This window comes from Bubalus bubalis, chromosome 12 (assembly GCF_019923935.1).
Source record: "Bubalus bubalis isolate 160015118507 breed Murrah chromosome 12, NDDB_SH_1, whole genome shotgun sequence".
Taxonomy (NCBI): domain Eukaryota; kingdom Metazoa; phylum Chordata; class Mammalia; order Artiodactyla; family Bovidae; genus Bubalus; species Bubalus bubalis.
The window spans coordinates 100,337,172-100,614,438 of NC_059168.1; the positions used below are offsets into that span (position 1 = coordinate 100,337,172).

General features: G+C 49.9%; 5 protein-coding genes, 1 long non-coding RNA gene and 1 other non-coding gene across 11 annotated transcripts; 5 read left to right on the forward strand and 2 right to left on the reverse strand.

The window, feature by feature from the left end:
* Positions 1-10,649: 10,649 nt before the first annotated feature.
* Positions 10,650-25,849, forward strand: PRDM12 (PR/SET domain 12). Its single transcript, XM_025261856.2, has 5 exons — positions 10,650-11,150; positions 12,900-13,090; positions 14,602-14,757; positions 23,284-23,395; positions 25,446-25,849. The coding sequence occupies exons 1-5, from the start codon at positions 10,928-10,930 to the stop codon at positions 25,847-25,849; spliced, it is 1,086 nt and encodes a 361-aa protein (XP_025117641.1). The 5' UTR covers positions 10,650-10,927.
* Positions 25,850-35,041: 9,192 nt separating this feature from the next.
* EXOSC2 (exosome component 2) lies at positions 35,042-44,216 on the forward strand. 2 transcript variants are annotated; one of them, XM_006043301.4, is made up of 10 exons: positions 35,067-35,201; positions 36,196-36,252; positions 36,809-36,910; positions 38,570-38,615; positions 38,874-38,963; positions 40,023-40,088; positions 41,036-41,104; positions 42,254-42,430; positions 42,833-42,961; positions 43,469-44,216. In XM_006043301.4, the coding sequence occupies exons 3-10, from the start codon at positions 36,825-36,827 to the stop codon at positions 43,547-43,549; spliced, it is 744 nt and encodes a 247-aa protein (XP_006043363.1). In that variant the 5' UTR covers positions 35,067-35,201; positions 36,196-36,252; positions 36,809-36,824; the 3' UTR covers positions 43,550-44,216. The 2 variants fall into 2 exon arrangements, with proteins under 2 accessions (XP_006043360.1, XP_006043363.1); XM_006043298.4 differs by lacking the exon at positions 36,196-36,252 and having other exon boundaries at positions 35,042-35,201.
* Positions 44,217-48,104: 3,888 nt separating this feature from the next.
* On the forward strand, positions 48,105-193,875 carry ABL1 (ABL proto-oncogene 1, non-receptor tyrosine kinase). 4 transcript variants are annotated; one of them, XM_006043302.4, is made up of 11 exons: positions 48,105-49,180; positions 160,329-160,502; positions 161,052-161,347; positions 169,025-169,297; positions 178,465-178,549; positions 179,241-179,418; positions 181,220-181,404; positions 183,754-183,906; positions 185,447-185,536; positions 185,884-186,048; positions 190,186-193,875. In XM_006043302.4, the coding sequence occupies exons 1-11, from the start codon at positions 49,045-49,047 to the stop codon at positions 191,904-191,906; spliced, it is 3,456 nt and encodes a 1,151-aa protein (XP_006043364.3). In that variant the 5' UTR covers positions 48,105-49,044; the 3' UTR covers positions 191,907-193,875. The 4 variants fall into 4 exon arrangements, with proteins under 4 accessions (XP_006043364.3, XP_044782387.2, XP_025117643.2 ...); XM_025261858.3 differs by lacking the exon at positions 48,105-49,180 and adding an exon at positions 138,689-138,836; XM_006043303.4 differs by lacking the exon at positions 48,105-49,180 and adding an exon at positions 145,458-145,648.
* Positions 193,876-199,304: 5,429 nt separating this feature from the next.
* LOC102402394 (pyroglutamylated RFamide peptide) lies at positions 199,305-202,281 on the reverse strand. Its single transcript, XM_044926453.2, has 2 exons — positions 201,679-202,281; positions 199,305-199,709 (listed from the first exon to the last, which is right to left on the reverse strand). Exon 2 carries the CDS (start codon positions 199,707-199,709, stop codon positions 199,305-199,307), a length of 405 nt encoding a protein of 134 aa, XP_044782388.2. The 5' UTR covers positions 201,679-202,281.
* A 4,627-nt stretch (positions 202,282-206,908) lies between these two features.
* On the forward strand, positions 206,909-212,786 carry LOC123328668. Its single transcript, XR_006543662.1, has 2 exons — positions 206,909-209,713; positions 212,546-212,786. It is a non-coding gene; the product is annotated as an uncharacterized LOC123328668 (long non-coding RNA).
* Positions 210,756-241,691, reverse strand: FIBCD1 (fibrinogen C domain containing 1). Its single transcript, XM_006043305.3, has 7 exons — positions 241,367-241,691; positions 231,850-232,329; positions 226,830-226,989; positions 226,282-226,418; positions 215,058-215,154; positions 211,659-211,838; positions 210,756-211,137 (listed from the first exon to the last, which is right to left on the reverse strand). Exons 1-7 carry the CDS (start codon positions 241,436-241,438, stop codon positions 210,878-210,880), a joined length of 1,386 nt encoding a protein of 461 aa, XP_006043367.1. The 5' UTR covers positions 241,439-241,691; the 3' UTR covers positions 210,756-210,877.
* On the forward strand, positions 219,155-219,227 carry TRNAG-CCC. The gene has a single exon. It is a non-coding gene; the product is annotated as a tRNA-Gly (tRNA).
* Positions 241,692-277,267: the final 35,576 nt, after the last annotated feature.

Consider the following 277,267-nt stretch of genomic DNA (forward strand, 5'->3'; position numbering starts at 1 on the left):
CAGTTAGCATCTGTTCAATTCAGTTCAGTCACTCAGTTGTGGCCGACTCTTTGTGACCCCATGGACCGCAGCATGCCAGGCCTCCCTGTCCATCACCAACTCCCGGAGTTTACTCAAACTCATGTCCATTGAGTCAGTGATGCCATCCAACCGTCTCATCCTCTGTCGTCCCCTTCTCCTCCTGCCTTCAATCTTTCACAGCATCAGGGTCTTTTCCAATGAGTCGGTTCTTCTCCTCAGGTGGCCAAAGTATTGGAGTTTCATCAGGACTGATTTCCTTTAGGATGGACTGGTTGGATATCCTTGCAGTCCAAGGGACTCTTAAGAGTCTTTTCCAACACCACAGTTCAAAAGCATCAATTCTTTGGCACTCAGCTTTCTTTATAGTCCAACTCTCACATCCATACATGACTACTGGAAAAAACCATAGCTTTGACTAAATGAACCTTGGTTGGCAAAGTAATGTCTCTGCTTTTTAATATGCTGTCTAGGTTGGTCATAACTTTCCTTCCAAGGAGCAAGTGCCTTTTAATTTCATGGCTGCAGTCACCATCTGCAATTAGCATACTAGGGCCCTGCTGGGGCCCTGGAGAGGGGCGGGGGATGGGGAGTACCCTAGCATCTCCCAATTAAATATCAGACTTTTCTTTATTTTTATACTTTGGTTGCACTGGGTCTTCATTGTGGCCTGCAAGCTCTTCACTGCAGTGCACAGGCTTCTCAAGTTGCAGCTCGAGCTTTTCTTGTGGTGCCTGGGCTCTAGAGCACACGGGCTTGGCAGTTGCTACTAATCCTGGCATTGGAAGACAGACTCTGAACCCTGGACCACCAGGGAAGTCCCCTAAATGTCAGTCTTTTAGTGCACCTGTGTCTCAGGGTTATTTCTTCCAGTGGTAGAGCTGTACCCTCTGCCTCCCCACCTTCTCTGGCTGCAGCAATTCCAAGCAAGTTCCTATCCTGTTTGTTTCTCCCTGAGGTGATTTGGGAAGTCTGGAGGTGGCTGCAGGGAGAATTCCCATTCCCCACATGGGATTGGGCTTCCCTGGTAGTTCGGATGGTAAAGAATCTGCCTGCAATGCAGAAGACCTGGGTTCGATCTCTGGGTCTGGAAGATCCCCGAGAGAAAGAAATGGCAACCCACTCCAGTATTCTTGCCTGGAAAATCCCATGGACAGAGGAGCCTGGTGGGATACAGTCCATGGGGTCACAAAGAGTCGGCCATGACTGAGTAACTAACATACACACACACACACACACACACACACACACACACACATGGGATAAGCCTCTGGGTGAACTTCACCAGGATTTTTCTCCTGTCCTCCCACCAAGGACTCTAGAGGGTCTTCACAGATCTTCTCCTGGAGAACCTGGTGGGATTCCTGGAGATAAAACCCATGAAAGTATAAGCCTCCCCCCCGCGCCCACCCCCAAGACAGGAAACCCTGGGAGTTTCTCAGCTGGTCCATACGCAGCCTTCCAGCAATTTATCAAAATTACCACTCAGTGTTCCTACCAGCCTGTGGCCCCAGGTATTATTTCAACTGAACAGATCTCAGCTGTGATCCTCCACAGTCCCGTCTCTCCAGATGGCAGAGTGACAGTTCACCTTGCAACCTCGGTTCTCTGATGGGCCCAAGAAAAACTGCTGATTTTCCATTTGGGAAGGTGATGCAAACTCAGGGAGATAGTGAAGGACAGGGAGGCGGGGTGTGCTGCAGTTCATGGGATCACAGGGAACTGGACACGACTTGGCGAATGAAGAACAAAAAAAAGGTGAAGGTGATGATTTCCAAGTTTTCCACATGGCAGAGCTGCAACTGAAAGCCCTGTAACTGTGTTCTAATCAGATTCCTTCCCAAGACCTCACCCAAAGAAAGTATTTCACTGCTCACCCAGCATTCAAAACCCCCCATCTGGGGGTGTGAGTGTGTAGCTTCTGGGACTTCCCTGGGGGTCCAGTGGCTAAGACTCCATGTTTCCAATGCAGGGGGCCCGGGTTCGATCCCTGATGGGAGAACTAGATCCCACATGCCAGAACTAAGAGTCCATGTGCTGCAACTAAAGATCCCTCATGCCCCAATGAACACTGAATATCCCATGTGCCTCAAGTAAGACCAGGCACAGCCAAATACACACATACATAAATATTAAAAAAAAAAAAAAGAGAAAGTACAGCTTCTCACTTCATGGTGAGAAGAAATGGGCACGGTGGGCTGGTGGCTCCAAGCACTCCCTTCACGGGAGCTGTAGGGAGGAACAGGACATTTCGACCAGCGGGAGAACAAGGAGACGAAGCTTTTCTTCTTGAACCTGCATGGAGAAGGAGTCTCCACCTCTGGCTAACATCTCATGCTTGGCGTGGACACGTGGATGTGCCTGGCTTGCTCCGGAAGCATCAACATGTGAGGGTGGAAACCAGCTGGGTCCTCTTTAGCCTCTCAGTGCTTGGACAGGGCTGGTGCAGCGCAAGTGCTCCTTAGATGCTGGCTGAACTAAATGACCTTGAACCAAAGTCTCTGGAACCAGAAGCCACCAGGGCCAGGCTGACCCTGCAGGACGTGACAACCCTCACTCGATCTCCAGGTCCAGCCTGGCACCCAGCGGGCATGCATTAAACATTTGCATAATTAAAATAAATACATGAGGGACTGTCCTGGCTGTCCAGTGGTTAAGACTCTGCCTTCCAGTGCAGGGGGCAGGGGTTCAATCCCTGGTTGGGGAACTAAAATCCCACATGCCTCTGGGCCAAAAAACCAAAACAGAAAACAGAAGCAATACTGTAACAAATTCAATGAAGATTTTAAAAATGGTCCACAACCAAAAAAAAAAAATCTTAAAAATAAATAAATAAAATAAATACATGATGATCTGAGAGACTGGGGTGTCCAGAAACTCCAGAAAAAAAATCCAATTTGTGACTTACTGGATATCTGAAAGTGAAAGTCGCTCAGTCATGTCCAACTCTTTGAAACCCCATGGACTATACAGTCCCCAGAATTCTCCAAGCCAGAATACTAGAGTGAGTTGCTATGCCCTCTTCCAGGGGATCTTCCCAACCCAGGGATTGAACCCAGGTCACCTACATTTTGGGCAGATTCTTTACCAGCAGAGCCAGCAGGGAAGCCCTGGATACTTGGAGCGGCACATTTCCTTTCATTATAACTGTACTTTATTTGGAAAAGGAAATGGCACCCCACTCCAGTATTCTTGCTACAGAATTCCATGGACAGGGGAGCCTGGTGGACTATGGTCCATGGGATTGCAAAGAGTCGCACACGACTGAGTGCACAGCACACACCTTATTTAACTGGTCTGCAAGTGAGTTTGTTTTTCCTGATTGCCCGAAGTCTGCCATAAGACAAAGAGGAGGAGGGGTGGGAGGAGAGACATGAGTCTAACGTTAAGAAAAATCTCCATCCAATTTGAAATGGATAACCAACAAGGACCTACTGTATAGCACAGGTAACTCTGCTCCATATTACATGGCAGCTTGGATGGGAGGGGAGTTTAGGAGGAATGGACACATGCACATGTATGGGTGATTCCCTTCGCTGTTCACCTGAAACTATCACAGCATTGTTTTTGTGTGTGTGTGTGGGTGTTTGTTTTCTTTTTTCTTTATTCTTTTATTTTATGGGATTTTTTTGTTTTCTCTCTTTTTATTTTTTTTATCACAACATTGTCAACTGGCTATACCCCATACAAAATAAAAAGACTTAAAAAAAATCTCCATTCAGTCCAGTTGAACACCCATTTTCTGATACATCTAGAGGCCTGAGCATGGGGGCACATGGAGGGCTTTCTTCTCTGGCTTATATGCGGGCTTATACACAGATGATGATACCACCCTGAGAGCTTTCTTCGCTGGCTGCAGAGAGCAAGGAAGGCATAGAAGGGAAGGGTCCAGGCTTGGAGAGCATCCATTACTCTTGCACAGCCTCCATTTCCTCTGCTGTAGGATGGGGTGACTGTGGAAACCTACCTTGCAGAGTTGCTACATGAGCTCTTCACAGTCTCCTCTGCACCTGCCTGACCCAAGGCTGCAGAGGCGCAAAAGAAGCTCTCAGACAGCAGCAGCCCTCAGCACTTTATACTCCGTGCTGTGGACGGTTTTGGAGCTAGGACAGCAATGATGATGATCAAATGCTACGGGAGCAGCATCTCTCTGTGGATGAGATATAGGACTGGAGGCAGAAAGGTCCAGGGAGTCTGAGGCCCCAGCTAGGATGAGTGGGAGCGGGCCTGGCTTGCAGTCCTGGGTCCCTCTGGCTCAGCCTCTCAGGTCTGATGACACACATCCCACCGCCTCATGTCTACCCAGATGGGAGCATCCGAGGCTGAGCCTTGGCATCTCCTCTCTAACATCCTAACTGGGGCCCAGGGTTCTGAGGATCTGGGCCGCCCTAGCCTATTGGCTATGCTGGCTCGATAGCACCTGGAGGTCCCTAGATGCCACTTCGCTGGGACACAGAGGCTTCCTCATGCCGCCCAGAGAAGGTGAGCGAGTTCAGAGGCCTCGTGGTCCTTTGAATTAGTCCACACCAAGAAAGCTGAGCACCGAAGAACTGATGCTTTTGAACTGTGGTGTTGGAGAAGACTCTTGAGAGTCCCTTGGACTGCAGGGAGATCCAACCAGTCCATCCTAAAGGAAATCGGTCCTGAATATTCATTGGAAGGACTGATGCTGAAGCTGAAGCTCCAATACTTTGGCCACCTGATGTGAAGAACTGACTCATTGGAAAAGACCCTGATGCTGGGAAAGATTGAAGGCGGGAGGAGAAGGGGACAACAGAGGCTGAGATGGTTGGATAGCATCACCGACTCAATGGACATGAGTTTGAGTGAACTCTGGGAGTTGGTGATGGACAGGGAGGCCTGGCATGCTGCAGCCATGGAGGTCGCAAAAAGTCAGACATGACTGAGCGACTGAACTGAACCGAACACCATCTTGCCTCCATCCACCCCCATCATTCTTTCCCTGGTTGAGCATCCACTGTGTGTTAAGCCCCAGAGCTGGCCCCAGAGACCAAGGAAGATCCAGACAAGGTCTCTGCCTTCCAGGAACTCCCAGTCTGATCACCAGGCTGTGAATCTGGCAGAAGGGAAGGTGAGCAGGTGCAGGGGCCCAGAGATGGTGGAGGAAGGGCCTCTGGAGAAAGAAGGGGGTATGAGTGAGTCAGGGACCATTCCTTGGGGCTGGTCCTAGGCACACAGGAGGGGCTGAAAGCTGGTGAGGGGCCAGGCCAGAGGGCTTGGAGAAAGACAGGCAAAGAAGGGTACCACCCATGTCCCACCTACCCCTGCCCCAGCCTCCTCTCTTCATCCTTCTTGCCTGCTTTCTCCAGACCCTCTCCCTGTACCCCAGTCTCTGTGTCCCAGGCACCCCCATTCCTGCCTCTCCACCGTTTCTCTGACTCTCAGAAGTGTTCCCAAGCCCCAGGCTCTTTTGGAACCCCTGCCTCTACTTCCTTCATTTCTCTGCATCCTTGGATCTCCAAAGTCTCAGACTAAATTTAATCTGGATCCTTCTCGGCCTCTCTTTGCCTCCATCTCCCTCCATCTCGACCCGACTCTATCTCCCAAAGCCTGTGCCTTGCCGCGCCCCTCCTGGAGTTCCAGCTTGCCCACGTGCCTCACCCCTCAGCCCCGCCGCATCGATCTGCCAGGACTTCCGCGCTGCCAACCGGCGGGCCTGGAGGCCCCGGGCGTGGGCGATGCGGGGGGGAAAGTTCCAGGAGGAGCAGAGGAGGGGGCACGCGGGCCTCCGCGCCCAGAGAGACTCGCGTGCCAGTCACCTGCCTGCCGGCCTGGGCGCAGATGACGGCGGTCGACGTGGGAACCCCCGGGGCGCGCCTTTGTCTCCCCGCGGCCACGGAGGCTAATTAGATTGGAGATGGGGGAGCGGTCCTTTTTCACGGCGGTCCTGAGGCCGCCACTCCGCCCGACAGCCCCGCGCTAGCCAGCCTGAGTCACGTCTATTGAAACCGTTTCGGCGGACCGCGCCCCCCACCCCACCTCCGCAGTGGTAGCTTGTTTGCGCGCGCGAGCGGGGACGCACCCCGGAGCCCCGAATCGGCCTGCGGGAACCGAGGAGACACGGGCCCCAGGCGAGGAAGGAATTTCCTTAGGCCCCGCGGGCTTGGGGACCAGAGAGACTGAGATTTAGCAGGAGAGAGAAATTTGGGGAGGAAGCCCAAAGGGTGTGAGGAAGCTGGAGGGGCGGCCGGAGCGCAGGAGAAAAAGGAGAGAACGCCAGGGACGGAGCGGGAGAGAAGGCGCGACGTGGAAGGGGCGCGCGACGGCTGCGGAGAGCTGGCGGAGCAGGGACGTGGCGGGAGGAGACGGAAACCGGCGTGCGGACTAGGAGGGGCGGGGGCGGGAGCGCGGGGCAGGGGAGGGGGCGAGGAGCAGCCAGAGGCAGCCGGACCCGCCGACCGCTGGACGCGGGGACCGCGCAGGGGCCCCACTCCCGCCTCGGGGCTGCAGCGCAGGGGGCCAGGGGACCGGGGTAAGCGGCCGGGGCGCCGCGGGTCCGCATTCTTCGTCTTTTCTTCCTGCGGCTCATTTCGGCCGATCGATACCTGCGCGGGCCCTGCCCCCGCCGCTAATATCTTTTTAATGAGTTCGCGGGGCTTAGAGCGAGTGCGAGCTGCCCTCCAGGGTGGATTTTCCCCTGGCAGATGTTTCGGGAGGAGGAGGCGCGCGGGGCCCCCGGGAGGTGGGGACAAATCTCTCCCTCCGAGGGGCGAGGCAGAAGACTCTCTTCTAAAGTTCAAAAGAAAGACGGGCTTTCACTCGGCCCCCAAAAATGTATTTCCCGGCGGACAATGGGCTCCTTTCTGCGCCTCCTAGGGCCGGCGGGGAGGGAGGGGCGGGAACCCGTGCGCCGCGGCCCCGCCTGACAGACGAGCGCCCCCTCCACCCCGGACCGGGGCCGCCGAGTGAGGGTGCGGAAGCCGGGAGACAGACTTCCCCTCCGGTCACCCCGGGAAGAGAACAGACCAGACCTGAGCGCACCGGCGAGAACGAAAGTGCCTTGCGGGCGGAGGAAAGGGGCCTGGGGAGCCCTAGGCGGCTCCCCTCCCACCCTGTGCCCTGGGCCTCGCAGATGCGGCCACCGCACCCGAAGGGGCTCCTGCGGGTGCCTCGAGGGGAGGTAGGACAGGTCTCTGGGGTCGGGCTGTGGCCCGGGTTCTCTCCGCGATCCGCCCAGCGCGGGTCAACAAGTAGAAATTACCAGCCAGCCTCCAGCGGCCGCCGTGCGCCAAGTTCCGCTTCACCTGCCCGGATGTCCATCTGCCCCGCCCGCCCGCCCAGTGCCCCTCAGTCCGTGGGGTCGGCCTGCTCGCCCCCGCCTCCCTCTCTCCACTCCCGTGGGCGCGCGGAGAAGGGGGGACCCCGGGCTATGAGGATGACCTCCGAAGAGCCGCGGCCGATTGATTCGTTCCGCCCGGAGCCCGGGCCGCGTGAATAGGGGCCCGGGCTGCAGCGGCGGCGGCGGTGGCGACGACGGGGATAAAGATGTTGTCCCCGCCAGGGGGAGGGGGCGCGGGGCGGGAAGCGGGGCCATTCACTCCTGGCCCGGCCCCTGGGGAAGCCGCGCTGAAGAAAGGGGGCCGGGGCCTATTCAAGCCCTACGAGCCTCCCACAATGGACCGATATACTGGGGGCCTCTCTATTAACGCCCATGAATATTAAAGAGATCTCGGAGCGGCGGCCCGCGGGCGCGAGGGCGGAGGTGGCGGGGGGGGGGGGGGGGGGGGGGGGCGGCGCGCCTGCGAGTTCAGGCCAGGCCCGAGCTAGGGGAGGGGCTTGGAGCGGGCACACTCCGCGCCCGGGACCCCCGAAAAAGGACTCGGTTCATCCGCGGAGAAACCTCGGGAAATGCAGGTCTTTCCCTCTCAATCTCAGCGAGGGTAGATGCAAGCGCGGGGGCCTTGCTCCCCAATTCCAAGGGGCCCTAAGACTGGGGCGCGGTTGAATGGGTCGGCGCCTAGACACGAGGCACAAAATGTGAGCGCGCGTTGGAGATGCTCCCAGGCCGCTCCGCCTCCGCCCCTCCCACAGCACCGCTCTCTGCGTTCGCGGGTGCAGGCGAAGGGAATAGGGCTCTCTAGCTGCAGTCCGAACCCTCCATCACTTTATCTTTTGACCCCGAGCCAAGAAGGTCCAGGACCTAAATGCTGCACCCCAGAACAGAGGGACCGCACAGAATTGTCTCGGTGGGGTGTGGCCCCTGGAATCGGCAAAATTCGCAGGGTACTCATTGGAAAGTGACCTGACCCAGAGAGACACAAGGCGCGAAGAAGCCTCAGTTAACAAAGTCCAACCCAAACCATTGCACACACAGGGACACCGAGGCTCAGAGAGGAGAAGGGCCTTCCCAAGGACGCACAGCAGGCCTCGATCCGCTGCTGTCTCCCGGAGGCGCTCGCTGAGCTTGGCTGCGGTTCCTGGGGGCTCTCCCCGACGGCGTAGTCGCCTCCATCCTGGGCGCATCTTGCTCTCCACCGAGTCTTCCTAGAAACAGAGGCCCAGGAGCGGGGGAGGCTCCCACGCCCTGAGTCCCTCCGCTCCCCTCGGAGTCGAACTCTCGGCTCAAGCCAGAGCCAGTGTGGCTCTCTGGCGACGTCTGGAAGAAAGTCGAGGTTCCCGGGACCCTGACCCGCGCGCGGGCTGCAGCTCGCCCCTCCGCCGCGCTGCCCTCTGCTGGCGCCACGCCCGACTGTCGCCCCTGCTGCTCGTTGCGGCTTCCCCTGAGGCATCAGACTCGAGGTGACCTCAGGCCTTGGGTCTGAAGAATAGGGGCTCCCGCCTTCCTGACTCTATGCCCCGATGTGCACCCTGGGATGACAGGAGACCACTGGGCCAAACCGGGTGTGTCTCAGTGTGTGGCCAGGTGCGGGGCTGGCTTAGCAAAGACAGGACTTGGCTGTGAAGGGAGCTCTTTGCCAAGGGGCACAAAGACAGTACTCCTTGTAGGAAACCAGGCCCCCTTGACCCTCTGCCCAAGTCCCCTCTCTGAGGACAAGGCCTGTAGGGGGGGGTGGGTCCCATTCCTCCAGCTCACCAGTGAGCCCAAGGCACTGGCCTGAAGGTCCAGAAAACTAGTTATTAGAATCTGACATTGGTGGGGAGGGTGCGGAGTTCAGCAGATGGGGGTGCCCTCGGTGCTCCCCATCCCTCGTCTGTGGCTGGGGGGAGGGGCGGGGTGGGACTTGAAACTAACCCTGGGCAGTAGCAAAGCCCGCAGGTTAGCGGTGGCCTTCCCGCTTTGGTTCCCGGCTCCCGGTTTCCCGAGAGAGGCTGCGCTGGCCCTCCGGGAAGCCTTGGAATCTTCGTGAAGAAAGTCTGCTGGCCGGGTAAGGTTGAGGTGGGGTGGGGAAGCAAGTAGGGAGGGAGGGAGTGAAGTGGGAGGCCAGAAGAGAAAGAGGTAGGAGGCAGGAAGGGGTGCAGGACGCTGGCGGGCTTCCCTAGGTCGCAGCTGAACTGAAGGAATCAAGGGGCTCGAGCCTCAAGCCAAGGGCGCAGCGCGGCCCGGCCCCGGGGAACTCCCTGCAGATATGTGGAGGGCGTTCGCTCCAGGGCACCGCCGTTCCCATTGGCGATGCTCCAGGGACCTCTTTTGATCTCCCTACATCCGTCAGGAAAAAGCCTTTGCCACGCGACCCGCGAATTTCGGTCTGCTGGTGTGCCCTTCCCAACCCCGATCTAGCCCCCCTAGGACCGGGAGATGTCTCCCGCGAAGCCGTCTCGGGACAGCCCCAGCCCCGACGGCGGCCGCAGCTCCGCCCCGCAGCCCTCTCCGCCCAGAAAGGAGTTTCGCCACCGGCTACCGGCAGCCAGCCGGGCGGTTGCAGAGGCCCGTTTGAAGCGAAGCGCCGGTCTCCGCAGCGCCGTCTGCGCAGGAGTTCAGCACCGGCCTGCGCCGGGCCGGCTGGCTCCGGGGCGACTACCGCAGTCTGGGGCGTGGAGAGCGCGGCACCCGGCGGGCCAGGCGGGGCCAGGGAGCGCAGGGGAGGTGAGTGGCTGCCTGGCCCGGCCGGGATGCCGAGCGCAGATCCGGCCTGGGATCGTGGGTGAGCGCGGGGCCCGAGGGCAGGCGTCTCCTCTTGCCTAGTCTTGGTCCCTGGAGTCCGAGCGAGCCTCGCTGCGCCCACTGCCCTGCTCCGTCCCCCTCCTCTCTTCGCCGCGGGCCGAGCCTCCTTCTTGGCCCGGCGCTTCCCACGGGGAGAGGAGGAGAAAGAAACGGGGAGGATGGGGGGTGGGGGGGGGGTGGAAGGGCCAGGGAGGGCCGGGAGGAGCGCGGGGGTGGGGGGGTGGGGGTGGGGTACCGATCCGAGCGGCCGAGCGCCCCCGCCCCTTGAGCTCTGGCGGCAAAGGCTCCTCGCGCCTGGGCCGGGTACAACAAGTCTGTCCTCCGACGTCAGGGGGTCATTAATAACCAATTAGGAGGGTCACTGCGGCTCCTATAAAGGCGCTGAGATTTTTTGCCAAGGGGAAGACCGTCCGGGCCGGGTGTGTGAGAGGCGAGCGCGCGGCGGAGAGCCCCTCGCCGCCCGTTTCTCTGCAGCCACCCGCCTCCCACCCACCCCGCACCGCCCGCCCCCGCCTTCCCGCACCCGCCTTCCCGCACCCGCCTCCGCCTCCACCCCTGGCTCTCCAGCCCTTCGCGCCGCCTCTGCCATCGCTGCACATTTCTCGTCTCCCTCTGCCTTCTGCCTCGCTCTCCCTCGTTCACTTCCCTCCCAACCACCCCCTCGCCTCCCGCTCCCTCCTGCCCTTCTTCCTTCCCCATCACAACCCTCTTCTCCCGCTCCTGGGCTCCCCACCCCCCCGGCTCTTCCAACACATCCCCCGCCTCGGCCGGGCCGTCCGTCCGTCCGTCCCTCCGTCCTCCGCGCCGGCGAGCCCTGGGCCGCCCATGATGGGCTCCGTGCTCCCGGCGGAGGCCCTGGTGCTCAAGACCGGGCTGAAGGCTCCGGGACTGGCGCTGGCCGAGGTCATCACCTCCGACATCCTGCACAGCTTCCTGTACGGCCGCTGGCGCAACGTGCTGGGCGAGCAGCTCTTCGAAGACAAGAGCCACCACGCCAGCCCCAAGACCGCCTTCACCGCCGAGGTCCTGGCGCAGTCCTTCTCGGGCGGTGAGTCGCGCCGTCGGGGCCGATCGCATCCCTCCCTCCCCGCAGCCCCCTGGTTCCCGGGCCCACACGCGCGGGCCACGGCGGGGACCAGAGGACGGTGGCAGCCGCTCGCGCCCATCCGGGCGTTCCACACGCGGCCCGTGACTCAGTTTCCCGTAAGCCGAGCCGGGGCGCAAGCAGCCAAGCCCGGGCCGGGGGACGCCTCCACCGCGCTCGGCTCGAAGTCCGAGATCTGGGCACTGAGGCTGTCGGGCCCGCCGCCCCCGCGCTTCCCCAGCCGCCCCTCACCCCCTTTGAGCCGGCGGGTTCCCGGCATTTAAAGCCTTACTAGGCGTGTAATAGCAGTTGACTCAAAAAGAAGGGGTTTTAAATTCATTTAGTTAACTTGGGCTTGACCCGCGAGAGTTCCCACTTAAACCAAGAACTTTAAAAGGCAGCGGGGGCTGGGGAGGGGGCGAAGGAGGGCGGACAGGAGAGAAAGCGGCGGAGAGAGAGCGAGGGAGAGAATGAGAGAGGGAGAAAAGTTTCTTTTCTTTAAGATGTCTCAAGTTCTTACTCCTCATTCATCAACCCGCAAACAATATCTTCCCCCGACGCTGGCATCTCTGCGCGTCGCCCCCTTTTCCCCCTTTACGATTTCTGTTCCTCTCTTAATTTACCGTGCAGACTAATTCCACTTCCATTCACGCTATGTCAACCGTCTAATCCCCCCTTTTTGTAAGGGGAATTCCTCGGCCCCTTTTAAACAAGTCCCCTCCGCATTGAGCTACAATTTACTGCTACAGCATTCTTCCAGGGCTAATGAATTTAGAATTAGCAATTTCTTTCGAATGGAGCCGAATGAATGCGATCACTTTAACAGCGTGACAAATTGCCGGCCGCGCCGCAATGGACACCGTTTAACCCCCTCTTTCAGCCGGCCCGCTCGCCGGGTATTTTCCCAGGTAGCTTAGAGGGGAACCTTGTAAGACATGAAGGCCGCCCCTGTGCGCCTCGCCGCTCCCACCCCGGCTGCCCGGCCAAGGCAGGAGGACCCCCCCGGGGGATTGCGGGCCGCCCCAGCTCTTGTCCACCCTGAGAAGCGACTTCGCGGCTGGCCTAGGTCCGGGCACTGCCCTCCCTGGCACCCCCGGATCTCGCCGGGCAGCGAGAAACCCGGGCGCGCCCAGGGTCACCCAGAAAGCGTGAAACACGGCCCGCCGCAGTCGCCCGCCTTTCTTTTGAGCCGCCTCCGCCTCAGAGCCCGACTTGCTTTCCCAGCGCGGTCGGCGCGCCGCGGGCGCGAGGTTCCCCGCACCCCGAGCGGAGTCAGAGCCCCTGGCCGAGCCCCGGGTCCTCCGACAGTGCCCTGCGCTCGGTGCCGGAAAGCGCAGCGCGCGCGGAGCCATGGGAGAACCGCCCAGAACCCGAGCCGGGCGAAAGAATCTTGGCTGGACCGTCACCTCCTCGTGGGAGAGGGCCTCAGTTTACTCATTGGTTAAGACCTAAACTGCCATCGGCCCAGCAGTTCTTAAACTTGGCCGAAGTGGAGGGGAAGAGCGGTTGTGGATGTTCTGAGAATTCGTGGAGAGACCCAAAACGAAAACAAACACAAGAAAACCCTCCTAGAAATGAATCCCAAAGGCACCTCTTGCTTTCGGAGGCTCCGCGGGTTGCTGAGCCTCCACCCCCGGGGGGCGGGGGAGGAGGGGAAGAACCGGGCCTCCCTGCCTCCCACTCTGACCCAGTCCCCCTGCCTGGCGGCCACAGAGGTTCAGAAGCTGTCCAGCCTGGTGCTGCCGGCCGAGGTGATCATCGCGCAGAGCTCCATCCCCGGCGAGGGCCTTGGCATTTTCTCCAAGACGTGGATCAAGGCCGGCACCGAGATGGGCCCCTTCACTGGCCGTGTCATCGCTCCGGAGCACGTGGACATCTGCAAGAACAACAACCTCATGTGGGAGGTAGGCAGGGTCTCCGGGTCCTGGGAGCAGCGTGGACTGTGGGGTGTGGGATGTGGGTGGGGCCCTGGCGGCCTGCCTGACCCACCGCTGGTTCTTGCCTTGCTGGAAGCTGTAGGCGCTTTGGGCTGGGCCATGACTGGTCCCTGAGGTCGATTCCTACACCTGCCGGATGTCTGGAGGTTCCTCCCCAAATCACAAGGCGAAGCCTCTCTCCTCCTGCGAACCTTGGGGAGCACTTCCGGGGGTGGGGTGGGTCGGCGCCAGGACCCAGAGAAGTCATGTGCCTTGCCTCGAGTCCCACTGGAGACCTGGGAAGCCATTCCTAGGAGCCACCTCCATTCCTGGGAGCCATCTCCCGGCCACCTGCATTTTTCCCCTCACTCCAGCAACAGCGAAAGAGAGCCCCTCAGAGCCAGCCTTGGCCTTGGGGTGATCATGGCTGGAAGGAAAGATGAAGGGAGAGGGTGCTCCCTGGGAGTCAGCTGCTCAAACCAGGTGGAACAATGACAGCGCACACGAATGCCATTGAACTGGCACAGAGTCTGCTTTCCGAGCATGGAGTCAGATTTCTGAGTGCCGGGCCTGCATTCCACCAGATTGTCTCAGCAGCCCAATGGATTATTATTCCCATTTTAGAGAAGGAAAGTGACCTTCCATCCAAGGTCTTCTGTCTCTCCTCCCTACAACAGTGCCAGATGCCAGCAAAGCGCTCCCCCGACCCCGCCTCAGGATACAGCCACTCCCAGAGCACTTCCGCCCCCTGGGGCTCTCACTTGGAGGAGGTCAGCTGATGCACCCACTCCCTAGTGTCATTTCCCCTCCCTTCCCCAAGGCTCCACCATAACCCCCTCCTAGCAGATGCTCAAGGAGCCGAGTGGGACAAATCTTACACATGGTCACAGGAGCGGGGGAAAGAGGCCACGGGATGCCCCGAGGCCTCTCCTAACCTCACCTCCTCCCACACCTCTGGAGGCCTGGGCCAGCAGTTCCTTTCTCCACTGGTTGCTGGGTTAGGAAGTTGGGCTCCAGTAGATCTAGAAGTACTTTTGGTGACTCCCACATAGAGAGGCCAGGCCAAGGTCCCCAAGTGGGCCAGGCTTCCCTTTATAGGCTCCTCTGTGTCCCCCTCTGAGGTGCTGGCCAGCGCTCTCCACTGCTTCCCTAGAGAGCTGGCTGGAGGGGGTGCTGTTTTGGTCAGTGATCTCCTGGAGACCCCTTTTCGTCCAGGGATGGGGAGGCCGTGGCAGCAGGAGCCTGTGGGGCCCTGGAGACTGACTCCCTGTTGGCCACTTCTAGCCAGCCGGCCTTAGGCAAGTCGCCACACTGCTCTGAGCCCTCCTTTCCTCCGCTGGAAAACCAGGATGATAATAGCTGTGTCCACTTCCTGGGAGTGTTGGGAGGCTGGAAAGAGACAATGTGTGGATGGGCCTGGTGTGGGCCCTAGCCCTGGCCCCAGGCGGTACACACCACATAGCCCTGCCTCACCCGGGCCCCAATTTACCTGCGCCCAGGTGTTCAATGAGGATGGCACGGTGCGCTACTTCATCGACGCCAGCCAGGAGGACCACCGAAGCTGGATGACCTACATCAAATGCGCCCGTAACGAGCAGGAGCAGAACCTGGAGGTGGTCCAGATCGGCACCAGCATCTTCTACAAAGCCATTGAGGTGAGTGCGTGTATCGTTGTGTAGAGGGCAGAGGGGGAGCAGCCAGGCTGGGGTGCAGGGCAGTTGTGTCCAAGGACTGAGGTGGAAGCAAGAGGGGAGTGCTGGGGAAGACGCTGGCCTAGCTGGCCCTGCCCAGGCTGGAGGACTGAAGCCTGAGCATCATGGTCTCTGGGAGCATGACCTCCAGGGCAAGCTTCCTGCTGCAGATCAGAAAGAACAGAACCTTTGACTGTATGCCATTGTGAACGTCATGGGTGCCTCAACAGCGAGGTCCCAGGATACCTGCTGAGGGCGTCCTGGGATTGAGAAGCCACAGAGATGCAGAATCATCAGAAAGCAGTCCAGGGAAAGCATCTGGTGGGGAGAGAGGGTACCGCGTCAGCAGTGTTTCGGCTGTGCATTGCCCATCGTCCCGCACGCATGGGCCACCAGTGACGTGTGGATGGTGTGGATCGCGACTCTAGCCTCAGCTATCACATCCTCATCACTTGAGGCTTCAGGCTTTTCCTAGATGTGGTACGAGCGTGATCGCATTTAATCCTCATGCATTTAATCTGCGAGAAAGGCTTCTGTGATCATCTACAGTTTACTGGGTCTCACTTGGTAGACTGGCAGACTCGGGAGCTTTTACGGACATTGGAGTGGGGTGGGGGTAGGGGGATGTTAGCATTGATATCTGAGCGAGTGAAGCTTCTCAGACAAGACGGAAAGAGAGATAGCAGGCAGATATATATCGCTTCCCATGATGGGGGTGGGGGCGGGGTGAGGAGCTGGCCAGGCCCAGGGCAGGAGGTTCAAGGGGCATGGAAAGGAGGTGTGAAATGCTTGGGCAGAGGCAGAGGCAGACAGGCTCATGCTATTTGGGGAGAGGATAATGGCACGAGTGGTGGTAGCTGAGGCAGCCTGGCTGTTGGGACCCTTAAGACCTTGTCCCTTGGCAGGAAATTTGCTCAGTGTCTGGCCCAGGACGGGGGCTAGCAGCCTCGCCTCCCCATGGCAGGTTGGCAGCAAGTGGTGTGCGGGGAGGTGGGTGGGCGGGGGGGTATTGTGCCCCCACAATCCTCTGGATCCCATGCTTGTGGAAAGAGGCACTGTGCCTCTTGGGGTGGGGCTGGGCTTGGCTGAGTTTGGGGGTGTTCTGAATGACTCGCCCTTCCTTTAGTCCATTTTCTTCCTGCAACTCAGAGCCTCACGTCTTTCTAAGGCTCCGAGGGGGCACTGGATAATTGTCGCTTAATAACCAAACCCCAGGGAATTTCCCAGGGGTGGCAACAGAATGGCCTTTGCTTGGGCCCTGGTGTGGCCAGAAAGTGTGTTCCGAGGGCTGGACCTGAGGAGGACCAGGAAGGGTAAAGAGAGGTTGGGAATGCCCTGGAGGTCCAGGGGTTAGGGATCGGCGCTTTCAAAGCCAGGCCCAGGTTTGATCCCTGTCTCAGTACTGAGATCCTACACGCCCTGCTGTGCAAAAAAAAGGAAGGTAAGCAGTTCTTAGACTGAAGTTTGCATGAGATGGGGTAGAGTGAAGACAGGACTGATCCGAACCCAGGCTGAGGGTGGAGGTGCTTCTTACAGGAGAAAGGCCAACCCTAGGATTGGCCTCATGTGTGGCTGAACCCCACTTCTGGCAGAGAGCACCCCCTTTCACCTGCTCGGCCTCACATGCATCCTTAACATTTGTGCACTGCCTCTTGGCTACCCTGAAACAGATGAGATGGGGGACACACACTCATTCCATCCCTCCCATGGAGAGACGCACACACTCATATACACACAAACTCACACCCACGGGAAACAGGGTAAGGATGCCAACGTGATTTTAGCAAAGGACTTCGGACAGCATCAGTTATGGAGACAGGCGTCTCCTCTCACTGTTCAGGTAACTGGCTGAGCGCTGAGCAGAGACAGGAAATATTAACAGACATTTGTACGGAAATTCAGAGTCAGAGGGCAACGTGGCTAAGGTGTGTCTCCACAGAGGAATCTAAGATTATCAGATTTTTAAAAGTCATCTACATTTGACGGGGAATTAAAATTGAAGAAAAGAAGGGAATTTCTTAGTGGTCCAGTAGTTAGGCCTTAGCCCTGTCACTGCCGAGGGCCTGGGTTCAGTCCCTGGTCGGGGAACTAAGATCCCAAAAGCCACCACTCGGAGCGACCAAAAGACAAAACAGAATAAAATACATTTTAAACGTTGAAGAAAGAAGATTAGGAAAATATATCCTCCTGGATATGATCTAGATTAGTGGATATCAGCAATTTGGCTATCCATGCTTCTACAGAATTAGCAAGCCGAGTGCTGGAGTGAGGGATAAGAAAACACAAAATATCACCCATTTTACTTTAAACAAGTGATGTTGGACACATTTTTTTTTTTTTTTTTTTTTTTGGTGGTGGCAGTTTTCTTAAAGTGATGCGCCAAAATGTCAGATGCCACTTACCGGACCAGCTGTGCGTCTGGGTGTGTGTGACTGACTGCCATGCAGCAGGGCTCGGCCGGAAGAAATTCCTGCTGCCCCAGGCCACTCCCCTGCACGCCTCTGCAGTGTGGGGGCTGTCTGTCCTGTGTTTGTGTGAGGGGGCCAAGAAGACTCTGTGCCATGACCTGTTTTCTTAATCTTCCTGTCACCCAGAACTGCTATGTTTATTTCATAACAGTAACCCGTTTCTTGCGAAAAAAAGAGAAACAATGGAAAGAAGCATCTTCATAAAATAACAGAATATACTAATGTGGCTCTGAAATTTTCTATAAATTCAAAAGGAAGGCCGTCCAAATGGAGACGAGGGTGATGGGTTTCTGGGACCAGCCTGTCCAGGTGGATTTGGTGTCTGGCTGGATTTGCCGCATGTTATACTAGGACCCTCCTCCCTTTGCTGTCCTCTAGCACGGAAGAATTTACTGTAACCTCAGGTGCCTAAAATGACACTTCTAGAAATTGCCCAGCACATGGCACATGGGCACTGCATGTTAACACTTAAGTCTTTCTCTGGGTGATGGGAGCTGGCTCGAAAGTGGACACACAGACCTGTTTCTCCCAGGAAAACAAAACTGGTAAATAAGACTGGCTGTCCTGCGAAGCAAGAAATTTGACCCCCAAATTCAATACAAATAAAGTATTTAGGAATAATTCATGCAAATTTTGGATTTGGGAACTGGGAAGAAACTTCTCAGGCTTTCCTCGCCCTATGTTTTGGCATAGGACAAATGCCAAATAGCCCTGAAATGTGGGCTTTTTCCTTGTTTGTGACTTTTATTCTCTTTCCAAGCTATTGAACTTCTTCTCCCCCTAGAGCCCAACAGCTCCGTCTCTCCATCTTTCTTTTTCTATGAGGACAGGCTCTATTTTCCTTTCACACTTGCTCACTGGTGGGTGCAGTTAAGGGACTTTGATTATTAATAATAAGCATCATTAATGATGCTACCATCCATGGAGCAGTTACCATGTGCCAACACCACGCTAAAGCTTTTCGCAACTTTCATTCCCTCAGCCTGGGGCTTTCCTTATCCCCATTTTAATGACGATGAAACTGAGGTTCAGGGGGATCTTGGGAGACTGTTGAACTGTGGTTTGAATTTGTCTGATCCCCGAGCGGAGCCCTTGGTCACTGCGCCATGGGACCTCCCTGGCCAATATCTATTTGCTGGAACTCTATTAATTGCTATGTCAGGACATCTGTGGTACAATGGAAATTGATATTCGTCCGGATGACACCAAGGTCCTTCTGGACGAGGGTTTCTGTACTGCCGGGGGCGGGGGAGGGGGCATCAGAGCCTTCTGGGAGCATGTTCCATGTTGTGACATGAATTTATATTAGGAAAACAAACCCAAACCCCCACACATTTTCAACTGATAATAAAAATTCAGAAATGGGTCAGGACAAAACTTCTGGGCTGATAGGGAAGGTGAAGAAGCACGTGTTGGGAGATCATGTAATTTGTCAACTAAAGAGTCAGGCTCTGAAATTCACCCAGAGTCTTGATGATGCGAACTTTATGGTGCGGCATTCGTCTCTTTGGGAATTGCTTTGTTTATTGTGTGTCCCGAGTTAGTCTCCGCTCTCCAGAAAAGTGAACAAGCAGCTGATTCTCATTCTCTGAGCCCTAGTGGAGAGCCCCAGCGGGCCAGGCCAGAGTGTTGACTGGAAAGAAATGGGGCTAGGGTCTTCCCAGGCTGTCCAAGGGTTAAGACATCACACTTCCACTGTGGGGGGCAGGGTGTGGGTTCGATTCCTGGTTGGGAGACTAAGATCCTATATGCTGTGCAGTGGGCATCTCTTCAAAAAAAGGAGAAATAGGGCTTCTGAGGGCACTGGGGGGCTCTGCAGAGGACCGTGGCTATTCTTTGCTCTCAGGCGATCAGCATCCAGGAGCCTCCGGCCAGTGGTACTAGGCTTTCAGGGAACAGGCTGCCGGTTCTTGGGCTCTCCTGGTCTCCATCCCTGGGGCCACTGGGAGCAGGCAGAGGCCAGAGGTCCAGGCCAGGAGCTGCCGCTAGTTTCCCGGAGCTCTGATGGGTAGAGAGAACCTTCAGTGCCTCCAAGAGGTGAGGCTGCCTTCCCCAGCGCTGCTTTGAGAACTGGATGCTTCTTTTTTTTTTTTTTCTTGACCGGGATAACCTCAAATACGCTCATGTCATCAGTTCCGATTACTTTATTTTTTAAACATGTTTAATTTTGTACCAGGGTACAGCCAATTAACAGTGTTGTGATAGTTTCAGGCGAACAGCAAATGGACTCAGCCATACATACACATGTATCCATTCTCCCCCACACTGGAAACTTCTTGCTGTCTGGGGATGTGTGTCATTGTCAATTCTAGCAGGTTCTTTTTAATAGATTTTCTTTAAAAACTGTTCTTTTTTGGGACTTCCCTGGTGGTCCAATGGCTAAGACTCCACGCTCCCAACGCAGGGTGCCCAGGTTCGATCCCTGGTTAGGGAACTAGATCCCCCATGCTGCAACTGGAAAAAATAAAAATAAAAAAGTCCCTCCTGTTGCAAATAAGACCCGGCACAGCTAAATTAATTAATTAAAAAATATATATTATTTTTGTATAAAAGTAATGTGTGCTCATTAATTCTTAAAACATCAGATGCAGCATGTAGAAGATGTAAGTCAATTTTTATCAACATTAAAAAAAAAAGTCTCAAAATGACAAACCCGTCTGAGGAAAGATTCGCAGAAAACCAGAAAACGTGTCTGGGCACCTTGGTTGGAAGAATTACTTTTCCCATTATGCTCCTTTGTGTCTGTGTCACTGTTCTAATTTTTAAAATCCAGGAGTAAAATTAATTTTAGTCCATTTGAAAAACGTGTCCATAAATAAATGACTCAAAACAGTCAATATTAAAGCTCTTATTTTAAAAATATTGTCCCCAACCACCATTTTGAATAATAATCTTCAGAATTCATGCATTTCCAGATGCTCTTGGCTCCTCATTCATCACATGATTGCTGTCACTGTTATATTTGTTTTATGTTTTGTAATGGTTGTCACTGTCAGTTCAAATGAAAAGGCCGGTGTTGACTTAAGTATTCGACTCCTGGACTGCAAGTCTGGAGATGGCGATGCAGTTTTCAGAGACATCGTGGGGGCTTGCTGACCCCTCTCACCCCACCTCTGGGCTTTCCCCTCCCGCTCAGGGCAGATGGGGCCAGGACACGGTGGCACCAGCGTGGTATTGGTGTCCTGGGGGCACGCAGGCCAGCCTGTGCGTTTTTTTGTTGTTCTGCCTCGTGGCATGCGGGATCTTAATTCTCCAGCCAAAGATTGAACCTGGCCCTCGGCAGTAAAAGCTCCAAGTCCAAACCACTGGACCGCTGAGGAATTCCCCAGCCTGTGCGTCTGATGGTCACTGAAGGCAGAGCCACGGGCATCCTGGGCCCCCCCTCGCCACACTGCAGGCTCTGTGGGGACAACCAGGGGACCCAATACCACAGAGGTGGATGTCCAGCAGAGGTGTGGTCACTGTTTTACAGTTGAGGAAAGTGAGGACTGGGTATAAAAGGCCACTTGCCCAAGGGGGCACGCTCAGCAGGCGGGGAGCCCAAGTGGACCCTGACCTGTGTGGCCCCAGCACCTGAGCCGGAACCCTTGGCAATACCACCTCCTCAAAGAAGGGGCATGTACAGACAGCTGGACAGCTGGACCAGACAGCTGGTCACTTTAGAAGAACCATGATGTACAAAGATGTGGTGTCGTCTGAATATTGAAGCCAGTGGCTGGGACAGTGTCAGAGGTGACTGACAGAGTCTTAGAACTGGGGGGAACCTCAGAGATCATGCTCCCCACCACCCTCATTTGAGGAAACCAGCTTAGGAAGGCCGAATGCTCGCCTAAGGTCACCAGGGACCCAGGGACTGAAGGCCCACCGGCACCATCTCTCAGCAGCTTCCTTCACAGTGAATTTATCCTGAATACTTTAGCTCCATCACCCTCTTTTCTAAGGGGTTCACCGAACCTCTCAGCTTTTCCAGCAGGGCCCCCAGCTCTGACCTGCTGGCCTCCTTGACAGTGGCCGTGCCTGTGAATGATCAGAGGCCACGAGGACTCTTGCGGCAGTGCCAGATTCTCATCTCTCTGCTTTTAGGCATGGCCTAATTTCCCTTGGCTTCTGAGACTGCATTTGATCTTTCCATATTTAAACCCCATCAATCTGAGCAGGCGTGGTACCCTCTGCCAGGCTCCTTGTCACTCACTGACCATGTGGCTTGCCATGACACCTCAAGGGCTGTGGGGTCTGTTAGAAAGGGGCATGGGGGACCTCAGGCCGAGTCATTGGAGGATGGACATCGCCTAGGCCCCCTGGAACTTTGCTTCTTCCACCCTCTCCTCTCCCTGCTTCCCTCCCCTGCAGGGTAGGGCAGAGCTGGCTCTGATGGTCTGAGGTTCTTCCTGGCTCAGACCAGAGGAACGCAGGTGTGGCAAGCAGAATGGTTCTGTGATTGGCAGGGGTCTGCAGGCCAGAACCAAAGGGAAGGGGTGGGGGCTTTCTCTGTGACCCTGGAAGCCAAGGAGAAGGGTCCATTCTAGGGTGATTTCAGACAGCCTACATGGAGTCTTGTGTGATTTTTTTGTATTCACTTCAACTAAAAGAGGACTCACCTGGGGACTTCCCTGGCGGCCCAGTGGTTAAGACTTTGAGCTCGCACCGCAGGGGGCACGGGTTCAATTCCTGATCCAGAAACCAAGATCCCACATGCCACGTGATACAGCCAAAAAACCAAAAAGGGCCCACTAGGAAAACAACTAGCTGTTGCCTGGAGGTATCCACCTTGCTCTGGGCCGATCAGAGAGTGACCCCCAGTGGGATCCACCCAGTGGGTGCCAAAGTCACTCCTCTGGGGTCCAGGCCTCAGGAGGTGATGGGCCTTGCCCTCTCACCTTTGCTCTAGCTGGCTAGGACCAGAGGGTTCTTCACCTTGAGTAACTGGCTGCCACCAGAGGGGTGGCGGGCCCCTGGGATGTCCCAGAGGAAGGGGTCAGCGCCACCTCAGGCAGAAGCCTTCCGCAGCCTCCCTGAATTGTCACTGCAGAGCCCTCCCCACGGCAGGCCCCTGTGGCAGGTCCTCCCCTGGGAGCAGCAGAGCCCCGTCACTGTGGAGTTCTCTGCCATAGACCTATCATTGCTTAGTTCCCAAGTCATATCCGACACTTCTGCAAACCATAGGCTATAGACCACTAGGCCCCTCTGTCCATGGAATTCTCCAGGCAAGAATACTGGAGTGGGTTGCCATTTCCTTCTTCAGGGGATCTTCCCGACCCAGGGATTGAACCCTCATCTCCTGTATTGCAGGCAGATTCTTTACCTCTGAGCCACCTGGGAAGCTGTGCCACAGGCCTATGACATGGCGAGACAGATCCCATTTAAGGCTGGGTGCCCCAGTATGTCTGGAGGTGGAAGCATTCATTGATCTGAATGCTTCTCTTTTAGCCATTTGCAGGGAGTCATACAGAGGCCTGTGACGGGGAGAGAAGTGTATGCGACGTGGTGCTGCCTCCTGGGTGCGCTGGTTGAGAGATGTTTCCAGAACACCGTCAGGCAGGGTATAACTGAGAACCACAGGGTGCCCCGCAGCCCATGCTCCTTGGGGATGTCTGGCTTAGCCCTGCAGACCTGAGGGCTGGTTGGTTCTGGTTCCCCTCGGAGAGAAATGACAAGTTTTCTAGCTTTCCTTCTTCAGTTACTTCTGCTTGAAGCATGGTTTCCATCCCATTGTTGTCAGTTTGGGAGAGCGGCCAGGAGACAGCTCTGGTCCCAGCAGCAGAGCCAGGATGAGACGGTGAGAAGCCTGGGCAGAGTGAAGCAGAGGGGCAGAGCATCCCAGGGCCTCCCGTGTCTGTGAAGCTTGTTGGAGATAGCCTGGTAGAAAGGGACCCCAGTGTGGCTCTCTTGGGGCTGCAGCTGTATCCACATGTCCATGGTGGGAGCTAGGACAGCTCCTCCTGGCTGTGAGGGGACATTCTCCCCTGCTGGGGGGACAGGGGACTGCTGCCTCCCTGACTTAGTCTTGCCTCCTTCCCTATAGATGATCCCTCCAGACCAGGAGCTGCTGGTGTGGTATGGAAATTCACACAACACCTTCCTGGGGATCCCTGGTGTGCCCGGACTGGAGGAGGAGCAGAAAAAGAACAAGCATGGTAGGTAGTCCCATGAGTCCACAATGACAACGGACCCACAGAACTCAGAGAGTGAGAGAGTAAGGGTGTGTGTGTGTGTGTGTGTGTGTGTGTGTATTTGGCAGGGAAACTCCTGGCCTCTGGGGACCTTGGTTCTGTCTTCAGCAGTGTCAAGCACATGACACTTCCTGGTTTAAGGAGGCTGATGCCCCTGGAGCCGCTGCCATGGTCCAGGCATGGATGGAAGACAGTTCTGATTCTGGACAAAATAGACTGTCTGGGGGCAGATTGGGTGGAGGGAGAAGCAGGGTGTGGCAGAGGAGCAAGGGGCCAGGCAGTAAGGACACTGGATTGGATTCCAGTTCTGCTGTGCAATCTTGGGAGATGGCTCTGTGCTCGGTTTCCCTACCTCTAAAAGAAGGATGCTTGTTGGGCAAGATGATGTCTAAGGGTCCTCCCAGCTCTGTCCATGGTGCTGGACCTGGCACAGAGTAGGTGCTCAGTGTGCATCTGTTGAATGAAGTCTGAGCAGAGTGTGTGTGCGTGTGTGTGTGCGTGTGCGTGTGTATGTGTGTGTGTGTGTGTGTGTGTTGGGCGGTGGAGGCTGGGGGGCGGCGGCACTGATCACCATGGTAGAGACCATTTGCTCAAAACCCATTTCCTGCCAAGTATTGGGCTAAACCTTTTACAGGTATCATCCCACTCGGGTCCTCATAAAACCTTTGTGATATTTGGTCATTTTTATTTTTAAAGGACGAATCTGAGGCTCAGGAACTACTATCTATCCAGCCCTTGCTCTAATGTTTCACAAACCATTTTTTCTGATCCTCATAGCAACTTTTTGCTATGATAAGCAATGATAACAATGTCATCATTACTTTCATTTTGGGGATGAGAAAAGTGAGGTACAGTTCACTGGTACATAGTTGAAAAAGTGCAAGTTTCCCAGTCAAACCCAACTCTTTGCAACCCCATGGACTGTGGCCCACCAGGCTCCTTTGTCCATGGAATTTTCCAGGCAAGAATACTGGAGTGGGTTGCCATTCCCTTCTCCAAGGGATCTTCCCAACCCAAGGATCAAACCCAGGTCTTCTGCATTGCAGGCAGATTCTTTACCATCAAGGCCACCAGGTACATAGATGGCACTCAGTAAATAAATGTGGGATAAATAAATGAGAGGCTTTGGGGGAGGAGGAGTAGTTATAACAGTTACTACCATTTATGGACGGCTGCTGTAAACCTGGTACTTCCTAAGTCCAGGCTTAGGCAGGTAAAGTGCTGTATACAGAGTAGCCTTTGAAGATGTCAGCTTTTTTTGTGATCATCTCAGGAAGATCCCCTGGAGGAGGAAATGACAACTCACTCTAGTATTCTTGCCTGGAAAACACCGTAGACAGAGGAGCCTGGTGGATTACAGTCCATGGGGTTACAAAGAATCTGACACGACTGAGAACTGAACACACGCACTCAGGTGTAGCTGTGCATAATCCCCGTGAGGTCGTAGTAGGTTCCCATTTAAAAAAATTATTTTTCAAAATGTACTTATTTATTTTAACCGGAGGATAATTACTTAACAATACTGTGATGGTTTTTGCCTTACATCAACATGAATGGGCCACGGGGCATCCATGTGTCCCGAACCCACCTCCCTCCCCACCTCATCCCTCCAGCTTGTCACAAAGCACCTGGCTTTGGGTGCCCTGCCTTCACGTAGGTTCTCATTGTACTGGATGAGAAACTTGAGGCTTCCCCGAGAGGCTAAGTCACTAAGTCCCCGAGATCTCGCAGCATGGGTCTGGAGTACGACTCCTAACGGATGCCAGGTCAGGGCGCTCGCTGCCCCTTCCTACCCCTGTGCGGTGGCCCCAATCAGTCTGCGGAGAGGTCACCCCGACGGATCGATGATCCGAGGCGGCTGAGCCCCGGGAGGGGGACCCTCGGGGAGGCGTACGGGGGCGGGGGGAGGGCGTGGTGTCGAGCCGCCGGCCTCGGGGATGCCAACGAGGCTGCTCTCTCTCTCTCCTCCTTCCCGCCTCCCCGCCCCCTACCCGGACCCCGCCCGCGCGGCCAGAGGATTTCCACCCCGCGGACTCGGCGACGGGCACGGCGGGCCGCATGCGCTGCGTCATCTGCCACCGCGGATTCAACTCGCGCAGCAACTTGCGCTCGCACATGCGCATCCACACGCTGGACAAGCCCTTCGTTTGCCGCTTCTGCAACCGCCGCTTCAGCCAGTCGTCCACGCTGCGCAACCACGTGCGCCTGCACACGGGCGAGCGCCCTTACAAGTGCCAGGTGTGCCAGAGCGCCTACTCCCAGCTGGCAGGCCTGCGCGCCCACCAGAAGAGCGCGCGCCACCGGCCGCCCAGCGCCGCGCTGCAGGCCCACTCGCCCGCGCTGCCAGCGCCGCACGCGCACGCGCCCGCGCTCGCCGCTGCCGCCGCCGCGCACCACCTGCCGGCCATGGTGCTGTGAGCACCTGCGCCTGCGTGCGCGGCCCCGCTCCCCGCGCGCGCGCCCCCGCTCACCCCCGCGCGCCCCCGCCGCCCAGACCCCAGGCCGCCGCGCGACCCCTGCCGGCCATGGTGCTGAGAGCGCCTGCGCCTGCGTGCGCGCCCCCGCTCCGCGCGCCCGCGCGCCCGCGCCCCCATACCCCGGGCCGCCGCGCAACACGCGGCTGTCATCTCTCCTGACGCGACCTCTCGGCTGCACGCGGCCGCCGGACCGGCTCTGTAGGCGCGCCCCAGAAATGACGCCCAGGCTTACCCTCTTCGCCCCAGTTTCGCACACGAGGACCCTGAGGGGCGAAGTCCCTCTCCCGGGCCTTCCCTCCCCCCTCCCCGACGTCGGCCACCTCTTTTTCAGACGGTCCCCGAGTCGCACGCCTCTTGAGTCGGCTGATCGGGATGATATAGCCCCCTTGTGGGTGGCCGGAGAGGGGACTGAAAGCCTCCGAGGGTCCTCAGCGAGGGGGAGGGGAAAGGGAGACCCCCACCATCCTCACAGAGAGCCGCGTGTTGGGAATGGAGAGCGAACTCCCTGTCCCAGGGTGGGCATAGCGGGGCTGGCACGCGCCATCTCTCTCCTCCTCCCTCCTCAGGGACTGCTATCCTGCAGTGTCGCCCCCTTCTTGAGAGCTGGGGGCTGGCGGGCTCCGGGGCAGCCAGAGGAGGCCGGAGAGACCTGCCCTTCCCTGCCAGGACGGGGTTGGGGGGCTTCTCTCCTTCGGGCCACCTGCCCCCCCAAAATGGGCTCCCTGAGGACACACAAGGCACAAATGTGCCAAACAGGCTGAGAAGGAAGGCGAAACCGCGGTGGCTCAGCGGTAAAGAATCTGCCTGCCATGCAGGAGACCAGGTTCATCCCTGGGTGGGGAAGATCCCCTGGAGGAGGGCATAGCAACCCACTCCAGTATTCTTGCCTGGCGAATCCCATGGACAGAGGAGCCTGGCGGGCTACAGCCCACAGGGTTGCAAGGAGTCGGACACGACTGAAGCGACTTAAGCACGCACCAAGGCAAAATAGAAATCCACTCCTTGGGATGAGGCCTGCCTCTCTTTGGGCCTACGCTTCCCCTATCCCAATCTGTAAAATGAGAGAATTGGACCAACGCCGCCTCGCCTTCAGCTCTAACGTCAAGCTTGGAAAGGGTATGCCGGGCTCTCCTCGCCACCCTTCGGCACCAGGAGGCCAAGACTGGGTTTTCTGCCCGGAAAGCATCTCCGAGCTGTGCGGGATGCCAGGGATTCCGCCCTGGGCTCCGTCCGGTTTCCCCACGCTCCGGGCCGTGTGCGCCCTCTAGTGTCGCCTTTCCCCACCTTGCAGTCATTTACTAGAATCCCGCCTAGGGCGTTTTGTAAAATTAATTATAAAATTGATGAAAAGTATAAAATGTATAGAGTTTTCAAGAACCTGTGCTCTACTTCCAGAAAATGGTCACTTTAACTTTGTAAATATTTATCTTAAATGATATTTACGAACCTGTGATATATATTATTTGATTGTACATGTACAACTGTAAATACATTTGTACCTCTCTTGTATTCTAAAATAAAAATTACTTGGGACATTTACCACTTAGCATCTGAATGGGTCGACGCTTTTGTCTGCATGAAAGGGAAATGTGGAAAATACCTAGGAGTTGGAGAGCGGGCAGGAAGAGTTGTTTCACCTACTGGTTTTTAAAATAACCATCCTTGTCGCAGCTGGGGCATCAGCTCCCCGAAGAGAAGGCCACAGTATAAAGCAGTCAAAGCTCACAAGGCGCTGGGCAGATTCCTCCTGGTTTCCAGATGACTCTCAAATGTCAGTGTCTTGCTTTGTTACTGCCCCCAAATCTTTGCTGCTTTTTTATTAATTTTCATGGACAGCTTGAAGGAATCCATGCAGCCTGTGCAGGTGGACCAAGATGGACCTTAATTTAAAAATGCTCTGGTGCCCATTTCCAGACCCTCCTTCAGGAAGAACAAAGAGCAGGGAGGCCATCAGTGTGGAGCCAGGCCCTGGCTCTCCTCTCCAGGACCTCCTGGCCAGGAGGAGGTGCACAAACTGGGAAATGTGAGTTCACGCCTGTGCTCTGGCATGTAACAGCCATGAGGCTATCACCCTTCCAACCTGTTGGCATCCATCAGACCCGCCTCTCTGTGCATTCTAGCTGTGTACACACACACCCACCCACACACACACCCACACACATACACCCCTGAAGATGCTGGAATTCACACTTGTACATACAGGCCATTCCCATTTGGAGCTTCAGGTATTCCCAAAGACCCAGTACTTCGGGGGGCTGATCTTGCCTGAAGGTCCTGCAAGTTGTTCACTTGCAGGTCTTTGGGGCCAGTGGGGGACATCACTCTTCGTAGTCCTCCTCTTCATCCCGTTACAAATTTGCTTTGCCTTTGATTCCTCGTGAGACGTTTTCCGATGCCTCTGGTGGCCCCTGGCCTTCCCCTCCTCTCACTGAAATGGCAGTGTCAGACTTCATAAAAGTCAGAGGGCCGGCCCTTAATCAAAAATCTAAATTGCTTTCTGTAGGTAATTTTATGAAGTTCCAACCGGCAGATCTGAAGGGCAACAGCCCCTGCTCCAGAACCCACCTGGTGGCAGCAGGCTGTAATTGCAGACTAAAGTGCTTGTGTTCCATAGCGTTGCCGGAGATAATACTGGAGATAATAGGATGAGCAGGGAGGCATTGGCTGCCGGAAGGACTGCACACAGGTGGGGGCTTCTCTGGTGGCTCAGCTGGTAAAGAATCCACCTGCAATGTGGGAAACTTGGGTTCGATCCCTGTGTTGGGAAGATCCCCTGGAGAAGGGAAAGGCTACCCACTCCAGTATTCTGGCCTGGAGAATTCCATGGGCTATACAGTCCCAAAGAGTCATGTCCCAACCCAAAGAGTCCTGTCCCAAAGAGTTGGACACGACTGAGTGACTTTCACTCCTTGCTGGGAGGCTTGATACTCAAAGCTTAATCTCTTACTTTGTTCACTTTTCCAGCAGGGGCCTTGGGCTCCTTTCCCAAGAGTGCACGTCCCCCTCCTCCCAACAAAGGCACATAAATACACCACCTCCCAGTCAGTCTGCAGGTTCAATCCGAAGGGCTTGCTGCATATCCTATAGGCATGCGGTATAGACCAGCTGGTCAAAGGGTAAAAATAAATAAGTCTTTTAGGGTATTCAAGAATAAAATAAGAAATAAAACCAGATCAGATTAAATTACTTCCTTGCTTAAAACACTTTTGGCAGCTTCCCTGTTCCCAAGAATAAAATCCAGATTCATCTTTGCCTGACTGTGCCCATCTGCAACCGAACCTGCTCCCTCTCCCAGTACACACACTGCAGCCAGAGGTGCTGGCACCATGGATGTATGTGCTTTTGGCGCTGTCTTGACCTTGTAGCCTTAATCTTGGAAAACTCACTTATTCATTCTTGTAGCTTTGGGAGGTTAGATTCCTTAGGACCTCTATGTACACGATTATGTTGTGTGTGAATAAGGCAGTTTTATTTCTTTTCCAATCAATATGACTTTCATGTCTTTTTTTATTGCATGGTTCAGGACCTTTGGGTATAGAGAGTTCTAGATAGAAGTCACTGCTCTGTGTTTGAAACTCTACTTGACCATTCACTAGCTGGGTGACCTTGGACAAGTGAATTAATGTCTGTGTGTCTCAACTTCCTCAAATGAAAAATGTGGTGATACTTCGCTCCTATGGAGATTGTGAGGACTAAGTGGGACAATGGATGTAAGTGCAATACATGACTTGGGATCTGGCATGTGGTAAGTGCTCAGTAAATGGAAACCATTGTTAGCACAAGGATGCCTTTGGTGGAGTGAAGGGTTGTGGCTGCTTCTACCACCCACCTCTCTGGGCACCCCCCAGGGGAATCTAAGGAAGCCGTCCATCACCCCATCTCCCGCCCTTTCCATTAGCCATTATCCTCAGAGCTCTTGCAATGGAGGAACAGATATTCTAAGCTCTCAGCTTCCTTCCCACTTTGGGGCTGGTCTGCTAGGCTGCATGGCCATGACGGGGTGGGACAGATTAAGGACAATGGCTTGTTAGCACCCATCCTGACTGCTTCCCATGGCATGGCTGCCTTGGGGAAGTCAAATTTCGTGCGTGTTGGCTCAGGGCTTCAAGGGTGGGTGTTGTGGGAGAACCAGGCTTCCTTGTCTGTTCTGATTGGTCTTTGGAGTCCTGTAGAGGCACTTTTGACATGTGCTATCAAGGTGATGGACAGCTGCCTTAGTCACAAGTCTGCCCAGATGTAAGACAAGGAGGCACAGACTGCCATTCGTAAAATTCGTGGACATGCTTAAGAGCTGTCATAGGCATCAAAACTGTTTCTAATATTTTGGGGAGAGGCAGTCCTCAAAATATGAGGTCCTTGGGTGGAAATCTTTGTGCACATCTCTGATTGCAAAACTTCTGGGGATGGGGGGTGGGGGGAGGAATTCCCTGGTGGTCCAGTGGTTAGGACTCCATGCTTCCAAAGAGCTCAGGGCTAGAGGGTTCCTGCTGCCTCTGTTTTCACACTTATCCTAATTTCCTTTTTGGTTACTTTCACTCAGAGTTCTCTTTGGCCCTCAACCCAACTCCCGAGTGTCAACAGTTCCTTGCCTTCAAGGCTCATTCGAACACCATTGCTGTCAGGAGGTCTTTTCTGTCCTCCTCTCGACCCTCTGATCCCTGAGCTCCTGACCAAACACCCTGATGCCTGGGGTAGAAACCCTCCAGAAATGCTTGCGGAATAAATTCATTCATTCCACAGATATTTGCTGAGTGCTGTTCTGAGAGTACCTGGGTTTGTTTTCCTATTTTTTCATCTTGTGACTGCTCTGCATGGCATGTGGGATCTAGTTCCCTAACCAGGGGAAAATTCAGTGACAAGAAATAAAACAGGATCCAATGATAGAAACAGGATTAGTCTAGATAAGGTGGTCAGGAAGGCTTCTCTGAGGAGGTGATATATGAGCTGAAATCTAAGTGAGGAGGAGATACACGAAGACCTGGGAGGAAGAGCATTCCACGCAGACAGTGCCAAAACACACACGTCCTTGGTGTCAACACCTCTGGCTGCAGCGTATATACTGGGAGAGGGAGCAGGTTCAGTCACAGATGGGCAGAGTCAGGCAAAGATGAATCTGGGTTTTATTCTTGGGAACAGGGAAGCTGCCAGAAGTGTTCTAAGCAAGGAAGTGATTTAGTCTGATCTGTTTTTATTTCTTATTTTATTTTTGAATATCCTAAAAGACTTAATTATTTATTTTTACCCTTTTCCATTATGGTTTATTCAAAAAAGTGAAGGTTAGTCACTCAGTTGTGTTGGACTCTTTGTGACCCCATGGACTGTAGCCCACCAGGCTCCTCTGTCCATGGGATTCTCCAGGCAAGAATACTGGAGTGGGTTGCCATTTCCTTCTCCAGGGGATCTTCCCAACCCAGGGATTGAACCCAGGTCTCCTGCACTGTGGGAAGATTCTTTTACCATTTGAGCTACCAGTGAGGCCCTGGTAAGGTTTATTACATTATATTATATATATTCCCTGTGCTATACAGAAGAAGTGTTTTTTTTTTTTTTTTGCTTTATGTGTCTTGCTCATTTTGTTTATTTCATTTTTAGTTACATGTTTTATTGAAGTATAGTTGGTTTATTATGTTGTGTTAATTTCTGCTGTACAGCAAAGTGATTCAGTTTTATGTGCTCAGTTGCAGAGTCGTGTCCAACTCTTTGCAACCCCATGGACTGTATCCCACCAGGCTCCTCTGTCCGTGGAATTTTTCAGGCAAGAAAAATTGGAGTGGATTATCATTTCCTATTCCAGGGAATCTTCCTGACCCACGGATTGAAACTGTGTCTCCTGTGTCTCCTGCGTTGGCAGGCAGGTTGTTTACGACTGTGCCACCTGGTAAGCCCCATTCAGTTCATATATATATGAACATATACCATTTTATACATATATGTATATATATGCATTCTTTTAAAATTTAATTAACTAATTATTTAGTCACATTGCCATAAAATAATTTTCTCTTTCTTCTTTACTTTTGTATACATTCTTTTAAAAAAATATTCTTTTCCATTATGGTTCATTGGGCTTCCCTGGTGGCTCAGCTGGTAAAGAATGTGCCTTCAATGTGGGAGACCTGGGTTCAATCCCTGGGCTGGGAATATTCCATGGAGAAGGGAATGGCTACCCACTCCAGTATTCTGGCCTGGAGAATTCCATGGACTGTATAGTCCATGGGCTCGCAAAGAGTCGGACACGACTGGGTTACTTTCACTCTATGGTTTATCACAGGATACTGAATATAGCTCCCTGTGCTATATAGTAGGACCTTGTCATTTATCCATATATAATAGTTTGCGTATGTTAATCCCCAACTCTCAATCCATCCCTCCCCTGCTCGCCTGGCAACCACAAGTCTGCTCTCCCGGTCTGCGGGTCTGTTTCTGCTTTGTGGATAAGTCCAGCTACCTCTGGCTGCTGTACAGAAATTGGGTGTAGGCATGGTAAAGGTAGAATTAGGGAACTGAGTGAGGTGGTGATGCCATTGGCTTGGGGTGATGGCCCTGGTGCTGCACAGATGGGGCGGTAGATGGATATGGGAGGAAATGGTGAATGTTAGACCTATTCAGCAATTAATATCACTTTGGGAGTTCAGACACCTACTCACAGACTTCTGGACCCCTCTTACAAAACCCCAGTGCTTAAATCTGGGCTCAAGAATCAGTATTTCTAACAAGCCTCTTGGGGATGTGATGCAAAGTCATCCACCAAGGATCATAATGCCTACCTCCAAGATGAGCTGACTTGGAGGAATGTAAAACACGATATTTTATTGTTTTTGTTTTGGCTGCGCCAACCGGCTTGTGGACTCTTAGGTCCCCGACGAGGGATCAAACCTGGGACTCTGGCAGTGGAAGCACAGGGTCCTAACTACTTGACCGCCAGGGAATTCCCATAACATAACGTTTGCTCAATGCAAAGCACCAGACGCTCAGGATGTGCAAGCTCTAGGGTGAAGCAGGTGCAGTCAGGAGGAACATGGTCCTGCCACCAACTGCTGTGTAAATTCCAGTCCTTTTCGGGGCCTCAGTTTCCTCCTCTTTAAAAAGGGACCTGCAGTGGACTGAATGTATATGTCCACCCCAAATTCATATCTTGAAATCTTAACCCCAAGGTGATGGTAGTAGGAGGTGGGGCCTTTGGGAAGTGATTAGGTCATGAAGGTGGAGCCTTCCTGAATGGGATTGTGTGCCTTATAAAAGAGACCCCAGAGAGCTCCCTGGCCCCTTCCACCATGCAGGGGTCACAGGTACCCCCTATCTGAACCAGACACTGGATCTGCCACTATACTAAGACAGATCCACAATCCCAATATTGTGAAAGGCTCCATAAGCATAGTGCCGTGAGAACGGGAGGGGTTATGGTTATGTCCATCCTTCCTTGAAACTGGATAGCGTCAAGACTATAATCCAGCATACATCTATAACCTAAGACTAGAACTTGGTCTAGGAGCATTCCCAGGCCTGGCAGCCTGACTGAGCTATACTGCTTCAAAGGACACCACCGCCCTCTTCTGGTCGAGAGCAGACTCAACAGATGCACCCTTTCTCATACTTTTCTTGACTCTAGCCCCTTCTCCTCTGTCCTCTGTCTTATGAGATGGTTGGATGGCATCACCAACTCAATGGACATGAGGTTGAGTAAACTCCGGGAGTTAGTGATGGACAGGGAGGCTTGGCGTGCTGAAGTCCATGGGGTCGCAAAGAGTCGGACATGACTGAGTGACTGATCTGAATTGAAGTGAGCCCCTTCTCCAGGCAAAGAGTCTGGCTGTCTGCTTACCGATTACCTGTGAGCAATTAGAATCTATATCACTGACTACCTTATAGGGTTGGCTTTCTAGACAAATGTAGCTTAGGTGAAAGAAATGCTATCCTTTTGAAGATTTACCAGGCTATTGGTCTGATGGATCTTCAGGAGAAAACAGACTTAATTTACTGGTCTCAGTGAGTGGTGCTGATGCAAGTTATTTCATTTCATCCTGTTTAGAATCCCTGTGCTGGGCTGTGCTGTGCTAAGTCACTTTAGTCTTGCCCAGCTCTTTGCAACTCCACAGACTGCAGCCCACCAGACTCCTCTGTCCATGGGATTCTCCAGGCAAGAATACTGGAGTGGGTTGCCATGCCCTCCTCCAGGGCAGCTTTCCGACCCAGGGACTGAACTCGTGTCTCTTTGGTCTCCTGCATTGGCAGGCGGGTTCTTTACCACTAGCGCTACCTGGGAAGCCTGTATGAAGAATTATCACCTCCCTGAGGTTAAAACTAAGTCTGTTGTGAATGCTATAAAGCATGCAGGGCAAGGGTGAGGGAGAGGGTAGGACCTGGAGAGAGGGATAGGCGGAATACTCCTGACGCCTAGATAAAACCACGTATCCTTCCATCTGTTCATCACTGAACGCTTAGGACAGCTCCTGGCTCATTTCTCTGTGTGAGTAAATATACGCGAAAATCTTTGTATTGTGTCCATTTGTCCTCCCTGTCAAAACACACCCGCTTGGCAGGATTCAAATGTGTTCTTAGACGGTTTCCTGCTTTTTCCAAAAGAAATACCAGGGAAATCAGCTCACTTAAGAAAGAATGGAAGCAGTACCTGCAAGCACTGTTTGGGGGTGTAGGTGATGGTTGGTGCTGAACTAGCACTCACGAGGTGACAGTAATGTAGAATACAGGGGCTACTAGTAACAGTATGAAAAGAGGCTCTTTCCTCTGTCCAAATAGTGTTCTCTCCTCTTGATTCTCCTGGTCAATCGCATACCAAAAAAAAGAGAGAGAGAGATTTCAGCAGCTTTGAATTGGAAGGAAACTAAGAGGTCCATTTCACAATTATTTCTAACCCTGGAAAACAGTAAGTGGGATGAGCACAAGAGTTTTGCTGAAAAGTCAAACGCTATGCAACCTGAGGTTTTATTGTTTGACAAGGGCAGCCTTGCCAATAGTAAAAATGGCAACTTGACTCCTTCCTTCCCTTCGTGTTAACCTAATGGTTGCCAATAGCTAACATGGAGGCCAGACTGTGAGTTCCCATTGGCGGCTGTTCTGAGGCCCCGCCCCTACGAGCGACGGCTGGGAATTGCGGAGACGGAAAGCGTGACTCCGAGTGGGGCTGCGCCTGCGCGAGTTATTGGCGCCAAGATGGCGTTGGAGATGAGGCTTCCCGTCGCTCGGAAGCCCCTTAGCGAGAGCCTGGGCCGCGAGAGTAAAAAGCACCTAGTGGTGCCAGGGGACACGATCACCACGGACACAGGCTTCATGCGGTATGTGGGGCTGTGGGGGACTCTGGGCAGCAAGGGGCGGCTGCATTGCTCTTCTCTCCACGTGAAACCTGGGCCTGTATTCTGCATCTAAGTGCCCGCGGTACCCGCCGCGCATCTGCGGAGCATCTCAGTTGCCTCGTTTTCGAGGCTTCGGACTTCCTACTCCCTGCATCTTGTATGTCCCCGTCTGCAGCTGCCTCAGCTCCCCCGAAACCTTCCTGTGTCCCAGGCCCCGATTCTGAGCCTTCCTCGTTGAACCTGGAGCTGGGGCCTCTTCACAGGTTTCGGCGGAAGGGATGGTGGGCGTTTTTGACTTCGTCCCGTCCACTTAGCTCTCAGCATTCCATCTCCTAGTCAGGGACACGGTTTTGGAACGAGTCTTTGGGCTTAAAGAAAGAAAGTGAAGTCGCTCAGTCGTGTCCGACTCTTTGCGGCCCCTTGGACTGTAGCCTACCAGGTTCCTCCGTCGATGGGATTTTCCAGGCAAGAATACTGGAGTGGGTTGCCATTTTGGGCTTAGGGGGCATGCAAATATATTACGTTACATGCACCAGAATAGATAACTTTGAGTCTGAGGGCAGGCTCCAACTTAAGGGCAGCTGGGGTTCCAGCCCTGCTCTATCACAATATTAGCTGTATCACCTCTCCGAGGTCACTTTCCTCGTCTGTAAAATAATGATAATAACTATTCCAGAGAGTGGTGAGGATTCCATGAAAGTGAAAGTGTGGAAGAGTTAGTCCCTCAGTCATGTCCGACCCTTTGCCACCCGGTGGACTGTAGCCCACTAGGTTCCTCTGTTTACAGAATTCTCCAGGCAAGAATACTGCAGTGGGTTGCATTCCCTTCTCCAGGGAATCTTCACCACCCAGGGATCCAACCCAGGTCTGTTGCATTGCAGGCAGGTTCTTTACTGTCTGAGCCACCAGGGAAGGATTACATGAGGGGTAATGATGATGAAAAAAAGTAAGACTCACCGTTCTATCACCATCACAGGGGTCCACACTGCTGATAAGCCAGCCTCCGCCCTCCCCCCACAGGCATGTGAGAGAGGTACAGCATTTATTCCATTGCCCTTTAACCTCTTAGTTTGGCATTATTGGTTCCCAGGAAATCTTAGGATTCAGTCCTTTATTCATGCAGTCAATAAATATTATTTGTGGTTGGGGTATAAATTGAACAAAGAGGAAATCTCTGTCCTGGTGGACTTTATGTTCTGAGAGAGACAGAAGAGAAATAAGCACAACAAACAAGTTGTTCAGAATATTTGCTGGTAAATGCAGTAGAAAAAAATTAAGAAGTCAAGCAGGGTAAGTGGAGCATAAGTTGGAAATATGGTGGGGGTGGCAGCCGCAGGTCGGGTGACTATTACAAATGGGAGAGTCGAGGAAAGCCTGGTGGAAAAAGTGCCGTTTGAGTCGACTTGAGTACAGTGAAGGAGATGGCCACATAGGACTCTAAAGAAGGAGTGTTTAGGCAGAGGTGGCAGCCAGCACAAAAGCCTGTCTTTGAGGCAGGAGGAATCAGGTTTGAGGAATACATTGTTCTGGCTGCGAGAGGTCACCTCAAGCATTACCCTGGTATCCTTTGTATCTTCCTGTTGCAACAGGGGCCATGGAACCTATATGGGGGAAGAGAAGCTCATTGCATCTGTGGCTGGCTCCGTGGAAAGAGTAAACAAGTTGATCTGTGTAAAAGCTTTGAAAACCAGGTGAGAGCAAAAGGTGTGTATTTTGTGGCATCTGAGTTGCACAGCCAGGTCTTTTCGGCCATGACACACCCTCTACCCATAGCCCTCCCTGCCCTGTCATGCTGTAGGTCTGGGATTTCGGGAACATGACTGGAGGAAGGGTAGAGATGACTAGGTAAGGGCAGGCTTCAAAGGTTTCCCTACGATATCTGACCTCTTCAAACTTGGGTTCCCTCTTCTGCAAAATGAGATCTTGCCTGACCTCCTGGGTAGGATCTTCCTTGGAATTCACTGAAATAGTGTGTATAAAGTACACAGAGAGCCGCCTGCCTTGAGGGCTCAACAAAGGGTAGCCCCAGAACATAAGCCAATGGGGTTGGAACAGAGTGAGCAGGCGAGTAGTAGGAGCAGATGCAGAGAGGTGAGGTAGGCAGTCTGCATGCCTTGAAGCCACGATGAATGTTTCTGACTTCCACTTTGTGCAGTCTAGGAAGGCCCTGGAGCAGGTGGAGCAGAAGAAGGACATGATCTGATTTCTGTTTTAATGAAATCACTCTGGCTGCTGTTGGGGGGCGGGGATAGATTCCTGCTCTGTTTTCATCATCTCAGTTGATGGTGGCTTGGACTAAGGTGATAGCCATAGAAGTGGGGAATAGTGTTCAATTCTGCGCGTATTTTGTGTTCTGAGTGTATTTATCGTGAAAAGCTGTAGGATTTTGTATGTGGGCTTTTCTACATGTAGGACTATGTCTGTGAGAAGAGATAGTTTTACTTCTTCCTTTGGGATGCTTTTTATTTTCTGCCTACATTGGTAAGATAGAGGTACTAGAATCTGCTGCTGGACTTGTCCTGGAGCAGGAGAGGGAGGGGAGGCGGGAGATACACAGGGTTCCTCCAGAGACTCCAAGGACTGTGGCTTGAGCAACTGGAGGGGTGGAGTTGCTATTTCCTGGGCTGATGACAATTGGGAGATGATCCATTTGCTATAGTGGAATTGAAGGGGCTGTTAGAAAGCTTTGTTTGAGGTTTGTAACTTACGTAGATTCCTCTTAGTCACGTAAGTGAAGGTGCTGGGTAGCCAGTGGTTGACTAGAGCTAGAGCCTGAATTCAGGGGAGTGGTGGACTCATCCTTGGTATTTGAAGCCATCGAGCTGGGTAAGCTCACCAAGTGAGTGAGTGTGGGCTGGAAAGAGAAGAGGCCCAAGGACGTAGCCTTCAGTGTGGAGGCTCTAATTCATCATTAGAGTTGGGAGGAGGAATTAGGAAACGGGTCCGAGACATGCCGCCAGTGGATGGGGGAGACATGAGTAGACCGGTTTGGGTGGTACCTGTCTCACTTTCCTTTCTCCTCCTCTGGCTGATGCGGAATTGGTCTGTGTTCCAGAGCCCACCAGAAAATATCCCACGCGTATCCATTTTTCATGCAATTAACAAAATAAGGGGTTTCAGATTTAATGCACTCCTTGCAATAAATGGTGTGAGAATAGTTGATGGAGACTTTATATGCATAGGAATGTTGGAAGTTGTCAGTTCCTGAAACTAAGTTCGAACAGCATGTGAATTTACCAAATGTGGTGCCTGATCCAGGCCTGCGTGCTCTTTAACTGAAATCTCAAATGATGCTCGGTCTTGTCATGGAGTCTTTTCACTGATGGAGGACCTTCTGCTTTTTTTTTCAGATATAATGGTGAAGTGGGAGACATAGTAGTGGGGAGAATCACAGAGGTAAAGTCTTATCAGATTGGGTTTCACAAAGTAAAAGTGAGCTGGTGATCTAATGAATGAGATAGTCGTCCTATTACACGCAGTTACACGAAAGAAGGATTCATTGTGTTTGGCTCTTATGTGACCTTTGATGAAAACAGTTTGTTTGTAAACAGTTTGATGTAAGTGGTTTGTCCCATTGGGGGTTATTGTTCATTTACAGTGTGAGCTCTGGCCTCTGGAGTCTGTGTCCAGGTGTGGGGTTCCTTTGTTTTGTAGGTTCAACAGAAGAGGTGGAAGGTGGAGACTAACTCCAGGCTGGATTCAGTCTTGCTTCTCTCATCCATGAACCTTCCCGGAGGAGAGCTGGTAAGGATCTCCAGCTAGGACTGTATAGCTTGCTGGTGAGAGTGCTGGGATCCCTTGCTCCACCAGAGAACTTTGCTTTATACTGAGGTTGTCACTTGTACTCCTGTTTGTCTGCTGTGAATTTTGCTGTCTGGGTGTACACATAGGCTTTTCACTTGGCCCAGGCCTCCCAACTCAGGCAGCAGTTGGTATGTGGTAGAATCTGGGATGTCTGTGGGGAGAGCCCAAAGGAGAGTTGAGAGAAGCTCTCTCAGATGCTTGGTGCTAATAATTTTCCTTTTCTGGGTGTGTCAGTTATGCTCCGTGAAGGTCTTGCTTGAAAAACTGTGTTTACAAATCAGCTTTACATGAATCGAATGACATTGGATTATTCCAGACAACCACAGTACCTAAGCTGCTTCCTTTTGTAAAATGCTATGATTCAGCCTTATCTTCAGGCCAGCATCTATTTACTGAGAGGCTCATGGTGCTTAGCTGTCTGGAGAATGCCAAGATCCAGGAGGCATGATTCAGTTCCTGAAAGAGCTTAGCCGAGCAGGGACTATGAGATAACTGGTCTAAATACCCGGCAGTCCAAGAGTAAACAAGTGTGTGATTGTACAAAAGGCGTGATTAAATTCCCCTCGAGAAGCTTATAGGAAAAATGAATGTTGAAGTTGATTCTATCCTTGAAGGATGGCTAGAATTTTAACAATGAATTCAGGAATCTGAGATAAACGGAAACGTGTGGGCAAAGATATAGTTAAGCTGGAAGTAGCCGGTCATACTGGAGCGTGGTGGGCCGCCACGGCAAGTAGGTAGGCTCGATTGGGGTTTGGCAGATCACATAAGGAGTCTGAATATTATTCAAAGAAGAGGAGCCACGGGAAGGTCTCTGAGACAGAAAGTAGTGGTCATGGCTTTGTCTTCTTTGAGTGGCATGGGTTACCTACCCTGGGGTGTGCACACCGTGGCTGCCTTCGGAGGTCTTGGGAGAAAGTGAAAGAAAAAGAAGAGATGGAGCAAGATCTTGGTTTAGGGTCGGACTCCCTAACGTGGCCTTCTCTTTGTGTGTTTCAGAGGCGAAGATCTGCAGAAGATGAGTTGGCGATGAGAGGTTTCTTACAGGAAGGGGACCTTATCAGTGTATCCTTCACCTTGCATTCCAGCATCTTTGTTTGCTGTGGAGCTGAGGAATGGGGCTTGGATTGTCGGTCTCTCACAGGAGAAACTTGTAATCTTGGCCTCGACCAAGCGCCAAGGCTTCTGCTGCAGCCTGTCTCTTTTTTTCTTTTTACATTAAAAAAAAATTGAAGTATAGTTAGTTTGGGGGGCTGCCCATATGGTGCTAGTGGTAAATAACTTACCTGCTAATGTAGGAGACATAAGAGACGAGGATTCAATTCAGTCCTTGGGTTGGGAAAGTCCCCTGGAGAAGGCAATGAATATCCACTCCGGTATTCTTGCCTGGAGAATCTTATGGACAGAAGAGCCTGGCGGGCTACAGTCCAGGGGGTTGCGAAGAGTCAGACATAACTGAAGCGACTGAGCATGCATGCTCACAATTAGTTTTATGTGTATAGCAGAGTGAATCAGTTATATACACATATGTATATGTATATTCTTTTTCACATTATTTTCCTATATATATTATTATAAAATACTGAGTAGAGTTACTGTGCTAGACAGTAGGTTCTTGTTTATCTGTTTATGCATAGCAGTGTGTATATGTTACTCCGAGATTCCTCATTTATCCCTCCCCACCCCATCTCCTCAGCCCAGGCTACCCTCCAGCTCTTGTTCAGACCTGCTGCTGCTCAGTTGGGTTTTTGGGTCTTGTAACTTACGGTGGCTCATGCTTGAAGCCAGCTCAAAGTTTCCTGGTGATGTTAACTTTCATCCCAGGAAGGAGAAAAGGTGGTGTTCATGTCGAGGTATTCATGACAGCCAAGGGGGAGAGATTAGGTCACAGCAGTGTGACCTCTGAGTCCACCTACAACTGCAGGCAGGACTGGTGGACACAGACACGAGGGTGGAGGGGGAACCAGGGACACAGGTGATGAGAAAGTGTTTGTTCCTTCATCACCGACCAGGCTGAGGTCCAGGCAGTGTTCTCTGATGGAGCCGTCTCTCTGCACACGAGGAGTCTCAAATACGGAAAAGTAAGTTGGTCTTTGGGTGTTCTCTTTGGATGAGGGAGACTTCAAATCCATTTCCCGGTCTCCAGCTGTCTCTGGCATTCTGGCCTAAAGCACCTGGAAGTTAAGTGCTGACAGGCTGGCATTGCGCGTGCTAACTTACACGGCTGTGGGCTGGTAGCATCGTAAAGCATGACAACACTCACCCTTTTCCTGCGGAGGAGATTGTTCTGGCAGAAGAGCCCCTGTGACCCTGGGCCCTGGCCCCGCGGCTGTCTCTGCTCTCTCCCAAGGGGTGCGGTGGCTTTGCATGGCCTCAGCGCTGAGTTGCAGCCAAGGGAGCTCATGGACTGATGAAACACGATGGCCCCTGGCCCTTGGACAAACGTCCGGTCAAGAAAATGGACATTATTGTTAGGAAAGATGGGTTTGTCACTTGAGCCTTTAAAGGAAATTTTGTTGCTTTTCTTGCTATAAGGTGACAGACGTTACTGAGGCTATTTATTTTTTTAATGACAGCATGTTTTCCCAAACAAATGATGACTCAGTCTTGGCTTTGTCTGGGTGAACTTTCTCCTTTCTGAGTGGAAAAGAAACCTCGCTGGTCAGTGGAGAGGCTGCAGCCGCCACGCCCGCACCCTTGAATCAGGAGGGGAGACAGGCGCACTGCCTGTGCTGACCTTTGTGGGCCCGGGGCCTGTAGCAGACGCGCCTTCTGCAGGATGTGGGCCTTGAGCTCACCTGCCAGGACCGGGGATGTATTTGTGCCCAGCCCTCAGCCAGTCCCCTTCTCCAGTGGCATATATCGTGGGCAGGACAGATGGTTGGGGTCAAGGTGGAACAGAGCAGTGCTCCTTGGCCCTCAAGAGGCTCAAGCCCACATCCTCATTGGCTCCACCCTCTCTCAGCCGTCACACCAGCCCTGGATCAGAACATGATGACGCTCGCAAAGGGGAATAAATGGTGGAGAAGAGCGTGAAAGCCGCCTTCTGTTGGGTGTGTAATGACGCGTGCCTCTGGAAAGCGTCTGTATCTGCATGTGCGTGTCATGGCAGTTGTCACCAGCAGGGAGCCCGATTCCAGCCCCCCTGGGACACAGCCTGTACTCTGCCTTATAGTCGCCTCACTGGTGATCCTGCAGTGACTTAATGTACGCTATATTTTTTTTTTTAGCTAGGTCAGGGCGTTTTGGTTCAGGTCTCCCCCTCCCTGGTGAAACGGCAGAAGACCCATTTCCATGACCTGCCGTGCGGCGCCTCAGTGATCCTGGGCAACAACGGCTTCATCTGGGTCTACCCAACCCCTGAGCACAAAGAAGACGATGCAGGGGGCTTCATCGCAAACCTGGAGGTGAGCACACGCTGCCCGTCGTTGCCCTTTTGGGATGGAGAGGCACTGAGTGGGTACTCTGCTTCGGCGGCAGGGGTGGGCGCTCTCTGTTTCTCCCTGCTGCATGGCGGTAGTTGGAGCTGGTATGCATTTCCAGTGAAGTCTGCTCAAAACATCGTGCTGCCCTCTCTTGTTCTGGAGAGGTGAAATCAGCGACTTTGATCTCTGTTGGCCCAGATGGCAGTTGCAGGGTAACAGCCAAAAAGCCACTGGAGGTGCCATCCTTTTTCATCTTCCCTGGAGTCAGCGGTTTTCTTGGTTTGGAGTCCCAGAGTAGATCCCACCTCAGCTGTAAGTGGGTCCTGTGATCTGCTGTAACTGTTCACTCGTTCTGGTCTTGATTCTGTTTGCCTCCCCTGGTAGCCGGTCTCCCTTGCCGATCGAGAGGTGATCTCCCGGCTCCGGAACTGCATCGTCTCGCTGGCAACTCAGAGGATGATGCTCTATGACACCAGCATCCTGTACTGCTATGAAGCATCCCTTCCACATCAGGTATGCCACCCAGGGCTCCCCTTCTTGCTGATCTGTGAGCAGGCGTGGCGTGTCATCTGCTCCACGTCCCCGCCACGTACCTTCACCATGCCCATCAATATGAACTCACCTGGTGGACACCCTTGTTGACTGATAGAGCTTTCCCCGTGATGCTAATAATATTCTCACTGTCTGATGTCCATGTGAGGGTTTGTGGGCAGTTGGCGGTGCCAGGTGGGCCTGGTTTATGACAGCGACCCCCTGGACTTCATCTTGGCCATCCCAGTTTTAGCTCCCTTTCTAGTGAATGCTGGAGTAATAGCTTTTTTGTTCTTGTTAGCTATATCCCAGAGAACCTTGCTTATTTATTAAGCTAGTTCTAGCAGATCCTTTCTTGCAATACATAGCCTCTGATAAACGAAAGAAAAACAGAAGGCTCGTGTTAGCCAGGCTTGGTTTCTACATTTGGGTTGGCTTGATGGTGTGCTTACTGGTTGAACAAATTACCTTTTGTCCTTTCTTTTTCAGATCAAAGACATCTTAAAGCCAGAAATAATGGAGGAAATTGTGATGGAAACACGCCAGAGGCTTTTGGAACAGGAAGGGTAAGAAGAAGCATCTGAAGGCCAGGATTGTGGACCTGAGCAGAGCAGTCCTTGAAAGTGGAGAATCTGATTGGCAGTCCCTGCATGCAGCTCAGTGAAGAACCAGGAAATTCATCACTGGACCTACATCGGGCTGCCTGTACCTTGAAGACCTGCTTTCTCCTGTTTTAATGCAAAGCGAGGAGGCAGGTGATTACTGCTGCCGACCCCCTTGAGTTGCCCATAGACTTCGGGTGCTACAGGTAGTTTCAGGCCCTTAAAAGCATTCCGAGTTCCATCCGAATAGACTCCTATCCTGGAATCATACGGGGAATCTTTCGTCTTGTAGTTACCGTCAACTCACCAGGCACAGTGCGCCATGAAATTGTCCCTATGTAAAACATAGCCTCCCTGATACCCCCAGTTTGATCCCCCCAGTTGTCTGTTTTGGCCTCCATTCCCACCTCCTCTGCAGCGCGAGAATGACACTGAAGAGTGTAGCTTGGTAAAATGAACCCAAGAGTCAGTGGAAGAACACAGCGACCAAGCAGCCTTTTGCTTGGTTGGAATCTCATTTCCTGTTACATGTTCCTCCTAGTGACAGATGTAAGTACATCCCCGCCAGGCTGCCTTAATCTGTTCTGCCTTTGAGGATGATCTATAAGAAGCTGAATAAATGAGGAGAGAGAGAATGTTTTGGGTGCTCTGATAAACGTGAAAACAAAGTAAAAAAGTAGAGATGGAAAAAGAAAAGGTTTTCCTCCTATAACTGAAGCAGCAATGCATTTACTTTTGACTACTTCAGGGTTGAAAGATGAAAACAAGATATTGAAGTTCTGTCTCACTGAGAATGGCTAGAATTCCTATGCATTCTTTTTCAAATGACTTTCTAAACATGGTGCCCTGATTTGGGTTTGGGGTAAACAGTTCTTTTAAAGTCAGTATATGAGAGTGCTATTTGGTGAGCTTTTTTTTTTTTTTTTTTTTATATATGTGGCATCACTGTTTCTGTTCTTGTATTCTGTGTAATACTTGGGAGTTAAGTACAGGTGAAGGATGACTTAGGAGATAGAAATTCTTCTGACAGAGGACCTTAAATTTAAACCTAGAACACCTAGTAAAATTTAAACCTAGGACAGTTTCAGTAGTAATGTGGAGCATATGGCAGTTTTGAAACATAGCTCAGCTCTTTTTTGTTAAATTGTACATCTTCATAATATTATTCAGTCTGTCACCTGTTTTGAAGAGTTTGCAATCAGCTGAGTGTTGCACAGGGTACGTTGCAGCTGTAGGTTTGCTCCCTGTTTTTGAGATCATGTTCTAGGTTGTATGTCCCTGAGGAGAAGGGAATGGGGAAGGATGGGAGCCTGCATGCCTGCTTTGGGTTGGTTTTGATCAGGGCCATAAGTGGGTTCGTTGAATGTTTGCCCTTCTCACTTGGTCTCCCAAGCTGCCAGCCCATACTGTTCACTCAGTATTTCCTGAATAGTGATTACCTAAGTCTCAAAACACCTTTTTGGTGAGTATCTACTTTTTTTTGTGGCCCACTAGAGGGTGCCCTTGTTAAGCATAATTTCAGTAGGTATTTTTTTTAAAAATAAAGCTGAAGTTTTTACACTGGTTCTGAATTCCTCTAGCAATGTGTAGGTTGCTTTGCTTTATAAGTGTGAGCACAAAATTAGGCTGAACTGCATCACTCTTAGTGATGAGCTTAAAGGGATTTATTCAAATTTGGCAACATTTATTTACTTCTGACTGTCAGGCATTTTCTGGGCTCTGGATTCTAGTTTTAAGTCCTTAAGAGTATCATTCTACAGCGTTACACAGTGCATCTCTGGAAAAAAATATAGTCTGGCTTGGGGGTTCACCTAAAACTAGAAAATGGCAGTTAGTAAATGGCGAGTAGGATAAACCTTTAAATCAAGTGCTGCTGGCCTCTAAAGCATAGTTAGTGTCAATATTTATGGGAAATAAAGTCCCATTTGATTCTCATGGTAACCTGTAAAGTTTGATATGACCCTCGTTTATAAATGAAAGCCATTCAGATAATTAAAGTGACTTCATTAAAGCTCATTAGCAACTATGGATCGGTAGGCTTAAGCTCTCGGGATGGATCATGAAGCAACCCTCTAGAGAAGGGGTTGGACTGACACTGAAAGGATATGGGGTCCAGCATTGAGACCTACACTTTGGATTGTTACTCATTTTGTACACTGCCTCTCCCTCCCATGTCTGCTGTGGGAGACAAGGATGAGTCCCCCCGCCCCCCCACGCCTCATTTGTGCCCCAGCACCTAGGACAATGCTTGGCACACAGGGGCTGAATAATGCTTGTGAATGATTTATTAGTTCAAGAAGTGTGGGTTAGAGTTCTGATTTGACTGGTCAATTTTAAGCTAGAGAGTGAAGAATGAAGATGTGTAGGAAATGATGAAAGCATGAAGAGGAATAAAAAGTGAAATCTTCAAAGAGAAAGGGTGATGGTAAGGATAAGGTGATGGGTAAATTAAGGGAACAGGGTGTTGACACTTGAAGACTGATCTATAAGCCAGGATGATGTTCATCAGCCAGACTACTCAGTGATAGAGCAAAGCTAACCTGGCTAACATCTAAATATAAATTCTGCTTCTGAATTTGCTTCACATTCAGTACCTCCAAGGAACTCTATTTTTACAAGCCAGTATCTATAAAATCACCATTTCCCAATCCAGCAGAAATATTTCTAAAATACACAACTGAACATACAGCACCTATGATGCAACTGGTTTTCCCCTACTATCAGTAGCAACTTCTAAAATATCAACTAACGTTAGATCAACAGTTACCTGATATTGAATTATACAAGAGAAAATTCAAGGCTTTGGAGTAGTATCAATCTGGGCTCAAATTGTCACATGACTAGGCCAGTGACCTTCAGTAACTCATATCTTATTTGGTTTTCTCATCTGTATACAGGGGACAACATTACTTGTGTTACTGGGCTACAATACAGTAAGGACTAAATGAGAATATGGTTTATGAAGAGCGGAAGACCACAGTGTAGATTAGCTGTGATGAGTAGATTCCCTTAGAGATGGGTATATCCTGGCAGGTGCATTGCTCTGGGGAGACGTGGAGAGTGAAGAAGGGGACCAGGACGGTACATTTTAGTTGCATAAAAATGGGTTATGGCATGTGTGGATCTGGTTGCATGGGTCATTAGCTAGTTCTGTAAACTCAACAGTTTTGGCTAACATGTTTTCATGTGACTATGTGTACACCCCTGAAATTAGATCGTGCAATCTTTTTCTACTGTTTACCCCGCCCCCTCCCCAGTTTTATTGAGAAAAAGTTGACAGACATCACTGGACAAGTTTAACTTTAATCTTAAAAATTCCTTCTCTGCTTCGCCTCCGAAAGGTTCTTAAAATGGTGTTAATGAGTGGGCTCCCCGATACTCCAAAGAAACAATTCGTTAGCAATATGTCGACGCTCTCCAGTTGTTTATTTTTCGCTCGTTCTAATATTTATGCTTCTTGGAGTCAAAGTGGAAGTTGGTGAGGGGCGGCAGTGGAGGCACCAAATAACGTCGGTTTCGAGGAGCGAGCTAAATTCTAAAGAAGCTCAAGGAAGCGATCCAACTCCGGTTCTGGGGAAATCCAATCCGCAGTTTTCCCCTTGCTTTGGTTCCTCGCAGGCCTTACCAACCCGCTCAGGGGAGACATTGGCCAGCCCTGCGCGAGGCCGGCTAGAGTCCACCGACTCCCAGGAGGGCGGGACCGACGCTCAGGAGCCTGGAGCCGAGGGCAAGGCTCGGGCGATTGCGGACAGGGGCGGGGGCGCAGCAGGACCACAAATTCCGGCCTGCCCCGCGGGCTACGCCGAAAGTGGTTGGCTGGGCGCTCTAGCCCCGTCGGCCAATGGGATGCAGGAGAGGGAGCTGACACGGATTCTCGGGGACCAATGGCAGTGCAGGGGAGGCGGGAGCTTCCTTACCACTCATCTTGCCCCTCTGGAGAACCACATATAACAGGTCGTACGGGGCCGGGCCTTGGAGGGCAGGGGGACCAGAGCCGAAAGACGCCGCAGTGTCTCCGAAAGCGGTGTCTGGAGGGTCCCGGTCCCCACGCGAGGCGCGCACCGGACGTCATCGGGGGGCGGGGCCGGGGCGGGGCCTGGCCTCGTTGTGGAGCGGCTAGTAATCCATCATGGCGGCCGCGGGGGTCGGTGACCGTCCCTGAGCAGCGCCGGAGCCGGAACCGGTTCCTGGGTCCTGCAGCTGAGGAGCCCGCCTTGCGTTGTCCACGGCCCCTACTTGGGCGGGGAGGCCGGGTCTTGCGACGGAGCCCGGGGGATGTGACTGCCTGGCAGCGGCGGCCGTAGCCACGTTCGGGCCCGGGGGAGGGGGGTGTCTCGGACAGAGACCCCCCCTAGGCTCGGGGCAGCTGAGGCGGCCGGGCCTCCTCCCCGTTCTGTCCTCTACCCGCCTTCGGGGCCGCGAGAGCCCGACGTCCCTTATCAGCTCCATCCCGGCTCTGGGACCCTGGGGTTGTGGTCTCTTTCCCCAGACCTGGGGACACCCCGTTTCCTGAGGCTTGGAGGAGCGTCGCCCCCCGGAGTAAGCCGCCCATGCCCCCCCCCGCCCCGGCAGCCTCCCTCTTTACCCCCGAGCCGCCCCTTAACTCCGAATCCCGGCCTCAAGTTTGGCCTCGGAGCGCCCCCCTCATTCAAATCCCCTCCCTGCTGTCAAGTAGCCTCCCCTTCCCCCCGCTCCCCTCCCCTCCCCCCCGCCCCCCTACGTTGCTCCCGTGAGCCTGTAATGCCCTGACTTCTTCCAATGTCACCTACGGCCCCCTCAGCCTCAGCCCAGCCAGAAACTTTAATGCAGAGGAAAAGCCTGGACTGGTTTCACAGGCCTTTTAAAAAGCGGACTTAAAAAGTTGCTGGCCATGCATTCCTTCTCGTCAGAGGGCCAGCTCTCGCTGAAGTCGGGGTGACCCGTGTCCTTTTCCGGAGAGCAGGGTAGAGAAAAAGCAGGAGCGGCAGCTAGTGTGGCAGGAAATTTGTTGGAAGATGGAGACACCAAGATAGGGGGTGGGTGACTTCCCCAGGAAAAGTTCTGGAGGAGCATTCAAAGACCGATCCACGTTTCCTCCATGTGTGGAAATCGACACGACTTTAGCCTCACTGACCGTTGTACAGCATCCCCTGTGAATATTTCTCTTTAGGTTTTTCTCTTTGAAAGGGAGGAAACGTAGCCAGTAAAAGACACTTGAAATCCAGGAACTTTGAGGTCGCACTACAGTTACATTACTTCGAATTGATAAACTGCGAATATAATCGGAACTCCTGTTTGCACACGTCAACCTAAAATCTTCGCTTCCCTTTATTGTGGAAGATGTCTTGTGATTGACCTCAGTTACTGACTGGTGGAGATGCGGTGAATGTGAAATCCCACGTAAAGACCGTTTCCTTCTCAGCTCACTGATCATTCTGAACGATCTTGAACCCTCTTCTGGAAAGGGGTGCCTATCCTTGCTTTATGGGGCAGCAGCCTGGAAAAGTTCTTGGGGACCAAAGGAGGCCAAGTCTGCCTGCCCTGCACTTTATCAAAGGAGCAGGCAAGAAGGAATCATCGAGGCACGGGGGTCCACACTGCAATGTTTTTGTGGAACACGGTGAGTGCTCTTCAAGATTTCTGGTCCTATTTTCTGCTTTGCCATGGGTAAGGAACTTTCGAACCACAGAGCTTGTGTTGGTTCCTTCCAGCTGTATTTAAAACTTCAGTTCCTGTAGTTATCTTTTAGTCTCACGTGGAACTTTCTTTGTATAAGAAAAAGTTACTTGGTGACACTGGATGGCTTTATTCAAAGTCTTACTGATTATTTCTTGCTTGATTGCCTTTCTAACTCACCGTTGACCTTGGACAAGCCATTTTACTATTTCAGCTTCCTGAGGAGGTTGGACATAAGCAGTTTCTCAGGATCCATAGTCCATGATTCTGCTCTGACCTATGGCCTGGGCTCTTCCTTCCTCTGAGGTACATGGATCCTTCACTGCTTTATCTGTGGGAAGCTTTCAATCTTATCCTCAAAGGGGTTTGTGCACCCCCCAGAGCTGAAAACCACAGGCCCTAGTTGACACTAATAACCTTGATCTTTTCAGTCATAAGTAAAACTTGAAAATCCTCACTTTGGAGCTATGTGGAAACAGTTGGGGGAGGCCACATTCCTTGTGAACTGAGGAGCCCCAGCTTTCAGTGGTTCCACCTGAGACGGAGTAGTCCTTTCCTCAGAATGGAGCTTTTTCCTCCTCCTCTCTTTGTTTCACATGACACTTGGGGCAAAAAAGGTTGTCTTTGACATTTTTATGAACACCACTGGCATTTGAGTGCTGACAGTACATATTATACTGGTCACGTCCAGTAATTCTGCGTGAAGTTTTAACGCTGAGGATCAGCTTGGACTGATGTCTGTGCCAGGGGCCAGCCACGCACCAATTAATTAGCATCCTGTTTGTACTGTCGCAGCCTGACATTTTTCAGACCTAGGACTTATTAAAATATCAGTCGAGCCCACCCACCCTCTGTAAGCAAATGGACAACGTGTGCAAGCAGCATATACTTTGAAATTCAGTCACAAATACCCTTAACAATCTGTGACTACAATAAACAAAGTTCTCTATTCAGTGAACTTGTATTTGACAATTGATGTTTGATTTTTCTGAGTAATCTGGTACTTGGATTTTACTTTTGCCTTGAAACACGAGTTGTATTTTAGCATTGGTTTTAGACAGGTAAATAAAGTAATGTATTATGGCACTTCCCACGATCAAGATTTGTAAGTGAATTATTTGCATTTCAACTAGTGATGATCATGCAACCTTAGGTAGTGAAAATTGTTCAGTCTCTGAGTCACATCAACTTTCTGCGACCCCATAGACTGCAGCTTGCAAGCCTTCCCTGTGCTTCACTGCCTCCCGGAGTTTGTTCATATTCATGTCCATTGAGCCAGTAATGCCATCCACCCATCTCCTCCTCTGCCACCCCCAGTGAAAATTGGTACAGACATTTTGGAGAGCTTTGGCCAAACATATCTGAATTTAAAATGTACATAGCAGCGACCCAGTAATCTCACTTCTAGGAAGCGGCCCTAGCATGGAACAGTGTAGTGCCCTTGGTGTGCCTTTCACCCCTTCAGAGGGTCCAGAGGTGAAAACTTTTCATATTAACACAATACTAAGATGTTGGGCTTCCCCAGTGGCTCAGCAATAAAGAGTCCACCTGCAATGCAGGAGTCGAGGGTTCCATCCCTGGGTCAGGAAGGTCCCCTGGAGAGGGAAATGGCAACCCGTTCAAGTATTCTTGCCTGGAGAATCCCATGGACAGAGGAGCCTGGTGGGCTACAGTCCATGGGGTCACAGAGAGTTGGATATGACTGAGCTGACCTTAGCATGCACTCACACAAGACGTTATTTTCAATCTTTGCAGTAATGGTGCAAAAGTAATGCAGGCTTCTAAGCATGAATCAAGGTTGTGGCAACTAACCATAGTAGCCATTGTGTTCTTCATGCCATGCACTCACAGTAAACTAGTTCAGTTCAGTTCAGTCGCTCAGTCGTGTCTGACTCTTTGCGACCCCATCAATTGCAGCACGCCAGGCCTCCCTGTCCATCACCAGCTCCTGGAGTTCACTCAGACTCACGTCCATCAAGTCAGTGTTGCCATCCAGCCATCTCATCCTCTGCCGTCCCCTTCTCCTCCTGCCCCCAATCCCTCCCAGCATCAGAGTCTTTTCCAATGAGTCAACTCTTCGCATGAGGTGGCCAAAGTACTGGAGTTTCAGCTTTAGCATCATTCCTTCCAAAGAACACCCAGGACTGATCTCCTTTAGAATGGACTGGTTGGATCTCCTTGCAGTCCAGGGGACTCTCAAGAGTCTTCTCCAATACCACAGTTCAATAGCATCAATTCTTCGGTGCTCAACTTTCTTCACAGTCCAACTCTCACATCCATACATGACCACTGGAAAAACCATAGCCTTGACTAGACTAGTAAAAATAATAAATACATATATTTTTTGGTTTTCACTTAAGGATGTTCCTGATGAAACAGCAAAAATTATTAATTTTGTCAATTCTCAACTGTTACGTATATATCTTTGTAATCTTCAGTGAAGGAACTGGAAAGTACTTCTGTGTGCTGTTTGTCTCTAGGAAGAGCTTTGGGCAGTGGTTAGTTCGAGCTGAACTTGCTGCTTTTTTCATAGACTACCGTTTTTACTGACAAACTGGTTATTCTGATTAAAAAAATGTTTTAAAAAGTGTTTCAAGGAAAACAGCTGGTAGTGTCTGTTGTCAATGAAAACATCTTTGCTTTCCAGCAAAAATTAGGGTTTTGGAAAACTTGTATCTGCTCCTGTGAAGTAGAGATTGGTGGTTATATTTATAAACACACTATTTTGATGTCTTATAATGGAATACATTATTTGGAAGACCTGCATGATCCAGTGAACTGATATTTTGTAAATGACAATACATGATGTTATAAAGTCAAGCACAGGTAAAAAAGATTCATTCAAGGGGCAAGAAGGACCATTGAATTTTCATGTAACAGAATACAAATATTAATTGATACGAGTTTTAGATTCTATATCAAAACTAGCCTTTAGGAAACTTCCACTTACCGAGTTTGGTGTAGCTTCAAAGAACAGTATCTACAGTTATCTACAAATGGGGGAAAACAAGCCATTTCCCAGTGAAAACAGACATGTTTATTTTTAGGTGAACAAATGAATTATTTAAAATTTTCAGTTTAAGTTTATACTACAGTAAATATTGATGAGATAATCTATATAAATAAAAGCACTCTGGGGTTCTATATAGTTTTCAAGAGTGTAAAGAGGTGAGATAAAAGTTTTTAAACTATTGTTATAGAAAGTCTATCAAGAAGTCATATAAGGGCGTGAGCAAACAAACAGAAATAGGAAATCATATAAGGATGTTTATTGCCAACATACTGTAAGTGCCAACACGGAAAGCTGTCTGTGTAATGGTAAGTGGAAAAAAGCAGTTTGGGGATCAGTCTACATGGTGTGGCCCCATTTTTGTAAAATAAAAATTAACTATTTATTTGTACATGTACAGAAAAAAGATAGAAGCATTTAGACTGACATAATTGTTAATCTCTAGGGAATTTGGGATTTAGGTGTAATAGCAGAAAACTTACACTTTTTACTTTGCATTTGTGATGTTTCAGACTTTTTACAAAAATTTTGTTCTATTTTGTAATACCCAAATTAGGGTTTAAAAAACAAATTGATGGCATCTCAACCAAATAGTCAATTCTTTGTAATACATATTGTTTAATGAAAGAAATTGCCTAGATCATGTTTTAACTGAGGACAAGTGAATTTCTTTGGACTTTGGGTATACTTTTCCTAGGGGAGCAAATGGTTCTTGATCTCTCACAGGCTGATCTTTCTAGAGTTGGTTAATATCCATATAGTTTGGATCGAAAAACTTGCAGCCGTAACATACAGTGTTGGACCAGACATGAATCTGGAAGCCAAGAATAATGTTGTGTGGTATGGTGGTGGTGATGAACCTGAATAGAATGGGCAGATGGCAACTTTTTGCTAGGATTATTCAGGGTCAAAGGGCTAGTCATATGTACAGGAAACGGGGGAAGGAAACCATGGTATTGTTTCATGACCTTCTGTTCCTTCCAAATTTCAGTGTCTTGACTAAGAAAATTCACTTTTGTGAAAGTTGGTAAAACAGGATTGAAAGCATTCCCTAGTAAACTCATTTACCTTAATGTGTCCTTTTCTCAGCAAATATCTATTGAGCTCACACTACGTTCCAGGAAGTGTTTTAGTCCTTGGTGATACATTAGTGGGTAAAAGCACCTCCCTGCCCTCCTCAAACTTACTTTCTAGTTGGTGGAGTTGTTGTTCGTTGTTCAGTCGCTAAATGGTGTTTGACTCTTTGTGACCCCATGGACTACAGCATAGCAGGCTTCCTTGCCTTTTACCATCTCCCGGAGCTTGCCCAAACTCATGTCCATTGAGTCAGTGATGCCATCCAACCATCTCATCCTCTGTCACCTCCTTTTCCTCCTGCCCTCAATCTTTGCCAGCATCAGGGTTTTTTTCCAGTGAGTCAGCTCTTTACATCAGGTGGCCAAAGTATTGGAGCTTCAGCTTTAGCATCAGTCCTTCCAATGAATATTTAGGGTTGATTACCTTTAGGATTGACTAGTTTGATCTCCTTGCTGTCCAAGGGACTCTCAAGAGTCTTCTCTAGCACCACAATTCAAAAACTTCAATTCTTTGGCATTCAGCCTTCTTTCTGGTCCAACTCTCACATCCATATATGACTACTGGAAAAACCATAGTTTTGACCATACGGACCCTTGTCAACCAAGTGATGTCTCTGCTTTTTAATATGCTGTCTAGGTTTGTCATAGCTTTTCTTCCAAGGAGCAAGCATCTTTTCATTTCATGGCTGCAATCATTGTCTGCAGTGATTTTGGAGCCCAAGAAAATAAAACCTACCACTGTTTCCACTTTTTCCCCTTCTATTTTTCATGAAGTAATGAGACCAGATGCCATGATCTTTGATTCTTTAATGTTGAGTTTGAAACCAGCTTTTTCACTCTCCTTTTTCACCTTCATCATGAGGCTCTTTAGTTCCTCATCACTTTTTATCATTAGAGTGGTTTCATTTGCATATCTGAGGTTGTTGATACTTCTCTTGGCAATCTTGATTCCAGCTTGTGATTCATCTAGGCCAGCATTTCACATGATGTACTCTGCATATAACTTAAATAAGCAGGGTGACAATATACAGCAAAATCCTTTCCCAATTTTGAACCAGTCGTTTGTTCCATGTCCGGTTCTAACTGTTGCTTATTGACCTGCATACAGGTTTCTCAGACAGCAGCTCACGTGGTCTGGTGTTCCCATCTCTAAGAATTTTTTTGTTGTTGTTCTTTTCATCTCTAAGAATTTTCCATAGTTTGTTGTGATCCATACAATCAAAGGCTTTAGCATAGTCAATGAAGTAGAAGTAGATGTTTTTCTGGAATTCCCTTACTTTCTCTATGATCCCGTGGATGTTGGCAATTTGATCTCTGGTTCCTCTGCCTTTTCTAAATTCAGCTTGTACATCTGTAAGTTCTTGGTTCACATACTGCTGGAGCCTAGCTTGAAGGATTTTGAGCATTACCTTGCTAGCATGTGAGATGAGCACAATTGTATGATAGTTGAAACATTCTTTGGCATTGCCTTTCTTTGGGATTGGAATGAAAACTGACCTTTTCCCAGTTCTATGGCCATTGCTGAGTTTTCCAAATTTGTTGGCATATTGAGTGCAGCACTTTAACAGCATCTAATTTTAGGATCTGAAATAGCTCAGCTGGAATTCCATCACCTCCACTAGCTTTGTTTGCAGTAATGCTTCCTAAGGTCCACTTAAATTCACACTGGCTCTAGGTGAGTGATCATACCATTGTGGTTATCTGGATCTGGTTAAAAGGATCATTAAGACCTTTTTTGTATAGTTCTGTGTATTAATGCCACTTCTTAATCTCTTCTGCTTCTGTTAGTTCCTTGTCATTTCTGTCCTTTATTGTGTCCATCTTTGTGTGAAAAGTTCCCTTGTATCTTTAGTTTTCTTGAAGAGATCTCTGCTGCTGCTAAGTTGCTTCAGTCATGTCCAACTCTGTGCTACCCCCTAGATGGCAGCCCACCCGGCTCCCCCATACATGGGATTTTCCAGGCAAGAGTACTGGAGTGGGTTGCCATTGCCTTCTCTGTGAAGAGATCTCTAGTCTTTCCTATTCTATTGTTTTCCTCTATTTCTTTGCATTGTTCACTTAAGAAGGCTTTCTTGTCTTTCCTTGCTATCTCTGTGGAGTATATTTTTCCCTTTCTCTTTTCTTCTTTTCTCAGGTCTCCTCAGACAGCCATTTTGCCTTCTTGCATTTCTTTTTCTTTGGGATGGTTTTCGTCACCGCCTCCTATATAATGTTATGAACCTCTGTCCGTATTTCTTCAGGCACTCTGTCTACCAGATCTAATCCCTTGAATCTATTTGTCATCTCCACTGTATACTCATAAAGGATTTGACATAGGTCATACCTGAATGGTCTAGTGGTTTTCCCTACTTTCTTTAAGCCTGAAGTTTGCAATAAGGAGCTCAACACCAGCAACAAGTAAAACATAGAGTCGCTGAGGAGCTGAATAACACTGAAAAGGGGACAGGGAATGTTAGGGGGTGACTTTAGTTAGGGTGGCCAGAGAGGCTCTTTGAGAAGGTGGGAGGAGCAAGCCATGGAAATAATGGCTTTCAGGCAGGAGGGGAATCGAGGTGTATGGGGGCCCTAAGTAGAACTTGCTTAGCAGGTTTGAGAAGCCTAGAGTACCTGGAGCAGAGAGAGCGAAGGAGGGTTGCAGGAGATGAAATGAGGGAGCCGGGAGGTTGGCTGGAGAAGAAAGTGGCCTTGTTGTCCACTTCAAGGATCTTGGCTTTTCCTCGTGTGGTCTTGGGAGAATTTCGAGGGAGGAGGACCACAACCTGCTTCATGCTGTAATGAAATCTCTCTGGCTGCTTTGTCCTGAAGGGGAGCCAAGGAGGCAGGAGGGAGTCCCCTGGCCGTTGATGGCACTAGTCTGGGTGAGAATGGTGCTGGCTTGGTCCAGGGCGGTGGCTGCGGTGAAGGGGTCAGATTCTGTGAATATCTGAAGGCACTCCTGACTAGATTTGTTCTTCGATGTGGGATGTGAGAGAAGTCACGGGTCCGGGGACTGAGTGACTGGAAACGTGGAGCTGCCTGTTCCTGAAGTGTGAACCAGAGGGTGGGAGTGTGAGGAAGCGGCGGCACCTGGGGCTGCTGCTTGCACTGGCTGAGTGTGAGGCGCCTGTACGTGGCTCTGTCAGATATGCGTACATGCACACCCAAGCTTGAATTCAGGGAGACAGTCCAGGCTGGAGAGGGAACCCGAGGGTCACCAGGTTCTTGATGGCATTTAAAGCTACGAGAGTGGATGACATCCCCAAGGGAGGACCTCCGTGTGTGTTTCACATAAGCAAGGTGCCGTTCGCTAGTTTATGAAGTTAAGACTTGACGCCTTTTTGTAGGATTAGTTTGAATTTTTTTTTTTCTTTTGTGGGGGTCAGGGTGGTGATATTCAAAATTTTACAAGAGAATGATTTTAACTCGTGTTTAAGTTTTAAATCCCATTTCTCTAGGTTTTTCCACCCTAAATCAGAAAGTTGCAGAGTTAAAAAAAAAATTTGCACACGAGTTTTCCTGTTTTTCTTTGTAGTGAATGTTGTTAATATAAAATCATTTCAATTTGTAAAGCTTTGTAATGCTTTTCTAGTTAGTACTTTTAAAAATTAAAGGTTTTTTCCCCTCTGAATTATTTCTAGATTTTCTAATTTTAAGTTATTACATTCTATGTCTTTCAGGGTATTACTTATTTAATTTGTACATATCAGATGTTTTACTATGAGCTTAACTGAAAAATGATTGTAAGAAATTATTTACTCTCAGTTTAAAACTATTTCACTGTTTTCAAATAAAACTTTATTCGAAGTAATCAAATAGGAACTTGATAGAGCAACAATATAGTTCTTACTATTGTTAAATTATACTGTGCAACCATACAGATTAGGAGGTGGGAAGAAGTACAGCTGTTGAGTTTTATACGTATTGAAGTTCAATTAGGTCTTTAAATAAAGAGGTTGTTTGGAAAGATTATATCATGTACTTTATGTTAGTGATTGGGGTTGTGATACATGAACTAAGAAAATGCAAAATTGTATGTTGTGGATTTTTTAAGGCATCCTGTTATTTTTCATAGTCTAATACATTTTGTATGGCTTTCTTGTTTTTCATAAAATCTTATTCCCCATTTTTTTTAAAAAAAAACTTATTTTTGGCATTACAAGTAAGTTTTTTAAAAATTTTATTGACCTATTATTTATTTTGGCCGAATTATTTTTGGCTGCACTGGGTCTTCGTTGCTGCATGCTGGCTTTCTCATTAAAGCCTCACCTGGCTTTAACTGCAGCAGGTGAGGGCTACTTGCTAGTTGCAGCCCACGGACTTCCATTGCGGTGGTTTGTGGAGCTCTAGACACTCGGGTTTGAGCAGCTGTGGCTCCAGGGCTCCAGAGCACAGGCTCAGTAGTTGTGGCACATGGGTTTAGTTGCTCTGTGGCATGTGGGATCTTCCCAGAACAGGGGTCAAACCCATGTGCCCTGCACTGGCAGGTGGATTCTTTACCACTGAGCCACCAGGGAAGTCCCTTGTTCCCCTTTTTAAGAAATATGCTAATAATGTAGAAGAAAACAGAAAATTCAGAAAACAGAAAAATGGGATTAGTAACGGAGGATAATCAAAGATGATTTAACTGAAAGAGTTTTTACCTTATTTAAATGACCTAGTGAAGAAAATAATAGAAATTGGAGGAAAGAAGAAATCACTTTGTATTGGTTAGGGACTTTGCCTGTGCCACAGATCTCCATGTGATAACCACTGGTGTGTTGTGAAGTGTGTTGCAAAGAGATGCATTTAATGAGTGGGAGGGAGAAGGATGAGTTAACATGATTGAGTTGGGAATTACACCCATAGGAGTATGTCAGGCATATTATCTGAGTCTATGGGCTAAAAAGATGAAGACTGCTACTCAGAAGATGAGCTGCAGTAAGGGGAAGCACTCCCTTAGGGCCTTGAGTGTATGTCTTCCGCGTGGTGGTTGTGCCCCGGACGTCACTGTTCTGTGTGTTCAAAACCCATCTGCCCTTCAGAACTCTGCTTGACTCCCCCCTCTTTCGTAAAGGCAGATTTTAATGTGTTGTTTTTAAAGTGTTTAATTCCCAGATATTTGGGAGAGTCTAGATATCTTACTGATTTCAAACTTAATTCTGTGTCATCAGAGAACATCCTCTGTAAAATTTCAGTCCTTTGACATTTACTGAGATTAATTTTATGGCCCAGCCTTTGACCTGTCTTACTGAATGTTCCATTTGTACTTGAAAAGAATATGTGTTCTGCAGTCGTTGATTGTAATTTTCTGTAAATGTGAATTAGGTCAAGTTGGTTGACAGTGTTTAAAATCTTCTACAGCCTTACTTATTTTTTGTATACTTATTTTATCTGTACTTTTGCTCACTTTCTTTTTTGGTGTGTTTTGTTGCCGAGCCTCAGATGTTAAAAATCACAGCTATGATGATAGATTTGGGGGTTTTTTGCTTTTAATTCTATCTTTAAATTTTTTTTTTTTTTTTAGCTTTAAAAGTTTATTAGAAAACAAAGATGGTAGGGGAGAAGGGGTGACTAAGCTTTTAATTAAAGAAGCTAGGAAAGCAGAGTAATCCCACAGTACACAAAAGAAGAGTGGCAAGAATAAAAATACAAATTGAGAGATGGAAATGATCAAAAATACCACAAGCTGGGACTCCCCTGGTGGTCCAGTGGTTGAGCATCTTCCTGACAATGTAGGGGACTCAGGTTTGATCCCTGGTCCCGGAAGATGCCATGGAGCAACTAAGCCCATGCATCACAACTCCTGAGCCACCTCGCCTAGGGTCTGCACACCCCAGTGAAGAGTAGTCCCTGCTCTCCACAACTAGTGCAAGCCTACGTGCAACAGCAAGGACCCAGCACAGCCAAATAAGTAAATAAATAGATAAAAAATTTTTAAATATACCAAAAGCTGACTTTGAAAGAAATTTGTCAAATAGGCAAACATCTAGTGAGATTGATGAAGAAAAAGAAAAGGCATACAAGAACAATATTTAGAATGAAAATATAACTAAAGATATTCTGTTAGTTTTCATGTCATATAGTTTGAAACTCTGTTAAGTCACCAGACTTTTTTTTTTTTTTTTCCTATTTTTCAGTTGAGATACTTTCTGTTGATCTACAAGTTCACTAACTCTCTGCAGTTTCTAATCTTCAGTTTCTTTAAAATTTTCATGTCAGATATAATCAGTTTAAACTCTGAAATTTCCATCTGGTTCTTTTTTATAGTTTGCATTTTTCTATTGAGATTCACCATCTTTTCACTCATTAAGTCCATCTTTTCCTCCAAATCCTTGAAGGTAGAGACCTGTCTGTTAATTCAAATATCTGAGTCAAGTGAAAGTGAAACATGAAAGTCACTCAGTCATGTTCGACTCTTTGCAACCCCAGGGACTATACAGTCCATGGAACTCTTCAGGCCAGAATACTGGAGTGGGGTAGCCTTTCCCTTCTCCAGGGGATCTTCCCCACCCAGGGATCGAACCCAGGTTTCCTACACTGCAGGCCGATTCTTTACCAGCTGAGCCACTGGGGAATCCCAATCTGGGTCATCTTGGGGTCTATTTTGATTGATTGCTTTTTCCCTGCCTTAGGAGTTGCCTTTTCCTGCTTCTTTGCATGTTTAATTATTTTTGATTATATGTCAGACATGTGGATGTTACACTGTAGGGGTTTTCAGTCTTGTCTTACTTTTAGAGTTTTTCATTTTGCTCTGACAGGTGGTTAAGTTACTGACATGCTCTTTTGACCCCGTAGGTTGTTTGTATTTTGTTAGAGTGAGTCCGTTTTTGGATTGATCCTTAGTCCAGAGGCATGGCCCTTACTGGAGAGGACATTCTTGATACTAATGCTTGACTTTTCTGGAATCTCAGCTAAATGAAAGAGGTGTTTAGCAAGGTCTCTCCACTCTGGACCGGCTGCACGTGCGTGTTCCGGGCGCCGTGAAGTCTTGGTACCTCTGTTCACTTCTCACCTCGCAGCCGATGCTGCCTGTTGAGCCTTATGGCATCTCACCTTGCGTGTGTGTCAGCCACCTGCTGTTGTCTGACGCTTTCCACTTCCCAAAGCCGCCCCGTCTCATGTCCTGCCCTGCAGTTCTAGTTGCCTCAGCAGTCTGGAGCTCCAGTCTTGTCTTCCGCAGTTCACAGGGACTGCGGCTGTCAGCTTGGCTACCATCGTCTCCCTGCACCATGGTTGGGAAAGTGCCCTGTGCAGGAAGTTGGAGCTTCCCTGCTGTTTTCCTCCTCTCTAAGGGTCACAGCCCTGCCTTGCCTGCTGTCTTATGCCTGAAAACAGTAGTCTCATTTATTTTGTTCAGTTTTGCATTTGCTTAGGGCGAAAGGATATCTGAAACTGCACTATGGCCAGAAGCAGAGGCTCGGGTCTGCATGTGTTCAACCCGAGCAGGATATATCTGTGTAGATTTCTGTGCTGTGAGAGCTTCTTTCATTCCACAGTATTTTTGTAATATTCACCCATGTGGTTGCAGGTATTGGTAGTTTGTTCATTTTCATTGTTAATTAGTAGTCTGGTCTATAAATGTTCAAGAATTTATTTACACATGCTATTATTGATGGCCGTGCAGATTACTTTCAGTTTTAGCTACTTACAAATAATGCTTCTACGAACGTTCTTATTATAAACTAGAAGTGGAATCACTCATTTACATGGTATAGGCATGTTCCCTGTCAAAGAACTTTCCAGTCATTGCATCAGCGTAGTTCCCATCAGCAGTAGAGGAGACTAAGTTTCTTTACATTCTTCCCAAACCTTGATGCTGTCAGTGTTTTAAAGGTCCACTTTTTGTGGGACTCTGCAGTAGTGTCTCATTCTGGGTTTCATTTGAACTTTTTTGTAACTCATGATATTAAGTACCTTTTCATATGTTTATTGGCTATTTGGATATCATGCATATATACACATACATATATGTGTTTCTTATTGATTTATAGGAGTTCTTTATATATTCTCAATCTCTTTTTGAATGCATTTATTGCAAGTATCTTCTTATACTTTGTGGCTTGTCTTTTTTTGTTTTTTTTTTCCTCTTATTCTCTTAATGGTATCTTTAATGAACCAAAGTTCTTAATTTTAATGTTCAATTTAACAGTCTTTATGATTAGTGCTTGTTTTGGTCCTATACAAGAAATATTTGTCTACCGCAAGGTCATGGAGAAGTTTTATTCTATTACCTTTCATATTTAGACCTATAGTTCACTTGGAATTGATTTTTTTCTATGTAGAGACGATGGTGGTTTGTTTTCCCCCCATATTTAACTAGTTCTTTAGTTGCGAAGAACATCTGCTGCATAAATCAGGTGTGCACGTGTGTTGAGGTCTGTGTGGGGGTTGCTTACTTATTTGTGCGATTTGTCTGTCCTTGCGCCAGTGTCTTGTAGTCTTAAACACTGTAGCTTTACAGGAAGTCTCACTAGCCAGTAGACGATGGAGAAGGCAAGGGTACCCCACTCCAGTATTCTTGCCTGGAGCGTCCCATGGACAGGGGAACCTGGGAGACCACAGTCCACGGGGTTGCAGTGTAGCACAGGACTAAAGCAATTTAGCACAGAGCAAGACTTCTTCTTCAGGATTGCCTTGGCTATTCTTGTTCCAAGTACCTTTTAGATACATTTCTAGATACATTTTAGAATCAGTTTAATTAACCTCTATACCAAGGTATTACTTAGTATCAATAGATAGTAGTAGGTAGTAGATATTAAGGTGGATACTATGTTGATAGCTACACTCTCTTCACTAGTAATGCACAAGGGTAATTGTATCCCTAGAGCCTAGCTGAGAGCCTGTATTATCAGATTTGGGGACTTTTCAGTAGGAACTAGTCTCTTGGATTTACTATGGGTTTAATTTAATTAGTAGCTCTCCTCTGAGTGAGGTTGAGCATTTTTAACATGCTGAAGGGATATACATATTTATGTTGCTGCGAACCGTCTCAGCAGGCTGTGTGGCGGATCCGGAATAGGTAACTGCAGGGCCGGGTTGCTTGCCTGCCCAGCCCCCACTGCCCTCAGCTCCTTCACTGCCCTGCACCTCTCAAGGAACAGCCCCACCCCAGCCTCCAGAGGGGTTCTCACCAGGCCGATTTTAGCCCCCGCTCTGCATTAGAATCTCCTGTGTGTTAGTCACTCAGTCGCATCCTATTCTTTGTGACCCCATGGACTGTAGCCCACCAGGCTCCTCTGTCCGTGGAATTCTCCAGGCAAGAATACTGGAGTGGGTTGCCATTTCCTTCTCTTTAGGGGCTTGAGACGACTTCCATCTAGGTTCCACTACTCGGGAGGATTTAAGTGGCCTGGGGAGATAACCCTGGGGAGCATCAGGTTTTTTTATTTGTTTTTTAGCAGAGAGAGATTTTATACAAAAGGATTACTGCGAGGGAGGGAAAGGGGCTGTTGTACTAGAGAGAACACCGTGACCATAAGGTCTGCAAAGTGTCTCCTCGTTTTTGTTTTTAACTCTCCAGGTGATTCTAACAAGCAGCCAGGACTGAGCACCCCTGCCCTCAGACCCTCATAGCATTCTGAATTGACCCTCTGATGGAAAGCAAGGCCTTTTCTTCCCTGAAGTTGTGGGAGGACAGTCTTTGCTTCTGGCAGTCAGTGTAAACCATGAGGCAGCCACTTTCAGGCCGGAGCCTGGAAGCCTTGGGAGGGTTGGCATTGGGGTGGAGGGAGGGGGACAGTGTAGGGCTGCTACTGCCAGCTGACCTTTGGACTTTGAATTCTGTGACATCATACTGTTTCCTGATTGTTTAAGCCAGTTTTGTGTTGGATTTACTGTTACTTTTGGGCTTCCCAGTGGCGCAGTGGTGAAGGCTTCACCTGAAGTGCAGGAGACACAGGAGACAGGAGGGTTGGATCCCTGGGTTGGGAAGAGCCCCTGGAGAAAGAAATGGCAGCCCACCCCAGTACTCTTGTCTGGGAAATCCCCCGATCAGAGGAGCCTGGTGGGCTGCAGTCCATGGGGTCGCAAAGAGTCAGACACAGCTGAGCATGCCTGCGCTTTCCTATAACTTATACCACCGGTATTCTCGCTGAAAAGGCGATATACATTTTAAGGTGATCAGTTATTTCACCTTTCCATTTTTTGAAAGAAAAATGACAGATTCCATTGACCAATCATAATTATATTTGTTAGGCTCTGCCTTAGTCTAATGGATTCCCTGGTGGCTCAGACAGTAAAGAGTCTGCCTGCAATTTGGGAGACCTGGGTTTGATCCCTGCATCAGGAAGATTCCCTAGAGAAGGAAATGGCAATGCATCCCAGTACTCTTGCCTGGAAAATCCCATGGCTAGAGGAGCTTGGCAGGCTACAGTCCATGGGGTCACAAAGAGTTGGACTTGACTGAGCAGCTTCATTTCTGCGTTTGTGTTCTACTTTCATACTCGTTTTTATGTTTTGTGAAACTGGCAAAATTCTGTCTTATAAGGATACTTCTCCCTACCACAGACTTCCCTTGTGACTCAGGTGGTAAAGAATCCACCTGCAAAAATAAGTTTAAAAAAAGAATTCACAAACAATGCAGGAGACCCGGGTTCAATCCCTAGGTTGGGAAGATGCCCTGGAGAAGGGAAAAGCTACCAACTCCATTATTCTGGCCTAGAGAAGTCCATGAACTATATAGTCGATGTGGTTGCAAAGAGTCAGACACGACTGAGAGATTTTCACATATTTGGGCTTCCCTGATAGCGCAGTTGGTAAAGAATCCACCTGCAATGCAGGAGACCCTGGTTCAATTCCTGGGTCGGGAAGATCTGCTGGAGAAGGGATAGGCTACCCACTCCAGTATTCTTGGGCTTTCCTTGTGGCTCAGCTGGTAAAGAATTTGCCTGCAATGCAGGAGACCTGGGTTTGATCCCTGAGTTGGGAAGATCCCCTGGAGAAGGGAAAGGCTACCCATGTCAGTATTCTGGCCTGGAGAATTCCAAGGACTGTATAGTCCATGGGGTCACAAAGAATTGGACGCGATTGAGCAACTTTCACTCTCCCTACCGCACTGTACTAATTATATCCCTGAAGTATATTGCGGGACTGCCTTGTTACAGCACCACTTTGTTAAAGATAATAGGTTATTTTTATTGCCTTTAAACCCAGGCCTGGTTTGGTAGTGCGGCCTGGCTACTGCCACTTCTTGGGGACTGACTGGGCCAGCCAGTGCCAGCCCTGGCACAGTGCCTGGCCCTCCTGTGCTTGGCTGTTCCTGTGATCAGCACCCCACCTAACATGCTGAGCTCCGGGTCAGTTTAAAGAACACAGGACCTCTGGCTTAAGGAGCTACTGTGTTTGTTCTGGACCGTTTTACATGGAAGCCACGTGGTAGAGCGTGCTGAGCGCCCAGGGTAAAGACTGGTCAAGGACTCAGCTCATTTTCAGTGCCTTCCTTGAGGCCTACTGGTGCCCACTTTTGTCTAAGTATTAAAACTGCTTCTGCCTCACAACACTATCTGTTCTTGAGCGATGACAGTTGGAAAACCAGATACAGTCATAATGCAAAGAACCTCAACGTGTAAGATATACTCAGAACATTGCCGAAGGGGAAAGAAATGTCACAATAGTGTTTATCTTTCAATTGCCCTTCCTTCCACAGTAGTAACTGGCGACATTTGATGAGGACATTCAGGTACCAGTCCAGTCACTTGTGATACATTAAGTTATTTAATACAACTACAGTTTCAGATACTTTTAACAGCAAGGAAAAAATGGAAACTAAGAAGTGATCATTATTAGCACATTTGGAAGGTTTGTTTTGTTTGAGAAGCACATTTGAGGTAGTTGCTGGGATCAGGTAGTCTGCGTGGGTGAATGATAACATAAAAATGTTAAATCATGTTGTTAAAAGTAATAGTGACAGGTATTACTCTCCACCCCCCCCCATTATTCAAAACAAAATATATTGTTCAGTGGCTACAAGGTAAGGAAAAGTTTTTATCCTTAGAAAAATATGTGTTTCATTGGTGATATGTAAGCCTTTTCAGCCTAGCAGGGAAAATGGAGCTATTGAAATACAGAAAAGAGCACTGCTTCTCTTATGTGTTAGCAGGAAGCTGCCTGTATAGCCTTGTCTTACTTTGGCTGAGCCATGACATGTGATGTTTAATTAATAGCACCTGCCTTGGCATGGTCTAATTCACAATCATGCCATCATGTCATTGTCAGTTAAATTAAATGCATAGTGTTTCCTGACTTTCTTTTTTAGGGCTCTTATTTTTTAAAAAAGTTTAATTAAGATGTGGGCATAACAGAGAAAGAGCTGAGGTGGTATTGCTGTAGAAGACTCTTAAGAGTCCCTTGGACTGCAGGGAGATCACACCAGTCAATCTTAAAAGAAATAAACCCTGAATATTCATTGGAAGGAATGATGCTGAAGCTCCAATACTTTGGCCACCTGATAACAAAGAGGAGCCGAGTCACTGGAAATGACCCTGATGCTGGGAAAGATTGAGGGCAGGAGGTGAAGGGGGTGACAGAGGATGAGACGGCTGGGTGGAATCACCAGCTCAATGGACATGAGTTTGAGCAAATTCCAGGAGACAGTGAAGGACAGGGAAGCCTGGCGTGCTGCAGTTCATAGGATTGCAAAGAGCTGGACACAACCTAGCGACTGGAAATGTAAGAGGTGTTACTTTAAAAATAGCTACTTTTTTTTTTTTTTTTTTACAAAAGCAACATGTATTTCTGTAAACTATTCAAAGAAGAGTTTATTCAGAAAGTAATTTAAAGTTCAGTCAGCATTGTTCAAATGAAAAATTAATACTCTCCTGGGACAAGCAATACGTGATCAAAGTAAGAAAAATGTAGGTGTCCTGCGACAGTTTTCAGGGTTTTCAGGCATTTGGGTTAGTGTTTCCAAATTATGAAGTCATGGTTATGGGATGGATTCTGTAAGCTGATCAAACTCTGGTATGACTTCCTAAGTTCACATCATCGTTGTGTAAGAATGTGTCATCATGATGTAGATAGTGAGTCAGTGGAGTCAGTAACATACGATTCTTTAATTGAAACGAAGGTTTTGTTTAAATTGACTTGTGGGAGGACTTACCAGTAAATTAATAATGAATCCCATAATGAATGGCCACAGATAACCCAAAGAACCATGTCCTTGCATCTGGGATGTCCTCGGATTGCAGGGCTGGAAAGAACTGGAAATTGGCTCCTTTTCTGTGCATAGGTACAAAGTTCCTAAGCTAAGTGGGCGGCGTGGGGCTGGCTGCTCTCACAGACGCCACAGGAGACCCTTGAGCAGGGATACCAGTGAGCCCACCAGAGTGCCTATCTTGGCCAAGAACTGTGGGTTACACAGAAGAGGGCAAGACCACACATGTCCTCAGCCATTTACAATCCAGCACAGAGGAAAACAAGAACAGGGTAAGGAAAATGCAGCGAAAAGGGAATTGGATGAGAGCCTAAGAAAAGGGATAAAGCAGGTTTGTTGGGATTGGCGACGCCCAGCTGCTTGGCCACCGCACAGCCCCGGGGCTCTGGGGGCTGCGATAAGTTGGACCCAGACCTTCCGTGCCTTAAACAGAGCAGTCGCCAGCCCCATCGCCTGGGTCCTCTGCTGTGGTGCGGTGCTCACTCCTAGGCCCACAAAGGTTACAGGGTCACGTGTACTCTCTGGTTGTCTTTGGCTTTGGCTGAACTCAAAGGAGGGCCATCTGTGAGGAATAGCAGTTCTCTTTCCCACATATGTGGGATGTCTCCAGCTGCGTGGATGTCAGTCATTTTGAGGCTGTGCACTCAGCAGTGAGTCAGACAGGACGCACACTGGGGCTTTTCAGTCCTTAACCAATGCCATGCACTTAGACAGACTTCTGAGAAGGCCTGATGACTACCCTTTTCTCCCCTGGCTGGAGGCTGAGCCCTATTTCAGCAAAGCATGTCCATCTCTGAAGGGCGTTAGGTGAAGTGGAGGCTTGGACACTAGGCGTTGTCATATACCCCTTACCTGTTGTACCTGCCCCCGGAGTGCTTTCTCTGTGCAAAGCACTATGCAGAGCCCTTGGTGTATTACTTTTTAAAATTATATTATTATTATTATTTACGATTTATGTCAAAGTGTATTCTTTTTCTCAATTAATTTATTTTAATTGGAGAATAATTACAATATTATGATGGTTTTTGCCATATATCAACGTTAGTCAGCCACAGGTATGCATGTGTCCCCCCACACACAGCCTGAACCCCCCCTCCCACCTGGCGTATTATTTTTAAAAGTTACCAAATAATGCCAGAGCCCTTATGCTAAAGAACAATCTAAGTGTGGGGCATTGTAGCTTAAAACCTTCTGGTGGTTCCCATTATGTAGAGCAGCAGTCTCTATTTTTGTAAAATATCACGTACCTTTATCTCAAAAATTTTTGAGCAAGCAAACTATAGTTCCCAAATAACACCAGAGCCCTTGTGCTAAGGTGCAATCTGCCATTGTGTAGCTCAGAAACTTCTGGTGGTTCCCATTATATAGTGAAACAGTCTCTATTTTTGTGAAAAATTATGTAGTCTTATCTAAAAATTGAGCAGGTAAACCATATATATGTATATACATATTATACATATATATATATATATTCATTTTTTTTCCTTTTGCTGAAGTTGTGTTAGGGTAGAATTGTTTTCACTTGTTTGCTTTTACAGAGACAAAAGTGGGCAAGAATAGAGGTAGGGAGCTGAGAAGGTCCTCTCCCTTCCTTCAGTCAGTTCAGTCCCTCAGTCGTGTCCGACTCTTTGCAACCCCATGAATCACAGCACGCCAGGCCTCCCTGTCCATCACCAACTCCCGGAGTTTACTCAAACTCACGTCCATCGAGTCAGTGATGCCATCCAGCCATCTCATCCTCTGTTGTCCCCTTCTCCTTCTGCCCCCAATCCCTCCCAGCATCAGGGTCTTTTCCAGTGAGTCAGCTCTTCTCATGAGGTGGCCAAAGTATTGGAGTTTCAGCTTTAGCATCAGTCCTTCCAATGAACACCCAGGACTGATCTCCTTTAGGATGGACTGGTTGGATCTCCTTGCAGTCCAGGGGACTCTCAAGAGTCTTCTCCAACACTACAGTTCAAAAGCATCAATTCTTTGGCACTCAGCTTTCTTCACAGTCCAACTCTCACATCCATACATGACCACTGGAAAAACCATAGCCTTGACTAGACGGACCTTTGTTGGCAAAGTAATGTCTCTGCTTTTGAATATGCTGTCTAGATTGGTCATAATTTTTTTCCCAAGGAGTAAGCATCTTTTAATTTCATGGCTGCAGTCACCATCTGCAGTGATTTTGGAGCCCCCAAAAATAAAGTCTGACACTGTTTCCCCATCTATTTTGCATGAAGTCATGGGACCAGATGCCATGATCTTCATTTTTTGAATATTGAGCTTTAAGCCAGCTCTTTCACTCTCCTCTTTCACTTTTATCAAGAGGCTTTTTAGTTCCTCTTCACTTTCTGTCTTAAGGGTGGTGTCATCTGCATATCTGAGGTTATTGATATTTCTCCCGGCAATCTTGATTCCAGCTTGTGCTTCTCCCAGCCCAGCGTTTCTCATGATGTACTCTGCATATAAGTTAAATAAGCAGGGTGACAATATACAGCCTTGACATACTCCTTTTCCTATTTGGAACCAGTCTGTTGTTCAATGTCCAGTTCTAACTGTTGCTTGGGACCTTTTAATTGTCTGGTGTGTAGGTGGCTTAGACTGGCCTGCCTAATAGACCACCCTGCAGTTTTGGTTTGTATTTTTCTGTACAAAGAAAAAAATAAACAACAGCATAACTCTTGATACGTCCTTGTTTCTCCCTTCCTCCCTTCTGCCTGTGAATTCTGGCTCACGATAGGAAATGGAAACTCCCGGAGTGAGGGGGAAATGACTTTCACATTTGTGTTGATCATTCTGAAGTTCTTTCCCTCAGATTTCAGCCTGAACTCTTTTGATAACAGACTTTAGCTCTTGTTCTTTGAAATGCATATGGAAAATGTTTATCAGCGTTGAAATTGGCCCGTTTTTCCATTCCTTTTTTTTTTTTGGCCACAGTCTGCCACATGGGGATCTTAGTTCCCCCTGCCAGGGATCAAACCTATACCCCATGCATTGGAAGCATGGAGTCTTAACCACTAGACCACCAGGGGAATCCTGAAATTTGTGGCATTTTTGATCTCATAAAACTCCCCAAATTGTCTAATTATTGAACTCCTTCTTGTTTGATTGTGGCTGGTTCTGTTTTTGAAAGAGAAATTGAAGATTAAGTTAATAACTTAAAGTGAACCTGGAAAAGTAAGGCTTCAGTGAATGAAGAGTATATGTTAAACCAAGCCTTCCCAGAAATGAAAGTACAGACTGTGGAATATACAGGGGTTCTTTTGTTCCTTGACAGTTTCCTGCTTCTGTGTCTACCTCCTTGTCCCAACAGGGAGATAAGGGTGATCCTGAAATCATGATTTTTTCTGAATGCAGATCCCTATTTACCACTCTGAGCAGTGTGACTGCCGACACCAGCATTGGTGTAGTTGGTACTAGCTGAGGACATCCTCTGTGCTACACGTTTTGCTGGGTACTAGCAAAGCACTGGCACCCCACTCCAGTACTCTTGCCTGGAAAATCCCATGGACAGAGGGGCCTGGAAGGCTATAGTCCATGGGGTCGCTGAGGGTCGGACGCAACTGAGCGACTTCACTTTTCCCTTTCCACTTTCATGCATTGGAGAAGAAAATGGCAACCCACTCCAATGTTCTTGCCTGGAGAATCCCAGGGACTGGGGAGCCTGGTGGGCTGCCGTCTATGGGGTCGCACAGAGTTGGACACGACTGAAGTGACTTAGCAGCAGCAGCAGCAGCAAAACGCTACAGAGTCTCTTGATGAAAGTGAAAGAGGAGAGTGGAAAAGTTGGCTTAAAACTCAGCATTCAGAAAACTAAGATCATGGCATCCGGTCCCATCACTTCATGGCAAATAGACAGGGAAACAATGGAAACAGTGAGAGACTTTATGTTTTGGGGCTCCAAAGTCACTGCAGATGGTGACTGCAGCCATGAAATTAAAAGATGCTTGCTCCTTGGAAGAAAATCTATGACCAACCTGCTGCTGCTACTGCTAAGTCACTTCAGTTATGTCCGACTCTGTGCTACCCCATAGACGGCAGCCCACCAGGCTCCCCTGTCCCTGGGATTCTCCAGGCAAAAACACTGGAGTGGGTTGCCATTTCCTTCTCCAATGCATGAAAGTGAAAGTGAAGTTGCTCAGTTGTGTCCGACCCTCAGTGACCCCATTGACTGCAGCCTTCCATCCATGGGATTTTCCAGGCAGGAGTACTGGAGTGGGGTGTCATTGCCTTCTCCTGAACAACCTAGACAGCATGTTAAAAAGCAGAGATGTTACTTGACTAACAAAGGTCTCTCTAGTCAAAGCTATGGTTTTTCCAGCAGTCATGTATGGATGTGAGAGTTGGACTATAAAGAAAGCTGAGTACCGAAGAATTGATGCTTTTGAACTGTGGTGTTGGAGAAGGCTCTTGAGAGTCCCTTGGACTGCAAGGAGATCCAACCAGTCCATCCTATAGGAAATCAATCCTGCATATTCATTGCAAGGACGTAAGCTTGCATATTCATTGCAATGCTTAAGCTGAAACTCCAATACTTTGGCCACCTGATGCAAAGAACCGACTCATTGGAAAAGACCCTGATGCTGGGGAAGATTGAAGGCAGGAGGAGAAGGGGACAACAGAGCATGAGATGGTTGGATGGCATCACTGACTCAATGGACAATGAAAACTCAGTGGAGTTTTTTAGTAGGCTCTGGGAGTTGGTGATGGACAGGGAAGCCTGGCGTGCTGCAGTGCATGGGGTTGCAAAGAGTCGGATATGACCGAGTGACTGAACTAAACTGAGCAATACAGCAAGTGTTTGTGTGTTTTTTTTTTTTTAATATATATATTTACAATTTTATTTATTTATTTTTGGCTGTGCTGGGCCTTCACTGCTGCTTGGGCTTTTCTTTAGTTGTAGAGATCGGAAGCTACTTTAGTTGCGGTTCATGGGATTCTAATCGTGGTAGCCTCTTATTGCGGAGCACAAGTTCTAGGGTGCGAGGGCTTCAGTGACTGTGGCTCCCGGGCTCTAGAGCACAGGCTCAATAGTTGTGGTGCACAGGCTTTGTTGTGCTGAGGCATGTGGGATCTTCCTGGACCAGGGATCGAACCCATGTCTCCAGCATTGGCAGTGGATTCTTTACCACTGAGCTGCCAGGGAGACCCAGCAAGTCTTTTTAACTTCTCAGAGTCTCTGGTTCCTGATTTGCAAAATAGGAATCATAGTACTCACCTTGATTGTACTGTTGATGGGAGAATTAAATGAGATAATAAAAAGTCTAACAAAGCCTGGCACTTAGCCTCTCAGTTCAGTCACTCAGTTGTGTCTGACTCTTCGACCCCATGGACTACAGCACGCTAGGCCTCTGTCCATCACCAACTCCAGGAGTTTACTCAAACTCCTGTCCATTGAGTCAGTGATGCCATCCAACCATCTCATCCTCTGTCATCCCCTTCTCCTCTCACCTACAATCTTTCCCAGCATCAGGGTCTTTTCAAATGACTCACTTCTTTGCATCAGGTGGCCAAAGTATTGGAGTTTCAGCTTCAGCATCAGTCCTTCCATTGAACATTCAGGACTGATTTCATTTAGGATGGACTGGTTGGATCTCCTTGCAGTCCAAGGGACTCTCAAGAGCCTTCTCCAACACCACAGTTCAAAAGCATCAATTCTTTGGTACTCAGCTTTCTTTATAGTCCAACTCTCACATCCATACATGACTACTGGAAAAACATGACTACTTAGCCTCTAACAAATGTTAATTATTGCTGCTCTTATTATTTATAATTCTAGAATAATATACCTGTCAGTCATAAGGAGCAGGCCAAAAAGGACTAAACTAGAGGAAAATTAAGAGATAAACTCTAGTAGTGATAATGTTGTGATGAGCAGTTTGCCAGAGACAAGGTTGCACAGTGTTGGTAATTATGGCTTATCTGTAAAATCCATGGGTTGTATCTGAACACATGATGACACTGGAATGCAATGCCTCAAGAAAATTCTCAAGAAAACCCTTCTTAAACTGTAAATACATTTTTTTAAAAAAGTACTTCCTTCAGGGTGGTTGGAGGATGTGAGCTGTAGCGATCTTTCCATTCCTGCTACTTGAAACGTGTGTCTCTAATCACCTGCCCTGAGGATTTCCATGTCGTTCGGGCCTTCGGGCCATTCCCGCTGTAGTGGCAGCGTCCTCTGACCGGATGCCTCCTTTTCTTTCCCTCCTGTAGTTTCTTATTTCTTCAGGACAGTTATCTAATCCGTAAATCGACTGCTTGTCATTTCGCACACATTTTTTTTTTTTTTGTCCCAGCCCTTTTGTCAGAGTCTGCCTAGGTTTTTACTTGTGAACCTTTGTAAGTTCGTGAGGCAGTGTTTGGTGTAAGGTATTGTGGATAAGGACTTCCCTGGCGGTCCAGTGGTTGAGACTGCGCTTCCAGTGTAGGGGGGCATGAGTTTGATCCCTGTTCGGGGAACTGAGATCCTGCAAGCCATGCAGCACGGCCAAAATAAATAAATAAAAATGAGAATAAGAAAACAATTTATAAAATATTTAAATTTATATATTGTGGTTAGTTTGCTAGAGATTAAGTTCTGAGGTTTATAAGCAACCCTGCAAGCCTTCAATTGTCCTTGGTCAGAAAGATTTCTTGCATGGGTAAAAGCCTAAGGAATTTAGTGGTCTACCAGAGCCCGGTGGGCTGCAGTCCATAGGATCGCAAAGAGTTCGACATGAGTGAAGCAACTTAGCATGAACACACCAGAGTATTTGCATTTTTTCTCTATGTTGTTGTGATGGCTGATTCTCCTCATGACTTTCTGGGCATTTGTCAATTTAAAGAAGTCTGTAGGGATTTGGAGTAAAGCTTACACTCTGCTGGTTATTTGGCAACTGGTTTTCCAGGCCCTTTCTTTCAGCTTCCTCCATTCTTATGCTATGTAGCCATGTTATTTTTCACCAGCATCTTCACCTGCTGGTGAAGGATGAAGAGAACAGGTGAATTTCTTTGAGGCTCTTCCAATACAGAATCATTTTTTGACTTTATGGTCCTTAGGCTTACGTTTAGTTACATAGTGAATGTGGGCTGACCCAAATATCTTTGGAGCATGCTTTGGGCTCAGAAGTTATTTCATTCTTCTTTATTACTGTGTTAGTGCTGATTTAATTAGAGAAGATATAGAGGGAAGATATGGAATAAACTATAAATAACTACCACCCATGACAACAGGACACAAAATACTTTCACTGCCCCAGTAACCTTCCCCTTTCAATTCCTTGGCAGTCACTCCCTCCCTTCATCCTTAGCCTCTGGCAACCGCTGATCTGTTGTCGTCTCCGTATTTTGTCTTTGTGAGAATGCCACGTTATTGGAACCATGCAGTGTAAAACCTTTGAAGGCTGACTTCTTTCACTGAGCATAACACCTTTGAGATACATCCACATGTTGCAAATAGCACTAGTTTGTTCCTTTTTGTTACTGAGTAGTAGTCTGTTGTACCGACATACCGCAGTGGTTTATTCATTCATCAGTTGAAGGCCATATGGGTCATTGCCGGCTACTGATGCATATGAATAGAGTTGTTATAAACCTCTGGGTACTGTTTTTAATGGGAATATAAGCTTTCAATTCACATAGCATGTTAGTTTCCTATGAATGCTATAACAAATTACCACAAGCAAGAGAAATTTCTTTCCCCACTGTTTTAGAAATTAGAAGTCTGAGACTAGTACTGCTGGGCTGAAGTCTTTGTGTCAGCAGGGCCTTGCCCCTTCCAAGGTTCTAGGGAAGAACCTCTTCCTTGCCTCTTCCAGCTTCTAGAGGCCACCAGCACTCCTTGGCAAGCCATGGAGTGGCTTCCATGGAAGTAACCCCTTCCTCAAATCCCTCCAACCTCTCACTTCCATCTTCTTCTCCTGTTTTGTAGTCATGTTTCCGTCAGCCTCCCCCTTCTTTTTCTGTTATATTCATTTGCTTGTTTTATTATTTAGATTCCACGTATAAGTGATAACATATAGCAGTTGTCTTTGTCTGACATTTCATTAAGCATGATACCCTCCAGGTCCATCCATATCCTTGAAAATGGCAAAATTTCATTCTTCTTTATGGCTTAGTAGCGTCCCACCGTATGTGGGACGCTGTTTTCTTTTGTATGTGTATGCACACACGTGTGCGTGTCTGTGTGTGTGTATATATATCTCACACCTTCTTTATCCACTCTTCTGTTGGTGGACACTTGGGTTGCTTTCATATCTTGGCTGTTGCAAATGCTGCTGCTGTGAACACTGGGGTGCGTGTAGCTATTTGAATTAGCGTTTTTGTTTTCTCTGGATATATGCACAAGAGTGGAATCAGGAGATCCTGTGCTGATTCTGTTTTCAGTTTTTGAGGAACCTGGACATTGTTTTCTGTAGTGGCCAGTTACATTCCCATTGACAGTGTCCAAGGGTCCCTTTTCTCCACATCCTTGCCAGCATCCGTTACTTGTGGTCTTTTTGGTGATAGTCATTTTAACAGGTGTGAGGTGGTACCTCATTGTGGTTTTGATTTGCATTTCCCTGTTGATTAGTGATGTTGAACATCTTTTCATGTGTCCATATGTTTTCTTTAGAAAAAAAATGTCTATTCACTCTCTCATCCCATTTTTTTAATGTTTTTCTTTTTGATAATGCATTTTATTAGCTGTTTATATATTTTAGATACTAACCCTTATCAGTCATATCATTTGCAAGTATTTTCTGTGATTCTACAGGGCGTCCTCTCACGTTGTCACTGGTTTCTTTTGTTGTGCGAGAGCTTTTAAGTTTAATTAGGTCCTATTTGTTTATGTCTGCTTTTGTTTCTTTTGCCTTAGGAAACAGATCCAAAAAACTACCTTCGATTTATGTTAAAGAATGTTGTGCCTATGTTTTCAAGGAGTTTTATAGTTTCTGATCTTATATTTAGGTCTTTAATCCATTTTGAGTTTATTTTTGTATATTATGTGAAAAATGTTCTAATTATATTCTTTTACATGTTGCGATTCATGGGGTCTCAAAGAGTCGGACACGACTGAGCGACCGAACTGAACTGAACTGAGTTACTGAAAAGACTGTCTTTTTCTATTGTATATTCTTGCCACCTTTGTTGTAGGTTAACCATAAGTGTGTGGGTTTATTTCTCAGTGTGGGTGTTACTAGGTCACCTGGTAAGTTTATTTAGTTTTATAGGAAACCTCCAAACTCTTTTGCAGAGGAGCTATCATTTGACATCCCTACCAGTACCTTGCTGTGCCAAAATTCCTGGCTTCCTTATCAACACTTGGTACTATCTTTTTTTTTTTTTTTTTGCTATTCTTGTTGGATATTTCTTTCTGGTTTTAATTTGCATTTTCCTGCTGGCTAATGATGCTGAGAATCTTTTCATGTGAACACTTTGTACATTTTAATTTTGCTCTTTTTATTGCCTTTATAAGTATGAGGAAGAAAAGGGTGAACTGAATCATAGCTAAAGGAAGAACATGATCGGCTTGGAGCAGAATCTGGCCTAACAGCATTGTCATGCAGTACAGTTTCACATGCTAGGAAGTTTAAGCTCAAAGTCCTTCAAGCCAGGCTTCAGCAGTACACGAACCAAGAACTTCCAGATGTACAAGCTGAATTTAGAAAAGGCAGAGGAACCAGAGATTAAATAGCCAACATTTGTTGGATCATAGAGAAAGCAAGAGAATTCCCGAAAAACATCTACTTCTGCTTCGTTGACCACACTAAAGCCTTTCACTGTGTGGATCTCAACAAACTGTGGAAAATTCTTTAAGAGGTAGGAATACCAGACCACCTTACCTGTCTCCTAAGAAACCTGTATGCAGGTCAAGAAGCAACAGTTAGAACCAGACATGGAACAACAGACTGGTTCAAACTTGAGAAAGGAATATGATAAGGTTGTATATTGTCACCCTGCTAATTTAACTTATACGCAAAGCATATGATGCAGAATGCCAGGCTGAATGAATCACAGGCTGGAATCAAGATTGCTGGGAAAAATATCAGCAACCTCAAATACACAGATGATACCCTCTAATGGCAGAAGCGAAGAGGAACTAAAGAGTCTCTTGATGAAGGTAAAAGAGGAGAGTGAAAAAGCTGACTCCAAACTTAGCATTCAACAAACTAAGATCATGACATCCATTCCCATTATTTCAAGGCAAATAGAAAGGGAGAAAGTGGAAGCAGTGACAGACTTTATTTTTTTGAGCTCCAAAATCACTGAAGATGGTGACTGCAGCCATGAAATTAAAAGATGCTTGCTTCTTGGAATAAAAGCTAGACAGTGTATTAAAAAGCAGAGACATCACTTTGCTGACAAAGGTTTGTATAGTCAAAGCTATGGTTTTTCTAGTACTCATGTACTGATGTGAGAGTTGGACCATAAAGAAAGCTGAGCACCAAAGAACTGATGCTTTTGAACTGTGCTGGAGAATGGGAGTCCCTTGAACTGCAAGGAGATCAAACCGGTCAATCTTAAAGGAAATCAACCCTGAATATTCATTGCAAGGACTGATGCTGAAGCTCCAATACTTTGGCCACCTGATGCAAAGAGGAGTCAACTCACTGGAAAAGACCCTGATGCTAGGAAGGATTGAACGCAAAAGAAGAAGGGGGTGGGAGAGGACGTGATGGTTAAATAGCAACACCTACTCAATGGACATGAGTTTGAAAAAACTCTGGGGATTGTGAAGAACAGGGAAGCCTGGTGTGCTGCAGTCCATGGGGTTGCAGAGAGTCAGACATGACTTAGTGCCTGAACAACAACAACAGTACAATACCACATTGCGGATCTCTTTTATTCCATTTAGTGCATCTTCTCTCAGATTTCTTTATAAAATATTATCTGAGTTGATGATATTCTTGATTATGTTTTAAGAGGTGAATGTTATATAGCTTTCTAATGAATAATTTTAAAAATCTAAAACATGTTGATTCTTTACCTAATTATCTTTTTAAATGAAGAATCTCTACCAAACCCTGTCTCCACCATGACCCCAAGCATGATGAGTGTGTCTTTTTCCTGCTGTCAGGCTGCAGTTCACACTGGTTTAATGTTGCTATAGATCACTTTTAGGGACATTTAATCATCATTTAGACTAGATTTGAAGTACAACCGTTTATCTCCTCCTGAAGCAGTGGTAATTTATCGTAATAAATTGTGCTAAGTTGTGTTTTGGTCCTTGATTAAGTCCAACACTGATGTGTGAGTTCTTATTGAATTATGAGGGGCAATTAAATGAATGCTGGTAACCATTATCTGAGAATAAAAAAACCTCAGTTCAGAAAGGCATGGCAGAGTAGAATAAATGAACTGATACAAAATAAACGACATATCTTTATATTATTATGTTAGTCTAATTGTGTTCCTTTTAATATGACATTTGAGGTTTAATATAAATAAATAGCACCAAGTTTCAATCTCTGAAAATTGAAGAGCCCATTATTTAACCTAAAAATGGTCATGGCTCAGAAAATGGGATTCCATGTCATTTCCTTGCTACCTGCCAGAATCCACCCCCTCCAGAGAGGTATCACTTCCCCTGCTCCAGCTGCATTCTTTGCTTATCACTGTGGTATTTATCACTCTGTTTTATAATTGCCTCTCTGTCATTTCCTCTTACATGTCTTTAGAGCAGAGGTTGTGTTTAGTGCCTGTCACATAGGATGTTCAGTAAGTATTCAGTGACTGAGTGTGTAATGAATAGTTGAACCTGGGTGATGTTTTGAGCTTGGAGAAGAGACCAAGGGAAGGTGTATTAGCTGTCTGAAGATATTTAAAGGATGGTCATATAAGAGGAAGCTGGTCTCACCCTACACTGCTTTGGAAAGCAGAATTAGGAGAAGTTGATGGCAGTCACAAAGTAAAATGTGTTTGGGCTCAGTGTGGAAAGAGTTTTCAGACAGGAGAGCAGTTGAGCAATAGCATGAGTGCCTTGGAAAACCAGGATCATTTTATCACTGGGGTTATTCAAAAGGAGGCAAGATGTGACGATAAAGAGGGATTCGAATTCAGTGGGGCCTCTCAGGACTCTTCCTTCTCTGAGTATCTTCATTGAGTGCCCTAGGGAACAGTCTCAGGGAGATTATTCTTTAATAAGGGAGAGGAGATATCTTCAGGTGGCAAAGGAAAAAGTTTGTTAGGAATGGCTTGGCTACAGTATTTAGGGTGGTACATGGATTAAGGCAGAAAGGCACATTGGGCTTGCTTCAGCGATGACCTCAAATGCCAAGCCAAAAATTCTGGGGATATTTGGCAGCCAATGAAAGTTACAGAGGATTCCCATTAATCTGTTAGCATCATGAGAGTATCCCCAGTACTTAGAACAGTAGAGTACATGTTTAATAAATGTTTGTTGAAGGAGTTTGTCAAAAGATCCGAGCCACGATTTAGCATAATCAGTCTGTAGCTTGAGAAGGAGGTAAGGAGAGCCTGATGAACAGCAGCGATACCAAGAGCCATCTTGGGTACGGGCTCGACTGGGTTGGTCAGGTGGGCAGAGATGGGCAAGAGGGAAAAGTGATTCTCTTGAACTTCAGTCTGGTAACCAGAAACAACAGTGAAATCACAGAAATAGGGCAGTTCCTTGCAGTTCTCACGTAAGCAGAAGGTGAGGCTTGTTCTGGACATGCTTTAGTAATGCTGTTGGTTGACAGTCTGCATCCATCTTCTCACTGTTTTGTACACAGCTGTGCTCGCTCACCACTTATTTCCATGGTGTTCATGGTTCTCACATGATTTGGGAAGTCTAGGTCTCTGGAGAGAATCAACTGTAATGATGAGAATAAGTGCCTGGTAGGATTATTTCCTGAAGATTCAGTAAGACGCACCCCGTCACGTGGTTTTCCTCTTCACTCGTAAGGTGTATTTGATGTGTTAGCTATAATAGTGTGTAAGTTAGGAGACCGTTTTGAGCAATTCTCTCCTTTTTTCTACTTTGGAAAAGCTAAGTGAAACTGTATTTTCTTGTGTTTTGGGCACCCTGGAGTTCCTCTCCCTGGGCATGCGGCGCTATAAAATAAAGGCTGTCTCTGCAAACCCAGCTCCAGGGGCCTCTGCGTAGCTGCTGCTCTGCCTGGTCTCCAGAGATGGGGTCTGTGACCTGCCATCTGCGGATGTCTGCCCCGGCTGACCAAGGAGGCCGGGCCTCATTCCAGGACCTGTGCCTTTCACGCCTTTAATTGTGCAGGAAGAACACCCTTTAGCGTCAGGATAAGTTTCTGTCAGAATACCCAAGTGTCGACCACACTTCTCCTTTATTAAAAAGTGATCTGCAAACTGTGTGGTTGTTTCACTGTGTACGCCATTTAGTATTTCTCTGTGAGAGAAGAGGCAACCACTTTTCTTACGAAGACGAATGGGTTTCGAAATGCAAAGATCAACAAATAGAAGCTGGTTCCCTGCTGTAGTAGCCTGCTTCCAAGTTTATACCGCTTTAGGAAAGCAGCTGAGTCTGGGAGGCTTTGTGTTTTCTCACTTCCTTTTCTCCTTGACTTTGGTCACACCGGGTTCACACAGAGCCCCCTCTCCCCGCCCCCCTGCCCCAGGTCTCCTCCTGCAGAGAGCTGCTTCTCGGGCTTTCTGCATCTGGGTGGGGAGTTTAATTAATTATGTGGTCAAATGAAAGGCATTTACTTCATACCTTCCATATGAAATTGCAACAGACTTTAGATTTCCAGCTAGCTTATTCAGTGGGTCACTTAATTCTTTACGACTTTTAAAACATTTTGACGAATGCAGGCACAACAAAATTGGTGCCTTTTTCAGCAATTTTTCAGCACTGCTATAAATGGCCGTTTTCTCCTCTAAACCACTGAAGTCCATTTCACTCTTAACATTTCCTCTTCACCTTTAGACTTAACTTGACAGTGTCTAAGGCTGCCCGATAGTGTTTCACCGAAAAAGAGAAATAGTTAGGGCTGTGGGAGTTGAGGGGAAGATGTTGTTTTATTGCTGCTGTTTGCCAACTTATCTTCCGATGTCTAAGGGAACTTTTGTGCCCATGGTGCCAGCTTGCCACTGGCCTCTGCAGAATAGCGTTGGCTGGCTACATTCTATTATGTGATAACTGATCTGTGTCCACTTTGCCTTGCTATAAGGAGGTTTTGAGGTGTGTGTGCCTGGGGCATTTTAAAAGGAATTGAAAACCAAACTCTTTCTTGCCCCGTCCTCATGGCTGTGGGATGTGGGCATTTGGAACCAAGCTCTTTCTTGCCCCATGCTCATGGCTGTGGGATCAGGGCATTTGGAATCTCTAGAACCTCAGTCTGGGCAGAGCAGGGCTTCTCTTGGTGTTACCTGCTGGATTCGCTACACAGTTGACCTCAGGAAAAGGGGGAGAATCCTGAATGCTGGGTGGAAAGGGGGGGTCTCAGGCCATTTTATTCTTCAGAATTTCCTTCTGACCTTGTGGGAAGGCAGTCTGGGGCCCTCAAAACTTGGCCGTGTAAGGGAAGAAACTGAGATTGGCTCAAGCATTCTTTCTTATGACAGGCTTATGACAGGCTCTGAGTTCAGCCCACTGGGGAAGTCTGCTTGCCTCCTGGAGGAGAACGCCAGATCCTGTTGAAAATCTAATGTCGTACAAGAAACTGGAGAGTTCAGGCAAGATTCTGAGAAAGCTGAGAAGGCATGGTCTCTCCAGGCGCCCCACTCACTGTCTTTTCTCCCCCAGGAGCGTTACCCCAGTTCCCTTCCTTGAAGGGATATTGTTGACATTACCTCAGCAGTTCCCTGACTTAGATTGAGGGCTTACTCTGAGTGGGTGACCTGCTGCTGGGTGCTCAATGTCTCACGGCCATTTTGCTTTGCAGAGTGGCTAAGAGTTTGGGCCCAGGAGTGAGTCAGACCTGGGATGGAGTTCTGACTCTGTCTTTACCAGCTTCAGATCTGGCTGGTGGTTTCAGCTAAAATCATACCTGTTTCCTTGGGTTTGGGAGGGCATTCTCTCACTCATCAGAGCAGAGGGAGGCCTGCTAAGTGCCTGACAGCAGTTCTCCAGGGCTGGGGAGGCCTGGGGGCACCCGCAGAGCTTGCCGTCTCACGTAGAGCAAGGGGTGAGCGTTTCCCAGGATGTCTGCCATTTATTATAATAACTGTTGAGCATACCGTGTCTGGAATTCTCCTAGTCTCTGGCTTAATCCTCCCAATCACACTGCAGGGCCAGTGTCACTAAGTAGCCACGCTTCCCATCTTCTCGGTGGTGGGCCTGGACCAGAGCCCAGACTCCTGTCACAGACTTGGAAGGCTCCCTCTTGGCCACCTTGCAGCTCTTTAGTTTTCCCACTTTAGCCTGGTTAAAATGTGGTCTCCTTAGGATTGTCACTGCCCTGCCTGCAGATCCTGGGGCTGTCGGGATGTCGTTTTGCTGTGCCCAGGAGAAGAAGTGGCTGTGTTTGGTCTCTTACCCCTCCTTAAAGGCAGTCCTTTGGTGTGGCGACTTCCAAGTGGCTGCTATCGAGTGGATTCCTGTTATTCTTGGGTTTGTAATAGACAGCGCCATCCTATAACAGGAGATCTGTTGTTCCTGAATTTCTTTCCGTTCTCTTAACATTCACTCTTACAAATGTCAGGGGTTCTTGAAAGCAGGAAATACTCCATTCTTTTCCAAGTGGCTGCATAATTGATCCTTGTAATGAGACCCAAAAATATTAGGTGACAGCTTTTCTGCTAAAATATTAGGATAACACATCCTTAACATACTGCTTCTCTACTTTTTAAGGAAGAAATTTTCTCTTATGTATTTTCTCAGTGGCTAAATGAATCCGCACCGCCCCCCGCCCTCTCCCCCCCCCCCACCCCGTTTTTGTGACTATTCATGGGCTTTGGCATATCATTGAAATCTGATCATTGACTTTGGAGTAGCAAATCACACCTCTAACCTGTCAGTCCTTCCCCATCCTGAAGCTTCTCCCAGCCTTTTCTCTTTCCTCTGTGAAGGAAAGGTCTTTTTGGGAAGCATTTTCAGACCAGGAGGACAAAAATCAAGAAATGCTGAAATATCCTGTTTTAACCAACTCCCCCTTTAATTTTTTGAAAAATCATTGTTAGACATTAACAGATTTCTTCCATGCTCTGTCATGAACATTGCATTTCGCAGCTACCATGTGACCAGAAGATTCTCCCAGTTAAATTATTCTGCTTTGAAATAATATAAATCTTCATTTAGTGGGCTATCCAGCCATTTCTTCAAATGTTTAAAAAAAATATTTGAAAAGTTAAGTATTTCCTCACCAATGAAAACAGTTTTATGTTTCTCTCCATTAAATAAGTGCTCATTATTAAAAAAGAGAATGCATGTTTTTCTATCCGGTCTATCGTGTGTGTTAGTTAAGTCAGTTCAGTTGTGTCTGACTCTTTGCGACCCTGTGGGCTATGATGAATAGTGTGTATTTATACGTGTCTTTTGGTAAATACAGGTAAGAATTCTTGAACTGCTAGCCATAGGGTGTGCATATATGAATTTTTAATAAATACTGTTAAAGAGAATTCAGAAGTATAGAAAGGGATCACAAAGAAAGTAAAAGCCGTCCACAATTTCACTGAGCTCTCCGATCCTGTTTAGAGATAACCCACTCTTTGTTCTGTGGAAACCTTTCAGATTTATTTCTCTGCTCAGAGCCATACCCCTCACATATAGAAACTGTTCATTTGCTTTTAAAAAAACCTTTCACAATATATTGTAAATATTTTTCCATGCCACTGAATGTAGAATATGGTAACTTTGTATTTTGTGTTGGGTGCACGGGTGTGTACTTTATAGTGATTGCATGTGTTTATACTGATTTTCAAATTGAGCCTTCCCAAAGGAAGAAAGAACAGTTGGGTGCATAAAGTCTGCCAGGCGGTGTGCCCCGCACTCATACAGGAATCACCGCATCAGATCCTCATTTCATCCGGCCATGCGCACTGGCCTCCTCTTGCTTTTGGACTTTATGCTGTACAACTTATTTTTCATATAGAAACCTGAATAATCTTTCAGGAATGCAAATGAGATCATACTGCTCCTCTGCTAAAAACCCTCCAGTAGCTTCTCATTTCACTTCAGCTAAAAGCCAAACGCCTAACCAGGATCTGCCCCATCCATGTCCCCAGCCTCCCCCCACAGCCATATTGGCCCCATCTTGCTCTTCATTAAACAGGACAGATCTGTTTCAACCAGAGGGTCTTTGCCCTGCTTTCTAGTTCCTCTGCCCTGGGACACTGGGTGATGGGCTTTCCTTCCTTTCAGATCCCAGTGCAAATTGAATCCAAGTGAAGTGAACCCCAGAATACATGTACTTGGTAGGAACACTTCAAAAAACCTAGCCAAGGGGCTTCCCTGGGGACTCAGTGGTAAAGAATTCGCCTGCCAGTGCAGGAGACACAGGTTCGATCCCTGATCTGGGAAGATCCCACATGCCTCAGAGCGCCTGAGCTCGCGTGCCGCAACTGGCGAGCCTGTGCTCTGGAGCCCGGGAGCTGCAACAACTGAAGCCCTTGCCCCTAGAGCTTATGCGCCCCAGCAAGGGAGGCCACGACAGTGAGATGCCTGCGCAGCAGCAGAGAGCCAGTACGGCCAGAAATAAACACAAGAAGTAAATACAATTAAAAACCTAGCAAAATGTAGGCTAGAGCATGCCACCTTATAAATTCCGCTACTGACTCCACATTTTGGTGATTCTTTTCATTTATTCCATTTATTTTTCTTTTGACAAAATATCTGCTATATGCCAGCTTTGTTGTACTGGTGTTTGGTGGGGTTATAGCATTAAAAATAAAAGACAGTCATGATTCTTGCTTTTATGGGGTCCTTTGGGGTCATTACGGAGAAGGCAGTGGCACCCCACTCCAGTACTCTTGCCTGGAAAATCCCATGGATGGAGGAGCCTGGTAGGCTGCAGTCCATGGGGTCGCGAAGAGTCAGACACGACTGAGCGACTTCACTTTCACTTTCATGCACTGGAGAAGGAAATGGCACCCCACTCCAGTGTTTGTGCCTGGAGAATCCCAGGGACGGTGGAGCCTGGTAGGCTGCAGTCCATGGGGTCACACAGAGTTGGACACGACTGAAGTGACTTAGCAGTTGGGGTCATTAATCCTGCTGTGGAGAAGGCTGCCTGGTGGAATGATTCAGAACTCAAGTTCTGGAGTCAGACTGAAAGTGAAAGTGGTTCAATCATGTCTGACTCTTTGCAACCCCAGGGACTATACAGTCCATGGAATTCTCTAGGCCAGAATACTGGAGTGGGTAACCTTTCCCTTCTCCAGGGGATCTTCCCAGTCCAGTGATCAAACTCAGGTCTCCCACATTGCAGGCAGATTCTTTACCAGCTGTGCCACAAGGGAAGCCCAAGAATGCTGGAGTGAGCAGTCTATCCCTTCTCCAGCAGATCTTCCCAAACTAGGAATCAAACTGGGGTCTCCTGAATTGCAGGCGGTTTCTTTACCAACTGAATCTTTCAGGGGAGACTAGTGGGATTCAAAAATGTTGGTCGCACCTCTTGTAAGTTGTATAACCGTGTTTCATTCTGCATCCCAGTTTTCCCATCAGTATTATCTATTTCTGCATGACAAATCTCACAATGTAGAGGCTTAAAACAACAAGCATCACGTCACGATGTCTGTGGGCCAGGAATTTAGAAGTGGGTTTGCTGGCTGGGTCTGGCTTGTGGTCTTCAGTGAGACTGCAGTCTGGACGTCAGTTGGGGCTACAGCCATCTGACAGTTTGACTGGGGCTGGTGGGAGAAGGGGGGTCGCTTCCAAGGAGGCTCCCTCACAGGGCTGGCAGGGTGATGCTGAATGTTAGCGTGAGGCTTCAGCTTTTCGCCACATGGCCCTCTCCACAGGCTACCTGAGTGGCTGCGCAGCAGGCAGTCCAAGAGACCACAAGGCCAAAACCACTGTGTCTTTTACGACCTGGCCGCAGAAGTCGCACTGTCGTTTCTGCCGTATGCTGTCGGTTATACTGGGCAGCATTATTCAGTAAGGGAGGGGACTAAAGTTTGCCAACAAAGGTCCATCTAGTCGAAGCTATGGCTTTTCCAGTAGTCGTGTATGGATGTGAGAGTTGGACTATAAAGAAAGCTGAGAGCCAAAGAATTGATGTTTTTGAACTGTGTTGGAGAAGACTCTTGAGAGTCCCTTGGACTGCAAGGAGATCCAACCAGTCCATCCTAAAGGAAATCAGTCCTGAATATTCATTGGAAGGACTGGTGCTGAAGCTGAAACTCCAATACTCTGGCTACCTGATGTGAAGAGCTGACTCATTTGAAAAGACCCTGATGCTGGGAAAGATTGAGAGCAGGAGGAGAAGGGGATGACAGAGGATGAGATGGTTGGATGGCATCATCGACTCGATGGACATGAGTTTGAGTAAACTCTGGGAGTTGGTGATGGACAGGGAGGCCTGCCGTGCTGCAGTCCTTGGGGTTGCAAAGAGTCGGACGTAACTGAGCGACTGAACTGAACTGAAGGTGCAGTGGGAATCACTGGGGACCATGTTGGATGCTGACTGCTATACCGGCCCTGCAGTGGCCATCCTAACGGTACTCGCATCCTTGGGTTATAGTGAGGATTAAACGAGATTAAACGGGTAAAGTGAATGAGGAGAACTCCCCAGGACACAGCAGGCACTGCGGGCATCTCAGTTGTGACTGTGTCTTGTCATTACCCACCACCACTACCTCCTCTGCCCTCCCACATGAGATACGGTCCTAACATGATGGGTTTGGGGGGAGGGCAGGAAGAGGAGACGTTTAACCCGAGACTGGACCAAAGGGCAGGCTTCGGAGCAGTAAGAACTTTCCAGGCCAAGGGGCAGCACACGCGAAGGTCCTGAGTGGGCAGGCTGCTGAACGGGGAAGGGAGAGTGGCCATGAAGGGGCAGAGAGCAGGTCACACCCAGCTACAGAGGCCAGGATGCGGCCATCACCGTGCTCTTTAGGGAGAGTTTCTTCTCTAGAAGAACAGCTGCGTTTATCCAGAAGATAGCAGAGAAAGGAAGAGCTGAACTTTCTGGATTGTGTTTATCCTGCAAAGGGAGGTGTTTGTGTACCATGCATCTCCTGAGAGCTCTTTGTTTTCTTTCGTTACCCCTGGAGCAATGTATGTCCGGGTCTTCTGGTTCGGACTAAACTCTGTTGCTGACCTTTCTACGTGTCAAAGGTTCCCTCTCTCATTAGAGGGTCTGGGCTTTTTGTCTCAACGATGTATTGGGTTTACTTAGCAGGATCAGACTCCTGTTCTAGTGAATGTATGCAAAAACCTTGGAAATCGCTACAGATTTCTCATTCCTTGTGCTTGTGTGTGTAGGGCCAGGCATTTTGTGTTTTGTGTTCCCGACACCTTGTGTGGATTGGTTTAATCATTTCAGGAAATAACAGGTAGTGTGGCAAAAACCACCACAATATTGTAAAGTAATTAGCCTTCAATTAAAATAAATAATTAAAAAAGAAGATCCAGGTAGAGTTCGTGGTGTGCTTGGGGCCTGCCTCCAAAGACTGAATTTCCCCTACCCCTGTTCTTTGTGGTCAGAGTTGCCCATATTCAGAATTTGTTACCTTGCCAAGATGATTATGTTTATGCTTTGTTTGTTTGTTTATTCTTAAATATAAACGATATGCTTCTCTTTGGATTTTGTAGGCCTTTTTGAAATTATATGCAGACATTTGTCTATTCACGTGGCTTTTGCGCGTGTGTGTGTGAGAAGGCCTTTATTGGTTTCTCAGGGCAGTTGTTAGAGACGCATGGAGAGGCTTTGCTGCAGTCATGATAGCGCTGCAGCCGGCAGCCCGGGCCACCTGGGTTCTGCTCACCTGCTTCTCTGCCAGGTTCTCTCAGGAGGAGGGAGCACTGCACTCACGTGTGACAGGATGGAAATCTCATCTACCTGGTAGATGTGGCCACGCCATGGTCTATTCTAATCGCCATTTACAAGCACTGAATGCTGTTTGCAGTTTTTCTCCCCAACATTGTCTTCATAATCCATTTTTGTATGTTATTATTTCCTCAGGATAAGTTTTCTAGAAGTGGGATTTCTGCATCAAAAGAATAGGTGCTTTTAAAGGCTTTGGAGACGTCCTTGCGAGTGCCGCCTGGAAGGTGTGTCCAGTAGAACAGTTTACCTGTGCACTGACAATAACAAAGCAGTGTTTATTTCTCTTTATGAAGGAGGAAATTCACATCACTTTGTGGTGTGGAGCCATAATTCCACCAGACAGCCCCTGTGTTTCTGATCTGCCTCTTAGGCCCCCAAGAGCCCCTTTTGCAATTTTTTTTTCTTCTTTTTTATACCATAGCTTAATGCTTTAACAAATGTTGAGATTTTTGAAAGCGTTATAAATCTAGCAGGGCATTATAGTTTGGCACATTTTCCAAATCTTGGCACGAGCCAAAAAAAACAGTCGTATGCATTCGCTTGGTCGAAAAACAAAAAAACCCTTATCAGCAGGGTTAGGTACGGAGACTCACAGGGACCCGGTGCTGGTCGCCTGATGAGCGCTTCCCCGAGGAGAGCAAAGCCAAAGCAGAGAACTGGGCGAATTCATCAGAGCGCATCTGGCAGCACGGAGACCAAGTGGGTGCGGGTCATCGCCCACGACAAGTTTCCCAGGGCTGCTGAGAAACGGCTGCCCAGCGGGGGCTTCCGGTGCGTTGGTGCGCGCCGAGGAATGCGGCCGAGGCCGGGGCATTGCACACACGCATGCCAAGCACACTTGCCTTCCCCCCGGCGGCCCCCACCGCCCGCTCCCCATCAGGCCGAACAGCCAGCGCAAGCTGCATGACCGCCAGCGCGGAAGGTGGGTCTGGCCGGGCGGAACCGTTGGCTCAGGGAGAGAAGGTGATCCCCAGACAGACTCTCGAGAAGGATCTGGAGGAAAGAAGGGGACACCTGTGGTGAACGGCCGCCCAGCCCGCGGGGGCTTCTGGCGGGACGCGGGAGGGCTGCATAGGTGGGCTCCCGCGGGCTGCTGTGTCGGACGCAGCTCGTTAGGGCGCGGATGAGAGTGAACCCTGTGACTGTGAAGAGGAAGACGCGCAGGCGCTTTCAGGGTTGTTGTTGGGGTTTTTTTTGCGTTAATCCGTTCTCCCCAAACCTGGTCTTCGCACTGTGGTCCTGTCCTTTTTTTTTTTTTTTTTCCCATGGCTTCGGGCCTGGGGAAGAGGTGACAGCCTGTGATCATGGCATCGTCTCCCCAGGTCTCCAGCCCACCCTCCCGTAGGTGTCGACCTGGACCTCTCCTTCATCCCCACTCCCGCATCTGAGGTGGCAGCAAAAGCTCCAAGAAGAACTCCCAGAATAAATCTTAGAAGAATCCTGGCATCCTAGAATAAAGGCTAAGAGCAAGCACGCACCACCCTGGCCCCTCACCACCACCACCACCACCACCACCTCTGTTCGGAAAAGCTCTCCACCTTCCGGCCAGGTCTTTTTCCCCTCGGTGTCTGCTCGCCTGCTGTCAGAAAGACCGTTCTGCAGACATCCGTGTCAGACCTTTTCACTTCCCAGTCTTTGTCCTCCGCTGGGTGCCCACCTCAGAAGGGAGTCCCCAGTCTCCCTCCACGGCCCGTGGGCCCTGTGTGGTCTGGGCCTGGTCTCCTGCTCAGACCCCCGCTCCCATCCCTCCCTCTGCCCACTCGGGTGCTCTGCCCTGTCAGTGCCTGCCTCCTAGCCCTGCTCTGCCCTCTGCTGGGTACTGGTACACCGGCTCTGGTTACTGGCCTTTCAGATCATGCAGGCCCAGCTCACATGGCACCTTTAGGAAAGACCTTCCCCGGCGACCTAGCCAGAGTACCCATCCCAGCAGAGTGCCCAGGCTAGCACCAGCGCTTTCTCCCCCTTTAATTTCTTCCCAACTCTTGCCATCCAAACTCAACCTCGTTTATTTATGGAAATAGTTGGTTGTGTGTGCTAAGTTGCTTCAGTCATGTCAGACTCTTTGCAGCCCCATGGACTGTAACGCACCAGGCTCCTCCGTCCATGGGATTCTCCAGCCAAGAATACTGGAGTGGGTTGCCATGCCTACTCCAGAGGATCTTCCCAACCCAGGGATTGAACCCGTGCCTCTTACTTCTCCTGCACTGGCTGCTGCTGCTGCTGCTAAGTCATTTCAGTCGTGTCCGACCCTGTGCAACCGCATAGACGGCAGCTCACCAGGCTCCCCTGTCCCTGGGATTCTCCAGGCAAGAACACTGAAGTGGGGTGCCATTTCCTTCTCCAATGCATGAAAGTGAAAAGTGAAAGTGAAGTTGCTCAGTCGTGTCCGACTCTTAGTGACCCCATGGACTGCAGCCTAAAAGGCTCCTCTATCCATGGGATTTTCTGGGCAAGAGTACTGGAGTGGGGTGCCATTGCCTTCACCAGAGGATCTTCCCGACCCAGGGATCGAACCTGTGCCTCTTACTTCTCCTGCACTGGCAGGCGGGTTCTTTACCACTGGTGCCACCTGGGTCTCCCCTCTGTCTATACTCGTATAATGCAGAGGACCCCTCATAATCCTACCATTTTTATTTGGCCACACTGCACTGCATGAGGGATCTTAGTTCCCCAGCCAGGGATTGAACCCAGGCACCCTGCGGTGGGAGCACAGTGTGTTAACCAGGGAAGTCCTCCATAGTCCTGTTCTTCTAGAGGCTTGCTTGGCCTCAGAATGCCCTGAAGAGTCTGACCTCATGAGGGAATACCAAGTTTTAGTTGTGAAAGAGTTGCAGTTTGTCTGAGAAACACATTTGATTCTTCCAACCAGCCACAGAACAGCCCTCCAAAATAAAGTGTGCACATTTATCCATCCCTGCCCGCCCTCTATACGCAGAAAAATCACCTCTTTTAAATAGGAGTCATCACCTGCAAATGAGCAAAGGAAAGTTTTCACAGGAAAAGAAACAATTAAAATTCAGCCCCCTAACATGTTAAACTTAGTCATCAAGATTTAGACAGAGGGCAATACTGGAGCAAAGGTCTTGATTTATTTAGAAAGTGAATTAGAAGAAAAAGATTAAGTGGAACCTGTAGATTAAAGGAGAAGTAACCACAGTACATGGAGCTTATTAAGATCTGAACTCAAGCAAACTATAAAAATTGGAGTGGTGGAAATGCATTTATGAGCTGATTGGGGAAATTTGAAGTTTAACTGAATATTGCATGATATTTAAGATTTACTGTTAATTTTTAGATCTTATAACCAAAAGGATCATTATATTTATAAATTAGACTTTATCTTCTAGAAGTGTGTATTACAATATTTATGAATGAATGAAATTATATAGTATCAGATATATGCTTCAAAATTATTTGGGCCAGAGGAGTGGGCCAGGGTCTAAGTGAAAGATGATCAGCTGTGCATCAATACTTGCTGGAGCCAGGAAGAGTCGGACGTGGGGACACGGAGTATGTGGAGTGCCTGGAGGTTCTGATGCTCTTCTGCTTTGAGATACATTTTTTAAACTCTTATAATACCTTTTTTTAAAAAAAACTGTGAGGTTTTACCCCCAGACCCTGCATTTCTACTTGTAGCTGTCTGCTGGCGCTGAATCACTGCTTCTCTCAGTTGCATCTCTTAAAATGGGGATCTTTCCCTGTGCCCTTCATTCATGTGTACAATGGTCAGAACCCACGGCCTCCTCTTTTTCTGTTTCCTCGTTGAGAGAAAGATTTACTCGTGGCCTCATTGGTGAACCTGTGAGCTACTTTATGATTTGCCGAGTGTACCACTTCCTGGGAGGCTTGGTGTGAGCCAGCATGTAGCAGCAGCAGGCGGACGACTTCCGTTTTGGGAGCAGGGCCGCTCTGGGATAGAGTCCCCAACGACTCTCACTGTGTGTCCTCCGTCTGATGGGCATGGAGGAAAGGCCGCACCAAGTATCAGGAACGGGAAGGCCTCCCCCGGCGGTTACTCTGCACCCAGTCCAGGCCGAGAGTCCCTCTGCGTGCCCCCAGAGCCCCTCTCCCATCAGCCCTGACTTGTACTAGTTGGGGGGCTGAGGGGGTTGTTACTGGTTACAGCCAGTGAAGAAGAAAGCAGTGACTTAGGTGGTGGCCAGGAGTGTCTGACCTGTGCACTGCTGTGTTCCTGGCACAGAGCAGGATTTGTGGAAGGAAGGACTTAGTGCGTCTTTCCAAAGCCCTGGGGTACTTATCTTTAATACGCCCTCTCGTTGTTGGGTCGTTGGGAGAATTAAACTCTCTACGAGGAACCTACCTTAGAGCATTTGGAAGGAGTTAGGTACACGTTATTAGGGAATGGCTAAATAAATTATGGCTATGGTTCTGTGTAACATTCTGCAGCTGTTAAAGAGATTGAGGCAGCTTTACATAGACACGGAGCGACGTTTAAAGCATTCAGTAGAAAAGCAAGTGTAATATGGAATCCAATCCCATTCATACCACAGGGAAGAGTGTGGGTCTGAACACGTGTAGAAAAAAGTCTGTTGATGGTGGTTATGTCCTGGGAGTGGAATGGGTGTGGGAGTATGCTATGGAGAAGTGAAGGGGCATTTTTCCCTCCTTATTTCATATGTATCTGAAGTTGACATAGAAGAGGAAGCAGTAAAGGGGAAGAAACAGAATAGTGCTTGTTACATAGTTAGCTCAGCCAACCGTAACTATTGTGAAGGGTAGTTATAAAGTTAATAAAGGATAGAGGTCAGTGACAGAGAAAAAAAATCTGACCAGTTTTTGTTTAACTTTGCTAAAATGTAACTTCTTTAGCTTCTTAAAATACAACCAATCTTTAATTTGAAAAGCTAAACTATGGACCCAGTCAGGTTTATTGAGGTATAATTTCCATATAGTATAAAACTTACTCATTAGGGCACAGTTCTGTGGACTGTGACGAATGCCTGCAGTTGTGAAATTACCACCTCATTCAAGACACGGAGTCCTGCCCTCATCCCCCACACCCCCAAGCGCTGCTCCTTTGGAGTCATCCCCACCCCGCTTCCTCCTCAGCTCCTGGCAACCGCAGTGAGTTTTCTGTCCTTATATGTACAGGACATCCTATAGCAGAGGCATGTAGCGTATGGCCTTTGGAGTCTGGCTCCTTTCCCTTAGCGTCAGCGTCGTGAGTCATTCACGGTGCTGTCTGTCGTGCGAGTCCCTCCCTTTATGTCTGAGCGCTGTCCCTCTGTGTGGGTGTGTCGCTGCTCGTGTTTCCAGTCACCAGTTGAAGGACAGTGCTCCAGCCTTTTAGAGCACAGACTTCTGGCATTTGCTCTTAGCTTGCTGCTACTGCTAAGTCACTTCAGTCGTGTCTGACTCTGTGTGACCCCATGGACTGCAGCCCACCAGGCTCCCCTGTCCCTGGGATTCTCCAGGCAAGAACACTGGAGTGGGTTGCCATTGCCTTCTCCAATGCATGAAAGTGAAAAGTGAAAGTGAAGTCGCTCAGTCGTGTCTGACTCCTAGCGACCCCACGGACTGCAGCCCACCAGGCTCCTCTGTCCATGGGACCCTCCAGGCAAGAGTACTGGAGTGGGGTGCCATTGCCTTCTCCTTTGCTCTTAGCTTAATTTCTATGAATTTTGCATCCTTTAAAAAAAAAAAAAACCCTAGAAGATTGCTGAGATTCTATAATATAGGCTGTTGCTTCAGACTCCTCAGATGAGAAGAGCTGCATTAAATACAAATTATTTGGAGATTTTAATTTTTTGTTTATTTGACACATGTCGTGTTTACTGTGTGCCAGGCACTGCTCTAAATATTGCTTTACAAATATTTATAAAGTGCTGAGAACAGTCACAGGCACATAGTAAGTGCCATGTACGTATTTGTTAAATAAATAAATAAAATTGAAAGTTGCCACATAACCTGCGTCTTATACAGAGGAGCTGTGGGGTTGGGACAGCGAGGCAGGAGACTGGGATTGCAGGGCCTAGCAATGTTCCTGCCCCACCTCTCAGCCCTGCCCCACTTACAGTTGCTGTGAGGATTATTGACTCTGGGTCTCACTAACATGAAGTCAGGGTCCCAACCTGAACCCTCCTGAAAAGAACAGAGAACATCTTATTAGACTTAAAGTCTGATCATTTGTGAAAGTAATCTGTTATAAAATGCGGCCTGGATAATTTATTCCTTCCCCTCCTGTTCTCGCGCACATAGCGCACCTTAGTGGCATCTGTTGGAAGTGTGCTAAAGTCGGTCACCGCCTGGTGGCACTCCCTGAAAAAGTGAGATTGGGAAAAGCTCGAGGTTTGGGTGTGGATGAGTACGGGCAGCTGGAATGCCAGTTTATGTTCTATACATTTGTGCTTTGAGCTTGGGGGTACAAATCGGGACCTAGAGCCCTTTCATTCTGTTGGCTCAACAAATTATGCAGATGTCAGAATATAGGAACATTTGTTCTTTCTTAAGCACTGTGACATATTCATGGTACATTAACTAGTGTTAGACTTTTGAAATGCTGCAGATATCTTCACTCAGAAGCGTGTGTGCTTATGAGGGGAAAAAATACATCTATAAAGAAAATATCATCGATATTTCTCCTTCAAAAATTGGTATTAAAAATGCTACCTGATAATTACTCTAGGGAGTGCAGTTTTAACATTTTAGTTGTGATTCTCTTGAAGCAAAGTGTACATGCCCTATAGATTTGAAATGGATACTTCCAAACAGTTCTTGCTATGACTATCTGTATTTAAGTGATTTGTATCAGAATGTCAGGCTGGTTGGGCTTCCCAGGCAGCACAGTGATAAAGAATCCTCCTGCCAGTGCAGGAGATGCAGGAGACTCGGGTTCGACCCCTGGGTCAGGGGGATCTCCTGGAGGAGGAAATGGCAACCCACTCCAGTATTTCTTGCCTGGAGAATTCCATGGACAGAGGAGCCTGGCAGGCTACAGTCCATGGGGTCGCAAAGAGTCGGACACAGGCCCACAGTAGGCCCTTCTGCACCGTTGGGAGATATCTCCCATTGTAATAGTTTGCCCTTGAGGATTTTCATTCCCAAGTATGTTCAGTGATTCATTTGCCAGGTATTTATTGTTTGTTTACAGGAGCACAAGGCATTGTGCTAGGTCTGTGGGAGATTCAAAGATGGTCCTGATTTTCAGGAACCAAGTTGAGAAGATGAAACACCCAAGCATTTAATTCAAATGCTAGGCAAGATTTAGTTCCCATTAAGAGTGTAGGTGAGAAGAATTACAGAGGTCGAGAGGAAGGAGAGCCTACCACTCACTAGGGTGATAGGTCAGGGAGAGATTTGGGAGTGGTATTGTTTGGTGGAGGGAGGTGAGAGAGAGCTTTGGGGCATATGCGGAGGCTGGGAGTAAAGAGTGGATTTCACTACAGCCCACGTACGACTGTTGAAAGGAGTTAAGGGTACAGGACGAAGACACAGCTTCTGGGCAGAGTGCATATGAAGAGCCCGAGGAAAGGAAAATACAGGGCCCGTAAGGATTAGGTTGTGATCCAACTCTGCTCGCCCTCCGGGTTTTATTGTTGAAGGATCTGGGATGGGACGGCATAATGTCACAGGACTGGAGGGAAATTTAGCATCGCCTGCAAGCACAGATACAAGGGAGACTTTCACTGGTGACGTGACAGGTTAAGTGTTCTGAAAATCCACCTGACAAAAATGCTTAGACACAATGCTTAAATAGATGACATCTTTTAGTAACTTGCAAGAAAAGGGGGGAACTCCTCAAGGCCTAAAAAATAACAGACAAACTGAACATTAGAGGCGCAAGCTGAAACCACAGCTGTCTTGGCGTCATTTGCTATTTTCAGTAACCAAGAGGCCTTTTCACACCCTCCCCCCCCAGATAGTTTTATTGAGGTATAATTGAACTATCAGTTCAGTTCAGTCGCTCAGCCGTGTCTGACTTTCTGTGACCCCATGAATCGCAGCACGCCAGGCCTCCCTGTCCATCACCAACTCCTGGAGTTCACCCAAACTCTCGTCCATCGAGTCTGTGATGCCATCCAGCCATCTCATCCTCTGTCGTCCCTTTCTCCTCCTGCCCTCAATCCCTCCCAGCATCAGAGTCTTTTGCAATGAGTCAACTCTTCGCATGAAGTGGCCAAAGTATTGGAGTTTCAGCTTTAGCATCATTCCTTCCAAAGTTCACCCAGGACTAATCTCCTTCAGAATGGACTGGTTGGATCTCCTTGCAGTCCAAGGGACCCTCAACAGTCTTCTCCAACACCACAGTTCAAAAATATCAATTCTTCGGCGCTCAGCTTTCTTCACAGTTCAACTCTCACATCCATACATGACCACTGGAAAAACCATAGCCTTGACTAGACGGACATTTGTTGGCAGAGTAATGTCTCTGCTTTTGAATATGCTCTCTAGGTTGGTCATAACTTTCCTTCCAAGGAGTAAGCGTCTTTTAATTTCATGGCTGCAGTCACCATCTGCAGTGATTTTGGAGCCCAAAAAATAAAGTCTGACACTGTTTCCACTGTTTCCCCATCTATTTCCCATGAAGTGATGGGACCAGACGCCATGATCTTCGTTTTCTGAATGTTGAGCTTTAAGCCAACTTTTTCACTCTCCACTTTCACTTTCATCAAGAGGCTTTTTAGTTCCTCTTCACTTTCTGCTATAAGGGTGGTGTCATCTGCATATCTGAGGTTATTGATATTTCTCCCAGAACTGATTCCAGCTTGTGCTTCTTCCAGCCCAGTGTTTCTCATGAGTTACTCTGCATATAAGTTAAATAAGCAGGGTGACAATATACAGCCTTGATGTATTCCTTTCCCGATTTGGAACCAGTCTGTTGGTCCATATCCAGTTCTAACTGTTGCTTCCTGACCTGCATATAGGTTTCTCAAGAGGCAAGTCAGGTAATCTGGTATTCCCATCTCTTTCAGAATTTTCCACAGTTGATTGTGATCCACACAGTCAAAGGCTTTGGCATAGTCAATAAAGCAGAAATAGATGTTTTTCTGGAACTCTCTTGCTTTTTTCATGATCCAGCAGATGTTGGCAATTTGATCTCTTGTTCCTCTGCCTTTTCTAAAACCAGCCTGAACATCTGGAATTTCACAGTTCACATATTGCTGAAGCCTGGCTTGGAGAATTTTGAGCATTACTTTACTAGCGTATGAGATGAGTGCAATTGTGTGGTAGTTTGAGCATTCTTTGGCATTGCCTTTCTTTGGGATTGGAATGAAAACTGACCTTTTCCAGTCCTGTGGTCACTGCTGAGTTTTCCAAATTTGCTGGCATATTGAGTGCAGCACTTTCACAGCATCATCTTCCAGGATTTGAAATAGCTCAACTGGAATTCCATCACCTCCACTAGCTTTGTTCGTAGTGATGCTTCCTAAGGCCCACTTGACTTCACATTCCAGGATGTCTGGCTCTAGGTGATCACACCATCATGATTATCTTGGTTGTGAAGACCTGTTTTGTACAGTTCCTCTGTGTATTCTTTTCACCTCTTCTTAATATCCTCTGCTCTGTTAGGTCCATACCATTTCTTCCTTTATCGAGCCCATCTTTGCATGAAATGTTCCCTTGGTATCTCTAATTTTCTTGAAGAGAGCTCTAGTCTTTCGCATTCTGTTTTTCTCCACTATTTCTTTGCAACTACAAATATTTAAAGTGTACGATCTAATAAATTATGACATATGTATACACCCATGAAATCATCACCATAATTAAAATAATGAAAATATCAATCATTAGGTTTTCTTATGACCTCCTGCAGCCTTTCCCTGTCTACACTGCCCTGTCCCCTGTCAGCCACTTACCTGTTTTCTATTCCCATGTCTTAGTTTTCATCTGTATAAAATTCTAGACAATGCAGTCATATCCTGAATACTCTTATCTGTTTGAGATTCACCTGTATTGTTGTGTGTATCAGAAGTCTGTCCCTTTCGATTGCTAAACTCGATTCATTGTCTGGACATGCCGTACTGTGTTTATCTGCTCACCTGTTATTGGACATCCAGGCTGTCTCCGTTTTGGGGCTGTTACAAATAAAGCTGCCAGAACATTTGTGAACAAGTCTGTGTGGACATATGCTTTACTTCCCTTTGGTATATAGCTACAAGTGGAGTGGTTCCCTCATATGGTGGGTGTCTGTGAGACCTGGATTTTAACGGCTTTTGGGGATAGGAGACAAAGTCTGGAGCGTGTGTTAAACAGGCGGGTGGAACTGAGACTGCCGTATAAAGTTAGGATTATTGAAGTGCTACCTATATCTCTATCAAAATGGTAGGATGAAAAAATTAGCCCATTGGCAGATTTCTTTTTTTTTTTTTAAACTTGTCTGATTTGGCCTGTACTTTGAATTGCTGGGGTGGAGGTGTGTGGTGGTGGGATTCTCCTTGGATAGTTTTTACCCTAGGCATGCTTTCTCATGAACTTTGTTTGAATTTACCTGACCTATGTAGTCTGGAGAATTCCAAAAAGAGAAATTATCTTAAAGAGATCCTGGGTTGATAGAGTTCCCGGATACTGGCAGTAGTCAATATATATCCTGTTTGGATATAGCTGCCTTTATTCTAGCCTTAGCCCAGGATTCCCACAGATAAAGCCTCTCCAAACATGAGCTCATAATCCTCAATTTAAAAACATGAGGAAATAAGCAACTATGAGTGCAAGAGAGATAAAAAAAGCAGAACTAGTGTGGAGCTTTAGATATTAGAATTATAATATAAAATTATAGCTTAAAAACATTTAGATAAGTAACATATGAAACAGAAAATAGGTAAGAGCTAAAATCCTATGAAGAAAGATCTGGAAGAATTGAAAGCAGAGATACGTAATCAGTGAAATTAAACCTTGGTAGATGAGTCAGACAATGCTGCTGCTGCTGCTGCTGCTAAGTCACTTCAGTCGTGTCCAACTCTGTGTGACCCCATAGACGGCAGCCCACCAGGCTCCCCTGTCCCTGGGATTCTCCAGGCAACAACACTGGAGTGGGTTCCATTTCCTTCTCCAATGCATGAAAGTGAAAAGTGAAAGTGAAGTTGCTCAGTTGTGTCTGACTCTTAGCAACCCCATGGACTGCAGCCTACCAGGCTCCTCCATCCATGGGATTTTCCAGGCAAGAGTACTGGAGTGGGTTGCCATTGCCTTCTCCGAACAATGCGTTAGACATAGCTAAAGAGAGTTTTTGTAAACTGGGAATAAAGCTGAAGAAACTCCATAGGATACAGTATAGAAAGACAAAGATGAAAACTGTGAAAATTAAATCTAAAGAAACAGAATGAGATAATTTAAAATAAATAGCAAGGCAGAAAAAGATAAAAGAGATAGTGAGGAAAAGGCAGTATTTGAGAAAATGATGCTAAAAATTTCCAAAAATACTGAAACCAGAAACATTTAGATTTAAGAATTAGAGTAGGGGGCGGCTCAGAGGGCTAAGCCGCGCGCTCGACCGGCGGCCCCCAACCACTGCAGCTCCCCGGCTGCACCGACGCCGTGGCCTTGGCTTGGATTTCCTCCTGATCCCGAGTCTCCTGGCCCGGATCTCTCACCGTTCGCTGGAAGGTGGCTCCTCACAGGCCCCTCCTTGAGGAGGTGAGTCAGCAATATTGGCCTGGTGTCTTGTTAGAAGGAGAAGGGGACTACAGAAGATGGGATGGTTGGATGACATCACTGACTGGATGGACATGAGTTTAAGCAAGCTCGGAGAGCTGGTAATGGACAGAGAGAAGAAATACAGCTCCACCCACCAGAACACCGACACAAGCTTCCCTAACCAGGAAACCTTGACAAGCCACCTGTACAAACCCACACATAGCGAGGAAATGCCACAATAAAGAGAACTCCACAAACTGCCAGAATACAGAAAGGACACCCGAAACTCAGCAATTTAAACAAGATGAAGAGACAGAGGAATACCCAGCAGATAAAGGAACAGGATAAATGCCCACCAAACCAAACCAAAGAGGAAGAGATAGGGAATCTACCTGATAAAGAATTCCGAATAATGATAGTGAAATTGATCCAAAATCTTGAAATTAAAATGGAATCACAGATAAATAGCCTGGAGGCAAAGATTGAGAAGATGCACGAAAGGTTTAACAAGGACCTAGAAGAAATAAAAAAGAGTCAATATATAATGAATAATGCAATAAGTGAAATTTAAAATACTCTGGAGGCAACAAATAGTAGAATAACAGAGGCAGAAGATAGGATTAGTGAATTAGAAGATAGAATGGTAGAAATAAATGAGTCAGAAAGGATAAAAGAAAAACGAATTAAAAGAAATGAGGACAATCTCAGAGACCTCCAGGACAATATTAAACGCTACAACATTCGAATCATAGGGGTCCCAGAAGAAGAAGACAAAAAGAAAGGCCATGAGAAAATACTTGAGGAGATAATAGTTGAAAACTTCCCTAAAATGGGGAAGGAAATAATCACCCAAGTCCAAGAAACCCAGAGAGTCCCAAACAGGATAAACCCAAGGCAAAACACCCCAAGACACATATTAATCCAATTAACAAGATCAAACACAAAGAACAAATATTAAAAGCAGCAAGGGAAAAACAACAAATAACACACAAGGGAATTCCCATAAGGATAACAGCTGATCTTTCAATAGAAACTCTTCAAGCCAGGAGGGAATGGAAAGACATACTTAAAATGATGAAAGAAAATAACCTACAGCCCAGATTATTGTACCCAGCAAGGATCTCATTCAAGTATGAAGGAGAAATCAAAAGCTTTTCAGACAAGCAAAAGCTGAGAGAATTCTGCACCACCAAACCAGCTCTCCAACAAATACTAAAGGATATTCTCTAGACAGGAAACACAAAAACGGTGTATAAATTCGAACCCAAAACAATAAAGTAAATGGCAACGGGATCATACTTATCAATAATTACCTTAAACGTAAATGGGTTGAATGCCCCAACCAAAAGACAAAGACTGGCTGAATGGATACAAAAACAAGACCCCTACATATGTTGTCTACAAGAGACCCACCTCAAAACAGGGGACACACACAGACTGAAAGTGAAGGGTTGGAAAAAGATTTTCCATGCAAATAGGGACCAAAAGAAAGCAGGAGTAGCAATACTCATATCAGATAAAATAGACTTTAAAACAAAGGCTGTGAAAAGAGACAAAGAAGGTCACTACATAATGATCAAAGGATCAATCCAAGAAGAAGATATAACAATTATAAATATATATGCACCCAACACGGGAGCACCGCAGTATGTAAGACAAATGCTAACAAGTATGAAAGGAGAAATTAACAATAACACAATAATAGTGGGAGACTTTAATACCCCACTCACACCTATGGATAAATCAACTAAACAGAAAATTAACAAGGAAACACAAACTTTAAATGATACAATAGACCAGTTAGACCTAATTGATATCTATAGGACATTTCATCCCAAAACAATGAATTTCACCTTTTTCTCAAGCGCACATGGAACCTTCTCCAGGATAGATCACATCCTGGGCCATAAAGCTAGCCTTGGTAAATTCAAAAAAATAGAAATCATTCCAAGCATCTTTTCTGACCACAATGCAGTAAGATTAGATCTCAATTACAGGAGAAAAACTATTAAAAATTCCAACATATGGAGGCTGAACAACATGCTGCTGAATAACCAAAAAATCACAGAAGAAATCAAAATTTGCATAGAAACGAATGAAAATGAAAACACAACAACCCAAAACCTGTGGGACACTGTAAAAGCAGTCCTAAGGGGAAAGTTCATAGCAATACAGGCATACCTCAAGAAACAAGAAAAAAGTCAAATAAATAACCTAACTCTACATCTAAAGCAACTAGAAAAGGAAGAAATGAAGAACCCCAGGGTTAGTAGAAGGAAAGAAATCTTAAAAATTAGAGCAGAAATAAATGCAAAAGAAACAAAAGAGACCATAGCAAAAATCAACAAAGCCAAAAGCTGGTTCTTTGAAAGGATAAATAAAATTGACACACCATTAGCCAGACTCATCAAGAAACAAAGGGAGAAAAATCAAATCAATAAAATCAGAAATGAAAATGGAGAGATCACAACAGACAACACAGAAATACAAAGGATCATAAGAGACTACTATCAGCAATTATATGCCAATAAAATGGACAACGTGGAAGAAATGGACAAATTCTTAGAAAAGTACAACTTTCCAAAACTGGACCAGGAAGAAATAGAAAATCTTAACAGACCCATCACAAGCACGGAAATTGAAACTGTAATCAAAAATCTTCCAGCAAACAAAAGCCCAGGTCCAGATGGCTTCACAGCTGAATTCTACCAAAAATTTAGAGAAGAGCTAACACCTATCCTGCTCAAACTCTTCCAGAAAATTGCAGAGGAAGGTAAACTTCCAAACTCATTCTATGAGGCCACCATCACCCTAATACCAAAACCTGACAAAGATCCCACAAAAAAAGAAAACTACAGGCCAATATCACTGATGAACATAGATGCAAAAATCCTGAACAAAATTCTAGCAATCAGAATCCAACAACACATTAAAAAGATCATACACCATGACCAAGTGGGCTTTATCCCAGGGATGCAAGGATTCTTCAATATCTGCAAATCAATCAATGTAATACACCACATTAACAAATTGAAAAATAAAAACCATATGATTATCTCAATAGATGCAGAGAAAGCCTTTGACAAAATTCAACATCCATTTATGATCAAAACTCTCCAGAAAGCAGGAATAGAAGGAACATACCTCAACATAATAAAAGCTATATATGACAAACCCACAGCAAACATTATCCTCAATGGTGAAAAATTGAAAGCATTTCCTCTAAAGTCAGGAACAAGACAAGGGTGCTCACTTTCACCATTACTATTCAACATAGTTTTGGAAGTTTTGGCCACAGCAATCAGAGCAGAAAAAGAAATAAAAGGAATCCAAATTGGAAAAGAAGAAGTAAAACTCGCACTGTTTGCAGATGACATGATCCTCTACATAGAAAACCCTAAAGACTCCACCAGAAAATTACTAGAACTAATCAATGACTATAGTAAAGTTGCAGGATATAAAATCAACACACAGAAATCCCTTGCATTCCTATACACTAATACAGAAAACAGAAAGAGAAATTAAGGAAACAATTCCATTCACCATTGCAACGGAAAGAATAAAATACTTAGGAATATATCTACCTAAAGAAACTAAAGACCTATATAGAAAACTATAAAACACTGGTGAAAGAAATCAAAGAGGACACTAACAGATGGAGAAATATACCATATTCATGGATTGGAAGAATCAATATAGTGAAAATGAGTATACTACCCAAAGCAATTTATAGATTCAAGGCAATCCCTATCAAGCTACCAACAGTATTCTTCACAGAGCTAGAACAAATAATTTCACAGTTTGTATGGAAATACAAAAAACCTCGAATAGCCAAAGCGATCTTGAGAAAGAAGAATGGAACTGGAGGAATCAACCTACCTGACTTCAGGCTGTACTACAAAGCCACAGTTATCAAGACAGTATGGTACTGGCACAAAGACAGGAATATAGATCAATGGAACAAAATGGAAAGCCCAGAGATAAATCCACGCACATATGGATACCTTATCTTTGACAAAGGAGGCAAGAATATACAATGGATTAAAGACAATCTCTTCAACAAGTGGTGCTGGGAAATCTGGTCAACCACTTGTAAAAGAATGAAACTAGAACACTTTCTAACACCGTACACAAAAATAAACTCAAAATGGATTAAAGATCTAAACGTAAGACCAGAAACTATAAAACTCCTAGAGGAGAACATAGGCAAAACACTCTCTGACATACATCACAGCAGGATCCTCTATGACCCACCTCCCAAAATATTGGAAATAAAAACAAAAATAAACAAATGGGACCTAATTAAACTTAAAAGCTTCTGCACATCAAAGGAAACTATTAGCAAGGTGAAAAGACAGCCTTCAGAATGGGAGAAAATAATAGCAAATGAAGCAACTGACAAACAACTAATCTCAAAAATATACAAGCAACTCCTACAGCTCAACTCCAGAAAAATAAATGACCCAATCAAAAAATGGGCCAAAGAACTAAATAGACATTTCACCAAAGAAGACATACAGATGGCTAACAAACACATGAAAAGATGCTCAACATCACTCATTATCAGAGAAATGCAAATCAAAACCACTATGAGGTACCATTTCACACCAGTCAGAATGGCTGCGATCCAAAAGTCTACAAGTAATAAATGCTGGAGAGGGTGTGGAGAAAAGGGAACCCTCTTACACTGTTGGTGGGAATGCAAACTAGTATAGCCACTATGGAGAGCAGTGTGGAGATTCCTTAAAAAACTGGAAATAGAACTGCCTTATGATCTAGCAATCCCACTGCTGGGCATACACACTGAGGAAACCAGAAGGGAAAGAGACACGTGTACCCCAATGTTCATCGCAGCACTGTTTATAATAGCCAGGACATGGAAGCAACCTAGATGTCCATCAGCAGATGAATGGCTAAGAAAGCTGTGGTACATATACACAATGGAGTATTACTCAGCCATTAAAAAGAATACATTTGAATCAGTTCTAATGAGGTGGATGAAATGGGAGCCTATTATACAGAGTGAAGTAAGCCAGAAAGAAAAACACCAATACAGTATACTAACACATATATATGGAATTTAGAAAGATGGTAACAATAACCCTGTGTATGAGACAGCAAAAGAGACACTGATGTATAGAACAGTCTTATGGACTCTGTGGGAGAGGGAGAGGGTGGGAAGATTTGGGAGAATGGCATTGAAACATGTAAAATATCATGTATGAAATGAGTTGCCAGTCCAGGTTCAATGCACGATACTGGATGCTTGGGGCTGGTGCACTGGGACGACCCAGAGGGATGGTATGGGGAGGGAGGAGGGAGGAGGGTTCAGGATGGGGAACACATGTATACCTGTGGCAGATTAATTTTGATATTTGGCAAAACTAATACAATTTTGTGAAGTTTAAAAATAAAAAAAAAATTAAAAAAAAAGAATCAGAGTAAATCCCAAGTAGAATTAAAATTAGAAAAAGCATTATCCAGACAAATTAGTGTAATAGACCACCAAAGGCATAAAGATGATCTTAAAGCAGTCAAAAAGATAACTGATTGCCTCCCAGGGAGACTTCTCTGCAGCAGCAATGGAAACCAGAAGACGGTGGAATAGTGTTTTAAAAGGGCCGAGAGAACATGATTGCCAAACCTAGACTCTTAAACTCAGCGAAAATGTAATTTTATAATAATCAGGGAATAACGTTTTCAGATAAATGAAAACTGAGCTTTGACCTGCAGCAGACTCTCGCAAAGAAACTTTTATACTTTAAGGAAAAAGGGAAAAGGACCCTAAAAGGTAGAACAGATGTCTGCAATGCAAGAGAGACTGTGTGCACCTGAGTGGTATAAGCCACTGTGAGATACAGGAGTTAAACCTGAGGGTCAGTCTGCTCTAGGTGGTCTCTGTGAAATTTGAATCAGGTGAGCTCCAAGTGAACCTCAGGTGACAAGTTATGGTAGCTGATTTCCAGGCACCCTGGTGGCCAGGATGGTTTCACACAGGAGAAAGCCCCGGAGGGGCTGGGCAGAGTAGGGAGAGTGCACTCCACCACGGAAGCCGTGAATCTGGGTTGTGTTTACTACAGGGGCTCTTTGTATTAATTTCATATTTGCCCTCCTGGACTTTGCCTTTTTTCTAGGGTTTTGGGAAATTTCCTTGACTACCTCTCATGCTTTAAAAAAAAAGAAATAATAATAATAATTAGGCTGCCCCAGGTCTTAGTTGTGGCATGTGGGATCTGGCTCTCCCGCCAGGGATCAAACCTCCAATGGGAGTGTGGCCACTGGACCCCCAGGGAAGTCCCTACTTTTCATTCATTTTTTTTTTTTAAGAATTTTTATTTATGTAGTTGGTTATTTTTTGACTGTGCTGAGTCTTCATTGGTGCACAGGCTTTCTCTAGTTGTAGTGAGCGAGGGCAGGCAGCTCTCTTCTCGCGGGCTCAATGGTTGCAGCTCCCAGACTCCAGAGCACGGACTTCGCTTCTCCTCCTCCGCATGTGGGGTCTTCCCGGATCAGGAATTGAACATGTGTCTCCTGCACTTTGCAGGCAGCTTCTTTACCACCGAGCTACCAGCGAAGCCCTCATTTATTTTTTTAACTAAATATTTTTTTTTTTATATTGGCAGTCATGTTTTTAACTACCAGAGGGTTTCTTTTTTAATTTTTAAAATCTTTTCCCTAGCATGACATTCTTGATTTCTCAACATGTAATCCTTACGAGACTCTAAGGGTATGAATTAGAGGAGTTGGAGGGTCTTGTGTTTTGGTGCTTTAAATTTTTTTTTTCCCCCTAAATTATCTGTTCCCTTCAAGGTTAATCTGTTTGTCTTGATCTCTTTCTGTGATGCTCTAGGCTTTCCTCAGGAGTCTGGTGATCCTTGTTGTCCATAGAAAAGAGGGAATTGGGAGGTTGAGTGTATTCTGTGTATGTGGGTGAGTAGGGGAGTTAAGAAACCTTCTCCGATGGCTTATGTGACATCGGGGCATCAATGGACTGCATCTGTGCTCTGCAGACTTGCCTTTAACTTCTTTGGAGCAGACTTCTCCTTGCTGGTAGGGTGAATGTCCGGGGGTACAGAGGTGGGTCAGGTGTGGGTTTTGGCTACGGATCGTTTTGTGCTCAGGCTTGCATCCCTCAGTTTTTACTCCCCTGTCTCACTTCCACCCTACGTTCTACTTGCCATCTCGGTGCTCAGAGTTCTCCTGGCACACGGGCTCCCTCTTAACCACTCTCCTCTTTCAAGACTCTGCACAGTGGTGATTTCTTCTGCTCTGCTTCACCAGGCAACATGTACCCATCCGCTTTTAGATTCTAAAAAAATTTAGTTAGAACTTCTAGTCTGATGACAACCCCTCTATCTTTTCTCTTCCTTGTTGTGGGTTTGCTGCTGCTGCTAAGTCACTTCAGTCGTGTCCGACTCTGTGCGACCCCAGAGACGGCAGCCCACCAGGCTCCCCCATCCCTGGGATTCTCCAGGCAAGAACACTGAAATGGGGTGCCATTTCCTTCTCCATTGCGTGAAAGTGAAAAGTGAAAGTTAAGTCACTCAGTCGTGTCTGACTCTTAGCGACCCCGTGGACTGCAACCCACCAGGCTCCTCCGTCCATGGGATTTTCCAGGCAAGAGTACTGGAGTGGGGTGCCATTGCCTTCTCCGTGCTGTGGGTTTAGACTTCCTTTAAAATTCCTTTATTGTAATTTAAAGGGGCTGCCATCAGGAGAGGAGTTGAGCACGTGTGCTCAGTCCATCATCTTTCCGCAGAAACCCAGTCGTTATTTTACCACCTTTGATGATGATGGATGACTGCAGATAGAGGAAAGCATAGGCCGTGAAGCCAAATGTAGAGCTTAGAATTTTTTAGAAGTTTCTTATATTTTGAAAATTTGTCATCTTCTCCTTGAAAATTAAAAAGTTGTGGCCATTAGGGAAGAAAAACCTTTCTAGTTGATTGAAAATTATGATTGAGATTTAAATATTACCGTATATTGAGAACTAGGACTTAGGAATTTTCCCAACTACTAGTTCACAAAACAGCCCCTCGTGCGATGTGCTAAGCAGCCTCTGGTCTAAGCAGCTGCCAGGTGAAGGAAAGCCGAGCTGGAGTGACAGAGTGGCAGTAACAGCCCTGGAGATGTGTATGCAGTTGTTAAGATGATTCAAATGGTAGTTATGGCAACAGAGATCAACAGAGGGAGAAAGAGGGAGATACTGGAAAAGCAGCCGCACATTTTAGTAACAGTCATTATTCACAATGGCAAAGCTGTTTACTATAGAAATTCCATCCTCCGTTGCCTCTTTGCTGCCCTCCGCCATTTTTTACTTTATGTTAGAGCTTGCTGACTTACAGCCTAATGGGGTACAATTTCACCTCTGACACAAAGTCCTGTAAAGTCTTGAGATGTGTTCAAGACTTTAGTCCCCAACAGAAAATCCCGAAAGAGCCTTGTACTGTTTATCCCTTTATGCTTGGGGAGGGGGAGCATAAACATTTATATGGAGAAATCAGTTCAAAGTGGTGCATTTGATAGTGAACTATCTTAGTTGGGTGCCTCAACTAAGCTCCCAACAATATAGAGCATGTGAGTAATCTGTTACATGAGGAGCTTCTCTGGGCTTAAAACACTGTCATACTTCTGATACTTTAGGTGGCTAATGTGCCTGCAAGGCTCCTCTGTCCATGGAATTTTCCAGGCAAGAATACTGGAGTGCTTGCCACTTCCTACTCCAGGGGATCTTCCTGACCCAGGGATCGAACCCTTGTCTCTTGTGTGTCCTGCATTGGCAGGTAGATTCTTTACCACTATCGCCGCCCATGTTGTAAGGATAAAATAGAAATATGATGAAGTTGCGTTTGATTTTGAGAGATACTACAGGCAAAGCCTGACATTTAGCTTGATTACTTGAGGTTTTATTATTTACAGCTGCTCAGCTGTTGTATTAATAGACCCCACTCTGCTTTCTGGCACCACGGATACCTTTTATAATTTGAGTGTTCTCAGAAAGAACACTGTGTGAAAATGATCAGCCCCAAATGTAAACTATTTTTTTTTTTAAAAAAGCATGCACATTTTATGTTGGTTCGGTCTCTCTACCTTTTGGTCATGTGTTTTGGGAAGGAAGCAGTAGGGCTTTTAGGAAATGTGCTGAACCAGGTAACCCTGAAGTTACCTGGTTTTCAGGCCAGGCAACTGTAGCCTTCTTTGCCTTTGTCACATTGGCGGTGATTGGGACTGTCTATGTGACTGGTCTCTGGATGAAACCCCTTGAAGCTTCAGGTTTGGATTCTGTTCACCTCATATTGATTCTTGTAGTGAGTCCTTCCTTGCCTCGGGCCTTTGTCCTTGCTATTGCTAGGTGATCTGTTCCCCGAATTTCTCATATCCCACCCTCTCCTCTCCTTGGCAAACATCACCTCTTCCTCCAGGTCTCATCTTACCTGTCACTTTCAACAAGGCCTTTGCGCTCTCAGCCAGATTGTCTAGCCCCTGTGTTAGTCCTTGTTAGCACTTCTCTGTGCTTACAATGAACCCTATTAGTGTGACAGTCATTTAAAGCCTCCCTCCTTCACTAGATTGTCAGCTCTGTGCAGGGAACGCCCATGGCTGTCTGGGCCTGCCTGCTCCATCTCCAGTGCCCGCACGGCGCCCGGTGCGTGCCACGGGCTGCTGCTCTTCGATTTTGAATGGCTGCGTGGAGGTCCGCCACGGCCAGTCCTCCCCGTTCCCCACTCTGCCCATGGTTGGTGGATGCAGACGGGGACTGATGCAGGAGTTGAGGGGAACCATTCGGTGTTGTCTCTGTTAGCACTGGAAGGAATATTGAGTTACAGCCAGCTCTCAGTTTTTTCTAATAATGGGGCAGGTGAGCATGGATAATTGAAGTTGCTCTCCCACTCTCCACACACACAAAAAAAAAGATTAGAGGAGGGAACTGGAGATGTATAAGAGACCCAGCACTGGAGAAATTTGAACTGGATTTCTTGTTTTCATTCTTCTCTTACTACACACCCAAGTAAGTCCAAGAAAGTAGACTGGACCCCACATGGGCAGAGAAGGTGGCTCTGAGGTCTGGGAAGAGGATAGGCAAGTTAAGAAAAGATGTGGAAAAAGTGGTCAGGGTCTTCTACCAGTTGAAGAAAGTTTTCAGACCGAGACGAAATTGAAGACGAGAGGCAGAGCATCCTCGTCACCGGCCCGGTCCTAGCAGTGCTTGTGCGAATGGGTGCCTGATGGACCTGTTGGCTCCCCAGACAGCCTTTGCCTGGATATGTTCACAGTCTGTTTTGAAGTTGTACAGAGAAGCTCACTTGCGTCATTCTGAAGATGCAGTGAGTCAGTACAATCCCAAGGGAGCAGTAATGGCCTTAAACAGAAACTTGGAATGAAAAATAGCTGTGGATTTAAAGACATAGTACTTTCTTCCTATGACTTCATTTGGTGCTGGTAAGACTAATTCACAGATAACCCTCTTTAAATGGTAGTCCTTCAACACATTTGGAATTTTTTTTTTTTTTCCCCTTCACTTTTCTCATTTAACCTTTTAAAAAAGGTTGGGTACTTGGTTTGGGGAGGCGCTATTGATATAATTCTCTACCACTCATTTGCACAGTCCCACACTGCCAGCAGCACAGACACATACCCATACACGCCTCACCTTGGACTTCTCAGTGTAGTTTTCACTCATCATTCTTGACCTCAGTCTTGTTGACATGCAATGGGATTTTCAGTGGAGAAGAATTACCAGAGAAGAATTTTCATTTAAAAACTGACTGTATTTATATGTACTATTTCAGCCAGAACTTTAAATTGGTATCTTTTAATAGAATGGCAGATAACATCTTACTGTAACAAACATCAAGGGGATTATCCAGATTCCTACTTGAAAATGCCTTTTATATTAGCAAATTTGCCAGCTGCATTGTTATCTATTAGTGTGTACTACAAGTATATTATTTTGGCTTATATTGAGATTAGAGAATTCCCAATGGACTTTTCCCTCTTAACTCTCTAAATCTGCATTGCTTTTTTTTCTCTAGTCTCCTAAACAGACTTCTGGGCAGGAAATGAAAGAAGCAGCAGCAATATAGAATAACACAGTGGCTTTCAAACATTGTAACCTGTGTGGGGAACGTATACTCTAGTACGATTCGCTCTGTGTGTATGAAGAAAATCTGTGAATTAATACGCACCCTCTTTATCCTGCACAGTGATTTTTCTATTTTATTTCATAGTTGAAAAATGCTGGGCTATGACTTACTAGTGGATTTCATGACCAGGAATGAGTCCTGATCCAAGTTTGAAGAGACGGTATAAAGAGTACGGGCCCCAGAGTTTCTCCGCCCAGAAATCCTGACTCTACCGTAACTGGAGGGGGATCTCATAGTTACTGGGTTACCCCTTGAAAGCTTTGTCTCTGACTCCCTTGAGATAGGAATGGTGATAACACACTCCCACCTCAAAGGAGTATTGAGAGGATGAGGAGAGGCCATGGCTAAAGCTCTTAACACGGTGCCTGCAGAGACCTCCCGGGTAATTGTATTAATGGCTGCTTCAGTGGTGGTCAGGACGCCCCTTAGTAAGATGCTGCAGCTGTATTGGTTTTAAGGGAAGTCAGGAAATTTCCTTTCCTGAAGATGTTAAGAAGGATAGATTGTACTTATCAAGAACATTTATTTTCTTTTCTTAATTTTTTATTATGAAAAATTTCAAACCGGTAAAAACTTGAAATAATAAGAGCAGAGAACAACCAGTGTATGCCTCCCCTTGATTCATCAGCTGTTAACAACTGCCACACCCTCTCTGTCTCTCTTTACATACAAACACGTCCTTTTTACCCAGCCACCTGGAAATTGGCTGTAGACGCCTGATAGCCAAGAATAAGTACCCTCTCTTCTACCAACACAGCGCCATCGGCGCACATAAGAAAATCAGCATGGATCCAGTAGCGTTGCTCAGCGTGCGGTCCATGTGCAAAATTCCTCAACTCACAGGAAGGTTTTAAAGATGAACCATTCAAAAGAGTTAATGATGAACCAGATGGCCTAGGAAGGTCCTCACTCCTGTGAAAATGAAAATAAACACCCAAAGTGTAACTCTCATGTGGAATATTAAATCAGCTGCTGGCCTCCTCTTATATGAACCACAGAGAGCTGCTGAGATGAGATGGAGCCGGGGCTTGTCTCCTCTGTGTGGGGACAGCCATCACACCTGCAGTAGAGAGAGCATCCTTTACTCAGACAGTTCACAGAGATGTGCTCTGGTAATAAAGTGAAGCACCAGAAATGTACCCGCCAAAATGCAGAGAGGTGGAGCAGCAGGTTACATGTGAATTTAGACAGCTGTGAATTGGGAGCACATATTTTGTTGGAATTAGAATGTGTCTGGGTAGAAATGTAAGTTCTTCCCTCAAATTGAGAGTGACCAGAATGTCTTTTAAGGAGAGAATCTAAGATGAATAGTAGGGAAGTTTGTGCATGTGTGTTTTTTTAAACACAGTAAGAAAATGAAAGCAACAAAGGAAGGCATGGAGAAGGCAATGGCACCCCACTCCAGTGCTCCTGCCTGGAAGATCCCATGGACGGAGGAGCCTGGTGGGCTGAAGTCCATGGGGTCGCCAAGAGTCGGACACGACTGGGCGACTTCACTTGCACTTTTCACACTCATGCATTGGAGAAGGCAATGGCACCCCACTCCAGTGCTCCTGCCTGGAAGATCCCAGGATGGAGGAGCCTGGTGGGCTGCAGTCCATGGGGTCTCGAAGAGTCGGACATGACTGAGCAACTTCACTTTCACTTTTCACACTCATGCATTGGAGAAGGCAATGGCAACCCACTCCAGTACTCTTGCCTGGAAGATCCCATGGACGGGGGAGCCTGGTGGGCTGCCGTCTACTGGGTCGCACAGAGTCGGACACGACTGAAGCAACTTAGCAGCAGTAGCAGCAAGGTCTACCTTGCTAGTTTCTCCTGTGTTTTTTTCAGAGCTACTTTGTGAAAATGTCCATTATTTCACACTTAAAAAGCTCTATAACATATTTTATAATAACTATAAATGGAATATAGCCTTTAGATATTGTGAATACTGTGCACCTATAACATATATATCAATTGTATGCCAGTTTTAAAAAATGGTTAAAAATTTAAAAATTGAGAAGAAAATCTCTAATATCAGGATGGATCTTATAAGAATTCTATTAGAATGCCATAGTTTAATGATACATAAAGTAAAACTGTATCTTGCAGTGGCGTCTTAGACTTGATGAAGTTTAATATTGTATGCATATAGGGATTAGTGTGTTCTTTTTGGTTTCTCCCTCTCTTTTAAAGACATATAGTAATATAGACAAGTCATAGCTTTATATACCACCACCTACTGTGCAGAGATATGAGAATCTTTTTTTTTCTTTAAATCACCAATCTGTCTTCCTCATAAATTGCCATCTTGTAGTGGGGAGAAGTGTTTTAATTAGCCAGTTAACAAGGTCTGATTTCCTTTCAGTTTAAAAATTACCTTCTGGGTAAGCTCTGAGGCGTCCACATTTCCCTCCTCCCCCTCCCCCACCCTTCCCCAGGAGAGAATGGCATCTGAGCGGCTTGAGGATAATAAGGTCTTATGATGAGGGCGGGCTCCCTGTTTGCCGCCTTTGCTGATCCAGCCCCGTCTGGTCCCTGGGTCCTTTGTGCAGAGGTCCCCAGAGGTGTGTTTGGTAACCTTGTGTTTTTGTTTTATGCTTTTGTTTCCATCAGGTCCGGCTGACTAGCCTTGTCTGCCTTTTCAGTGCATTCACCCTGTGGCAGATGACATGGCCCTTGACTTGGTTTTTTTTTTTTCCGTGAAGCAGAAAAGAAATTCCGAGTCCCTTTCTTCCCACACAGAAACTAAGGGAGGCTCAGAGTGCTTCGATTCAGACTTTCCCTGTGTCTCATCCTGCCATGCTACTCCCCACTTTTATTCTGTGGCCATCCCTGTGTATGATGGGAGGTTGCCTCCTGCAAGGTGGTCCCCTCTCGAGTTTCAAGTGGGGCACAAGCCTGTTATTTCCCCTCCACCTATTAGCCTGCCCTCCCCTCCCCTCTCTGTGCCAGATCCCCATTTATTGCCTTTCATCTCCAATCTGTTTTTCTTTGCCCTGCTTTGAAACATGGGATCTGGACTCTGTAAGCATTTCTCCTTTGCCAGCTGGCTTCATGTTAGGCTTTGTCAGTAGAGGGACAGAGTTGAAGGGACCCTGCAAGGCCATGGAGGGAGAAGGGGTTTCCTTCTTCCTATTTCCGGTGTGCTGATTTTCAGTGGGGTGTGGCTTTTTGTGGACTACGCCCAGTGACACTCAGCATCCCTCCCAGACCACCCAAGAGGCCATACTGTGGAGTGGCTCCAACCCATTCACACACTCTCCCAACAGGTTTCCCCACTGCGCGGTGGCCCACTTCCTCTGTGCTTTGCTCCCCTGGCAGGTGTCCTGTGTGGGCCACACAGCTGGCAGTGTGTTCCTGCAGTGGAGCAGGACCTCTCTGTGCAGGGTCTGAGCCTCATCTTTGGAGTGGCGGGGAGGCTCTTCTAAGCTGTCAGTTCCTTCCTCGTGTGCTTTCCCTTGGCCCTGGATGACTTAGGGCAGGGGAAGTACCAGCTGGGTGTGTGAGAGCTGGATAAGGATGTGGTTTGGAGTGAAGGCTCTGGATCACGGGGCAGATGTAAGCAGCTTGGCTGGGTACTTTGGCCCTGTAGTTAATGGATACCAGATAGACACGTAGAGACTCTTAAGAACACACAGTTAGAAAGCCCTCTTACTAGTTAACAACGTTTTGTTAGTTAATTCTTTATATTAAAATTTCCCTGTGCAAATTACTGCTGTGGTTTCTGTGTCGCCCGTTGTGCCCCTGACTGACACGTCATCCCTGCGCTCAGAATGTTGCAGGAAGGGGAGGTGATGACACGTCTGTCTACTTGCTTCTTTCTCTCTCCTTCTCTTCACACTTCAATACGATGGGAGGTTTAGACCTTCTACTTCTTTCTGGTGGGACTTAACTCCTCTTATATCGTCTCCTCCCTCTTCCCTAATGCAGTAAACATCTCTGCCAACTTGTCATAGGACATTTAAGTTGTTTTGCTAAGACAAACAGTGCTGCAATGAAAATAGGGCATATATTGAAATTAGTCATTAGCTTTCAAAGCTGGTTACCTACCACATAGTAACGAGTAATAAAAGTTGGACTAGTAAGGATGGAGGAAGGACAAAGAAATGACTAGTTGGAATGAAAGGAAAGACTAAATTACTTTTATTTAGATTATTTCTTTTTATATTTTAAAGCTGTGTTATTAGGTATAGACACAGTTAGGACTGTTTAGACTTGAATGGGCCTCTTTATCATTATGTATCATCCCTCCTAATCCCTGGTAATACTTTTTGTTCTGATAGCCACTTCAGCTTCCTTTTGATAATGCTTGTGTAGTTTTTTCCTTATTCTTTTACTTTTAACTTACCTTTATTATTACCCAAGTGGTAAGTTGCTGTAATTTTCTACTTGGAGCCAGGCGCGTGGTTGCTTGGGACAGGGAATTTCTTGGTCCCCTTAGTCCTGTGGTGGGGCTTTCTTAGCATTCCAGCACTTCCACCCTCTGTGGCACACAAACTCTACCTTCTGTGGCAGGAGTGGAATATAATTTCTCACGGGCCTCTCCTCCCCAGCAATAGCAGACCTCTATATTGTATCAATGCCCAAGTCAGCCAACAATGTCTTTGCTTCTCCTCCACCCCCAGAAATGGTAGATCTTTGCTTGGATCCTGGGGTGCAGGGAGGGTTTCTTGCCCTTCCCCCTGGTGGATTAAAACGCACTATTTGAGAGAATGGTCCAGGAAGTGGGCACGACTTTATCCCAAGTCAGTACTAGGGGAGTGAAGGGCTCTCCAGTCTTCCTCTCTGCTCCCAGTCTTTCTCATGAGCATCTGGTAGAATCCTCATGGGAAGGAGCTTGCAAGTCAGTTCAGACAGCAGTGATGTTTGGACCCCCCAGAGATCTGTTATACTAAGCCACAACTGGCTTTATCAGAATTTATTAAAATTTAAGCTGCTTCCCTTTTACCTGATTTTATGGCATCCAGCCTTTCCTCTTGTGCTCTGTGAAAGGTCACACAGTTTGTGTGTCTTGTCTCTCCTTGGAGGGACTTGTCACTCTTTAGAATTCAGTTCACTTGGTTACCTCGTGACCTCAGCTCTCTTTGATTAGCTCAAGAAATGTTATGATTTTATAGATACTCTTAACTTTTTCTTGTTAGGTTGAGAGAGATGTTCTCTTACAACTTTCTGTATCTTAAATGGGACAGAGCTCTATATTATTTCTTCACCTGCTCCTAAGCAGGAATACTTGGTAAAATGGAGTTTTAGGTTCCTCACAGATCAGTATAGTTTGCTAATGCAAGCACTGTATGTCTGTTTTTTCTGTTTTCCACGTCTACCATTGGCTTGAGTTGGATCACCCACTTTTTTTACTTTGTATTTTGAAATTATTTCAAAATTTACAAGATATTTACTAGGATAGTACAGAGATTCCCACACGCTCTTTACTTAGATTCATCGATTTTTAGGATTTTTATCAGTTTACATTTTCTTTATCCTTCTTTCTCGCCCCCCCCCAATATGTGTATATGGATATAAAATTCATTTTTCTGAGTCAGTTGAGGTTGTAACATTTGTCCCTTAATGTTTCAAATATATTTCCTTACAACAAGGATATTCTCTTATTTAACTACAGTTTGATTACCAATTTTAGGAAATTTTTAACTCTGATAACAGTATTTTTGTTTAATCTATAATCCATGTTTCCAGTTTTCTCAGCTGTCCCAGTAATGCCCTTTAGAGCATCTCTCCACCCCCACTGCCAAGTGTAGGATCCAGCCCAGGATCATGGATTGCATTAAGCAGTCATATTCTTTAATCTCCTGTAATCTCAAACAGTTCCTTAGTATTTCTATCTTGCACAGCACTGATATTTCTTAACGAATATAGGCCAGTTATTTTATAGAATGTTTTTCAGTTCTGGCCTGTTTCCTTCCTGTTGGATTCTGGTTACGCACCCCTGGTTAGAATACTACAAAAGTAAAGTCATGTCTTTCTCATGGTGTGACTTCCAGGTACCCACCGTGTCCTTCTGCCTGTCATTCATGACATTGATTTTGATTACCTAGTGAAGTGTGTGGTTTGGATAATTAGTTGCTGGCTTTGCTCCTGCAACTAAAAAGCAATCTGGGGAAGACATTCTGTGACAATGTAAATAATCTGCTATTATAAAACTTCACCCCCAGAATAAGCATCCATTGATGATACCCTGGTGCATAGATTCAGATGACCTGGAGCTGTGGTGGGGGGCGGGAGGGGATTAGTGTGCCTGTGACAAGCCTTGGGCTCTCTGAGGATAGAGAAGTGAGTTCGCTGGTGATCCAGGACCATTTCCTGTGAAGCCAAGACTTGAGAGAGGTTACACTCGCAGAGGAAAGGTGGACTAGGAGAGAAGGACTTTATGTAATATCAAGCAGCAAGAAAAGTTTCTGTTTCACTTTTGGCTTCCGGTGGAGGACAAAGTTGAAAAAAAAAAGTAACATAAGAACTGTGGCTACTGACCTGCTCTCACATGGATTTGGAAACTGATTTTATACTATTTCTGTGATCCCCACCCCCCTCCAATAACTACAAGTTGGAAATCTTGACTTAAAGTGGACCTAGGTTTTCAGTGGCCTTGGGCACTTGACAGAAGCAAATCGAAGTCTTCTCTGGACTCAAAAGAGTTCCTGTGGGTCATTCCAGCCAACGTGAACACACCAAAAAGCCGACAGGCAGACACACAGAAACAAGATATGAGCAAGCGTCACTAGAAATCATAGTCAACTCTGACATCTAATGATTTCAGATATTTGAAATATTGGATATTGAATATAAAATAAATTCACTTAGTAATTTTTGGAAACAAAAAGGAGGAGTTGAAAGTATGAGTAAATAAAAAGATCTCATCAAGCAGAACCAGGCAAATTTATTTTAAAAACCAAATATAATGTCAGGAAGTGAAAAATGTAATCTTTGAAATAAAAATTTCAAGAAGGGATTGAATATGGAAACAGATCTAGCTGAAGAGAGGATTAGTGAACTGGAAGATAAATTTGAAGGCGGAACAGAGGGTGCAGTTTGGAGAGATGAAGAGGCAGACAATGCGATTGGTTAAAAGAGAGTACATAGCGAGAGCATCCAGCTTATGTTTAATTGGAGTTCTAAGAAAAACATGCTGTGGGCAATGGCCTAGAGGAAATACTGAAAGCGACAATGGGTGAGAACTTTTATAACTGATGAAATCAGGCCATCCCTTAACATTTGTGAGAGCTAGTGCATCAGTATAAATGGAAACATACACACCATATGTCTAAATATTTAAAAGTTACAAATGTAACAAACTATTAAATAAAATATGTTCTGTATTCCTTTCTCGGTGGATATACATACCACAGTACCCCAGGAATTTAGAGTGTCCAGACGTCACAGAGTTTTGCACTGGCGTCGAGCAGCACACACTGAGCCAAAGCCTGGCCTGCGGCCTGACCCTCTTCCCTTTCTTCCCCTGGCTGTTTTCTGCGCTGCCGAGGGGCCTCAAGCACACATGCATGGATGTTTCACCCTACGTATATGATCTCAGGTCACACTTCTCACAGACATGCCACCTGAGGACACCTCTGGCATGTCTCCATACCGCTGGTGCCTTCCACTTTTAGAGTAGATGTGGGGAAGAGATCCAGGTAAAGCCTGACTGTGGGCTTGGAGCTGTTTAGGCCGGGGATTCCAGGGTCCCGGGTACCTGAAATATGCTACTCAGGCTCTGGGTGGACATATCCCCTGAACCTTCAGACCCCTTGCCTTACGGAGAGAGCTGGAGTCTGTTAAATCGTGGAATTGAGGACGAGCCTCTCTTGTCCTAAGTTCTAAGTAAGGGTGGTAGAGAGATTAAAAATTCTCAGGTTCAGGAAGCCTATTAAAGTCCAAAGCAGTCAAAGAGAAAAGGGAAAGAAGGAAAGAAACACATGTCTAAATATATAGTGAACCTACAGAACATCAAAAACAGAAAAGACTCTTAAAATAGCTATAGAGAAAAGACAGATTACCTACAAAAGATTAGAGTGATGGCTGGCTTTTCTAGAGAAGCCCTGAAATGGTAGAGTGATATTTTCAATGTAGGCAAAGAAAATAACTGTTAACCTAGAATTACATAGCCATGAAACTGTCTTTCAAGAATGAGAATGAAATAAAGACATTTTCAGGTAAATAAAAAGAATTTACCACTGAGAACTCGGCACTAAAAGACATCCCCAAGGATATATTTCAAAAGGGAAATGACTCCAAGAAAAAAAGATAAAATTTAAGAAACTGAATAGACCCAGAAAGGTGGATTAACTTGCCTGAAGATCCCAGGTGGTTTAGAGCCTGCTGCTGCTGCTACTGCTGCTAAGTCGCTTCAGTCGTGTCCGACTCTGTGCGACCCCATAGATGGCAGCCCATGAGGCTCCCCCGTCCCTGAGATTCTCCAGGCAAGAACACTCGAGTGGGTTGCCACTGCCTTCTCCAATGCAGAAAAGTGAAAAGTGAAAGTGAAGTCGCTGAGTCTTGTCCGACTCTTAGTGACCCCATGGACTGCGGCCCACCAGGCTCCTCCATCCATGGGATTTTTCCAGGCGAGAGTACTGGAGTGGGGTGCCATTGCCTTCTCCGGGTTTAGAGCCTAGCCAGGACTTAAACCTCCAAATCATCTTTCTTCCATCCAGACAGAATGAGAGTTAAGGAAGTTGAAAACAGAATACCATTTCTGTCTAGAAAGTAGACCTCTGGCACCTTGGGGTTCACTTTTGAGGTAAACCCTCACATGTTTGCCAGGACCCACCATCACTTAGGTTGAGACAGTCTCTGGGAATTTGCTCTGAGCTTCTCATTGCTAATGTGTCATTTTCCCTTTCTCTGGACACTGAAGTGGTTGCTCAAACAGAACTTTCTTATCTTTATTTTCTGCCCTTAAGAGGCCACATGGTAGCCTAAGGCTACAAGTAACCGAAAGCCTCTTCTGTTTTGCCAGGGATGTGACCACTTTCATTTCACTCCTGGGCTCTTGATTTTCTTCTTTTTCCTTTCCAGTTTCCATCAGCTTCTTCTTGCACTGACCACCCTTCAAGTGTTTCATCCTTCTCCCGGCCTTCCACAGACCAGTAGCTGCGTTAAGTAAGATTTCTGACGTAGGGTCCTGAGCAGCACAAAGAGTGGAAATAGCGAATAGGGAGAGTATGAGATGGGTTAAGATGTGTGAAACATGTTGAATAGGATATTTTAAGAGAAAATCAACTAGAATCATGGAGAAGGCAATGGCACCCCACTCCAGTACTCTTGCCTGGAAAGTCCCATGGATGGAGGAGCCTGGAAGGCTGCAGTCCATGGGGTCGCTAAGAGTCGGACACGACTGAGCGACTTCCCTTTCACTTTTCACTTACATGCATCGGAGAGGGAAATGGCAACCCACTTCAGTGTTCTTGCCTGGAGAATCCCCGGGATGGGGGAGCCTGGTGGGCTGCCGTCTATGGGGTCGCACAGAGTCGGCACACGACTGAAGCGACTTAGCAATTAGCAACTAGAATCAAATTAAGAAAAAAAGATTTTTAAGAGCTATTTCAAATAATACTGTACCTTCTGTTTACATGGTCGTGTGACATCATCTCATTTGGTGTCATATGAGATGGCCGATATTATCTCAGCTGTATGGGTAAAGGCTGCTGGGCTTAGAGAGGTTAATTGACTTGCCTGTGTTCATGAAGGGACAGAGTCCCAGGACTCAAGCTCATGTCTTCTTGGTTTCTAATCAGATACTCTCCACCAATACCATCTTGCTTCTGTATAGTAATGGCTCATAGATATTGCTAAGGAACAGCACTTTTTAATCAGCCACCGAGAACCATATGCAATTTGCTTATTTTTAGTATTCCTATCACTATTGATGAATTTCTTCAAAAGTTTCTTCCATAGATTTACTTTGCTCCGCATTCCCCCAGTTCCTCCAAGTACTCAGCCTCTACCCGCTTTGTTCTCAATAAGTATTGTGAAGTCTAACCTGGGCCCAAGTTATCATGAATTTTTAATGGGTGGTAATCATACAAATCCGGAGAAGGCAATGGCACCTCACTCCAGTACTCTTGCCTGGAGAATCCCATGGACAGAGGAGCCTGGCAGGCTGCAGTCCATGGGGTTGCTGCAAGTCAGACACGACTGAGTGGCTTCGCTTTCTCTTTTCACTTTCATGCATTAGAGAAGGAAATGGCAACCCATTCCAGTGTTCTTGCCTGGAGAATCCCAGGGACGGGGGAGCCTGGTGGGCTGCCGTCTATGGGGTCGCACAGAGTCGGACACGACTGAAGAGACTTAGCAGCAGCAGCAGCAGCAGTCATACTAATCAGGAATCCCTGTAATTGGAATGTTCTTAAAACCTTTCAGGACATTGTTGATATTATCCTCTGGGTGGATTTTAGAAGTTTCAGACTATTTCCTTTGAGAAACAGCTCTGGTCCATATAAGCTGTATTGCGAACTGCACATTTTGATTTGGATTTTAATACGGAGCTTTGCCTGCTTTTTAAAGAGTGAGGTAAACCCAGCTAATGAGTGCAGTTTCAAACCTGGGCCACCATTATCTTGCGGGTGACATTGGATGGTGCTACCTCGCTATCTTGTTGAGTTTAAGTTTGTGACTGCCTTTAGGTCATATGTATTATTTTTTACCTGTAAGCTTACATCCATAAATTTAGCAGAATACATCACAGTCAGGTTCATAAACTAACTGATTTATTTTGTTCATTTAGTGAGCTTGGGAAGAATCTTTTTTAAAGGTCTAGTTTAAGATACCTTAGGCCATAAAAATGTGTGTGTCTCCTAGCCTGTTCTGTCTTTTGAAGGCCAGATTTCATCAAAACAAATGAATCACTGTTTTTTCTTCCTTCATCATCCCCTAATTGGTTTCCAAAATAAAATGATTAATGGCTGCATTTCTCAACTGCATTGTTTTGATTACAGTCCTGCCACCACTGCTGATGATACATTGGGAAACACTTTCAGAACGGGTGATATTCCTGACTGGGTCACATGACTTCACAAAGGGTTCCCCTGATATATTGCCACTAGGAAGTCTTTAAAGAAGCAAGCTCTTTTTTGTGCTTTTGTTATAAGTTAAGGAAAATGATTTTAAATAATGAAACCTTGTTTATGATTCAGACTCCCCTTTTTCTTGAGATCTGTTTTAGTTTTCAGATTGGAAAATAAGAATGCATTTTTTAGAATTCCCTAGAGCATATTTTAATTCAAGGAGTGTTTCATTTTGTTTTGTTTTTTTTAACCAGTTTGTGTGAAAGCATCATTAGTTGACCCACTGGCAGAATGTTGTTATTCCTGACTATAGGCCTCTCTCTCCTGGTACCCTCAAAAGAGCGGCTCCCTTCACGTTTCTTCAGCTTGTTGATGCGCGATATGGAGGCATAAAGCTGTGTGAACTAGCCAGTGAGACGCAAGGTTTCGGGGCATCCGCTTGTGCTACAGTTGCCCTTTGTTCACTGGTACACTGCTCCTTGCCATGCTTTCTTATAGCAAGTTGGCCATTGAGTGTTTCCTTTATAGCAACAGGAAGGAATAATTACCCAGATATTATGAAGTGGGTGGTTTTAGAATTCCACTTCAGATGGCATTGACCCTTAATGCAGCTGGTTTCACTTAATACATTTTGTTTAAACAAACCCTATTCCTGGAAATGGTTTCAGAATAGTCTGTTCCTTGTAGCTGTTTCTTTGCTCTTATTTTTAAAATTGTTTTCCCAACAATATCATAAGTACATGAGCATGACAGATTCAAAAATTGTGCTTAAACTTACTGCACTTATGAATACAGTTGTGTCCACATATGATACGTTGATTATTGATTTCATAGCTTAAAGATTTAATTTGGTATCTTACTTTTGCATAACTGGCCAGATATTTTTTGTTTAGGTACATTTCTCTGTAAGGGACTCTGATGTCTAAAAATTGCAGCTGGCTGAAGAGATAAATTACAAAATAGGTATTTTTCACTTTATAAATATGAAAAATTCTTAATAAAAATCCATGGCTGGGCTGATTAAGCAATCAGTATATTTTCAAGTGGGATATAAATTCTAATTATTTGAAATTTTATTTATTTATTTTTAATTAGAGGATAATTGCTTTTCAATAAAGTGTTGGTTTAGATTTCTATTTTAGGTATGATACTATAATACCAAAAATAAATTTTTGAAAAGACTTAATAGAAATAAAAAATAAGATACTAGTATTCTCTACTCTGACTTTTCTAAAATAAATTTGTATTACTTCAAAAAAATTTTAGTGAGAGAATCTTTTTTATATATTAATTTTTAAACTACTGAATATATGATTTTATCAAAAACATTATCACAGAAAATAGGGCTGGCTTGGCTTACTAACATAAGAACAGAAATCCTAATATTCTGCAGGATGCTGGAATCCAGTAGGGGGTTCTTTGGAATTTAAGTTTATTGGTGTATACATGAATTAAAAAAAAAAAAGAAATGGTGCTTATGTAAACCTCATAACTCTAGAATCTGGTCAAAAGTCAGGAAACCAACAAGTGGAGTTTCAGTGAACCCTTCCTTCAACAATAGATATCTATCACTATCCTTAGAAAACAGGGCTTATGGAAATTCACCTTAACACTGTTTGCTTAACAGTGGAATAAGGCTCTTAATTCAACCAACCCAACCAATCAATAATGAATAACTATAGGACTTGGCTCTAAGTATGTACAAAGGTGAATTGGACATAAGACTTGGTTTTAGCTGCCTGGGGAATTCACAGTCTAGCTCTTCTTTTGAGCAAAATATTACTTAAGTTGTTGCCTTAATGGTAGGCTAAATCTGCCTTGGAATTAATCCAAGGTGATTTAATTACTATGAAATAGTTGCTCCAGTAAGACTTAAATTCCAGAGAACGCCCTACTGGACTCCAGCATGCTGCAGAATATTAAGGTCCCTGTTCATATGTTAGTAAGCCAGGCCAGCCCTATCTCCTGTGATGACTTTTTAAAAGTAAAATAATGAATTTGCTAGTTTAAAAATTAATGTGTAAAAAAAGTAGATTGAGAAGTCTTCCTCTGACCCTTGTGCAGAACTGCTTGGTTATTCCATTCTCATTTTATGCGTGAATAAACACAATAGTCAGTTTTGTTAGATGTCTTCCCATCACTTCTTTGTGTAAACGTAAGCAAAAATGAATTCATATACTTTTAAATCCCATTCTTACACAAAGCTAGAATACCAGTTCAAAGGTGGTCAGGCAGTAGGAATTCTGTCTTACTTGGGAGAGGATCAGCCCTTTTTTTCTAGTCAGGCCTTCAGCTGATTGGATGAAATCCACCCACATTAAGGAGGGCAATCTCATCCAAAAACACCCACATGGAAAGAACCTGAATAACATTTTGACCAAATATCTGGGTGCTCTGTGACCCAGTTAAGCTGACACATAAAATTAACCATCACAAGGGTCTTGCCCCAGTTAACGGTACAATCAATGCTACCCTGGTCTTGCCTAACAACATTTAAGAGCAAAACCCCAAAGGGTCAAACTGTTTCCAAACTGTATCTCAGAACAGAGCTAAAGAATAGTTTTAGCAATGGAAAAATACCTAGGACCTAATATGGTAAAATTCACAATGTCTGCATCCAATCAGAAATTACTAGGTATGTAAGGAAGTAAGAAAGACAACCAGTGACTGACCAGAAATGACACAGATGGTACAGATAGTAAATATGGACATTAAAATAAGTATTATAATTGTATTCCATATGTTTAAGAAGCTAGAGGAAAGATTGTGTTAGAGACATGGAAGATAAACTTCTAGAGATTCTAGATGAAAATATACTGAATGAAATTAATGTCAGAATAAACAGCATGGAAGTAAAGATTAGTGGTTCTGAAGGCAAGACTCTTTGCGACCCCATGGAGTGTAGCCTACCAGGTTCCTCCGTCCATGGGATTTCCCAGGCAAGAATACCGGAGTGGGTTGCCACTTCCTTCTCCAGGAGATCTTCCTAACCCAGGGATCGAACCCAGGTCTCCCACATTGTAGGCAGACACTTTACCTTCTGAGCCACCGGGGAAGTCAAAGACAATGTAAGTTGTCCAAAATGAAACACAGAAAGAAAAGAATCTGAAAAAAATTAATGAACAGGGCATCACTGAAGTGTCGCGCCAAGTATGTGTGTAATTGGGATGCCTGACAAAGAAGGGAGTGTGAGGGACAGAAGAAATAACACAAGAGAAGAATAACTGGAAAAAAAAAAATCTCCAAATGTAATGAAGGTAATAAACCCACAGATCGAAAAATCTCAAGAAACTCCAAGCATTAAAAAACATGAAGAAAAATGGTTTCAAGGCACATCATACTCAAATTATTTTAAAACTAGTAATAGAGAAGAATGTGAAAAGCAGCCATAGAAAAAGACACATTGCGTATATGAGAATGAAGCTCAGGATGACAGCAGATTCTTCTTGGAAAACAGTGTAAGCCAGGCAGCCTTGGAGGAACATCTTCAAAGTAACGAAAGAAAAAGAAAATTGTCAACCTAGAATTCTTTTCTTGGTAAAAATATCTTTCAAAAACAAAGGCACTATAAAATCTTTTTCAGACATATTGAAAGCTAAAAGAATTCATTATTGGTGGGCTACCACTAAAAATATGTTTAAAAGAATGTTCTTGAAGCAGAAGAAAATTGATACCTGGTGGAAACCAGAGCAACAGAAAGAAAGTAATACACTGGAAAAAGGATAACTATTATTACAAATATGTAATATTTCTTCTCTTTATTTAAATCTCTCTTTAAAAGATATGTATTTTAAACAAAAGCAGAAATAACACACTGTGGCATTTATACCTTATGTAGAAGCAAAGCACAAATGGGAGTGGGGAAATGAAAGCATACTATTGTAAGATTCTTTTTCTAATATTTATTTATTTATTTGGCTGTGTGGGGTTTGAATTGTGGCATGTGGGATCTTTCATTTTGGTGCGCAGACTCTCCAGTTATGGCACGCAGGCTTAGCTGCTCTGCAGCATGTGGGATCTTAGTTCCCCCACCAGCGATCAAAACCATGTCCCCTGCACTGCAAGACAGATTCTTAACCACTGGACCACCCAGGAAGTCTCAAGATTCTTATACCATATGTGAAGTTAATATATCATTTGCAGATAGATTGTAATAAGTTAAAGATGTATATGATAAACTCTAAAGCAGCAGAGTTATAGCTAATAAGCCAACAGAGATAAATTGTAATCATGAAGTTACTTACCACAAAAAGGACAGGCAGAAAAACTTGGAAAAATGAACACAGACCCAATTACACATCAGTACTTGTCTTGTTCAGTTGTTAAGTCGTGTCCAACTCTTTGCAACCCCATGGACTGCGGCACACCAGGCTCCTCTGTCCTCTGCTATCTTCTGGAGTTTGCTCACATTCATGTCCATTAAGTTGTTGATGCTGTCTAACCATAGCAGTACATCTGCAGCTTACTTTTTGAAAAAGAATAGATTGGATAAATATAAAATAGCAAGATGATAGATTAAACTCTATCATTGATATTATGTTAAATAGAAAAGTTGTAAATGTCCCAATAAAAAATAGAGATTGTCAGATTTGATAAAAAAGTAAGACCCAATTATATGCTGCCTACAGTGAACCTACTTTTAGTATAAAGATGTGTTGTTGTTTATCGCAAAGTTACGTCCAACTCTTTTGATACAGATAGATTAAAATCAAAAGGGTAGGGAATAATGTACCATATCAACATCAATTCAAAGATAACTTGAATGGCTCTATCAGACAAAGTAGATTTCAAGGCAAAACATATTACCAAGGGTAAAGAGAGTCATTTCACAATGATAAAGAGGTCAGTCTAATAAGAATCTATAATCCTAAGTGTTCATGTATGTATTAGAGATTCAAAATACATGACTCAAAAACTGATAGAACTTCAAGGAGAAATCCACAATTATATCTGGAGTTTTAACACTTCCCACTCAGTTGATGGAACACATAGACAGAAAATCAATAAAGATATGGGAAGTTTGAACAATAAAAACAACTATCTTGGTTTAATTTATGCTTATAGAACACTCTGGCCCTGCCTCCAAATAGGAGAATACACATTCTTTTCAAGTGCACATGGAACTGTTACCAAGACAAGTCGTTTTCTGGGCCATTTAAAGGGTCTCAATACATGTGAGTTGATTCAATTCATAGAAAGTATGATCTCTGACCACAGTGGAGTTAAATGAGGAATCAATAACAGGAAGATACCTGGAAGAGCTTTCAGCTGTTTGCAAATGAAATACACTTTTAAGTAAAACCATGAGTCAAAGAAAAAAAAAATCAAAAGTGAAATACTTAAGTATTTGGAACTGAATGAAAGTGAAAATGCAGTGAAAAATTCGTGGGATCTTTGCTCTTCCTCGAACCTTCCGCAGTCATCCTCCCTGCCCAACTGACTGTACTTTCTGTTCCCTGGGCTAGGAAAGTGCTTCCCCATAGTTGACGCTGCCTCCTTTGGGTCTTTGCTCAGTTGTCATCTCCAGTGATGGTTTTCCTAATCACTTTATCTAAAATTTTGCTCTCAGTCCCTACTCTTCAACCTCAGCATCCCCACCCCTATTACGTGCTTTATTTCCCTAGTGTTTTGTTTTGTTTGTTTTTAATTTATTTTTTGGCTGTGTGGGTCTTCATCGCCGCATGGGCTTTTTCTCTAGTTGTGGGGCGCGAGGACCACTCTCCAGCGGAGGTGCACGGGCTTCTCCTTGCGGTGGCTTCTCGTTTCGGAGTGCGGGCTTCAGGGCACGCAGGCTGCAGTGGCTGCGGCGTGTGGCTCAGTCGCTGCAGCTCCCGGGCTCCAGAGCCCCGGCTCAGTAGTTAGTCGTGTTCTGTTGCTCCATGGCAGGTGGGATCTTCCCTTACCAGGGATCCAACCCCTGTCTTCTGCATTGGCGGGCGGATTCTTCACCACTGAACCACCAGGGAAGCCCTCTCTACCCTCTATGGAGTCTGTAATTTACTAGTTTATTTTGTCTTCTGCCGCCACCCCACCCCCACCCCGGGGGTGTGAACCATCAAGGGACAGGGATTTTTTTCCCCTCTATTCTAGCTGTTGTAACCCTGCCGTGTAGGACAGTACCTAGCTCTTAGTAGGTACTCCATACACATTTGCAGAATATTTAATATTTATCTCTTAATGGGTATCTCTTTGTTTTGTTCTCACAAAAAAAAAGAAAGAAAAGAATTGTTAATCCACTATACTCAAATACAAAAAAAATTTTTTTTAAAGAAAACCAACTTCCTGTCTAAAGATATATATTCTCAGATTGTCCCATGGTTTATAACCAGGAATATTTAAACCCATGGATTTACAAGGGGTATTCCTCTCCTTCGTGGGGAAAGTGAGGGGTCATTATGAGAGCAACATTAGTCAAGGAGAACTGACAGAAGAGTTCTTAGGCAGATCAGTTGTAGAAGGAATAACGTGTGAAATTGAAGCTCTGAAAGTTGACTCCTTTTTATTTATTTATTTTATATTCCTTTTTAAGTAAATACTTGCATATTTCTTGGAAAGCTAACGTGTACCCCCATCCAGGCATAAATGTACCCCATTTTGAAGGCTAAGACCAAAGTTTCTTTAACTTAACGATGGATACTTGCTGTTTAAACAATCTACAATGAATGTATGTATATTTGAATGAATATGTGTATATTTGCATCCACTTGTGTGTGTATGGATGGCTATATAGAGTAAACCCCCCAAAATATAATCACTGGGTCAAAGGGTAAATAAATTTATAGTTTTGATAGATATTGAATATTGTCAAATTTCCCTAATGGGGCTTTTTGAGACCCAGGAATCAGATATGCAAACCCTAGGCAGAGTCAAGAGCCCACAACTATAGGACAAAGTTAAAGGCAATTCTATGGTCTTAAAGAGTGGAAAGCTGCGGAATTAATTAAACAGTGCTTTCAATCCTTAGGAGACTGCAAACCTGCTCAGCCCCACCCCATCCTCATCTTTGTACACCTTACCAGCAGGAAGTTGAATGCCCAGGGCTCTGGACATTGTTTTTCATAAAGCTTTCTGGCTCACTTGCTCTGGAAATGTTGAGAGGAATCAGTTGCAGCCAGCTAGGGCTGACCGTCCACACTTCTGATGTGATTTGCTGGAGACCTGCCCTTCATTGTCCTGTGGCCCCAATGCTCCTAAGTCCATCTGTGAAGACTGACTGGCTGTGGGCATGGTCTAGATAAGGGAAGCCAGTCTTTGGGTACGGTGCTGGCATTTGTAAGTTAGCAAACCTAACTTATCCTGGTCAGGAAAATGCCTGTGGTCATTTTTAAAAAGTCCTTGACAAGGAGAAGCAGAAAGATTTACCTCAGACCTTGAACCAGCTTATCGACCAAGAGCCTGGACATATCACAACAGCCATCTGGTACAGCCTTCATTTTGCAGGTGAATGAGGCTCAGAGCTGGCGAAGTGCCTTCCCGAGCCTTACAGAAACCTCTGGAACCCAGGGTTCCACTGTCCTGCAGGGCTTCTCTCCATCCACTACAGCTGCCTCTCCTCTGTGGTGACCAGTGCCTTCCCATCCAGGTGCAGGGAGGTTTGCATTAGAGAAAGACAACCCTTTAGCATGGATTTCTGCCGCCTGGAATGACAGTGGATAAAGCTGCTTATCAGTGCTGTGTGTACTTCTGATATATATTCATCTTTGAGTCTTGTAGGTAGAAGGAACAAAGGCAAAGAAATCAAATGGTATAGACTGTTCTCACCCCTCTAGGACCACTCCTTTAGTTCCATTAATGTAATTCTCACCAGCCAAATCAAGTCCAGTGCCCTCTCACAGCCCCTGAGGGGTGTTATTCACAGGCAAGCACCAAGCTGGGGCTCCGGCAGTGAGTGGATTCCCTGAAGGAAGAAGGAAATGTCTTTATTGAGGCATAATTTACCTACAGTAAAATTTGCCCCTTTCAGAGTTTTGAGTTTTGACAGTGCTTATAGTCATGTGGGGCTTCCCTGGTGGCTCAGCAGTAAAGAATCCACCTGCAATGCAGGAGATGCAGAAGATGCTGGTTCCTGGTTCGATCCCCAGGTCAGGAAGATCCCCTGGGAAGATCCCCTGGAGTGGGCATGTTAACCCACTCCAGTATTCTTGCCTGGAGAATCCCATGGACAGAGGAGCCTGGTGGGCTACAGTCCATGGGGTTGCACAGAGTCAAACACAACCGAAGCGACTAAGCCCAGCACACACAGTCATAAAACTACCACCACCCTTGAGATCGAGAACTGTCCCATCACGCATGCCTCCAGCCCTGAATCCTTTGGTTGTCAACATATCCTCCCAGCCCCAGCAAGCACTTTTCGGTTTTCTTTCCTGAAGATTCTGTCTGTTATAGGATATCATAAACAGAATTATGAGTCAGAATGCATTTAAGATTCATCTGTGCTGTTGCATGTAGTCAGCATGGTTCATTCCTTTTTATTGCTGAGCAGCGTCCTGTTGTGTGATGGTGTGGGAGTGCGTTTATCCATTCAGCTGTTGAAGGACATTTGAGTTTCCAGTTTTTGATGGTTATGAATAAAGCCACTATACTGTATGTAAATTCACATACCAGTTTTTGTGTGAACATTAGTTTTCATTTCTCTTGATTAAATAATTAGGAATGGAATCAGTAGGCCATATGTTAAGGGTATGCTTAGCTTTTGAGAAACTGCCAAGCTGTTTTACGATGTGAATGTGTTACTTTGCATCCCCATCAGCAGTTCACACCAGTTGCTCCACATTTTCACCAGCGCTTGGCATTTTCTCCCAGTCTTATCCTTTTCATTCTCTCAAGGTCTTTAGGAGAGCAGACATTTTTAATTTTGATAGAGTCCAGTTTATCAGTTATTTCTCTTAAGGTTTATACTTTTGGTCTTTAGAAGAGCAGACATTTTTAATTTTGATAGAGTCCAGTTTATCAGTTATTTCTCTTAAGGTTTATACTTTTGGTCTTTAGAAGAGCAGACATTTTTAATTTTGATAGAGTCCAGTTTATCCGTTATTTCTCTTAAGGTTTATACTTTTGGTATTGTAGCTAAAAAATTTTTGCTGACACCAAGGTCACAAAGATACTCTTCTAGAAGTTTTGTAAGTTTTCATTTAGCATATATGGTGCATATTGACCAAGTGTCATTATTTTGCGTATGGATGGCACAGTGTTCCAGCTCCATTTGTTCAAAAGACGCTTACTCCTTGGAAGGAAAGTTATGACCAACCTAGATAGCATATTCAAAAGCAGAGACATTCCTTTGCCAACAAAGGTCTGTCTAGTCAAGGCTATAGTTTTTCCTGTGGTCATGTATGGATGTGAGAGTTGGACTGTGAAGAAGGCGGAGCGCTGAAGAATTGATGCTTTTGAACTGTGGTGTTGGAGAAGACTCTTGAGAGTCCCTTGGACTGCAAGGAGATCCAACCAGTCCATTCTGAAGATCAGCTCTGGGATTTCTTTGGAAGGAATGATGCTAAAGCTGAAACTCCAGTACTTTGGCCACCTCGTGTGACGAGTTGACTCACTGGAAAAGACTCTGATGCTGGGAGGGATTGGGGACAGGAGGAGAAGGGGACGACAGAGGATGAGATGGCTGTATGGCATCACTGACTCGATGGACGTGAGTCTGAGTGAACTCCAGGAGTTGGTGATGGACAGGGAGGCCTGGTGTGCTGCGATTCATGGGGTCGCAAAGAGTCAGACACGACTGAGTGACTGAACTGAACTGAACTGATCCCCACTCAACTGCCTTTGTACTGCCTCTGTGGAGAAGCAATTCAACACATATGTGTGGGCCACTTGTATGCTTTTAGTTGATTTCTATATTCTAAAAGGAGATAGTATTGTACTACTGGTTTCTCCACTGGAAAACCTTTCCTGACATCTCTAGGCAGAATGTCTAAGATCTTCCTGGGTCGGGAAGATCCGCTGGAGAAGGGATAGGCTACCCACTCTAGTATTCTTGGACTTCCCTGGTGGCTCAGCTGGTAAAGAATCTGCCTGCAATGCAGGAAAGCTGGGTTCAATCCCTGGATTGGGAAGCCCCCCTGGAGAAGGGAAAGGCTTCCCACTCCAGTATTCTGGTCTAGAGAATTCTGTGGACTATATAGTCCCTGGGGTCGCAAAGAGTCAGACACGACTAAGCGACTTTCATTTCACTTTTAGACAGAATTAGCCACTTCTTCTGGGCTCCTGTAGCTATTATGCAAATACTTATTATTGCAATTTTCTAAACTGAAAGATGGCTCAGTTGGTAAAGAATCCACATGCAGTGCAGGAGACCGCCTGCAATGCAGGAGATCCGGGTTCGATCTCTAGGTCAGGAAAAGCCCCTGGAGAAGGAAATGCCTACCCACTCCTGTATTCTTGCCTGGACAATCCCACAGACAGAGGAGCCTGGCGGGCTACAGTTCATGGCGTCACAAGAGTTGGACACGACTTGGTGACTAAACCAACCACAACCTTTTAATTCCTTGTTTCAGTGTCTGCTACTCTCTTTCCCAAGTGTCTCTCAAGACCAGTGTCTTGAGAAGCCTGGAAGTGTGTCTTCTTCCTTTTTATCGTCTTCATCACCACTGGCTCTATAATGTTTGTTGCATGAGCAGCCCATTCTCAAATCTCTGATGACAAGTCAAATCTTTGATTGACAAGTAATAAGAGTTTTGAGAGCTAAGTCAAGAGTCAGACAAGGATCAAGAAGTGAAGATAAATACCCAGATCTCTTTAAAGCAGGAACTGTCTCTTATTCTAGTTTCACACATTGGAGAAGGAAATGGCAACCCAATCCAGTGTTCTTGCCTGGAGAATCCCAGGGACGGGGGAGCCTGGTGGGCTGCCGTCTGTGGGGTCGCATGGAGTCGGACACAACTATAGCGACTTAGCAGCAGCAGCACATTTCATATACATGGAATTAGACACTATATGGCCTTTGTGACTGGCTTCTTTCGCATCACAGTGTGTTTCTGAGGTTCATCTATTGTTTATCGTTGTTGTTGAGTGGCTCCGCAGTGTCCGACTCTTTTGTGACCTCATGGACTGTAGCCCGCCAGGTTCCTCTGTCCATGGGACTTCCCAGGCAAAAATACTGGAGTGGGTTGCCATTTCTATTGTAGCACTTCATTCCCTTTAGTTACTGAATATTACTCCATTCTTTGGATATACATTTTGTTTAATTCATCAATCATTGATGGATATTTGGATTGTTTCCAGTTTTTGACCGTTACAAACAATGCTACTGTGGACATTCATGTGTGGATACGGTTTCATTCCTCTAGGGTAGATTCTTAATAGTAGAGATTTTGGGGTCTTATAGTAAATTTATGTTTAACTTTTTAAGAAACTGCCAAAGTATTTTCTATAGTAGGGCCGTACCATTCTACTTTCCCACCAGCAGCGTAACAGTTGTTCAGTCGCTCAGTCGTGTCTGACTCTTTGCAACCCCATGGACTACAGCACACCAGGCTTCTAGTTTCTCCACATTCTCACCAGCACTTGGTTTTGTCTGTCTTTTTGATCACAGTTATTTGGGTGGCTGTGAAGAAGTACCTCATTGTGTTTTTAGTTTCCCTTTCTAGAACAACTAATGATGCTGAGCCTCTTTTCACATGCTTATTAGCCATTCATATTTCCTTTTTGGTGACACTCCAGTTTAAATCTTGTATCCGTTTTTTATTTGGCTTGCTTACTGTCTTATTGAGTGTTGAGTTCTCTGTATTCTGGATACAAATTCTTTCTCAGATACATCCTAGAACACAGAATCTTTTAATCTTCCTCAGAGACTGTGGAAAGTGAAAGGGACAGTGTATAAATACTAGTAATAACAGTTAATGTGTAATATTTGAGTCTTTGCTATGAGCTGGATACTGGACTGTGTTTTTCACAGCAATTATTTAAAACACTTTCTCATTTTCTAAAGGTTATAGGGCAATTTCAAATGCTTGCTCTCTGATTAACAGTTTTTACTAGATAAAGAAAAGAAACAGTTGATTTGGGAAATTCTTTGATTTATAGGAGTTAGAACTGGTCTTTTAGTATTATGGTAAAGAATAAATGGCTGTTGTACAGACACAGAATATCCGTGGTTTAAACAACTGCATGTTTGTTTATTTCTGGCTTCTGTAACAGCCTGGCATTAGCAGTCCTGCGTGTGTATGAGGACTCCACAGACTCAGACACCTTCTCTCTTGTTACTTCATGATCCAAACGGCCACTCCAGCTAGCCTGTCCCCTTGCAGGCAGTGGGAAGTAGAAAATGGGAGGGAAACTGTTCTCATTCCTTTTAAGAACCTGGCCCAGAAGTTACATGCATCATTTCTGCTCGCCATGTTGCTCAGAGGCTCATTCCTGTCCGACTCTTTGTGACCCCATGAACTGTAGCCTGCCAGGCTCCTCTGTCTGTGGGATTCTCCTGGCAAGAATACTAGAGTGGGGTGCCATTTCCTCCTCCAGGAAATCTTCGAACCTACAGTCTCTTGCATCTCCTGCATTGGTAGGTGGGCTCTTTGCCACTGGCACCACCTGGCTCTAGCAGAGCGCCACCTCTGCTCCCCATATCATTGGTTAAAACTTCAGTTGTCTCTCAGTCATGTGTCCGACTCTTTGCGACCCCATGGACTGCAGCACGCCAGGCCTCCCTGTCTATCACCAACTCCCAGAGCTTGCTCAAACTCATCTCCATCGAGTCATTGATGCCATCCAACCATCTCATCCTCTGTCATCCCCTTCTCCCGCCTTCAGTCTTTCCCAGCATCAGGGTCTTTTCCATTGAGTCAGTTCTTCGCATCAGGTGGCCATCGTATTGGAGCTTCAGCTTCAGCATCAGTCCTTCCAATGAATATTCAGGGTCGATTTCCTTTAGAATCGACTGGTTGGATCTCCTTGCATTCCAAAGGACTCTCAAGAGTCTTCTCCAACACCACAGTTCAAAAGCATCAATTCTTCGGCACTCAGCTTTCTTTAAAGTCCAGCTCTCACATCCATACATGACTACTTGAAAAACCATAGCTTTGACTAGATGGACCTTTGTTGACAAAGTAATATCTCTGCTTTTTTATATGCTGTCTAAGTTGGTCATAGCTTTTCTTCCAAGGAGCAAGTGTCTTTTAATTACATGGCTGCAGTCACCATCTGCAGTGATTTTGGAGCCCAAACAAATAAAGTCTCTAACTGTTTCCATGGTTTTCCCATCTATTTGCCACAAAGTGATGGGACCGGATGCCACGATCTTAGTTTTCTGAATGTTGAGTTTTAAGCCAACTTCCACTCTCCTCTTTCACTTTCATCAAGAGGCTCTTTAGTTCTTCTTCACTTTCTGCCATAAGGGTGATGTCTGCGTATCAGATCTGCGTATTTGAGGTTATTGATGTTTCTCCCGGCAATCTTGATTCCAGCTAAAACTTAGTTACATGGTAATGACTAGGTACAAGAGGGACTAGGGGCCATATGTCCATCTAAAACTTAAGAGGTTGAGGGTGAGAGAGGAGAACAGATGTTAGGGGCCATTGTTGGGCTTGGTGGTTCCTATAACTAGTCTGTGTGGGATTCCCATGACTTTTTCATCAAAGAAAGTCTAGTTGATATGCTGTTATTGGCCTAAACCTTTTGGAGGAGTTCATTTTACTATTGTTTTAGAATTGTTCTTAATGGTGAAGTAGCCATAAATACTAAATATGAATTATTATTACTTAGGGAATGTGAAAATACCCTAGTGATCAAATACAGTTCTGGAGCTGCTTTACTGAATATAGATTTTATATACCAATGGTAGGAAGGTGGCAGACAAGAGGACAGCCTCTGCCAGGTCAGCTTTGTTTTGTAGCTTTTCAAGTGGCTCTTTCCCCCAGAAGTGCCGTTTAATGAGCAGTTTCTCCAACGTGTGGCTGTTCTTCTCTGGTGAGTTTGTAGTTCTGTATTAATATGCCAGATCTGTCTCTTTAGGAGGAAAAAGAGCAGCAGTGTTTCGTTTAGAGATGTCATTGCTTCTCTAAGGACAGCAGTAATTTCTAACAAGTGTAGGGAAGAAATCTTCTGAATCCGTTTGTCCTTTGTGTGTTTAAAACCTTGACAACAAAACAAATTGGTACTGAATGTTGGAAGAAACAAACATTAACGCCCCCTGAGCGTTTCATTTCTAGGTTTTCAGGCCTTGGTAACAATTACCAAGACATCCGCTTTCCCGGGTGCAGCTCTGCTGCTGAGAAGGTTTTAATATCGGGGGAGCCCATACATTCACAGCCCGTTTCAGCTGCCCCAGAGATAACTTGGATAAACACGGGCTCCTCCACGTACCTCCTAATCCCTGCTGGGTCTTACACTGTGGGGAGGTTCAGACAACTTGTTTTCTTTCCCTTCTGGCCCTTCTCTCTACACTCCCCTCCAGCTGCCTCCTTCCCCCCACCCCCAAAGTAACGTGATCCCCAGGCCTGGTCTGCTGCTTTCGCAGATTCTTTTAGTCTTACAGAAAGAGAGGAAAAAAGATTAACCATTGATTTTCCAGTTCAGACGGAACAAAACTATAAAAGCCAAAAACAGTGCTAGTGTTTGAAAATAAAAGGAGTACTGTTTATAAATAACCGGCGCTTGGGCTTTTCTTTTTTCAACCAGTTCTACTTAAGTGGGCTTAAATTTACTTTATTATAGAAAAAATAGTTTGAATCCTTTAGATTTTGGCAACATTGCTCTTTTTCATTTGTCTTGTAGATTTCTCAATTTTTATTCAATATTCTGATTAAAAACAAACAAGACTTTCCACGATTTAAAATAAAATTCCGTGGCATTTATTTTAAAAGTTAACCAAAGTGAAAGGGACAAAGACAATTCATGAAATCACGTGAAACCTCTTTAAATTGAATTCAAGCACTTAAGAGTTTAATAAGAATATCCCAAACTATTTCTGTTTAATAACATATCTGTTTATAATTTAAAGTTATGTGACTGGATTTAAGAATTCAGGGTTTGGTTGTTTCTTCACTACCAGCAATATTAAGATTTGAGACCTGTAGCTCGCAACAAATTTTAAATACTTTTTCAGCCTCATATCCTAAAATTAGTCTGTCAGCTCTTGATTATGGGTGCCTCGTGGGTGTCATATAATGGAAAAACTCTAGCAAGTTAATTCAGAGATCCGGGCTCTTTCCCTGGCTCTGCCACTAACTGGCTATGAGACCTTGTCAAGTTACTTAACCTGCCTCAGTAGTCTCATCTGTAAAATGGTCAAATGAGACTCTGATTTAAAATGATTAAAGTTTACAGACCTGTTTTCATTTCTACTACCTCCCCCAAGGCCTACTGGAACAGCAGTAAGATGATTTTTTTTTTTTTAAGTGAAAATGTATAAGGACAAAAAGAACCCAATAAGAAAAGCAGATAAGAAAGGCAAAAATGTTTTTTGAAAATGGAAGGCAGTCAAGAGCGTGGTAATAGGACTTCCCTGGTGGTATGATCAGAGAAGGCAATGGCATCCAACTCCAGTGTTCTTGCCTGGAGAATCCCAGGGACGGGGGAGCCTGGTGGGCTGCCGTCTATGGCATCGCACAGAGTCGGACACGACTGAAGTGACTTAGCAGCAGCAGCAGGTGGTACGATGGATAAGAGTCCACCTGCCAATGCAGGGGACACAGATTCGATCCCTGGGTGGGGAAGATTCCACATGCCACAAAGCAGCTAAGCCCAGAAGCCACAACTGCTGAGCCCGCATGCTCCAACTATTGAAGCTTTCGTGCCTACAGCCCGTGTTCCACAACAAGAGAAGTCACCACAATGAGAAGTACCACAATGGAGACCTGGCACAGCCAAAAATAAATGAATAAACTCATTAATAAAAAATAATTAAAGAAATTCATATATATATATATAGTTTTAAAGTTGTAATAGACCTAGCAGAATCAAAGAAACTAAAGCCTAACCTCTTCTGAGAGAGACACTGATTAGAAGTAAGAATCTGAGAGGAAAAAAATAAGAAATTGGAATCTTTAGTACTACAAAAAGCAGGGGGTGGTGAGGCTCTTAACTGAAATCAAGGGGATCAGTTGAAAGCTTGTAAAGGAGTTTTTAGATTCTTCATACCCCTCCCCCTCCCTGTACAGCCAGATCACCACTTCTCCTTCCCACTTTCATGAGACTAGAAGTATTACTGAGAAATTGCCCTATAAAGGCTCCAGACTCTGGGGTATTATCCCAGCAGAGGTGTGGGTACACCATTGGGCTGAAACCAGTGGGGTGGGCAAGAGCAGATTCTTTTTTGAGTCTGCATACTAAATAATGAGATTCTCCAGCCCTCTTCCTAACAGAGAAGAGATGGAATCTTTTCTAGAAAACAAAACAAAACAAAACAAAACTGAATGGTCTCAGAGAAAAGCCGACTTGGGCATTCTCTTGATGGAAAAGTAAGCTCACCACCTCCCTTCATCTAAGTCCACATGTTGTGCCCTTTCTGTGCATACTTTTTAGTTCCTCTCCCATGGATAATGAATGGACACCCAAATTAAAAGTCTCTGCATTAGATAAAGGGTAAAAGAAATTCACAGAGAAAGGGAACCTGGTGGAAATAAAGACAATGTAGGAAACAGAAGAATTCAGAAGAACTGTACAGGAGACTTGGAAAATGGTCCCTCTCGGAAAGCAAAACATAAGGCAAAGACTCAGACAACAAAACAGGACAGGTAAGAAGGTTAGAAGCTCAGTCCCAGGGCTTTAGTAGCCATCTGGCAGGACTTCCAGAAAGAGAGAACTGAGAGCAAGTGGAGGAGAATTTAGGAAACAGTAAATATCAGAAAAATTTCAGAACTTAATGAAGTGAGTATTTTCTGGAGTTCAATGACTGAAATCTTTGAATTGGATTGGCTCCCTGAGTGCACAGCATAATATATGAAAAAAGACTCACTCCAAGCCATCTCATTGTAAAATCTTAAGACACTGAGAATATTAGAAGATCTTAAAAGCTTCCAAAGACAAATCCAGGTGATATATAAAAGATCAGGAGTCAGAGTGGATTTATATTTCTAAACAACAGAACTGAGAACTAGATGATAGCAGAGAGATATCTTCAAAATTAAGCAGGGAAAATGATTTTCAACCTACAGTTCTATACCCAGCCAAACTCACTGGACTGGAAAGGCATTTTTTTTCAAACATGCACCTCTCCCCACCCCCAGGAAGCTACTGGATGGTGAATTCCAGCCACCTGAGGATGTGAGTCAATAAATAGAACTGAGGATATTTTAAATGTTTTTTAATATTTGGAAAAAATACTACTAGTTGTTTAACAGATATCTGAAATGTTTGGGGAAAAAACAGTAATAGGTCTACAGAAGACTAATCAAATGAAAAAAAAAAAAAACAAGGCAATTATTAGGTTGGTGCAAACGTAACTGTGGTTTTGGACTGTGAATTTTAAATCATTATATATTTACATCTTTATTAATCAAAAGAGGAACTGTAACAATCAACACATTTTTTCCAACGGGAAATAAATTTGTTTATTCTTTTAGCATAAAAATCTGTGCTTCGGCATTTGACGAGCTCTTGGAAAGTATTTTCCGCCTCCTGCTGGTTGTGGCAGCATTTTCCCGGCAAAAAGTTGTCAAGATGCTTGAAGAAGTGGTAATCCGTTGGCAAGAGGTCAGGTGAACGTGGCAAAGCTTCACAGCCCAACCCTTTCAACTTTTGAAGCACTGGTTGTGCCACGTGCAGTTGGACATTGTCATGGAGAAAAAATGGGTTCTCTCTGTTGACCAATGCCAGCTGCAGGCAATGCAGTTTTTGGTGCATCTCATCGATTTGCTGAGCATGCTTCTCGGAGGTAAGGGTGTAATAGTTTCGCTGGGATTCGGAAAGCTGTAGTGGATCAGACGGGCAGCAGACCACCAAACAGTGACCATGACCTTTTTTCAGGTGTGAGTGTGCTTCTGGAAGTGCTTTGGTGCTTCTCAGTCCAGCCACTGAGCTGGCCGTTGCTGGTTGTCGTATAAAATCCACTTTTCATCACGTGTCACAATCCGTTTGAGAAATGGTTCACCATTGTTGTGTGGAATAAGAGAAGACAACACTTCAAAACGATGATTTTTTTGATCTGCGGTCAGCTCATGAGACACCCACTTACCGAGCTTTTTCACCTTTCTAATTTGTTTCAAATGCCAAATAACCTTACGTAGAATGGTCAATGTTGAGTTCTTCAGCAATTTCTCATGTAGTTGTAAGAGGAGCAGCTTTAATGATGGCTCTCAGTTGGTTGTTCTCAACTTCCCATGGCTGGCCAGTACACTCTTCATCTTCAAGGCTCTCATCTCCTTTGCAAAACTTCTTGAACCCCACTGCACTATCCTATCCGTTCTTTAGCAGTTCCTGGGCCAAATGCATTGTTGATGTTGCGAATTGTCTCTGCCCGCTTTATGACCCATTTTGAGCTCGAATAAGAAAAATCACCCGAATTTGCTTTTTGTCTAAATCATTTCCATAGTCTAAGATAAAATTCGCAGCAAGTAATAAATCATTAGCAAAAAAAAAGTGAGAAGTGCACATTAAAATGATGTATAAAATAACCACATTTAAGAATGTATTCCAATATCAAATGGCAAAGTTAACAGTGCAAAACTGCAATTAGTTTTGCAACCTAATAATATCTCCAGGATAAACAAAGTTATATAATAAAGGAAACATTCACAGTATATTATTGGTGGAGCAATGAACAATATTTATGTCATCGTAATAATGATCAACACTGACCGTTGTTGATTTAACCAAAAATTGTGATTGTATTGTTATGGGAGATTGGAGATGGTGATAGCATGATTCTACTATAACCAGTTAATATAGCATGTGGAAAGTTGATGAATCCAGAAACAACAATATGAGGATATTCAGAATCTGAAGAAGGCTGTCTTTGGAGAAACAGACAAGGGGATGGAGTCAGGGGACTTCTGATTTTATTATAAGACTTTTAGTACTATTTGTTTTTAACCATGTACTTTTATTACTTTGATTAAAAATAAGACTATTTAGGGCATACCAACAATAATACTAGTTTCCTCTGGGAGAAAAATCACTTAATAGTAATGTTTGACTTGTCAATTATAAAAATATAGTAAAATCTTTCTCGAATGAGGTTTTCTAGAAAGTGGATGTAATTACCCTAAAGCAGTTCAGATGTGCCTCTCCACCCCACCCCCGTTGAGAATTGTAGGTCTGGAACTACCAAAGGGAGTAACAAAACAATCAGTGTTTTGCGAAAGACAGTCCCATGTGTAGACTGCACATCAAGTTCTCGAGTTCTGGGCCTGAAATAGGTTTTCACTAAAGATGTGCGGCGTGGAGTTTGTGTTTTGCCACTGAGCTGTGGTTGTAAAACTTTGTCTTTAGAAGTTAAAGATAGGACTCTCTGTGACATTTGAACCTTGGTTGCTCCTCTTACCCCATAACTCGTGTTTCTTTCCCTTAATAAAATAAGTTGATTTCCTTGTCCCTTGGAAAACCTCCAGACTGCTTTCACTCCCTCAGACTGTGTTTTCTGGAATCATTTTCACGTATCACATTTGTTAATTTTAGCTCTTGACTTGGTCCCAGTAAGACTTAGACAGGAACACAGAGCATCACCTGATACAGTAAGAGTCCTCTTTTGGAAATAAAAATACTGTTCACTGAGCACCTTCTCTGCATGGGGCACTTTTCATACACTATTTCTAATTTTCATCACCCAGTGAGATGGCTACTCTTAAGACCACCCCACAGTTTTACAGACTAGAAAATTGAGTCGCTTGGCTATGCCACCACGGTGAATGGAAAATCTGAGACTGAGAATAAGGTCGTGTGATGTCATAGCTCTTTCAGCCTCACTGCATGGCCTTCCGTCTCACCTGGTTCCCCCACACCAGAGTACCTGGACCTTTGTGACACTTGACCAATAAACAGTGTTATCTCACTGAAAATCTATGATACTTAAAGAGATGCACGCATGCCCTTTACCGGGGCAAAAGCAGGTATGGTTGATATGTTCTTCTCAGCCATATTTTCCTGTGGATTGGACCCATCACTTGGGAGCCTGGCAGGCTCTCACTGGACAGTGTCTGTAAATCAGAGGATGTAGTCTCTGTTGGCACATGAAATAGTGAAATAGCAAGCATGTACATAACTCAAGATCTTTGCTCTTTCCTCCTAAAGTTATTAACTGGGCTGGAAACAGGGAAGGGATCAGTCAGATCTGGGATCATTTGGTCCTGGGGGTCCCAAACCAGGCACCATATCAGATTTCATCTGTCTCCCTTAAACCCCCACCCCCATCCTGCTGCTCCCAGGTAGAGCTTACACATCCTGCCTCCTGCATCCATATCCTGCTTTCTTCCCTCAAGCAACTTCTGTGGTGGGCACTTGCCTATCCACACCCCACCCCCTGCAACGCTATTTAAAAAAAAAAAGGACTGAACTCCAGACTTTAAAAAAGTTCATTCTTTATCCAAAATTTTCAGAGAAAAGTCCTCTTTTGGTAACTTGTTTTCAGTTCAGTTCAGTCGCTCAGTCGTGTCCGACTCTTTTCGACCCCATGAATTGCAACACACCAGGCTTCCCTGTCCATCACCAAGTCCTGGAGTTCACTCAAACTCATGTCCATCGAGTCGATGATGCCATCCAGCCATCTCATCCTCTGTCGTCCCCTTCTCCTCCTGCCCTCAATCCCTCCCAGCATCAGAGTCTTTTCCAATGAGTCAACTCTGCATGAAGTGGCCAAAGTATTGGAGTTTCAGCTTCAGTGTCAGTCCTTCCAATGAACACCTAGGACTGATCTCCTTTAGAATGGACTGGCTGGATCTCCTTGCAGTCCAAGGGACTCTCAAGAGTCTTCTCTAACACCACAGTTCAAAAGCATCAATTCTTCAGCGCTCAGCTTTCTTCACAGTCCAACTCTCACATCCATACATGACCACTGGAAAAACCATAGCCTTGACTAGAGGGACCTTTGTTGACAAAGTAACTTGTTTTAGAGTTATACAATTTCTTAAATGCAGAAATTGCTTTCAGATGAATAAATTTTAGAAACATCCATCCCTATTTGTCCTATTTCCAAGGAAAACAAGGAGGAACTCTTCCTTCTTCCAAAACAATGGTTGTCAGACTTAAGTATGCACGCAGATCATCTTCAGATCATGTTAAGATACCACCATCCATATATTCTGATTGTGTAGGTCTAGACTGGAGCGAGAGTCTGCATTTTAAACAAGCACCCCAGACAATTAAAAATAGGTTGTCCGTGGACCGTGCTTTTAGAAACACAGCGCAGATCACATATTTTAATGTAAGTAAGGACTTTTATTCTTTCTCATTATTCTGAATATATTTTAAAATATTCTTAAATAGTTCTAATTCCAATAGCTGTTTCAAGACATTTTTCAATAGTTAATGATTTTTATTTCATCCTCTGGCTTTGCTACAATTATCCACCTTTCACTTAAATTACAAATTATGTCCATTTTGGAAAGTTCAAGGGCTTTAGAACTTACTACTTCCTAGCTATGTGAACCTGGACAGACTGTTAACCTGTCCCTGTACCTGCTTACCCCTCAGTTTCCTTACCTGTGAAATGGAGTTAAACTACAGGAAATCCATAGGATTGTTGGAAGGTTTGTGCCTGGCACATATTAAAAGGTTATTCCTTTCCCAAACTGAGTACAACATAGCAAACAAGTTACTTCACAACCTTTTAGATTTGTTTTCCTTAAAAAAAAAAAGTTAATGGCCTTTAGGCTTAAGATTACTTGGAAGGAATCCTTCTCAGGCTTCTGTTTGTTCTAGTAAGAAGACTGGAGCTCTCCTATCTGCTTGTGGCAGAATGTTTTTTGTACTTGTGAGTGAGTTTCAAAAGCATCAAAAGCTAGATCTGGAAAGAATAGTCCTAGTTTAATTTGGTAGTGGGGAGCTCAGCGATATTTTCAGTGTTCATTGCTGCTAATTCAGAGTGTTTTCCCAGACCTGTTGATGTATGGTTTTGTAACTATTTTAAAAGATCTGGACACAGTTTATAAGCATTACTCATTTTAAGATGTTTTAAAGGGATAAGATCATTTTAGACTCAAGAGCAGAATATTAGCATAGTCATTAACTTTTAAAAATAAACTTACGTCTTAATATAAAGTTTAACACATGCAGGCAAATATCTGGGCCTGTATTAATTGATAGAATTCAAGGATATGGTTAAAATTGCAAAAATGCCCACTGTTCTTGTCATTAAGGTGCCTATTTGAATATAGCCATCACATTACATCTGAAATGCTATATGACAGACTTTATTATAGTCCGATCCAAAGCCCTTGAACTTTGTGAAAGGTACCAACACAGCAGTTCTCAGCTTATTTGGATTGGCGGCACCCTTTGGGATTTTACTTTTGGCATTATACTTGGAGGTTGGAAGGTTCAAGGAGCAGTTGGCCGTCATTACACACGGGCTGTTTGACAGAATGATAGTGTCTCCCAGCATCTGTTAATAGATGGCATCCACAGTCACGTGTCACCTCGTGGCCCTGTAGCCCTGTCTCCAGGCAGTGGGAAGTGCTGTGTCTTCTTAGCTGCTCATGAGGTCTGACCTGGTACCACAACACAAACCACAGGTCACTTAGTTGCAGTAAAAACACATTTTGTATGTGAATCAGAATTTGACAGGACATCTCTGAAAAATGAATGATACCGAGGCTGAGAAACACTGATACACACTAGTCATATCTAGTCCAGCCTTGAACGGTCAGGTTTTGGTAGTGTGAGTGAAGGTCTTGTTACTTAGCCACTCCTAGTATAGTGAAGATACCCAGGCTTTGTCATTACAGGATACGTTGGACCACAGACGAGTCCAGCTTTGCCTGTGGGACTGATGACTGTAGCCAGGGTCTCTTGTTTCAGAAGGTTTCTTCTGAAACATATGGTAACCTTAGTTATTAGCCAAAGATAAAGATATATGTAGCTTTAATTTACTTGGGATTTATTTTTGGTGAGAAGGGACTGCATAATCCACTGGTTAGGAGCCTGATCCTTGGAGCCAGGCAGACCCGGGGGTAGTCCAGCTCAGACTTTGGGCGAGGTGCTTGACTCCTCTTGAATTTCAGATTTTCACCTGAAGAATCAGGATGATAATTCTGTTTTCCGTACAGAATAGTTGTGCACAGGTAATGATTGGAGGGTGTTTCTCACAGGAGTCTGACTCGTAGTAGAATCTCAGTACCCCTCAGCTCTTAGTATTCCTGGACGCTATCTTAATTTTTCTCCCTGTTGCAATTTAGTTATCTAACACTGTTTAAACAACTTTTCCTTCCTATACTTGCTGAAACGTTTCTGATTTTGTTAAATTATTTGGTATGTCTGGATTCGTATTCCACTGATGTAGATTTCCAGTTTGGTGCCAAGTCACACATTATTGTTATTTTTTATGTTGTTATATGTGATGATATTGTCTATTGGAGCCAAGCACAGCAGTAAGTGAAAGTTGCTCAGTCATGTCTGACTCTTTGCGACCCATGGACTGTACATGGATTCTCCAGGACAGAATACTGGAGAAGGTAGCCTTATCCCTTCTCCAGGGGTGAAATGGGTTTTAAATAATGTGTTTCCCCTTCCCCCCGTGGCACACACCAAACAAGAGAAGAGTTTTCTCTCAAAGAAAAATGAGGCTTCTTAAACAAAGGGCGCAGGCCATGCCCCTGATGAGTTCTCATGGAGGAGACCAAACTCCTTTATTAATAATCAGACATTGTGTTTGACCTCACACGTCTCCTTTGTCTCCTAGTCTGGATGTATGACTTGACAAATGTGTTGCAAACTTGTGTAGTTGTACTGTGGGTTGCAGCTCTCTGATTATTCACTCCTCAGACACCCACTGAGTTGGCCTTAATCACAGTAAGCTCACCGAATAGAAATGAGACCAGTATTGATAACTGCAGAGGAATCTGCCTTATTCACTAACAGTCAGGGGACACGGGGTTGGCCAGGGCACCGCGCCCCGTGCAACTCGCTTGGCCTGCAGCGGTGCAGTTGGGGGTGGGGTGGGGTTGGTTGGGGGGATCTCCTCCCAGAGATGCAGGAGGTTCCTCAAAGTGATGCTGAGCAGGCCCGCCCTCCCCCGACTTGCCTGCCTTAATTGCTGCTGTCTTTCCTTGGGGCGTCAGGACAGTACTTCGCAACTCTGAAAACCAAGACATGCCGCGCTTAAAATCGCCATCCCCCCGCTTTGCTTAACGTCGAAACCCGCGAGGCGTCGGTTTTGGACGGCAGCCCGGGCCGGTCGGAACACGGGGCAGCCCTTGGGCGCGGGCGCGGCGCGCAGAGGGTTAAGGCGGCGGGGGCGGGCCTCGCGGGGCCGGGCTCGGGGGCCCTTTGTTAACAGGCGCGTCCGGAGCCGAGACCGGGAGCGGCCGCGGGCGTGGGGCGGCGGGGCAGGCGGCGGGGCAGGCGGCATGGTGGGGCCGCGGGGTCCCGGGGCGGCGCGCGGGGCGAGCCGGGCCTGAGCCCGCCGCGGAGGGCAGCCCGGGGCGCGGGCTCCCCGACGCCTCCGGCGCGCCAAGATGTTGGAGATCTGCCTGAAGTTGGTGGGCTGCAAATCCAAGAAGGGGCTCTCGTCCTCCTCCAGCTGCTACCTGGAAGGTGAGCTCGGGGGAGCAGGCCGAGGGCGGCCGCGTGTCCGCCGCCCGGCCGGCCGGCCGGCCGGCCGGCCTGCCTTCCTAGGCCTCGCCCGGCCGCGCGCGCGCGCTCCCTCCGCGCCCGCCCTCTCCCCCTCTCCCCTCTGCCTTCCTCCCTCGCCCTCTCCCGCTCTCCGCTTCCTTCGCCCGCCCCTGGGCGCCGCCGCCAGCCCGGAGGGTGCGGGGCGCCGGGCCCCCTCCAGCCCATCCCACCCCCGCGCACACTAACCCCAGGGGTGTGGGGGGAGCCCACACCGGGAGGGCCAAGTCGCGGGGCCCCCAGGCCTGCAGGGTCTCCCCGAGAAAGTTTGAGAAAGCGAAGCGTACAGGCCCGAAGGGCCTCGTGAGCCCACGTCGTGGAATTTCCACCGCTAATTGGGAATTACGCGTCCAAAAGGTCGACCCGTGTTTGCGAAACAGACGATTTTCATTAAAGTCTCGTGGACAAAAGGGAGCACGGCTCTACCATTTATGGATACAGAATTTGAAGTGATCTTTCTACACCATTCACCCCCCCACCCCCCAACACACACACAAACACTCTCCATCTTATCTACGGACCACGAAGAGGTCGTAAGAATTCTTAAGACTTCTGCGGGGAGAAAAGAGAAGTTCCACCGCATTTTAGGGAAGATTTTGAATGAGTCCAGGGCACTTGGAGGAGGGTCAGCTCGTGTTAAGTTCCTTCCGTAAAGCCTCAGAGCCCCAGAGCCCGGGCGGTTCACTTTTGCCCTCTTCCCATTCTACTCCCCTTTTCTTCTCTAATCCGCCCCCCACCCCTTTTTTCCCCTTTCCTGTGTGTCTTTGTTTTCTGTCCTAGTAAGGTGACAACTGGGGGAAAAAAAAAAAAAAACAAAAAAAACCCAAGAAACCAATTGACTATGATGAGTGGCCTTCATTTTGTAGCTTCAGGATGAAGCGGAAATTTATCTGACTTGGGCACTCGTGGCCCCAGACTAATGCCTTTCAGCAGAAAAGTTAATTGTACTTTAGGGATGTGAATCTGCTTACATTTGTCTGTCCTTTTTATTTAGGACTTAAAACAGGAGTAGAAATTAAAGCTCCTTTTAGAACAAGTGCCATCAGAGTTTTAACGTTTTTCTCTTTAAAATGAAGGAGAAATGAACAGGAGGCCTTGTTCATTGTCTCACCTATTTTTCTTTTCTCTCCAACTTTTTGACCTGAGGGTCTGCATGAAGTCACGTGCTCAGCTCAAACCATAAACACCAGTGGTACAGATGAAATCAGCTGGCCCTTCTTGCCATGAGACGTGTATATTGGCCGCCTGGGAGAAGGCGCATCCAGATGGAATGGGCTCACAAGATGTAGTGTTTAGAGGGAGAAGATGGTTTATTTGTCCCTAGAAGTTGGCATGTGAGCCGCCAAAATCATCTTTAGTTAATATGCTGCTTATTTTCCAAGTTGCTCAGAGTTCTGAGCACATGCTCATTTCCATCTGTAACGAGTTAGTCTTAGGCATCACCATCCATTTTGCAGATGATGCTTCAGGCAGGGTAGATGAATGGACTTTTGTAGCTGCAGAGATGGAGGAAGGTTTAGGTCACAGCACTGTTGTGACATTGTTTTGTATTCCCTGAGGGTAAACAGTAGATTTAGTTCTTACCTGGATGGCTTAATTATGGTTTTGTTTTTTTTTGGAGGTGAGGGTTTACAAAATCTAATGTGTCTTGAAACGACATTGACTCTCAAGTTTAAAAAAAAAAAGATTCTGATTACAGCAGACCACCTGGCATTAAGTCTCCATCTAGGAAGGTATCACTCTAGGAATTCTTTTCTGTTACTGAGTTTTCCTTCTTTCATTGTTATGTTTAATTGGAGAAAGTAAATGAAATCATTGTTTTGTAGTTGAGGAAATTTAACAGACCTAAGTGATCATTTCTTAAAGACTGGATGTGCTATTAGCTGCTTGGGAAAAATATTTCTAACATCTGGATAAGTAATCCAGCCTTTTTGTTTTTAACCGACATCCTAAATCAGTCAGTCAGTGTTTATTGACACAAACTGGGGGCCCAGGTGTCCCAAGTGCCCGAGAAAATCGAATATGATCAAGTTTTCCATTGAGAGTAAGTTCAGCCATATATGCAACTTGATCGTGCATCTATTGCTATTTAGGCCTAGCTGCCAAAGCAACAATTATTAAATGTTTACTGTATTCCAAGCACTGTTTGAGCATACTATATGATTTTATTTGCTTATTTCTCATGATAGCCCTTTGGTTGCTTCCATTTTATAGATGAAGAAAACTTGACGCATCTGAAAGTTAGAAAATTCGTCCAAGGTCACAGAGCCTGCAAGCAGTGGTGCTAGGCTTGAACCCTTGCTGTCTGGCCTCAAAAAACCCAGTTTTAGCCACTATATGCTTTACCAGCTATGACTGTTCATCTCCTTTGGAACTCTCTGTGGATGTTAAAATAGTATCTTCAGAAACACTCTAAAGCCTGAAACAGGGATTTTTTTTCTTTCTAATACTGATTAAAAATGACTACTTTTAGCAGTAAAATTTAAAATGTTTAAATGTTTATTAGAATAGCCGTACATCATTAAAAAATTCTTAAAGGTTAGTGAGAAGAAATTCTGTTCTTCATCCAGAAACCTCACTTGAGTTTCTTGCGTATCCTTTTAGAAACATTTTATGCACACATAGGCATTTATAGCATTTAACTTCCATGTTCCAGCTTTGCAAAAATGTATGTTTATAGGTGTATCTGTCCTTTATGGCCACACTGAACTTTACAATCTTAGGTCTACTTCAAGCACTGAATTTTCTGATTAATTTCTTCTCTCTCCTAGAGGTGTGAAAGAAAACGTGAACATTCGCCAACTGAATTCTTCCCCCCCAGTTTACTTTGATTTTTTCGTGTGTTTGTGTTTGTGTACACTGTGCATGAATCTTACATGTGGACGCGTTAGTTCTGTGAAGTGAACTCTTCGTGAACTGTCCGCATTTATTTTAAGGGCCCACTTTGAAACACTTCTATTCAGCAGTTAACTTTCTGGTGGAGGCTTTGTGTGGTGCCAGCCACACAGATACACTTTTAGAACTTCTGCCTCACAGAAGCTCATGCTCTCTTTCTAAATACTCTCTTCTGAGGTCATCAAATACTTCCCTTGTTTAGTAACAAAGAAAAATCTGAAGCTCTTTCTGTAACCAAATAGAAAGCCAGTCAGTCCTTTTCATTTGAGGGTTACATTGAAATTGTTGAGCATCAATGAGGTGACAGTTCTTTGGCACCAAGCACTTCATAGACATCCTCACTTCATTCTCATACTGATGCTATGAGGTTTCTAGAGAGGAGGAAGAAGAAGGGCCCCAGTTCAGTTGGGTAGGAAAAACATTTGAATTTGGAGTCAGGCGAACCCAGTTTTCTTCATGTCTCAACTTTTCTGCCTTCTTACCTCTAAGACCAAGAGAACAAACATTCTCTGGCCAGCCCACCTTCGAGGATTGTTTCTGAGGATCCAGGAGATGAGTCACAGGAAAGCTTTGAGACCAATGAAGTGCTAAGTGTATGTATTTATACTGATGTGAGGCTCCTTTGGGATGTCCTTAAATCCAGGCAGTATTATGGCTAGAATGTTGCCGAGGTCCTGTTCTCCTGGGAAGCACACAACTCCCAAGCTAGCCACCTGGCCCGGATGTCAGCCATCCTGCCAGTGAAGTGACTGGCATGTTGCTCCCTGAGCCTCGGTATTCTCATTTCTAATAAGGCTCATCGTAGTCCCTGCCTTCTTGAGTTGGGAGATTCACATCAGACATTTCATTTAAACTGTTTAGCACAGAGCAAGATGTTAGCAAATGTTAGCTGTTGTTAATTTAAATATTTCACGGTCTAAAATGTTGGCATTGCCAATTGCTGTAATGGCTGAAGTGTGATGATAGAATTTGAACTAAACCCACTCATAGTTTTTCTTGTTAAGAAAACAATTTGTTTCCAAGTTTGCTTTGATGCCTATAATTAATACTTCCTGTCCTTGGTTCTAAGGAAGAGTATCTTCTCTTCCTCTGACCGTTTCTTATTCCCATGGTCAATGTTTTAATTGTGAAAGAAAAACCCTGTTGGCAGGAATAGATGCCGTAGTTGGCATCTTATTTCTCATCTCTAGAGATGCATTTCCACAGCTCCAAACATGTGAAAACTGAAAATTTCGTACTACTTATTACCTTATTGTAAAATCAGGCCGCAATTTTATCAGCGTAATCACTGATCTGAAATAGAAACATGAAAAATTATTGATGGATAGGTTTTAAAAATGCGTAACATTGTACAGCATGGTGACTATAGTTAATAATGCTATATTGTATATTTGAAAATGACTTAGAGAGTAGATCTACGTTCTCCTCACAAGAAAAGTCATTTGTAACTGTGTATGGTGATGGATGTTAACTAGACTCCCTGTGGTAATCATTTCATAAAATGTGCATATATCAACTATGTTGTACACCTTAAATTTAGACAATGAGGTATGTCAATTCCATCTCAATAAAACTGGAAAAAATAAAACCAGAAGTATATGTAACCAAGAACCAAAGATCAGATGAGACATTGAAAGAATTTAACTTTTCCTCTGTAATGGTGATCTGGCATTGAGAGTGCAGAATCCTAACCACTGGACCACCAGGGAATTTTCGTGTTTTTTATTTTTTTTTTTAGTGGAAAAATTTTAAACCTGTAACAAAAGCAGACAGCATAGTGAAGTCCCTTGTACTCCTTGTCCATCTTTAATAGTTAACACTTATGGTGAGTCTTGTTTCTTGCCTAGGGAAGTTCCAAAGCTGTTTGGAAAAATAGCTTGCTAGTTGCTGACTTTTGAGAGACTTAACAGTATCCTCAGATACTGACAGTTGTTATTCTCTGAAATTGGCTTTCGAATGCTTCTGTCTTAATCCACACCTTCGATGCTTTGTTATAGTGTTAGATGGTGGAGATAGAGCAGACAGACAGAAGGAGGAGGAGGTACAGACTAGGAGACAAAGACAAGACAAGTTGAGACAGGAGAGGCGTAAAGAAAGATGAGAGAGAAGGAGGGGGTTAGGGGCTAGGACAGGGGCAGAGGGAGGGTGGGGGGAGGGGGACAAGAGATGCCGGAGTGGAAAAGGAAAAGAAAGAGCCAGACCTTGAGAGAGCAATGCTGAGACTGAGTGAGACTGACAGACAGGGAGCTGACGGAGGGGTTCCTGGAGAGAGAGCATGTGAGGCGCTTCACATCTGCTTCCATTTCCTGCCCTCTCAAGTACCCTCATAATAGAGGCTACTTAATGGGGTGTGGGGATTTCGTGCAGATAAAGTGCTTGACACAGTGCTGGCAGTCAGCAGGGATCAATAAGTACTAGCTGTTGTTCCCTTACATTCAGCTGCATAAATTTCAGCCTTATTACTCTTAAATTCTACCTAATCCCTATCAGTCTTATCAGTCCTCAAATTTAGCCAACAGTGCTATACATTGAATCCCTTAATTTAACTTAAAGATGGGCCATGAATAAATAGAGTCGACCATTGTGTTTTGGAGACAAAATACCTTTATCGGGGTTACATTCAGTTACTCCAATTTTTGTTGTTTGCTGTTCAATCCCTAAATTGAGTCCCACTCTGCAACCCCATGGACTGCAGCACACCAGGCTTCCCTGTTCTTCACTTCACCGGAGTTAGCTCAGATTCATGTCCATTGAGTCAGTGATGCCATCCAGCCACCTCATCCTCTGTCACCTTCTCCTTTTGCCTTCAATCTTTCTGAGCATCAGGTCTTTTCATTGAGTCGGCTCTTTGCATCAGGTGGCCAAAGTGTTGGAGCTTCAGTATCAGTCCTTCCAGTGAATATTCACGGTTGATCTCCTTTAGGATTGACTCCAATTAAAGTTATTCCAATAGTAATGGCCGATGAGACGTTCTAGGGAAATTGCCTTCATTGGGCAGCCTCTTCACTTCAGTCACTGGGTCTAAGTGACCCAGGAGCCTTGATGATGCTATAACAGAAAACAGGAAATGCGAAATGAGGGTTTACATACCCTCCCAAGCCTGGCAGGCAGAGGGGGAGGCTTTCAGTCTGTTGTAAATGGCCTGTGACAGAATAAAAAGGCTTTTAAGGTTAGTTGGCTCACTGTGGCCACTTTGACTCTGGGCCAGTCCGGGGACTCGGGGAACCTTCCCTCACAAACAAGAAGTCTGTGGAGGCATCTCGGCCTGTTAGGAGGCAGTAATGAATCCTGTTTCTTTTGAAAGCACAGAGAAAGGTACTTTCATGCTACACCTTGTTTTAGGTTCTTGGCTGTGGTGTAGATTCCATTTAAAAAGTTACTGTATTTCCTAAATCTTGCTAAATTTTCCTAGTTGGGTTGCATTTGCTTCTCATCTTTCCCGTCTGTCACTTCTGCTGTTCTTACTTAAGGTTGACAGGTCATTAAGGTGCACTCTTCAGTCATGACCTAATTTTTTTACCTTGCTGCCAAAGACAAACAAATGCAGGATGTTCTTACAACTGAGTTCATTCTACGAAACCCTGAGCCGGGCTGAGTCATATTAGGCAGGTGAGACTGAAGACTGTGAGAAGAACGCTCCATCTGTGCCCTAGAGGAATTTACATTATTTTGGTAACAATAATAAGGGATGATTACCCTTTGTTGCGGTGCCCTGGTGCCAGGCTCCATGCCCGCATCCGTACGGAGAACATCTTCACCCGCATGTATGCGTTGACCCCGCCTGACGGCCCGACTCGGTTTTGAAGCCATTGTGCAGTTGAGAAACTGAGGCTCAGAAATTAGTATCTTAAAGACATGGTGGGCTGAGATTTGAACAAGGCTTGTGCACCCTGGAGCCCAGGCTTAGTGTCCCACTAGGGACATGGGGGCAGATTCCTCACGGCGCCCTTAACGGACATCAGGTCCTTCCCGAGTGTGAGGCGAACCGGAAGTAATCACCCAGAGGTGAGGGGTGGGGAGGCAGAAGGACCAGTCAGGTTTCCTGGAGATGGTGCCGCCGGGAGGATGAGAAGGGACTAGGCATTCCAGGGGGCATGACTGGCCCTGGCCAAGGTGCTCACCGCTGAGACAGCAATGGGGAACCGACGGGGGCATATGGGAGGAGGCTGAATGAAGAGCAAGCGTCCTGGGGGAAGATGGTCCTTCTGGAGCTCGGACTCCTCCCGCAGAGGTGGCAGCAGCCCCCGCCGGTGTCTGAGGGAACAGTGTCTCCTACATTGTCGGCCAACTGCCAGCTTCCCCGTGAGGCACAGGATAGCCCTGTGCCTCACATCGCCTCAGCTGACCGCGCCAATAAACGTGACCGAGGCCCACAGGGAGGGCCGCCTCCCAAGCTTTCTCTTCGGCTTCTCGGCCGGCGGCCGTCTTGGTGGATTTTAACAGAAGAGCGACGTGGGTCAGATGTGCGTTTTTTCAGGAAGACCGCTCTGGTGGCAGTGCGGAGGTGGAACGAGGGGTCAGATCAAAGCTGGGAACCAGTCTAGGGTGTGGAAAATACAGGTTTGCTGAGAGATTTGGGAGGAAAAGCGGCCAGGCTGTGGGTGTGCGCTTACCGGGTTGAGAGGGAGAGGGGTGTGAATGTTGGGCTCAGAATGGTGTGGAGGTAGTACAGTCTTCTTTTGTGGGTCCTTGTACTCCATTTTTAGTCATCGTAGACTTCATTGACAGTAGATTCTTAGAAAGTGACACGAAATTCCTTTGTTTTCGCTTTCTGGTTGAGCGAAGGGGGACAGGGGACTGTATCTTCAGAAGAGTTAGTATCCGAACTGCCTATCGGGACAGAGGTTAGGATGGAGAATTCTGTTTTCTAAAATTGACTGCCTAGGAGTATCACAATATAAAAAGGTTCTCAGCAATAGTTACACCTTGGGCCAATTTAAATAACTTGTTAAAAAACTTTTTTTATTTTTTAAAGGGGATTTCTCTGGAAGCCCATCTAATTTATTGCCTAGAACACCCCTAGATGGGAAGTAATGGAAAGAAAATTATTAGTTCTTTTTACTTAAGAAGAAAGAAACTTGCATAATCTGGACTTCACACGAACTTACAGCGGCCCCCTTTCTAGGCCTGTGTCTCTGTCGGGTTGCTGGGGTTCTGCTGAACTACATCAGTAGTGTAGACGTGGACCTGCAAGGCCCTTGGGGTCTGGGATGACATTCAGAGGCTCCATGTCCTTGGATGGAAAAATATTTAAGACTATTTCACTAAGTGCTAACTGAAAATTAGTATTTTATCTTTTTTTTAATAAATGTATATAACCACAGTAATATTAGCAGTGCTTGTGACTTTGCCAGCAGTAGAACTCAGATATTTTCATATTATATAACAATTGTGATTATTACCTAAACTCATCACTACTTTGAAATGACAGCTACTACTGGAGCTTGCAATTTAATGTGTTAATAAAGGAGCGTATATTTAATGCATAGTAGAGAAACACCGTATTACAGATTTCTTTCAAAAGATACTTTGAGGACTGTTTCAGTACAGTTGTTCTCTGCAGTGCTCCATATGTATTTGATGTGTTTGCAGACTTTATTCTGAGGAGTAAAGTCAGAATATTCTGCATCACCACAGGGCCCACAGCACAGCAGAGATGAAGCCCCCTCCCTGAGTAGGCTTGATGTGTCAGGCTGGCCTTGGGTCCCTGTGTTAATCAGGCTTCTCTTGCTGGGCATGGTCTCGTTCAGAGTCTACTTCTTCCTAACCCTGTTTCCCCCCTTGACAACTCCTGGTAGTCCATGTCTGTGTCCTTAAAAATTAATGCACAGGACAGCGCTTGTCTTCTGTTAGACTTTTTGCTTTGAGGGTGTGTATATTTTCCTGAATGGGTGTTTCTCCTTCAAGGAGCAGAGGCTGTGTTCCTTGCATCCTTACCTCGTTGCCCTACCCTTGCTCCCCAGCAGCTGACACACAGTGTTTTGGGGGCGCTGGGAACATTGTGTTCAGAGTGTGAAGTTAATGCCAAGGCTGTATTCAGCCTAACTTGTTTTTTACGTTTAACTGCTCTGGGTGAGGGTGTAAATTACAAAATAAAGGACCATGTAGAATGTAGATAAAATGACTTTCATCGAGTTCAGATTGTGGGAAATCATCCTTTTCCTCTAAGCTCATATTATAAAAAGTTGTATCAGACTGTTATAAACTGACTTGAGAATAGTCTGAGCATGATCTCATCGGTTGGAACTGAGTGTGAAATAAAACACGAAGCCGTCCCTCTTTTTTGAAGGATCTGTTTTATAGATTTTTAAATTACAGAGATTCCTTGAACTGGAGGATCATAATGAAGGGCCCACAAAGGAAATAAGACTAAAGCGACCGGGGTTTAAATAATGGAATGTGAGCAAAAGTAAAGGGGGTGTTTATCACGTGCGACATGCCCTGTCCTCCTCCCCCCCCACCCCCCCCACCAGAGCCATGAGGTGGACAGAAATGACTGCCACATAGCCCGGCTATCTGACTCGAGCAGGAACCGTGAGCTTGCACGATCACCAAGAAGAAGGTGGGAAGCTTCCCTGGGATGTTTTTCCTGGAGGTGAAGCCTCCCTTTCCCTCCCCTTCCACCCCCTCCTCACTTGTATCCCCTCCCCTCTGCCCCTCCCACGTCCCCCCTCCCCCAACTCCTATCCCCTCCCGCTTTGGGACTGAAGTAGCCTGTTCCCCTCCTCCTTGGCAGTGGCAGCTTTAGCAGCAGCCCCTGAGAGTCTAGACCAGACATGCCATATGGGAGAATCTTTTGTAAACATTTTTGATCAGTGACTCACAACTTTTAAGAAAGGATTATTTTTGTATAAAATGATCTTTAAATTATACTTTAAAGACCCAAGCTCTTTTCTTCGAATGCCGTCCAAATAAGTTAATCACTCGCAGATCCAGTGAACTCTGTGGCATCGTTCTTACAGACTTTTTAGTTTGTTGTCACAGTTGGAGCCGTAACTTTGGAGCACGTTTAGATAGCACCATTCTTGGTATTCAACTGGCTAATTAATTACTTTTCCTGAGTTTTGTGGGTGAGTGGAAACCTTTTCATGAAGGATATGGTAATAACAAAAGGATTTCCAATGAGGTGAGAGGCATTCTTGAAGATAAAAATCTTAAATATTTTAAAGCTATGACTCAGGATGCCGCAGAAAATGTTAAACTAACGTTTTTAAGAAGAATAGATGCAAGGATTTCTTTATCCGTTGGCAGAACAGAAGAGAGGAGCTATTTTGGGCATCATTTTTTTAATGAGTCCTTTGAGCTCCTTTAAGGGTCCATCCGGGGACTGGCAGGAAGTTCATGTATTAGGCAAGAAAGATTTAAGTACATTCTGCAACTTGGGCCTTGTAAGCTGTGATCATTTTTAAGGTTGACGAGCATCGTTCACTATGAAATGAAGCAAGGAACTTGGCATTTATACATTGTGAGTCAATTTTGACATCAGCCTGGATTGGGAATTGACTGGAAGGTTTTGGTGTTGGACTGTGGCTGCACTTCAGCGTCTCGATCCAGAGGCATGCATGAGCAATACTTCCCTTTGGGCTTGGGCCATTAATTTGTGGAATGGAGCAAGAACTGGAGAGGAAAATCAAGAGGCTGCCTTGGATTTCCTGACGTCCTGTTGAATCAAAAAGCAGTGGGAGGCCCTTTCCTTCCTGACAGAGAGGCCTCATCCCCTCACATGAAGTTCTCAGCATCTGTCTCCATGTGAGGGACAGTCCCCCTTTAATAATCCACACTTTAAATCGATAGTCACCCCCGGGCCGGTGTCTGTGTTCTGCCCATTCCAGGTGTTTTCCAGGCCACTTCCCCCGATTATGTAACTTTGATCAAATCCAGATGCTGCAGAATGTTTGATAGAAGAGGTCAGATGGCCTTTGAGAAGAAAAGCATTTCTGTATTCATGACTCTGGTTTAATTTCCTGTGTAGCCCTGGTCTGCCAGAGTCGTGTGCTCACGCCCACGAGGTTGGGATCCTGCAGGGAAACGCACATGGACTTTTTCAGGACCGAGAGAGAAGAGTCCATCCTCCTCCTGTGTACTTTTCCATGTTAGATGATCAATTATATAAGCGTCAGCTGGCTTCTTGATGACCATTTTTCTATTCTTGTAATTGTTCTCTGGTTATAGAAACAATTCACATTCATGATGAGAAGTATGCCAGGATATAGAAAAGAAAAAAGAAAACTTAAAATGTTTGTAATCCCACCACCCTGTGTTAAACTACTGTTAATGGTACTGTTGACAACTACCATGCATTAACTACTGTTCACATTTTGGTGTAGTTCCTTCTGGACTTTTTTCAATTTTTATAAAATTATGATTGTTATAGTATGTTTCCAAGTTGTTAGATATGTTTTTCCAAAAATATTTTGAATGACATTATGACTATATTCTATTTTATGGATGGACCACAAAGTAACCTATCTTGAATGGATAAATATTTTGTGCTTTTCCTTTTTGGTGCTGTTATTTTAAAAATCAGTACATACAAATCATTGGAGAAGGAAATGGCAACCCAATCCAGTATTGTTGCCTGGAAAGTTCCATGGACAGAGGTGCCTTACGGGCTACAGTCAGTGGGTTCTCAAAGAGTCAACACAGCTGAGTGACTGAGCATATACAAATCATTGTTTGGGTCTCCTGGGATAAATTCCTCGAGGTATATCTAAGGTGATGGAATTCTTCAAAGACTCAGTTCAGTTCATGTTTCCAGTTTTTCTCCTAAAATGTTCCAGCAGTGTCTACATCACCTACTAGCATTGTATGAGAATGCCCATTTCATTGAAGTTTTACACTGTTAGACTCCAGAAAATGTCCCTGCCCAACATGACAGAGAATTGGCCTTTCTTTGATTACAAGAAAGGTTAACATGTTTTCCTTGTTTAGTAGTAATTTAAATTTTCTGTGCATTGCTTATTCATAGTTTTGGTATGTTTTTCCATAGTGGGAGTGTGTATGTTAGTCGCTCAGTCATTTCCGACTCTTTGTAACCCCATGGACTGCGGCTCGCCAGGCTCCTCTGTCCATGGAATTCTCCAGGCAAGAATACTGGAATGGGTTGCCGTTTTCCTTCTCCATTTTTCCATGGAGGAGGGTTTATCTTTTCCCTTTTGATTTGCAAAAGTTCTTTTATGGTAAGGATCCTTTGCCTAATAAGTCTGCTTAATATTAACGACCATAGATGCTCTTATGACTTACTTTCACTTAACTGACTCACTGCAGCGTGGAGCAGCCTGGCTCCCTTCATAACACACGCCTCTCTGGTGCCCACAGAGTCGAGCAGCCGCTCCTCTGCCACATTCTGCTCCCACCCCCTGAGTCACAAGCACACCCAGAGCCACTTGTATTTCTTCCCACGTCCCTTTTTTTCAGATATACTTGTTTTATTACTCGGTTCATATAAAACCAGTGAAATCCAAATGTGAAGAGATTTGTCTATGGAAATTTAGGTCAGTGTTTTAGAGAGACTATAAATGCAGGTGTCTTTTAAAAAAATTGTTTCAGGACTAAGTGTGAGTGACACAACTGTGAACAGTTGGAAGGGATTGTACTGGGATTTTATATCGAGTGGCCCACCCTCTTCCTCCACCTGCAGGAATGTATAGCTGGAACTGAGATGAGGCATCGTGGGTAGGATGGTAAGACAGCATCCAGCTCTAATCACACACCCACCCTCAGGACAGTCCTCAGCCCTGTTGTCAAGACTAGCAAATCAGTGTACATTCAGGCAGGGCTAGGGGATCTCATGTTTTAATTTTCAAGAATGCCCTGCTTTAACCAGCTTTTTTGGTTGATTGGTCAGCCTCTGATCACAATGGCACTAGATATGCTTTTAGAGCTATTTATATTGTAAGTACTCAGAGAACAGGGCCTAACACATCTCACTAAGCCTTTTGCACATTCTAGGAAATGGTAGCGTCACAAGACCCTCTTCCTTGAAATTCTCTTTGCCCTCATGATTCACAGGATGAAATACCAAGCGCAGTGGTGATGTAATTTGGGACTTACTCTTTAGAAAAACAATTCCTGAAGACTCACTGTAGTCAGTAGTACAAAAACTAGGATAGAAAGGGCTTCTTCTTTATGTTCTGTTGGTTTATTTCAGAGATTGTTTAAAGACTGTTTGTTTCTGAAAGCTCTCCAGTCATGTTTGTGGAAGGTTAGCCTGGTCTCAGATACTGTAGGTGCCTCTAGTGTGTCCTTTGAAGTGACTACTGGAAAACCGTGACCACCCCAGAGACGGGTGTCATTCCCCAAGAAGACATGTTTGGGTCCTCCAAATCCATAAAAAGGAAAAACTGAAACAATTTTGTTTTCTTGCTTTTGGCATAAAGTTAGAATTTCCCACTTTCCTCCTTTTTAAAAGTTTGATTTCTTACTGTAGTGTCCTTAAATGAGTATCGGATTTCACCCCATAATATTCTACAACTGTAAAGATCTACTTGGAGTAGATTTGCTGCCTTGAAATAAACTGTGGAGAGTTTGAACGTAGTTTGAGAAAAAAAAAAAAAAATAGAAGAAACTTCAGGAAGAAATACTAACTGTGTTTAACCCCTTAGTGGGTAATAATCACACTTTCCTAACATAAAAGATGTTGATTGGTTTTCAACTTTTAGAATATACCTAGGTGATGGCACCCCACTCCAGTACTCTTGCCTGGAAAATCCCATGGATGGAGGAGCCTGGTAGGCTGCAGTCCATGGGGTCTCGAAGAGTTGGACACGACTGAGCGACTTCCCTTTCACTGTTCACTTTCATGCATTGGAGAAGAAAATGACAACCCACTCCAGTGTTCTTGCTGGAGAACCCCTGGTGGGCTGCCGTCTCTGGGGTCACACAGAGTCGATCACGACTGAAGTGACTTAGCAGCAGCATAGACAAAAATGGAAGACTTTGTTGACAAAATAGAAGAACAGAACTTTTACACAAAGTAAAAGAAAATGAAAAGAAGTCCTACTTGGAGTGTGTATGTGGGGAAGTAGGGGTAGGTAGAAGGAAGGGTAGGATGTTAATATCCTTATCTTGTGAGGTAAATCATTGAGAGATACTGACTCTAGCAAGGAGAACAGGAAATTAAAGTGGAAGTCGGTTACTGAAAATAGAAAGGTAAGTTGTAGAGCCTGGTGTGGGAGAGGGAGGGGCAGTTGTAATGATAGGACAGCTTGTGTTTAGAGAGATGGAGGGGATCACCAAAATAAGGCAGCTGTTACCTCTGGGTAACGGAAGAGTGGGATGGAAAATGTTTGTCCTTCATTATAAGCCCTTCCACGCTATTTGATTTTTAAATTATGTATGTATGTTTCATACATTTGAAAACGTTTTAAAGCAGGAAGCTTTTGCTCCATATTATAACATAAATTAGCAATGGCAAAGAGGTGTGAGGATGGACCGTCTCTTTCTCATATAATTCATTTTGAGTTAAAGAACTTAAAGTTTAAACCGTTTGGCAGCAGTAAGTAGTTACCTCTCAGGAATGTAAATGCTTAGGATTTTTCACAAGATTTGGGAATGGAAGAGTCCCATTTTTTAACCCCCCTTTTTATTAGTAAGTAGTATGTACGGATGTTAAGAAGTAAAAGTAAACCAGGAATGTATTATGTTGGAAACACAGACTTTGCTCCTGATAATGAAACTTTTTTCCCTGTTTCTTCTCTTTCTCTTCCAGAAGCCCTTCAGAGGCCAGTAGCATCTGACTTCGAGCCCCAAGGTCTGAGCGAAGCAGCTCGTTGGAACTCTAAGGAAAACCTTCTTGCTGGTCCCAGTGAAAATGACCCCAACCTTTTCGTTGCACTGTATGACTTTGTGGCCAGTGGGGATAACACTTTAAGCATAACTAAAGGTAAAGGAGCTGTGGGCAGCTGCCGGTGGTTGCAGGAGACAGAGATCAGGGGAAATGTGGCTTGACTGGCCACACCTTTGCTTGCTGAAAGAGCTGTTTGAAGTGCAGAGAGAGCCAGAAAAACTAAGAGCATCTTTATGAGAGTCACTTTTCCTTCAGGAGAAAAGTTCTTGTATAGTTCTTAGCAAAAGCAGAGCTTTCTCTATTTTGTATTGAAAAAAACATCTGGACCAAACACTGAAAACCCCCCTTTTTTTTTTTTTAAGAAAAAGTATTTTTCTACAAAAAGCTTGCTTATATTAGAAACTAGGTCACTTGAATAATAGATTTATAAAAACAGTAGCTATGTATTTATCTACATATTCACTGTAAACAGGAAACTGTGTACTCATACAGTTCTAAATGCATATATTTATATGGACCTGTTAAAATGAAGTAGGTATTTAGGAATTTGAAGATTTTTTTTTTAGTAATCACAGAAGAGTGAATGAAAACAAACGTGTTAGCTTTTAAAACTGATGTGTCCAGTTCGGGTGTTTTTCTTCTAAGGTGAAAAGCTCCGGGTCTTAGGCTACAATCACAATGGGGAGTGGTGTGAAGCCCAAACCAAAAATGGCCAAGGCTGGGTCCCAAGCAACTACATCACACCGGTCAACAGCCTGGAGAAGCACTCCTGGTACCACGGGCCTGTGTCCCGCAACGCCGCTGAGTACCTTCTGAGCAGTGGGATCAACGGCAGCTTCTTGGTTCGGGAGAGTGAGAGTAGTCCTGGGCAGAGGTCCATCTCACTGAGATACGAAGGAAGGGTGTACCACTACCGAATCAACACTGCTTCTGATGGCAAGGTAGGTGGCCCTAGGCAGGGATAGCGATGGGCCGGGGCGGGGGCCAGAGAACCTGCCACTGGGCTGCTAAGTTCTTGCAGCAAAGCAAGCAGATGTTTGAAACAGCAGGCATCATCCCACTAACCTGGTCAAAGATCCTCTGTGGAGGAGCAGTCGTGTGCAGTTAGAGGTCCGCAGCGTGATGTGCTCTCATTGTCCTCCTGGAGTGGTGTGGTCAGCAGTTTCATAAGACAGGTGGACTGTCTGTTGAGTTGTGGGCATACTTCTTACATTAAGACTCTCCCTTTTTAGAAAATCTCTTGTTATAGTAATTTATCCTTAGTGAGAATTCACACAATAGATGATTATTTTTAAAGTGAAAGATCACCTTAATAGTACCTCTCCAAAACAAGTGTGGTACGTGGCCTTCTTCCTGTCGATAAAATCACATGTATGTGTAATATTTTAAAATAAACATGGGAGGGTTCAAGTCCCTGTCTAGGTACCAAAAAATAAATAAACAAAATAAAAGGTCTCTTAAAGTAAACATGGGATCACATTATACCTATATATTTCCAAACCTGAGCTATAGTTTTGTAAAGGAGTTGATATATATGGTTTCTTGATCTTCCTATAAACAGTCATTAAGAGTCCATGAAGGGAAAGGAGAAATTAACATTTACTGAGTTCTTGCTATTCTTTTAAACCTCACCTTAGTCCTCAAGACAGATAGTGCTTTTATCTGCATTTTTGCATTAAGGAAATGAAGGTTTGAAAGTGAAAGTCACTTAGTTGTGTCTGACTCTTTGTGACCCCAGGGACTAGACAGTCCTTGGAATTCTCCAAGGCCAGAATACTGGCATGGATAGCCTTTCCCTTCTCCAGGGGAGCTTCCCAATCCAGGGATTGAACGCAGGTCTTCCGCATTGCAGGCAGATTCTTTATCAGCTGAGCCACAAGGGAAGCCCAAGAATACTGGAGTGGGTAACCTATCCCTTCTCTAGCTGATCTTCCTGACCCAGGAATCAAACTGGGGTCTCCTGCATTACAGGCGGATTCTTTACCAACTGAGCTATCAGGGAAACCCCCAGTGAAGGTTTAGAGGGATAAAATTTCTTTGTTGAAGATCACATAGTGAGTCATCGATGGAACCAGGGTCAGATTCCACTGTCTGCTTCACGCTGTCATTGAGGGTGTAGATAGGTGGATTGTCGGCATGGGTCCACATGGTGTATGTATTTTTTAATAACGTGTAATGCATGCATATGGTTTAAAAACAACAACAAAAAGAAAATCAATTGCCATGAAACATAATTGTGTCCCCTAATTCAGTTCCCCTGCCCAGAGGCAACCACTGTGACCAGTTTCTCCCATAGTTCCCCTGGGTATACTTGTTTATACTTTTTAAGAAACACAAGTGATCCATAATCTACACTGTTCCGCATCTTGCTTTCCCAATCTAATAATATATTTTGGAGATTGTTTTATGGCAGCACATTCAGAGCTGCCTCATTCTTCTTATTGACTACATAGTATGGATGAACCGTCATTTTTTTAAGCAATTCCCTGTTGGCCAGTTTTTAGGCCGTTTCCAGTCTTTTGCTATTATAATACCGTTATGAGGTGGATTTCAAGCCTTTAAAAAAAAAAATCTCGGCTTCCTGTAAAAAAAAAAAGCTTTACACCACCATCCCATATACACACTAGTAACAGAAGGTTCAGGAAACCCTACTCATTACTCTTACTGTATGTAATGCACTCTGATATTTTGTATACCATTCTGTTCTGTTTCATTTTAAAACATTCTGGACATAATCCACTAAATTTATTCCATAGACCCCACTGGTGGGTCATGACCAGCATTTTGAAATTACACTGCACATACTTCTTTGTGTACAGTCCAATTTATGCAAGATAAGTTACTAGAACTGATTGAAGGTTATGCGTATCTAAAACTTGTATAGATGGTGCCAGATTACTTTCTTTAGGAATTGTGCAGATGCATTTTCTCACCAGCAGTGTTGTGAGAGCATGTTCCCTTTCTCCTCCTCAGCAGTATGTTCTCAGACTTGCAAAAACCTCTCTATCGCTGACTGGTTAAGATGATACCTCATTATATTTACTATACCTGTGCTTCCTAAATTCATCTTTTCTTATACATTTGAAGTATACCAAATTTACATTTGTATTTAGGTATATTCTCTTTCATTGGTCTGTCTGTACATATACCAATACCAGACTTTTTAATTGTATGACTTTATATTTTAATATCTGGTGGGGCTAGTCCTTTTTTTTTGGCCAAACCTCGGCAGCAAGCAGGGATCTTAGTTCCCTGACCAGGGATCAAACCCATGCCCCCTGCATTGGAAGGCAGAGTCTTAACCATTGGACCAACCAGGGAAGTTCCTAGTCCCCTTTTCTTAATCTTGCTAGCATCTTCACGGCTATTCTCACACATTCATTTGTACCATATAGACGCACAGTACGTGTCTTTTTTCAGTGTTCTCCTCTGATGTTTTTCTGATCCTTTCCGTCACCGCCCATGTCTTTACACCAGCACCGGAGTCTGCACGACAAACAGCGTAGTCTGCTGTTGGCGGGCGACCAGGGTGCAGCCTCATCGGCATGCTCCGCAGGCCATTGTTCTCAGCCCAGCTGTGGAGCCAGGTCCTTCCACTCCATGGGTGCATTCCAGGGTGCTGGACCCTTTGCAACCGTGCCTTCAGGCCGCAGGGGAGCCTTTTCAGTGAATTAGAACCGAGTGCACCACCCATGGTGGGGAGGTGATTTCCTGGAGCTGACAGCTTGCTTCCCATCTGTGCTGTTTACCCAGGGCGAGCCATGCTGCACTGCAGTAATCAGGCGAGGTCTGTACTGAACGGGATAATGGTTTCTTTTCCCTGGAGTTGTTTAATCAGCATCCTTGGAACAGATGCAGGGCAGGCATGATCTAGTTTGACAACTTATTAGCTGGGGGTTGGTCTGAAATATTGTTAAAGTGGGGGAGAGAGCAAGGCCTGCGTGGATACATAATCTGCAGCATTTGAAAGTCGTCTAACGAGGAAGCCCAGCTCCCTGTCTGGAAGCTGATGTGTGCCAGGTGGGTTCCTTTCATTCCAGGTAGTCCATAGGGAGCTGACCAGGCAGTGTCCACTGCTGGGCAGCTCATGAGCGTGTCCTAGGTTTCTTGAGCCCCCTCCCCTCCTCCGCAAAGACTCTCTGTTCAGCTGTCCCAGCACCTGGAGACTTCTCAGCCCATGGGGTCATCAGGTCACACTCAAGGGGACTCCGTTGGGTGGGGTTGTATTCCTGGAATGAGTGGAACAGCCTCAGAGTCGGAGGGAGGGGGAGGTATTACAGCGGCGCGTGGGACAACGTGGCTCGGCACTGAAAAACGCTGCTCGCATAGCAGAGCTTTGATGCAATCCTTTTTGGATTTTGAAGGGGAAAATTTAAAGTTTGGTGGGAGGAATAGGCCAGGGTTGAATAAGTTTCATTCTTATTTTCAAATTAGCTAATCTTTAGAAAACAACTGAATTTTTAGAAGATTCTTCTCTCAGGCCCCAAAGGATTTCTTTCTGCCTCCACCCTCTTGGCTCTGGTTTCAGCAGCCCTTGTGGCTGGTCAGTCAGCCTGGGGGCCCAGAGCCCAGGACTCCAGGAGTTTCAGGCTAGCCTCTTGGAAGGGCCATACCAAACAGCCATTGCTATTTCCTGGGTGTCCTGTGAGGCTTAACAATCTCCAGATACCCTGGGATTTGGTTTTTGTTCTTGATGCTTTCTTAAAGTCTGGAACCCTCTGCCAACAGAATTAAAGCGGAATTAAAGGCCGCTGTTCCTCCTCCACCACCCACCCCCGTCATTCTCCCGTTGTTTGGTTATTTGTGTCTCTATCTTTCTTACTTGGGGGGATGCCACTGCCAAGCCCCACAGTTCCTCACAGCCCTCGGTAAGAGTCCTTCCTTCCTTTCTTCAACGAGCCGCCCAGTTGGCGTTTATTTTTGTGGGCTGCTGAAGTCACAGATTCGGAGTTGGCAGGAGCAGAATCTGGGCTTAGCTTTAGCAGAGGTGGCATGACGGGGCACCACCTGTATCCCCTCTTGTGTCTTTAAGACCTGCCCGCCCTGACACTGCCTCAGCAGGTGCAGGCACCTGGTGAAAAGCCTGCTGAACCGAGCTGACCTTCCCTAGTCCAGGAGACCAGGGGGAATTATTAGTAAGGACTGCCTTCCTGTTGGTGTTTGAGGAGCTTGGGAGTTGCTGGGCAGGTGTCACTTCCTAGCCTCACAGCCTGTAAATAACACGTCCGAGGTGGGACGCCAAGGTCTGAGGCAGCCAAAGGTTGCCCAAGTCCGATGAGCCCGTGAGCCTGGCTGTCAGGAGGAGAGCTGTTCCTGGTGAGTGTCTCTGACAGGCCCCATCTCTCGGGTCCCCGCGTGATTAGGAAGACTTGCAGCCCTGGCTGAGCACCCAGAGTGTTTACGTAACTGGGCGCATAGCATGGTGACATGCCATTCATAATGCTCATTTCACTTTCTCCTGCGCACATGCCATGAATTCCTGATGAAGATTCCCCCAGTTCACTAAGCAACATGCCGCTCACAGACCAGCCCTAATCAGGAGGCCCCCAGACTTGACTCTTAGAAGATGGCTGTGCCGTATGTTGAAGGGAGAGCAGTGTCAATATTTAATAAATGTCAGGATGTAAATTTTATGTTGAAAGATGAACTGAGTCTCAGGGTCTGTAAATTTAATTATTGAGAAGGATAAAGTTTGCCCAGTCAGTGAAACCTCCCATCATTCTGAAATCTTTTAACAAAGAAGCCTGAGAGGGAATCAGCTGAGACCAAGAACAAATTCTGCATAAACTAGGGCTTAGGGGAGCCATTAGCATTCTGTGCAACTGAGTGAACTTGATCCTTGGGTTGGGGAGCACCGCTTTCAAGCTGACAGGGAGAAATGGGTAATGAGCCTCGCTCCCAGGCGACCTGCCCTGGGAGCCCAGCAGGCGGAACAGGCTTTCCTTCTGCCTGTGCTATGCACAGATTTCCAGGCTGGGAGGGTCACTCTGGTCCCAGGGGGGTGCCTCCTTGGAATGGCTTTTCCCTCCTCTCGTCACTCCTTGGTTGGAAAAGTGCCCACCAGCTGAGCAGCCGGGGAGAAAGGACTTGGGGAGCTGGGGGTGGTCTGCTCCCTGTAGTAGTGCAGTCAGACTTTTCCAGAGAAGGACAGGGATTAGGAGCTCTCCCGCATCCCCCACTCCGTCATCTTCTTGAATGGCAGGCGCACTGGTGACTTAGCACTGACTGGGTGCTGTGTCGTCAGTGTGCAGACATTAAGCTGAGGGCAGGCTCAGCAGTGCCCTCCTCTGCCCGCTCCAACCCCGCCTCGTTCAGGGGGCCTGCGGGTGGCCCATGGCCTCTCCCTAGAGCGGTTCACTCATGGCTTGGTCCTCAGCACTCTGAGGTGTGAAGGTGGGGCCTCCTCACCCCGACTGATCCTCCCACCCAGAGGCGCCCTCTTCCTGAGGGACAAGCTCCCCAGGGCTGCAGGATCGTTCTGCACGGTTCTTGGGGTTAGAATTTTATTTTAGTAGAATTGCTACAAAAAGATTGCAGATTATAAACCTCTAAGCCAGAATCATTCCTGAATATTCATTGGAAGGACTTACGCTAAAGCTGAAACTCCAATACTTTGGCCACCAGATGCAAAGAACTGACTCATTTGAAAAGACCCTGATGCTGGGAAAGCTTGAGGGCAAGAGGAGAAGGGGACGACAGAGGATGAGATGGTTGGGTGCATCACTGATTCCATGGACATGAGTTTGAGTAAACTCCAGGAGTTGGTGATGGACAGGGACGCCTGGCATGCTGCAGTCCATGGAGTCGCAAAGAGTCAGACACAACTGAGCGACTGAACTGAAGCCACAGTTTGCCACTGGCTTGCCTGATTTTTAAAAATTTGTCATCTTCCCAAGCAAAGAAAGATCTCTTATTAAGGACTCCAGTGTACCTCTTGAGAGCCATAGCTGGGATCAGCTTGTTATATTTGTTGTTATTTCCTTCCTTTAAACTGTTTTTACTGCCTACAATTGCAGACATGCAGAGAGTAACGGAGCCTTCTGTTGCCAACAGCCGAGGCCGTGGCCCGGTCATAGGTGTTCTGGGCTTTCTCTTCCTGTTTCTTTTTTTTTCTTAAGTAGGGAGTTAATACAGCTGCAGCTGACTGATCCTGTTCCTTCTGTCCCTCTTGCCTCAGGCATCACCACTGTCCCAAATCTGTATTCCGCCTTCCCACATCTTTGCAGTTTGACCAAGGCTTACAAACACCTAGTCGTGATTTTAAAGACCCGTTCCACCTTGAGCGATTGTCAGCTGCCCTTAGTGAGCCAGCAGAGTCACTTGTATGCCTGGATCCCCATTGTTCTCTGTGAATTCTAATGTGAATTGGTTTTGGTAAGGAAATACCCCCTCACTGCCTCATTGAACCGAAAAGAAGGAAGAAAGAGAGCTGTCCTGTCCTCATGCTGCTCTCTGCCAGCCTCTGCCTTCCTCCCCTCTGCACATTCAGACCAAGATGCCACACGGAGGGGTTCGCTGTGGGGGTGCTCACCGGCCGTCAGTCTCAATTCCAGACTGACGTGTATTTGTGTCTCTATCCCTTCTCCTACTTCCCTGTGCTGGAAGGGGCCGTGTGGCCTCTGTGTAGCCCTCCACACCCCAACTCTGTCCTGAGAGAGAGCTGGCAGGACATCCCACATGGGCACGCCACAGGCATTTGCAAGTCTTGGCCTCTGATGCTTCCTACTCAGCCCAAATCTAGGGAGTAGGAATGAGAAGGAGATTTACGTTTTATTTAGTGATTTTCACCTCTGATCACTGTTGTTGCTGTTCAGTTGTTAAGTCCTGTCCAACTCTTTTGCAACCCCATGGACTGTAGCCCGCCGGACTCCTCTGTCCATGGGATTCTCCAGGCAAGAAATACTGGAGTGGATTGCCATTTCCTCCTCCAGGGGATCTTCCCGACCCGGGGATCAAACCCACATCTCTTCCATTGGCAGGCGGATTCTTTACCACTGAGCCAGCAGGGAAGCCTGATCACTGTTTAGTTCTAGACAATTATATCATTATACGTTTAGGGTAATAAACATAATTATTATAATTCATTTTCTTTTCTAATCAGCAAATACTAAGTTCTCCTCTTTACTAATTTAACCAACAACATTTGTTGAGTATCAGTTATGTGCTTGTATCTTTTTCTGGACGCTGGGGACACAGGATAAAAGCGGACGGCCGAAGGGCTCTATTATGAAACTGGCATTCTGGTAGATGGAGACAGACAGTAACCAAGCAGGTAGACCAGGAATCATCAGCCTGAGGTGAGTGCAGTGCAGAGAAGTAAGACAGGTGATGAGAAGACTGATGCTGAGCCGTGACTTTGCGTTGGCCAGTCAGGGAATACTTCATGGACGCTGCCAGTGTGCTCAGGCTGGTCACAGAGAACCAGACATGTGGCAGTCAGGCAGGTGGAGGATTTCACAGAGAAACACAGCGTGAATGATTTTCTCCACCCGGGGTCCTGTGTGGAGGGTGGTTCCTCTGAGGGGCTGCTGTGCGTTAAGGCTCAGCACACAGAGCTGGCCTCCTGAGTCGTTGGGCTCTGTCTGCTCGCTGGCTGAAGGCTGCCCCTGTCTCCTCAGCTCTACGTCTCCTCTGAGAGCCGCTTCAACACATTGGCCGAGCTGGTCCATCACCACTCCACTGTGGCCGACGGGCTCATCACCACTCTCCACTACCCGGCCCCCAAGCGCAACAAGCCCACCGTCTACGGCGTGTCCCCCAACTACGACAAGTGGGAGATGGAGCGCACGGACATCACCATGAAGCACAAGCTGGGGGGCGGCCAGTACGGGGAGGTGTACGAAGGCGTGTGGAAGAAATACAGCCTGACGGTGGCTGTGAAGACCCTGAAGGTAAGCCCGGGACCTGCCCGGCGGGCCGTCCAGCGAGACCAGGCACTCGCGGCGCCTCAGTTCCGGGGGGCCTGTTGTCCGCCGGGGCCCAGCCGCGCGCCCTCCGTCGCCTGCTTGCACGCCCAGCCCCGGGCCTGACTCCCCGGCACACGCCGTCTGGGTTTCTGTGAGCGGGTTGACTTCATTCGCCTATTCTCTACGTGTTTCCACATATGCTGAGAGCTGAGAAGTGCTGTGGGTTTTTTTTTCGGTGTAAAACGATTAGTCATTTGAAGGAATTTTTTCATTCTATGGCAAGGGTGTTTGAAAGCTGCGGGTTTCCGTTCAGTTTGTGTGGCATTTGAATCACTTCCTATTGAGTTAAGAGGGCGGAGGCGGGTGGGCAGGGAATCTCTTGAGTTTTGTAGGAGACAAAACCAAATCTGTGGATTTTTTTTTTAGATGTGAGAGCAGATGCGCCAGGTGTTTCTAGTAGGTTCCAGTTCTCTGTATCATGTGTCCAGACTCCTGGAAAGACGAGTGTGGGGCTGCCCCCACCAGGAGGCGTTATGAAAACACGAGGGCTTCTTGCTAACTCAGATACCGTCTGTTCTGTGCCCTTACTGTGGCTTTCCCTTTCAGCTGATGCCTAGTGGTTTTCGTGTCCAGGCGACTCTTAGGATGCCCAGGGAGACGTTTTCATTTCCAGGCCTCCACCTCCTTAAAAGTGTGACCCACAGTGTTAGCTGTGGCGAGAGTGTCCCCTAGTGTTGACCTGTGTGGTTTTCACTTGTTTTAAATAAACTCCCAATTCCATTGAGCTGTGCCCAGGAATGGGAGAGAGGGGAGCCCCGTTTTGCAGCTATTGGCAGAGAAGCAGAACTGAAACACCCACCCCTGGGGAAACGAACCCGAGTGTGTACACGCTTCTTTTCGAAGGTCGTTCGGGTGCATGTGGCCAGAACGCCTGCCCTTTCGGGACCCAGTTAATTCCCTGATGCCCTTACTCAAAGGCATGACAAAATAGAAGTTGTGGTTTCCGGTTGATACGAAGTGACACTTTAGAGAAAAGATCCCATTCTTTAGTCCCAGAGACCAAAGGTGGCTTCCTGGCCTTCGTACTGACCGCGTCCCCTTAGGTTGGTCCTTGGATGCAGGATTGATACACTTGGTGGGGGGGTGGCATGGATGTTTTGCGGACTCCTGTTTATTTTCCAGATAGGGAAGAATTTGGTAAATGCCTATCAGATTTTAAAAATCCTCTTATTTGCCAGACCCTGAGCTTAACACTGGGACTGTGAAAAAGGAATAGGACAGAGTTCTTGGCCTTGGGCTAAGTCTAGGTAGTTAGAGTTGTCTAGTTGGAAGTAGGTAGTCTGAAAAGTGCAAGTGTTGGTCTCTCAGTTGTGTCCACTCTTTGCGACCCCATGGACCGTAGCCCACCAGGCTCCTCTGTCCATGGAGTTCTCCAGGCAGGAATACTTGAGTGGGCAGCCATTCCCATCTCCAGGGGATCTTCTTAACCCAGGGCTCGAACCCGGGTCTCCTGCACTGCAGGCAGACTCTTTACTGTTGCGCCTCCAGGGAAGCCCTACTAGGTAGTCTAGTTAGTAGGAGAGATGGGTCGGTGTGCCACTCACTGTACCACGTGTGACGGAGGCTGTGATCGTGACAGGAGCTCAGAGCTGTAGCGCCACGTGGGGACGAGAGGAGAGATGGGTGAGTGCTGCTGGCCAGGGAGAGGGCTGGACGGGCCCCAAGCCAGCCACAGAGGAGGAACAGGGTGAGCGAGGGGACGGAGCTGGGAGAGGGAGGTAGGGGGCAGAGCAGACTTGGCACGTCTGAGAGGCCTCGAGCCCGCCTGAGAAGCTGGGGTGCTGTCCCGGAGGCAGTGGGGCACCCTGAAGGTTTTGATACAACGAAAGAAGGTGATTGGATTCACCGCTCCTGGGGCAGCCCTGTCAGGGGGCTTCGAATGAACTCAACGGAGGCCTGGCGACGGCAGGGAGACGCGTGCTCCCACGTCCCCATGTGACCACAGCTGCAGACCAGGCCCCGGCAGACAAGGCCTCGGCTGGCTTGCAGAACTGGTCAAGGCCCAGGCGCTACCCACACACTTGCCTGGATTTGCCAAAGCCAAACAAGAGGAAAAGCACAAATAGACGGCGGTCTGGAAGAGGCCTGTTCGAAAACTTGAGGAGGTAGCAGTTGCACATGGGAAAACCGTAGCCCACTAGCTGTGCCAAGCCGTTGTTTTCTGAATGACTGAAGAAGATGCTTCTAGAGGAGAGGCTCCCTGGAGCTCGGGGGGTTTTTTATTCTACCCGTATATCACAATTAACTGGAAGTGGGTGCCTTCCAGAACGTACTTCTCTAATGATGTGTTATTAAGCTTTTTATACTTTTAATGATTTTCCCTAAGAGCCTTATTAACTTATGATCCCATAGTTCATGAAAAAGAAATTACAGAATATAGTTGCATAGATTTCTGTGACTAGTCAGTCATTCCCAGTGGCAGCTAATTAGGGAAGGGGGAGTGTGTCACTTTCTAGAGGTGGATTAACCCAGTAATAAGGTACTGAGCAATGGCTAAATAAACGATCCCTCCTTCCAGCCCACCCTGCTTAGAAAGCGTGTGCACAGTGTGTTTCCCGCTTCTCAGACCAGCCTGCTGCCAGCATTTGGGGCGTTCATCCCCACTACAGATGTGGAGGGTTGGTGTGGGCTCTGAGGGGCAGTGGTGGCTGTCGTTTACTGATGCTCCCAGCGTGCCTGGCAGAGTCTGAGTGCTTCATGCTCTGCATTGAGCATCTCATTTAATCCTTCCAACCTGAAGAGAAGGCTGCTGATTACCCCTACCATTTCAGAGTTGAGAGACCTGAAGCAGGGGGAGGTTCACTGACTGGCCTGGCATCAGTTGCATGGCTGGCAGTGACGGAGGCAGGGCATGAACCCAGATATATCCTGCTGCAAAGCCCAGGTCTTTCTAAAAATTGTTACGCAGCATCCAATTCCTCGTATACCATGAAGAATACACACAAACTACAGTTGCGCACCTTAAAAATCACCTTTCCCCAGTACCCCCCCCCCATTCCCTTCCCACACAGGCTGTGATCTGCCTTTCTCTTGAAGACGCCTTGGGAAGTCCTCATGTTCTAGCCCAAGCTTTTGTCCGTTTAGCCAGTTCTCACGGAGGCCCTCTTTGTCCTTCCTGTTTGGTATCACAGGGCCCTCTGCAGACAGAACCAGACCCTCCTTAACCAGCGAGGGGAGCAAGGCCCTGCTCTTAACCACCACTCTGTACTGATCCTCCAGGCAACACTGGTCTCTTCCCTTCAGGGCAAAAGGAAGACCAGAAGAGAGAAAAAGGGGACCCTAGGCTGATCCCTCTTGCCTGAAATATCCCATGGACAGAAGAGCCTAGTGGGCTGCAGTCCATGGGGTCGCTAAGAGTCGGACACGACTGAGCGACTTCACTTTCACTTTTCACTTTCATGCATTGGAGGAGGAAATGGCAACCCACTCCAGTGTTCTTGCCTGGAGAATCCCAGAGACGGTGGGGCCTGATGGGCTGCCGTCTATGGGGTCACACAGAGTCGGACACGACCGAAGCGACTTAGCAGCAGCAGCAGTAGCAGCAGGTTGACCCCTGTGGTGGGAAACTGGAACTACAGCAAAGGCCTCCTGATGGGGAAGGTTTAGTTTGAATTTTGACAGTCTTCAGTCTTGAGCTGTCTAGTAAAAGTTTGTACATCAGTCATCTTTGTATAAAACAGCTGTGTAAGTAATATAATTTGGAAAAGTCTGCCATTGATCTAATTGTGTTAATATTGACTCATAAGTTAGCTGACAAATTTACTGTTAAAATAGCAGAAAATAGCACTGTTGAAAAAAGTTGAAGCTTAGCCTGTACTCAGTTGTTGACCTGTTTTTCTAGTAGGTGATATATATACATAGTTTCCTCCACCCTTGAGTTTCATGTCCTTCCGGAAATAGTCCACACGTGTGTTACCTTTTTTAACCATGTGGTAGCCTGCTATAGACACTGCTCTGAACCTTCTGTTACTATATCTTGGCAGTTCCTCCTTGACAGTACTTGGAAGGTGGCCTTGTTTTTGGTTGGTATTTTAGTATCTTACCAGCCTTCCGAAGACATGCGTCTCCTCTCCGCTACTTTGCTGTTACATGCAGTGTACAGGGACTCTCCATGTTTGCACATGTAGGAGACTGAGCTGGTAGGTCAGTTCCTCAGAGCAGAAACTGCTGGATCCAAGTGCTCGTACCAGTGTGCACTCCAGCACCTGTGTGGAGGAAGTGCCCGTTTTCCCCACCTGCACCAACACAGTATGTGTTCGGTTTGGGTTTTACATTTGTTACTCCCCCGCCCACCCCCAGGAAGCTGGTCTTACTGGAGAGCTCCAATCATGAGCAGAGAAGGGAAGGCCCCAGGACACCAGGAAGCCCGGCCAGTCTCCGCGGTCGCTCTGGCTTCGTGAGGAGCCATGTGCTGGGGAGAGGGGCTGCTACCCTGTCGCATGGGTTCTCTCTGGCCATGGAGCTCAACACGGCTACCCTACTGAGGACCAGAGTCTAGGGTTCCTCTCCGAGATCGTCCGTTATGGACTTTTCACTTGAGCTTTAAGCTCCCCACCTGATTTGTGAACCAGCCGCCTTCCTCACTCCAGCTCAGAACCTCCCCTGTCTCTCCCGCGTGTTGATCCTGGTCGAGCCGATGGTGCAGGATGGCACTTCAGTGTGCTTGTAACTGCACTTCTCTGACGTTGGGTAAACGCAAAATGTGGGAGCTGATCTACCTTAGACACGAGCCCAGCTCGGCCAAGAGGGAGGTCTGGAGAGGACTGAGAGCTGGGCTGGACTTAAAAATGGTGTACTCTCCTGTGCCATAGAATTCCTGCTCTTGGGGATGAGGCCAGTGAGCAAAAAGGATGAAGCTACCTGTGACATGTTGAGTCTGAGAGAATGTGAAAAAGACCCCAAAACCAGTGTTTAAAGAACCAGCCTGTCTTCTATACAAGCAATATGTTTAGCCTGCTTCTCAGGAATAGAGATCAGCTGTCTTAATAATAGTGACAGTGAATCCCCCGGAGTGGTGATGCCCGTGTTCTGAGTGCTGCCCTCGGCGCTCTCTGTGTACGAGCCAGGTAATGCTCTTCTTTCCATTCGGTAGGCGAGAGAACAAGTCCAGCGATACTGTTACCTGTCATGTAGGTGACTTACCGTGGTGACACAGCAGCAGAGCTCGGTAGGGATAACACGAGCATCCTCTTAACCGCTGGGCCAGCCACAGCTTTCGTCCGCATCCAGTCAGGCCTCGTGAAGAGAGGCCAGGGGACCCATCCCCCTCCTTGACAGACAGGACTGAAATTCACAGCCTTTACTCACAGTGTGGCCTTCGCCCTGATCATTCAGAATTCCTTTTACTATGTAAATGGAAGAATCCTCTTCAACAAGGTGATGGAGATTTTTAAAATGAAAGGCCTGTAGCAGGATAGCATCAGGGCTATCTCCAGTTGAACACAGCTACCAGTGTAGGATGCCGTTAGTGGTTTAAGTTAAAAATTGAACCAGGCCTGCTTCCAGCAGGGGGAGACAAGTTCACACAAGACTGTCCTGAAAGACAAAAAACAAGGAGTTATTTATACTGTCCACATGCCGTGTGTGCGTGTGTGTGAGTATGTGAGTGAATGAACGGAGAGAGAGGAGAAGGATGCCTTTGAAAGCCGCAGTGGTCCTTCGCACGTCCACACCCCTCAAGACCTGGAACGTGGCTCTTGTAGAAGAGTCAGTACTACAAGAGCAGTGTTACTTCGGAAATGATCTCACTCTGCATGGTTCGTTACGGGGGCCTTTACGCCCACGAGCCTTCATTGGAGGGCTGCTTATTGAACATACTGTTGGCTGAGCAAGAGTCTTACAGGCCCTGGTCCTTCCTTTAGGTGGCGTTGAACCTGTGGTTCCGGCAGGTACTTGCCCTCCAGCCATCCATAGTAGTGTGTCACCCTGGTAGATCAGAGCCCACCGCCCCAGAGACAGCGTGGTCCTGCAGTGTGGGAGACCTGGGTTTGATCCCTGGGTTGGGAAGATCCCCTAGAGAAGGGAAAGGCTACCCACTCCAGTATCCTGACCTGCAGAATTCCATGGACCGTGTAGTCCATGGGATCTCAAAGAGTGGGATGTGACTGAGCGACTTTCACTTTCACCCTGGTAGATCAGAACCCACCACACCAGAGACAGCGTGGTCTGCTCAGCGTGCTCAGGAACACAGAGGACTTGAAGAATTAAAACAGCCAGGAAGGTGGCTGCAGGGTATATTCTTTTCCCACCCATGCAGCTTGACACAGAGTCCACCCAGGATGTTTAACTGACCTTAGAATGGCTCACCTTTTTTTTTAAGCAATTTTCTTTCTTTCTTTTTGGCTTCGCTGGGTCTTTGTTGCTGCATGGCTTTTCCTTAGCTGCGGTGAGCGGGGCCGCCACTCTAGAATTGCGGTCCACGGGCTTCTCATTGCAGTGGCCCCTCTTTCTGCAGAGCACAGACTCGAGAGCATGCAGGTTTCATAAGTCGCAGCACGTGGGCTCAGTAGATGCTTAAAAAAATCTGCAAACAGTAAACACTGGAGAGAGTGTGGAGCAAAGAGAACCTTCTTGCTCTGTTGGTAGGAATGTAAATTGATACAGCCACTATGGAGAACAGTATGGAGATTTCTTTAAAAACTAGGAATTAGTTGTGACTCGTGGGCTTGGTTGCTCTGCAGGGCATGTGGAATCTTCCCAGATCAGGGATGGAACTCTGGCCTCTCGCATTGTTTGGTAGATTCTTTTTTTAATTTATCTAATTTTAATTGGAGGATAATTGCTTTACAATGTTGTATTGGTTTCTGCCATACAGCGACATGAATCTGCCGTAAGTATACATACGTTTCCTCCCTCTTGAACCTGCCTCCCACCTCCCACCGCATGCCACCCCTCTCGGTTATCACAGAGCACCAGTTGCGCTCCCTGCTTCATACAGCAAATTCCCACCGACTGTTTTACATATGGTGCTGTGTATGTTTCTATCTCGGTTTGTCCCATCCTCTCCTTTCCCACTGTGTCCACAAGTCTGTTGTCTACGTGTCTCTAACACTGCCCTACAAAGAGGTGCATCAGTACCGTTATTCTGGATTCCATATGTAAGAGTTAATATATGATATTAGTTTTTCTATTTCTGATTTACTTCACTCTATGTAACAGGCTCTAGTTTCATCCACCTCACTAGAACTGACTCAAATTTGTTCCTTTTTATGAGTGTGTATTATTCCCTTGTATATATGCGCCACAACTTCTTCGTCCATTCATCTGTCATGGACATCTAGGTTGCTTTCATGTCCTGGCTGTTGTAAATAGTGCTGCAGTGAAGGTTGGGGCACATGTGTCTTTTAAAATAGTTTTCGCAGGGTATGTGCCCAGTAGTGGGATTTGCTGGGTCATACGGTAGTTTTGCTCCTAGTTTTTTAAGGAATCTCCATACTGTTCTCCATAGTGGCTGTTATTAATTTACATTCCCACCAACAGTGCAAGGAGGTTCCCTTTTCCCCAGACCCTCCCCAGCATTTCTTGATGATGGCCATCATCTCATACATTGTATTTTGATTTGCATTTCTCCAGTAATAAGTGATGTTGAGCATCTTTTCGTTTTATTAATCATCTGTATGTCTTCTTTAGAGAAATGTTTGTTTAGGTCTTCTGCCAGTTTTTTGATTGGGTTGTTTGTTTTTCTGATACTGAGCTGCTGCTAGGTGGATTCTTTACCACTGAGCTACCAGGGAAGCCCTCACCATTTCTATAGGGCAGTAAATTGTGTCTACGTTTCAGTCCCACCAAGCCCTGAGCTGAGTGATTCAGGGGCTGACACACATCCTCACTGGTCCTGCTTCGCTGGTAAACACGACTGACCAGAGCAGGACAGCGCCCAGTAGAGGGTGACCTGTCCTCTGGAGGTCATCCCCAGGTGCCGGGGTGGGAACCGGCAGCTACGGTGAGTAGGACACTTTAGCTCTTTGTTTCCCAGAGGGGCCGCAGGTACAGCGTAAAGAAAGCTCCACTTTTACAGTAGTTGATAAAGCTTTCTTCTTGGGGAATCTAGTTTTCAAGACGTGCTCTCCCCGTCTCCCCTGCAGTCTTGCTCTTCAGACAGACTCAGACCCCATGTTGAAACCTGGGAGAGGAGGGTCTCACTTCCCTCGTTGGCCTTTATAGCAACAGACTACGTCACATCTCATCCACTGGCTTCTTCCTTTGGTGGTCAGAAAAGAGGTCTCCCCGACATAAGCCCACCCCCACGATCTTGATAACAGGGCCAACCCCAGGACCCAGCACCACAGCACTCTGCCCTGATAGGTGAGGGAATGTAGCAATATTGTCACATTTGCTCTGGGCGTGTGCTATATCTTTGTCTCCTCTTGGCATTTAAATGCTGTGAGCTCGCTGAAACGTGGTATGGGCTGGTGATCACATTTATGAACCCGTTGCTAGGGGAGCTGCCAGTGAGGCTGGTTTTAGGATCTGAGTAAATTGACCTGACAGGTAGTGGCGATTGCTTCATTAAGGGCCGCACGAGACCACGTTCTTAAGAAACTCAGCGTCCTCTCTTGCTGCCACATCTTGAGGCCCTGTTCTTTGGTAGTGCTATACATCTTTTTGTGTCATCAAGGTCTCTTCTCTTGAATCAAGTACCTTTTGGATTCTTCAAGTGATTTTTTTTTTTTTTTTAATGTTAAACGTTTTGGGAGTCCTTGGAAACCAAGCCGTTCCTTAGGGGAGTGGTACCATGATTGTGGTGGTTGCCTTCACACATCTCCCTCCCTCCCCGTAAACTTCACTAGGTGATGGAAACAAGTAGTCTGCATGGAGCCACCAGAGCAAGTCACCAGCATACCCAGCCAGCTTTGCTGTTGTGCTCAGGGTGAGAATTCAAAAGCTCCGCGCCATAGTGGAAAATTCTTTGTGCCATCGGGCTGATGACCGGCCACCTTGGAACCTGTCAAGAAGGATGTCGTGGTTGAAACTGGTGGACCAGGATGATTACCTGTCGAAGCTCCAGCTTGTGTTAACCGTTCAAGTCGTACTTCCCCACTTGAGCACTTTTCCTTGCTGAGATAATGTCATCACTTCTTTCTTTCCTGCAGGAGGATACCATGGAGGTGGAGGAGTTCTTGAAAGAGGCTGCAGTAATGAAAGAGATCAAGCACCCCAATTTAGTACAGTTACTCGGTGAGTGTGAGGAGCTCTAAGCTCTGAATTAAACTTTCCGAGTGATACAGGCGCTGTTGAAGCAGAGGTGAATGGCTCACTGCCTTAAGGTTTCTGGTCTGTACATCTGTTCCCCACCTGTATCAGCCCTTGGTACAAAGAGACCTGTGTGGAATGGATGTGTGTGTGTGTGTGTCTGTGTGTGTGTGTGTCCATGCACCCGCACAAGTGAGAGATGGGGTGGGTGTGTGTGTGTGTCCATGTGCCCACATGAGTGAGAGAGAATGTTATAACTTTTAAGCTGATACCCAAAAGTGGTCAAGCACAAGTCTCAAATCAGTATCTTGAAACCTAAGAATTTCAGAAGTTCCTTCCTGAAGCGATTCTGTACATAGAAATATCCATATATCCTTTGGGGTGATGACTTAGCATGTTTGATGTGGCCCAGCCTCTGCTCTTGAACTCAGTGGCAGCTTCTTTGCTTGAAGCCCATGGGCTTGAGAGGAAGAAAAAAGGGGGCAGGGGGCCACATCCCTCCCGCGGGAACATAATCTCAACCCACGAGTGCATGGAGTCATCGCAGGACCTGGGCCCGGGATGTAGGGGCAGAGAGAGAATCCGTCTCAGAAGCCTCGTTCTTCAGGGCTCATCTTTTCTGGTGTGTGCTCCGTTGGGAGCGGAGCGGCACGCTGAAGCCTTGTCTCGTTGGCAGGGGTCTGCACGCGGGAGCCCCCGTTCTACATAATCACTGAGTTCATGACCTATGGGAACCTGCTGGACTACCTGAGGGACTGTAACCGGCAGGAGGTGAATGCCGTGGTGCTGCTGTACATGGCCACGCAGATCTCGTCCGCCATGGAGTACCTGGAGAAGAAAAACTTCATCCACAGGTAGGAGCCGCGTGAGGCCGCCCTCCCCGCACCAGCGGAGTTGCGGGGCAACCACGGGACCCGGGCATACTTTTACAAAAAAAAACCCCAACCTACAAAGTCTTCTGGCTCAGCCTCTGAATTTTTTAGCGTCGGCAGCTCCTTGGACCTTGGAGCAAAGGCGAACACCATGTTCCTGACGTTGCCAGCTTCGGGTGTGCATCCAGGACTGCACTCAGCCCGGCCTGGCCCTTGGACCCACAGAGCAGTTATCCCCAGGCTGAGAAGTATTTCACTGCAGAATCATTTTGGACTAAGAGGAATACTGGGTGAAGTTTATCAGAAGGCACCCCTTTTCATTGGCAGGGCTCCCTGTGACATAGGGCACCCGTTGCTCCTCCAGGGCTGGGGTTCATCAGTAGTGTCGTGACCTCTTCCCAGCAGCCGCTGGGGCGTTTTTTCCCCACAAGGTCTCAGAAACGGCCCTACATGGGTTTTGTTCCCGTGTTGTGTGTGTATGTGTTTTCCCCTCCCTTCTGGTAATTATCATTTCATTCTCCACTTAACTTGCTGTCATCTGGTTCAGGGATGTTTCCACCATTGTCAGGATTGTGTATGCGTAGTTCTAAATTAAGCATCTTGGCTGCTTCAAAGCCTGGAGTGTTCTGACCTTCAAACATGCCACAATTATCTTGGTCTCCACATTCTTTGCTGGTGGAAATGGCTTCCTAGCAGAGTGACGGCCTGTGCAGGACAGGGCCTGATGGGCTTTGCCGGAGTCTTCTATACAAGATGTTCTCCAGCCACCGTGGTGACCTTTCCTTCCCAATTAACTCAAGTATGAAACCTGTACACGGGACTTCATAGTGAGAAGTAAGAGGACCGTGTGTGAACTGCTGGCAGTGCCTTGTACAACAGATTTTTCTCTGCTCCATGAGAGTCTGCTTCAGAGGCTCCTGTCACTCAGGAAAGTGAACCCTCTGAGGCTGCAAATTGAAATTTCTTGACTTCTGGTTTGCCTTGTATGGCTCGGTTCATTCTCTCTTCATTCACGCAAACTTAAAATGCTTTACCGAAATCCTATTAGGCACCACCCTCCTGAATTTCCTCCCTCTCATTGCTGGTGATCAGGCTATCTCACAGCCATCGCCTTCAGCGGGGGCCTCTCCTCATCCCGCTTTCCAGGTTGCCTTGCGATTTCATGCTTAACGTCCGTGAACCAGAGATTAGGCTCCTGCCTCCGTGGGAGAATCAGGAGGCTAAAGGAAGCTGATTATACAGGAGAGAATCCATAGGATACATTTGGATATGCATCAGGAAGAAATAGGGAAGTGGGAAATACAATTTGGATAAAGAATGTCATGGGCTCCTGTTGAGTCTAAATAGGACAAGCAGAGACTCACGCTGATGTAAGTTTCTTGAGATCAAGGCCTGGCCTGGATATCGGCTCCCGGTGCCTGGCACAGGGCAGGAGTAGCTGAACAGACTCTTAAGGACACTGTCCCCAGGCATCGTCAGTGCTTTACTGTGAATTCACTACCACTCACAACCACCCTAAGAAGCAAGCACCGATATCATCATCTTATGGGTGAGAGAACCAAGTCCTAGGGTGATTCACTCACTCCAGGTCGTGGGGCCAGGGAGCCTGTTCCCCCGCCACCCGCTGCGGGTAGAGCTTGGTGGTTACTATTTACAAGCAGATGTATTTATTTAGGATCTCCATTTTCCCATTGTGGGTGTTGCCCCTTGGTAAGCAGTGGTGCAAGATTTGTAAAGCTGACAGCCAGCCAGGAACTCACAGATAAACTGTTTCCTTTCCCAGAGATCTTGCTGCCCGAAACTGCCTGGTAGGGGAAAACCACTTGGTGAAGGTGGCTGATTTTGGCCTGAGCAGGCTGATGACAGGGGACACCTACACAGCCCACGCCGGGGCCAAGTTCCCCATCAAGTGGACGGCGCCCGAGAGCCTGGCCTACAACAAGTTCTCCATCAAGTCGGACATCTGGGGTAAGGGCCACCGCTCCGGTTTTGTCCTCGCCCTCGTCTTGGGTGGGGGGGGCTATGTCCCCATTTTGCTTTCTCTCCTTGCCTTTTGAGTTCCTTTTCCCTTGCTCTTTCATTTCTCTCTCATTGCTTCCTTCTCTTTTTGTTTATTTTACTTCTTTTTCAATTTCAAAAATCTCTTCTCCCGTGTTTTCTCTCCTAAATAAGGTAAAAATGAGGTTTTTTTTCTCTTCGAAAATAATTCAGATGAACTCTTTCCCCCACTTAACAACTTTATGTCTTCTTCACTCTTAGATTGCCTGGATGTGCAGGGCAGCCAGCCCACCCTGCAGGCACCCAGGGTCTGCCTCTGCGGAGAGAATGCTGCAGAGTCTGGTTTGAAATTCAAGTAGAATGTTCCTCTCCGAAGCCTTGTGTGACAGTATTTTATTTTTACTTTTGGTTATGCAGATTGTCAGCAGGCAGTCAGGGAGGCAGAGTTGCCTGAGGACTCCAGGCACTTGCCACCCCAGCTTTGCTGTCTTCACCTTGTGGTACCCTCTCACCCTATATCCCCGCCCAGCCCCAACCTTTGTTATTTCAAAGCAAATTCCAGACAGCATAATGTTCTGTCCATGAATATTTCATATGTCTCTTAAAAGATGGCTTTTGTATTTGTAGAACCGCAAGTTGAGTTTAGTTTCTGGATTTTGCCTGCTTAGTCGCTCAGTTGTGTCCAACTCTTTGCGACCCCTTGGACTATAGCCCACCAGGTTCCTCTGTCCATGGGATGACTGTAGCCCACCAGGTTCCTCTGTCTATGGGATGTTTCAGGCCAGAATGCTGGAGTGGGTTGCCATTTCCTTCTCTAGGGGATCTTCCTGACCCAAGGATCGAACCCGTGTCTCCCGTGTCTCCTGTATTACAGATTCTTCACCTGCTGAGCCATCAAAGAACCGGTTTCTAAATATTAGCAAATATCAATGTTCAAATTTCCAGTTAATCATAAAAGTCACCCCCTTTTTTTTTTTTGATCTGTTTGAATTGGGGTGAAAATACAAATTTACCAGTGCAATTAGTTGATGACATCCTTTAGGTCTCCTCTAGTCTGTAAACTCCTTTCTCATCTCTCTGTGTGTCTCGCTGGTTATTTGTGGAACAGATCCTGCCATTTGTCCTTTAAAGTCTCCCACATTCTGGATTCTGCTCACTGTTTCTCATGTTCCTCAGTCTTCACTATTCCCAGAAAGTGGATAGTTGGACCTAGGCACCTTGATCACATTCGGGTGTGACTTGTTTTGTTTTGGTAAGAGTACTTCATAGGAAGGAGGGCACCTTTGATCAGTAGCCCTGTAATTCTTGATTTCCCCTCTCTGTCTAGAGCCACTGATTGATGAGGGGCTTGCCAAGTGACAGTTCCCTGGTTCTCTCATTCCTTACTCATTTATGAGCTCCATACTTCTATAAGAAGAAACTTCCTCTCTCCTACCATCTGATTACAGTAGGGTGTACAGTTCATACAGGAAAGACAAGATAAATATAAACTTCCTTGCCATTATTTACCAGTTTCCATGATAACAGATTGAGTTCTTAATACCCTCCAGTGGTGACCAGTTAGGTTTTGTTTTTCTTTTGTAGTAATATTACAAGCTCTTGGATTTAATTATATTTGAGTATATTATGGATTAATCCACTGCAGGAGTTTTTTAAAATTGATATTCAGATTGTCTCAACTTTGGCCTGTGGGGACTTCAAATTATTCCTGGTTCTTTCTGACAAAACCCTATAGTCTTCTTTAGCATCTGTGCTATCTAAAATGGATGAAATACTCCAGGTTCATTCTCTGCCCCTGACCTGAACCACCCACTTCTCCAAGGAATTCAGGTTCCTTAGTGGGACCTGGAATTTCAGTGATTTCGTTAGATTTTAATGGAATTTTTGGAGTTGGAAGGGACCTTAGAGATAACTTCACATACCCAGAAGAGAGAGGTGCCTGTTGGAGGCATGTGGCTAGTTGGTCACAGAGCCACGACTAGAAATGGCCTCTTCAATTCCAGTCCTAGGCACCTTCCACCACATCTCCCAACAAGATGGCCATGCTCCCTTAAAGACCCTGGAGGGGCTGGTCACCCCAGGCCCCTTCTCTCCTACAGCATGTGCTAGTCCGTGGGCTTGAGTGACCGGAAAGCCTCATCCTGTCCTGTTCTGTCCAGGGCTGTTGGTAATTAAGAGCCTTATAAAATGTTGGAGTGTCTGGGCTGCTTCTGAGGGCGTAACTTCTGAAGTCTGCTGCACAGTTAGCCGGTTTTGAATGCGGTGCAGTCAAATCTTAAATGCACCTTGAACAGTCTTGATCTTTCTTTTTTCTTTTAGCATTTGGAGTGTTGCTTTGGGAAATTGCTACCTATGGCATGTCACCTTACCCAGGAATTGACCTGTCCCAGGTGTATGAGCTGCTGGAGAAAGACTACCGCATGGAGCGCCCGGAAGGCTGCCCAGAGAAGGTCTACGAACTCATGCGAGCATGTGAGCCTTCCCCTGCTGGTTCCAATGTGGGCTCTGTAGGCAGCCCAGTGCGGGGCGTGTGTGTCAAGTCAGGGGTTGAAAGTGCTCCATTTCCTCTCTTCCTTCCCATTCTTCAGAAGCAACTACTGTACAGTTTGGTGCTTTTTTTTTTTTTTGCTTAACTTTTCCCATGTTTCTCTGTGCCTTTATTCATGGATAGTATTTTACATGTGAGGGTTTTTTGTTTGTTTTTCATGCAAAATGAGACCGATGGATACCAAACCTGGGTGGATAAAAGTCACTCAGAATATTTGCCCACTATACAAGAAATTTGCATTTATTAATAAGAAGCCCAAGTTTTACAACCCTGTGAACTGTAGTCCTCCAGGCTCCTCTGTCCATGGGATTGCCCGGGAAAGAATACCGGAGTGGGTTGCCATTTCCTTCTCCAGGATCTTTCCAACCTAGGGATCCAATTTGCATCTCCTGCATGGGCAGGAGGATTCTCTACTGCTAAGCCACCAGGGAAGCCCATATATATTATGGGCCCTGAAATTTCAGCAATTTACATACGCACATACATATACATACACACATGTGTATGTGTGTGTGTGTTATACGTGTGGTGTATGTATGTTACAGGTGTGTGTTATGTGTGTGTTACAGGTTGTGTGTGTATAAGTATGTAATGTGTGTGCATATATAAAATGTATAAAAATTTATCACCTCACCTTTTTTTTGTACTTAGCAGTGGAACAGGCCTGTCTTTCCATGTCTGTGATTCAGAGCAGGTGCACTCTCTTCCCCCCACTTTCCTGTCTCATATCTTTATGTAGCTCTCTGGCATCTATTGCATGATTTATTCATCCATCCAGTCCTCTTTTGATGAGCATTTGGTTGTTTTACACATTTGTTGTTGTTGGTTTTTTGGGGGTTTTTTGTCATTATAAACAAGGCAGGAACCAGCACCCTCATACATAGACCTCTGCACTTTGCTAGTACTTCTAGAAGTTGAACTGTTGGTTCAGGGAGCTAAGTGCATTTTAAATTTTGATAGGTTTTATCATCTTTTTCTCAAAAAGGTTATATGAATTGATATTCTCAACAGAAGTTTCCGAGAGGGACTCTATGTCTTTACCTAACAGGATTTAGTCATCCCTTAATCCTCATTTTAACCTTGTTTTAATTAGTACGTCTTTTCTGATGAGGAATTTGGGCTTTGATAACCATGAAGTAAGGGTAAGGTAGGAAGCAAGCTACTGGGTTTAGTAACTTTCTGCATTTGCTGGAGGCAGGCTGGTAAAATCCTGTTTGTACATGTAGCTGTTGCTGTCAGCCTGTCTCTGGGATTTTACACTCCATATTCCTGCCAGTATGTAAAATTTTCTCAAATTCTCAACGTCTGTAATAAGACACAGTGACATTCGTCACTTTAACTTGTCATAGCAAAAGATGCTTAAGTAGGATTGGAATGTTAATTTCCAGACTTTCCACCGAGAATGTCTCATCCCCCCATGTTAGCGAGGCCTCGTGGGCCGTCTGACTTGGGTCTCATCTGCAGGTTGGCAGTGGAATCCCTCCGACCGGCCCTCCTTCGCTGAGATCCACCAAGCCTTTGAAACGATGTTCCAGGAATCCAGCATATCAGACGGTAAAGTGCCCGTCCTGGGGGTGCCTGTGGTGGGGAGCGAGGTCGACCTGGGAGGGACAGCCGTGTGGGGCCCAGCCCAGGCCTTCAGTCCACTTCCTGCTGGAGCACGTAGACCAGCATCTCGCTGGAGACCAGAAAGTGGAGCAGGGGTGCTGAGGGTGGCCTTCCATCTCTTGAAGCCAGGGTTCTGAAAATTGCTCAAGTACTGTTTCTTCAGAGTGTGTGTCCCTTTTCTGTAACCGTATATTGTTTACCACTGTCGCCTTAAAAAGAAAAAGCCAACATACCACAGTGATACACTGCTGATGACTGCTGGTCTTATTCTTAATTTTTTTGATGTTTCTTAGAAGTGGAAAAGGAGTTGGGGAAGAAGGGCATGCGAGGGGTTGCAGGTACCCTGCTGCAGGCCCCAGAACTGCCCACCAAGACGAGAACCTCCAGGAGAGCTGCTGAGCACAAAGACAGCCCCGACATGCCCGAGACACCCCACTCCAAGGGCCCAGGAGAGACTGGTATGTGCCCACCCCCCACCCGCCTCAGGGGCCCCAGGGAGTCGACCCTAAACTGAAAGGCAGGCACATCCCTCATGAGTGGGCCAGCTGCAAAGAGAGGAAAGTTCTCCTTTTCTCTGCACTCTTGAGCCACCACACCCCCCGCCCCCATCAGGTAGGAGCCATTGCTTCGGCAGTCAGTCTAGTCAGATAGGCAGAGACGTTCATAAAACCTACCAGGAACAAACCCACCTTTTCATGTATCATTCACACTGTTTGTGGTTGTTCTGCATTGTGGACAGATAGAGCAATAATAAACACTAAACCAAACAAAGAGCAGCTCGTTGTGAAAGCACTGATACGAAAAGCTCACTGGTGCTGACGGAGCCATGAGACCCCCGTGGCAGAGCTGGGGTCCTCTCGTGGTCCCTGAGAAGAGACTCTGGTGCTGTCCCCTTGCCTAACGAGGGCGGTGGGAGCACTGCAGGAGGGGTTAACATGAGCAAACATGGACCCAGTGCTTCCTGTGTGCCAGGCTCTGCTCTCAGCAAGGCTGCTCTGGTTTTCAGTTGCCCCAATCAAAAAAAAAATACGGAAGTCTGGATTCCAGAGCAGACCAACTGAGTGGAGATGTCTGCAGTGGGCCAGGTGTCTGGGTTTTTAGCTGCTTCTAGGGGATTGGTCTGATGGGCCACACACTCTGGGTGAATGGGAAGGGACAGGACAAAGCCAGAATCTTCAAGACCCCACGATTCCAATTTTTTCATCATGTTGTTGTTCAGTCACTCAGTTGTGTCCGACTCTTTGCGGCCCTGTGGACTGCAGCATGCCAGGCTTCCCTGTCCTTCACCATTTCCTAGAACTTGGTCAGACTCATGTCCATTGAATCAGTGATGCCATCCAGCCATGTTGTCCTCTGTCGTCCCCTTCTCCTCCTGCCTTCAATCTTGCCCAGCATCAGAGTCTTTTCTAATGAACTGGTTCTTGGTATCAGGTGGCCAAAGTATTGGAGCTTCAGCTTCAGCATCAGTCCTTCCAATGAATATTCAGGCTTGATTTCCTTTAGGATGGACTGGTTTGATCTCCTTGCTATTCAAGGGACTCTCAAGAGTCTTCTCCAACACCACAGTTCAGAAGCATCAATTCTTCAACATTCAGCCTTCTTTATGATCCAACTCTCACATCCATATATGATGACTGGAAAAACCATAGCTTTGACTATATGGACCTTTGTTGGCAAAGTGATATCTGTGCTCTTTAATACACTGTTTAGGTTTGTCATAGCTTTTCTTCCAAGGAGCAAGCATCTTTTAATTTCATGGCTGCAGTCACCATCTTCAGTGATTTTGGAGCCTAAGAAAATAAAGTCTCTCATTGTTTCCCCATCTATTTGCCATGAAGTGATGGGACCTGATGCCATGATCTTCATTTTTTGGATGTTGAGTTTTAAGCCAGCTTTTTCAGTCTCCTCTTTCATCAAGAGGCTTTTTAGCTCCTCTTCGCTTTCTGCCATAAAGGTGCTGTATCTGAGGTTACTGATATTTCTCGCAGCAATCTTGATTCCAGCTTGTGCTTTATCCAGCCCAGCATTTTGCATGATGTACTCTGCATATAAGTTAAATAAGCAGGGTGGCAATACACAGCCTTAACATACTCCCTTCCCAATTTGGACCTAGTTTGTTGTTGCATGTCTGGTTCTAACTGTTGCTTCTTGACCTGCATACAGGTTTCTCAGGAGGCAAGTAAGGTGGTCTGGTATATCCCAGCTGTTCCATAGTTTGTTGTGATTCACACAGTCAAAGGCTTTAGCATAGTCAATGAAGCAGCAGTAGATGTTTTTCTGGAATTTTCTTGCTTTTTCTATGATCCAGCAGATGTTGGCAATTTGATCTCTGTTTCCTCTGCTTTTTCTAAATCCAGCTTGGACATCTGAAAGTTTTCTGTTCATGTGCTGTTGAAGCCTGGCTTGGAGAATTTTGAGCATTACTTTGCTAGCGTGTGACATGAGTGCAATTGTGCAGTAGTTTGAACGTTCTTTGACATTGCCTTTCTTTTGGATTGGAATGAAAATTGACCTTTTCCATTCCTGTGGCCACTGCTGAGTTTTCCAAATTTGCTGACATACTGAGTACACCACTTTCACACAACATCTTTCAGGATTTGAAATAGCTCAACTGGAATTCCATCATTCCACTAGTTTTGTTTGTAGAGATGCTTCCTAAGGCCCACTTGACTTCTCATTCCAGAATGTCTGGTTCTAGGTGAGTGATCACACCATCGTGGTCATCTGGGTTATTAAGATCTTTTTTGTACAGTTCTTCTGTGTATTCTTGCCACCTCTTCTTAATGTCTTCTACTTCTTTTAGGTCCATACTATTTCTGTCCTTTATTAAGCCCATCTTTGCATGAAATGTTCCCTTGGTATCTCTAATTTTCCTGAAGAGATCTTTAGTCTTTCCCATTCTATTGTTTTCCTCTGTTTCTTCACATTGATCACTTAGAATTTTCCAGTTTGTTGTGATTCACACAGTCAAAGGCTTTAGCATAGTCAATGAAGCAGCAGTAGATGTTTTTCTGGAATTTTCTTGCTTTTTCTATGATCCAGCAGATGTTGGCAATTTGATCTCTGATTCCTCTGCCTTTTCTAAATACAGCTTGAACATTTGGAAGTTTTTGGATTTCTTTTCTCTCCTTGCTATTCTTTAATCATGTACCCATATTTTAAAAGTTGAAAGTGTAGCTCCTATATATAGGTATTGTATATGTACTGCTGCACAAATATATTTACTATGAAATACAGCAAAAGTATACACTTAAAAGGTTTATGTAAGAGATAAATTATGCTGCGCTCTCTGCACACTCCCGGGACCGTCGTGCTTAGCCTGCTTCAACAGCATGTAGACTGTGTAGAACCTGGCCCCTCATCCTTCTGGTAGTCATCCCGACGTCAGGAAGTGGGACAGCGGTGGGGAGGAGGGGCCGCTCTGAGAACTTGCGGCTTATTAAAAGGCCAGTGATAAGCCATCGTGTTCATTTACCCCCCATCAGTATTCATCTGAGGGGCATTCTGATATGTAATCTCATGGCGCGCCAAGAGTGTCAATTAGCTGTTCAGCCCGTGAAACAGAGCTGTGCATAATTCATTAGAAATTCACTCTCTTCGCCTTCCTCCGACGGGGCTGAGGTTTCTGGAGGGCCTCGACTTCCCCGGATCCGGGAGTCCTGTGTGCCACCTGCTGTTCTGACAGCTGCCTCGTCCCTCAGCGTCCCAGGTGCTGATGGCCACCGTGCTGCTGCCGCCCTTGGAAGGAGAGCTCTGCCACTCACTCGTGGGGAGCTTGGCAACGCCAGAAAGATTTCTTAGGCGCTGTTATTCATATTTAAAGAATGCCCATTTAAAAGTTTTAAAAGGTCACCCTTCTAGTTCCGCGAGCATAATAGCCCGTTGTCACTGCACTCCGTGGCACGCGGCCCCCCTCCCTCCTGCCCGGCCTCGCAGGAGCCGCGGGCAGCCGCCTGGTCAGAGAGGCCCAGCTCCTGACCCTGTGCTTGGCCTCGTCTGCCTTGTACCCTCCAGATGGTGGTGTGCAGAGGCCTCTGCTGCTTTAACAGGGGTGGGGCGGTGGGCTTGGGTGCCCCATCTTTTTTGCTGTCTTCAAGGAGAGAGACCTTCAGATCAGATCAGATCAGTCGCTCAGTCGTGTCCGACGCTTTGCGACCCCATGAATCGCAGCACGCCAGGCCTCCCTGTCCATCACCAACTCCCGGAGTTCACTGGGACTCACGTCCATTGAGTCAGTGATGCCATCCAGCCATCTCATCCTCGAGACCTTAGCTCTGCCCAATAATAGCACCACCAACATACAGTGACAATAGCTACTGAGGATTTCGTGCCAAGAGCTGTGATAAATGCCCCACATCCATTCCATTCTCACGGCAGCACTCTGGGTAGCTCTGTTGTGCTCCGTTTTATCGATGAGGAAGCCGAGGGTGAGCAGAGAGAAGTCGCTCGCCAGGGGCGAGCAGCCCAACTGCACATGCAAGCCTGGCAGAGCCCAGATGCGGAGCCGCTGTGTGAGGACAGGCCGGCCGGCCCGGGTGAGGCCAGGCTCGTCGCTTCTGGCCTGGACTCGTTCAACTCTTCCCTGTGTGTTTCAGATCCTGTGGACCACGAACCATCTGTATCTCCACTGCTTCCTCGAAAAGAACGGGGTCCTCCGGATGGTGGCCTCAATGAGGATGAGCGCCTGCTTCCCAAAGACAAGAAGACCAACCTGTTCAGCGCCTTGATCAAGAAGAAGAAGAAAACCGCCCCGACCCCTCCCAAACGCAGCAGCTCCTTCCGGGAGATGGATGGCCCGCCCGAGCGGAAAGCGGCCAGTGAGGAGGAAGGCCGGGAAATCAGCAACGGGGCGCTGGCACCAGCACCCCTGGATGCAGCAGAGTCGGCCAAGTCCCCAAAGCCCAACGGCGGGGCCGGGGTCCCCAACGGAGCCTTCCGGGAGTCTGGGGGCGCAGGCTTCCGGTCGCCCCACCTGTGGAAAAAGTCCAGCACTCTGACCAGCAGCCGGCTGGCTGCCGGTGAAGAGGAGAGCGGTGGCGGCGCCAGCAAGCGCTTTCTGAGGTCCTGCTCGGCCTCCTGTGTGCCCCATGGCGCCAAGGACACAGAGTGGCGGTCAGTCACCCTGCCTCGGGACCTGCAGTCCACCGGCAGGCAGTTCGACTCGTCCACCTTCGGAGGCCACAAAAGCGAGAAGCCGGCCTTGCCTCGGAAGCGGGCAAGCGAGAACAGGTCTGACCAGATGACCAGAGGCACGGTTACCCCGCCGCCCCGGCTGGTGAAGAAAACCGAGGAGGCCGCCGACGAGGTCTTCAAGGACGCGGCTGAGGCCAGTCCAGGCTCCAGCCCACCCAGCCTGACGCCAAAACCGCTCCGGAGGCAGGGTGCGGCCGCGCCTCCCTCCAGCCCTCCCCACAAGGAGGAGGCCGGCAGGCCCAGTGCTGCGGGGACGCCCACTGAGCTGGCACCCCCCACCAGCCGGGCAGGGCCAGGAGCCTCCGGAGGGCCCAGCAAGGCTGCCTCCACTGCTGCAGAGGAGCCCCGGGGGAGGAGGCACAAGCCCGCCTCCGAGTCCCCAGGGAGAGACAAGGGGAAGCTGTCCAAGCTCAAACCTGCCCCGCCACCCCCGCCACCCACCTCCACTGGCAAAGCCGGGAAGTCCTCGCAGAGCCAGAGCCAGGAAGCGGCCGGGGAGGCAGGCGCCGGGGCAAAGGTGAAACCCGCAGCTCTGGCTGCGGATGCCGTGAACAGCGACACCGCCAAGTCTGGCCAGCTGGGAGAGGGCGCCAAGAAGCCCGTGCTCCCATCCATGCCAAAGCCGCCGGCATCCACCAAGCCGGTGGGGACCCCGACCAGCCCCGCCCCCACCCCCGCCACCTTGCCGTCAGCACCCTCTGCCCTGGCAGGGGACCAGCCGTCCTCCACCGCCTTCATCCCGCTCATATCGACCCGCGTGTCTCTTCGGAAAACCCGGCAGCCTCCCGAGCGGATCGCCAGTGGCGCCATCACCAAGGGCATGGTGCTGGATGGCACGGAGGCCCTGTGCCTGGCCATCTCCAAGAACTCTGAGCAGATGGCCAGCCACAGCGCCGTGCTCGAAGCCGGCAAAAACCTCTACACATTCTGCGTGAGCTATGTGGACTCCATCCAGCAAATGAGGAACAAATTCGCCTTCCGCGAGGCCATCAACAAACTGGAGAACAACCTCCGGGAGCTGCAAATCTGCCCAGCAACCGCAGGTGGTGGCCCAGCGGCCACTCAGGACTTCAGCAAACTCCTCAGCTCCGTGAAGGAGATCAGCGACATCGTGCAGAGGTAGCAGGAGCCGGCGGCACACGAGGGCTCCCTGTGTGTGCCCGGGACAGCGGGCAGGCGGCCGGCAGGACCCGCACGTGGGGACCTTGGCCTGGAGCTCTGCACCTGGCAGAGCGGCTGCCGCCGTGGAACGCGGTGCCACGACTTTGTCCTGCCCGCCATCCTCCTGCGCTCGCCTCCGCCTGGCTCCCGGAGCCTCATCCAAGTTCTCTCTGTGGAGTTCCCGCTCTTTGGACTGCCGTGGGCACACCAGCCTCCTCCCTGCACGTGGGGCTTCAAAACTGAGCTCTCGGGGCCAGGCGGGAAGGTTGATGAGCATTTCCTTTCCGTCTTCCTCCCTGGAGGACCTCCACTGGCTCTGCCTTCGCCCACTTTGTCCCAAGGAGGGAGCACTCTGAACGGGAGCTAAGTCAGCAGGGCTTGGAGACTGTCCCCTCCACTCACCCCAGGCAGCGAGTGTACACTCCCCTCGCTTGGGCCACCTGCTGAGGACCTGTGTCCAGAGCCACGTCCCGGGAAGTGGGGCCCGGGGGTCACCCCACGCCCCCCTCCTTGCACCATCCCCCCATGTGAAGGACGGCTCTTGACTTGGGGCTGAGACAGGCCAGGGCGCCGCCATCAACCAGCCTCTGGGTCCCGGTCTGGGGGGAAGCCAAGGAGTCCGCATTGGGGAGAGTTTCCTCGTCGTCCTCTCCAGGTCCTCAGGGCCCCGTCACCTGCTCTCCTGTGACGCGCACTGCTAATCCTGGATGGAAAGCTTGAGTCTGGAGGGTAGCAGGGTCACGGGGGAGCACACGGGGGCTCCAGAGGCAGGAGAGGGTGGCGAGCTTGGGGGCGCAGCCGGGCCCAGGATGTCCCAGAGCAGGGCCTGGCAGGTCGGCAGTGAGCAGTTATCTTCCTTCCGAATTCCCGGGGGCCCTGATAAGGTGCTTGGTCTTTACTTCCACTTGCTCTCTTTCCATTCCATTGTGCTCCTCTAAGGCAAAGTAGATTCTTGCAGAGCTCTTTCCCTGGTGACAAGCCAGTCTTCAGCTTTCCAGAGTTCTTGAAGCATTTCCAAACTGCCCTCAGCACAGCTGCCTCTCCAGAGAGAAGGACCCACCATCGGGCGCCCAGCGAGCATGCAGGAGGAAAAGGACTGGGGCACCAAAGCCCCGCCTAGCGTGGGCCATGCCCCGATGGGCACGTAGCTTATTTAATTACCATGAGCACGCTTAACCTAATGTTCCAGTGGGAGTCATCAGGGATGAAGAGAATCAGACAAAGGAAACCCCAGGAGGTGTCTCAGAGAGCAGTCCTCAGCATCATCTCCTCGGGCTGCCCAGGGCTAGGCTCGGGGGCAGGAGCCCGCGTGCCCTTTACCTTGACCTGGAGCAGCTACTGAAGAGTGGGCCGGCACCTGCCTGGGCCTTGCTCAGGAGAACCGGTGGAGAAACCAGGAGGAAACCGCCTCCCACCCGCTCCCCAGGCCACGCCGTGCCCATGACCTCACTCTGGCCCCGTTTGTACACTAAACACCTGAGTTTGTCTTTTATTTCTCTGATAGAGATGGTTTCCTCTGGGTCGTTTTATGCTGTTCTCACAGCGCCTCACCTCTTTGCCCCCCCGGGCTGCTGTGCTGCGCAGACCGAAGGGGGAGGGTGCCCCAACACCGCCAGTGGCCTTGCAGACGAAGTGGAGCGAAGCCCACCAGGTCCCCTCCACTGCCCGTTGCTGAGGTACTTGTCTCTTCCCGTTCACACGATGTGCCACTATATTTTGCATTTATACTTTGATATTACACTCTTTTATAGACTCGCCCTTTTATAAATGACCTGTAAATAGTTTTCCACTGTCCTCCCTTCTGGAATGCCTATGGTGTCTTTTTTTTTTTTTTGGTCCAGTACATTTTTTTCTGTATATGACTCTGTGTTTTTTTTGAATCCACGTCTCCCCTCCGTAGTATTTTTTAAATAAATGTTTACAACACCAGACCTTGGGCGAATTGCTGTGGTCCATAATTCTTCCCTGTCATCCTCCGAGCCCCGGCGCGCGCGTGGGCGGGAGGGAGCCAGGCTTTCCCGAAGTGGCCGGAGGCCGCGCCGCGTCGGGTCTCACACGACAGGAGAGAACAGGAGTGTGGCAGGACCCCGCGCCGGCCGTGTCACCAGCCAGCCCTCATGTCGGGCCCCTCTGCACCCTCGAGCCCTGCTCGCCAGTGGCCTGGCTCAGCAGCAGCACCGAGAATGGGCCGTGCTCCCACGCGGGCCGTGGCCATCTGGCGTGGGAAAGGAAGACCACCAACAGCAGTGCCGCCCGCCCCTGAAATGGGAGGGGGAGGGCACGGCCGGGATGCCTCTCTGGCCTGAAAGCATTCGGCCCTCCCCACAGGGTTTTTTTTTTTTCTCTCTTTGCATTTGAATTCACTTTCGGCCACTGTCATCAGTCCCCAAAGTGCCTTCCGCTCACTTTTGTTCAGCACACCAGGCGTCTTATTTCTCAGTGGATGAAGACCAGCAGGGTGTGCCAGCCTGCGAGGGGATGGAGCCGCAGGCCAGGGCCACAGCATGACTTCTCCCACGGGGACCTCCCGAGGGGTGTTGACGTGTCCTCAATATCCGTTCTCCATCTGACGCCAGCTGGTGGCTCGGAAAGTGGACGTCGGGGAAGTGAGTAGCTGCCCCTTGCTAATGATACTTATTAAGCCAGCAGGCCTGTCAGAGGACACACATCCTGTCCACCAGAGCCCAGTGAAGACAGTCCAGCGGAGCCTCTCTCCCAGAGACCTGGGCAGCGAGCCGTGCCGCTCTGCAGCAGGGGCAGTGGAAACGCCAGCCCGGGGAAGAGGTCAGCAGGACCTGCGGTGTGTGCTCAAATGGCGTGGCCCCAGGCGGCACCAGGGAACAGGTCTCCTCGTCTCACGGAGGCAGACACAGGCCCAGGCCGCGGGGTGGGTCAGTGGCAGAGCTGCCACAGGACACCAGAGCCCCCGAGTCGGGGCTTTTCCACGGAGAGCAGGCTCTTGCTTTGAGTGGCAGCTCTCAAGTCTGAAAGAGGATGTGGGATTGCAGTGACGGTCCCCACTGACAGCTGCTTCCCCTGGGTCAGGCGTGCGTGGGTCCCGAACTCAGCCTCACAGACAGGGTGAGCCGTCCCGTCTTCCCAGCGCCCAGCAGAGAGCTCGTCCAGTCACAGCTCCCACGTGGTGAGACCAGGACGAGGCCTCGTGTACGCGCCAGTCACCCTGGCAGCCATACCGGCCTGAGACAGGGGACTCGGAAGGCTCTTCTCCAAAGTAGCGTCCTCCACGAGTGTCAGGCGAGCTGAAGAAGCTTACTTGGGTCTCTCCGTTCTAGGTCAGTGGTCCTGAACCTCTTTGGTCACAGAACCCCTCGAGAACCTAGTGAGGACTCGAATATAGCCCCAGGAAGACATATCTGTGTGTACACACAACGATGGCCAAAGGTCTGAGTCAGGCCTTTGAGGTCCAGAACAAAGGAGGGGGCACCCAAGGGCCAAGCCCCAGAGGGCTGGCAGCTGCTGTTGACATGTTACCTCAAAATTTATAAGCTTCCAGCCTCAAAAATTTTAAAACCTTTCAGATCCCCAAACTGAAAGCAATCATCAAGAGGGGGACGGAATAGGTAGGGGTGGTATGTGCACGCCATGGAATGTTGGGGGGCACTGGGAGTGGGAGGGGACAGACTCACCCCACGCTACGGTACACAGTGCCAGGCAGCCGCCAGACCCAGCACAGTGGTGTTTAAATGGGCACGTGGTCTGATGGAAGAGGTCAGAAAGGTGGGCGACGTGGGGTGCGTAGCCTGGGTGGTGCCAGCTAATGGGTGTGTCACTGGCTGGAAACTCATCCAACCACGCTTGGAATTGGGGCGCATTTCAGATGTGTGTTAGGTTGCACTGAAGATTTTCTTAGAATTACAGCTTACAGGGGAGTGCTTTTAGCTACTCGATGAATGCACCACCGTGGGAAACCCCACACCTTTTTCAGAATTAACGAGGGAGGTTCTGTGACCATCTTCATTTCATGGGTGAGAAAGCCGGGTTCCGAGATGTGCGGCAGCCAGCCCGAGGTCACACAGCATGTGCCTGCTTAATGCCTGCTGTGCCGGACTCATCTGTCGACACTCCAGGTGGGCTCCAGGGCCAGGCTCGCCTCCCCTCCTCCATCGTGAAAGAGGGGAGGCGAGAGCTACAGCTCACCCAGCCCTGTCGGCATTGGGGGTGTTTTATAGACGGCGCTCCTCAGCTGAGCACTCGGGGGGGCCCATGTCGATGTGTTATCTTCGTACAGAAGATGTTAGGTGGGAGAAGACTGCCCAACCGTGGTGTCCCCTGTCTTTGGTGCCCGCCTTCTTCCGTGGTCGTGCCCCCATCTCGGGCCAGGGCCCTGGCTCCCCTCCTGGATGGTGAAAGCCCCCTGCCCGGGTCCGGGTCTCCCCTGGCGTGTGTCTTGCAGCATCTTTGGCACCGGGGCACTGTTTGGACGAGCTGATGCCTCGCTTACTACAGCTGCTGCCTGATGGTCTGCTATTGCTCCCACCCCCAACCTCTTTTTTTCCTGGACATTTTTATTAATATTTCAAACATGCAAGAAAATACCGGCAAATATTCCCCGTCCATTTTAAGAGCTAAATACCTGGAGATCTGCACACCAAGATGGAGGTTTTGTGTGTGTGTCTTGAATGCATAACACGAGCGAATGCACCAGCTCCCAGGCGCCTGGGCCAGAGGACAGCATGGCCACAGCAGGTGCAGCCGGCCGGGCCGCCGGGGGAGCGTAACCGCCCTGCTTCCAAAGCAGATGTTTTCCGAAGAGCCTCACCCTCACTAATCTGGAGAGTAATCTCCATCAAGGATGGGGGGGGCTGTGTGGGGATGGCACGAGAGACCCCCAAACCTTTACAGAGCCGGGGGGTCGAGAGGTGTGGGGAGGTTAAAGAGGAAGGTTAGCCAAACACAGCGGGAGTGGATTTAACAGATCAACGCCCATAGCGGTTTGATTGTTCTGATTTTCAGGTTTATTGAACTCCAATGTACAAGCAACTGGAGAGGACAGCTTTGTTGTTGATTTCTGTTTAATGATGAAAGCCTAATGACAGGTTATCCACTGTTTGAAGGCCCTCCCCTCTCCCCCTCCCCGCTTTATCTCGGATTTCTCCATCGAGGTTAACCTAATCCTAGTAAATTAAAAGCCAGCCGGTGCATACCCACAGCGTGCGTAAACACGTGCGGGAGCATTTCCCCCCTCGATGACCTCCAGGTTCCCAGTTCTCACCGTTAGTGACTGCGGGGGTGGTCCTTTAGTCCCGAGCGCGTGTGGGCCGGGGGACCTTGCTGCAGGGCGTCCCTCAGCCCTAGGCCTGTTGTTTCCCCTGGTGTGTCACGAGCACCTTCTCTGGCTTCTCTGTGTGTGTAAATGAGCTACGGGCTGGAGTACTTACTCCAGGACGCTGCCTCGCCTCCCCCCGTATCAGAGTGGAGGTGAGCACATGCCGGGGTGAGAGCCCAGGCTAGGACCCCGCCTGCCTCCTCTGGCCACCCCGTGTTGTACGGCCTCCGCAGTGGGGCTGTCCTTGACTGGTTTTGTGAGCTTTCCCTCTGTGGCTTCAGGGCCGAGTATTTGCTTCTTTCGCCCACAAAGACCACCCCCCCCCCCCATCAACCTGTCACATTAGCAGCAGCCCTCCCGGCTCCTCCCTCCCTCGCCAGTGGCACAGGCCAAAGGGTACACCGTGCCTCCCAGACTCAGCGTCACTGCCGGCCCCCGTCACCGTGGCCCTGAGCCCAGGACATGTGCTCCAGGCAGCTCGCCTCAGCATAAGGCGAAGCTCCGACTCCTGCATCCCCGTCCCACCCCACCATCCCATTTCTGCTCCCCAGTCAGCCTGCCTCTTTTTATGGCTCAGATCTGTCACCCCTTAATGAAGTGACTTTCCGGGCTGTCGAGGATTGAGAACTGCTACCGGGGAACCTAAGTCTCTAATAGAACGGGAAAAACACTGTGAAATGCTCTGAGGTGCCAAGCCGGGCCCACGCCCAGTGTGGTTCTAAAAAGGCTAATAAGAATCTACCGATTAATTGTGACAGCTCAGTGGAGAATTATTCAATTGTGAACAGGGGCAAGCCGTGGCTCCCAAGGGAGGAGGAGAGGTGTTGCCATGGCAACATCGATACAGGTTCTGGTCCTGGCAGTTAAAGCCAGCCTGGGAGTGAGGAGCATCAGCCTGCCGAACCTGACTAGGGTCGGAACGCAGGACTCACCAAAGCCACGTTTGAAGGAGCTGCTCCGCCTCGCCCCAGGGCTGCCCGGCGCGGGCTTCCCTCGGGGCAGAGCAGTTGCTTTCAGAATTCTCCTCGCTTGGAGAAAAGCGGGGCAAGAGCTGTCTAGCGCAAGAGGAAAAATGCACCACCCCGTGTGTCTTTCCCTGTACCTCTGACCACAGGTATTTCACCAACTGCCAATTAAGGGGATGCCGGGAGAGGTGTGGGGTACAGGAGACACGATTTCCATCTCCCCAAAGTCAAGGCAACTCACAATTCGGGAAGCGAAGTTCCCAGGGCACAGAGCACCTGCAGGCAAGAGCTAGGCGGGCTTCCCGTCAGTTTGCAGTCGCTACAACTTTTATTTCAAAAGACAACAACACATTCACATTCTGAACAATGGACGCTCAACCTTGCTGCAGCAAAAAAAGAAATGTATTCCTTCCTCATTCACCTCCCACGAGACTTCTCAGCTTGGCAAACGTACCACCGATGAGGACATTTGTCAGAAGGGCTGGGCAGTGGGTTCCGGGTGGCATCGCAACACCGCAGCAAGGTTTTCTTGCCAGAGGGATGTTGTCTTAATGGGATGGAGAACAAGATTTTTTTTTCCATTGTTAACTTTCAGAACCGCAGTCTGTACCCAGTGGAATGTGCTCGCTCACAGTCGCACTTCAGATGTCAACCCCTGACGTCTTGGTGGAGACTGTCAAAACTTCAGTTATCCTACAGAATCACTCAGGCCACCTACCTTTAAGCCAGAGCCAGCACAACCAGCTCTGCCTGTTCAGAGTCATGGTCCAAGGGCATCCTCGGCTCCAGGCCCCCGGAGGAGAGGGCTGAAACACAGCAGTCTGCCAGGGGGCTGTGCCAGATGTGGTATCCCTTGTTACCTTGCCTTTCTGGTCTTTTGAGCTCCTTTTTGACACCATCCAGGGTTTTTTTGCTTCAGCAAAGTTGGAAATCAAAAGTAAGCACCCACCTAACCAATCCTGCTGCTTTTATAATTCCTATTGTCATCCTTTGTAAGAACACCCCACACCTTCTCAGTGTCTTGGTTTTTGAGGCCAGAGGAGAAGAGTGTGGAAACAGCAGGGATGGGGTCGGGTGGAGAGGGGCCCTTCCCAGGATGCTGGCCCCTTCACCCCCGGCCAAAACGGAAGCTGAAGCCCCCTTTCTTCCTGCTGTAGCCGTTGAGCTCCTCAGCCAGGGTTCCCAACGGGCCCCCCACCTTCTCGGCCTCCCCCAGGAGGCCGCCAGTGGCCTCGCTGCCATCGTCCTGCCTCCCGAGACGCAGCTGGAAGCCAGCACGCGCCTTGCCCGATGCCCGCAGCTCCTTGGCCGTGACGAGCAGGGCGTGTGGGTACGGGGCCCTTGGCCACCCAGGGGAGCCCCACGGAAAGGGGCGTCCCCCCGCCGGGTCCGTCCAGCTCATTTCACGTCCGGTGCCCGCTACGGCGTCCACGGGCTCCTCTGTGTCCAGCACCGGAAAGCAGGCACCCAGGGGCAGGAACAGGAGGTAGGGCAGGGAGTAAGGGCTCCGCATCTGGTCCAGAGGAGAGAGAGGAGGGGGTTACGGGCTGCACCCCGAGGCCACGCACAGCCATGTGCGTGCTTCCCGGGGACCCGGGCCACCGTCAAAGGCATGATCTGGCGGCTCGGTTGAGCCCAGCCTGCAGCAGCAAGAGGGACTGTCAACACGTTGCGGGAACCAGGCCCTTATTTTCTTAGCAGGTTCAGGAGCCAGCCACGCCAATTAGGCTGATTCTCCCTCTCCTGCAATCTTTTGACGGCCTTGGCAGCTTAGCACACTAATACCACTGCCGCTGGGACGGCTTACAGGCGGCCCTGGGAGAGCTGAGCAAATGTGGGCTCGTCCTTCCCTTATTATAATTATTGACTCCTGGGCCATATCATCTCAGAGCCATAGGGTAGAGTTAATAGCATCTACCCCTCTTCGTTTTCAACTCGATAATAAATGGGTCTGGTTAAGCTGTTTAGCGGGAATGCTCTGCTCATGTCTCTGCGACGTGGAAGCCAGTCTCTCCCGAAAGCAGGAACCAGATCTGACGGCCCGGCCTAACTCAGACGTCCTCCCAGAGAGGAGCGCTTGCCAGTACCCGCTGAGCGCCCACTGTGCACCTGAGTGACAGTGATGGGGACGCTTTGCGACCCCATGGACTGTGGAGCCTGCCAGGCTCCTCTGTCCAAGGACTTCTCCAGGCAAGAATACTGGAGTGGGTTGCCATTTCCTTCTCCAACCGTGTAATCTGGCTGCAAGGTAAACCTTTGCCTGCGTGGTTGCACTTTATCTTCACAGTAAACCTAACTTGAAGCCCTGTTATTCCCATTTTTATTTACAGGCAAGAGAACCATCAGAAAAGCTAAGAGACTGTGCTCAGGCCCCACAGCTAGAAAGTAGAGGCTCTAGGGTCCCTGATTCTAATGGCCAGGGGGCTTCTTGGACTGTGGGCCATCCCCACCTGATACTGTCCTTGAGGGCCTCCCTTATTCCCTTCTACAGAGGAGGCAGGATCCGCAAACGGGTGACAGGCCCAAGATCTCAGTTCTGTAAGTGACAAAGCTAGGATGCAAGCCCGGGTCTAATTGGGCTGGACGCAGGAATGGCTTCTCTACCCCTTGCATGACGGTCCGTGGGGGATGCGAAACAGAAACAGAGCTTCCCCCCAGTGCCCCTGCCTTGACAGTAACTGCTCGTTCCCTCGCAAAGGAAGCCTCTTTGGTAACGACCATGGTGGGTGGGAGCGGGCTGGTCCTCTGAGGAGGAGAGCTGAGGCTGGAATAGAGGGAGCGGGTTCTGGAGAAGACAGCCCAGGCCTCCCAGAGCTCTTTCCAGAAATGGCTCCCTTGAAGACATTTCAAAGTGTACTCAGCCCAAAAAGCTTAAAAAAAAAAAAAGTCTTAGAGCATGTCCTCCCTCCTCTTCCTGAATCCAGCCCTCCTACCCCTCTCTCATCTCCTGAGGCTGGAGCAACCTCTTACCTGCCTCAGGGAAGCCTCTCCATCAGCATCTGGGTGGGGTGGGGCCTTTTCTCAAGGGCTTTCCTCCCCACAGAAAGCGAGGCAGACAGCTTTGAGACCAGGTGGGAGTCCAGCCGGTGGATGAATCTACCTGGGAATGGCCTCTGGGTCTCAAAAGGGGGGGGTGTGATGCCGTCTCTCCTTCCTTTTGGGGGAACCGTGGACCCCTTCAGGAATCCAATGGGAGCTTGGAACACTCCAGACCAAAAACTGGACCCCAGCACAAGTTGGGGTTCAGGCCCCAACATCCAGGACTTGGCAGGAGAAGACAGAGGGAGGCCCAGTGCCGAGCCCTGGAGGGCGCCCGTGGCCAATCTCTGCCTGCTCTAGGCAGCAAGATGAGGTGCGGGTCTCCACTCCTTGGGGCCTTCCCAGCCCTGTGGGTCCCCAGGATTCCCACCGCCTGTGCCCAGCTCCCGACCTGCAGGAGGCCTGAGCGCGATTCCTGCCGGGGATGGAGCGGCCATACTCACGGTGCTGCGGGTCTGCTCCCAGCTGGGCGGCTGGACCTGGGCCAGGCTGGGCAGAGCTGCTCTGGGTTCTTGTCCAGGAGGTGCGGCTCCCGGGCGCTCCCTGCTTTATATAGCGACCCCCCCAGGGGGCCCGTGCCCTGGGCACTCCTGATTGCTGCGCATTCCTGACCCTGGGATTCCATTGGGGACCTGGTAGTGAAGGATGGGACTGCGCAGACCACGTTGATAAAAGACCCAACACAAACAGGATGTGGTCTGACAGGAGGCCAGACGGCCGCCTTTTGCGCAAAGGCAGCCTTGCTTGGAGGAGCCAGGGCGCCTCGTTCACTGTGAGTCACAGGCGTGGCCCTGGGGTCCCACCTGGCCTGGAGGAACCCTAACGGTCCTGCCTTTGTCGGATCTGCTTGCCGGGCCAGCACCTCCACCCCCAGGAGACTCGGGAGGCCAGACGGCTTGGAGCCCGCCCCGGCCTGTTGCACGGGCGAGGTGAGGAGCTGTGTTCAGTGCCACAGGTCACCTGCTCCGGAGCCTTACGAGGGGCATCAGTGCCAGGAGGCTGAGCTGGGCAGCGGGAGAGGGCGTAGAGGGGGGCGAGACCAGCCCCTCTCTCAAGTCCACACCCCATAAAATACTGGAGAGTGTGCCTTTTTGCAGGGAGGCTCAGTCCCACCAGGCCCCACTGCCCGGCTCGGTGGGCCCCACTGAGCCAGCCTCACTTGGGGAAGGACGGACAGACCCGCGAGTGTGCTCAAACCTCGTCCGCCTCTCTGCCGCAGGCCATGGAGACAAGGCTGTGAGCCTGGTGTGGGGCTCGTCGAGGCCTGGGTGAAGGTCACGGTCATGGAGGGCACCATGACCGTGACCAGTTCGTCACTCCCCAGCCGCTCACTCCCTGATAGTTTCCCCCGGGAGCTCAGAGGCCCGGGTGGGGACCTGCACGTGTGGTCACCTGCACTGCTTCCCCACAGTGGGGTACAGGGCTGGAGGGGGTGCGCCGTGGGTGCACGGGTCCCTGTGGGATCCACTCTGGTCCCTCGGCATCTTGCTCACACCTCAGGGCACTCACCCCACGACTATTCACCACAAAGTCCGGTGCGCCCCTCTGCCTGCCCTGTGTGTGATCGCTGAGTGGCCCTGGGGCCTGCTGGGTACGGGGCGGGGAGGGGGTGGGCTGCGGGCTAAGCCAGGGCACGGGGCCCTTTGGGCAGCATGTTCCTCAAGGCACTAGCCAAAGGGGTATGGCCGGTGCCCAGTATGGGGAATCGCTCTCCTGGGGGCCCCCACTGGCCCATAGCAGCCCACAGACCCAGGAGCATCCCTCCCCATCCCTTCCCGTCCCTCTCCCTCCCCCGCCCCTCCCCTGTCCACCACCAGTGTCTGGGGAGACCAGCAGGAGGTGCCCAGCACAGCCCCAGCCTCTGTGTCTCACCCGGCCTAGATTTCCCAGAGCGTGCCAGGCGGCGAGGTGAGCAGGGGCTTGGTGAGGCTTCGGCCGCACGGCAGTTGTCTAGGGGTGGCTGTTCAGACCGGACTGAGGACTGAGCCCAGCGGATTCCAGCTCCAGGGCCCTCACCCTGCTGACCTGTATTGGCTTCGCCTGTGAGGTGCTGGTGTGCATGAGTGTTCAGTCGCTTCAGTCGTGTCTGACTCATTGCAACCCCATGGACGATGACCCGCCAGGCTCCTCTGTCCATGAGATTCTCCAGGCAAGAATACTGGAGTGGATTGCCATGCCCTCCTCCAGGGGAATCTTCCCGACCCAGGGATCGAACCTGCATCTCAGGCTCCTGCATTGCAGGCGGATTCTCTACCGCTGAGCGACCGAGGTGCTAAGGACGGGTGGGAATCACCGCACATGGGAATAGACGGCCCTGAAGACCCTTCCCCACCCCCAGACCTGAGGAAGGGGCTAAAGTCTACTGCCCTCATGGTGACAGGGTCGGGGGACAGAGGCACCGAGATCAGAGCTGTGTCCTGGCGCTCCTGTCTCCAGCCCCGTCTGTGGCAGGAACGAGGTCAAGAGCAGGCAGGAAGCACGGGCTGCCTCCGGGCCCCTTGGAGGGGTGTGCTCAGTGTCCTTGGCGAGAGCGAGGACTTTGCAGGCAGGCGCAGGCAGAGGGCACACCCTGTGCCGACTGAAGCAGGTTCAGAGCCAGCTGTGTGTATGTGTGTGCACCTGTGCACACGTGTGTGAACGTGTGCAGTGAGCTGGGAGGTGCAGTGTCCTTTCACCTCCCTGGTGAGTGCTGGCTGGTCGTGACGCTGGGTGCTGGTTGACGACAGAGCACAGCCTGCAGTGGGGTCACTGACTCGCTCTGGGGCCTTGGGCCAGATGCTTGCCCTCTCTGTGCCCCAGTTCCCATGGGCGTCAAATGAGACGATTTGGTTCCCAAGCTGTGCCCTGCAGAATTCCTCAGGGACGGCTGTGGAAAGTGGGGATGGCAGAGGTGGGGGTGAGCCCTGAGGGCCACCCCCTCCGCCTAGGAGGAAAGTTCCACCTGGCTGTTAACACACTGGGCCCAAGACAATTCTGCTGTGAAAACAAGCCCCTGGCGTTGTTCAGGTCGGGGGCCCAGGGCTCTGAGAAGTGGCCACAGAAGGTCCCAAGTGTTGGGCGTGGGTGGGGTAGGGAGCAAGACTGGGGGGCAATCAGGAGTCCTCCACCCCAGCCCTGGAGCAGGGGCACCCGGAAGCAAGTCTGATGTCAGATTTGGTGCCAAACATCCCAACCCCAGGGGCTTGCCAGCAGTTCCCCAGGACACCTGGCCCAAAATATTGGTTTCAAGTCCCTTTCCGGGCTCCTCAAAACCCCTGACTTCCTCCAGGGAACGAGCCCCACTCCTGAGCAGGAGGGGGTAACGACTGTAACCCACGGGGTGAGTGCGACACGTGGAGGTACCACCTGTGAGACTGCAGGACATGGGCGGGGGCGCCAGGGTCAGCTCCCAGAAGCCAAGGCCTCCCCTGGCACCCCAGGGGAGCGCGGGAGGCTGTGGGGGACGGGGCCGCAGGGCCACCAGGCTCCCTGGGAAGCCGCCCCGCGGAGTGGCGGGGCTGTGTCCCGGGATGTCCAAGCTGGCCAGTGGCCTTTGCCCTGGCAGAACCTGCCAGGAACCCGCGGGGTGACACAGCCTGGCTGTGCTGAGCCCAGGCCCCTGCCTCGGATCTCAGATGCCTCCCTCTGCCACGCTTCATCCTCACGTGAGCCCCTAGGGTCAGGCTCCCCTCTGCTCAACAACAAGGCAGCCGTGGCCTCGGGCAAGTCTCGTCACTGCCTGAACCTCCAACTCCTCCTGATGGGGGCCTGCAGCAGAGCCCACACTGTGGGGAGGGAAGGGTGAGCCACAGGGCACAAGGCAGGTGGGCCCAGGGTGGAGGCTGCTGGCGTCCAGGGGAGCCCGGACGATGCCCTCTTCACAAGCATCGGCCTCCCAGGTCAGCTGATCCCCCTGAGAGCTCCCGGGCATGCCAGCTGAACCCTCCTTGCCCTGGGAATCTTACCACGTGGATTCTCCCCTGGGTAGGTTTAGTCACTCAGTCATGTCTGACTCTTGGAGACCCCATGAACTGTAGCCCAACCAGGCTCCTCCGTCCATGGAATTCCCCAGGCAGGAATACTGGAGTGGGTTGCCATTTCCTCCTCCAGGGCATCTTCGTGATCCAGGGATTGAACCTGGGTCTCCTGCATTGCAGACAGATTCTTTACCAACTGAGCCACCAGGGAAGCTCACTATTTGTCACTAAAATGCCAGCACCGCTCGTCAGCTCCGAGAACCTCCGTGTGCCTGAGTCACCAGACCTCGGAATGGTGCTGTGAGCCAGGCCAGAGGAGTTGGGATGGGTGGCAGAGGAGAGGGGTCCCCCTGGGGGGTGGATGTGGCCCGTGGGAAAGCAGGCGGCCATGGTCACCCTGGTGACTTCCCATGGCCTGGCTCAGGGGTCTCACCCTGCGGCATCCGCGTGGGCCTGATACAGAGCCGTCAGCGGGCAGGACCACATGCCCGTCAGCGAGGACCCTTTGTGGAGGGGACCAATGCTAAGGACAGTCCAGGGAGCCTTGGGCCGCAACTTCCGTCTACACAGGCCAGCAGTGCAGACACCCCAGCCTGGGGGTCCCCTCTCAGGCCAGCCCAAGGCAGGACACTAGGCACATTCACTTCCCCTGGCCCCCACGGTCCCCAACGCAGGCACTTGATAAATACTGGATTTCATTACAGCAACTCAGGGGATGCTATATCCTTAAGCTTCAAATTTGTTTTATGAATAAACAGTCATTAGGGACTGATTTTCTGAATGGGGCTTCCCAGGTGGCTCAGTGGTAAAGAAGTGTTGTGTTAGTTGCTCAGCCGTGTCTGACTCTTTGCAACCCCATGAACTATAACCCATCAGGCTCCTCTGCCCATGGAATTCTCCAGGCCAGAATACTGGAGTGGGTAGCCGTTCCCTTCTCCAGGGGATCTTCCCAACCCAGGGATTGAACCCAGGTCTCTCGCATTACAGGTGGATTCTTTACCAGCTGAGCCACAAGGGAAGCCCAAGAATACTGGAGTGGGTAGCCTATCCCTTCTCCAGCAGATCTTCCCAACCCAGGAATTAAACCCAGGTCTCCGGCAGTGTGGGCGAATTCTTTACAAGCTGAGCCACCAGGGAAGTGGTAAAGAATCCACTTGCCAATGCAGGAGACACAGGGGATGTGGGTTTGACCCCTGGGTCGGGAGGATCCCCAGGAGGAGAAAATGGCAACCCACTCCAGTATTCTTGCCTGGAGAATCGCATAGACAGAGGAGCCTGGCGGGTTACAGTCCATGGGGTTGCAAAGAGTCGGACACAACTGAGGGCTTGAGCACAGTGACTGATTTTCTGAATGAAGAGTCTCAACAACTCAGGACTGCAGCCCGGCCACAAGAGAAACCCACTGAGACTGACTGGGACCCTGGGGACTGTGATGGGAAACAAGGGCCCAGTTTCAGCCCCGGGAGGTGCACTCTTGAGGGGAGAAGGCCTCCCCTCTCCCACCCCGATGCCCAGGCTGCTGGCCAGGAGTGGGGCCGGTTCTGCCCAGGGTCTCGTGCGGTTCCTGGGGGTACAGAGCTGTCTGGGGAACAGGGGTTGCCCATGTCAAAACAGCCATGCTGGGGAGTGTGCACAAGGCGGTCCTGGCACCCTGGGGTGTCTGACCCACCCTGTGGGGCACCGAGCAGGTGGGAGGCGGAGGCCCGAGTTGGTCACCACGAGACTTTTTATTGGAGACAGGACCACACGTGACGCCAAGTGCACACGGGCCCCACGAGCACTTGTCCCGGGCTGGGCTTGTCCCTCGTGTGGACAGTCAGGCAGCCTGGGGGTATGGCAGCGGGCCAACGTGGCCACTCAGAGCCCAGTGTATACGCCTTACCCTCCATCCGCACCAAGGTCCAACGTCAGCGGCCCCGGGTCTGCCAAGTCCTGCCAGCTGTGTGGGCACTCGGAGTTTGGGGGCAGCCCTCTCCCTTCTTACAGATGAAGAAATAGGCCCTGGGGAGGTGCCGGCCAGCCCATCGGACCAAAGCCTTGTGTCCCTGTCTGCACGTCCCTAAACAGTCTCTCCCGTGAGCGTGTCAGTCCTCAAACTCCATGTCAAGGCCCTGTCCCGGGTCCCCCAACATCAGCACACACGGCGTCCCCACCTCCCTCCCCTTCTGCTGAAGTGCAACACGACCAGCGGGTCCTGTTGACGGACCTCACGAATCCTCTGAACCCTGGGTGACGGGGCTCCCAGCTTCCGGGCCAGAGGTCTGTGTGGATGAGGGTGCGTGGCCGTGGGGGACCTGGAGGCGGTGGGTGCTGAAGTGTGTGGCTGTCACTTCTGCTCCAAGACCAACGTGACAAAACCTATTCACATGTGGCTGCAGGGGGAGCATGCCATCTGAGAACGGCCCCCGGCTCCGTGCTCAACTCCTGCTGACTGCACTGAGGCCTTCAGGCTAGAAACCCAGGGCCCGTCCACCCTCTGAACTCGGAGAGCTGGGGTGGCCAGCTGGGTGGCGTCTCAGAGATGGATCCAGAGTTTGAGCGGCAAGGATTGAGGCTTATCCCATAAAACCTGCCTATGCCTATGGAAAGGAACTTTCAGAAGAGGGAAGGGTGAATGCCCTGCCTGAGGGTCCCAGTAGAGAAAGCCCCCCCTCCCCTGCTTGGTTCTCGCCTCATCAGAGAAGGAAGGAGAAAGCAGGAGGGGGTTGATCAGGCAACGTGGATGGCTGGGTCACAGGTAGACCACTGTCAAGCCATCGACTCCGTCATCGTGATGGTGGTCAGCGTTCGGGTGCAGTGACCGTGGGTCTCAGGCGGCCTTTACATGCATCTGTTATCTCTCCATCTCTCTCGTGCTGTGGCTCCCCCTCCGGCTCCCCCAGCATGCCCTTCCTTCTGTGGTCACTCCCATCTCTGGTGACAGCCACGTGCACTGGAATCACACTGTGGGCTCCTCCAAGCCGGGGTCCAGGCCTGCCTCGTGCGCCTCAGCTCCTGGCCATGGGAAGGGGTGCCCTTTAGGAAGAGGGGTGCACTGGCCTTGGCAGTCCTCACCATGACAGGCCGTGTGCCCATTCAGCCAGCTTTCGGTGCGGCTGTGTCCCTAGTGATGCCAGACCTGGGTTCCGGAGGGGGACCAGGGATCTCCAGCAGGAAGGAACCAGTGTCTCCAGGTTGGTTCGACACTCCTAAAAGCCACCCTCGCCTGGCCCCCAACCAGGCCAAAGCTGTGGCTCGTCTGTTCCTGGGCCAAGCCCTGGCATGAGCACCCCTGAGCCTTCTGACGCACACGCACATCTGTGAATCCATTAACATCACGCTTACCAGGAGCGTGCTTGATGACAGATCAGAAAGTGCTTGGCACTTTCTAAACAGTGGCTGGCACTGCGAGGCTGGCAGCAGAAGCTGGCTCTGGTCTGGAGCTGGAGGGGGAAGGGGGGTCCCCAGGATGAGGATGCAGGGTTCCACATGGCCTCTGCTCCTTGGCTGGGGGTCCCAGCAGCCAGGGGCAGGGGCGGCTGGCTCTCTTGGTTTCCAGAGGATGGGGAAGGGGCCAGCAGGGGGGCCCATGTGGTCGTCTTACACACATCTCCAGCACACTGCCCCCACCCTGCCTGCACCTGGCACTCCTGTTACCACCCTGGTGACTCTGGGCTGTCATCGCCAATTCCTTGGCTGTCTCTGATTCCAGCTGAGGGCCAGGAGAGCAGGGACTGGGTCTTGTCCGGAAAACCTTGCCAAACGCCCAACAACCAGGTGAAGCTGGAGGGGACCGGCCAGGTCCCCTGGCACATCAGAGGCCCTCGGGGCCTTTCCTGCAGTCCGTGGCCAACTCCGGTTTATTATTATCGAAGCACGACCTTGGTGGGAGGGGAAGGGAGGGCTGGATCCCACACTCCCCACTCAACTGCCTTCAGGTGTCCTGGTTAGGAACCACTCCCAGCCCCTGCCTGAGAGGGTCGCTGGGATGTCCACCCTCTGGGCCGCTTTCCAGGCTGATCTCCTGGCTCTCTCAGGTCCCTACAGGCGGAAACTCGGCAAAACAGCCCTGGGCTTGGTTCTGACACCAAGGCTGGTTGAGCAGGGGATCATGGGCTGAAGTCCCTGCTCTGCCCCTCCTGGCCTCTGGCCTGGGGAACCTGCGGTTCTTGTTACGCAGGAGCAGTACCAGTGCACTGAGCGTTGAGAGGATTCCATGAGAAAGGTCTCTGAGTGCCTGGGAGGTGCTTCAGTCTCCCCCACTTGCCCAGTGACTCCCTCCCTTTCCCCTGATCCAAGGTGGCAACACCCACAGTCAGCAGCAGGGGGCAGCCTCCCCGCTGAGACAGCCATGTCCAGGCTGACCAAGTACCAGCCACCAAACCTCTCTGGGTCCAGCATTCTCTGTCCAGCCTGCTCCTCGGAGGACTAGGATCCCAGAGTCCCTGCTTGGAAATTGATGGTGGGGGTGACACAGCCCCGCCAATGCCCCGAAAATCAAGAGGTCTTCACTGGCCCAGCACAGGTCCCGTGCCTCCCACAGGTAGGAGGATGGGGTGGGGCCAGACTTCAGCTGCCCCCGGAAGGCAAGAGGATGGGCAGAGCAGCCAAGGGGACTGGGGGCCTCCCAGGCCTGGAAAGACATCGGGAATCAGGGTGGGTGGGTAGGGAGGGCTCCAGGGAACGGATCTCAGTCACCCTGGGATGTGAGTTCCTGAAGGCAGCTGTACCCCAGCCGGGCCTCGGGACGTGGAGGGATGTGGCCACCTAGCCCGTGGGCACAGGCAGCCCTGAGTACCACGACTCCCCAGTACTTGGGAGAGAAGGGGACCTTCAGGCACCAGAGAAACTGAGGACGGGTCTAGAGGGTCAGAGAAGGCTGGCGTCGGACCCAACTAGAAATATCTGACCCTTCCCTCTGTCTGCTAAAAGGGCTCCAGGGGTGCCATCTGCCCCTCCTCCGCCGCCCATGACTCCAGATGTTTGGGCTGGCAAAGTGGAAGGGCTGCCAGGGGCACGTGGCCGACTCCTGGCCAAGGCCAAGGCAGACACGGGGCCCATGGAGCTAAAATCAGGGCAGGCAGAATTTGGGGTAGTCAAATTTGCCCCGCCCTCATCAGCAGGGCCAAATTGGGGGTGGGGACTGTGAAGGTGCTGTGTGGCCTCACTCGTTCAGGGGGTGCTTCGGGTCGGGGTTGGCCTGGCCCACCCCATGGCGAGAGCAGGTCAGTCATGCACGGGCAGGCGGGCATCTGGGCAGGAGGCCATCTGGGAAGGAGCAGAGTTGGGGTGGGCGTGGTGACGGCTGGGGGCGGGGCTAGGGCGTGGTGACAGCGGGGGGCGGGGCTAGGGTGTGATCATGGCGGGGACGGGGGCGAGGGGTGGGGCGTGGTGACTGGGGGCGGGGGGAGAGGGGCGTGGTGACGGTGGGGGCGGGGAGTGGGGCGGGGCGTGGTGACTGGGGGCGGGGCGGGGCGTGGTGGCTGGGGGCGGGGGAGAGGGGCGTGGTGACGGTGGGGGCGGGGAGTGGGGCGGGGCGTGGTGACTGGGGGCGGGGCGGGGCGTGGTGGCTGGGGGCGGGGCGAGGGCGTGGTGGGGGCCTGGTGACTGGGTTGGGGCGAGGGGCGGGGTGGGGTGGGGCGGGGCGTGGTGGGGGTGGGGCAAGGGGCGGGGAAGCAGGGGCGGGGCGGGGCCGGAGCGTGCCAGTCTAGCGGTCCTCACGGACCGGCCGGATCTTCATCTCGGAAAACTTGAGTGAGTACTGCCAGCCAGTCCAGGAGGACCACTCGACGCCGTCGGCATAGGAGGCGTGTGCGCCGCGCAGGTACTGCCCGTTGAGGTTGGATGTGTGGCAGTTGCGGTACCACCAGGCGCCGCGGTAGAAGGCGGCGCAGTTGTTCTCTGAGTGGTCACTGTCACGGTCCTTGGTGGTGAACTTCATGCCGCTGTGCTTCAGGAGGGAGTCCCCTGCGCAGGTGCACACAGGTGTGTGTTCAGTGGGGCACAGGTGCGTGCACGTGCTTCCCGTGCACGATGCACACACGTGAGCATGCGCGCACCTGCCCCTTCCCACACCTTTGGTGTCCACAGGCAGCCCCAGCGCCCCCCTGATGGTCCCGGCGGCTGTCCCCGCAGCCTCTCCCTCCTTCTAGCTTTGTCACACACCCTTTCCCGGGTTTTCTTGCCTCGGCCCTGGGAGGAGAAACCCAGGCCAGAGTGGGTGGAGAGGCTCAGCAGAGCTCAAACTCCAGATGTCCTGATTCCTGGTTCTGGGCTCTTGGCTCATCTGCAAAATGAGTGGTTCTGTGGGAGAGAGGCCCTGCGAGCTTTATGTGGCTGGGATGAGGACTAGCTGGGGATTTGGTGGTGGTGATGAGAAGCCTTGATGCTGGCCCCTGGCCTAGAAAGACTCCTTTGTCCTTCTAGCTGGGAAGGTGGCTGGGCTGCCCTGGCCCTTCCCCACCCCCCACCACAGCCTGGACCCCTACCTGCTGTGCCCGAGTAGTCGGCCACGGTGAGCGGGTATCCGTCTTCCTCAGGGTCCACAGAGAAGAGCCCCACGCCAAAGCTCCCATAGTGGGCATAGGCTGTGCCATTGTCAAAGTCCTCTAGGTCCACATGTAGCTCGTAGGCTGCCTGAGTGGTCAGAGCATGGATCCTCTTGAGCCCTGAAATACAGGAGAGAATGATGAGAGAAGTTGGGGGCTGAGGAAGCGACCTCCCTGTAAAGAACCAAGGGGAGATGAGACCTAAGCTGATGTGGCTGGTGACAGAAAGGAACAACCACCACCAAGGGTGTACTTTCAGCCCTGGGCTACTTCCTTCTTCCTGCAGAGCTCTGTTTGGCAGGAAACAGGACCAACGTTTTTTCATATTTTGTGTTTTTTGTGTTTGCTTTAAATCAGGCTGTGCTTCCCAAATGCTTTAAGCTGAAGGCTGGTAGAAAGGCTGCAGGAGTCAAGAGGAGTCTGGAAAACCTTCTGGGTTAGGGGTGATGGTGCCTTTATCTTCTCTGACACTCTGGGCTCCGGCCAGATGGGATCTGGTCCTCACATGCACTGCCTGGCCTGACAGCCTTTGCACATGCTGTTCCCTCTGCCTGAGACACTTTTCCCAACTCTCGTCACCTGCTTTGATGTTCTTTAGTCGCTCAGTTGTGTCCAACTCTTGGCGACCCCATGGACTGTAGCCCACTAGGCTGCTCTGTCTATGGGGTTTCCCAGGCAAGAATACTGGGGTGGGTTGCCATTTCCTTCTGCAGGAGATCTTCCTGACCCAAGGACAGAATCCACATCTCCTGCATTGGCAGGTGGATTCTTTACCGCTGAGCCACCAAGGAAGCCCCGTCACCTGGTTACTTTCTGTTCATTTTCAGATCTCACTTCCTCAGGAAGACTGCTTGACTTCCTGTCGAGGTGGAGGACGTCTGCCAACCCAGGTGCCCCCTGTTGGTGTTTGTCATTCTGGTCCCAGCTGCCTATTTCCATGTCGGGCTCCCCCCTCCACCAGTGTGGAAGCTCCATGCGATCAACATGACTGTCCCGCTCACTGTGGAACCCCAGCATCTGAGGCGGGCCAGCTCACAATAGGTGCTCAATAAATGCTGGCCTAGTGGACGAGAGGCAGAAGACCATGCCTGGCTCTGGACACCCCTCAGCATACCCTGTCCTACTTCCTCCCCCACCTCCACTGTCCCTCCTCTCTTGCGCTCTCCTGTGCCCACCCTAGGGTCTCATGCCAGGCCCTCCCCTTCCCCTTCCACCCCGCTCCCGCCACTCACACTCAAGGTGCTTCCCTGCCAGTTTGATTACCTCTTGATTAAGAGGGCTTTTAATTAAACGCCTTACAAGTTATTGGCACCAAGTGACATTTCATCAGCCTGTCCCTCCTGCCTTCCTTTCCTGCGTGGGTCAGTGTGTGCATGCCCCCAGGGCGGGAGGGCTGTGTGGGCTCCTCCCCAATCAGCCCAGAGGGAAGACTCCGGTCCAGGTCCAGGGCAGAGAAAAAGGAACCATGACGAGAGCAAAAGCCATCCAGACAGCCAGAACCTCCCTGCATCCACTGAGGACCCGGCTGCCAGAGCCCAGGGGCCTCGTCTCCCTGGGCTAGAGCCTCATAGCAAGCTGCTGGCCCTCTCTGGGCCCCAGGTTGCACGCCCGTGGAGTGAGGGCCAGAGGGCCTCCCAAGCTGCAAAGGGCAGACCATAGGCACCGCCGACAGAAGCCCCCACCCCCCAGACAGCACTTACAAATGCCAGGCGCTGCTATGAGCGCTTCACGTGGATTAATGAAGCCGGGGGGATTCGAGTGAGTCCGATTTAATTAAAGGGTCCCTGTACAGCTCTTAGAACAGCGCCTGGCCCACTGCACACATGATCCAGGTGTTTGCCACTGCTGTCGTGATCCAGTAGATGGCTGCTAGTATTATCCATGTTTCATAGGTGAGAATGAGGCGCCAAGAGGTGAAGTCACTGGCCCAGGTCACACAGCTGCTAAGTGGCAGAGCTTAACCCAGGCAGGCTCGCCCAGACTCCATGAACTCATTTAGTTCTTGCCCAGGACAGATGATCTGATCCAGGTATAGGGCAAGAGGGAGCCCAGCCCCGTGGGGATGCTGGAAGATTCCTTTCCCCACCGCCGAGTGGGCCCCATGGACCCCCATTTGGACAGCACTCTGCCGGGATAAGCAGAGTTCCACTCCTTAATGGGCCAGCCCAGTGCCTACGGGGGGCCCCGGGGCAGGTGTCCTGAAGGAGGGGCTGGGGTCTCCCTCCTCTCTACCCTTCCTCCCCTCAAGGCCCCCTTCCCCCTGCCTCCACCTCCCTCATCTTTACTCTCTGGGTTTCTCCAGTCCTTGTTGATCCACCAAGATGCTCACAACCCCCCACTTCCCTGGGCCCCTTGGGTGATTGGAGTTCCATCCCCACCATCCATCAGAGTTCAGATCACAGAGCGTGAGGAGGAAGATGCAGAAACATACTTAGACCCCCATCGTCACCCCAGTGAACTCCCAGGTGGATTAAAGAGCTGAACCTACCATCGAAAACTGAAAAGGTATTTTAAAAATAGACATTTTTATGACACTGAGAGAGAAAAACAGGGCCTAAAACTCAGAAGATATGAAGGAAAAGACTAGCACAATCAACTACATAAAAAAAAAAAGTTAAAACTCCTAGGAAATAAGCAATAATGTTACCAAAAATAGAGAGGCTGAAGGACAAATGACTGGGAGTAACTATGTATCAGGGGTATCTGACAAAGAATCAATAACCTTAATATATAAAGAGCTCTCATAACTCAATAGGAAAAGAGAAAACACTGGATGAAAAGGTGGCAGGGGAATGTGGAAAAGCAGAGGCAGGGCACATCACAGGGCAGCTGAGGACTGGGCTCCCGCCGACATTCTCATCGGGGCTCCCTGCCTGCCAGGAGCTGGCCAAGGCTCCACTTAGATGCTTTTCCTGCACTCAGTGGCTGCTGACAGATTTCAGTTAAGATGCCAGGAGTGGCAGGGGCACCAGTGCTGCTCTGGGCGGGGGTGGGTGCTGACCCTCAAGGGGAGCGTGAGGGTTGTCCCGGTCTTCCAGCACCTGCATCGGCCACAGAGGCCTGAGTCGGGACAGAAACCAGGTCCCAGGGTGCCCCCAGCGGGACAAGCACACATCCTCGGGGGACCCACCCACGGTGAGCACACCGCCCTGGGCTTCCTGCTCCTACAACACATTCCACTGGACGTTCAGGTCCCCTTTCCATGCAGAGCCTGGGAGCTGACCTGGGTGTGAGGAGGTCACGGAGACCTGGCTGGCATCCATGTGAGGAGGGGACTCATGCCTGACAGCATGCATTGCACAGGGAGAGGGTGGGCCAGGCGTCAGGCAGGGGTCTCACCTAGCCAGTGCTCCCCTGTGAGCTTGCCGAAGCCATCACGGTACGCCTCCCAGCCTCGGAAGAAGTTCACGGAGCCGTCCTCCCGTCGCTGAAACACCTGAGAGCGGATGAGAATGGAGAGCTGGTCCCAGCCTTCCCAGGACCTCACATGCGTCCCCTGGCCCCCCACTGCACCTCACCTGCCTGCTTGGGGAGCACAGGGGCTGAGCCTCAAGTCTCTCAACAGCTCTCGCTGGGACCTGGACCTGGGAGGCTCATGGTATTCCAAGGCGGGGGGACTGACCAAATGCCCCCAGGCCCTGAAACGCCCCCTCAAGGAGGAACTGGGGTGGACTGGGGTGCAGTGGAGAAAGCCAGACTTCTAGACCCACTCTGCTGCCTTGCTGTGTGACCCTGGACTGGTCCCATCCCTGCGGGGACCTCAGTTTCCCCACTGGTCAAATAATAAGCGGGTGAACAAGGGTCTCTGTACTTTTTCCTGGGTCAAAACAAAACTGAACAAAAGCCCATTCTTGAGTTTTTAAAGCCCAATAACACACACACACACACACACAGGGTGTCCCTGGTGGCTCAGATGACAAAGCATCTGCTTGCAATGCAGGAGACCTGGGTCCGATCCCTGGGTCGGGAAGATTCCCCAGAGGAGGGCACAGCAGCCCACTCCAGTATTCTTGCCGGGAGAATCCCATGGACAGAGGAGCCTGATGGGCTAGTCTATGGGGTTGCAGAGTCAGACACAACTGAGCGACTGACACTTCACATAACACACACACAGAGACACACACCCGGGCTTGGCTGGGTCTCTCAGTATGCCCCTGCTACATTCATGTACATCTCCCCCAACTCTATTAAAAAGCCCCTGGTAGGGGATCGGCAGGGGGCCCTGGGAAAGCTGAGACCCGGCCACCTCTCAGGGGAGCACCAGAAGTCCGCAGCCAGCCTCCGGGCCGCTTCTGTTCTTCATTTTAATAACATTCTTGATTTGGGAGTCCGGAATCCCATCGGTTAAATTGCTTTGAAATAAGTAGCACGCTGGTCCAAGCCAGAGCTGCCTTGAGTATTTACAGGATCCGCTGACAATCCTGTTCCCCCGCTCGCCGCCCCCCACCCCCCCTCCGCCCCCAAGCCTTTCTGTCTAACAAGCCTTTTTCTTGCTCATTTGCAGAGGCAGCACTCGCCCCCACCGCCTCCATCTGCGCCCGCGTCTGAGGTGTTAGAGGTTTGGCCGCGGCACAGAGCCGCCCGATCCATTACTAAGCAGCCGGGCTTCAGCCGCCTGGAACCGCCCTGTGCGGCGTCTGCCCGCAACTGTGGGTCTGTCCGCAGGGTACCGTCCATCACCGCGGCTGCTTGGGCAGCTCTGACGTCAGGTGGCGGGAGGGGAGGGAGGCGGCCACACCTTTTTCCTTTGCTTCGCTACCTTCAACCCGGCCTGGCCCTGACACGTGAAAGCCCTCAGAAGGGACGCGAGCAGAAGGAAATTCGATCAGGCTCGGAGATCAGAGAGCCGGTGGAGAGCGGGTATTGATGGCTGCGGATTGGGACCCTGAGCACGCGCCCTTTGAAAGGCCTAATCCTGGCAGAAGCTCAGACACTCCCCCGAGAAGACCTGGACAGCAGAGCCTGTTTCTACAAGAAGAGCCGGGCTGGGGGTGGGGTGGGGGGAGGGCTGCAGGGGCCTAGGAGAGGGGCGGGGGCAGGGAGGACAGTGGTTCCCAATCTGGGCTTCTGCCACTTAGAGTGCCAGCCAGTGACGCTGCCTCGCTGAGCCTGTTTCCTCATCTGTAAAATGGGGATCTCAGCATCAAACCCCCCTGACCACTGGCTGTAGATAGCTCAGATTGTAAAAAACAACAACAACAACAACAACAAAAACTGCCTGCAATGCAGGAGACCTGGGTTCAGTCCCTGGATGGGGAAGATGCCCTGGAGAAGGGAATGGCAACCACTCCAGTGTTCTTGCCTGGAGAATTCCATGGCAAGACCAAGGGGTTGCAAGGAGTCGCACAGGACTGAGGAAGTAACACTTTCACCCACAGATAGTCCGCTCAGGGCCTGGCACATGGGCGGTGGTCAGCCCATACCAGCCAAGGAGACCCACAGCCCCAGGACATGGGCCACCAGGGCCTCCCCTCCTCCCTTCTCTCCCGGCCCCCGCCCCAGGCCATATTCCTCCCAGACTTGGGCGTGTCTCCTCCAGAACTGTCCCAGGGGCCTGCCCCAAGTCTATTCCCCCAAATGTCCCACTGAGCACATCTGTATCAGGCACCAGCTGGGAAATCCAAGTCAGGGCCCTTGGGGGCAGGGAAACACAGAGTGAGGCCTGGTTGAGGGGATTCCCGCCCAGGCAGGAAGCAGGGCAGATCAGAGGAATAGTGGATGGCCAGAGGGGCTGGCTTCTGGGAGGAGATCCAGGGTGACCCTGGAGCAAGGGCCCATCCTGGCCCCCGCATGTCCCAATGTGTGGCCCAGGAACATCATTCCTGCCCCCGGGGCCACACTTGCCTCACCCACCCTCAGCTCACCTCCCAGACCTCAGCGAGGAATAAACCCCAGAGTAGTTGGTATCATTACTGCCATCGCTGTTGTTTTCCCTGTTCCCGCTATTATGAAGTAGAAAGTGGGGGTGTCACGCTTGCAGGCACAGGCAGGACATGAACCCTAGCCGCTGGGACAGACAGACCGGCTTGGGTTGAGAGCTGACCACAGCCGACGCTCAGGCTAAGTTCTCCTTGTCCGGTGCACACACTTCCTTACCCCTACCCCAGGAGCCCGGTTCTGGGTCCCCTGACCCGCCCCACTTTCCATTCCAGGAGACAGAAGCTTGGACACTGGCCAGAAGTCAGGCAGCTATGGGTGGACAGTCTGACTCACCCCTCACTCCGTAGCCTGAGGCCGTGCTGGGCACCCGGAAGTCCGCGTCTCACCACCCACATCCACATGCTCACTTGCTACCCACCAGGGGCATCCCAAATCTGCCCCCTTGTCTCCTTGCCAGGCCTCTCAGGCCAAGAGCTGATCTCTCAGCATCCCCCCATCTTCAGCCCCCCTTTCCCGCTCCCTTTCCAGGCTGGGTGCCGGTGGCAGGCAGGGCCCCGGCTGGGGCTCTGTCTGGGAATGATCAGAGGTGGTGAGCACACGTTCCAGACCATGGGGCCTCCGGGCTGCTCTCCTCCACCTGGGAAGCACCTGCCGTCACTGAGAGCAGCAGATGTCTTGACAGTCCGCCGAAGCTCAGAGGTCAGAGCATCGTTTGCCAACACGGGCGCTCTTCCGAGTGGTAACAAACCATGACCGACCCCTTCCAGGGCCGAGACACAGCTGTGCCGCAGTTCCAAAGAAGTGGCTTTTAGATTCTTGGACCGTGACCCAGGGAAATGTAGTTGACATCCTGACACACATACTCACAGCTCTTTGTATCTGAAACAAAAGCTTCCCGAAACGATACTTGTCCTTCAGATGGATGGGTGTTAATATTTTCCACCCTGTTCTTCTGTTCTATTCCACTCCATTTCATTAAAAAAAAAAAAAAACCCATGTTGCTCACAACCCATTAAATTGATTTCTCCACCAGCCAATGGATCACGACCCGCAGTTTGAAGTTGTCGGCCTTTGCCATGGGCTGTCTTGATCCCATAGCTCCAACTCTGGGTGACCGAGCATGCCGGGCAATGGCTGGGATCTCAGACTCGAAAGCCCTGGTCTTGCCCTTGAGCTGACCACCGCATGCCATGTGTTCCAGGTGGGCATAGGCCACAGGTCATCCGCAGGTCCTCCCGGGCTCCCAGGAGTGTTTTCTCTAACTCGGGGTTCAGGGTAAACTGCAGTTGTGGCTTCAGATTTTTGGAAACCAGCTGGGCTCTGGGGACCCTGGAGGGCCAGATGTCACCCACCAGAAGGCCTTCAATTACAGAGCAAGGGTCAGCCAGACAAGAAGATACAAAGAAGAAAACAAGGGACTTCCCTGCTGGTCTAGTGGTTAAGACGCCACGCTTTCACTGCCAAAGGCCTGGGTTCAATACCTGGTCGGGGATCTAAGATTCCCACAGGCTGCTCAGTGTAGCAGGGGAAAAAAAAAAAAAAGACCTCTTGGAACTTCCCTGGTGGTCCAGTGGCTAAGACTCGGCATTCCCAATGCAGCGGGCCCAGGTTCGATTCCTGGTCAGGGAACTAAATCCCCCATGCTACAACTAAAAGGTCCCACGTGCTTCAAGTAAGACCTGGTACAGCTAAATGAAAAAAAGGGGAGAGGCAGGTAAAGGATTGAGGCGTCCACCTCCCCCTCCTCTGTCCCAGCCACGGAACAGGAGTCTCCATTTAGGCACAAAAGGTGGGGGAAAGGTGGGGAAACAAACAATTAATTTTAGGGCTAAAATATCCACTGGCCCAACTCTTGGGGCCTCTCCCTCGGGTTCCGGCTGCAAAGTGATTGATGAAGAAATGCTTCTGCGGCCTCTTGGGCAGATGCCACGAGTGGGAAGACAGACGGGCGCGTTTTTCTGGTACGGATTCTCAGAAGCCAGCCGCCTGCCGCCCGGCATCTTCCAAGTGCCGCTCAGGGAGGCTCTGCCAAGGGAGCGCTGGGCCCACATGGTCCTGCAGATGGTGCCCGGAGGTTTCAAAGGAAGGAGCCGCTGCATTTGGGCGGCAGGAGGGGGTGGGGGGAGGAGTAGAGCGGCCGACTGTCCCCTGTTTGTCAGACAGGCTCCTGGGGCCTGTCTGGCGCTCCGCAGGTTCAGTGTCCTTTGGGCCTCTTCCTCCAATAGGCCCCGGCTGATCTCGTTAGCCACGCCGCCCAGAGTGCGGAGACCTGAGAGTCAGGGTCTGGCTCTTTGGTCACCCCAGTGCCTTCAAGGATGATCTCAGTCCTCCCCACCACAGCCCAGGAGGGAGGGGTTCATGCTCCCATTTGACAGATGAGAAGACTGAGGTTTGGAGAGGTGGGGCCACCTCTGCGGAGTAGGAGTGCCTCAGGGCAGGGGCCCACTGAAACCTGAAGTAGGGAGACTGACAGTACCCAAAGCTGAGGCGGCCCAGGGGTGCCCCATGGCTAAGGGGGTGGACGTTGCCCCCCAGGCCTGTGAGCCCCCCATCCCTCCCTCATCATAGCTGAGCTGAGCGGGTCCCAGGAAACGCACTGGGCTGGCACCCAGGAGATTCAAGTTCTAGCCAGGCTCCAGCCGAGGGCCATGCGACCATCTGAGTCTTGGTTTCTCTCTTCCGCAAAATGATAGGGTTGCTGCTGCAGACCTCGTGTGGTGTGCCTGGACTGGTGGGGGGACTCAGACTCTCAGAGAGCTCACAGCCCCAGAAGAGATGGATGCACAAGCCGGCAGCCTCAGGGCAGAGCAGCTCCCAATGTGAGGTGTTCTTCTCATCTTCGTGCCTCAGTTTTCTCATCTGTAAAACGGGAATTGTAACAGCTCCAACCCAGCAGTATATGGGTGACATGGTTAAATGGGCTGGTTGATAAGAGTCCATAAGGGTCACACTTGTTACATTTGTCCAGAGCTCAGAGGAGGATGAGCCACCTCCTGGGATGGTTGGGAGGGTGGGGTCCTAGAGGGCTTCTCGGAGGAGGAGACGTTTGGGTGAACTGCAGATTGAGCAGGGTCTTGGCAGGTGGTCGGAGGAGCTGAGGCACAAGAGACAGGCATAGGGTGGGTCCAAACACTATGAGGTGGTGGTGGTGGGGGTGGTTCTCTGCTGCCATTGAAGGGTCCCCAGGAGGCAGCATCTGAGATTTTTCCTCGACTCTGATGAAGTTGCTGCGGAAACCAATTACAGGCAGAACTGTGTTGGTTGTGCTCCACCAGCCTTCCCAGGCCTCCTGAGCAGGCGGTTCCGGGAGGAGGGGTGGCAGGCTATGGCAGAGGCGGATTCTTGTCTCTAAAGAACAAAGAACTTAGACGTGGAACAAATGCAGCCCTTCAAAGCCGGCCCCTGGGGACGCTGTGCCGGCTTTCCCAGGAGGCAGTTGCTCCTCCAGTCCTTTCTGGACACCTCTGGGCAGCAGCTCCCAGAGCCTAGGCTTGCTAGCAAGAGCACAATTGCTGGAATAAGCCTGAACTGAGTTCAAATCCTGGCTGTGCCTCTCATGGGTTGTGTGACCTCAGACAAGTCACAGGACCCTTTCTGAGCCTTAGTTCCCCTCTCTGTAAAAAAAAAAAAAAGGTTCCAACAGGGACTTCCCTGGGGGTCCAGTGGCTAAGACTCCGAGCTCCCCACACAGGGGGCCTGGGTTTGATCCCTGGTTAGGGAACTAGATTCCTCACGGCACGACTCAAGATCCCGCAGGCCACAACTAAGACCTGGGCAGACAAATAAATAAATATATATATTTTCAAAGGCCCCATCAGCAACCCCTTTGTCAGCCCTGCAGGGTCACAGTGAAGATGCCATGCAGGAAAAGGTAGGTGTGAGCCCAGCGGGGTCGGGGAGAGGCACGGTATGTCTAACCCCCCTCTCCTTCAGAACCAGCCACCGAAACCCAGAAGGAAGTGGGCCCACTCCTTGTCTGTGACTGCAAATGGTACCCCTGGGCCTGGCGCCCCGCCATGTTTCCCAGGCTTGGCAGGCGGTGGCTGTCGGCTCCAGGCAAACAGCGCTCAGAGCTGCCATTTATCAGATGCTGAGGCGCCGGGCTGAGCTCCACGTGTACCCCCCCACCTCGTCTACGTTCAAAGTTTGAAAAATCCTAATCGCTCCCAGTGGATCACTCACGGACCAGAGGGGTGCCATCAGCAGTGAACGTGGTCATTACTAGCGTGCGCTTGGAGGACTCCCCCGGAACACTGGGGAGCCGGGCGACAGCCACTGACGTCACGGCAGGTCTCCTCCTGCCTCCGCAGCCCCTGGGACACAGGGAGGAGACCACACCCTGCTGGACCCCCCAAGTCCTGCTAGGCGGCGCCCCTAGCGTGTCCCACAGCAACAACCCCCCATCACCTGCATCCTGGCATCCTGGCTGAGGCTGGGAGCTTTCATCTCTCCTGAGCCTCATCCCCTGCTGGGCTGGGTCTGTTCAGGGGTTCAGCTCCTTTGATGTCTTCCCAGTAAGAGAAGGATTTTCCTCAGCCTGGGGAGCACAGGTAGGGAGGGAATGGACACAGTGGGAGGGGAGGTTTGCTCTCGCAGTGGAGCCAATTAGAGGCCCGTCTGAGCCGGCTGACCCTGCACGGCAGTAAAAATGCCTGGCAGAGAACACAGGCTCGGGCACTCGGCTGGTGGGGCCAAGGGAAAGCTGGCGGCACTGTGGATCTGATCGGGGGGCACAGAGCAGAGTCAGTCCTGTTGCAGGTCCCCGCGGTAGGAGACACTGAACTGGACCTGATTTCTGTGACCTCTGGTGATTATGCAAAGATGAGGGCTTGGCAATCAGGCCGGCTGACAGCTCTGCTGAAGCAACCCTGGTGGGGACAAGGCTGTGTCCCCGGGGCCGAAGGGCAGGACGGTGGGGGATCTAGCCTGCAGACGCCGACTGGACCCTCCCTCCAACCACAAAACCCAAACCAGGCCCTGGGCCTAGTCACCCTGTTCCCCAGGCCCTGAAAGGTGGCCACGTAAAACACAAGGGCCACCCCACTGGCCAGATGAGGAAGGGGACGCCCCCAGAGGGAATGTGACCTTTCCAGTCTCTCAGGGCCCCGGGGATGAGCTGGAAACGGCTGCTTCATCCCACGCATCACCCTTCCAAATGAGGAAATTTGGCTTCTGTTTTTAACACATCTTCCTCTTCTTTAAAAACACCGCTTGGGATTCCCCCAGTGGTACAGGGGTGACGACTCTGCCTTCCAATGTAGGGGGCGTGGGTTCGATCCCTGGTCAGGGAACTAAGATCCCACGGGCTGTGGGGTGCAGCCAAAAAGGTAAAAAATAATGAAAGACACTTTGACTATAAGATCCTACAGGGTAGAGCCAGTTCTTCTGTTCTCAGGGAATCCTTAAGGCTCAGCAAGGACCCTTGGCGCCCCTCCCTCTTCCTCTGCCCCTGCCCCACAAGTGACCAGCCTGTGGGGGATTCTGACGGCCCCCCCACCATGAAGAACACTACTTTATTCCCATTTAACAGATGAGAAAAGTGAGGTTCCAAGAGGGGAAGTTATGCTGCCAGAAGATGCCAACGGTTACCCATCTGGCAAGTATTTAGGAGCACAGATGGTGTGGAAGCACCGTGTGGACGCCTGAGCTACGGGGGCCACCAGGTGACCAGCTGCCGCCCTGCAGAGCTCTAGCCTGGTGGGGACACAGACGGACAACCTGTGACAGGTGCAGAAAGGGAGCATGAGCGGGGGACCCGGGAGGACTCTCAAATGACCCAGGGACCAAGCTGGGCCCCTTGCCCAGGGTCACAGGTGAGCAGGGGGCAGACTGTGCATCCTGCCTTCCTCCTCCTTTTGCGGGGCGGGTATGGGTGGGGAGCACGGGGCAGGGTCAGCAGTGGCCTGGCTGATCAGCTTGACCCCATGTGGCCTGGGTCACTGTGGTCAATGATGAGTGTGGAGAGGGGCTGGGGCTCCACCAGGGCCAGTGGCCACATCAGCAGAGAGGCCACCTTGAGGCCAGTGTCCCCCTGTCCCTCGACCTCATTCCCACATGGCAACTCCCACGCCCTTTGCAAGGGTTCAAGGTCCCTGCAACCCCAGCTCCTGAGCTGCTTGCACACTCTCCACCTTGGCCCCACATCTCTGGGTCACTCCCTCCCAAGAGCCCACCGTGCCCCCAGGGAGAAAGCCGGACTCCTATAGCATCTGCAAAACCATGCTAACCAGGCCCTGCCTGCTTCCCAACCCGTGCCCGGCCCCGAGGGCTACGCCAGTAGAACGGAGCCACCATGGTCCCAGAACAAGCCCTGCCCCACTCCGTGCCACCCCCGCACGTGTTCCCTTTGCCTAGACATTGTTCTCACCTCATCTCCCTGTGCCCCAACCTCCCAGTCCAGGAGCCTCTCTGGCCGCCCCAGGCAGGGTAAGGGGGCTCTCCTCTGGGGTCTCCCTGGACCCCTAGCCCTGCAGCCTCCATACAGGTTGGCTAACTTGTCTAGCTCCCTGCAAGGCTGGCACCTTGCTGCGGAATCCTCTGGCCCGTGGTTGGCACCCCATAGTTGAGCCGTAAAGTGACAAGTGACACCGTTGACAGTTGGTTCCACGAACTTGCATGAGGCTGGGCTGCTTATTTGCCAGGTGCGTGCATGCTGAGTCACTTCTGTTGTGCCTGACTCTTTGCGACACTGTGGACTGTGGCCAGCCAGGCTCCTCTGTCTGTGGGATTCTCCAGGCAGAAATGCTGGAGTGGGTTGCCATGCCCTCCTCCAGGGGATCTTCCCGACCCAGGGATTGATGAACCTGCATCTCTTATGTCTCCTGCATTGGCAGGCAGATTCTTTACCACTAGCACCACCTGGATGACCTTAAACAAACCTCTTGCCCTCTCTGAGGCTGCCCTGTGGGTCTCCAGGGGTTGGAGGAGGGCTGGAAAAGTGCCAGCAGGGCCACAGTATATAAACAGTAAAGTGCCCCTAGGCAAACAGGGATGTTGTGTGCCAACCTCTTGCAGTTCCGGCTCTCTGAGAAGCAGGTTCTGGTTGGTGTGTCTGGCCCCAGGCACCCTGTCCCCCGTGTTGGCACTCGAGGCCCGGCAGTTTGGACATGGAGCCTAAATGAGGATGGATGGTATTGGGGTCCAGCAAAGCAGCAGCCAGCTCCCTCCCAAACAGCAATCGAGTTTCCGAGAAATTCCGTGTGGCAGGGAGGTGATCCTGACAGACGCCCAGAGGTATCCGGGAAAAGATTGCTTTTGACGGAAGCCCAAATGGATATTAACGTCTGTGGGCCTCGCTAGCCCTTCTCTGCTGAGAATGGCCTTTCTTCCAGGCTGGCTGATCCAGATGTCTGGGCGGGAGGGCTGGGCAGGCCTGTGCACCTCATCGACTCCCCTCTAATCGCCCCCGAAGCCCAGGCCCGAGGAATTACTCGCCTCCCAACCCCAACCCTGATTGACTTCCCAGGAGATTGGCTTCCACTCCACCCGAGTGGAAGATGCATGGTCCGGGCCGGCATCCTGGTCTTTCATTAAGCCTGTCCTAACCCTTAACTCTGATTTCTGAGCTCTGGCTGGTGTATCAGAGCTGTTCTGCCCGCCGAGGGGGTCCCAGAGGTGGAGGCCATAACTCAGATGCTCCGAGATAGGAAAACAAAAGTGCTTTTAGGCTCAGATGAGAGTCCAGTGCATTTAAACGCTCCTCTCTCCGGAGCTTGTAGGGATATTAGAAGAATGTTTGTCTCGGGGTCCTCGGGGGGCTCTCAGCGGCTCTCACACCAGCTCCTGATGGCAGCTCTGCCCTCCGAGAGCGTCCGCTTGGGCCCTGCCCACCTGCCTCACTCGGGCCTCCCCGTCTCGCCTCCTGCTCCGTTTGGCCAACCCCGCTGCCGTCACCCTCGTATGCCAGCACACACCCCCAGGCATTTTAGTTTTGTGGCTACATTCCCCCTGCCAAGGCAGAGTTGAGGACTTGTGGCGTAGACCGGGGGAGACCTGTGTGTCGACCCTGCTGTAGAAGGGGCTTCTCCGCTGGCCGATCAGGAGACCTCCAGGTCTTCAAACCAGGGCCTCTGCCCCGCCACGCCACCTCCTTCTTCTCTTGGCCCCGGGGAGGTCTCAGGCCACCTGCGGCTCTCACCCTTCCCTTTCCATTGCTCTCAATTCCCATCAGAGCAGGAATCAGGAGGTGCAAGGAGATGGCGATGGCTCCTTGCCAGGAGACCCTGGTGGGGGGCTCTCTGCTCACAGCAACTGTGCTGCCCCTTGTGTCTCCTGCACACGCACCATCTACTGAGTAACTGAAAACCTCTGCCCTCACATCAGCAGCCGTTAGTTTCAGGACCCAACCTCAGCACCCCCCACCCCTCCAGAACCACTGCCCAGGGTGGGGGCGGGGGCTGCGGGCTCAGGGAGTGGAAGGCGGCTCCACTCAGACATGGGGATCTGACACCTGCTCCCAAGTGGCCCCCACATGTCAGCACATGCCCCCCACTTGCCCTGTGGAGGCTTTGGTGAGATTACGGGCAGGTTTGTGATGGCTGGTGAGCCCCTGGGCAGGGCCAGGCAGAGCACCCCGGCTCACGTGCACAGCCTCCTGGGTCACCCCAGCATCTGCCCGGACCATCTGCAGGGCCCAGAGGAGGCGGGGCCTGGCCCAGCCGGCCGCACACTCGGGGAGACTCACTGTCCAGCCGCCTCCATCTGTGCGCATGTCGCAGTAGACCTGGAAGCCGGCGGGGTCGTGTGTGGGGAAGACGGAGTAAACGCCGTCCTCCTGCTGTCCGCTCAGGAGGACGTCCAGACAGTCACGTGGCCGAGAGCCTGAGACAGGGAAGGCCGTCAGGGCACTGGGCCCCGCACCCACGCTCCTCCCCTCTCTCCTGTGTCCCTGGGTCTCTGACTTGTCTGTCCAGCAGTGTCAGGTGGGCTCCAGAGCACTGGCCTTGGGGGCAGACTGTGGATCTGCCTCTCCCTTGGTGGATGTGGTGAGTGAGCACCCTCTCTGAGCCTCAATTTCCTCATCTGGAAAATGGGTGCAGTGAGCTCCACCTCTTCGGGCAGGGAGAGGGGTCAACAGGAGGGTATAGGTAGGGTGCTCAGGGCTGCCCGGCAGCAGGAAGTCCTCGGCACACAGAAGCAGTGTAGCCTTGTCAGTGGGGCAGGTGGGGGACGTTGTGGGAATGAACCTGGGCACCCAGGTCATGCAAGGAAGGGAGTCCCCACCTCACTCACCGTTGGCGCAGCCGCGGGGCCGTGATCCCCTGGCAGGTGCCCTCTGAAGGTCAGCCTTGACGTGGGGTCGGGCCAGCCCCCGGTCCCTCTGCAGGGCGTCCAGGACATCGCTGACCGAGTTCACCAGGTGAGCCATGTGGCCTTGGCTCTCAGAGAGAAGCTGTGGGGCATAGAGGTGGGTTGAGCTCTGGGTGGGTGGAATTCCGGGTGGGTGGAGCTCCTGGCGGGTGGAGCTCCTGGTGGGTGGAGCACTGGGTGGGTGGGGCTCCTGGTGGGTGGGGCCCCAGGTGGGCGGAGCTCCTGGTGGGTGTGGCCCCGGGTGGGTGGAGCTCCTGGTGGGTGGGGCACTGGGCGGGTGGAGCTCCTGGTGAGTGGAGCACTGGGCGGGTGGAGCTCATGGTGGGTGGAGCATTGGGTGGGTGGAGCTCCTGGTGGGTGGAGCTCCAGGTGGGTGGAACTCCTGATGGGTGGATCGCTGGACGGGTGGAGCTCCTGGCAGGTGGGGCCCCAGGTGGGTGGAGCTCCTGATGGGTGGAGCACTGGGTGGGTGGAGTTCCGGGTGGGTGGGGTGCTGGGTGGGTGGGGCTTCTGGTGGGTGGGGCCCCAGGTGGGTGGAGCTCCTGGTGGATGGAGCCCTGGTTGAGTGGAGCACCCGGCAACAGCTCTGGCGCACGCACTAGTCCTCAAGGTGGAGGCACTCTCCTGGTGCGAGGCCCTGATTTATTCTGGCCGCCGCCCACGGCGGTCTCAGCCGCGGTGCACAAAGGACGGGGGCTCAGGTGGGAGGGGACACCTGTGCCGCTGCTGCCCGCAGGCCCTGTCCTTCATCCATTTCTGTGCCTTCAGCCCAGCTGAGCTGACTACAGGAGACCCCGCTGTTCAAATCCCAGCTCACCCACTTGCCAGTTACACGGCTGCAGGTGAGTGATTAACCCAGCCTTGAGATGGGGCTAACCTAGCCTCCCTGGCCCAGCTGTCTTGGGGATCAGTCACAGCGTGCGGCCCCCAGCAGGGACTCAGCACTCAGCACCTGGGTGCCTGCCTCAGTATGGGAATTCATGAGGCACCTTCCAGATTACAAAACACCTTCACTCAACATCTCTTCTTATTGCCCAGCAAGGCTACAAAGCAGGGGTGCTGGGTTTGCACTCCACAGGTGGGACCCTGGAGGCCTGCACCACCCCATGAGAACCCGGCTTTGACTTTCCAGGGCTCTCTGATGTCCACCCCTTCACCTGACCCCATAGCATTGCCAGGTGGAAGGGCTTGAGGTGTCATCCCCTTGTTACAGATGGGGAAACTGAGGCCCAGAAGGGGAGGTCCCTGTGGGGGACACACTCAGGCCATGACCCATGGGCTGACTGGCAGGAAAGGAACCCAGGGCTGTGCCATCGTGCAGGGAGCCTAAGGTGGGGGCAGGCCGGGCGGTGATTTGGACCCAGGCTCTGGTGTTGATTCTGAGTTTTGGCTCAGGACCCTCCTCCAATCACTTTCAAATAACCCTGGAAGGGTAACCAAACCCCTTTCACATTACTCTCCTCCCCACGAACCACCGCGGTGGGCCCTGTTTTCTGGGGAGGGGGGAAGGTTCACGACAGCACGTGTTCAGTCTTCTTTCTCGATTTGTACCATCCCCACTGTGATCGCGGTCCAGAGGTTTGGGGCTCAGTTAGTGCAGCTCTGTTCCACCTGGGGTCTGTCGGTTGTGCCTGCTGCCTGAGGGGTCTGTGGTCTGTCACCTCCCCACCCCAGGGCTCCAGGGGGAGGGAGGCAGGGTCACGGGCAGACTGCAGCCAGCCAGCGAGCATGCAGCTTGCTGGGTCTTTACACACTGAGTCTGTCACTGGCCAGATAATAGCTCGTTCGAGGAAGGGAAATAGAAATATACAGTGCCAGCAGTTCACAAAATATGATTCTCGGCTTGTCTGGGAGCAGGGGCCCAACAACGCTTTTAGTTTCCTTGTCAGTTTCCCCTCTGCTGAGCAGGTGATTCAGTGGGGGCTCAGGCCCGGGGAAGAGGCACCCAGATGGGTGGAGAGAGCATTGAGGCGGGGTGTTAGCTTTCTCCCGGGGTTTTATTGCAGTGTCCTGGAGACAAGCCCCATTGGAGGAGCCCTGCGTTGGGATGCAGGCAGCCCCAGGGAGCAGGGGCATGGGGCGGCCCTGCAGGATGTGAGCAGGAAAGATCACCGAGCCCATCAGTTCAGTCAAATCTGAACTGCCTATTCTTCTGTGACGAGGCAGACACACTCGAGAAACTCAGGCACGGCCAGCTCTTGCTAACGGGCAAGGAAGACCTCAGTTTAAACCAGCAAATGATTAAAGTTGAAAATGTACATAAAAACATGCCCCGAATTAATGGGGAAAGTCAGTCCCTGCTCGCTGAGCCGCACAGCTGCATTCAAGAGGACTTGGCGACTTTCAGAGGCAGTGAAATCGGAGCTGCTGCTTCCAGCACTTCTCAGTTGTTGGAGCTTAAACAAGTCGCTTTGCCACGCTGAGCCTCAGTCTGCCGCTCCGCAGAATGGGATAACGATTCCCTCCACTTCCTGGGCTTCCCCTGTAGCTCAGCAAGTAAAGAATCTCCTGCAGTGCGGGAGACCTGGATTCGATCCCTGGGTTGGGAAGATCCCCTGAAGAAGGGAAAGGCTACCCACTCCAGTATTTTGCCCTGGAGAATTCCATGGACTGTATAGTCCATGGGTTTGAAAGAGTCAGACTTTCACTTTCACTTCACCACCTCCTGGGGCTATTGTACTACAAAGTGCTGATTACACACAGTGTGGACTGAAAAAAAGATTTTCAGTCGTGGCTCCCCATAGGCTGAAACTTCAGTTTACAAAGTTTCTACCATCATAATAAAAGAAGTGGGAATGTGTAGACAACATCTCTCACGTGCCACACGCCCACCGAGCCCAGTACAGCTATGAGTGACAGCATCCTACTGGGCATGGACCGTGCTAGCCCTATGTTACTGGTGAGGAGGGCAGTGCCCCGCCCAGAGAGGGCACTGGAGGTGCTCAGGGACGCACAGCTGGTCCTTGGTGAAGCCTTGACTCAACTGACTCAAACCGTGAGGGCAGGAACACTCAGGTCTGCCGCTCCTGGGCCAATGGGTCTTAGACACCTGTACATCAGTGCACAGGAGTCACCCAGGTGCTTGTCGACCTGCTGGGACCCGGGGGTTTGGGGGTGAGGTCCAGGGACATGCCTTTTAATGAGCAGCTCTGGTCACTCCAACAGGGAGTGCCGTGGGCATTGCTCTGAGAAACCCAGGTCTCGGGCTAACAGCGGAGGGTCTGGGAAGCTCATAGAAGGGGAACTAGGAGCTATGGCAACACAGCTCTGCAAGACACATGGTCTCTGAAATCACCTTGAGTCTATGGGAAATGAGTCAAATTAAACATTCTTGTGAGAAGTGAATATATCAGGTGAGCCGAGGCAGTGCTGGGCCCCAGAAGAGCCATTAGTCTTCCGGGGATGGCTTTAGGCCTCCATGCAGGTGAGCAGGTGGGAGGCCCAGGGCTCCCACCCAGTCCCCCGCCCCTGCCCCAAAGGTGAGCATCTGCGGGCAGGCCAGGCTGTCCAGGGCTGAGCCACGGGGAGAGCAGAGTGAGGCACCCAGATGCCCCAGAAAGTCTGGAGGTCTCCCTGATCCCTGAGGATGAGGGGCAGGATCGCTGCAGATGGAGGGGCAGCAGGAGGGCAGCTGAACACTCCCCCAGGATGGGGAGGCCGCTTCCCCATCAGTCACCTAGACAGGATGACGAGGACTGTAATTTCTCCAGCTGCAGCCTTCGGGGGAGGGAAAAGGCCCGTCACTCTTGAGCTGGTGAGTGACCAAATGCCTGGCCATCTCACGTGTCCGGAATGGGCTGGACCCATGGCAGGGGTGGGGCTCGCCTCCCAGTCCCTAAGGACCTAAGTCATGGGGGTGGGGGATGGGCAGCAGCAGGGTAAAGGCTGGGGGCTGGGCAATGCTCCAGAGGCCAGAGGCCAGGCCTGACCTGGCCGCTGTGCTCAAGCATGTGGTGAGTCGCTTCAGTCGTGTCTGACTCTTTGTGATGCTATGGGCTGTAGCCCGCCAGGCTCCTCTGTCTAGGGGATTCTCCAGGCAAGAATACTGGCATGAGTTGCCATGCCCTCCTCCAGGGGATTGTCCCGACCCAGGGATCAAACCTGTGTCTCTTACATCTCCTGCATTGGCAGGTGGGTTCTTTACCACTAGCGCCACCTGGGGAGACCTGGCCACTGTACCCCGGACAAATCACTGCCCCGCTCAGGGCCTTAGTTTTCTCTTCTGGAAAACGGCAGAGGGCCAGTGAGCTGGTCCTGAACCCTGATTCTACGAGGGGGAAGATTCTTGCTGGTGCTGCAAACATGGTCAGTGTTAGAAACCCTTCACCCAGATCCACCTGGTGCTTGCTGGGACCTATTGGCTGGGATCTGGTGGGGGCTGGAGTGGGGCGGAGGTGTTGGGGACACTCTAAGGGTCTGGTTGAGCTCTCTAGTTGGTCCCCCCTTCCCTGGAAGGCTGTGGGCGTCAAATGGCAGTGCATGGGGTGACCTGGTGGAGGGGGTACGGCTCTCTTTGGCCACATGGCACAGCCGAGGGTGTGGGGGCTTGCCACTGAGCACCATATGACCTTGAACTTCTATTAGCCTGAAGGAGGCCATGTCCTGTCTCTCCTGTGTCCACTGGCACGGGAGCGCCTGGGAAGCCCCTCCAGGCCTGGATTTGACTCAATGGATGGATTTGACTGATGGAAGGACCACTGCATGCCATGGAGATTAGACTAACACCCAGGTCACCAGGATGGCCGCACGAGCTGTGTGACCTTGGGTGAGACTCTCACCTCTCTGAGCTTCATCTGCTTGTCCACAGATGGGAATCACAACAGCCCCTGGCCCTGGGATGGAGTGACGCCGAGGGCACCAGGCACTCAGGGCCAGCAGGTGGTGGCAGCCACCCCACCCACCCCTGACCAGACCCCGAGGGAGGCACAGACCCCCACCTTACCTGGATGAGGCGGCCCTGCTCGCTCTGCAGGGCGCTGAGACCCTGGCCTAGGGCGCCATGCCCCTTCCGCAGCCCGGAACACTCAGCCTGTAGCTCCGAGGCCCGGGCGAGCAGCCGAGGGAGCTGGTCCGCCAGCGTGTCCAGCAGCTCCTGCTCCTGCTCGCCCGGCAGCCGTGGCTCGGTCTGGCGCTGGCTCAGCGCCTGCAGCACGGAGGCCTGGGCGCCCTCCAGGCGGGCAAAGCCGTCAGCGAGGTCAGGGCACCGCGGGTCAATGAGGATGCTGAGGCGTGAGCTGTCGGCCCTGTCCACGGTGACCAGCGCGCTGTTGGCCCCAGCCGGCCCGGTGCTGACGACGGGTGGGGGCGCCGTGCCGGGCACGCGGGCATGGTTCAGGAGCAGCACGGCACCAGTGACCGCCACGGCCAGCAGCACGGCGAGGGACAGCAGCACGGTACACAGCACGTAGCTGCAGCTCGGCCGCTGCGGGCCAGCCCGGACGCACGGACGCAGAGACGGACAGGGACAGACGGGAGAGAGAAGGAACAGCGTCAGGGGCAGACCCGGGCCTCCGGCTCCAACCCTGGGACGGGGCCTTCTGCCCTTTGTGAAGCCTGGACGAGCCTCCTTCTGGGGCATGAGGAAGGGGAGTCTTGGAAAAACAGAGCCCCAGAAGGAAGACAGAGAAACAGGCCCCCACCTGCCGCCACCAAAGACGGCAAGCTCAAGACAGCAAGAGAGGCAGGGAGACAGAGAAGGGGATGGCGACAAGAGGAACCAGGGCAGAGAGCCAGGAGATGGAGGGACAGTCCGTTCTCCCTCGCTGCCCCTGCCCCGGCTGGGCACATCGCCCCACGTGGAGCCCTCCCAGGTCTGGTAAGGGCAGGCGGGAGGTGGACTCCCACTCTGCAGCCAGACAGGCCAGGCTCGGGTTCCCGAGCTGTCATTTTCTGCAGGGTGACCTTGAGTGAAGGTCTTTGCCTCCCTGAGCCTCGGTGTCCTCATCTGTCAAATGGGGGCAATGATGACTCGCCCGCCCCATAGGCAGGCGCCCGATGGCGTGCACACTCGGGAAGGGGGAGCTGCGATGGTGACACGGCAATGTTACAAATCACTGTGCTGTCTCAGCGGGATGGATGCCTTGGGGTCATGGGCTGCTGTCACTGACGGTCTTTTCAACCCAGAGCACCCACACCCCGCGTCCTGAAGCCACTGCAGGCCCACGAGGCTGCCATGAGTCCCCAGGCCGGGGATGGCCTCCCGAGCACCTCCCCACCCCCTTTCCTCTCCTGCCTGCCCTTCCTTCCTCCCCCTCTTTCACAAAGCAGCCCCGCCACCCCCTGGACCCAGTGCCGCTTGTAATTAAAGGAGGCACCGTGATGGAGCACAAATCCAGACTCACTGGCCCGCATCACTCACAGCCCAAGGGAAGCCTGCAGAGCAATCACAGCCTTCGACACACGGGGACACTGAGGCCCAGAGAAGGCCAGGGGCTTGCCCACGGTCACCCTGCAGATGAGAAGCTGGGCTCGGACTGGAACCCCCACCTCCCGCCTCTTCCCGGGGCCAGGAATGTCCAAGCGCTGAATTTCCTCCACATTTTGAACTTTCTGAATCCAAGAGGCATCTTTAAATGAGTTAGTATATTAAAGCACTTGGAGCCATGCCTGGCATACTGTGTTTGCGCAATAAATATTAGCGGCTTTTATTATCTCGTGATCAATGTGCACAGAGCATCTGGAGGTGTCGGGTTTTTTATTTTCCACCCAAAGTGCTATTTCTGTGTCATTGATGCTAGAATGTCCCTTCCCTTTTTTTTTATCTCCATATCTCAACATCTCTGACATATGGGAGGATCTTACAATTGTGATTGACAACTTTCTTTCTTGGTGATACATAAAGTAGCCTCTAGGGACGTCCCTGGTGGTCCAGTGGTTAAGACTCCATGCTTCCACTGCAGGGGGCGCAAGTTTGACCTCTGGTCAGAGAACTAAGATCCCTTGTGCAGCAGGATGTAGCCAAATTAAAAAAAAAAACAGCCTCTTATATACAGTGTTTTTCTATGAGAAAATATGGTAGAGCAAATAGCTACTTTTCCCTAAATTCAAATTCTACAAGTAACTCCTGAATCTCCCATTTGGCACCAGAGGAGGAAGGGGTCAGGGGTCTGTGTTGTTGGAGAGACAAGGGAGAGGGTTCCTTAGCCTGTCCCTGCAGTGATGGGACTCAACATTCTACCCCACCTCTCCCGACACCTGCCCAGACATGCTGGGACTCCACACAGTGGCACGATTTACTCCAGCCAGACCTGAACACGTCAGCTTCCCTCCGTCAGTTCTACATAGGCTGCTCCCTCAGCCCGAGGCATCAGCCTCCCCTGCTTCTCTTCCACAGCTAAACTCTCTTTCTTCAGGGCTCAGCTAGATGTCACTTCCTCCAGGAAGCCTTCCTAGACTGTTTCCTCAGCCCTCCTCCCAGTTTGGGTGAGGCTCCTCCTCAGTGTTTCCACAGCCCTTGCTCCCTGCTGACAAATACAGTCATCACCTTTGACTGCATTCATTCACTCAAACATCCATTCAGTATTACCTGGTGTTCCCCCGAGCCAGGGTCCAAGCCAGTCCCTGAGGGGTAGCAGTGGACAGTCATGCCAGCCTTGCCCGTAGGGACCTCGTGTCCCATGGACTATGACTCTTACCCTCTTTGGGGGCATGGGTCCCCTTGGAGATGATGAAAGCTGTGGATACAAGGAAAGCTAGAATTCTGGGGCCTGCAGAGCCCAGATCTAGGAAACCTGCTCTAAACCGTGAGCCCCCCCGCTCCCCCAAAAGGCATAGAGCAGCTGGTTGTTGGATGGATGGAGGGCAGGACAGACGGGCTAGGTCATTTCTCCATGACCTTGTTGGCGTGGGAGGAGGTGAAGGCCCTGGGACCCATGGTGTGTGGCAGGGCAGAGGATCATGACCTCCATGCTGAGCTCTGTGCCCACCCAGGATGGCCTGGCACAGAATGAAGGCTGCCTCCAGGCTGCCCCAAGCCTGCCACGAGCCAGCAGGATCCCCGGGGGCGGGCATTGCATCGTCACTGCTATTACTTGAGTTTATGCTGTGTTCCCACCAGTGAAACCTCCAAACATCCCCTTGTTGAGGTTGGTTACATTTTGCAGATGGGAAAACTGAGGCTCAAAGAGTGAAGAGCCTTGCCCAAGGTCACAGGAGCATGTGAACCCAGGCCCGGGTGACTGGGTTCAAACCCCTCGCCCGTTTGTGTGGCCGTTGCTGAGCCATCTGACCACAGTCCCGCCTTGTGGGAAGCCTGGCCGGGATTTGAGACAAAGCCCTGTGTCAGCCGGTGAGTCCCTGTCAGTCCCCTCCCGGACTCCATCGCGAGACACCTTGCCCCGAGCAGCTCTGAGCGCCGTCCTCCACAGGAGAGCATTAAGGTCCCCAGCTGGGAGGCAGAGCAGCCAGCCACGTCCCCCGTGTGCGTCCCCAGGTCCTCTTAGGTATCTGCTTCCACCCAGGCCCTTGGTCCCTGGCGGGAAGGCCAAGGGCGCAGAGGGGGCACGCTGCAGAAGGCTGCAGGGGGTCCCCCGAGGGGCAAGGGGATGCCTGAGCCTGGAGATGAAACCGGCCACTCAGCAGAGGAGAATCAGTCTTCAGAGATCACCTTAAACATGAAGTGCTGTTCGCTTTTATAGGCTGCAGTTTACGTGCCTTGCAAAGAAATCTATCCGAGACCATAAGGGGGGCTTCGGGTGCAAGCCACCCAGAGGAGCATGCGGGGGGCTGGTGTTTAACTCATCAGCCCTTGGCCGGGGCAGAGCGCTGCATGCCTGGGTTCCCTACCTCCCAGGGGCAAGGAGCCTGTAGCTTGGGAAGGCATCCCAGGCAGGGGGTGGGGGGCGTTCAAGGAACCCCAGGGTCTGAGACCTGCTGCTAGTGCTAAACACCTGTGCAAGCCTCCGGCTCAGGGAATGTGGCTTCGTCCCCTGCATCAGCCCTAGTGCTGGCCTGTGGTCCAAGGCGGCCCAGGACGCCCCAGCCAGGGTAGGACACGGTGGGCTCACGCCAGGGGAGGCAGGAGGAGAAAACCCCGGAGTTGCCTCATTAGAGGGGTGGTATGTGTCCCGACTGCCTCCTCTGAGTCCCCAGCCTCCAGGGATGGCCACGGGGTCTGGCTGAGACTAAGAGAAGAAAGGGCTCACGGCTACAGCGCTCTGCCTGCACTGCACCTCACTTCTTGTTTTGTTTTGTTTTGTTTTTTTTAAGGCCATACTGCGCAGCATGTGAGATCTTAGTTCCCCAACCAGGGATTGAAACTGTGCCCCCTGCACTGGGAGCGTGCAGGGGGCCACCACCGGGCCACCAGGGAAGTCCCTTTCCGTTTTTTTAAGGGAGCTGGATCGTGGTCCCGTGAGTAGGCTCAGACTACACTCCTTGTAGCAAAGTGGGAAGAAGAAAACCTCCCCGAGGGGGAGGCCAGGCAAGGTGAGATCCAGGTGCAGGCCGCTCCCAGCCCCTCATCTTCTAGGAGCACCCCAGCCCCAGAAACCCACTGTGTGGTCTACGTTGAGAAAGCCAAGGTGCGGCAGTGTGGTCTGAGCCTGGCAGAGACTCAGAGTTGCACCTGGGCTCGTGGATCGTCGCGAGCAGGGCAGCCCAGCCCCTGCCCAGCCCAAAGGCCCTGGGGGAGTCTTCCTCCTCTCTCCCCAGGAACACGCATCTGCTCCCCCAGCCAGGCAAACAGCGCCTGACCTGGGCTGGGCTCTGATGCTCTGGCCCTGGCAGAAGGAGGGTCCCAGAGACTCCTTAAAAAGAGGAGGTGGTTGTTCTGCTTAAAATTCTGGGTGGGGTCCCAAAGATTTAGGAAGAGGGCCTGCTGGCTCACTCTATGAGTCTTGGGGGAAGAGCTCCCTGTCTTGCCAGGGGCCTCTGAACATGACCCACGTTGAAGGCCATCTGAAGCCTCAGGCCACCAGGAAGTCCCCAGGAGACTGGCTGGAGATGTTCTAGGGACAAAGAGAAGGGTCTGGGAACTGCCTGCGTCCACCCCTCCCGAAGGAGCTGAGCCGCCAGCCCTGTCACTCCCCATAGAGCACTCAGCTCTGAGTCCATTTCCGATGAAGGAGGGTCTCTTGATGTATCTTGTGAGGGTCTTGCTCACCCTCCCCACACCCCAGATCTCCAGGCCTCCAGCCCACTGACCCCTAAATCAGGCTCATTCCACCTCAAACCTGAGCCCTCCTGAGAGTTCCACCCAGGGATGGTATCAGCCTCACCAGCCCCCTCCAAAACTGGGGACCTCCCTGGGCTCCCCTCCCTCACCCCACCAGCACCTGGCTGCGTCCACTCTTACCTCCTCAAATCCCCAGGGCCCCTCTGTTCCTATGGCCCCCCAGCCCTGATATGGTCCAAGCCCCATCGTCTGCTTTAAAATCACCTCAACCATCTCCCCGTTAGCCTCCCCACCTCCTCCCAGCCCTACCAACCAATACCCCACCCAGAGGCCCAGGACCCTCCTGATGGCAAAAAGCCCAGGACACTCCGCCCAGACCACTGCGGGGCTGCGGAGGCCTCAGGAGCAGGTTCCGCCCCACCCCCAGCCTCCGCTATTGCACCCTCCCCCAACCCCCACTCCTGCCCAGCTCTCTCCAGCCGCCTGCCTGCGTGCTAAGTCGCTTCAGTCGTGTCCGACTCTTTGCGACCCTATGGACCATATCCCCCCGCCAGGCTCCTCTGTCCATGGGATTCTCCAGGCAAGAACGCTGGAGTGGGTTGCCATGCCCTCCTCCAGGGGATCTTCCCCATCCAGGGATTGAACCCACATCTCTTAAGTCTCCTGCATTGGCAGACGGGCCCTTTACCACTAGCATCACCTGGGATGCCCCCTCTGTCATTTCCCCCAACACATGTTGGTGTCACAGATCCGACAGATGCTGTCCAGCTTAAATGCCGAAGTGGTCTCTGACCTCCCACCCCAGCCTCCGGCCTCCTCATCACTGCCGCACGCTGGGCTGGGGGTGAGTTCCATGGGGAGGGGCCCAGGAAACTGAAGGAGAAGGAAGGCCCTGTTCTCTTCAGCCTCCTTCTCGTCCAACCCGGACACAGTGACCTCCGCCCAAAGCCCAGGCAATGAGGACCGAGGCTGCATGGTTTTCTTTACAGTGCCCATCGAGGTTTGTCATAATCCCATGATGCGAGTGTGTTCCTCCCAAGAGACTCTATAGAAGTTCCCAAGGCACAGGTTTACAGCTGTCTCTCCTAGAGGAGGGAGCGACTCTATAAATAGCCACTGAGTGAATTAAATGCAGCAGGGTTTAGGTTAGACATCAAGAAGAACTTCCCAATGAGAACTGTATTCCCTGTCTGGAATATTTTTCAAAGTTTTGAAAATATCAAGAGACACTGCCTGGGATGGTTCAGAGGTTGACCTCCCTGTGGGGTGGTTTGACTCAGGGATTGCTCAGAAATGAGCCTCCCCGCCCCCCCCCCCGCCCCCCTGCAACAAGAGGAGATAGTTACAGGGTGACTTTCTGCCCCACACTAGAAGATTAGGAGAATTGTGACTATTTCTGGGTCCTTTTATCTGAGCAACTCCGAACTCCTGGCAAATATCCCACCATCACCTGCTGCCCTAAGGGTGTGAGAGCCCCTTGTTTTCACAGGGGGAAAAGTGAAGCTCTAATGAAGTCGGCACCTTGTCCAAGGTCACTTGGCAAATGAGGAGCTGAGGCCGGACAGGCCCAAGACACAGCCGGCCTGAGGCTGTCCGCAGAAACAGCAACACTTGGATGTAGGCCCTTCAATGGCAGTGGGTATGGTGTGTGCCCTGGGGAACCACGCACTAGGTACCAGAGCCCTCTCCTCGGGAATTACATAATGTGCCCGAGCAGGAGGAGCCAAGGGCAGCCAGCCTCTCTTCCCTTAGTCTTCCCAAAAAGGCTCATCGGCCACTCAAGTTCAAGTCCTGGTTGCAACTCTCAGCCTCAGTTTCCTCATCTGTTTAATGGGTTGATCATTCCTGCTGCCAAATTCTGAGAGTGGTTTGATTCAGAAACGAGAAGTTATGCAGATGAGCACAGCTGGTACTCAGACTGTGGCTTTGGCACCTTTTCTGGAGGAAGTGCCTTGTTAGAGAACCTCAGTCAGAGCCTTCTGGAGGGAACTGGGGGGTCATATTGCTTTCCCTGGTGGGCAAAGGGGCGATCAGGACATTGACAGCCTGGCAAAGGGGTCAGGCTGCTCTGAGAACCACCTTCCTCAAGGGTGTACAGCGCTTTACAGTTTGCAAAGCATACCAGTATTTCACTCAGCTCTTGTTAAGTCCTTGTGAAGTGAGGAGGAAGCAGTGATTGCTGTTCCCATTTTACAGATGGTAAAGTCCAGAATCAGAGAGGGGACGTAACTTACCCAGTCACAAAGCATGTCAGTGGTGGAGATGATACTAGAAGCAATGCATGCAAGAAGGCCAGGCCCAAGGGAACCCTGGTTCCCTTTTGACGGTGGGCACAGGAAAGGGCTTGCCTCCTACCTGAAGTTTCAGACAAGCCTGGAGCTGGCAATGGGATAGCCTGTCTAATATGTTGGATCACCAAAGGGGTGGAGTGAGAAGGTGGTGTTTGATATTGGCCCAGGCCGCTGGGACCACAAGCTCTTGGCAGCCTCCGATGCCAAGGGGCAGACAGCTGAGCTCTGGCTTGGTGGCAGTTGGAATATATACCCCACGACGCAGCAGAGAGGCCAGGGCTGACCCAGGAGGCCTTAAAGCCACATTTCAAATACATCCCCCAGAAGCCACCTCCCCTTGAGACACATCAGCACTCGCTGCTCTCCCAGCTCCTCCTGGCCGGGCTTCATGCAGCTCAAGTCAGCAAAAATTCCTCAACTCCCGGTCTGAGCTGCATGGAAAGACAGGAGCCTGGACCCAGGGGGAGACCCCAGGATGGGCGCCCAGAAGAAGCATATGTCCAAAGGGAGCTCCTGCTAGAGGAGGGACCAAGGCTAGGGAACAAGGCAGGGAGATAAAGGCAGCTGAGTGGCACAGGCTAAATGCTGCTGGGAATCAAGGTAAAGCCCACGGGGCATCAGGCATCAGGGAGGGCTTCCTGGAGGAGGTGGCATCTGAGTAGGTTTTGAAGTATATGTAGGGTTTCCCTGAATGAAGTGTATGTGTGTGTGTGTCTCTGTGTGTGTGTGTTTGGGGGACAATGAGGCAGCAAACATTTGGAAACAGGCAGTCTGGTGTCATTTGCTTGTTGGCAAATGACAAGCAGTCAGTACCTGTAAGGGGGCTCACAGGAAAGGGGAATGGACCAGGAGGTATTGGGAGAGGCATGGAGTCAGACCCGGCTTTGAAACTTTGCTCTTCTGCTAACATGCTGTGTGACTTGGGTGCATGCCTCGACTTCTCTGCACCACCATTCTCCTGCGACAAGGGCACGTGCACCCCTGCCTCCCCACCCAGGCTGCTGCCGACAGCGAGGTTGTGCAGACGGTTGGGAAAGGGCTTTGCAAAGTGTGGAGGCATGTGGCTCCAGACAACGCTCACTCAGGCTGCCGCTCCCAAGAGAGTGAGGGGCCCGCCAAGGCCCGCCCCTGCCACCCCCCTCCTGCCTCTGCAAACAAGAACTGTTCCTTCCCCAATGACATCTGTCTGGGAGAAATTTGAAATTTAAAACGGGCAGCTCCATTATTTCCTCTCCTTGGCTAGCAGACCTCGGCATCTCGCCTGCCTGCCCCAGTCCCTTGGCAGCCCAGCCTGGGGCGGCCCCGGGGCTGCCCCTCCACTCGGCTTCCCATCCCTAGCCCCCTCTCCGGCCAGCCCTGGAGCTCTGTCCTCACCTCACTTCCAGTGCACAGCCCTGGGCATCCTCCACGGCCCCCTGAAGAGGCGGCACAAAGCATGGGATGAACAGACCTGCAGCCCAAGGACCTGAGGTTCAAATCCCAGCAGAGCCACAGGCCTGGGGCAGAAGCAACTCTCTCTGAATCCTGCTTCCCTTGTCTTAAAGCCGGAGAATCACAGTATCCAGTGTTCTTACAAGAGGCAAATATTTATTGATCCTCTGCTGTATGGGGGTAGGGATAGGCTGGCTAAAGTGTGAGGATTCAGAGGAGATGAAGGGGAGGGGGTCTCATGCCAGGCGCCTGGCACGAGGTGCTGCCCAGTTTGGGATACTTAGTAAATGGTTCAGATGCCCATTGTAGAGATGAGGAAACAGAGGCTCGCGCTCAAGGGCTGGTGACACTGTAAACTCTGTGGGTCCCTTACTTTCTCTGTGCAGGCGTGCACCTGAGTCCGTTGGAGGAGCAAGGGGGCTCCTGCAGGGGTGCCGCCCCCATCGGCAGCCCGAACCCCAAGTTCAAGTGTCTCCTCTGGAGCCGAGGAGGGTGCCCGGCCCAATTCGGGCCTGTCGAGCCTCACGGGAGGTACGCCCCAAACTCCAGCCCGGGCGCCCAGCCCGCCGGCTGGAGCCGCCACCCGGGACCCCCGTATCCCCACGCCCCGGGCCCGCGGGTACCTGCGGCTTGTCGCGCGGCCGGTCCTCAAGTTGGGAAGCGCCGCCCATGGTCTTCCACCGGTCGTTGACCATCTTCCGGCAGGACCGCTGGCGGGGACGCTGGGCGAGGCGCGCCGCTGCGGAGCGCAAAGGCGCCGAGGTGGGCGCGGGCTCGCTCTGTTCGCCGGCTTCCCGCCTCGGTGCCCCGCACCTGGACGGCCCGGGCCAGCGGGCGGGTGTGCGAGTGTGTGTGTGCGTGCGTGTGTGTGTGCGTGCCGGCGTGTGCGCGGGTGTGTGCGGGCGACAGCGGGAGCGGGAGCGCGAGAGACGCCGGCCGCCCGCCGCCCGCCCGCCGCTCGCGCTGCGCGCCGTCCCCGCTCCCGGCTCCCGCGCCTCCCCTGCGCGCTCCTCCCTCCTCCCTCCCTCCTTCTCAATCTCCGTGTCTTTTTTGTCTCGGACTCTCTTTGCCTTTTATTGCTCCCCCGCTCTCCCTCTGATACACACGCACACACCGCGGACGGCGATGGGGAAACTCCACCTCCCCAAAGGCTAATTAATAGAGAAGACGCGGGCGGGCCGAGACCCCCGGGGCCAGCCTAGGAGGATAGCAAAGAGCTGCGGCCAGCCCTCCTCTCGCCGGGCCCGGAGGGGCTTGAGAACCCCGGGGGCCGCCTCCTCGCAAACTTCCTCCCGGGCCGGACCCGAGCCAACTCACCGTGCGCGGGGAGCGCGGCGCCGGGAAGGCCCCGGGGTCGCCCCCGGGGGGCCTTCGGGCGTCTCCGGGGAGCGGCGCCGCGCTCCCCCCGGCTCCCTCAAGGCTCAGGGGCTCACCCTGAGACCCGTCGGGGTCCGGGGGGTGGGGGCCAGCCGAAGGGCGCCCCCTGCGGGTGTCCGAGATTTGGGTCCGGGTCCCGGGGCAAGTGCGCCCAGGCCCGGAGTCTCCGGTCACCAGGGACCGCCCGCTCCCGACCCCGACCCGCGAGGCCGGCCCTGGGGGCTCCTCGGCCAGAGCCTGTAGGCCTGCATCCGGTGCTCGCGGACGGAGAGCCGGCCCCACGCCTTCTTCTCTCCCAGGCGGCCCGCGGTGTCGCGTGCGAGCCGCTCCGCGCTCTGCCCGCGCTCGCGGCCGATCGCCCGCATTCCCCGGGCGCGCCTAGCGCTGCCTCGGCCCCCGCCTCCTCCTCTGCCCGGGAGAGGAGGGATTTGTGCCAGGAGGGGGCTTCTTAGTCGCCCCCTCCCACCGGCAGCACTTTAAAAAGCATTTAATCCGCCCGGTGTAGCCTTCAGAGGTAATTGACAAAAGTCCTTAATCTGCGCTGTTAACGAGCTGCTATTGTGACTCCTGACCGGGAGGCGCCCACACGACCGAGGCCGCCCTCCCGGCCGGCCGCCCCCTCCCCCGGGCCACCGACTGCCCCTCCCCCGCCCCTCTCTGCGGGGGCCCCCCATCTTCGGCTCCCCCAGCTTCAGAATAGACTCCCGTGTTCCCTTCCCCACGCTTCTCCCCAGAGCTGTGTTCAGGCTCCCGGGGCGCCTTGGCCCACCAGGCTGTTCCCTGGCACCGTCTTCGTCTCTCTCCCACCGGCTCCCAGTCTGTCGCCCCGTACTCGTCCCTCTCCCGGGGCCCTCACGAGTGCAGCAGACTGCCTGGGGGTGGGGGCCTCGGAAAGCTGGGGTTGGGGGGCACTCGCTGCCCCTGGCATCCGAGTGGACTGTCACTCACCCACAGAAGGTGGATTCCCAACCTGCCAGCCGCCTCCTCCTTCCAGATCTGTCTGCCGGCCTCACCTGCAGCCCACTCCCCAGGCCCAAGGGAGGCAGTCGGGCCACCTGGGAGTTTGGGTCCCCCAGCATCGACTGGGAGTCGATGACCTGGGTTGGAGTCTTGGTCCCTGGGCTCTTTCTCGATGTCATCTCTCACTTGAGGCCTTTCCAGTAGGTTAAATGGATTGGCAGGGGGGCCATCAGCCTTGCGGAGAGGCGTGTGGTGGCCAAGTGGCCTGGGGCAAGCAGCTGTGCCTCTGAGCCTCGGTTTCCCCACGGTTGCTAAAGGGCCAACAGCACCCTCTTCAGAGGGCTCTTGTGAAGTTCTGAGAGTGCGTTGAAACACTTGGCAGGATGAGACCTCAGACTTTCCCGCTGTGACCTTGAGAGGATTCCCTGTCTTCTCCAAGCCTGGGTCTCCTCATTGAACAAGAAATCACCACCTCCCCCTTCTAAATGGGGACTTAAGAGGTTTGTAGACGTGAGGCGGGAACTGCAAACCTGAGTCCGATTTGGGGAGAGGAGGTAAGCTCCAGAAGTGTCTCTGTACAGACAGAAGGTCACCCTTCTGGAGGACCCTGAGCTGAGATTCTGAGTGGAGGGGGTGCTAAGGGCCAGCAGAGTTTTGGGGGTATCTGCTCTGGATGGGCGGGGAAGACATCCTAGAGGAGGGGGTGGGGTACTGGGCTGTGAAGGTGGAGACACCTGGAATGTTGGGGGCAAGGCATTCCAGGCAGCGAAGCCGCAAAGCAAAGGCAGAGGATGGAAAATGACAGCTCCCCGGCACAGGCAGGTACCAACCAGAGGACACCAGCCAGAGGACCTGCTCCCAGGCCTGCAGAAGGGCGGTTGGACAGGTAAGCGGGGGCCACCTAGCGGCTGCTCATGGCACTGTTTGCGGTCAGCCTGCCTCACACGCTGGGCCACAGATTCCTCACTTTCCTGCCTGCGGGGGTGTGGTGAGTGCATGTGTGGGAGTGGTCTTCACCCATGACCCCCGCTGTGATGATGGCCCCTGCTCAGCCCCCCAGGAGAAGAGCCCACCCAGAAGAAGGAGCCCTCCGGCGTTTGCTCAGCGCCTTACAAGATGCCCTGTCTGGGGGAGAGGAGGGTCTGCCCTCTGTGAGCTCCAGATCTATGTGAGCAAAAGGGCAGCTGACCCCACAGAGGGGACAGTGCCCCTGCCTCTAACTTCCTTTGGGCACAGTTTGTGTCCACAGAGCCCCCGGGAGAGCCCAGGTGTGCTCAGTGGAATCAGGGCTGGACCAGGGCACTCCAGCCAGGACCTCAGCCAGGACCTCAGGAAAGCTGGAACCCGGGACCCCCAGGCTGCTCCGGGACCCCGCCCACTCCTTACACATCGCCTCACACTTCTCCCTCTGGTTCACTGATTCCCCATGTTCCTGTCCTTCCTCCCTTTGGCCACTTGGACATGATGGCCGCACCAACAGAAATCCCTCGTGGGGGATTTTTAGTTTAAATTCCCAAAAGAAGGGCTCTGATTCATCCTGCTCATCTTTTGGAGCCAGGACATGTCACTCATAGGTCATCAGCTGTCTTTGGCCAGGTGCCCACCGTAGTGTGAAGGAGGGGATGGCTGTGGGGTCCTGATGCATGGTACTCCCTTTGCTTTGTAGGGAGGGGGTACAGGACAGGCTGTGAGGCCTGCCAGCCTGAGAGGGATAGAAAGGAAGAGACCCTCTCATCAAGGAGATGAGCGTGGCCAGAGACGCCAGGTGACAACATTCAGGGTTACTGCTGTCCGACTGGCTAGAATCCATTGCCCCTCATTCCTACACTCAGCCCTGCTCCAGGCACAGAGCATCCTCCCAGCCACCCTCGTAAGTGAGAGCTATTGTTATCCTTGTTTCACGGATGACAAAATTGACTCCCAAAGGTAAGTTACATAACTTGGGTAAAAGTGCTATTAGCAAAAATGATATAAATAATAGCTACCATTCAGAAAGCATTTTTCATGTGCTGTGTACCGTTCATTAGCAATAGATCTTAATTCATGTGGTTCTCCACAAAAGCCCGTGGATGTTATTGATATACCCATTTCATAGATGAGGCGACTGAAGCTCAGAGAGATTAAGTCCCTCAGCCAAGATCACACAGCAACTGACAGAGCCAGAATGTGAACTGGAGTCTCCACACTGCTGGAGCACGTCTTCCTTTCTTCCTCGCCTCTGTCCTCCTGCTTGGCCAGCGCTGGGCCTGAGCCCAGCGCTACGAAGCTGGCCTGTGGCAGGAGCTCAGCACACGTGGGCTGAATGTTGAATATGCTTTGTCTCATGGGGCCCTGGGGACTGGCTGGCCAGGAGGTTGGGACCTCTGGCCTTTGGCCACCCAGCCTCTGCCCCACGCTGCCAAGGGTGCTTGACTCTCACCATAAAGCTGTCTCAACTTCACTCTGACAGTCACATTTATCATTAAAAATAAATTTATCTTGGCTTCCCATGGCATGGAAAGCTACCGTGCAGTGATTCAATGGGCTTGTCACCCCTCACGGTTAGGCACGGGGAGCGGAACAGCTGGATGGTCTCCAGCGCTGGCTCTTCACTTTCTGCGGCTGGAGGCAGAAACGTACAGTGGGCTGACATTTAATTTAGAATCCAACATACCTTGACATAAACCCATAATACAAAGGATGGGGCGGGGGCGGGGGCTGCCAAGCCCGTGGGGGTGGGTGGGGGGGAGTCCAAATGACAGGGCGGATTTCTTTCATTTTATTTTTTATTTTTGCTTTGTCAACACTGAGTGGTGATGACAGACTAGAGGCCGCGATCAAAGGCAGGAATTAGCATGGAGTGAATGTGCGTGTGTGAGCGTGTGAGCTTTTGGCGTTGATGCGCTGTGCATGGGCGGGTGGGTCTGCACCCCGGGGTCCCCTGGGATGCTGTGTGTGGCCACCTCTGCCGCCAGCCTGTCGGAGGGTGCCAGGGAAATGCAGGCGCAGGCTGAGGCTGAGGCCGGAACCCAGCAGGATAACTCGGGCCTGGCGGGCGAGACGGGACCTCCCTGTGGGTCTCAGTGTCCCCAGCCCTCTTCCCACGTCCTCTGAGATCAGCGCTCTGGAAATACGGAGCAGGGAGGGAACACTGGTATTTTTAAAGCTAGAGGCAGAATTCTGGCTTTTTATTCAGCAAAACATCCCGATGGACTACTTGGGTGTAAAAAGCTGAGGCTCAAGCTTCACTGGGGAGGGGAGGGCAGGACCTGGAGAGGCGGGGAGGTAAGAAACTCAGGGAGAAATGTGGTTTCGGCAGAAGCAGCTGGAAGGGGAGGGGATGTGGGGGAGGGGAAGGGAGGCAGAGGGAACCAGAGAGGGAGGGACTGAAGCCCACCCAGCCGCATGGGGGCCTGGGGAGAAGGCTGGCCTGGGAACCCCAGCGCTGATGTGAGTGTGAGCGGGATGTTTGTGGTTTCTGAGCTGCGATACAGGAGAGCGCATCTGTTATCCACCGGTCTTTGGTTAAGAGTCTGCTTTGCTCAACAACCTGTGTAGGAAAGACTTGGGAGAAATGAAGGGAGTGGGCCCTGCCCCTACCAAGGTCAGCGCAAGGCACAGTTAAGGGTCGGCTATGGCAGGGGATGGGAGGGATGCTACGGCTGTGGTCCAGAATTCAGGCCAAGCAAGAAATCCAGCCGGCAGGTGACTTAAGCTTTCGTTATAGAGGAATCAGGATAGGTGCTGTCTTACTGAATGCCCGCTACGCACTACGTAGGTGACTTGAATTTTCTCACGGAAACCCTGGCTGGTACCTAAGAGGCAGATTGCTAGCATTTCTTATGCCACTTCACAGATAAAGGAACAGCTGAAGCAGGCGAAGGCCGAGTGCCTTGCTCAAGGTTATACATCTGATAAACGTCACAGCATCAATTTGACCTCCGCATTCTGGTCCCAGAACCCACTCCTTTAGAATTCAGGGACCCCTGTGTGGTTAACCCTCAGGTTCCCGATGTTTGTTGTTGAATGAAAGAAACTGGGTGTAGAAAAGAAAATATCTTGCAACCAGTGGCCACATCCCAACCTACACGTGGCCAAACTTGCAAAGACGGCACACCTGTTTCCTGCTTGTCTCCTGTTCTCTGTGCCATGATACTGGCTCGCCATCTCGAGTCCCTGCCCTGCTGATTCTGTTAGTCGTTGAGTCTGCCGACCCTCACTCGCGGTGACTGCTTCCCCGCGTGTTCTGTAATTTTGGATCGCGTGTTCCAACTTGGTCAGAACTTTATCTTTGGGAATCCGGTGTGTTCTGAGCTGAGAATTTGTCCTTCCCGGGAGGAATGGCTTTTGTTTCCACTAGATAACCGAAGATGCTTCAAACTCAGAGCTACTTTAAGTTCTTATCTTGTATGTAGAACGAATTCAGACCCCAGATCCTCATGAAAACAGATTTCTGTTTGGTCATCCAAAGTGGAAACTTTTTCCTGGTCCTTTTCCCTTCCCAAGGTGGAATTTTTCCTAGTCTGCCCATCTCCAGGCAGGTTCCCTGGCCCCTGGTTCTTCTTGGTTTCTGTCCCCTGTTGATTCCTTCTTTATTTTTTAGTCTAACTACACATTTAAAAGAATATCTGCGATATCATATCCAACTTTTGAGGCTTTGTTGTTGTTGTAGTAGGTGTCTGGGGTGGTATTTAGTCACTAAGTCGTGTCTGACTCTTTGTGACCCCCTGGACTGTAGCCCGCCAGGCTCCTCTGTCTGTAGGATTCTCCAGACAAGAATACTGGAGTGGGTTGCCATTTCCTTCTCCTGGGGATCTTCCTGATCCAAGGATTGAGCCTGGGTCTCCTGCACTGAGGGTGGTTTCTTTACGGACTGAGCCACCAGGTAGGAGTCTAGTCTACCATATTATTAAAAACACAAGTCCCTTCTTCTCTCAAGACTTTCCTGGTGGCGCGGACGGTAAAGCGTCTACCTACAATGTAGGAGACCCAGGTTCGATCCCTGGGTTGGGAAGATCCTCTGGAGAAGGAAATGGCAACCCACTCCAGTACTCATGCCTGGAAAATCCCATGGACAGAGGAGCGTGGTAGGCTGCAGTCCATGGGGTCACAAAGAGTCGGACACGACTGAGCGATTTCACTTCTTCTATCATGCTTATTTACTTTTTTTAACTAAAAAAATAAATAAATTCTAATTTATGTATGATAAAATGCACAGCTCTTTTTTAAAGATTTTTTTGATGTGAACCATTTTTAAAGTCTTTATGGAATTTGCTACAATATTGTTTCTGTTTTATGTTTTGGTTTCTTGGCCACAAGGCAGGTAGGAATCCTAGCTCCCCAAGCAGGGATTGAACCCATATCTCCTGTGTTGGAAAGAGACATCTTAACCACTGGACACCAGGGAAGTCCCCAAATGCAGAGATCTTAAGGGTAGAGTTTGGGGAATTCCAGCCATCACTCCTGTCCTTTCTGTCACCCTAGGAAGTTCTCTCCTGCCCCTCCCCCATCACACACGGTCCCCCCAGAGGTGACCACTGCTCTGACTTCTGTCACCACAGCTTCGTTCTGCCTTTTCTTAAATTTCACGTAGTGGAACCACATGGTGTGTGTTCCTTTGGATCTGACTTCCTTCCCTCAGCATTAGGCTGAAGAGATGCGTCCATGTTGTGTATTTCAGTCGTTTGTTCCTTTTTACTGCAATAGTATTTTATTTATGGTTCTGCATAATTGGCTTAACCACTTCGCTGGTGATGGACGTTTGGGCTGTTTCCATGCGGGGCTGTCAAGCCCAGCATTGCTGTGAACATTTGTACGCCCGTGCTGGTACACACATGTACACAGTCCTTGGAATCGCTGGGTGATAGGGTGGGAGTAAGTTTAACTTTATAGGAAACAGCCAAGTTGCTTTCCAACGTGGCTGTACACCCTGACACCCCACTAGCAGTGTCTGGGGGGTGCAGGTGGCCCGTGACTTGCACCTGGCTTCCTCCCAGGTGTAAGGCGCCTGTGGGTGCCACGTGGGTGATGATGGCTCTCATGTGGGTGTTTGAAGCCCCATCGCTTGCTCCCTGTCATTCTGCAAGCATTTCCTAAGCACCTCCCCTGCTTCGTCCCATTCATCAGGGCCTTGGGATGGCTGGGCGGCCTGCCCACTGGTGCCACTCTGCCCATCAGGGTGCCCTCTCCCACCACACCCGCCTGAGGGTCTGTCTCGTGGCTGTGGTCGGGAGGCCAGCTCGGCTGTCGTCTGCACTCTGAAGCTGATGTCTTGCTCAAACCTCAGAAATGTGTCAGCGTGTGGAAGCGCCTGTCAATCATCATTCTATTTCCCAGTCTGCCCCTCCCCGCTCTCTCTAGCCGCACTGCCCGGCACCCAGCAGCATCAAGGGCTGAAGGCCGTGCCTCCTGAAACAGTGGTCCAATTGCTTCGCAACGTGGTTGTAAGCCTTTGCTACTCCCATTAGCAGCATGAGGGGGAAAATAAAATTCAAAGCCCAGATTGGACTTCCCTGGTGGTTCAGTGCTTAAGACTCCACGCTTCTGCTATGGGGGGCACGTGTTTGATCCCTGGTCATGGAAATAAGATCCCACATGCTGCATGGCCCAGCCAAAACAAAACAAAAAACCCCAGATCTCCACGAGAACGAGGCTTCGGCCATACACTTGTGGCGGACGTATTTCCTTGTTAAACTGCTCCTTCACGTGGGCGGGTACGTCCTCAGTCTCCTCCTTCACTGAGGGTGTGGCCCCGGCTTTCTGCCGGGTTCTGACTCCCTGCCTTCCTGGATCTCAAGGCCTTGGAGTGGGAGGTTCCAGGTAGCCTCTGTCCCTTGCTGCAGGTCTCACCTGAGTGACAGATGAGGCTAGACAGAGAAAGCCCGGCAGGCAGATAGACCCCAGGGAGGTCCTCTGGGCCAGAACATCCCAGCGGGGATTGGCCTGCCCTCTACTGGGACCCAGGGCTCAAGAGCCATGGTTCCCATACCATCCGTGTCCCCTTCTGGAGACCCATCTGGAAGCCCTGTGTACCCAACACCAGACCCTCTGAGCACTGGCTGAGAAACAGATGGGACAGACTGTGGCAGGGGCGACCATGAGGAGCCCAGGGATGGGAACACTCAGACGGGAGTCTTTCAGGCTTAGATTCGCAGGTAATGCCATCTGTCCATTTGTGTTTCTGTCTTCAATCTCATCAGTTTTTCCAGTTGTAAAAATCACCTAGTTTAGCTGTGTCCAGACACGACTCTGGTTACCATTTGGGGGTTCTTCCTTCCAGTCTTTTTTCCAAGTATTTGCCAGAGACTACAGGCTGTGGGACAAGCAAAGGCTTGGGAGTCTATCTGTATGTACCGATACATAACACAGACGGGAGAGGATCTTGGCAGTGTTTTTCTGGGCAGGCCGGCGGGGCTGAGATGGGAAAACCCAGCAGCATTTATTCAACATTTACCAGATATCAGTGCAGGGGCCACTGCTGCATCTCTGTCCATGTGGGCACTCATGGTTCCAGAATGTGCTGTACCTTCTCCCCAAAGGGCAGCCCTTGGCCAACGACAGAGTGGAGTCAGGAGCTGCTGCTGCTGCTAAGTTGCTTCAGTCGTGTCCGACTCTGTGCGACCCCATAGACGGCAGCCCATCAGGCTCCCCTGTCCCTGGGATTCTCCAGGCAAGAACACTGGAGTGGGTTGCCATTTCCTTCTCCAATGCATGAAAGTGAAAAGTGAAAGTGAAGTCGCTCAGTCGTGCCCAACTCTTAGCAACCCCATGGACTGCAGCCCACCAGGCTCCTCCATCCATGGATTTTCCAGACAAGAAAATGGGGTGCCATTGCCTTCTCTGGGAGTCAGGAGAGTGAGGGGTAAATCCCCAGCTCCCTCACTGTTTGTTGAGGGCGTGGTCTGGCCCATTTCCCAGAGTCCCCCGGGGCTGGTGCCCCAGATGCCACGGTGCGATCTGATACACATTCCCCCCACCATGCTGTCTGCCTCCCCGCTGCCATCTCACCCTCCTCCCCTGGCAGCACTTCCTGGGATCACCTCCAAACAAACCGCTTGTGTTTACGTCTCTGCTTCTGGGAAAGCCCACGTAAGGCAACCAGGTGTTCTGTGTATAAGCTTCACCTGCGTCTCCATCCCTTCTCACAGTCATTCAGCAAATTCTAGCGTCACCGCACTCCGCTTGCTGCTGCTGTGTGCCAGACGTGGACCATGACCCATGCGCCGATGCAAGTGGCCCGGCATCTGTGCCCTAGTGACCAGGTCTCACCCTTGACCCAGAGGAGGGCCCCAGGCAGTGGTGGAGATGGTTATTTCTGGCACACATCACGTTTCACCAGATGGAGGGCCTGCGGTACATAGCTTCGCGTAACCTAATTGTGAGAATTGGCCCATGTTCTTCGTGATTCCAGAACTCACTGTTAGAGTTAGGCTTGTGTCAGAGCTTCCCGGGTGGTACAGTACCACCTGGCAACGCAGAAGACATAAGAGACGCGGGTTCCACCCCTGGGTTGGGAAGACCCCCTAGAGAAGAAATGGCAACCCACTCCAGTGTTCTTGCCTGGGAAATCCCACGGACAGAGGAGCCTAACAGGCTACAGTCCATGGGGATCACAAAGAGTCGGACACGACTTAGTGACTAAGCAATACCACCACAAAGCTATCAGCTAATATGTACGGGAGGGGATCTTTGCGCCAGGAGCTGAGCTTAGCCTGCTCAGAGTGCTGATTCATCAGACCCTTACAGGTGCCCATAGCTCAGTCCCGTTATTGTCCCCATTGACAGAAGAGGAAGCGGAGGCACAGAGAGGTCACGGCTGCAGACTGGAGATTTACATCCGGGTCATCGGACTCCAACTCCAGAGTTGGGGTGGGAAGGGGACATGGCGTTTACAAGCCTGGCTCATTTTTAGACATTTATCTCTATTTTCCAGTTGTTGTAAACAATGCATAGCTAACAGCCTCCTACCACCCCCCATTGCTGTCGGCCTTGCTAATTACTTCCTTAGGGTAGATTTCCAGGAAGAGAATTACAGGGTCAAAGGACGGGACTGTCTTTAAGACTCTTCATCCCCATCGCCCTGCTCTGGCCTTGCTTCTGGAATCTCTCGCCTTCTTTCCCACACTGTCTTGAGCCGAGCATCATTGGGAGGCATCCAGCCTTGGCCTCCTTCCACCTGGCCCCCGCGTGCCCAGATCTGCACCTGACCTCCAGCCTGACATCCCAGGTCCTGTCTTGTATCCCCGCCAAGGAGGCCAGAGGCTCTCCATGAGTCAGCTTTTTTCCAGAAGGGATGGTAGGGACAGGAGGGTCTTAATGGAGGGACCGTGGCTGCTCCTAGCACACAGTAGGGGCTTGGTCATCTCTGAATGAATGAACAAACAATCAAGATGCCTGGCCTGCCTGGATCCTCTGCTGGTTGCCCAGCAGCTCCTTATGAAGCAGCTTTCCCATGAAGCAGCTTCCCCACTCTGGAGCCCACAGGGCCAGAGGCCATGCCCACAGGGCAGCCCCCCACCACTGGTAGGCAGGAGGGAAGGGACCCCTCAGTTTTGCAACCGAAGCCCCAGAGCCATCCCTGGTCCCATCTCCACTGTGCATGTGACAAGTGCTTTTCTTTCTGAGACGAGTGCTCCAGCCAGGGCTCCTTTGCTTAAGCCAGGTCCCTTCCAGGACACCTTGGAGCTCACTTTTCTGGTCTGAACAAACCAGAGAACAAAAATGCCTATTGTGTTGGTTATCAACTGCACCATTACAAATTACCCTGAAACCTAGCAGCTTGAAACAACAAACACTTATCATCTTACACAGTGTATGGGGGCCAGGACTTCAGGAGCAGCTGGGCTGTGTGGTTCTTGCTCAGTGCCCGCTCTGGAGGGTGCAGAGAAGATGCTGACGGAGCTACATCATCTGAAGGCTTGACTGGGGCTGGAGGACCCACTTCCAAGGTGGAGAGCGCATGTGGCTGCTTGGCGGGAGGCCTCAGTTCCTCCTTGCCACATGGCCCTCTCGAGAGGGTGACGAGCATCCTTACAGTATGGCCCCCAGCTTCCCCCATAGGAGCGGGTCAGAGAGAGCAAGGGAAGCCACCATGCATTTTATGATCTATGGTTAGAAGTCATACTTCATCATTTCCTCCACATTCTGTTCATCAGAAAGGAGCCCCTGTGGACAGTCCGCACTCAGGGGGAGGGGAATTAGGTTTGCCCTAAGAAAGGAACGGATATTTTTTTCAAAAGCCCACCGCTGCTGCCTCCCAGGGGTGCTGAGAATACATGGAGATGGGTCTGACAAGCTCTGAGCCTGGCGCTGGCACCCGCAGGCCCTCTGTTTTATTTTATCTACCCAGCACCCAACCTGATTACAATTATCCAACACCCAGTCTATGTCAAATGGCACCAACAGCTGAGTCAAAACTGGGATCCAGAGTGGATTTGCCTGCAGCCTCAAAGAACTGGTACACCTGGGAGATCCCGACGCAGGCAACTAATGCAAGAGGACTTTCTGCCTTAGGTGTTCAGGAGGAGAAATGAGGCAGGGTTGCCTGGAACAGTTGTCCAGGCTGTGCATGCACAAGGGCACCTGGCTATGGGACTTCCTTGGTGGTCCAGTGGCTAAGACTCCGAGCTCCCAATTCAGGGGGCCTGGGTTCAATCTCTGGTCAGGAAACCAGATCCCACATGCCACAACTAAAGATCCTGTGTGCTGCAACGAAGACCCAGTGCATCCAAATAAATGATAAATTAAAATAATTAACAAAACAAAAAACAAGGGCACCTGGCTGAAAAAGGTGGTAAGAACTGAAATGGGCACCTTTCCCTAATTTACCAAAAGCACGGGATGGGATGATGGGGCTGCAGAGGCCTTAGTATGTGGCTAGAAGGCAAAGATTTGGAGAGGATGGTACAGGCTCACCCAGAACATTCAAACCAGCAGCGGTTCCCTGGAAAGACTGAGACTCTGGACCCAAGAGTGTGGCTAATGGGCAGGAGGGGGTTAAGTTCAGCTCAGCAAGGGGAAGGGGCCTTGTCACCATGCCGACCTGAGATGCAAGGGTGAGTCCAGCAGCTCCATGGACGCAGTCACCTCGGCCCTGCTGCCTCCTGGGGCCGGGAGAAGGGCCCGGCCAGGAGCCTACTCAGGGGGCTGGAGTTCTGCAGGCACAGAACTGGAGCCACCGGCTCCTGGGGCCCGGAGAGTGCACCCCAGAACCTCCAGCAGTAACCAGAGCTTGGCACGAGGGCTGGGGCCTGCCGGGGGCCGGGGGGGGCCTCTAGATGTACCTGGTTCATCCTGGGGGCCCACAGGTAGCTGTGATCACCTCCACCACCACTTCTGGGGGTGGGGTGTGGTAAGAGCAGCCTCTGGAACCTAACCCCAAAGCAGGCACCGTTTAGCCACATCAGGCCCCACAGTGTCAGAAAGGAGAGTGGGAAGCACAGTCCCTTCCCCATGCTGATCCTGCCCTGCGTGGGCTTGGAGGCCCCTTGCTCTGATCACGTGAGGATCCTGCCTTCTGGGCTCAGTCCAGGCCTCTCGCTCCCAATCCAGGGCTTGGCTCACCCGGCGTGTCCAACCCCCTTCCCCGGCATCACTGCACTGGGCCCCCACTTGCCTCCTGGCTTGCACCCCGGGGCCTGTCCTGCCCTCTTGGCCTGAGCTTGGGTGTACTGGGACCCCCACCCCCGCCCCAAGGAGCGCTTCCAACACAAGGCCTCACTGTCAGCCCTGCCCACCTTCCAAACCCTACAAAACCCTTGGCCCAGAGCAGGAACAGCCGCCCCCTGAGGGTCTGCCTTGTGCCCAGCAGTCAGGGAGGCAGACTGCCCCCTCCCTCCAGGGCACCCAGGTGATGGGAAAGAGCAGGGAGTGTGGGGACCACAGAGGAGGGGGTTGGCTCAGGGCTGTGTGGGGGTTGGGGGGAAGCCAGGGCCTCCCAGATGCCCCCAGCTCCTGGCACCAGCTCTGTTCTGCCCGGAGCCCCATGGCTGAGCCCTGAACTCAGAGCTGACAGCCGTGCTAATCCCGTCTCAGGCTGGCAGCCGCCCCCGCCCGGGAGGGGGCACTGAGCCACCCCGGAGAGCTGCTTCGGAGTCCCCATTCGTTGTGGATGGCAGAGTGGTGCCACTGGGAGATTAGCTACACCCGGCTGGTCCCCAGCAGCCTGCCCCCCGGCACCCGGAGAGGAGGCAGCGGGCTATTAAGGAGAGTCCTGGGAAAGGGGCTAGGTGGGAGGAGGGCTAATCAAGCCTCCTGATTGTAATTGTCCGAAGGTGCCAGCCTCCTCGTGAACACGCGGACCGCGCGGCCTGCCTCTGCGGCTCCGCAGGGCTTCTCCCTGCTGGGGCTGTGCTGGCTAATGTTCTTTTGGCATAACTCTATTTAAATTCACATTTCCATCATCCCCCAGAGGAGCCGGCGAGAGAGCTGAGCTGCGTGGTATAAGCCAGCAAAGGATTAGATGGGGTGGGTGTTATTTTTTCCTTTTCTTTTCCTTAGCGATGGAGGTGAGGTTATTGGGGGTCACGGTTCTAGAATCCTGCACTATCAGAGTCAGAAGGGCCATGAGGCCGTCCAGTCTAACTCCCTTCAATGTCTGGGGGGGTGAAACTGAGGCCACAGGGCTCTCAGCACATGGAGCAGGGGCCCCTCCCCAGATTCCTTCCGGGGCAGGTGTCTAGGAAAGACCCAGAGCCCAGATCTCTTGCCCCTTTGGAACTGGCAGGTGAGACCACCTCCCTTGAAGCTGAAGCCCCCCAGAAGCCCCCCAGAGGCCCAACCCTCCCCGGGTGCTGGCTGAGCAAGCTCCTGTCATGAGTCACCTTTCTCCAGAGCACAGCTGGGGCTTCGTTTGCTCCACCGGAGGCCCCCAGGGGCTGGCAGAGGCCATGGCCTCCAGCATGCGGAGGAGGGAGAGGGTGAGGGGTCATCAGACGGGGACCCAGGCATGGGGCCAGCTGTAGCCGCCAGGCCAGGAATGTGGCTCCCTGGGGAGGCTACGCTGATGGGGGAGGGAGAGGGAGGGGGGCAGAAGGGGACCCGGAGGGAGGAGAGGGCCCTCCCTTCGTCCTGCTGCCCACCTGGAGGGTGTGGGAAGCGTAGGGCAGAGACAGGCGGCAGCAGGGGAGCGGAAGTTAGCTGCGTTTGGGATGAAACTCATGAATGCCAAAAATGTTCAGAGAAGCATCTGGTTTTGTTTTTTTTTTCAATCTCCCCCATTATCAACAGCTTGGGTGCTGCGGAGGGGGCTGCAGCCCAGCCTGGAGGTCCCCCCCACCAAGAGGCCCTGCAGGTTCTGTCTGCAATGACCTCCTCCAGGCAGCCAGGCACGGCCCTGGGTTGCCTGGTATCCCTGGGACCCACAGCTCAGCCACTCAGAACAGCTCTTTACCTCCGAAGCTCCTCCTCTGAGACCGGTGGGCGAGGGGGAGCTTTGGCTTCTAACCCACCGGGATGTACTGGATCCTTTCCTCCAGGGTGAGGACGGTCCATCCTTGGGTGGGGGGGATCGGTGGCAGGGTAGCCTCCTGCGTGGATCCCAAGGCTCTGGGCTGCTACCACTTGCCCCAGCATGAGCCCTCTCCTACAAGCCTATGGACCAATATGTTGTCCCATTCCACGGCCTGTGCTGAGTCCTGACCCAGGCTCAGAGGGGTTGAGACACCCACCTATGATTGCACAGCCAGGAAGTGCCCTCATCGTACCTTCGGCTGCCCCCATTTAGGTGCCCAGGTGTCTGGAGTCTGCCCCCTTTTCCATAAACTCTCAGCATCAGAGTCGAGAGGGCTTATAAGGAGCAGGATGGGGTAAACCATGCACTTGGCCACCCCAGGGCTCCAGCCCCAAAGAGACCTGGAAAAGAGGGTGAAACTGAGGCTCTCATAGGATACAGTTTGGCCGGGAACTTGGGGACCTTGACCCAGACCCTGGTTGCCCCAGCCCGGAGGCCCCCGAAGGAACTTGGTTCCAGGGACGATGATGGTGAATGGGAGGCGAAATGGGACCTGAGTGTGCATCCAATTCCAGGAGGTTCTGTGGGAGTTCTGTCCAGTCCTGAGCGACTCCGGTCTCAACTGCCGAGACCAGAGTGGGCCAAGAGGTGGTTCTGACCCCAAGTCTCTGCCCGGAAAGGAAAAGTCAGTTCTCCCCTCTTCAGGCCCTGGGACCATCTCTCAGCTCACACGACAGGTCGTGAGGCCTCAGACCAAAGTGGGAAGAAGGCGGGTGGCCTGAGGCCAGGATGGGCTCTGCTGACCACCCGGCTGGGGACCCTGGGCCCAGACACTGAAGAGGGATCTCCAGCTTCTAGAATCTTCCGACTGCTGAATCTGAGGACCAGAGGCTCTTAGAATCATGAAATCATGGGCCTCCCAGGATGTTTGGGATAATATTTAAAAAAAAAAAAAAGAAAGAAAGAAAAGTGAGAGAGAGCAAATGGCAAAGGAATTTGGTAATTCTTCCCAAATGTGAGCACGGCTGATTCCTTTGTGCCTCTTGGCGGGTGGGTGCGGGGTGTCTGGGAGGGGGTGGGAACACGGAGGGGGCTGCTGGAGAGGCTGCTAGGACACCTGCTGCTTCCTGAGCCGGAACCAGAGACGACACCCACTCCAGATGTCGCCCAGCCCCCCACCCACCCCCACCTTCTCCTGCTAACTCCCACCCCTGTGGCTGGGTCCCTGCTAGCCTGGGATGCCACTGTGACCAGGACGAGCCCCCAGCCCAGCGCCCCCTCCCCCCAGGCCCTGCCCCACCTCCCCCATCTTCAAATGAAGTCTCTGGATTTGATTTTAGCCGAGATACTCTGTTTAAAAGAGATCTTTTATGGAACCCCGTGGTTGGAGAGCAAAGTTGTTCTGGGGGGATGGGGAGGGGGTGCTGAAGCCCCTGGCTCCCTGCTGGCCTGCCAGCCGCCCCCTTCAGCCCCTCCTGCCTTCAGCCCCGCAGAGCCGCTCCGCAGAACCTGAGCTGGCAAGACAGACATCTTTAACCCCTGGCCTGGAGGGATGCTCTGCAGAGGTAACATCAAACCTGCACACACTGGAAAACCCTCGGAGTCTAAGACAATGGGTCAGCTCCTCAGATGCCAAGGAAACCTGGGCTCCTTGCCAGGCTGGCCAGCCACTCTGCTCGCATCTGTGACCAGCTGAGCAGGGGCCCAGATGTCGGCCAGCAGAGGTCACTGAAGGAGGTGGGGGTTGGTGTGTCTGCTCTGAGAAGGGGCCTTTCCCCCCCAGCCTTGCCCTTGAAACCCTCCATGGAGCAAGTCTGGGAGGAACCCTTGAAACCTTCCGTGCGGCACATCCTAGAGGTTAGGACGTGCATGTGCTGGACTGTGGGTGTAGGTCATGTGTCATCTCTGCACAAGGGATGACCAAGGGCTAGAGATGCTGCGGCAAGTCTCAGGGACTCCCAAGTTGGACCTTGGGAGTTGAAACTTGCAATACTTGGGGCTACATGGTGCTGCTCTGGGACCCAGGGGACCAGGCCTGGCCCAGGGCAGGTGCTTATTAACTACAGATTAACTGACACAGAGGGGGTCATCTCTCATCTCGGCCTGAAGCTGGGCTCCTGGGTGGTGCCAGGAGTCTTAGAGCAGAGCCAGCACCCCTTGGGCAGTGTGAAGGGGTCAGCTGGCATGGGGGCTCACCCAAGAGCTATTGAGTGTCCTCTGTGATGTGTAACTCTGGGAGGCAGGAACCTCCTTAGGGGTCTGACCTGGTCAGGAAGGGTCAGTGGAGGAGTTGAGGAAGTGACAAGGAATAGAAGAGATGGGAAGGCTAATAGGTGTTACAGGTGAGGAGGGGAGGGAGCCAGGACCCTGTGATGGGGGTGCGGGGGACAGCTGGGAGGGAGGGGAGGGAAAAGGTGTGTGATAGGGGCTGGTGGGAAGAGCGGTCAGACTCCACATCCCCTGCATGTCCTGCTGGGGACAGAACTGGGAACTCACTGATGGTTTCAAACAGGCACTTGATGTAATCAGATGGCGCTTCCGGAAGTCCACTCTGATGACAATGGGAGATGGACTGGGGGCCCATGAGGGGGCTGCACAGGGGTCAGGAGAGGTGCTGCCCACTTGGACCAGCCTGAGGAGAAGAGGGGGAGTTGGGAGGACAGAGCTGGTCAGGCCTTAGGAAGGACAGTGTCAGAAACAGGTGAACGAGAGGTGGGTGTCAAGGGGTGACCAAGCTGGCATCTGGTGCAGGCATTTCAATGATGGGGTGCTATTCAACAAGGAACCCAGGTGAGGACCAGGCTTGCGGGGGGAGCAGATGTAGATCTGAAGCTTTCTACGATACCCTAAGCTGGGGGGAACCCTTGAAACCTTCCATGCAGCAAGTCCTGAAGGCAGAGGTCCATGTGCTGGACTGTGGGTGCAGGTCATGTGTCATCTCTGCACACGGGATGATCAAGGGTTAGAGATGCCGTGGCAAGTCTCAGGGACTCCCAGCTTGAGAATTCCAGGTCACCGTCCTGGGCGGGGCACCTGCCATGTGGCCAAGGAGAGCTTCCTCCATCAGATGGCCAGGGCAGGATATCAGTAAGGACTGGTGGCCTCCTTGTGGGAAACCCCTGGGGTCCCTGGAAGGCTCTGGGTGGCTCTGAGAGTAGACAGAGGCCACACAACCATGTGGATGGTGCTGGTTCAGCCGCTCAGTTATGTCTGACTCTTTGCGACCCCGTGGACTACAGCACGGCAGGTTTCTCTGTCCTTTACTGTCTCCTGGAGTTTGCTCAAACTCATGTCCATTGAGTGGATGACGGCAGCTGACCATCTCATCCTCTGTCGTCCCCTTCTCCTCCCACCTTCAATCTTTCCCAGCATCAGGGTCTTTTTCAATGAGTCAGCTCTTTCTTCACATCAGGTGGCCAAAGTATTGGAGCTTCAGCTTCAGCATCAGTGCTTCCAATAAATATTCAAGGTTGATTTCTTTTAGGATGGACTGGTTTGATCTCCTTGCAGTCCAAGTGATTCTCAAGAGTCTTCTCTAGCACTACAGTTCAAAAGCATCAATTCAGCCTTCTTTATGGTCCAACTCTCACATCTGTACATGACTACTGGAAAACCATAGCTTCGACTAGACAGACCTTTGTCAGCAAAGTGATGTCTCTGCTTTTCAGATGGTGAGGAGCAACAAAGTGAGTTCTGTGGCTCACGTGGGTTCGTCAGAACTCATAGCTGCCCGGCCTCTGGGATGTAGGAGGGTCAGTAGCAGCTCTTCTAAGATGCCGTGAATCTATGAATCTGTGACCTCTGATTCCCAGACACTGATCTCTGAGTCAGGGATTGGGGCCTGTCACAAGCAAAACTCCCAGGACGGCTGTCTCCATGCCCCACTCCCAAGGATGCCTCCTGCTGACCTCTCGCCCTCGGCAGTGACCACTAACACGAGTGGAGGGTCAGAGGATAGAGACGAGGTGGGGGGCAGCCTTCTCACAAAGGTCCCACAGGCTGGGGGCTGCTTGGAACAGGTCCAGGCCAGCCTGAGTTGCGACCCTACTCACACAGCTCCTCAGACATCCGCATGATATTAATAATGGAAGGGCCTGCACTTGGCTCCCGAAGGAGCTTGGAATGCCAAGCTGTCCCACCACAGACAGATGAGGGGACTCGGGCGGGAGGGGGGCTGCCATGGGCAGGGTGGCTATCCTGCAGCCTGCCCCCCCCCAGGGGGCTGTCTGAGCCTCTGTAAGAATGCTTTGTTAAGCCCCATTAAATATGCATCGCCCACTTTAAACTTTAATGGCCTACTTCGAGGTGTCACATTTTTCACCTCCTGGGATGAGTGAGGGTTGAGCTGCTGAGAGTTGATGTCTGGCACTGGGTGGGGACACCCCTCGACCAGGGCCTGGTCCTTGGACAAAGCACAGCTGGGAGACATTACCCACGGGTGCCAATCTAACCCTGGCGAGGGAGGGTCCTTCCAGTAGTTTCTTCTCTGGGCAAAGCTGGGCCAGCAAACTTTTCCTGTAAAGGGCTGGCAGTAAATGCTTTAGGCTTTGTTTGCATGTATGTCTTAGATTTCTTTCTGCAACCCTTTAAGAGCATGAACACCTTTAGCTTACTGGCTGGAGTTGAATTTGACTGTGGGCCATAGTTTGCCAATGCCAGGGCTACCATCGTGTGCCCAGAGAGAGAGGAGCAAAGGGCTTTGGAATCAGGCAGGCCTGGGCCAGGAGTGGTGACCTTTGAAACAGTCACCAAGCTGTGCAACTTCATTCCACCGATCAGAACAGGTGCCAGTAGTGAGCAGGGTCCCTGCCTGGGTCCTCCTGGCTCTGCTGCCCAGCCCCCATCCTGTGGAGAACCTCCACCTCGTGACGTCTGTTTTCTCTCTTATTATAAAGTGGGTACACGAATGGGGCCTCAAAAGACTGCTGTGAGAAGTAAAGGAGATAAGATGGGGAAACACTGACCCAGGAGCTTATACCACAGGCTGCCCGTCAGAATCATCCCAGATCCTGAGAAAATACTCTGGGCAAAACCACCGTGAAGCAGCAAAGCGAAGTTGTCTGCTTTTGCCACATCTGTTCAATGTAGTGTTAGAAGTTCTAGCCAAAGCAGTTAAGCAAGAAAAAGATAAAAGGCATCCATCAGGGAATCCAAATCAAAACCAGAGATACCACTTCACACTAATTAGGATGGCTATATATTAAAAAAAAAAAACAAAAACAAAAACGGAAAATAGCAGATGTTGATGGGGATATGGAGACACTGGTTCTCTGTGCACTGCTGGTTACAACGTAAAATGTGGTTCCTCAAAAAATTAAAACTAGAACGATCAGGAATTGTACTTCTGGGTACATTCCGAGAAAATATATTCCCAGAAGAATTGAAAGCAAAGTCTCAAAGAGATATCTGTATACCCACATTCATAGTAGCTTTATGCACAATAGCCAAAAGATGGAAGCAGGGACTTCCAGTGGCTGCTGCTGCTGCTGCTAAGTCGCTTCAGTCGTCTCCGACTCTGTGCGACCCCATAGACGGCAGCCCACCAGGCTCCCCCGTCCCTGGGATTCTCCAGGCAAGAACACTGGAGTGGGTTGCCATTTCCTTCTCCAATGCATGAAAGTGGTCCAGTGACTAAGACTCCGCAGTTTCAGCTCAGGGGGCCCAGGTTTGATCCCTGGTCAGGGAACTAGCTCCTACATGCTACAACTAGAGATCCTGTGTGCGGCCACTAAGAACTGGCACAGTCAAATAAAGAAATATAATATTTTTTTAAAAATGGACGCAACCCAGTGTCCATCAGTGGATGGATGAATGGACAAACAAAATGTGGTATGTCCGTACACTGGAAAAATTGCTGAGTCATAAAAAGGAATGACGTTCTGATGGCTGTTACAGCGTGGCAAACCAAAGAAACCAGACCCCAAGGCTGCACACTGTGTGAGCCCATTTATATGAAATACCCAGAATAGGCGAGTCTGCGCAGACGGGAAGTAGAGTACGTAGAATAAATGGTTGCTGGGGTCGGGGAGGGGACTAGAGGAGGTGAGAATGGAGACTGACCCTTTAGTGGATGTAGGGTTTCCACTGGGATGATGGAAAAATTCTGGAGCCAGATGATGGAGGTGGTTGCAGGACATTGTAGATACATTGAATTCCATTACATTGTACACTTTAAAATGGTTAAAACAGCAAATTTTATGTTTTGTGTTTTTTACCACTATAAACAGTTAAGATATTCAGGCTGGTGGAACTGGACTGTGCTGTGTGAGACGCAGGAATCTGGGCCTCTGATGTGCAGCCGAGGTTGGGTGGCAGACATCTAAGGGGGGGTCTTCAGGAAGTATACGTTTGGAGAGGAAACTCTAGGGAGAGGGGGAGTGGGACAGAGAGGGGAGTACTTTCTCTCAAACCCTGTTCTACTGAGCCCCAAGGCCCATGCAGCGTGTACACTGCAGGAGGGCTGGACCGTTGAGCCGGCGCTCTGCAGAAAGAGTCCAGGGGCTTCCCTGGTGGCTCAGTGGTAAAGAATCTGCCTGCCAATGCCAGGAGACGTGGGTTCAACCCCTGGTCCAGGAGGATCCCACGTGCTGCAGAGCAACTGAGCCCGTGTGCCACAACTGTTGAGACTGTGCTCTAGAATCTGGGAACCGCGACTACTGAGCCCACTTGCCTCAAGTACTGAAGCCCAAACGCCCCAGAGCCGGTGCTCCACAATCAGAGAATCCCCCGCCAGGAGAAGCCCAAGCACCGCGACTAAAGAGTAGATCCCGCTCGCCACAGCTGGAGAGAAGCCCGCACGCAGCAACGAAGACCCAGCAGGCCCAAAAGTAAATCAATTATTCAAAAAAAAAAGAAAAAGGAAAAGAGTCCAGCTGCTGCTTCGCTGGGTTATGGTGACAATTCCTAGACCAGGGTGGGGAAGGCCTTTTGCTCCTCGCGGAGGCAAGCCTCCAGGACCAAGCTCCAGAGATGTGACCACACCAGTGTAGCCACTGAGCGAGGCCCCGGGCCCCAGGAGGTGTTGCTGGGCAAGGGGCCTGGACTGGCGGGTGGGAGGGTGGCCAAGAGCGTGGGCTGGGGTCCCAGTCCTGCCATTGCAAGCCGTGTGACCTGGATCTGACCCCTCCCTCTCCCAGCTGTTGAACAAAGCTGTGAAGATCTCCCCTTCCTGCAGTGACGAAGCTGAGAGGGGGCAGCGTGTGGGCCTGGCACGGGGCGGGCATCCAGCAGATGCTCCTGTGGTGGCCACACGGACGCGGCCCGGGCTGGTCTGGTGGGGCCAGACGGGCAGGCCCCTGAGACGGATGTCCAGCTGCAGCGCCCTGTCCCCTGCCTGCTCTGGGGGGCACACCAGCCAAGATGTGAACTTCGCACAGATGAGGGTGTGCGTTATTGCTGAGCTCGGAGGAGGAGGCCTGAGGTCCCGCAGTCCACGGATAGCCAAGGACACTCAGAACAGCCTCTGAGGAACAGTGGAAGGGACAGGAGATAGCTAGTTTCCAAAATGTTGTTCAGTTATCAGTGATAGCCAGACAATTCACAAGTGTTCAAGAAGGAAAAGAATGAATGAGTGAGCGGATGGGGGGATGGATGAGTGAATGGTTCTCTGCCCTCCAGGGTGGACGTTCACCTGGTTTTTTTATTTTATTTATTTTATTTTATATTGGAGTATAGTTGATTTACAATGGTGTGTCATAGCAAAGTGATTTAGCTATACATATTTGTATACCTGTTCTTTTTCAGATTCTCTTCTCATAAAGGTCATTACAGAATATTGAGTAGAGTTCCCTATGCTATACAGTAGGTCCTTTTTGATTATCTGTTTTACACATAGGAGGAGAGCATGGCAACTCACTCCAGTATTCTTGCCTGGAGAATCCCTTGGACAGAGGAACCTGGGCGGCTGCAGTCCATGGGGTCACAAAGAGTCAGACACGACTGAAGTGACTTAGCACGCACACCGTGTGTATATATTAATCCCAGCCTCCAAATTTTTCCCTTCCCTGACCATTGCCCTTTGATAATCACATGTTTTCTATGTCTGTGAGTCTGTTTCTGTTTGGTAAATAAGTTCATTTGTATGTCTTTTTTTAGATTCCGCATGTTAGTGACACCCTATGGTATTTGTCTTTGTCTGCCTTACTTAGTGTGATCATCTCTAGGGCCATCCATGCTGCTGCAAATGGCGTCATTCCCTTCTTTTCAAGGCAGAGTAATATTCCGTTGTGTGTGCACAGGTCTTCTTTATCCATTCCTCTGTTGATGGGCTTGTAGGTTGCTTCCATTTCTTGGCTATTCATTCACCGTACTTAACACAGGACTTGGGCTGTCTGCTCCTAAAAGTGGTAGAAACATATTTCAAGGTTGAAAGAACAGGAAGGGGCCAGTGTCTCATCTCATCTCTGCAAAGGCAATTCTGTGGCCTCAGGTGAGTCACTTCTCTTCTTGGCCCCCGTGTTCTCATCTGGAAATGGGGTCTCTGTGCCTCACTCACCGCTGGACTCCCTGGGTCCCCAGATGGACCTGGCATATCAGAAGTTTCTGGAAAGGGTAACTGCTGCTGGACTAGTGGTCTCTGTGGTCATCACCTCATTTAACCCTAGAGACCACCCTGGGAGGAGAGAGCTGGGCCTCCTCCATTTTGCAGATGTAGAAACTGAGGCCGGTGAGAGGTGGGCTGGCCCCAGAAGGGAGGTCACAGCCCCGCCCGTCCCTCTGACCATCATTCTGAGCACTGGGGTAGGGGTGACCACATGCCTGCCCCACTGCCTTAGAGCCGGAGGACCAAGGACAAGACCTCGAGGCTGGAATGACAGCGGGCCCACGACTCCAGCAGCTTCACTCGAGCTCCCCAGGAGGCTCGGACTCCACAGCTCTCCTCCCCCGCCTCTTACATCCCTCTCCCACAGCCCCCCGATCGTGCGCATCCCCCGTTCCCCAGATGTCTGCCTGCAATCCTGTCTGTCTGTCCCTGTCTGTCTGTGCACGTGTCTGTCACATGTGTCTGGTGTACGGTGGGGCTGGTGGGTGTCTCACTGTCTGTCTCTCTGTGTGTCCCTCTGTTGGTCATGTATTTATCTGTGTCTATCTCTCTCCATCCCCCTCTCTCTGTGCATTTCTACCTATATCTCGCTCTGTCATACCTCTCTGTACAGAAGTATCTCTCTCTAGTCTTGTTCCTGTTAATCCGTGTCTCTCCGGGTTTCTCCATGTCTCTCTAGGTCTCTCCGTGTCTCTCTAGGTCTCTCCGTGTCTCTCTAGGTCTCTCCGTGTCTCTCCATGTCTCTCTGGGTCTCTCCGTATCTCTCTGTGTCTCTCCATGTCTCTCCGTGTCTCTCTAGGTCTCTCCGTGTCTCTCTAGCTCTCTCTGTGTCTCTCCGGGTCTCTCCATGTCTCTTTATGTCTCTCCAGGTCAGTCTCTCCCCCTCCCTCTGTCCCTCTCCTTCAGTGGAATATCGTTCAACCCGGTTTATTATGCCTCACTTCTTCTCAGAACATTTGCCTTTGAAATTGCAGCAGGTGGGCTGCGGCGTCGGGTGGCCCCTGGAGCTGCACAGGCCCCCTGGGGACCCAACCGGAGGGTGCAGGGCCCACCACCCCCACCCCCTATTTGTGCAGACCCCCGTCAGACCCTCCCGACGTCTCCGTCAGCACCTGCGGCTCCCAGGCCGTGGGGACCAGATGAACAGAAGCTCTACTATTTGGAAGGAGAGCCGGGCCAGGGTTCCTGCACTCCCATCTACCTGCTCTGGCCCAGTAGTGGCCCCATCTTTCCATGTCAGCTTTCCTTTGTGAGAGCTAGTCACATGTCCGTGTCTAACTTCCAGAGGGCACTAGCCGATGCCTGGTGTAGCGCAGGAATGACTCTTCCGAGACCTCATCCCCAGGCCTGCCTCCCTGTCCCTGCCCCTTTGTTCCCTTAACCCCTAAGTGGGCAGCTTGATCCGAACCTCGGTCACCCTGCCATAACCACGGGCTAACCATCACATATTCACAGGTCCTTTTCTTCAAATCCACTAGTTTGTTTGTTCTCTTTGCCAGGCAAGGAGAGGGGCCCTAATTCAGGAGTGTCTAACTGTCCCCCTGCACACGGAAGATGCTCCAAGCATGCAGGGCCACGTTGGTATATATCCAGGGCTCCCCCACAGTACCTGCACCGAAAGTCCTGATGCATAAAAGATACATGAGGCCCTGAGCTATGCTTTCCGTGGCGAGACTTGTATTAGACATGATGCAGAGCGTGGAGTGATGGAAGTGTGTGATGTGTGCGCCTGTCACATCTACAGTGGGCCCCGTGACTTCCTAGTAGAGAGCAGGAAACAGAGGGGACACCAACATCTGAATGAGGACATGCCAGCCCCATGAGAGGCCATGGGTGGGGGGGGCATGGGTGAGAGCCCAGGGCCAGGCACCTGGCTGTGCTGGTTTGAATCCTGGCTCCACCACTGGCCACGGGTGTGACTGACAGCAAGTAAGGTAGGGACGCTGGTGTCTGGCCGGGTGCGTGCGTGCTAAGTCACTCAGTCGTGTCCAACTCCTTTCAATCCCATGGACTGTAGCCCACCAGGCTCCTCTGTCCATGGGCTTCTCCAGGCAAGAATACTGGAGTGGGTTGCCATGCCCTCCTCCAGGGGATCTTCCTGACCCAGGGATCAAACCCACGTCTCTTAGGTCTTCTGCATTGGCAGAGGGTTCTTTACTCCTAGCACAACCTGGGAAGCCTGTTAGATCCCCAGAGCCCCCTAATGGCACTGGTGCCCATCTGCCAGCTCCTCCAGCTTTGCCGAGAACTGTTTACAACCATTGGCTTCAGTTTACACAGAAGCCCAGCCACTCCTCCAATGAGACAAACGCCGAGCGTACAATCTATGTTCCCGTGCTGAGCCCAGGGCCTCACCTGAAATCACACCCTCGTTGGCCTTCTCTCTTTCCTGGTCCTGCTTCCCCTGTTCCTTCTGGCTTCTCCTGGGAGCACTTCCTTCATAAAATCACTTATCCTGAAATCCTCGACTCAGGTCTGCTCCTGGAAGAATCCACCTAACATAAGCAGGTGACTTTGCCTCTCTGAGCCTCACTTGCCTCATCTGTAAAATGGACGTGACATTCCTCACTGCTAGCACGAGAGGCCTTAGCGTAAGGCCTGGCACACAGTAAGGCCTCACTAAATGAAATCTCTTCTGATTACTGTGGAACACACCGCAGTCCTGTCAGTAGGGTACTCAGGAATGAGGCATTGCCCCTCGGGCAGTCGGGGTTGGTTGTCCCAGCTCACTGGCCCAGTGACTGGGGAGAAGCAGCTTTAGAAATGTCTGTTGGGACTTCCTGGAGGTCCAGTGGTTAACTCTGTACTTCCACTGCAGGCGACAAGGGTTCGATCCCTGCTTGGGGAACTAAGATCCTGCATATCATGCAGCGTGGCCAAAAAAGAAATGTCTGTAGCCGCCTCTGAGTCCTGTCCCACCCACCTTTTCCCATCAGAGTTTTCGTCCTTGGCTCTCTGATTAGAACTGCTCTGCCCAACTCTCAGGCCATGGGTTGGTGCCTTGGGGGTGGTCAGTTAGGAGAGCGGGTTTGTCCTCTAACGTGGCCATTTCCTGGATGTGTGGCCAAGGCCATGTGGGGCTCCGGGTTAGAGAGTGATGACGTTTTACCGTGAAGCCATCCGCATTCCAGGCGGTCTCAAGGGTCTCTGAGCAGAGGGCAGAGCCAATGGGCTGTCAAAAAAAAGAGCCGTGGGTGGGGGCTGCCTGGACCCCCCCTCACCCGAACCCCAGGACACCCACCTGGGTCTGAGAAAACCCAACTGGCCCAGAACTCCTTGGCAAGTCATGCTGCGCCCCGCCAAGCTTGTGGCCATGTCTATAAAGAGGGACAACGTGCGTGAGTAAGGGGTTAAGGCAGAGACGTGCCCTTGCCCCGAGCAGGCCAGGGCGAGCTTCTCTTCCCAGTCCAAGGGAGATGGTTTGCTGTTCTGCAGGCTGGTTCAAAGAAAAGGAAAAGGAAGAGAGAAGCTGGTCTCGGTCCTGTGCCCTCCAATTCTTGGGTGGACGTCCCGGCCAGGCCATCCAGCCCACCACATCCACAATGAGGGCGGTGCTTGCCTATTGGAGGGGGCACCCACTAAGGGCAGCATCTCACTCAACCCCCTACCCCAGGGGGAGGGGCACTATTACACACACCCCACCCACCCTGTTCTGATGAGGAAAAGGCTACTCGCCTGTGAAGAGGGGAGTCAAGGTCAACCAGGGTGAGCTCTAACCACTGGACTGCTATACCCAAGTCTGCAGAATCACTGACCCACACTGGTCCCTCCAAGGCTCTGCCCCTGCCCCCCGGGGTAGGGGGACATATGGGACCCGAGGACTTTCCCCACAGCCGGGCCCGGCTTCCCCATCCCCCCAGGACATATCTCAAACCTGCAGTTGGGTTTTCCAGCTTCCCCAGAGCTGCCTTTATTCTTATTAAGTCGGCAGCCCCTGTGGAAGGAGGGCGTCTGATTCCTTCCGGCTCTTTCCCCCTACCCTGCCCCTCCCGCTCCCACCTTTCATCACAGGGAAAAAAAAATCCCAGGAAGATGACTAACATCAACTCAGCCTGAGTTGCCAAGACAACCTACCCTGCCCACCGCTGGCTGGCGGGAAGAGAGAGAGGCTGGAGGGGAAACCGCCCCCCACGCCGGCTCTCCCCCACGGCCCCCATGCTCCAGCGGGGCACCCCTGCCATGGGGCTTTCGGCCCCACTTGAAGGCCACGGCTTTCATCTGCGAGAGGCGGTGGTCGCGGTACATTTCATTCCTCAGGTTCCTGGTGCTGAGATAATTGAGGAGGGATAGACGAGCTGATGGAACGAAATCCTCTCCACTGTGGAAGGAGCTGGGTCACGCTGCTTCCTCCTGCTGCCTGCTGCCTGGCCTGTCCCAGGTGCGGATGTGCGGGCAGGATGGCACAGGGGCCAAGACGAGGAGGCCCTGGGGGTCAGACCTGCCTGAGCAGCAACCCTAGCTCCACTGTCTCTAAGCTCCGTGATGCTGGGCAACTTACTTAACTTCTCTGAGCCCCAGGACTGACCCAGACACTAGTTATAGCCTTCAGGTGTTCACTGGGACATCAGACAAGAGATGGTGTGGACAGCCCCTCCCGGGCACATGGCACCCAGGAAGCAGGCAGTCAGTGACAGGGGCTGGTGTGGATGCTGCACCCCCCCGCCTCGCCACAACCGCAGCCTCCGGAAGAGAAGGGGTCGGATGGTCACGTGGAGCCGGCTAGGTACCAGGCCCTGCTCGGGGCCCCAGGAGGAAGCGTCAGACCCTGCGTGCGCTTGGTTTGTGTAACGAGTGGGATCCAGAGAGAGCGAGAGCTACAGTCCTACCGCATTCTCTCAGCAGGGAGAGCGAGGTGGTGGAGGCCCGCCAGGCTGGTGTGACCCAAAGCCCAAGGTCTTCCCCGGAGCCCGCCTTCTGCAAGCAGCAGCCCTGCTCTGTGGCTTCAGCAGTGGCGGACACAGGGCCTGCAGCGGACAACGACGGGGAGACTGGCGCCTCCTCCGGCCCTCGCAGAGGTCCGGTCTCCTCATGACCACCCACTCCTCCTCCGACTCTGGTTGGGCCTCTTCCAGGGTGGTGGCCAGGCTTTCTACCTGCCCCCCTCTGTCCTCGTAGTGACCCTCAGAACCACAATAAAAGCCCTGAGAGACACACAGAATCCAATCACCTGTCATTAGGAGTCCTCCACGTCGCCTCTAACGTAGAGGAAGGAGGAGAAGAATCCTGGACAGGAGGAATCAGTAAACTGATTAGCTGGATCCAATCCTCTGGGGAGGGGGCAGACGTGGTGGGAGGCTTCAGGCAGGCTGAGCAGAGGAGAAAGAGGGGCCAAGCAGCATGAGCCCACCAGCCAGGGGGGCCCAGGGAGCCCCATGCTTTCCATGCTGGGTTAGCCTCTATCAGACCCAAGAAGCTTTTGGATGGCAAATAGGCACACCGAGACTTCCCTGGTGTTTCGGTGGTTAACAAACTGTCTTGCGATGCAGGGGACGTGGGTTTGAGCCCTGGTTGGAGAACAAAGATCTCACATGCTGCAGAGCAACTAAACCCACAGGTTACAACTACCGAGCCCTCTCGCCACGACTAAAGAGTCCTTGCATCATCACAGATGATCTGTGTTCCACGACTAAGACTTGATGCAGCCAAATAAATAATATTAAAAATATAAAGAATAGGCATCTTTAATAGAATCAGAACAGCAATATCAATAGCTTTGTCTGAAGTGTGGGCAGGTTGCGTGGCTTACGCATTTCTAAGTTTCAGGAGCGTTTTGCTGTTTAAAGCTCTAGTTCAGCCTTGTGATTCGAATTTAAAATATGAGATTGAGCAGTTGATTTAGACTTGGGATTTCCGGTTGTACTCTTGGGAAGTTTGTAGACAGTGCTGGAGTTTATAGATCCCGTATATTAGATGTACAAAGGATGCACTTAATTCTGCAGTGAGGCTGGCTTCTCAGTCGGATCACTGCAGTACCTAAAGGAAAGCGGGAGGTATTCAATCCGTTTATGCCGTTTCAAATGCTTTACAGAGTTTGATTAACTAGTTTTGTAAATGGGAACAAACGGTAATCAGTGGCCCTTGAAAGAGATCGTGTAGATGTGCTGCATTTATAAATATAGAAATAGAAATAAAATAGCTAGATGTGGATTGACCTTAAGAAAGCACAGCATTTTTTTTTTTTTTTTTTTTTGGCCACACCATGTGGACTGCGGGATTTTAGTTTTCCGACCAGGGCTTGCACCCGTGGGGACTTCCCTGGTGGTCCAGTGGCTAAGACTCCACTCTCCCAATGCAGGGGGCCTGAGTTCGATCCCTGGTCAGGGAACTAGATCCCACACGTTGCAACTAAGAGTTTGGGTGCCGCAACTGAAGATCCCCTGTGCTGCAAGTAAGGCCTGGTGCAGCCGAATAAATAAATACATAAAATATATATATTTTAAATGGCTTGAACCTGTGCCTTCAGCAGTGAAAGCTCAGAGTCCTAACCACTAAACTGCCAGGGAATTCCCAGAACAGCATTTTTTAAAATATGGAACATTCACGAATCAGATCTGAACGTTTAAAGTCAAAGGCATTGTCTGAGTCACCTTTTCTGAGCACAAAAGTCACCCAGGGAACAAACCAATCCCAAGGCTACATTTGTGCCTCCTTTCTCAACTTCCTCCCGTGCACCCCACCTGCCATGTCCCTTCCCAAAGGTGAGCTCTGGAGGTGACAGCCTGCTTGTACTCGTGGGTTTATGGTTAACAGGATAACGTCTGGCTTCAGCGGGAAACACCAGGACCTTTGAATCTGGCCTTGGTCTCTAATGGTGGGGCTGCCCGAAGCCTTTAGCTGACCCTCCCAGAGGGAAGAAGCTCCAATATGAACCAGGAAATGTTCAAGGTACTTCACCAGACAGCAAGAGCTAACACAGCTATGGTGTTATTATGACCAGGGATAGTAGCTCATGTGATCACCATAATGACCCATTTCACAGAGGAGGAGCCTGAGACGCAGAGCTGTGGGTGACAGAGCTGGGACTTGACTCCAAAGAGTCTGGTGGCAGAACCTTCACTCTTCATCGGGCTCTTCTCCTTCAGCCTCTCCCCCAACCTCCCACCTCCATGAAGCAGACACTGTGGTCCCATTGTGCAGATCAGTCAACCGAGGCTCAGAGTCTAGAGACTGGCTCAAGGCTGCGTGGCCTGCACGGGACAGAGACTCTGCAGCTTGTGGCCCTTCCAACATCTGTGCAGCCCAAATCCAGTGGGGCAGATGATTTCCACCCACAGTCCCTGGGTGGTTCTGATATAATTACAGTCATGGCCAGTGTTTTGCAGGCAGAGCACAGGGGCTCAGAGTGCATGGAGCAGGGAGACCGGGACTGGTCTGGGCACTGGAGTGGGTGCAAGGGAGGGAGACAGTGGGGAAGGGGCAGGCCGGTTCCGGGTGGGCAGCCCCTCAGAGGTGTTTCCTGGCTTTGGACTTATTTCTGAGACCAGCTGGAGGTGACTAGGGGGTTCTGAGCACAGTTAGACTCATGCTTGAGGGCCGTCTGTCACGGGAGGGGAGCAGGACCAGACAGGGCGACCAGAGAGGGCGCTGGAGCCTGGGCCAGTCTGATGGCTGGAAACTGAGCCAGGCGGGTGCATGGAGATGGGTTCAGAAGGCAGCCTGGACAGGGCTTGGCAAGGATGGGTTGGAGGAGAGACTGGACATCAGGGAGGACCTCCAGGGCCTGACCGGGCCTGGGCACCTGTGCGGACCACCCCTCTCCACACGGAGACCCTGGCCCACCGCACCAGGGCCCAAAGCCAAGGGCCTTCCGCTGGACTGGAGGGTGACCGGAGGGACGCAGAAGCATGGCCGCAGGGCCGGCTGCGGCAAACCGGGTGCCCTGAGGTGCCCTCACGGCGACCTGAACCGCCTAACACCCCCCAGAGGAGTCGGGTAATTCAGTCTCTGCATTTACTCCCACGGCGAGTGCCTCTGAATCTTTCAACTTGACTGCTGACTGTATCAAAATTCCCGTGGTAATTGGATCAGGTGCAGTATTTTCCATGACGATATTAAATCAGGCCTTCTGCCCGCGTCCAGAGCGATCCGTTTCGGAATATAAAGACGCAGGAGATGGCATTACCCGAGGAATTTTTCCTCCTTTAAACTTTCTCCCCCACTCTTAATCATGGCAGCTCTTTATTTGTTGCCAAATAAATTGGGTCGTCCTCCCCTCTCCCAGTTATCAGCCAAAGGAAAGGAAAGACGCCTGGGGGTCGAAGAGGGAGGCTGGCAAGGGTGTGGGGCGGCAGAGCCCAGGTTTGCCCAGGACTGTCCCACCTCTAGGGGACCCATGGGCCCAGGCGGAGTAGTCAATGGTGTGTGTGTGTGTTGCAGGGGGAAGCGGGGAGGTGTGGATAACCAACCCCTTCACTGCCCCTGGTCTCTCCATCAGGCCCCTGGGAGGGTTGCGTGGTGCGAGGGTCACGTGGTGCCAGGGGGGTCCTGTGCACTTGGATAGGACTTTTTTCCCCCCAATATTTATTAATATTTATTTATTTGGCTGCATCAGATCTTAGTTGTGGCACACAGGATCTTTATTACTGCACGTAAGATCTCGTTACCTGACTGGTGATTGAACCCGGGCCCCCTGCGTTGGGAGCACAGAGTCGTAGCCACTGAACCACCAGGGAAGTCCCAAGGTGGGACCTTCTGATCATCTGTAACCTCCGTGGGAGAAAGCTCCAGGTCACAGCAAAACTCAGAGCTGGGAGTTGGAAGCGCAGAGGCATTTAGTTTTTTAGAAATAAGAAAGATGGGGGTGGGGAACTATTAAGGTCACATCAGGGGTTGACGAGGCCACATCACAATGGCTGTTGTTCCCTGGGGAGGGAAATGGCAACAGACTCCAGTCTTCTTGCCTGGAAAATCCCATGGACAGAAGAGCTTGGCAGGCTACATACAGTCCGTGGGGTTGCAAAGAGTCGGACACCACTGAGCACACACGCACAGTCAAAAATAAAATATTATTTTTTAATGGCTGTTATTTGGAACAAGACAAAGGTGGTGGTCGCATGACCATGTGTCTGCAGTATTCGTCACCAGATCGTATGCTTTAAAATGGTTACTTTTGGGACTTCCCTGGTGGTCTAGTGTGTTAAGACTCCGCTCTCCCAGTGCAGGGGGCCCAGGTTCCACCCCTGGCCAAGGAACTAGATCCCACATGCCAAGATTTCAGATGCTGCGTGCCACAACTAAGATCCAATTCAGCCAAATAATAATTTTTTTTAAATGGTTACCTTTATGTTACATGAGTTCCATGTTCATTCAGAACAGTGGCTCCACCAAATGCCATGTTACCTGCCACTGACTCGTTTCAGTTATTCGACCAGTAGTGACTGAGCTTCTGTTCTGCGCCAGACACTGGTGTAGGCTCTGGGGATGTAACATGGAGCAAAACACAGGTGCTGCCCTTGGAGAGCTGGCATCTGGTGGGGTGCAGGGGAGACAGAGGACAATACGGGGGAAGGCCCAGTCACAGTGGGGCCCATCGGGACCTCAGCTTTTACTGTCAGCAAGCTGGGAGCTTTGGGAGAGTTTTGAGCAAAGGAGGGTTTTAACCTGACTACTGATCCCTCTGGCTACTGAATACAGGATGGACTAGAGGGGCCAGGGACCAGCCTAGGGACCCCAGATGGGAGGCCAATGCAGTCATCTAGGTATGAGTCAGTGGTGAAAATACAAACGAAAGCCACAGTGAGATCCAGTACATAGCCACCAGAATGGCTAAAATTAAAGACAGATATCACCAAGTGTTGACACACACCTGGAGCAACTGGAACTCTTACACATTGCTGTGGGCATGTGAAATGTCACTGCCAATTTGAAGACGTGCTTGATATTTTCTGGTAAAATTAAATATACCTCTACCTACCCTACAACCCAACAATTCCACTCACAGCCATATACCCAAGAGAAATGAGGGCTTATATTCACAAAAAGACGCGTACCAGTAGCTTTCTTCGCAATTGCCTCAAATTAGAAATAGCTTAAATGTCCATCCACAGGAGAATGAATGAAACAATTGTGTATCCACAACAGTGAAATATTACACAGCAATGAACAAGGAGGAGCCCCTAATATTCAGTGACATGGATGCATCTCCTCTACCCTAATGTCAAACAAATTAGAAAAGAGACATTGCTGCTGCTGCTGCTAAGTCGCTTCAGTCGTGTCCGACTCTGTGTGACCCCATAGACAGCAGCCCACCAGGCTCCATCCCTGGGATTCTCCAGGCAAGAACACTGGAGTGGGTTGCCATTTCCTTCTCCAATGCATGAAAGTGAAAAATGAAAGTGAAGTCGCTCAGTCATGTCCGACTCTTGGCGACCCCATGGACTGCAGCCTAGCAGGCTCCTCCATCCATGGGGTTTTCCAGGTAAGAGTACTGGAGTGGGGTGCCATTGCCTTCTCCGAAAGAGTACATATTAATATTATACAACTGCATTTTTCTGAAGTTTTAGAACCTGTGGAGTGACTTAGAGTGACAGAAGTGTAGCTCCCTTTGGAAAGGTGGCAATGACAAGGAGGGAGCAGGAAGGGACTTTCCCTAGTGATCCATGTTCTTGGTCTTGATCCTGGTGCTGTTTTTACGAGTATGCTTAGTCACTCAGTTGTAGCTGACTCTTCTCAACCCTTTGAAAGGCAGCCTGCCAGGGTCATCTGTCCATGGGATTTTTCAGGCAAGATACTGGAGTGGGTTGCCATTTCCTTCTCTGGGGATCTTTCTGACCCAGGGATCAAACCTGAATCTCCTGTGTCTCCTGCACTGCAGGTGAATTTCTTACCCACTGAGCCATTGAGGAAACCCCTTTATAGGTACATACCTACGGAGAAGGAAATGGCACCCCACTCCAGTATTCTTGTCTGGAGAATCCCATGGACAGAAGAGCCTGGTGGGCTACAATCCGTGGGGTCGCAAAGAGTTGGACACGACTGAGTGACTAACACACACCCATGGAAAAATTCATCAAGCTAGCGAACAGCTGACTCATTGGAAAAGTCCCTGACACTGGGAAAGATTAAGGGCAGAAGGAGAAGAGGACGTCAGAGCATAAGATGGCTGGATGGCATCACTGATGCAATGGACATGAACGCAGGCAAACTCCGGGCGATGGTGGGGGACAGGGAGGCCTGGCGCGCTGCAGTCCATGGTGTTGCAAAGAGTCGGACACGACTGAGCGACTGAACAACAACGTGTACTTGTTGGTACATTTCACTGAATGTGAAATATACCTTGGGGGGAAAAATAACTGTCATAGGATGAAAGAGAAACAATCCAGGCTCCAGCCAGATATCAGGGTGATAGGTGTGCAGGTGGACGGAGGCAAAGGGCCTATAGAAACTCACTCCCCGTCTGCGAGCTCGCTGCTTCTGGGCCCTCACACCTCGTGATGCCAGCCGCTGCCTGCCCTTCCCCATGGACCCCGCCCCTTACTCTGGGTGGAGGCATCCCAGCTGGGCCAATGGGCACCGAAGGGGGCAGGTGGCCTGAGGAAACGCATATTTATCTGGGAGGCTCAGCCCATTTGTCTGATGGGGGAAGGGCTGGTGGTGAGCACCAAGGGACCAGATTCCTGATTATAACTTCATCACGGGCGCTGGCTATTCGGGAGGCGCTGATATTTATGGAATAAATACGACGCGATTTATGACTGTATCTCCCTCTGATGTCCCATCTGATATGCAATTCAATTTCTTTTATTGTCTTTGGGCTCTTGCCATGGAGGAGAATGCATAAATAAATAAATATATGGGCAAATGGCAGCCGGCAGGCCAGGCCGGGGCTGCCAGCCCGCCGTCTCCAGTCCCATATTAGGCCCATCGATCACGGGTTATGAAGCCCAAGCTTGTCCCCCGGCTGGGATGGGGAGCAGACGTGCCGGTCACTCCTAGTTATTTAGGGGCCCCTGCTGGCAGGCTGCCCTGCCTGCCCTCTACCTGCCAGAGGACCCAGGCAGCCCTGCTCAGGACCCAAGGCAGTGCCAGTTGCTTGCAGGGACCACCATCCCACCCCCCAGGCCCAGGTGTCCCAGCTCTGCCATGGTGGAGAACACCAAAGACTGCAGACATGTGCCCTTTGCCTGCTCGCCCGTGGGGAGCCCACACCAAGTGGCCAGGCCATGCTTCTGCTGTGGAGTCAAACCACATCTTGAAAACCAAGCAGGGGGCAGCTCT

Bases quoted from the DNA above. Each gene is read 5' to 3' on its own strand.
- PRDM12 (XM_025261856.2), top strand. From the start codon at position 10,928: ATGATGGGCTCCGTGCTCCCGGCGGAGGCCCTGGTGCTCAAGACCGGG. The intron at 11,151-12,899 runs GTGAGTCGCGCC...TGGCGGCCACAG, and splicing joins GGCGCAGTCCTTCTCGGGCG to AGGTTCAGAAGCTGTCCAGC. The intron at 23,396-25,445 runs GTAGGTAGTCCC...CCGCGCGGCCAG, and splicing joins GCAGAAAAAGAACAAGCATG to AGGATTTCCACCCCGCGGAC.
- EXOSC2 (XM_006043298.4), top strand. From the start codon at position 35,080: ATGGCGTTGGAGATGAGGCTTCCCGTCGCTCGGAAGCCCCTTAGCGAG. The intron at 40,089-41,035 runs GTATCCTTCACC...ATCACCGACCAG, and splicing joins AGGAAGGGGACCTTATCAGT to GCTGAGGTCCAGGCAGTGTT. The intron at 42,962-43,468 runs GTATGCCACCCA...TTTCTTTTTCAG, and splicing joins AAGCATCCCTTCCACATCAG to ATCAAAGACATCTTAAAGCC.
- ABL1 (XM_006043302.4), top strand. From the start codon at position 49,045: ATGGGGCAGCAGCCTGGAAAAGTTCTTGGGGACCAAAGGAGGCCAAGT. The intron at 160,503-161,051 runs GTAAAGGAGCTG...TTTTCTTCTAAG, and splicing joins CACTTTAAGCATAACTAAAG to GTGAAAAGCTCCGGGTCTTA. The intron at 178,550-179,240 runs GTGAGTGTGAGG...TCTCGTTGGCAG, and splicing joins CAATTTAGTACAGTTACTCG to GGGTCTGCACGCGGGAGCCC.
- LOC102402394 (XM_044926453.2), bottom strand. From the start codon at position 199,709: ATGCGGAGCCCTTACTCCCTGCCCTACCTCCTGTTCCTGCCCCTGGGT.
- FIBCD1 (XM_006043305.3), bottom strand. From the start codon at position 241,438: ATGGTCAACGACCGGTGGAAGACCATGGGCGGCGCTTCCCAACTTGAG. The intron at 226,419-226,829 runs GTGAGTGAGGTG...TCCCTGTCTCAG, and splicing joins GCCCCGCGGCTGCGCCAACG to GCTCTCGGCCACGTGACTGT. The intron at 215,155-226,281 runs GTGAGTCTCCCC...ATCCGCTCTCAG, and splicing joins CAGATGGAGGCGGCTGGACA to GTGTTTCAGCGACGGGAGGA.